At 43.7% G+C, this 288,358-nt stretch overlaps 1 protein-coding gene and 1 non-coding gene across 2 annotated transcripts; both read right to left on the reverse strand.

Annotated features, from left to right (window-relative positions):
- Positions 1-1,838: 1,838 nt before the first annotated feature.
- LOC126282230 (venom allergen 3-like) lies at positions 1,839-230,496 on the reverse strand. The gene is made up of 5 exons (XM_049981795.1): positions 230,365-230,496; positions 121,326-121,697; positions 37,585-37,864; positions 23,919-24,075; positions 1,839-3,505 (listed from the first exon to the last, which is right to left on the reverse strand). The coding sequence occupies exons 2-5, from the start codon at positions 121,664-121,666 to the stop codon at positions 3,096-3,098; spliced, it is 1,188 nt and encodes a 395-aa protein (XP_049837752.1). The 5' UTR covers positions 121,667-121,697; positions 230,365-230,496; the 3' UTR covers positions 1,839-3,095.
- Trnas-cga (transfer RNA serine (anticodon CGA)) lies at positions 149,523-149,597 on the reverse strand. The gene has a single exon. It is a non-coding gene; the product is annotated as a tRNA-Ser (tRNA).
- Positions 230,497-288,358: the final 57,862 nt, after the last annotated feature.

Consider the following 288,358-nt stretch of genomic DNA (forward strand, 5'->3'; position numbering starts at 1 on the left):
GCAATCGCGATAGGCTTAAGTCGTGATGGTACACATTTCTCCTTCTTACACGAGGCATCACAGTAACGTTTCATCAGGCAACACCGGTCAACTGCTGTTTGTGGATGAGAAATCGGTTGAATACTTTCCTCATGTGAGGACATTTTAGGTGTCGCCACCGGCGCCAATCTTGTGTGAATGCTCTGAAAAGCTAATCATTTGCATATCACAGCATCTTTTCCTGTCTTTTCGCGTCTGTAGCACGTCAGCTTCGTGGTATAGCAATTTTAATGGCCAGTAGTGTATTTTGTGTAGGTCTACCTAAAATAAATCGTTGTTCACATGAAGAACATAATTCGTCAAGCTGTCGCCAACACACCGGTCGATATGCTGGAAGCAACTTTTTCTGTTTTATTTATTCACCCTGTCACGTTTTGCTTGTGTAAGAATGCATCTTCAATAAATGTCCTGGAATTTTACACGATTTTTCTTCATCATATAGTAGTTATGGATTTAAATCAGTGCATAGATTTTTTTTCATAATTAATGGTAAGGTACTTACAGATCACCATCTAATTGATTATTTGAAAGCCATTTTAACTGCCATTGCCGGCCGAAGTGGCCGTGCGGTTCTAGGCGCTTCAGTCTGGAACCACGTGACCGCTACGGTCGCAGGTTCGAATCCTGCCTTGGGCATGGATGTGTGTGATGTTCTTAGGTTAGTTAGGTTTAAGTAGTTCTAAGTTCTAGGCGACTGATGACCTCAGAAGTTAAGTCCCATAGTGCTCAGAGCCATTTGAACCATTTAACTGCCATTCTTTGAGTCTACTTGTTATTGTTATTGTAAGCTATTGATATCTACTTGTTATTGTAATTGTTGCCAACTTTGCAGGTTTTGCGTTCATTTGGTTTTTGTTTGACAGTATTTTTGTTGGTTTAAGTTCGTGTGTGTGTGTGTGTGTATTCCTTTTTTTTCTCATGAGGCCGATGGAATTTGTGACCATCTATTGGGATGTTTGTCTGTTATATAATCAATTAGTGTAAACAGTAAGCGGTTAGTCATTTAGGAGAATTCTTTTCTGCATTTCATTTCTCAGCTCTGGATATCTTTATATCTACTTGCACTGAAAACATCTGAACTAAAGTGCAAATGACGACGGTATGCGCTATGTGTCTTGTCTGGATTCGAACTTGTTCCTTTCGCCCATGATGGTTGGTTTTGACAGCAGTGATACCTGCTATACCGTTTATCCTCAAGTTTGCACTCAGTATTGCGCGGTTCTCTATCGCGGACGTTTTGCCGACACAGTTAGTTGCTCGTTAACAGTGGTTGGTACACAACAGTACGTATAGTTTTTATTGATGAAGATATGCTTGTCGTGTAACGGGTTTACTGGATCCAATCAAACAGCGGCACAACGGAACGATGCTGATCTGTTCCTGCAGCGACTGCCACCATGTCACAGCACTTTTTCGTCTGAAGGTGGAGTTGTATGTTGTGGTGATTACATATTACAGTCTCTCTCACTCTTGTGACTGAATTTTTAGATTTAAATATATTTGGGGTAACAGCCCGAATAATCATATTATTATGCTGAAATAGTTCCACCACAGATCATTACACGAAAATACTCAAAAAATATTCCTTGATCGACCCCTGAAACTTCGTTGGTGGAGCTTTCGTTCACGCAGTATATGTACAGCAACAAGAGGCGTCCACGTGACTGAGATATGCACGCTTCCACTGCCTTGTTATGATCATAACCTTGGCGTTGCTAAGTTAACATTTAGTGAAATAAAGTCACTTCATTCCAAAATGAAGGTGCCCACCTTCAGTTGAATGTGAAAGTAATAATAAATTCAGTGTACCACATAGTTTTTATTGATATACATTTATTTGCTATGTTTCAATGCAAATTGTTCATGATAAAGCTGTTTAAACAAATCGACAAAAAAGTCTTCCGAATGAAGTAGCAACTGAGTTCGCTCATAAATTCCTTAGCACCAAAGAACAAAATAACCTATATAATATGGCAACTGGTATAATCCTTTGGTAAACTGAAATTGTACTGGAAAAAGAAAACATGGAAATCAAAGTCTCGAATATTTCACGGTGGGAAGCAACTTGAGTCGCTGTATTCTGACGCTGAAAGGAAATGTTCAGTGATAGATAAATATTTGCCATGCTCTTGTAGATTGAAAAGTGACTACAGATATAAATTTCGATTTGATGGTGAAGTATGTTCATCCTACAGGAGTGAAAGACTTTAAAAAGTACGAGAAATCAAGTTATTGTTACTTGCCAATACAAGTGCAGACGGAGAGTGTGCCTCTGCCTTATAAAAGATGCAAATGAAAACAAGTATCAGTTATTTAACAGAAAATCATTACATGACTCTCTCTGGAACTAAGGATACCCATATCAAAATGAATTTCACGTTCTGTAGATCTGTAGCACAGATAGATTTAATCAAACGGATATTTAAACCAGTTATGGAAATGCAGTGCAAAAACAGATGATATGCGACAGAAAAAAATGAAGCTGATCTCTGAATGGACAAGCTACAGAAGGTCCCAGAGATAATGGGAACCAATTGGGGGTACTAATATTGTTTGAGATAGGTCCTACAGATCTCTGTTCTAGGCATGAGAGTGGTAATATGTTCGGCAAAACAAACTAAATGGTTGTTACGTCAGGAACATGATATCAGATGACACGAGTGATATGGGAGGTGAATGAACAGATAGACGTTCGGATGTTGATATAATAAAACGGAAAGAATACTGTAACTTTGAAAGGAGACCACCTACAGTGGACATGGGGAAGAATACCTGAGTTTGGTAATTTCAGTCAATATTACTGACATTTGAGAATGTCGGAGAATGATATTAGCAGGAGAAGAGAAGTTAGGTAAACTCGTGAATACAAAAATGTCACGTTAGCTCTCGTATGTAACAAGTGAACGTTAACAGTGGTATGGGAGCATGGTGAAGATAACACGTACTATCACGAAAAGAACAGCGATGTATTAGCCCACAATCAGATGCGTCGTTTTCCTGTCGGAGGACAGGCGAAACTCATCACGGAGAACAAACAGGCGGAAGCTGCAGCCGCCCTACTCCGCTATGCTGTTCTGGGCCGCAGCCTCTGTGGTTTCGACCTCCGTCGTCACCGGCTCGGTTGTCGTCGCCACTGCTTCCGTGGTCGTCCCCTCGTCCGTCACGGCCTCGGACTCTGTTGAGCCGACCAAAGACGCGGTCGTCGCCGCCGTCGTCTCGGTTGCCGGCGGCGCCGTTGTCGCCCGCAGCATGGTCGTGCGCCGCGTCCCCTCCGTGCTGGAGCGCGCCTTCTCGGTGGTCGTGGGTCGCGCCTGCTGTGTGGTCGTGGAGGGCGCCACAGTCGCTCGCTGTGTGGAGCTGCCGCCGTCCGCGGCCGGGCTCTTGCTGGTGCTGCTGCCTGGCGGCCGCGTCGTGAAGCTCCAGAGCGGTGGCAGCGGCGTCGTCGTGGCGTTGTAGTTCTCGTCGACTGCACATGAAGCGCAAAACCAGTAAGGACTGGAAATTGCTATTTGCATCTAAATACGAGAGCTATCCGGAAAGTTATCTCGCTGAGAAAATTGACATATCGCCCACGCAGATGTGTTAATTAATCGATTATCTTCTTTCATATTGGCTAAAGTGCACTTAGGGAGTCCCCAGCTCATCCGTTGCGTGCTTCTGTTGGCTTTTCTACCACGTTTCCTATGTATCACGATTTCTGACGTTGTAGGCAAGTTGGGACTTAATAAACATTTATAATTTTGATTGTCACAAACATCTGACTAGTTTTCCGTGATATATCGCAATTTCCGTGGTTATGGTTAGGGCTGAACACAACAGCACACCTGAAATAACACAGTTTAAACTGCTGCAAGCGGAAAAAAACCTAACTTTAGTTTTGGAGCATATAAAATCAGAAACAAGAAATGTGATCGGCTACCCACATTAGAGTAATGATTGCTCCTGTTCACTATCCACTGTTCATCACAGGAACCATTACCAACGGAGGCACGCAATGGAAAAGCTGCGAACGTCGTACACATTCATTTAAATCTATAATCAATATTTGTAGCTTATGCACAGTCATTGAGATGCCCCTACTTATGGGTTTTATGCAACCTGCAACGCCTTCAAATACCACGCACGCGATTTTCGTATTCTCTCGCTCACAGTTTGCAAACTGTTTGTCCAACAGAAAATTTTCTAGGAAATTTAATGTAGTTAAATTTTGCACTGGGATACGTTTTCGCTAAAGGCTGCAGTTCGTCGAATAATTCGAGGATAACGTACAAAAATGACCTTTAAACGAGATTTTCTTGAATAACTCGGAAAACGTGGCCTCTAGCGAAACGTATCTACCTACATGAAATTTTCGACAGAAAGGTCGTGTTTAATTTTCGTGTAGAACTAATAGTTCGCACATAGCTAGAGATAGAATATGAAAATTGTGTGTGTCGTATTTGAAGATGTTGTGGGTTGCATAAAACACATAGGTAGGGGCAGTAGAATCACCCTGTATAAGGGTACTGTCTCTTTTTATCTGTTGAGAGTCTGAAAAATTATCACTGGCTTGTCGAAACCAGTACTGTGAAATGCTCACGTAATTATGTGGTAAAAATAAAGTAAAATACACTCCTGGAAATGGAAAAAGGAACACATTGACACCGGTGTGTCAGACCCACCATACTTGCTCCGGACACTGCGAGAGGGCTGTACAAGCAATGATCACACGCACGGCACAGCGGACACACCAGGAACCGCGGTGTTGGCCGTCGAATGGCGCTAGCTGCGCAGCATTTGTGCACCGCCGCCGTCAGTGTCAGCCAGTTTGCAGTGGCATACGGAGCTCCATCGCAGTCTTTAACACTGGTAGCATGCCGCGACAGCGTGGACGTGAACCGTATGTGCAGTTGACGGACTTTGAGCGAGAGCGTATAGTGGGCATGCGGGAGGCCGGGTGGACGTACCGCCGAATTGCTCAACACGTGGGGCGTGAGGTCTCCACAGTACATCGATGTTGTCGCCAGTGGTAGGCGGAAGGTGCACGTGCCCGTCGACCTGGGACCGGACCGCAGCGACGCACGTATGCACGCCAAGACTGTAGGATCCTACGCAGTGCCGTAGGGGACCGCACCGCCACTTCCCAGCAAATTAGGGACACTGTTGCTCCTGGGGTATCGGCGAGGACCATTCGCAACCGTCTCCATGAAGCTGGGCTACGGTCCCGCACACCGTTAGGCCGTCTTCCGCTCACGCCCCAACATCGTGCATCCCGCCTCCAGTGGTGTCGCGACAGGCGTGAATGGAGGGACGAATGGAGACGTGTCGTCTTCAGCGATGAGAGTCGCTTCTGCCTTGGTGCCAATGATGGTCGTATGCGTGTTTGGCGCCGTGCAGGTGAGCGCCACAATCAGGACTGTATACGACCGAGGCACACAGGGCCAACACCCGGCATCATGGTGTGGGGAGCGATCTCCTACACTGGCCGTACACCTCTGGTGATCGTCGAGGGGACAGTGAATAGTGCACGGTACATCCAAACCGTCATCGAACCCATCGTTCTACCATTCCTAGACCGGCAAGGGAACTTGCTGTTCCAACAGGACAATGCACGTCCGCATGTATCCCGTGCCACCCAACGTGCTCTAGAAGGTGTAAGTCAACTACCCTGGCCAGCAAGATCTCCGGATCTGTCCCCCATTGAGCATGTTTGGGACTGGATGAAGCGTCGTCTCACGCGGTCTGCACGTCCAGCACGAACGCTGGTCCAACTGAGGCGCCAGGTGGAAATGGCATGGCAAGCCGTTCCACAAGACTACATCCAGCATCTCTACGATCGTCTCCATGGGAGAATAGCAGCCTGCATTGCTGCGAAAGGTGGATATACACTGTACTAGTGCCGACGTTGTGCATGCTCTGTTGCCTGTGTCTATGTGCCTGTGGTTCTGTCAGTGTGATCATGTGATATATCTGACCCCAGGAATGTGTCAATAAAGTTTCCCCTTCCTGGGACAATGAATTCACGGTGTTCTTATTTCAATTTCCAGGAGTGTAGAAGAACGAGTTTTGTCTTCAGTACGGTTAGCACGTGTCCCACGTTTTACCCACATTTTCTCCTGTCTCCCATATTTTGTCTCCCGTTTTTACCGGTTTCCTTGTAGTCCATACGCCTTACGTATTTGACCGTATTTGCTGTTTTGTCTCTTGTTTCATAAAGTTTTATTTATTTGTTTGATCTTACGTTTCCTTATCATTCAAGGATTATAGTTCCCAAATCAACAGTTTATCATCTTTGAATTCTCTCTTTAAAATTGATTTAGTTTAATATTTTTGGGTACCATGCACAATGACGAATTCTCGTTAATTTTCAATCTGTCAGTCTAGTAGAATGCGAGCGGACATTATCGTGGAGTAGAATCACCTCACGCAGTCTTCCTGATCGTTCTACTTGAACTGCGTGTGCAAAACGTCTCAGCTATTATCAACAAATGTCAGCAGTGATGGTTTCACCTTGGGCTATCAATCTGTAGTTCACCACACCGTCCCTGTTCCACCTGATGTATAACGTTACATTTGGTGGATGCACAGAGATGTTTCTATGGGGAGTTGTTGCTTTATTTGAGCCGGCCGCGGTGGTCGTGCGGTTCTAGCGCTGCAGTCCAGAACCGCGGGACTGCTACGGTCGCTTGTTCGAATCCTGCCTCGGGCATGGATGTGTGTGATGTCCTTATGTTAGTTAGGTTTAAGAAGTTCTAAGTTCTAGGGGACTGATGACCTAAGATGTTAAGTCCCATAGTGCTCAGAGCCATTTGTTTGCTTTATTTGAGCTCAACCATTCCTTTATTTTCCTTGCGTTACGATAAAGACACTACTTCTCATTACCAATAACGATACAGGCCAGGGACAGTCGGTGTTGGACACAAGCCGATTAATGTAGAACAAGCAGCATATGGTTACCCACAGATTTTTGTGATTTTGGCTTTGAGCATAGATTGCCCATACACCTGAATTTTTAACCTGCTCAGTTGTATGCAGATCTCGCACAACGGTGGAATAATCACCACTGATTGCATCTGCAATTTCTTCAGTGCACTGGCGTGAATCATTGTGGATTAATGCGTTTAAACGATCTTCATCGAGCCCCGACTGTCTTCCTGACTGTGTAGAGTCAGAAATGTCAAAACATCCTCCTTAGAACGAGAAACCATTTTCTTCTCGTGCTCTGTCCAATACACCTGTTTTTTATTCTTTTTTTTCGGGATCTCTGTCTGACCATGATGTAATCTAATTGAAATCTTCCCATACCTCACGGCCTTTTCCAAGTATACCTCCTCCTCTTGTGATTCTTGAACAGAGTATTCGCTATTAATAGCTGAGACTTGTTACAGAACTCAATTAGTCTTTCTCCTCTTTCATTCCTTGTCCCAAGCCCATGTTCTCCTGTAATCTTTTCTTCTACTCTATCCCCTACAATTGCATTCCAGTCACCCATGACTATTAGATTTTCGTTCCCCTTTACATACTGCATTACCCTTTCAATATCCTCATACACCTTCTCTATCTGTTCATCTTCAGCTTGCGACGTCGGCATGTATACCTGAACTATCGTTGTCGGTGTTGGTCTGCTGTCGATTCTGATTAGAAAAACCCGGTCACTGAACTGTTCACAGTAACACACCCTCTGCCCGACCTTCCTATTCATAACGAATCCTACATCTGTTAGACCATTTTCTGCTGCCGTTGATATTACCCGATACTCATCTGACCAGAAATCCTTGTCTTCCTTCCACTTCACTTGACTGACCCCTACTATATCTAGATTGAGCTTTTGCATTTCCCTTTTCAGATTTTCTAGTTTCCCTACCACGTTCAAGCTTCTGACATTCCACGTCCCGACTCGTAGAACATTATCCTTTCGTTGATTATTCAATCTTTTTCTCATGGTAACCTCCCCCTTGGCAGTCCCCTCCCGGAGATACGAATGGGGGACTATTCCGGAATCTTTTCCTAATGGAGAGATCATCATGACACTTCTTCAACTACAGGCCACATGTCCTGTGGATACACGTTACGTGTCTTTAATGCAGTGGTTTCCATTGCCTTCTGCATCCTCATGTCGTTGATCATTGCTGATTCTTCCGCCTTTAGGGGCAATTTCCCACCCCTAGGACAAGAGAGTGCCCTGAACCTCTATCCGCTCCTCCGCCCTCTTTGACAAGGCCGTTGGCAGAATGAGGATGACTTGTTATGCCGGAAGTCTTCGGCCGCCAATGCTGATTATTTATCAAAAGTTAAGAAGTGGCGGGGATCGAACCCGGGACCGGAGACGTTGAATCAAAGACGCTACCCCTAGACCATTTTTATTATTATTGTTTGCTCATTTTGTTCGCATATGTTCGTTGCATCTGCTCGGGGCGGACGTCGTAAGACATCCATTTATGTTCGTTGTTGATCGATTGACTCAGTTTTTTTTTTTTTTTTATTACAGAGGGCGGGTAACCCTCTGACCGAACACGCTGAGCTACCGTGCCGGGTGTCCATGGGTACATCCTGTACACGGTGCAAATGTTTCTGGCTGCCGCCACCGCTATCACCCCTCTCTTGAACTTAAACAGAAGGCTATGTCGGAAATGTTCCGATTTCACCACTTAGCACTCCATTTTTTAGCGCCCACCGCTCCACTCATTATCTAAAAATGACAAGATGACAATATGTAAACTTAAATAGCGGCAGTGAACTACAAATAAAAATGGCAATCGATAAATAAACTCATAGGAACTGGAATACCAATATACAAAACAAAAATGCTATGAACTTATGCACCAACGTAACATAAAGAAAATAAGAGAAAAAATTAAGAAGCAATCCTGAAAAATATAAAAATATAAAAAAGTGGTGAAAACAGTAAGGAAAGAAAGACCGATGTTTTTGAATGTATATGCAGGATAAATGATGTTGTTATTCTAATCTTCAGTTGGGAGTTTTGTTTTCTGCAGCTCACCATGATACTCTGACCTGTGTCAGCTTGTTCAATATCTCTACACAACTACAGCAACCGACACCTATTGTAACCTTTTCATTATACTTGGGGATTGGTCTGTTTTTACTATTTCTGCTCCTCCTGTTGACCCCTTCCCCAAGAAACACACACTTCGCCCATTAACAAATGGACGATTCCTTGATACCTCGGGATGTGTCCTATCAACTGATCCCTTCAGTCTCCCTTTCAATCAGGTTGTGCCACAAATTTCTTTTTTCCACAATTCGTTTCAATACCTTGTATTAATCATTCGATGTCCCTATCTATTCTGCAGCATCCTTCTATAGCACAGCATTTAAAAAGATTTTATTCTTTTTTCACATCCAGAGAACGCAACGCTCTAGAAAATTAAATCAGAAAAGACTTTGTAAAACTTAATTTTATATCTGACATTAAATAATTTCCCCTTTTTACACACGCTTTTCTCGCTGTCGGCAATTTGTATTTTATATCCACTCAACTGATGGTAGGCTGACAAAACAGATCTTAAGTATCTCTGGGAACTATAAGGTCTTTCGTTAAAAAGCCACCTTTCTAGCTATCCATTTTTCCAATGACATTTTGAGCGATTGCAGGACACTCTCACTTCTGATTCGGTGTCATGCCGCTTAATGTTCTACATCTACATCTACATTTATATTCCGCAAGCCACTCAATGGTGTGTGGCGGAGGGCACTTTACGTGCCACTGTCATTACCTCCCTTTCCTGTTCCAGTCGCGTATTGTTCGCGGGAAGAACGACTGCCGGAAAGCATCCGTGCGCGCTCGAATCTCTCTAATTTTACATTCATGATCTCCTCGGGAGGTATAAGTAGGGGAAGCAATATATTCGATACCTCATTCATCCTCTCGAAACCTGGACAGCAAGCTACACCGCGATGCAGAGCGCCTTTCTTGCAGAGTCTGCCACTTGAGTTTGCTAAACATCACCGTAACGCTATCACGCATACCAAATAACCCTGTGACGAAACGCGCCGCTCTTCTTTGGATCTTTTCTATCTCCTCCGTCAATCCAACCTGGTACGCATTCCACACTGGTGAGCAATACTCACGTATAGGTCGAACAAGTGTCTTGTAAGCCACCTCCTTTGTTGATGGACTACATTTTCTAAGGACTCTCCCAATGAATCTCAACCTGGTACCCGCCTTACCAACAAATAATTTTATATGATCGTTCTACTTCAAATTGTTCCGCACTCATACTCCCAGATATTTTACAGAAGTAACTGGTACCAGTATTTGTTCCGCTATCATATAATCATGCAATAAAGGATCCTTCTTTCTATGAATTCGCCATACATTACATTTCATGTTCTTAGGGAAGATGATCTTATTACGATCTGCCTTCATACATCATGATGACATGGTGGGCCGTAGTTAACGCTCTTGTTTGTGTGCTCTAGTGAAGGAATAGCGGTAAGCTTTACGTGCATTCAAAGGAATAGGGTGCCGATTTAAAAGCGTATGGTGACTGAGGGTCGAGGGGGGCGTTTTTTTCTTCAGATCCTTGGTGAAAACATTTTGGGACTGCCGAGTTCCGCAGTTTCATTGTTCTGACACGTTGGCTGGCGCCGGTCAGTCGGAGACCGCGTCTAGGTGGGCTGACTAGCTCCGAGAAGTCGCCGCTGCAAGGCGAAGAGCATTGAAGACTGGCTGTAAAGCAGAGGATGGGCTCTGGTTGGGCAGGAAGCTGACAACTGTGAGCTTTCGGCGAATTTCCATGGGACAGGTCACTGGCACCCATGCGTCCAGATTCTGTTACAAAACATATTTATGAAGGTACGAGGCTTTTAGCGAGGTCTTTGGAAACTTTGAAATGGACGCAACAGGGGCGATAACAGTCATTTTTGGAGGGCTATTGTTCCATCCTAGTCATATTGTTAGCAAACGACACTGTGTAAACGTGTGGCAAAGAGGCCACAACGCTGAATCTTTTTTTCCTTTTCTCCCACTTAACTTTAAAGTCTCAGATTGGTCAAATCTGGGTATCTATAGCAAGGGGCAGTCTCCCATCTTCGAATGCGGCGCTCCAACTCGTGATTGGCTTGTGCTAAAGTGGGAGTAGTCTAAGATGTAAATGGGCTTTGTGACAGAGCTGGCGAGGTAAGTCGAGGGAAAGAGAAGTGGACACTCTTGTACTGGCGCTTCGCTAGTAAAGAACTGTACGTCTCTACCTAAACAGTGAGACTTGTGTCCTTTGGTAATGGGCCACTTAGAGCTTGTGCCAGTCACCTTCTGAACCGTCAGAGGTACTGCTTCTAGAATCGCGCACACAACGAGTGATTATTTGTCTTGAGTCGCCCGTCTATACATTTGACATATTCCGTCATGCATAGTTACGGGACGGAGACAAATTGGTTTGGCAGACCAGCAAACGGGTCCACCTGCACACTGGAACCAACCGGGTTTTCAGAGGCTCATAGGGAAGCACCTGCGTTCCGAATTAGCTGAACACGAGACCGCATACTTGCATTTTTTGAGCGCGCGCCATTAATAACAGACTGCTGCCGTCCATGAATTCAGTCGCCGATCGCATCGTGGTGTGCCGTCCTGACCAGGATAAGGGTAAGGTATTTGCTGCTTCAGCGTGGGGCTCCAATATATGTTTCTCAGCACCCTCTTCTTTCGAACCTTATTTTTCTCTTTGGAACAGTAGAGTATAGATACTTGATTATGCCGTAGTTTTTGTGCCATATCCCGGATTTACGTGTATGAAGTCATACAAAGCGATTCAAGTTCTGGTTAGTGTCGTGTGTCGATCACCAGCTGATCATCTTGTCCACCATAGACCCCATGTTAGTGGAAGCGTTTGTCAAGTAAAAATGTTTGTGTGACGTTACTTTCGCGTTTTTTTTGTCTTTTGATGTTAAGAATGAATAAATGTATTGTTATTTAGATCAAAACTCCTCCCTGTGTTCTGATAAACATTGCCTTTGCCTGGATTATCGATTCATAAATGTACTACAGTCTTCGACGTGTAAAGAGAACGTGAGTTTGTTAGGAGATACTTGGGAGGTACGGTAAACAAGACAACCGCAGGGCTGCAGAGGGAGATTCGCTTGTTGGCATGGCTCACTGAACGAACACAAAGGCATTGTCTGCCTTGTGTGGACAACTTTTTTTTTTTTTCCTGTTTCTCGGCGCTGGTGGAACCGGCTTGTGGACGATGTGTGTTTGAACTGAGGTAAGACTGTAGCATGCTTGTGCTGCTCGGAATAATATTTTTCTTGCAACGAATTCAAGTCTGTAGCTGTACCTTCATTCGCGTTTATACTTCCGTTTTTCAGAGATGGTTCCTGTCCCATGCTTGCGGTGCAATACCGGTATTTCACTTGTACATATAAGAGGTCAGCGTGCTAGATTTACATTGCATAAAATATTCTGGTGCGTATGCATAGAGTTTTCTTTTCTTTCCCTTTTCATATTTTATGGACTTGCATACCATGTGGTTCATCATGGGGCGAGTGTAATCTGTTGTTTGTTACTACTTTTTAACTAGGTAATAATGACCATGAATTTCACTAAACGTCTATCATTTATTTTTCTTCGCCGGTCACTTATGAAATCATTACTGTAATCGATCAGCATACGTTCTCTTAACTTCATCCTTATGTCTGTACTTGACTGGAGTACGAACTTTACAGCGAGATTATTACTCAAATCGAAGGTAAACTGCCATCATCACAAAAGTTTGGACTCTTTGCGTGGCCTTGCATCTCGTAAGGTAACTTAGTGCTCGCGAGACGTCAAGACCGCGTGCTGTTCGATGTGAGTTATATTTCGTGTTTTGCGTGGACAGACATTAAGCTTTCAGTGTGAGGGCTACATCTTCATTCGACGTGATCTGCTTATTAGTGAGATCACATATACACTCATGAGCCATGTTAAAAACAAACTTCTCAAAGTTGCCGTGATCTTAGATTCATCCAAATGTTTGTTGATGCCACTATTTCTTGCCGTTGCGAAATAAAAGCGTCTCCTACTCTTGAATATGGCCAGACAGCATTAACACTTTTTCTTGCGTCAAAATGTTTTGGAAAAGGGGCTCATTTTCGGAACATTTTACTGAAGTTACATATTCCCATGTAATCAGTCCAGTTTAAAAACGAGTAGGAGGGTTACAGGATGGATCCTAGAAGTGAAAAAGAATTTAGAAATACGCAATGTAAAAGAAAAGAAAGAGATATCTTCAGGAAGAAAATGTTAAATTTAGAATTCCATTGCAGAATCGGTAAGAGAATATGTATGAAATGGTCTGAAGAAAGAAAAAAAAAGACACGTTGGAAAGACGAAAGAATGTCGGAAGACAAGAAGAAGCTGAAACGGTCAGGTGGTTCCTAGGAGACAAAACTGAAGCAAAATTACGTTTGCTTGTGGTTCACACGCGAGAGTTGGAGATACAAAGCGTTGCTAATGCACATATTCGAACTAATTGTAAACAGCACACTGACCTCTCGATCGACACGAAAAGTGCGCAGGCGGCCGCGTCTCGATACGTAATCTAAGAATAAGCCTCTGGTGGCGACAAGTTGACTGAAGTCATTGAGTACGCAGAGTACTGTAGAAATTACCATCGTAGGAAGGTGGCAATAACGAATCTCGAGAAATTCCTATGGCGTCCAAAAAAGTGGTTTAATTAAGGCAGTTTAATTGGATATCGCAGCTAATTATTGGCCTCTAATTGGCTTTCGGGGTGGCAGTACACCATTGCAATTTCCATCAACATACCTCACCACAAAAATCTTCGATTGCCCACGTACAGGAAAACGCCAAAGAATGTTTTGTGAACTGTCAGTCTTCCTTTAGTATCAGTACATCACACAGTCGTTTCCAGGTTGAAAGTATGGTCTTACATTTATTGTCATTTCTTATCCCCTCCCTCACAAGGATAGTCTTATCGGCTACCACGCTATGAAGCTGTTTAAAACACACACTAGCACTTTTAAAATGAAGACAAAGTACCTGCTTTGAAATTAAAAACAAAAATGATTCCATATTTATGCTTAATTTGATTGGTTTAAAGATGGACAGTGATAAAACGTAATATTACAGAATTCAAATGAAATATAATTGTGATGATGATTTGTTTATTTTATGTGAAAGAGCTGTGATTCATAGCATGGATGGAAAGGAAGATAGGATTAAACAACTTGTAGGATGTTAAATGGAGCGGAAGATGAATGGGTTTTGACGAAAAGGAAATTTTCGTGAAAAGGAGACAAGAAGATGAGATATTTTGGTTGTGGATCGGTGACCAATGTTTAAAACTGCAATAGAGAGAAAGGAGTGGAATGTAACAGGTGATAGGAGTAGTCTATCAAGTAGGGTTGGTAAATTATAACAATTCAAACGTAATTGTAATGCGTTTGTAAATACCAGGTTTTCGATTTGTTCGTGCTAATCAGCCTAAGAAATGGGATGCTGCTGTAATAACAATTGAGCTAATGAAGTCACAAGCCCCTTGCTCGTCGTAACTGCACACTTCTACTTGCTGTCTACATTACCCTGTTTCACTGCAACTAATCTTGTTTCTTCGGAAGGGAACGACAGCAATATTGATGATCATTATGGAGGGTGCGTAGCGAGGCGCAATAACGAATCGCTATGAATCAGACATTTATTTATCGATACATTCATGCCCGTGTCGCTGTGAAGTACCTGCTTTGAATAATATAGATCCTGTGTTGCATTTGCGATGTGCGCATCAGTGTACCGATAAATAACTGTGCATTTCAACAAAGTTTCCAGAGTTATCTCTGTTATACTATAAGGTGACCATATTCTCGGAGACCTCAGATGTCGCCTCAACTTCTCATTAATGTATAGATTTTAAAATTCGCTATATCTAAATAAGTAAATTCACCCCGGGACTCACCGTCCCTTTGGATGTAACTGTTTGATTGTAGAAGAACCATAAAGAAAAGGAATTCTCCAGAAGAGTGAGCCAGCCGGTGTGGCCTGGCAGTTCTAGGCGCTTCAGTCTGGAACCGCGCGACCGCTACGGTCGCAGGTTCGAATCCTGCCTCGGGCATGGATGTGTGTGATGTCCTTAGGTTAGTTAGATTTAAGTAGTTCTGAGTTCTAGCGGACTGTTGACTTCAGGTGTTAAGTCCCATAGTGCTCAGATCCATTTGAACCAGAAGAGTATTGCGCTCCTTTCACGATCGCGTGAACGGTAATTTAGTTGCTCCGACCACTGTGATCTGTTTACATGCGCACGATGTGCAACGCAGGTGGTTTCTCCCCTCCCAAGTGGCGCCAGAGTAGAACAGTGTTGGGAAGTGAGTTGGAAGGTAGTGGCGAAAGACGAGACGACTTATGACGTGGGACAGTGTACAGAATTACTGCTGAAATTAAAGTTTGGGATACAATATCGAGGATGTAAGAAAGATGCGAGTATTGCAAGCACACAGTGTTGCACATGATATTTTGGATATTTGTGGCAATTTCTAGTGGGACAAAACTGCTGAGGTCATCGGTCACTTGGCTTACACACTACCTAATCTAACTTAAACTAACACACACTAAGGAAAACACACACACCCTTGCCCAAGGGAGGACTCGAACCTCCGACGAGGGAAGCCGCGCAAGCCGTGGCAAGACCGCCCGGCTCCCCCGCGCGGCATCGAACATAAGCATTCAATGGTGTCCAGTCGGTATTACTTTCGTACATTAACACTTGGTAGTGACAAACAAAATGAAAAGAATAATAATCTACAGCTTAAATCGAATGATAGTTTGTTGTTGTTGTGGTCTTCAGTCCCGAGACTGGTTTGATGCAGCTCTCCATGCTACTGTATCCTGTGCCAGCTTCATCTCCCAGTACCTACTGCAACCTACATCCTTCTGAATCTGCTTAGTTTATTCATCTCTTGGTCTCCCTCTACGATTTTTACCCCCCACGCTGCCCTCCAATGCTAAACTGGAGATACCTTGGTGCCTCAGAACATATCTACCAACCGATCCCTTCTTCTAGTCAAGTTGTGCCAAAAACTCCTCTTCTCCTCAATCCTATTCAATACCTCCTCATTAGTTATGTGATCTACCCATCTAATCTTCAGCATTTCGAAAGCTTCTATTCTATTATTGTCCAAACTATTTATCGTCCATGTTTCACTTCCATACATGGCTACACTCCATACAAATACTTTCAGAAACGACTTCCTGACACTTAAATCTATACTCGATGTTAACAAATTTCTCTTCTTCAGAAACGCTTTCCTTGCCATTGCCAGTCTACATTTTGTATCCTCTCTACTTCGACCATCATAAGTTATTTTGCTCCCCAAATAGCATAACTCCTTTACTACTTTAAGTGTCTCCTTTCCTAATCTAATTCCCTCAGCATCACTCGACTTAATTCGACTACATTCCATTATCCTTGTTCTGCTTTTGTTGATGTTCATCTTATATCCTTGTTTCAAGACACTGTCCATTCCGTTCAACTGCTCTTCCAAGTCCTTTGCTGTCTCTGACAGAATTACAATGTCATCGGCGCACCTCAAAGCTTTTATTTCTTCTCCGTGGATTTTAATACCTACTCGGAATTTTTCTTTTGTTTCCTTTACTGCTTGCTCAATATACAGATTGAATAACATCGGGGAGAGGCTACAACCCTGTCTCACTCCCTTCCCAACCATTGCTTTCCTTTCATGTTCATCGACTCTTTTATAACTGCCATCGGGTTTCTGTACATATTGTAAATGGCCTTTCGCTCCCTGTATTTTACCCCTGCCACCTTCAGAATTTGAAAGAGAGTATTGCAGTCCAGTATGATTGTCAGTATCTTCATTTAATCATTTTCCTACTACTCATTAACAAGGAAAGAACGACGCACTCAACTAGGACTAAATTATTCGCATGACCTGGAGGACACTCCTTCAGATGTAAAAAACATGTCATGACAGCCTTTGAATACAAAACTTTGGGATACAGTGGTCAAAGATAAACAAATGCTGCATGACGAAGTTTCTTACACTAACATTATTTTCCTTTTCGAATCATATTACAACCTACAAAACATCATGCAAATAAACAATAAAAAGAGAGATGCACATGGTTAGTGCAGTTGCGCCAAACTAACTCGCCTCGAATGTTCTATTTCCAATATTATTGCCGGCCGCTGTGGCCGAGCGGCTCTAGGCGCTTCAGTCCAGAACTGCGCTGCTGCTACGGTCGCAGGTTCGAATCCTGCCTCGGGAATGGATGTGTGTGATGTCTTTAGGTTAGTTAGATTTCAGTAGTTCTAGGTCTAGGGGACTGATGACCTTAGAAGTTAAATCCCATAGTGCGTAGAACCATTATTACTATTATTCGTTCCTTGCCCAGTACCGCTAGCACCGCTGCCCAAAGGTTAGCACTCTCGAACGACGTTCAGCAGGCTAGAAAAATTAGGTACGCTTGAGAAGCGCAATGTACCAGCAGAGAATTTATTAAACCTAAGTATTTCTTACAGTCGTGTGGAAGAGAGGCAAAATGCAGTAGCCCGGTGGGCGTACGCTTCTCCCGTTAGATCGAGATTATTGAATTATGAGAGTTCGTCTAAATCCGTACCTCCAACACGCACGATACATATTTTGTCTGTACTGTGCTTGGGAATATTCTAGAGAGCACTGTCGTACAATACGATGTTGAACTAAACCCGCTGCATTTTCATTGAAAAGACATCGAACGAGCATGAAAATTGTGCCACATAGGGACAGTAAGAACTAGCATGAAACTGCTGGCATATAGGACCGATGAGAACATAAGTAACCTTTCAGTGTTCAACTGCAATATCGGTCACATGAGTCTCATGAAAACAAGATTTTGTGTTTTTCTTTCAGCTGAATGGCTGCTGTGTGCCAAGAAATTACGTTAATAAGCAGCTACCTCTGTTGTTCTTTAAGCGTAGGACAATATAGCGCCAATCCGTATGTATCCATTGGCCATTTGTAGTCATTCTCGTAATGACTTTCGTGTGTTTAAAATTAATCACGGACCACGCCCGATATTTGGATGGCGACATGGTGTGTCGGACTGTACGTGCGGATTCACAAATGTCGGAAAAGATGCTGGTTTTAGTAAAGACAAATGTCCTCTCAGGAACAGCAATTAATTAGCTTCAGGATCAGTGTGTATTTTCCTTGTATTTCCATTTGTTTGCTGTCAGTTCAAGGAAGTGAGCGACTTACGTTACTCCAGATATTCGCAGTGCCGCTACTACAGGAGAAAATTAGTCAATTTTTGATACATTTGTAATAACGCCATGTTTACGTGAACCATATACTGTGATCGGGTGTCGAGAGGTCTTGAAGCGGTGAAGTGGAGAGTGTATTGCCGAATAAAGAGTACAGGTATTAAAAAAGACGTAGCTGTTCATGTCGCATCCCGGCAACAGTGTGCACGAGAAACATCACACCTGCCTCTGTCTCGTAATTTGTTCATCTCAGGACAGTTGTGCGAGTTTTGCTGTGGTCCACGTTACAGACGGTTCGCCATGGCAAGAACAGTCCCGCTTCCGCGTTGCTAGTGGCAGGTGTGCATGGCCATTCACGAAGAGCGGCACAATGTGAGTCGTGAAATTTTTCGTGTATAAGGTGAGTTGAATGTAATTTTTAATATCAATGAATATTACAGTGTCTGTCTTTATATAGTGTCTGTATCTTGCAGTGCAATGTTCTTCAGACATGCATGTAGCCTCTATTTTGACGATTACAGCTGTTGTAAATGTTACGAAATCGTTTGCGTTGCAGCGTAAAGGAAAAAACTGGAAATTTCTACGATAAAAGAAAGTTCATACTGAATCCCTTTTGTTGGCGAAAATTATTTCTACCTTATATAAGCCCACTTACGATTCTATGTTTTTGTAAATTATGTTCCTTAAATTGTGCCTAACTGATGTTTTGCATTTTGTTTCTTTTCTAATACAAAAATTCCCACTTGTTTTTCAGATTTTGTTTTAAGTTAAGTAATAATTTTGCTTGATGGAGGTTCGAATGTTGTATCATATAGCAGTTGAATTTGGCGACTGTCAGAATAATAAAATGCGTATTATAATATGGTTGCAACTTCACACCATGGTGTGCACACACACACACACACACATATATATATATATATATATATATATATATATATATATATATATATATATATATGGTGTGGAAAAGTCCTATACAAGGAACATAACAAAAACGTTTTTAGAAAATCAAGAAACGTGATACAACTCAAAGACGCAGTTGATATGCAGAGAATTAGTGAGCAGTATGTTACCTTTCATTTTATATTTGTCTGTAAGCTTATGTCGGCTTGGTTGCCTTCATCAGTACGTGTCCTCATGTTATAAAGGGACATACGAGTGTTAGCTTCGAGCAAACTATTGGTGCTGTCCGTCGGTGTTGGGTGTAAATACTTTTTCGGTAACGTTTTTATGTTGTTTTATGATGTGATGTTGGAACTATATTATAATACGTATTTTATTATTCTGACAGTCGTAAAACTCAAATTTGACAGCTAGTTTTTTAGTGAAACATGTTGAATTAATTAATAATTACCTGATGACACCTCACATTCGACGAGAACAGAACTGCACGTCTGTATAACTGTTGTATTGAATGTAATGGAATTTGCTACAAAAATTACTTACTTGAAATTTAAAGGACACTTAATGTCTGGAGTATTGCAAGTTCAAGTGACTCTGAGCACTATGCGACTTAACTTCTGAGGTCATCAGTCGCCTAGAACTTAGAACTACTTAAACCTAACTAACCTAAAGACATCACACACATCCATGCCCGAGGCAGGATTCGAACCTGTGAGTATTGCATTTTGAGTTGTGTCACTGTTCTTTCCGAGCTACGATATGTTCGTAACGAATATAGTTATGAGAAAGGGAATTCCGTTTGTCAGTACCCCCTGGAAGCTTAAAAAAGTTGCTTGACACACGGTTCATTTTACTTCTGAACAGTAAGTTACTTGAAGCGTCGATATAAAGGGGACACCAAGCACTGTATATAATCATATTATGTGATTTAACCTTCCGTCATACGGAAAAGTTCCTTCAGCGTGCTCATTTTTCTATTTATACCTGTGTGTTAACAACTTGACCTAAAGCCGACGATGAGAAATGTCTACGTCCGTTCACACTAAATACTTGTTAGTGTTGCGAATGACTCACAGTCGTTCATGGTATGATATAACGGGAAGTGACTTGCTGATGGAGTTATTTTGCGGTTAGTGAACCAAAATTGCGCAGCTTGTTATCTCGGCATAATGAGTGGAACGCTAATTATAACAACATGTAACGCGCTGTGTTTCAGTAATCTGCCCTGCAGGTGTGCCTCCGTGCGAGCGGAATAAACGCCACCCGCCGGCGGCGGAATCAATTGCACAGGGCAGCAGCGCGACCTGCATGTTTGGATACACTGGCTGGCGGCGAAGCTCTGCGTCAAAAGCGGGCGCACCGCTGCCTAGACGGGACGGCACCACCTGCTGCTCCACAGCCTGTGTGGTGGCAGGACGCCGCGGCCGTTATTATAACGCTGCGAGTGGCGGGCTCCGTCAGCTGCGCCGGACTATCAGCGAGGCAGGGGAAGCTGCTTCACTGTGTGACCACGAGACGGGTCGCATCCCAAGGTTTCTCTGCCATATAAAATGTCCTTTAAATGTTGCCAATTCACTCATTTTATGGCTACATCTAGCGTTGGCAAGTGGCAAATGGCGAGGGGACTGATGACCATAGATGTTAAGTCCCACAGTGCTCAGAGCCATTTTTGAACACGTGCAAAAAATCTGTCATCGTCCCAGTGGCAGAACTGTACATTACGTTCAAAGTCGTCGCCATGCGATTCCTGATGCATAGAAATATGGAACGGGTGCAATCGACGTTGATGTAGCATTCTCAACACCGACGTTTTTCAGATTATCGTTTCTCGTGCAATTTGTCTGCTACTGATGTGCGGATTAGCCGCGACAGCAGCTATAACACGTACTTCGGCATCATCATTTGTTGCAGGTCGTAGTTGACGTTTCACACGTGTCTGAACACTTTCTGTTTCCTTAAATAACGTTAACTATCCGGCGAACGTTCCGGACTCTTGGATGATTTCGTCCAGGATACCGAGTAGCATACATAGCACACGCCCGTTTGGGCATTTTTATCACAATAGCAATACATCAACACGATATCGATCTTTTCCGTAATTGGTAAACGGTACATTGTAACACGGGTAATGTATCACGAGGCAAATACCGTTCGCACTGGCGGAATGTCACGTGATACCACGTACTTATATGTTTGTGACTATTACAGCACCATCTATCACAAAGCGAAAAAAGTGGTCCAACTAAAACATTCATATTTCTTTACGTACTACACGAATATGTAATAAAAAATAGGGGTTCCTATTTTAAAAAATCCGTTTGACCTATGGCAGCGCCATCTAGCGGGCCAACCAAAGCGCCATCTGTTTTCCCCCTTCAAGCTAGACGAGTTTCGTTCTTTGTAGTTTACTCGGTTTATACTTATTTCGTGAGATATTTGGCCCGATCACTACCATGGACCACCCTGTATATGACAAGAGCCACTCGGCTTCAGGTAATATACTGTGATGTAACAAGGCCTACTGCTTCTGAAGAAGATATATTTACTAATATCGAAACCTAGGTCGAGGCCTAATAAATTTTTGTTTTGCGTCTGGTTGGCAGATTTTTTTCAGCCTTTTCAAATTTACATAGTTGCTGGTATGCTGCCATGTTTAAGATTTTGACGGCGGTCTCTTGCCGCTACAAGGTTGCCACTAGGAAAGGAAAACGATGCACATTCACGCTTGGCGATAACCACTTTGCTAACAATGGTAACTGCATGTAACTGGCACACTAAATCGTAATAAGTTTCCTTTAATTTACGTCTATGGTCACAATCTTTTTGTTTAACAGATTACCGGTTTCGGTCTATAATGAACATCATCAGATCTGTTTCATAAAGACGGTCATTAAAGACCGAAACCGGTAATCTGTTAAACAAAAAGATTGTGACCATAGAGGTAAATTAAAGGGTCACTATGTTTTCTCGCGACGATGTAGCAGCTTGTGACAATAAATGGTGTCCGATGGGTCCATGACTCGGTTTCGTCCCATATCGGGCTTGTCCGTAACACTTCATGTCGAAGACCACTTTTTTATTTCTGCTAACGCCACCGACTTAGCAGTTGTGGTGTCAAAATTTCGTGGTGAAACTAAACGACGCAGTTTCTGGTGGTAGTGCCGAGCACGGACCACGTGAGAATTTCCCGTCACACATCATCGCCCACCGCAAAGATCAGTCTTGCCATTTAGATTTTAGTTCATTGTTTTCAGCAACTATTTTTGAAGAATGCAGATGTGAAACAACAGCACTCTTAGTTGCGTTAAAAATAGTTTTTGGACACAACTAGCGTGCTGTTTCTTCACATCGGAAATCTTGTTATTCCATTCACACCGCCACTCCCCAGTCCAATCGGTGTTCTTCTTTTGTGGCACATATAATTGCTTCACACAGTCAAAGAGAAAGATTGAACCTGGTGAAAGCCCAAGAAGTAGTAAGGCTCCTCCACACAGTGAAAATAAAATTATGTCCTACTACAATTTCAAAAGAACGACTGCAAATATTTTCCGAAAATTGTCAAAAATGTAATATAATATAAAATAAAAATATGGACAGTCGATATTGACGTTTTAATAGCGATATATTGTTACACAATGGGGAATGGATAGCCTATAATGTCGATATCTTTTGGAGATACATAGATATACAGATATTTTATCAACAGCCCTAGTTTCCACATCCGCTGCCGGCTCCCGCTCGCGATACACAAACCCAGTGGGTCACTTCACAGATGCTGTTACGTATAAGACGGAACAATGATGTAACCGATGGAAATGTAAGATGCTCTGCCGACAGCTTATTTTAAGTGACCAATGACTGAACTGCGGCAGACGACACGTTCCGTAGCCCTAAATTTAAACTTATCTCCTAACCTAAACACGACCTCGTGATGTGCAATGTATCCGAGGAAACGGCGCTCAACAATGTGCGGGAGAACGAAGAGCACGATCGCTTTGTTCGTGGAGTTCAAGGCTGAGACCTACGAGCAAACTCAAGAAGAAAAATTTCATGATATGTTTTTTTTTGCGTAGTAATCTTCCGCAGCAAGATTTCAGTTATGTCTGTAAAAACAAACTGTAATTACTGGCTGTCGTTGGTTACGTGAAACTATCCTCACACTGGTTGCATGTTACCAACCTTTGAGGAATCCTGTTTGGCACTTGGTTGTAAATGATAGGCGACACGAGCAGATTCCAGACGAAAAAATAATCATCAGAAGAAAAACGAGCAAATAAAAGAGTCAATACGATGACGAAAATGACGCGGCAAAATATTAGAAACAAGAAATTACATTTAAACCAATTAACTGCACAAAAAAGATAATCGAAGTCGTTTGATCAGATTTAGGAAAGAAATTCTTGCAATTGACGAGATTCGAACTTTCGGCCTTCTACACAACAAGCTTATAAGGCAACATCTAACTATGCCGTTAACATGCGAAATTCCGTTGTATTTATGACTCTGTTGTCCCAGTCGCGACTATTAACTGACAGTTTTCAAAAATTCGGCTTCAGCAATATCGTGAGAAATTTTTCTAATTTCTGTGGTTATGATAACTTTATAAATGACGCTGAATCGCCTCTTGTACGAAAGGATTCAGTATTGCTTGGTTAGCACTGTGTATGAAACGTGTGTATTTCGTTAGCATCGCTGTGTGTATGTGTGTGTGTGTGTGTGTGTGTGTGTGTGTGTGATGGAAGGAGGCAGCGCCACGCACAGATGTATAGGACTTACTCTGGCAGAGCCCCGGGTAGGTGTCACTGCAGCGGGTGCCGTTGGGACACCTGGAGCACGGGTCACCCTCCTCGTACAGCGGCAGCCCCAGGAAGTTGCCGCTGGGACCGTAGTTGCACACCAGCCGCTCCACCATCCACAGCTCGCCGTTGATCAGCTGCAACGACACAGTAACCTGCTCAGCACACGGCGCCTCGCACGTGTTGTCCAAAACAAGATACTCGAAGTGCTTGAGTGCTCCACCTTCGAAGAACTCCGCAGAACTGCGAATGTTACAGCATCGCAACAACACGCACAGGAAGGCTAGTTTTCCTGGCGAAGGAAGCAGCTAGCATAGATCAAGAGTATACAGAGTGGTCTATTGATCGTGTCCGGTCCAAATATCTCACGAAATAAGCGTCAAACAAAAAATGTACAAAGAACGAAACTTGTCTAGCTTGAAGGGGGAAACCAGATGGCGCTATCGTTTGCCCGCTATATGGCGTTGCCATAGGTCAAACGGATATCGACTGTGTTTTTTTAAATAGGAACCCCCATTTTTTTACTACATATTCGTGTAGTACCTAAAGATATATGAATGTTTTTGTTGGACCACTTTTTCGCTTTGTGATAGATGGCGCTGTAATAGTCACACACATATGGCTCACAATTTTAGACGAACAGTTGGTAACAGGTAAGTTTTTTAAATTAAAATGCAGAGCGTAGGTAACTTTGAACATTTTATTTCGGTTGTTCCAATGTGTACCTTTTGTGAACTTATCATTTCTGAGAACACATACTGTTACAGCGTGATTACCTGTAAATACAACATAAATGCAAGAAATGCTCAGAATGATGTCCGTCAATCTCACTGCATTAGACAATACATATAACGACATTTGTCTCAACAGCGAGTAGTTGGCCTTCCGTAACGTTCGCACATGCATTGACAATACGCTGACGCATGCTGTCAGGCGTTGTCGGGGGATCACGATACCAAATATCGTTCAACTTTCCCCACAGAAAGCAATCCGGGGACGTCAGATCCGGTGAACGTGCGGACCATGATATGGTGCTTCGACAACCACTCCACCTGTCATGAAATATGCTATCAATACCGCTTCAAGCGCACAAGAGCTATGTGCCGGGCACCTATCACGTTGGAAGTACATCGCAATTCTGTCATGCAGTGAAACATCTTGTAGTAACATCAGTAGAACATTACGTAGGAAATCAGCATACATTGTACCATTTAGATTGGCATCGATGAAATGGGGGCCAATTATCCTTCCTCCCCATACTGTCGCACCATACAGTAACCCGCCAAGGTCGCCGATGTTCCACTTGTCGCAGCCATCGTCTATTTTCCGTTGGCCAATAGTGCATATTCTGCCGATTTACGTTACCGCTGTTGGTGAATGACGCTTCGTCGCTAAATAGAACGCGTGTAAAAAATCTGTCATCGTCCTGTAATTTCTTTTGTGCACTGTACACGACGGTTAAAGTCGTCGCAATGCAATTCCTGGTGCATAGAAAAATGGTACGGATGCAATCGATGTTGATGTAGCGTTCTCAACACCGACGTTTTTGAGATTCCCGGTTCTCGCGCAATTTGTCTGCTACTTATGTGCGGATTAGCCGCGATAGCAGCTAAAACACCTACTTGGGCATCATCATTTGTTGCAGGTCGTGGTTGACGTTTCACATGTGGCTGAACATTTCCTGTTTCCTTAAATAACGTAACTATCCGGCGAACGGTCCGGACACTTGGATGATGTCGTCCAGGATACCGAGCAGCGTACATAGCACTCGCCCGTTGGGCATTTTGATCACAATACCCATACATCAACACGACATCGACTTTTTCCGCAGTTGGTAAACGGTCCATTTTAACAAGGGTAATGTATCACGAAGCAAATACCGTCCGTACTGGCGAAATGTTACGTGATACCACGCACTTATACTTTTGTGACTAGTACAGCGCCATCTATCACAAAGCGAAAAAAGCTGTCCAACTAAAACATTCATATTTCTTTACGTACTACACGAATATATAATAAAAATGGGTGTTCCTATTTAAAAAACGCAGTTGATATATTCGTTTGACCTATGGCAGCGCCATGTAGCGGGCCAACCATAGCGCCATCTGTTTTCCCCCTTCAAGCTAGACAAGTTTCGTTCTTCGTAGTTTTTTCGTTTGATGCTTATTTCGTGAGATATTTGGTGCGGTCACTATCAATGGACCACCCTGTATATGGAGTGAGTACAGCGTACTGCACAAGTGGCAGCATTAAAACGAAACAGTCACCTTTCGTATGACGCTATTGTTTACTTTTTGCTCTAAATTCAGTATTTCAAGTGTTTCCACTGTTTCAATTATTTTTAACAGCACTGGTGCTCACTTGTTGCTGCCGAGGATGTAAGGGTCCAGCTAAAAATGTTTTTTATCCCGTGGTAAGGTTTTACTTTCAAAGATATTGAGGAAAATCGGAGTTTCAAATTGTTGCTAACGTGATCAAATAGTCAAGTTGAAGAAAATCAGGTTATTAATAATTTTGGCAAAACATCTCTTTCATATCGTCGCCCGGCAATGCAGTATGCGTATGACAGATGCCAAACTGATGGAAGCGTGTAAAAGTGATCCAACAGCTCGCTGTTGCACGGATGAAGGCAAAAAAAGTTATGGTAAACTATACTCGGCAGGAGTTGTTATACGCTGTGACAGCAGGGCTCAAAGTGTCCAGCAAGCGACACTTCTGCACGCACTCTCGAATGAGTGCGAATGGTAGTCTATTATTTATACTGTTTTGCAACATAACTTACAGAGAAGAGCATATGTAATGCCATAAAATCGACAATAAAAAAGAACATTTGTCCTTTATTAGTTTCCTAAGGATCTTATAGGGCACATTACGGACACTTCATTTACGATTCTCTTGTGACATACAGGTATTTATTGAAGAATAAAGGTTTCTTTTAAGAAGATAAACATAGTAAACAGCAGAAGACCTTTAGCAGAACAACTTGGTACACTGATCAGCCAGAGCCTTAGGACCACCGTGCAGGCGACAGCAGCTTCACCTGGCGAGGAACGACTGTTAGTCAGACAGACGCACGGTGCACGTACACTGCTGGCCATTAAAATTGCTACACCACGAAGATGACAGGAAGGAGATGCTGTGACATGCAAATGATTAGCTTTTCAGACCATGCACAGAAGGTTGGCGCCGGTGGCGACACTTACAACGCGCTGACACGAGGATAGTTTGTAACCGATTTCTCATACACAAACAGCAGTTGACCGGCGTTGCCTGGCGAAAGGTTGTTGTGATGCCTCGTGTAAGGAGTAGAAATGCGTACCATCAAGTTTCCGACGTTGACAAATGTCGGATTGTAGCCTATCGCGATTGGATTTTATCGTGTCGCGACATTGCTGCTAACATTGATCGAGATCCAATGACTGTTAGCAGAATATGGAATCGGTGGGTTCAGGAGGGTAATACGGAACGCCGTGCTGGATCCCAACGGCATCGTATCACTAGCAGTCGAGATAACAGGCATCTTATCCGCATGACTGTAACGGATCGTCCAGCCACGTCTCGATCCCTGAGTTAACAGATGGGGACGTTTGCAAGACAACAACCATCTGCACGAATAGTTCGACGACGTATGCAGCAGCATGGACTATCAGCTCGGAGACCATGGCTGCGGTTACCCTTGACGCTGCACCACAGACAGGAGTGCCTGCGATGGTGTACTCAACGACGAATCTGGGTACACGAATGGCAAAACGTCAATTTTTCGGATGAATACAGGTTCTGTTTACAGCATCATGATGGTCGCATCCGTGTCTGCGACATCATGGTGAACGCACATTGGAAGCGTGTATTCGTCATCGCATTACTGGCGTATCACCCGACGTATGGGGTGCCATTGGTTACACGTCTCGGTCACCTCTTGTTCGCATTGACGGCCGTGCCCTTTCAAAGGAACCATCCCAACATTTGCCTGGAGTGATTTAGGGAAATCACGGAAAACCTAAACCAGGACGGCCGGACACGGGATTGAACCCTTCACTATTGTCCAGTGTGTCTTAAATGGTCGAGGCAACTCATGAACCGTCAAGAGATAACAAACCTCTATGCTCCATCAGTCCCAACCAAACGACACCAGCGCTCCCTTTCTTTTTTTTTTTTAAGTGGACCTACCAGGTCTTATCGGCATCAACGGTGGACCGCTTCTCATCGCTGGAGACTACAGCTGCGTCCTCCATGCCAAGGATCAATCGCCTAAGTGTCACGAAGTGGAAATTCTGGCCACCGGTCTTCATCTCGCTGACACCTGGAAACAATTACACGGCCCCTGCATCGTATTTACCTATGTGTCCCAATGCGCAGCAAGCAGGCTCCATAGGATAGACGTTTCTTCCGCACTGCAGCCGCGAGCGACGACATAGCGCCTGTCAGTTTTCTGACCACTGTGTATATACCTTTTTCGTAAATCTTCAACGACAACAGATCTTTAGAGGTTTCGGCTACTGGAAGCTGAGTAAGAGGCTCATGCAGCACCCCGAGCTTAGAAAGGAAATAAGACTCAACCATCCCGGCGCTGTGGCATGGTGGATTCGCTACGCAAAATTTAGGCTTCTGTCAATAGCAAAACAGCACCGCGGCGGAAAGGATTCTAACAAAACTCGAGCCTAGAATTTTACTATCAATGTATCTCGGATCTTTATCAAAGAACTACTGTCCTAGAAGCCGCATCGTGTGTAAAGCTCCAGTATTTTAAAGCTAAAATCAATTACATATGGCGAAAGAAATTATCTGCAGTTTTTGTTCAGTCTGTACCAAAAGACGTAACGGCCCAAAAAAGGGTATCGCTCTTCCAAAATTCTGCGTCTTGCACGCCGACGGAAAGCTCAACGAATTACTGAAGTAGTGAATGACTCCGGCCAGCGTGTAGGTACCCAGAGGGGGATTGTGGACTGCGTCCACGCGTTTTACAGTACCCTGTATGCAAGACAGGCCTGCCATGTAGTGGCAAACACCATCCAAGAACAGCTGTAAGAGGCGGATAGAGTTACTGTCGAAGCCTCATTCACGATCGACAAAACTTCCGCGCAGATTAGATTAGATTAGATTAGTTTTTCGTTCCATAGATCCGTGTTGAGGAGATCCTCGTGGATGAGGAAAAGTCACCTTTTTTATTTTTTATTTTTTTAAAGCTGAAATAACAATACTAATAGTATAAACATATACAACACATCATTTGTTTCTATTAAAAAGTTCGTCAGTGGAGTAGAAGGAGTTGGCCACTAGTAAGTCTTTCAGTCTCCTTTTAAACTGATCTCTATCTGTAAATAAATTTTTTATGTTTGCTGGAAAATTATTGAAGATGAGTGTTCCTGAGTAGTGGACCCCTTTTTGAACTAAAGTAAGTGCTTTTAAGTCCTTGTGCAGATCATTTTTGTGCCTGGTATTGTATGTATGAACTGAGCTGTTTGTTGGAAAAAATATATTATTTAGGACAAATTTCATTAAGGAGTAAATATACTGAGAGGCAGTAGTTAGTATACCCAGTTCTTTGAAGAGGTTTCTACAAGACGTCCGTGAGTTTACTCCACAAATAATACGTATTACACACTTTTGGACACTGAAAACTTTTGTTTGACTTGAAGAGTTACCCCAAAATATTATACCATATGACATTATGGAATGAAAGTAGGCAAAGTATGCAAGCTTTTTCACTTTTATGTCGCCTCTGTCTGCTAACACTCGAATTGCAAATACCGATTTGTTAAGGCGTTTCTGCAGTTCTGTGGTGTGCTCCTCCCAACTGAATTTGTTATCAAGTTGTAATCCCAGGAATTTAAGACTGTCAATCTCTTCTATCTGCTCTTCTTCGTACTTGATGCATATGCTGGGTGAAAACCTCTTACAGGTTCTGAATTGCATATAGTGAGTCTTTTCGAAGTTTAATGTCAGTGAGTTGGCTTTAAACCATTTATTAATATCCATGAAAATATCATTAGCAGGTCTTTCTAGAACTACAATCGACATACTATTTATTGCAATACTTGTGTCATCTGCAAACAAAACGAACTCCGCTTCTGGCAGTGTAACTGATGAGAGATAATTAATGTCTCCAGGGCCTGATGGCCTCGGATCAGAATTCTACCAGTGCTATGGGGACATGCTCAAAGAGTCTTTCAACTGTTGCTAATGACGTGTGGCGAAGGAAAGAAGGGATAGTCGTACTTCTCCTGGTCACAGCTCCATGTAGGCAATCTGCGGACTGTCACGCCGCTTAAGGCAGATTTGAAAACCTTTACACATGTGACTAAGATTCGTATCTAATCTCTCTTGGAGAAGACTTCACGCAGCTACCAATATTGTGCCATCCTTCGTTAGCAGCATCCTTATTGCAGCACGCAGGCTAGGAGACGTGATACGCTTAACGGCAGAGGATGGAACTAAACGAGCAATATTGTGTTTCCAAACTTTTCTAAAGCGTTTGACTATGTGAGACATCTGTTTTTAATTGAAGCATTGAAGAAAATGATATATGGAGATCGTACTACTACAATTCTCCGCGGTCTATTATCAAATGCTTCCTGTCGGATTTTAATCAATGGTCACCTTGAGTCGTGGTAAAAAAAATTGCTGTTTTGAAGAGCGCGCCACAGCGCGTGGTGTGAAGCAGTCGCCCTCTGTTTCTGGCGGTGGTGCCGCTATGGTAATCGCAGCTTTGGTGTCTCCCTCTGGTGGGAAAGCGGAAAGGTTGCCTGTTCACGTGCATTTAAGGGGCGCTGTCAGCTTGGCAGTTGGTCAGTCGGAGTGATGCTAGGTCAGTCTCGAGTCACCAGTTGCTGGTCTGTTTCTCGTTTGCATTTGTGCGGCAGTGTCTGTCTGTCTGTCGTCGGAGTGCTAGTATGTCTGTCCTTTGTATCAACCTTAAGGCCTGAAAATGAGTCTTGCCACTCCTCCAGTAACAGAACTCAGCTAGTGGTCGCCCGGTCGGGGATGAGTTCCTGCATCTGAGTCTGCGCGTTAGGTCGCCAGTGTGCTCGAGTTGCTAGGGCAACAGTCATTGGCGGTTGGATCCATTGGTTGGTCGGTCGCGCACTGAGACACAAGATGACTTGTCCGTCTTGAGCGTCGGCGCATGTGAGGTCGCCACGTGAATCCAGTGGACCGCGCTGTATAGCGAGGGGTAGTGGCTTTGCGGCCGACACGAGAGCAACAGGAGTCAACCCACGACATCGGGCTGGCCGGGGCGAGCTGCGACGCCGTGCGACGGCAGATCGGCGCGGCTTCCTGCGTCCGTTGAAGCGGCTGGCAGCGGACGGTTCGGGAGAGCAATGTGGGGGTGCTGCGCCACGTCTTCGCCAGAAATCGCAGTTTATTATAGGTTAAGTGGTTGGAGATATGTTATTTCATTTACTTGTTGAATTCTACTTGTTTTCTTGGTGAGGTCACCAGCCGCTTTGTTTTGGGGTCGTCCCACCATTCTTCTCCGTTTGCCCACCCGCGGCAATTGTGTGGTCCGTTTTTCCCTTGTAGAATTCGGGAGTTTTAGAGCAATCTGCGGTTCGGTTTGTTTAGTAAACCCCATCGTCAATCTGCCGTACGTTAATAGCCGTCTCTGTCATGTTTGTCGGATTCGGTGTTAACGAATTTATTGAATTAAGGTAAAGGCCGAATTCTTGAAATAAGTTTTTATCTTGCCTATCATCTTGCGAGGCGGTATATGTGTAATGTAGAGCATATTGTACACTTCATGTAAGTCTGAATTTCAGGGTTTTATTTAAATAGTCATTTTAATCAAGTTGCCACCCTTCCACCGTAAGAGCCCTTTTAAAAAAGCAAATTGCACTTTTGATAGCAAATAATTTCTTAGTGTGAGTGTTTGTACCATTTCCATTCCCTTTATGGGGTGCATAGTTAATGTGTTTGTGTGAGTAGTTAAAACTTGTAGTTTAAAGTAATTTGGCGTGGTGCAGATTTGCATCAGTGTAGTTTTCAGAGGTCGTTGTGAGCGGTCGTGACAATGGCCGTGTTGAAAGGGAGCCGAAGCTTCTCAGCCCGAAGGCTCCTACTGTAACAAAAATTCTTTGTTATTCTGCATCTGAATAATTGTAACTAGATATTCAGAGGGTGCTTTCTGATTGTAATTTTAAATCTGTTTTTGAAAAGGCTTTTTGGAATAAAATTCTCATTTGTTAAGGGTAATTTTATTTTCCATCAGCTACTTGCTGGCAACTACTAGTGTGATTAAAGGTGTTAATGTTCTTGGTGAATCGCTATTAAATAAAGTAAATTCTTTAAGAAAACATTTTGAAAGTAAAATTACGGTCTCCGTATTGGTCGATCTGTCCCCCAAGGATGCCAGCTATCGGTGGCTCTGTACGCCACAGCCACTGAACAACCACTCCCTCTCACTGAAAACAGAATCAGAGGTCTAGTGGTTCAGAACACGCGGATCTGTTGCACAGCATACGCAGGCGACGTACCTGTAGTTGTGTCTCCCCAACAAGATCTAGCCGCCCTGGCAGACGTACTTAAAACCCAATGAGCCGCCGTCATGAATTTTACACCCTGTTTTAACGTACTTCCACCTCACTACGTTAACTTAAATGACTACTGTCACTGAGTTGATGCTTTGCCTGACCGTGACCGGCGCTAGCAGCGCGTATCGATATAGCCCTTCTAGTATCATCTTTGCTCGACTGCTGTTACTTTCCGGTCGTTGTCTGTCGTACGGGAGTTCGGGTTGCGAGTTCGGGTCTGCCAGTCAGTTGGAACGCGTCTGGAGCGCAGTCCGGACCTGCCAGTCGGGGAGTTGCAATGCGGCACTAGTGCAGTCGGGTTGGAGCAGCAGTGAGGTCTGCGTCGACATGGCTCACCCGACCATTGCCGCCACACGTCACTTGAGCCGGGCCACGGTCTTGGTGGATCGTCGGTGGGTCCTCCTACCGGACGACGTGTTTTGTCTCGCCGATCATTCATGGGTCGGCTGTGTGTGTGTGTCTATCGACTCACGATTTGTCTTCGTGTGTGCTTATTATTGTTGGGTATCGTTCAGGTCTTCGTGCAAGTGTTTATCAGGTTGTGTGTGTAGCTGGTGAGACTTTGATTGACAATTTATTTTAAATGTTGTCGGCGTATTGGCTCTGAGAGTTCGGTCGTCTCATCGGGCGACGTGTAACTGGTACTCTGAGCTCTTCTGCGCCCCTTTAGTTACCATCTTGTGGAACTTGGGTCGGTCCTTTCTTGGTGCAGGGATGCCGCTTATCCAGTGGGCGTGTTTCCTCTGCATGGTTGGCTCCGAGCCAGTGTTTCCGCCGTCGTGTGTCTGGAAGTGAGTGGGAGACGCACCAGCAGCGCAGTCGCGACGGTGCAGCAGTCGGTCGGTTGCTGTGGGCCAGTGAAGTTATCTCCGCGCGATGCAGTCGGCTGGGTCCGATGGCGGCCGCTGCGCAGTGTCGGAGCGCGTGTGGAGCTGTCCGATCGCTACGAGCTTCGTGGTTCACCGACCCAGGACGTCAAAGTTCAGTAGTGGTTTCAACTACCTAAGCCACGTCCAATCATGTTGTGTGGTTCGTTTCGGTGGTTCGCTGTTGCGGAGGTTTGCCTGTGAGCAACACCGAGTGTTTCTATTGCTTCAATTTAGCCGATGTGCGGTGCAATTAACTATACTGGTTGACTGCAATTCGAGTGCACCAGCGGAATTTACTGCCTCGTGGCCGTTAGTGTTCCGGTTACCTGCCTGGTCACTAACGTAATTTCAGGCAGCGTCCTTTCCTCACCTGTTGTCGCTGTCCAACATATTTCGTTGTGGATAATCTTTTATGTTTGAGTTCTCATGTACCGATTGGTGGTAAGCAAGTCGTTTTGTCGGTTGCTCCATGGCTGTCCCCTGGTTGAGTTCCAACGGATCAAGTGTAGTTGGGCTCACCACCTGTCTCACCTAAGTGAACGAGGGCACACCGACCTCCCTGGAGGCTTCTCAATGCCCTTTTCTTTACTGTCCTTCTCACTGGTGTTTAATTGTCTATTTATAATCTATCATAGCCAATGATTTAAAAAGAATTGCATTTCTGGATTTTATGTATTTTTGAATTCTGGAAAATCAATTGTGAACCTTCAGCCACTTAAATCCTTATTATAAAATATATATATATATATATATATATATATATATATATATATATATATATATATATATATATATGCGGCCTTCTGCCTTTAAAAGGTTATGGTAATTTATTTTAAAATCTTGAAAATTTTATTGTGGCCCTTCAGCCGTTTGTATTGCATCTTCTTTATGTTAGTCTATTCCCCCTTGCCTTGAGGCTCTCAACCTCGCTATATATATATATATATATATATATATATATATATATATAATATTTGCAATTTTAACTGCATGTTTTTACCACTTAAGATTTATCTTGTTGCTTTAAGATTTCTTGTTTGCAGGCCTTCAGCCGTGGAATAATTGCCTTTTTGAAACTCGTTATTTTAAAGGTTCGGCTATGTGCCGTTTTGGTTTAAAGGTGTTATTAAATTACAATGAATTACAATTTTGAGTGAACCTGACCGACACCTTATTTGGCCCATTCCACGATCCTAATCACCTGTTATGCGCAGCGGTTTTAGCGTCTATGCCACCTTCATAAAGGCGTCTGCCGCTCTGATCAACAGCAGGAAGACGACCTGCTGTTGCGGCTTTGGCGAAACTCCTGAAGTGACATCTACTGGGAGGCCACACCTGGCGGATCTCCTGAACCGCATCAGGGCCACACTCGGATCGTACTTCGATAGATACCTGAACCTCCTGCGAAAGGCGCAAACAATTCGTGTATCATTCGCAAGCAAAATGTACCGCTTGGCTCAAATACTTCCGCTCCATGTAACTGTGGTGGCGTATATTCAACGGACATTCAACTGGCTTGTTATAAGTGGCAACGTCTTCAAAGTACAGTTCGTGGCCGCCACCCTGCGTCTAACACGAGACTAATCAGCGTCCGACACAAACGTGCAACACTCCACATCGGCCGAATGAGAAAAGACATACAGCGTCAGGACGCATGCCTTCTCCGCTATGTCTTAACCAGCATGAGATCAACGGCTCTAGCGCCACCAATACACTTCGGAAAGACCAACGCATCGAGAAACACTTCCTTGAATTTGGTTATGTTCGTGCCAGCATTCCAAGCACCCCGCAGCTGCTCAGCAAGACAGTACACACAATGATGACAAAGACCTTTGAAGAAAAGGAAGCACAGGTGTACTGGACAGTGTCGGAACATTTACCTGCCGTTCCTGTCTTCACGGTGGTTTCTTATTGGCAGTGACAAAATACCGACGACCGACAAACTGCAGCGAATCCACCTCAGTGCAACAGCCGCCTGCCACAAATGCGGGGACGTTGACTCACAGATTTGTTTGCAGTGCGGCGTTGGATCTGTGGAACTTTCTTAGCCCGTCACTGATAGGACGAATGCACGCTATCTGGACGTTCGTGAAGTAAAGCAGCCTGACCGCATGCGTTACCCAATTATGAACAAAATGCAGAGTTATTGATGACGGCCATACAGCCACATACCGGGAGATCAAAAAGTCAGTATAAATTTGAAAACTGAATAAATCATGGAATAATGTAGATAGAGAGGTACAAATTGACACACATGCTTGGAATGACATGGAGTTTTATTAGAAGCAAAAAAAAAAAATTAAAAAAATGTCCGACAGATGGCGCTTCATCTGATCAGAATAGCAATAATTAGCATGACAAAGTAAGACAAAGCAAATATCATGTTCTTTACAGGAAATGCTCAATATGTCCACCAGCATTCCTCAACAATAGCTGTAGTCGAGGAATAATGTTGTGAAGAGTATTGTAAAGCACGTCCGGAGTTATGGTGAGGCACTGGCATCGGATGTTGTCTTTCAGCATCCTTAGAGACGTCGGTCGCGATACACCTGCGACTTCAGGTAACCCCAATGCCAATAATCGCACGGACTGAGGTCTGGGGACCCAGGAGGCCAAGCATTACGAAAGTGGCGGCTGAGCACACGATCTTCACCAAACGACGCGCGCAAGAGATCTTTCACACGTCTAGCAATATGGGGTGGAGCGCTATCCTGCATAAACATCGTACGTTCCAGCAGGTGTTTATCAGCCAGGCGTACCTTTCACCCGTCACGGTAGCAGTTACAAAACCAGAATCACGCATTTCCTCGAAGAAAAAAGGCGCGATAACGGTAGATGTGGTACATTTCAACCCATACCGTGACTTTCTCGTCGTGCAATAGAGTTTCCACGACAGTTCTAGGATTTTGGGTAGCCCAAATTCTGTAGTTGTGGGCGTTGACAGACGCTCGGAGCGTGAAATAAGCTTCATCGGTCCACAACACGTTACTCAACCAATCGGCATCTTCCGCCATCTTTTGAAACGCCCACAACGCAAACGCCCTCCGCTTCACTAAATCGCCAGGTAACTGTTCATGATGCCATGGATTTTGTACGGATAGCATCGGAGGGTACGCCTAAGTGCCAACCAAACAGTAGTGTATGGAATGCCGGTGCGACGTGCGACTGCACGAGCGCTGACTTCCCCGTGCATAGACGAACCCGCTACAGTGTCCATTTCTTCCTGAACTGTCTCAGCAGCATTACGCCTTGTGCTCGGTCGGCCACTACGGGGTCTATCGTCTAAACAACCCGAACTTCGAAATCATTCTCGCCACACTTGCATTTGTCAACAGACCTTTACCCGTTCAAATCCCCTTCCTATGGCGATAGGATCGTAACGCTGAACTAGCTCATTCCCCATTCTGATAATGCAGCTTCAGTAAAAGCGCTTTTTCAGGTAACGTCAACATTCTGCGACTGCTGGCGCATCGGATTCTCTCTCTCATTACAGCTCCTTTTATACACGATTGTGATGCGCAGTCACTGACGTTTTGCTGTCCAGCGCCATCCGTCGGACCTTTTTTGAACTTTGTTTTTTTTTGTTCTAATAAAACACCAAGTCATTCCAAGCATGTGTGTCAATTTTTACCTCTCTATCTACATTATTCCGTGGTTTATTAAGTTTTCAAATTTATACTGACGTTTTGATCACCCAGTACATTACTGAGAACCGCGATGCTCCATTCTGCGAATATTTGTCCTACACTGAAGGGGAATATTTTCGGATTGCGCAGGAAGATAGTCATCGGAGAACATTTGACAAAACGATGAGGGAATCTTCGCAAGTGTGGCAGTTAACAGATAATCCATGTAGCGTGAAAGCAGAAGTCTCTTGCAATGCTACAGCTGTTTCACGTGATGCAGGTGCCGGAAGGGTAGTACAAGTAGGCAACACTGGAGGAATAAGTACATAAATAAAAGAAATTTCATAAAAAATAAACAATAGAAAAAGATAAAACTTGTAAGGCGACTGCTCGTGATAAGAGAGAAATCCCTATTCGAGTCCCGATGCGGCACAAATTTTCGTTGTCATCATTCCATTACACAGCTGACTGTACTCGATATTTGCAATTGACAATGTATTTCATGCTTCTTGTAAATGCAGTCTGCTTTCTGTACAAGTTGTAAATAAATTTTCGGTCTCATATGTTATCAGTGTGGTAGTGTTCCCGTTCTGACTGTGCGTGCAGACGCTGGGGCAGCCCACCTCGTGGAAGACGGCGCGCCCGCAGCCCAGCAGGTAGGTCCAGCCCCAGACGAGCTGCGTGTAGTGCGCCGTCGGCCGGTCCTCGACCGGCTGCAAGCTGAACGACGACACCCACGACGGGTCGAAGTCGTCGATCTCGTTGTACCACTCGCGCACGCGCGACCGCACGTCCTTGGGCAGCGGGAAGTTGTAGGCGGTCGTCACGACGTTCTGCCCCACGGGGAAGCGCGGCGAGTCGCGGCACTCGTCGTGCGGCCGCGTCGTGTAGAAGCTGTCGCACCTGCCGGCCCAAACATACACTGTCACACACCGGATACAGCGGTAAGCCAAGACATTATGACCACTGCCCACAGCGGCGTTGGATGCCGCCTTGTGGTCCTGCGGGCACGTGACGAGGTAACGGAAAAAGTAACCGAAGTAGACACGATCACCCTAGCGGAGATATGGGGTGCAAATGAGGAAGTCCATTGAGATAAGCGGCTTTGACTTCCACCCCCGGTAGCTGAGTGGTGCCGGCACAGTAACTCAGCGTGTTCGGTCAGAGGGTTGCAACAACGGAAAATTGTACTGAAATGCAGGAGGATCTGCAGCGAATTGACGCATGGTGCACGGAATGGCAATTGAATCTCAATGTAGAGAAGTGTAATGTGATGCGAATACATAGAAAGATAGGTCCCTTATCAGTTAGCTACAAAATAGCAGGTCAGCAACTGGAAGCAGTTAATTCCATAAATTATCTGGAAGTACGCATTAGGAGTGATTTAAAATGGAATGATCATATAAAGTTGATCGTCGGTAAAGCAGATGCCAGACTGAGATTCACTGGAAGAATGCTAAGGAAATGCTATCCGAAAACAAAGGAAGTAGGTTACAGTACGCTTGTTGGCCCACTGCTTGAATACTGCTCAATAGTGTGGGATCCGTACCAGATAGGGTTGATACAAGAGATAGAGAAGATCTAACGGAAGGCAGCGCGCTTTGTAACAGAATCATTTAGTAATCGCGAAAGCGTTACGGAGATGATAGATAAACTCCAGTGGAAGACTCTGCAGGAGAGACGCTCAGTAGCTCGGTACGGGCTTTTGTTAAAGTTTCGAGAACATACCTTCATCGAAGAGTCTAGCAGTATATTGCTCCCTCCTACGTATATCTCGCAAAGAGACCATGAGGATAAAATCAGAGAGATAAGAGCCCACACAGAAGCATACCGACAATCCTTCTTTCCACGTACAATACGAGACTGGAATAGAAGGGAGAACCGATAGAGGTACTCAGGGTACCCTCCGCCACACACCGTCAGGTGGCTTGCGGAGTATGGATGTAGATGTAGATGTAGATGTAATCAAAAAACTGAGTCAACGGATCAACGGACAACCTGAACGAGTGTCATCGGACATCCGCCACGAACAAATTCAACGAACAATATAGAACAAAATCAGATTAAAAAAAAGTGGTCAGCGCGACAGAATGTCAATCCTGAGGGTTCGGATTCGATTCCCGGCGTGGTCGGAGATTTTTCTCCCCTCAGGGACTGGGTGTTGTGCTGTCCTAATCATCATCATTTCATCCCCATCTATGCGCTAGTCGCCGAAATGGCGTCAAATCAAATTACTTGCACCCGGCGAACGGTCTACCCGACGGGAGGCCCCAGACACACGACATTATTATCATTAGCGGCTTTGACAAAGGACAGATTATTATTACGCAGAGTCCGTGAACGAGTACCTCCAAAACGACAAAGGTGGTCGGAACTTCACGTGCTACTGTCGTGAGCATGTACAGAATGAGGTAGAAGAACTGCGAAACTACCAGTAGGCGCTAAATGGTTGGACGCCCACGACTCTTCACGGAATGTAGAATTCGGAGGATTGCCTGCTCTGTAAAGTAGGATAGATGATGATATGCGGCATCTCTGCCGAAAGAGAACAATGCTGATGCACGCATGTTTCGGAGCACACCGTTCACCGTACATTGTTGAACATGGAGCTCCACAGCACACCACGCATACTTATTCGCATATTAACCAAACAACGTCGTGAAATACACTCCTGGAAATGGAAAAAAGAACACATTGACACCGGTGTGTCAGACCCACCATACTTGCTCCGGACACTGCGAGAGGGCTGTACAAGCAATGATCACACGCACGGCACAGCGGACACACCAGGAACCGCGGTGTTGGCTGTCGAATGGCGCTAGCTGCGCGTGCACCGCCGCCGTCAGTGTCAGCCAGTTTGCCGTGGCATACGGAGCTCCATCGCAGTCTAACACTGGTAGCATGCCGCGACAGCGTGGACGTGAACCGTATGTGCAGTTGACGGACTTTGAGCGAGGGCGTATAGTGGGCATGCGGGAGGCCGGGTGGACGTACCGCCGAATTGCTCAACACGTGGGGCGTGAGGTCTCCACAGTACATAGATGTTGTCGCCAGTGGTCGGCGGAAGGTGCACGTGCCCGTCGACCTGGGACCGGACCGCAGCGACGCACGAATGCACGCCAAGACCGTAGGATCCTACGCAGTGCCGTAGGGGACCGCACCGCCACTTCCCAGCAAATTAGGGACACTGTTGCTCCTGGGGTATCGGCCAGGACCATTCGCAACCGTCTCCATGAAGCTGGGCTACGGTCCCGCACACCGTTAAGCCGTCTTCCGCTCACGCTCCAACATCGTGCAGCCCGCCTCCATTGGTGTCGCGACAGGCGTGAATGGAGGGACGAATGGAGACGTGTCGTCTTCAGCGATGAGAGTCGCTTCTGCCTTGGTGCCAATGATGGTCGTATGCGTGTTTGGCGCCGTGCAGGTGAGCGCCACAATCAGGACTGCATACGACCGAGGCACACAGGGCCAACACCCGGCATCATGGTGTGGGGAGCGATCTCCTACACTGGCCGTACACCTCTGGTGATCGTCGAGGGGACACTGAATAGCGCACGGTACATCCAAACTGTCATCGAACCCATCGTTCTACTATTCCTAGACCGGCAAGGGAACTTGCTGTTCCAACAGGACAATGCACGTCCGCATGTATCCCGTGCCACCCAACGTGCTCTAGAAGGTGTAAGTCAACTACCCTGGCCAGCAAGATCTCCGGATCTGTCCCCCATTGAGCATGTTTGGGACTGGATGAAGCGTCGTCTCACGCGGTCTGCACGTCCAGCACGAACGCTGGTCCAACTGAGGCGCCAGGTGGAAATGGCATGGCAAGCCGTTCCACAGGACTACATCCAGCATCTCTACGATCGTCTCCATGGGAGAATAGCAGCCTGCATTGCTGCGGAAGGTGGATATACACTGTACTAGTGCCGACATTGTGCATGCTCTGTGGCCTGTGTCTATGTGCCTGTGGTTCTGTCAGTGTGATCATGTGATGTATCTGACCCCAGGAATGTGTCAATAAAGTTTCTCCTTCCTGGGACAATGAATTCACGGTGTTCTTATTTCAATTTCCATTAGTGTATCATAACAGTGAGCACGGGCCATCGGGATTCGACCGTCGATCAGCGGAAACTTGTCAGATCTTCGGGTGAATCGCATTTTTGCTGCACTAGGTCGATGGTCGTCTCCAGAACGCCGCAACGAGCTGAACGGCAGCTTCGAACGTGCAGTGCGCTGCGGTCGCAGGCTGGTGGCAGCAGTATTTTGCTTTGGAAGACATTCTCCTGAACTTGCGTTAGACGTGTGCTAGTAATCGAAAACACGCTGACAGCTGCGAACCACCTGCAGCCCTTCATGCTTGATGTCTTTCCCTACTGCGATGTCAGCAGTCAGCAGTATAATTCTCCTCGTCCCGCAGCCACAACCTTGCTACTGTGGGTTGAGGAGTATTATAGTGAACTCACGTTGATGTCTGAGTGACCTAATACGCCTGATGTAAATCCTATGGAATTCATCAGAATCGCTAACGGGAGCCATCACCGCGTAGGGAAATCAGCGGCCCGTTACTTATGAAAATTACAAAATCCGTGCGTAAACATCTGATGCCACATACCTCCACAAACCTACATACAAACTGTCGGATCCCTGCCACGCTGAATCAATGACGTATTTATTTCGAAAGGCGGACAAACAAGCTATTAAGTACGTCATCATAATGTTTTGGCTCAACCACGTACATGCACCTCAGACTGGAGAAATCGGCGCACGTCATGTCGTCGGCGAATTTCCTCCAGCTGAAGATGAACGGAGGACTGCAAGACCCGCTTTACGACGTACAACTTTTTGCGACATAATTACACTACTGGCCATTAAAATTGCTACACAAAGAAGAAATCCAGATGATAAACGGCTATTCATTGGACAAATATATTATACTAGAACTGACATGTGATTACATTTTCACGCAATTTCGGTGCATAGATCCTGAGAAATCAGTACCCAGAACAACCACCTCTGGCCGTAATAACGTCTAGATACGCCTGGGCATTGCATCAAACAGAGCCTGGATGGCGTGTACAGGTACAGCTGCCCATGCAGCTTCAACACGATACCACAGTTCATAAAGAGTAGTGACTGGCGTATTGTGACGAGCCAGTTGCTCGGCCACCATTGAGCAGACGTTTTGAATTGGTGAGAGATATGGAGAATGTGCTGGCCAATGCAGCAGTCGAACATTTTCTGTATCCAGAAAGGCACGTAAAGGACCTGCAACATACAGTCGTGCGTTATCCTGCTGAAATGTTAGGTTTCTCACGGATCGAATAAAGGGTAGAGCCACGGTCGTAATACATCTGAAATGTAACGTCCACTGTTCAAAGTGCCGTCAATGCGAACAAGAGGAGACCGAGACGTGTAACCAATGGCACCCGATATCCTCACGCCGGGTCATACGCCAGTATGGCGATGACGAGTACACGCTTAGAAATGTGCGTGCGCCGCGATGTCGCCAGACACTGATGCGACCATCATGATGCTGTAAACGGAACCTGAATTCATCCGAAAAACTGACGTTTTGCCATTCGTGCACCCAGGTTAGTCGTTGAGTACACCATCGCAGGCGCTCCTGTCTGTTATGCAGCGTCAAGGGTAACCGCAGCCATGGTCTCCGAGCTGATAGTCCATGCTGCTGCAAACGTCGTCCAGCTGTTCGTGCAGACGATTGTTGTCTTGCAAACGTCTCCATCTGTTGATTCAGGGATCGAGACGTGGCTGCACGATCCGTTACAGCCGTGCGGATAAGATACCTGTCACCTCGACTACTAGTGATACGAGGCCATTCGGATCCATCATGGCGTTCTGTATTACCCTCCTGAACCCACCGATTCCATATTCTGATAACAGTCATTGGATCTCGACCAGCGCGAGCAGCAATGTTGCGATACGATAAACCGCAATCGCAATAGGCTAAAATCCGATCTTTATCAAAGTCGCGATGGTACGCATTTCTCCTCCTTACACGAGGCATCACAACAACGTTTCACCAGGCAACGCCGGTCAACTGCTGTTTGTGTATGAGAAATCGGTTAGAAAGTTTCTTCATGTGAGCACGTTGTAGGTGTCACCACCGGCTCCAAGTTTGTGTGAATGCTCTGAAAAGCTAATCATTTGCATATCACAGCATCTTCCTGTCGGTTAAATTTCGCGTCTGTAGCATGTCATCTTCGTGGTGTAGCAATTTTAATGGTCAATAGTGCACAATAAAAGAGGGCATTTGATACCCTACATGTTCTAGCTGAAGATGTATCAGAAAAAGTGAGGCGTAACCATAGAGAATATACAGCACTGTAAATACAGCTGGGGGCTGTAGACGGTCCTAGAGAAAGACAACGACATCAGACAGTTCGGCCCAGTAACGGAAATGTGAATGGAGGTAAATACACTTTCATTTTTTGTAAAAAAAGGAAAAAGACGGACTGTCAAGGAATTTTCTTAATGGCACGGAAATCGGTGGATCTGAGGTAAACACACAAACAAACGATTATAATGTCAAAAAATGGACGATTTATTCAGGAGAAAGAGCTTCACAAACTGGGCAAGTCAATAACGCACTGGTCCACCTCTGGCTCTTACACAAGCAGTTACTGGGGTTGGCACTGGTTTGCAGATTTCTTGGAGGTCCTCCTGAGAGGTATCGTGGCAAATTCTGTCCAACTGGCGCGTTAGATCGCCAAAATCCCGAGCCGGTTGGAGAGATCCGCCGACCTTACTGGCCAAGGTGAGTTTTACTAAACACTAAGGCAAACAGTAGAAACTCTCACCGTGTGCTTGGCGGGGCATTATCTTGCTGAAATGTAAGTCGAAGGTGGCTTGCCATAAGTGGCAACAGAACGGGGTGAAGAATGTCGTAGACCTACCGCTGCGCTGCAGGGGTGGCGCGCAAACAACCAGAGGCGCACTGCTATGAAATAAAATGACAACCCAGACCATAACACAGCGTTGTCGTGCCGTCTGGCGGGCGACAATCAGGTTAGTATACCACCGCTGTCCGTGGCGCCTGCAGACACGTCTTCGGACTGGAAGATGATTGACTGGAGTAGAACAGCCTTCAGTGATGAGACCAAACTGAGTGTCGCCTGCCTTATGGTACGACAACCAGGAGTGACTGTACCTACAGTGAAGAGAAATAATGCAGCTACACAAAATAACATGTTCCATGAGTGGGACTGATCCTAATATTATCAACATTAATCAAAGTGAAAGTTTATTATCAGTGTCAGTATCAGTCCATAATTTTTAGTAGTGGTACTACTCCCTGAAGAAGAACCTCAGTGGTTGTAGTAGTAACAGGGACTTTTCATACTTGTGATCGTTATATTATTTGTTATTGTAGTATAAGTGGTAGCAGTAGTAATAGTAGTAGTAGTAGTAGTAGTAGTAGTAGTAGTAGTTTATGCTGTTGTAAAATTACTAATAGCAGTAAGTATAAAGATAATTAAGGTTAATAAAGGTAATTTGAAGTAACGAAAACGTATAGCTATCATTCTGTTACAGCAACTGTCAACTGAGAGCGAAAAGATGCGACAGGAAAAATACAGTACAGTAGCGTACATGTAGCCATCTGAATTAGCAGTTCTTGAGAACATATATCGTTGAGACCAGCGATTTTTTTTATAGCACTTAAAAATGAACACCAACAGTCTCAATAGCGGTTGAGATCACTTGTGATTATTTTAAAGCTATTCCAATGTTAGGGCGATAGTAGCAGAAAGAAATGAAGACAGAGAAAAGTAGTATGATAGGCACTGTAAACTTAATTCACTCAGAATAGGATAGAAAAATAAGTAAATAGATCATCCTAAGATCCGCATAAATGTAACTGCAAATCAGTAAGGAGCTAAATGTCAATAAACTGATTCCGAGTTACTCAGTTTTTTTGTTTTGACAAAAATATTTTAATGAGAAAACCTCAACAGTATTTTATATTTATTGTCTACAGAAAGTCATACAACTATTGCGAATATTTTTAAGTTCCCTTTCTTTTATCACTGAAAATAAATATTTTATTCTGAAAGATGCAGAGCGCGCTAAAGACAAGAATTGGTAAAAACTAGGTAAACATGTATCAGTTTTTTTAATAATAAACATTCTACAGATGTAGTAGCCTGTGGTTAAATTATTTGTAATCCTTCTTTTAACTTTATAGTCCTCAAAGCAACTTCAGTTGATTACCTGTTCGAAAAAGACTCTGCTAACTACTTTCAGGTACGGCAGCATCTGTTGCAGATACTTTTTCTTTTCAGCTGACAAGTTGTTTATACATTGTAGTGACGGTGAAACAAAGCTCTTTACTATGTCAGTCGTTATCCTTGCTCGAAAATCTTGTAGATGCTCCAGTCTTCAAGATCGTTAAACATTGCCTTGACAACACCAGGTGCAATTTTTTTCACTTGAATTCAACTGCATTTGGAAATATTTACTGTCGTTCTGGTAATATGTGTCGGCTACATAAAAAAAACAAGTCCGCAGGCTGGAGCGTAGGAACCACAAATGGACTGTTAGGTGTTGCATACATTTTATAAGGTCCTTAGATACTCGACACTCTGACATTCTTCCAGTCGCTTAAGTTTTTTGAACCTGGGCAAAATCTCTGTCACACGCTGCAAACAGTTCCAGAACTTTGTGGCACTTGGCCCGCTTTAGCCTCTCCGTTAGGTCGGCACGTACCGCTCATGTTATCTTTCGGGCCGCAATCGCACTACTAGAAATGATCGTAACGCTTAGCCCGCTTTTCAGGTTGTTGGCAATGGCACCTAGCTTGGTTTTCGGGTCTAACTGAAAAAACGAAATGGCACTCAGCCGTTATTGATTGCCACTCTACAATTCTATATGTAAAATTTCATATTGTCATCACGAAATTGAACAGAGTAAATAAAAAAAAGAAAAAAAAATACGTTGTATTCATATTGCATCTAGAACAACGTTGAATATGAATAGGTGATCAATAAACACCGATGCAAGACATGTTCAAAGGAAAAAAAGGAAATTACACTTTTATTAGTCATGAATAACATTTATTTTATATTAGTTTTAGTGAATTATTAGAAGTTTTGTCGGGCAAAAGGAAATGAAGTTTGCATAAATCAAACAGTTATTCTGTTCGTAGCGTACAATCCGCGACATTTGTTATGGAAAAGGTGACAAAGCTAGAATTGCGATGAAACACTTAGTGAAGTGTAAGATGTATTTTTTCTGCAAGTGTTTCATCCACTGCATTGCGGCATAGGATCGTACACGTAATAAATGAAAGAAAAAAACCAACTGGCAAAGCAAGAAAACATGTGAACACACTCTATTGCTTGCTTGATCTTTTCTTGCTTACGATGGGTAGAGGTAAGTTCTCGATTATGACATCGAGAACAACAAGAATTTTACACTGCCGCCGAGATTGAGATACGCCCGTTTTTGAACACCAGTTCTCCTGCGATTCTCGGTTGTTCACAGAGGTTAGATCTCTGCCTTTTCTCTCTTCGTCATTCAGCTTTCTTTTCCACACTGTTAGCACGTGCGCCACCCAAGGTCCGTAGAAAAATAAGGTTGGACGATAAGTGTTCTGTGTTGCTATTGGCTGACACTGTCTCGTCACTAAGGAAGAGTTCAGCCGCAAGGTCAACGCTATAACGCGTGCACTGCGCACTTATGCGACGTATTCATTGTCTTAGTTTCTACTAAAATGTAAACTGCTATTCTGCTTTTGATAGAATGTTACTGCTACTTTCTGCAACACTCATCATTATCACTGTACTGCTCTAGCTCTCCATGCAGTCCTGTCATTTGCTATTCTCTTCATTTGTTCATACTGTTTTCTATCCTTATACTATCCACCATATGGTATCTTCTGCACTCTCTTTTTCTCCCATTCACCGTTTCTTCCATAGCATCTACCAGTAAACAATCTCTTCTGATCCAGTGCCCAAACCAGTTCCATTCCATCTTCCTGACTAACTTTAAAATTTCTGACCCAACTCTTCTCAACACCTCCTCAGTTCTCACTTTACCAATTTTGCCCCTTTCATCCTCCTCCAAATCCACATCTCAAACGCTTCTATTTTTTTCTTCCACTTTCCTCAGTGTCCATGTCTCTGTGCTGTATAATGCCACACACCATATAGAGCACTTGGCCAGTCTGTTCCTTAGGTCCCTGTCCATGCACCTCCATAGAAGCCTGTTCTTATTATTAAATGCCTCCTTGGCGATTCCTACATGTGTTTTCAGCTCCTTATTAATCTCCTGTCGTCCGTAATAATGCTCCCACATATTTAATTTTCTTTTACTTATCACCAAACATTTTGTCTTTTACTCATTGATTCTCACTACGAATTCCTCACAGGTCTTATTTAATTCTTTTAACATTCCAGTCATAGTTCTTTCACTCTCTATCTGTATCATCATATCATCTGCATATTGAATACATTAAATCCTCCCTCCGCCGACTCTCTATTTTTTTCAAACATGCCTGAACAATATGTAAATGTTAAACAGTGTTAGGGAGAGTCATCAGCCTTGCCTCACTTTCCTTCCAATCGAGCTGATAAAAAAAAAAAAAAAAACAGGCACCTATCGAAGCTAAACATTAAAAAAAAGCTCAAAGTATAATCTGTGTTTGCAGTTTTATTTCCAAGTAAATGGTCGAAATACGCATTGAATTTTCTAAGTTGTCTCTGAGTCAATTTTTGGTGAGTAAACAAGATCTCTATAAAGCTCATTTACATTTTATATTCATCTAAAGAACTTCAGATGATATCTACATCTACATCATTACTCTGCTGTTAACAATAAAGTGCCTGGCAGAGGGTTCAATGAACCACCTTCAAGCTGTCTCTCTGCCGTTCCAATCTCGAACCACACGCGGAAAAAAACGAGCACTTAAATTTTTCTGTGCGAGCCCTGATTTCTCTTATTTTATCGTGATGATCATTTTTCCATATGTAGGTGGGTGCCAACAAAATGTTTTCGCAATCGGAGGAGAAAACTGGTGATTGAAATTTCATGAGAAGATCCCTTCGCAACGGAAAATGCCTTTGTTTTAATGCCACTCCAATTCACGTATTATGTCTGTAACACTATCTCCCCTATTTCGCGATAATACGAAACGAGCTGCCCTTCCTGGACAGATGAGCACTGCCGTCACTCAAGAAATTATATAATTGTGTTATTCCTAGAAAGCGTTTAAACTGGCTAATCCAGTTGAAACATAGTTCAAAATACCTGGGTGGGTACTGAGACTGTGGTTTGCACAATAATGCGAAATTGACACTGCAGGTAGAGGATATCCGAGTTTTTCCCTCAGCAAATTTTAACTTTTCTGCGAAACGGCGCGCAAAGTAATCCAGTTGCAAATTTTCTCTTTGACCCATCGAAACCGTATTGACACCTGTAGCAAACAACTGATTTGATTGAATGAAAATGTTCTGCTCAGTATCCAATCAGTTTTATGATACACAAGGGCATTTTCATTATTTTCTTCATCGAGGAGACGTCGTTTCGTTGACAACAACTGACTTCGAATATCTTTATTACGTGCTTTCTATTTCATAGACATGTTTCTCAGACGACCATGTGTCCTCTGTAATGCCGCTAAGAAATTCTGTAAACTGACTTTTTCTGCACTATTACAAAAAAACCTCATTGGTAATTGTACATTTATCAGAACTCCTCTTCTCCAGTGAAAACTTTTCTAAACTCTCTATGCTCGTTTTATGGATCTCACATTCTCTGAAATGCCCCTTGTTTTCTTGAGTTTCACGTGATGAACTATGATTGCCGCTACGACTACAAGGCAAATTACACGATGGAAATGCATCACTCTTAGCACTCGCTTCCACCACAATTTTACCAGTTCAGAACGCAAGTCTCTAACATAATATGTTTCTGTGAAATGGTGAGAGCGTGTTATAGCATTTGCACCGTTCACAGCGTATTTTTATGCAGAATTTTGACAGCCAAATATTTTGCAGACTTGAATCCCGATGACCCAAAGGAAAGTATGAAACACTACTTCGGTGCTTTTAGTGTGCAATTGCGAAAATTACAACCAACAACAGGACAATCTGGCTTCGCTTGCACACACTCAGAACAGCCTCAGCTACCCATCGTCAAGAACACAGGAGTAACTCGCCGAAAACGACAGCTAACGAAGTCACTTAAGCCTCCAGTCACTCGTTCGTGGGCACCATGGCATGGCATGTAACAGTGTTCCTGAAGTTGTCCTTTTTCATGTCTGTCATCTGTACCTACCTCAGAGCAATCTGATGTATCTTAAAGTTACGTCACAACCACGAGAGGATCGACTTTCGTTACTGTTGCGAGCAGAGAATCAAGCGGTAACCAACATTTACACGTAGTTCCTTGGCGCACCACAAATGAGTGGGTCCTGCCATTCTTCGCGCTTCTCAACTCACAGAGAGGTGTATGCGCCGTAGTTTAACCGATCCGTTATGACTGTTACGCCAAGCCTCTAGCAGTCATGCGTTTCAAAGACACACGTGAATCCTTCAAGGTACGTAAACAGCCAATGAACAGGGAGGAAACAACCTTCCAACTAATGAAACAGGACGTTTATATTTCAGAAGTCATTCAAGTAATCGCAAGAATTGTTAACAACCGCGTCTAATGGTAAATGCGCTTGCTGCTTCTTCCATTACCAACGTAGAAAAACACTTCATTTAGAAGGTGAGAAGTGCAAGGTAAATCTCGTGGTTCAAGGCTGTGATAGTTACTCTACCAAAACAGGAGGAATTCTGTATATTATTTCAGGCGTATACTTTTTGGTGTCAGAATTGGAATTTATTTTCGAAACTCAGTGATTCCTCTCTACTGGTTAATTTTAAAGAACGAGTGGATAGGCGTGTTTGCGCTTTGTGTGATAACCTAGGATAAGAAATGACAGCTTCACTGAATACGGCTCTCGATAGAAATACAAAGAAAGACACGAAGATCCTTGTGTTTAGCAAGAGCGACAACAAATAGATTTCAGATTACCTCAGAGGTCAACACTAAAATTTCATCTCCAGCACTAACCATTTTGAGCATCAATGGACGCAATTCTAGGGCGTTGTACAATACGCTTCAGAAAGGTGTGTGCCGAGCAAAAATGTGAGGGACGGAAAAGCCCCGGCGTGGTTTCACGACCGTGATAGAACGCTGTTGTAAAAGCAAGGAGGGCTTCACTGCAAAGTTAGTCAAAGCCTCGTAGTAAACAAAAACCAAACGAAGCCAAAATAAGCGTAATGAGAGCTATGCGCAAAGCATTCAACGAATTCCAAAAGTAAAATTATATCTGTCGACAGAAAATCCTGTTTTGCCCATATGTTAAATCAGTAAACGGACCGAAATCATTAATCCAGACCCTCTCTGACCATAAAAACATTGATGACATAGAAAATGCCGAAATACTAGAGTCGTTTTTCAAAACTGTTTCACAGACGTGACATCGCACTGCAATTCCTTCTTTAAATCTTCGCAAGAACGACAGAATGACAGATATAGAAGTAACTGACCAAGGGACGGACAAACAACTGAAATGCCAGTGGACCTGACGGGATACCAATCCGATTTTACGTAGAAAATGCGGAAGAATTTGCCCCTCTTCTAGTACGAGGTGCATTCAAGTTCTAAGGCCTCCGATTTCTTTTCTCCGGACTGGAAAGAGATTGAAACATGCGCATTGTTTTAAAATGAGGCCGCGTTCATTGTCAGTACGTACCAGAGATGGCAGCACCGTGCGGCAGGTGGAATTTTACCGCCAGAGACGAGAATGAGAACTGTTTTAAATACTTAAAATGGCGACTTACTTGAACAGCGTACAATCATTTGTTTTCTGAAATTGTGTGGTGTGAAACCAATTGAAATTCATCGACAGTTGAAGGAGATATGTGGTGATGGAGTTATGGATGTGTCGAAAGTGCGTTCGTGGGTGCAACAGTTTAATGAAGGCAGAACATCGTGTGACAACAAACCGAAACAACCTCGGGCTGTCACAAGCCGGTCTGACGACATGATCGAGAAAGTGGAGAGAATTGTTTTGGGGGATCGCCGAATGACTGTTGAACAGATCGCCTCCAGAGTTGGCATTTCTGTGGGTTCTGTGCACACAATCCTGCATGACGACCTGAAAATGCGAAAAGTGTCATCCAGGTGGGTGCCACTAATGCTGATGGACGACCACATCGCTGCCCGTGTGGCATGTTGCCAAGCAATGTTGACGGGCAACGACAGCATGCATGGGACTTTCTTATCGTCGGTTGTGACAATGGATGAGACGTGGATGCCATTTTTCAATCCAGAAACAAAGCGCCAGTCAGCTCAATGGAAGCACACAGATTCACCGCAAAAAAAAAAAAAAAAAAAAAAAAAAAAAAAAAAAAAAAAAAAACGCCGGGTAACCGCCAGTGCTGAAAAAATGATGGTGTCCATGTTCTGGGACAGCGAGGGCTTAATCCTTACCCATTGCGTTCCAAAGGGCACTACGACAACAGGTGCATCCTACGAAAATGTTTTGAAGAACAAATTCCTTCCTGCACTGCAACAAAAACGTCCGGGAAGGGCTGTGCGTGTGCTGTTTCACCAAGAAAACGCACCCGCACATCGATCTAACATTACGCAACAGTTTCTTCGTGATAACGACTTTGAAGTGATTCCTCATGCTCCCTGCTCACCTGACCTGGCTCCTAGTGACTTTTGGCTTTTTCCAACAATGAAAGACACTCTCCGTGGCCGCACATTCACCAGCCGTGCTGCTATTGCCTCAGCGATTTTCCAGTGGTCAAAACAGACTCCTAAAGAAGCCTTCGCCGCTGCCATGGAATCATGGCGTCAGTGTTGTGAAAAATGTGTACGTCTGCAGGGCGATTACGTCGAGAAGTAACGCCAGTTTCATCGATTTCGGGTGAGTAGTTAATTAGAAAAAAAAATCGGAGGCCTTAGAACTTGAATGCACCTCGTAGCAGTACGCCGCAGATCTCCAGAGGAGCGAAGTCTTCCTATAATTGGAAAAAAGAAAACATGTCATTCCCGTTTACAAGAAGGGTCGTCGAACAGGCGCGCAAAATATAGACCTGTATCTCTTACGTCGGTGTGTTGTGGAGTTTTGGAACAGATCTCATGCTGGCGCACTGGGGGTTTCTGGAGAAAGATAATCTCTTTTGCAGGAATCATCAGGGGATCCGGAAAAACGATCGTGTGGAACCCAACTGGCTTTGTTCGTGCACTAGGCTGAGAAAGCAGTAGATACTGGCACCCAGTAGATGTCGTGTTCCTAGTCCTCCGGAAAGCGTTCCATACGGTTCCGCACTGCCACGTAAAGAATAAAATACAAGCATACGAAGTATCAGACCAACTGTGTCATTGGATTGAAGAGTTTCTAGCAAACAGAACGTAACATGTCATTCTCACTGGAGATAAGTTTTCAGAAATAAAAATAACTTCGGGAGTGCCCGGAGGGAGTGTTACAGGACCTTTACTTTTCAAAATATCCATAAATGACAAGGTAGATAAACGAGAAAGTTCCATGAGGCTTTTCGCGAATGATGTTGTACACAGAGGAGTCGCGACGCTAGAAAACTGAAGCCAAACGCAGGAAGATCTGTAAGAATCGTCACAAGGTAAAATGAGTGGCAATCGACTCTCAACATAAACAAGTGTAAGTATTGCGAATACATATATAGAAACACCCTATATTGCATTATTACACCATAGCAGAACAATCACTGGAAGCACTTACTTCCATAAAATGCCTAGGAGTATGCGTACGGAGGGATTTCAAGTGACACGACTACATAAAAGTAATCGCTGGTGAGGCAAAAGCCAGACTGAGATTCATCGGAAGAATATTCAGGAATGAAGTCCATCAATAAAGGACGCAACTTATAAATGACCTGTTTGACAATTATTTCAATACTGCTCGTCAGTTTGGGACCCATCCCAGATAAGATTGATAGGGGAAGTAGAGAAAATCCAAAGAAGATCAGCATGTTTCGTTACAGATTCATTTCGCATGCGCCACGGAGATGCTCAATGAACTCCAGTAGCAGGCACAGCTGGAGATGCGTTCTGTACCACGATAGGGTCTACTGTTAAAATTCCAAGAGTGTAGGTTTCTTCACCCTGCGTTTATCTGGTGAAAAATCCGTGAAGATGAAATTCGAGTGTTTCGAGCCAACACAGACTTATCAGCAATCGTTCTTCCCGCGAACCGTACGCGATTGGAACAGGAGATGGGGGAAATGACAATTGTTCAGAAACAAAGTTTCCTCCGCCACACACCGTAGATGTAGGAAGTAGCCGCCGGTATGTCATTACGTACTGAAACGTCAATAAGTAAACAACGAAATCTCAAATTTGTGCCGAACGCCGGTTGTTAGGAAAAGGAGCTGTCGGCCTTTCGACATCTGGCTAAGACTATTGAGGAACAAGAATGACGTCTTGTCTGAAGAGAGTACACGTTCTGCATTTTCTGCAGATACAGTTGTACTGCGGTAAGGATAACAACTGCGTGGCAATGTGTGGTTGAAATACCGCGGAAACTTGAATAAACTCCACACAGGGTCATCGGCATATTCTGGCGGTATGTGGAGCAAATGCAATGTCGCATTCGGCTCTAGTGAAATGGTAACAACAATTTGACCATGGACGTACAGACGTGGGTAATAATAGTCGGGAAGTCCACATATTTCAATACGCTGTTCACAACTTTTCGCAGGCTATAAGAACATCTCGATGGAAAAGAGATTTTCCAATGACGAGGACGTTCACATAGCGATTCTGGAATGCCTTCGTGGCCAAAGAGTGCGTTTCTATCGTGACGTAAATAGTGACTGATTGGAATAAATCCATACTCATTGGCAGATACGGAAGGAATTAACTCGGTCGCGTGACATCAAAAGACAAGAACAGACCTGTTCCAATTTGAAGTGGTGCGCATTATTATTGAGCAGTGAGAGCACGCAGAACGTCTCTCCAGACAGTATCGATGACCATGTTCTCTTCTAACTACTGACATAATATTCAAACGTAAATCCGATGGATTTGATTTGAAATCTTGTTGATACTGATATTCATGTTTATAATTTTAAGGCGTATCGTCAGGAGTGCTCCAGGGAAGTGCGATCGGACCGCTGATATTTTTTATAGACATACACTCCTGGAAATGGAAAAAAGAACACATTGACACCGGTGTGTCAGACCCACCATACTTGCTCCGGACACTGCGAGAGGGCTGTACAAGCAATAATCACACGCACGGCACAGCGGACACATCAGGAACCGCGGTGTTGGCCGTCGAATGGCGCTAGCTGCGCAGCATTTGTGCACCGCCGCCGTCAGTGTCAGCCAGTTTGCCGTGGCATACGGAGCTCCATCGCAGTCTTTAACACTGGTAGCATGCCGCGACAGCGTGGACGTAAACCGTATGTGCAGTTGACGGACTTTGAGCGAGGGCGTATAGTGGGCATGCGGGAGGCCGGGTGGACGTACCGCCGAATTGCTCAACACGTGGGGCGTGAGGTCTCCACAGTACATCGATGTTGTCGCCAGTGGTCGGCGGAAGGTGCACGTGCCCGTCGACCTGGGACCGGACCGCAGCGACGCACGAATGCACGCCAAGACCGTAGGATCCTACGCAGTGCCGTAGGGGACCGCACCGCTACTTCCCAGCAAATTAGGGACACTGTTGCTCCTGGGGTATCGGCGAGGACCATTCGCAACCGTCTCCATGAAGCTGGGCAACGGTCCCGCACACCGTTAGGCCGTCTTCCGCTCACGCCCCAACATCGTGCAGCCCACTTCCAGTGGTGTCGCGACAGGCGTGATTGGAGGGACGAATGGAGGCGTGTCGTCTTCAGCGATGAGAGTCGCTTCTGCCTTGGTGCCAATGATGGTCGTATGCGTGTTTGGCGCCGTGCAGGTGAGCGCCACAATCAGGACTGCATACGACCGAGGCACACAGGGCCAACACCCGGCATCATGGTGTGGGGAGCGATCTCATACACTGGCCGTACACCTCTGGTGATCGTCGAGGGGACACTGAATAGTGCACTGTACATCCAAACCGTCATCGAACCCATCGTTCTACCATTCCTAGACCGGCAAGGGAACTTGCTGTTCCAACAGGACAATGCACGTCCGCATGTACCCCGTGCCACCCAACGTGCTCTAGAAGGTGTAAGTCAACTACCCTGGCCAGCAAGATCTCCGGATCTGACCCCCATTGAGCATGTTTGGGACTGGATGAAGCGTCGTCTCACGCGGTCTGCACGTCCAGCACGAACGCTGGTCCAACTGAGGCGCCAGGTGGAAATGGCATGGCAAGCCGTTCCACAGGACTACATCCAGCATCTCTACGATCGTCTCCATGGGAGAATAGCAGCCTGCATTACTGCGAAAGGTGGATAGACACTGTACTAGTGCCGACATTGTGCATGCTCTGTTGCCTGTGTCTATGTGCCTGTGGTTCTGTCAGTGTGATCATGTGATGTATCTGACCCCAGGAATGTGTCAATAAAGTTTCCCCTTCCTGGGACAATGAATTCACAGTGTTCTTATTTCAATTTCCAGGAGTGTATATGATCTGGCGCACTAGGTGGGCACAAATATCCGATTGTTTGCTGATGATCCTGTGGTGTACGATAAGGTGTCGAAGTTGAGTGACTGTAGGAGGGTACAAGACAACTTTGACAAAATTTCTATTTGGCGTGACGAATGTCAGTTAGCTCTAAATGTAGATCATGTAAGCTAATGCGGATAAGTAGGAAAAACTAACCACTAATGTTCGGATACAACGTTAGCAGTGTCCTGATTGACACAGTCACGTTGTTTAAATATGTGGGTGAATTGTGCAAAGCGGTGTGAGATGGAACGAGCGTGTGAGGATCGTGCTAGGGGAGGAGAATGGTCGCTTTCGGTTTGGTGGGAGAATTCTGGGGACGTGTGGTTCATCTGTGGAGGAGATCTCATATAGGACGCTAGTGCGACCTATTCTTGAGTACTGCTCGAGTGTTTGGGATCCGCTCCTGGTCATATAAAAGAAAGACATCAAAGCAATTCAAAGGCGCGATACCAGATTTGTTACCGGTACGTTCGAACAATATGCAAGTGTTACGGAGATGCTTTGGAAACTAAAAGAGAGCTCCATGGGGGGAAAGCAACTTTCATTTCGAAGAACTCTATTGACTAAGTTTAGAGAACCGTCATTTGAAGTTGTTTGCAGAACGATTCTACTGCCGCCAACATTACGTTTCGCGCAAGGACCACGAAATTAAGATACGAGAAATTTGGTCTCATACGAAGGGGTACAGACAGTCGTTTTCCCCTCGCTCAATTTGCGAATGGAATTGGAAAGAAAATGACTATTAGTGGTACATGACACCCTCCGCCACGTACGATGGTTTGAGAAGTGTGTATGTAGATGTAGATGTAGAATTTGTCTCACGTCTAGATGAAAAAAAAAAAGAAAACGTTATGGTCGATACTTCTGCTGCCTTGATATTCAAAACCGGACTGTCGTAGATAAAATGTTGTCTTTCAGAGGGGACTTGCTTTAATAAGAATATACAATAATATTAACTAACCTTCATTCTAGCACAGTCTCATTAGTTTCTTTAGTGACTGCAACGGAAAACGACATTTCAAAGAACAAAGGTGCGGAAGAATGTCATGTCACCAAGAAGGCCTTTTTACGAGCACCGTCGGCACGCCGTCGTATGCAAGGAGGGAAATCTAAACGTTAAGTCAAATTTCAGTTGTCGCTGCAGCTGAATATTTAATTTAGTGGAGCGAACGAAGAGCATACGGCGTACTAGTTCACGGCTTGTATGGGTACTGGGACGTTCACATTTGCTATTTATGCCTTTTCGTACCTTAGGCGCAAAATTTCCAACGTTGCCACTTCGAGACTGCTGTTGCTTTTGTCACGTAATACATGTGTCAGTTTTAGTTTACTTCCATTAACAGGTATCAGTTTATACTGGGTTCTGGATAAGACAAGAAGATGAGGCAGATGTGGATGAATCCTAGTACCAGGTTAACGACAGGTCATCGTGAGAGCGGCTTTTAGGCTTTGGCTGGAACAGCCAAATGGCGTGATGGTTTCCTACCACTGTACCACTGTCCCTCAAAATCAGTAGAATAACGTTTGACATGGACGTTACAAAACCGCTCTGCATCACCTAGATAACGTTATGGCTTGGAATACGGTGATACTGACACGAGAAAAGAGTTACGACAAGGCATTTGTGATTAAAAAACACGACTGTACGCCATTCGACCCACAGAGGGCAAAGTGTGGCAAAAAGAATGCTGGATACATATAGATAATTGCACATATGTGTTGTTGTGAAACATAGTTTTAAGGTGCCAGACTGGTAATACAATGAGGAATGGAGGAGAGAAGGGTTGGGAGGGGGAGAGAGAGAGAGAGAGAGAGAGAGAGAGAGAGAGAGAGAGAGAGAGAGACGGAGGGAAAGAGAGGGAGAGAGAGCGAGAGAGAGAGAGAGAGAGAGAGAGAGAGAGAGACGGAGGGAAAGAGAGGGAGAGAGAGCGAGAGAGAGAGCGAGAAGGAGGGGGGGGGGCGGGGGGATCTAATTCATGTTTACATTAGTACATTTGCGCACGTATCCGTAGCACGCATTTTAATGAACTTCGTAACAAGAATATTACTTTTCAGTGTTTCTTGTGTAACTCTTGACAGAGATTCATGTTTTTCACAATATACGCATCTCTTCATTTCCACCTGGTTCCGTACCCTCAAAATTTTAATGAAGTCTCGTTAATACGACATGAATTTTGTTTTCGCTTCTCGAATGAAACGTAAAGTCGCTGTATTACTCGTAGCGATGTCAGTCGCCGTACTATTACTTTTAAATATGACTATTTTAAAGTTATGGAAATTTCTATCATCCAGAGTTTAGTTGTGTTAACACGCAACGAGTAACATTACAAGTTGAAATATGTTTTACAGCGACAGAACGTGATTTCGCATTGGAAAAGATTTGTAGCGAGGATAGAAAACAGAATCGGCCCTAACAATCTTAAAGGAAGATTCCAAAATTTGCCTTTTGTAAATCGACAGAGTAAATAATAAACTGAAAAATGACAAAATAAAATTACAAAAATGCTAAGTTACCGTACCTCTGAAAATTTGCAGGTTTCTAATTTTGCAAAGTGTCAAACAAAGGATTGCGATTCACAACAATGGATGAAGTTTAGTAAATCATGTGCGCTGCTCTCGGGAGCTGCTTCCATTTGCAATGGTTGTATTACACTTAAATAAAATGTGCCACAATTCCACGAATTAAATAGACTGTTTACCTATACAGCATAAATTGTGATTCCTATCATACAGTGCTTTTGACTGCACCGTATTCGTCAAGTTTCTCGACGATGATTAGCTTTGGGTATTCTTTATGACGGCATTTCTAATAGAAATGCACACTATTTTTGTTAAAAAATCCATCTTTTATTATACATGTTTGAAAGGTGTACTGTGTGTAGATACATCCTTTAGGAACAATATTTTCATTTCTCCACATAATTTCCATCCCTCTAAACTGCCTTACGAAATCTTGGAACCAGCGTCTGTATACCCGCACCGTAAAATTCTGGACAAACCTGTTGGAGCCTATGTTTGTAAGCGTGCACAAGGGAGTCATCATCTTCAAACCTTGTTCCACGAAGAGAGTCTTTCAGTTTCCCAAAGAGATGATAGTCACATGGAGCCAGGTCAGGACTGTAAGGCGGGTGTTTCAGTGTTGTCCATCCGAGTTTTGTGATCGCTTACATGGTTTTCTGACAGATATGTGGCCGTGCACTGTCTTGCAACAGCAAAACATTCTGCTTTTGCCGATGTGCTCGAACACGACTCAGTCGAGCTTGAAGTTTCTTCAGTGTCGTCACATATGCATCAGAATGTATGGTGTTTCCACTTGACATTATGGAGCCATGTTTCATCACCTGTCACAATTCTTCAAAGAAATTCATCTCCACCATTCTCGTACTGTTCCAAAAGTTCGCTGCATACCGTTTTTCTTGTTTCTTTGTGAGCCACTGTCAACATCCCGGGGAACCACCTGGCAGAAACCTTCTTTAACGCCGACACTTTCAGTACTCTGCAAACACTTCCTTCCCCTATCTCAACGTAGCGTGACAATTCGTTCACTGTGATGCGTCTATCAACAGTCACCAATTCATTAACTCGTTGCAAATTGTCTGGAGTGTGTGCAGCACGAAGCCTGCCGTTGCGAGGGCAGTCCTCAATATTGCCGTGCCAGCTTTCATCACGTAACCTGCTTGCCCACCGACTAACTGTACTGCGATCGACAGCAGCATCTACAAACACCTTTTCCAATGTCTTGTGGATTTTTCCCACTGTCTCGTTTTCACAGCACAGGAATTCTATGACAGCACGTTGCTTTTGACGAACGTCAACTGTAGCAGCCATCTTAAAGACATGCTGTGACGGCGCCACTCACGGGAACAGGTTGAACTGAGTTTCCAAACAATCGGGAAGGATGTATCTACACACTGTTAAACTTACACACATGCAGAATGAAAACTGTATTTTTACAAAAATAGTGTGCGTTTCTTTTGGAGTGACCTTCGTAGATTTTGTCTAATAGTTAATTCATCTGTTTGTATTCAGAGCCGATGATGGTCATCAGTAATTGAAATCTGTAGTCTGAATACAATATTTTGTGTTCATTCACCGGAATTGAAGAAGATTTTATGATTTTATGATTTAGTTCGTTGCATACACGCTTTAAGAAAAAAAAGAGATATATTCTATTGTTCGATGACTGGAGTATTTCGCTTAGTTATGAGTGTGAGTTACATTTTTCTTTTCGACTAGGTTTTCAGTAATTCACCATCTCCTAGGTGTACACTCTTCCGCATATATCAACAATGAATTAAAATCGCCTTCAACGAGCCATGTAAATATGCTTCGGACTAAAAATTTGTTGCAAAATAAAACAGACTTAACGAGATTATTGAACACGTTACAGCTCCCGAAGCTCTCTATACGTGCTTCATCTTCGGCAAATCTTTCTTTCAGCAGTAGTAAAATATAATTAACATCTTTGAATAATTACGTTCACTCAATTCTAAGGGAAAATGACGACCACTGAAATGTTGGTATTTGAAAACTGCTAGGCGTTTGAAAAACTAAAGCTTTCTTGATATATTCTGATTATTGCAGAAGCGTGCACTGGAATTTTCTGAAATATCCTCAAGTTTTAGAAAAGTTGTAGTTTGCGTGTGGACGAATTACGGACGCTGGCGACTTTTCGTGACTGGTGCATGAATATTTATATAGTTCTGGAATATCGCTTCCTGTCGCTAAAAAAGAAGAAAAAACATTCCGATCTCGTGGCAGACTAGTGCGGTGACATACATACACTTCTTCTTTCGCCGATCATTGTCAATAATGCAAGAATCGCTAGTGATTCGCCTTATAGCCAATTTCTGGAAGTGCTCTCACGAAACTTATCTAGAATATCCATGTTCTGTGTTGTAAAAAATGTTACTCAATATCTGCCTTACGAAGTGCGCGCCTATATATTATATACGTTCGTATTTCTCCCAGTTGTTCCAATTATTAGTAGTGGCTAGAACGATTGAACAGACCTAGAAACATAACACAATGAGCGAAAGAAAACTGGCCTGGAAAAATATTTGATGCACTTTTAGACGTGGGAAACCAACATCAGTCATCCTCCCTGGGTGCATATGCTGTAAGTTGGGTTGCATATCTTATAAGGGTCAGGAGGTGTACTGTAAGTCTATGAGTTTATACGAATTAAAAGACGTTATTTTGAACGCAGAAGAGTTCGTAAGCACATAATTAAAACATGCTTGTTGTTGTTGTGGTCTTTAGTTCTGACTGGTTTGATGCAGCTCTCCATGCTACTCTATCCTGTGCAAGCTTCGTCATCTCCCAGTACTTACTGCAACCTATATCCTTCGGAATCTGCTTAGTGTATTCATCTCTTGGTCTCCCTCTACGTTTTTTACCCTCCACGCTGCCCTCCAATACTAAATTGGTGATCCCTTGATGCCTCAGAACATGTCCTAACAACCGATCCCTTCTTCTGGTCAAGTTGTGCCGCAAACTTCTCCCCAATCCTATTCAATACTTCCTCATTAGTTATGTAATCTACCAATCTAATCTTCAGCATTCTTCTGTAGCACCACATTTCGAAAGCTTCTATTCTCTTCTTGTCCAAACTATTTATCGTCCATGTTTCACTTCCATACATGGCTACACTCCATACAAATACTTTCAGAAAAGACTTCCTGACACTTAAATATATACTCGATGTTAACAAATTTTTCTTCTTTAGAAACGCTTTCCTTGCCATTGCCAGTCCACATTTTATATCCTCTCTACTTCGACCATCATCAGTTATTTTGCTCCCCAAATAGCAAAACTCCTTTACTACTTTAAGTGTCTCATTTCCTAATCTAATTCTCTCAGCACCTCCCGACTTAATTCGACTACATTTCATTATCCTCGTTTTGCTTTTGTTGATGTTCATCTTATATACTCCTCTCAAGACACTGGCCATTCCATTCAACTGCTCTTCCAAGTCCTTTGCTGTCTCTGACAGAACTACAATGTCATCGGCGAACCTAAGAGTTTTTATTTCTTCTCCATGGATTTTAATACCTACTCCGAATTTTTCTTTTGTTTCCTTTACTGCTTGCTCAATGTACAGATTGAATAACATCGGTGAGAGGCTACAACCCTGTGTCACTCCCTTCCCAACCACTGGTTCACTTTCATGTCCCTCGACTCTTATAGCTGCCATCCGGTTTCTGTACAAATTGTAAATAGCCTTTCGCTCCCTGTATTTTACCCCTGCCACCTTTAGAATTTGAAAGAGAGTATTCCAATCAACATTGTCAAAAGCTTTCTCTAAGTCTACAAATGCTAGAAATGTAGGTTTGCCTTTCCTTAATCTTTCTTCTAAGATAAGCTGTAAGGTCAGTATGCCTCACGTGTTCCAGTATTTATAAGGAATCCAAACTGATCTTACCGGAGGTCGGCTTCCACTAGTTTTTCCAATCGTCTGTAAAGAATTCGTGTTAGTATTTTGCATCTGTGGCTTATTAAACTGATTGTTCGGTAATTTTCACATCTCTCAACACCTGCCTTCTTTCGGATTGGATTTATTATATTCCTCTTGAAGTCTGAGGGTATTTCGCCTGTTTCATACATCTGGCTCACCAGATGGTAGAGTTTTGTCAGGACTGGCTCTCCCAACTCCGTCAGTAGATCCAATGGAATGTTGTCTACTCCGGGGGCCTTGTTTCGACTCAGGTCTTTCAGTGCTCTGTCAAACTCTTCACGCAGTATCGTATCTCCCATTTCATCTTCATCTACATCCTCTTTCAATTCCATAATATTGTCCTCAAGTATATCGCCCTTGTATAGACCCTCTATATACTCCTTCCACCTTTCTGCTTTCCCTTCTTTGCTTAGAACTTGGTTTCCATCTGAGCTCTTGATGTTCATAAAAGTGGTTCTCTTATCTCCAAAGGTCTCTTTAATTTTCCTGTAGACAGTATCTATCTTACCCCTAGTGAGATTAGCCTCTACATCCTTACATTTGTCCTCTAGCCATCCCTGCTTAGCCATTTTGCACTTCCTGTCGATCTCATTTTTGAGACGTCTGTATTCCTTTTTGCATGCTTCATTTACTGCATTTTTATATTTTCTCCTTTCATCAATTAAATTCAATATTTCTTCTGTTACCTAAGGATTTCTACTAGCCCTCGTCTTTTTACCTACTTGATTCTCTGCTGCCTTCACTACTTCATCCCTCGAAGCTACCCATTCTTCTTCTACTGTTTTTCTTTCCCCCATTACTGTCAATTGTTCCCTTATGCTCTCCCTGAAATTCTGTACAACCTCTGGTTCTTTCAGTTTATCCAGGTCCCATCTCCTTAAAATCCCACCTATTTGCAGTTTCTTCAGTTTTAATCTACAGGTCATAACCAATAGATTGTGGCTAGAGTCCACATCTGCCCCTGGAGATGTCTTACAATTTAAAACCTGGTTCCTAAATCTCTGTCTCACCATTATATAATATATCTGATAACTTTTAGTATCTCCAGGTTTCTTTTATGTATACAACCTTCTTTCATGATTCTTAAACCAAGTGTTAGCTATGATTAAGTTGTGCTCAGTGCAAAATTCTACCAAGCGGCTTCCTCTTTCATTTCTTTGCCCCAATCCATATCCACCTACTACGTTTCCTTCTCTCCCTTTTCCTACACTCGAATTCCAGTCACCCATGACTATTAAATTTTCATCTCCCTTCACTATCTGAATAATTTCTTTTATGTCATCATACATTTCTTCAATTTCTTTGTCATCTGCAGAGCTAGTTGGCATATAAACTTTTACTACTGTGGTAGGTGTGGGCTTCGTATCTATCTTGGCCACAATAATGCGTTCACTATGCTGTTTGTAGTAGCTTACCCGCATTCCTATTTTCCTATTCATTATTAAACCTACTCGTGCATTACCCCTATTTGATTTTGTGTTTATAACCCTGTAGTCACCTGACCAAAAGTCTTGTTCCCCCTGCCACCGAACTTCACTAATTCCCACTATATCTAACTTTAACCTATCCATTTCCCTTTTTAAATTTTCTAACCTACCTGCCCGATTAAGGGATCTGACATTCCACGCTCCGATCCGTAGAACACCAGTTTTCTTTCTCCTGATAACGACAACCTGTTGAGTATTTCCCGCCCGGAGATCCGAATGGGGGACTATTTTACCTCCGGAATATTTTACCCAAGAGGACACCATCATCATTTAATCATACAGTAAAGCTGCTTGTTAGAAACGTTTAAAGATGAATGTCATGTAGTAATAGATTAACAGGTGCTCACAAAGTCTCTCTAAAATTAAGTAAAGAACTACAAAGGCCGAACCGAAAAGAGCTTGGAGGTGGAGAGGTTGGTCACGGAAGTTTTTTGGCTCATTAATCCCCTCCACCGAAGCCCAAGAAGAATATTAGGTGCCTGCCAATCGGCAGAGCAGGGTTGCCAAGTTAGCGGAATTTCCGCTAAGTTTGGGGGATTTTACACACTGTCAGAGGCTGAAATTGTGTATTTGGCTGTCAACGGGTTTTTACAACAGATTTGTGGATTGATATCTGCAACACTATTTTACCCGTTTAATTCAGTCTATCCATTATACAATTTGAAATTATATTTATCGTGGAAAATCCTAAACTAGCAACAGTATGGCTCCAGATAACTCTTAATAATCAGATTTCGATATAGTGTTTCCCCTGTCTCAACACAACACAACAATCCTTTCCAGTCTTAGTTCTTTGCTTTTAGCATTGCAGTTACAAATTACTGTGGACCGAAGTCGGTACAGTGCATAGTGCTGAATTGTTAATGTTTATGGTGCAGTTAATCGCGTTGTAACCAGTGATTTTCTGTATTTTTTTTACTAGTTGTCTCATCAAAATGTCGAAGCAAAAGGAAAAAAAAGTTCACCCAAAAGTTTAGAAAAGAGTGACTTAGCAACAAATAACTGAAAGACTGGCTTTTTGAGACCCCCACATATCCTTGTAGTGTGCGATGTCGATTTTGCCACAGCAATTAAAAACGTGTCTGTTGCATTTTTTGAAACATTCAAAAAGAAAAAATGCATGTAAAATCTACTTCATCCTTTTCTTCACAGGGGAAGCTGAGACTAGATGCACATGTAGCTAGGCAGTCCAATGAAGTTTCTCTTGCAGAAGCTGGATTGTGTATATTTGTGGCTAACCATAAGATCTGTGGATTACCTGTGCAGCCTTTCAAAAAGTTGTTTTGTAGGTGCTGAGCATGTCACTCCGACGTGTTCGCAAAGAAGCAAGTAGTGGTGTGATTAAAAACATTCTTTACCCACATTTCAATGTTGTTGTTGTTGTTGTTGTTGTTGTGGTCTTCAGTCCTGAGACTGGTTTGATGCAGCTCTCCATGCTACTCTATCCTGTGCAAGCTTCTTCATCTCCCAGGACCTACTGCAACCTGCATCCTTCTGAATCTGCTTAGTGTATTCATCTCTTCCTCTACGATTTTTACCCTCCACGCTACCCTCCAATGGTAAATTGGTGATCCCTTGATGCCTCAGAACATGTCCTACCAATCGATCCCTTCTTCTAGTCAAGTTGTGCCACAAACTGCTCTTCTCCCCAATCCTATTCAATACCTACTCATTAGTTATGTGATCTACACATCTAATCCTCAGCATTCTTCTGTAACACTACATTTCGAAAGCTTCTATTCTCTTCTTGTCTAAACTATTTATCGTCCATGTTTCACTTCCATACATAGCTACACTCCATACAAATACTCCCTGTCAGGTAAATCTATACTCGATGTTAACAAATTTTTCTTCTTCAGAATCGCTTTCCTTGCCATTGCCAGTCTACATTTCATATCCTCTCTACTTCTGTTGTAGTTGGCGGGGGAGCCAACACAGGGTTACTAAGGAGGCCGAAATGCACGCGTTTTAGCTCACGCAGGCTGGCGTGAGGTCTGGAACATGACAAGGGAATTAGAATTGAGAAAAACGGACGTAGCTGGTGGAATACTTAACTTTAATCCATCAATGACGAACGTCGCTCTTTATGGTACATGATTCACAATATCAGTAGTACGGATAATGGCGCCTTGCTAGGGCGTAGCAAATAACGTAGCTGAAGGCTATGCTAACTATCGTCTCGGCAAATGAGAGGGTAGAAGTCAGTGAACCATCGCTAGCAAAGTCGGCTGTACAACTGGGGCAAGTGCTAGGAAGTCTAGACCTGCCGTGTGGCGGCGCTCGGTCTGCAATCACTGATAGTGGCGACACGCGGGTCCGACGTATACTACCGGGCCGCGGCCGATTTAAAGGCTACCACCTAGCAAGTGTGGTGTCTGGCGGTGACACCACAACTTCGACCATCATCAGTTATTTTACTCCCCAAATAGCAAAACTCCTTTACTACTTTAAGTGTCTCATTTCCTAATCTAATTCCCTCGGCATCTCCCGACTTAATTCGACTACATTCCATTTTACTCGGTTTGCTTTTGTTGATGTTCATCTTATATCCTCCTTTCAAGACGCTATCCATTCCGTTCAACTGCTCTTCCAAGTCCTTTGCTGTCTCTGACAGAATTACAATGTCATCGGCGAACCTCAAGGTTTTTATTTCTTCTCCATGGATTTTAGTACCTACTCCGAATTTTTCTTTCGTTTCCTTCACTTCTTGCTCAATATACAGATTGAATAACATTGGGGAGAGGCTACAACCCTGTGTCACTCCCTTTCCAAACACTACTTCCCTTTCACGCCCCTCAAGTCTTATAACTGCCATTTGGTTTCTGTGCAAATTGTAAATAGCCTTTCGCTTCCTGTATTTTACCCCTGCCACCTTCAGAATCTGAAAGAGAGTATCCCAGTCAACTTTGTTAAAAGTTTTCTCTAAGTCTACAAATGCTAGAAACGTAGGTTTGCTTTTCCTTAATCTAGCTTCCAAGATAAGACGTAGGGTCAGCATTGCCTCACGTGTTCCAATATTTCTACGGAATCCAAACTGATCTTCCCCGAGGTTGGTTTCTACTAGTTTTTCCATTCGTCTGTAAAGAATTCGCGAACATTTCAATGCCATTCTGAAAAAGGTGATAGGAGACGGATATTTCAGTGCACTTTTAGATGACTCTACAGAAATTAGTGTTATATACTTTTCTGAGGCCCAAGGTCGCATTGTTTCCACATTCTTGGGAATGGCAGCGTTAGATGAAGGCAACGCAGTGGCAGTAGCCAATGGTTTGAAATCTTTGCTTAATGAGTACGGCTTGAATTTTCATTTAATGCGCGGTTTGGGTACTGACAATGCAGCAGTTATGGTAGGCATCAATAATGGTGTGTACCAGAATTTGAAAAGAGAAGTTCCTCATCTTGTCTTAATTCCTTGTGTCTGTCATTGCGTGCAGCAGGCGGTATCTTCTGCCGCAGCTGAAACTTTGCCCGGGAATTTGAAATTTTTGTTGTCAGAAACGTATCCTCGGTTTTCCAAGTCTTTATCTACTCAAATTTCTTATAGAAAGTTATTCAGTGCGATAAATGACGGAGCTAATCCATTCAAAATAGTTTAGAAGTGCAACACACGTTGGATGTCTATTTTAGAGGCTGTTTCTCGGGCTTTGTCTCAGTGGCTTGTACTAAAAACCCACTTTGAGATTTCTGCGCTTCATTAGAAGTGCTATACGGCCCAAGTCCTCCATAATATGTACAGTAATGACGTAAACAAAATTTATCTTACTTTTCTGAAACCTGATTTGGAAGAATATCAGATGGCAAATAAGGTATTTCAGTCAAATTCTGCAGACCAATCACGGCTCCTAAACGATGTTGTTTTACTGATCAGTGGACTCGTAAGGAAAATTACTGTTCTAGGGTGTAGAGGCGATCTTTTAATAGCAGATGTTTGCAACTATAAGTCACCAAGAATATACTTAGTTCATGAAGTCGAAGTCTTACTGCGGGATATCAATACGTCTGACAAAATTTCATCTGAATTTGAGAAAGCCTGAAGGAAAAGATGTGAACATTTTCTTGATGCCTTGGTTATGAGCTGCAACGCCGCTTGCTCCAAATGTAATAGTGCTGCAAAAAGTATCCTTAATTGCTTCAAGGGAATGTTGGAGCACCAATAGTATCGCTGGCTAAGGGAATGGGCTAGTCGGACAGTACAGTAACAAGAATTCATTTTCAGTGGTCCAAGCTCACTACTGTCCAATGGAAACAAATCAACAACACTGCGGCGTTCTGGAATGAAATTAGGTCATACAGAGATACCGGTGGCTTAAGTCCTTTCCAAGAACTCTCAGATCTGGTTATTATGCTTTTGGTTTTACCATGGTCCAATGCAGAGGTGGAAAGGGCCTTTAGCCAACCAAATTTGATAAAAACGTCTCTCTGGAACAGAATAACTACTATTGTGGTGAACGCCATAATTACACTAAGAGCTGGTCACAATCGTGTTGGTAAGTGTTGTCGCGATTACGAGGTGCCGGAGAATGTTGTCCAAGCAATCGCCACCAGGAGAGCGTATGCTCCATGGGTATCTTACCTCGGTCCCAGTACTTCAGCGGTGGACACGGAAGTCGACCTACTGCAGGACAAGGAGGAGAATGAAATACTGTGGCTTCAACTACATTAATGTGGTGGGTGAAATCTGAACTTAGTAAACTTCCTTTTAGCAATAATAATAATAATAATAATAATATCCCATGACGATGACAAAAAATTTCTTTGTAAGTTATCAATGCACTGAAATTTTGATTTTAGGTGAGTAAATTACAATAATAAGCATTTAATGGTAATTTAACTTCAGTTTAGTGGAATAAATTTTTCTATGTTGGCAAGGCTCGGGCAGATGGGAGACAGAGTGAGAAACGTAAGGGAGCAGACGTACCTCCAGTACGTCTATCTCCAAATTCAGAACGAAGGTATCTGAATATTTGACAAATATATTAATCCGTCCTGTTTCTAGCACATCGTTGCATAGGAAAGACTATATGTCTGATTTCTTTAAAATTTATTACACTACTGGCCATTAAAATTGCTACACCACAGATTCGAATTTTCATTGACAGCAAGAAGATGCGGTGATACGCAAATGATTAGCTTTTCAGAGCATTCACACAAGGTTGGCGTCGGTGGCGACACCTACAACGTGCTGACGTGAGGAAAGTTTCCAACCGATTTCTCATACACAAACAGCAGTTGACCGACGTTGCCTGGTGAAACGTTGTGATGCCTCATGTAAGGAGGAGAAATGCGTACCATCACGTTTCCGACTTTGATAAAGGTCGGATTGTAGCCTATCGCGACATTCCTGGTCAATATCCAATTACTGTTAGCAGAATATGGAATCGGTGGGTTCAGGAGGGTAATACAGAACGCCGTGCTGGATCCCAACGGCATCGTATCACTAGCAGTCGAGATGACAGGCATCTTATCCGCATGGCTGTAACGGATCGTATAGTCACGTCTCGATCCCTGAGTCAACAGATGGGGACGTTTGCAAGACAACAACCATATGCAGGAACAGATCGACGACGTTTGCAGCAGCATGGACTAACAGCTCGGAGACCACGGCTGCGGTTATCCTTGACGCCGCAGCACAGACAGGAGCGCCTGCGATGGTGTACTCAACGACGAACCTGGGTGCACGAATGGCGAAACGTCATTTTTTCGGATGAATCCAGGTTCTGTTTACAGCATCGTGATGGTCGCATCCGTGTTTGGCGACATCGTAGTGAACGCACATTGGAAGCGTGTATTCGTCATCGCCACACTGGCGTATCACCCTGCGTGATGGTATGGGGTGCCGATGGTTACACGTCTCTGTCATCTCTTGTTCGTATTGACGGCACTTTGAACAGTGGACGTTACATTTCAAGTGTGTCACGATCCGTGGCTCTACCCAACATTCCATCCCTGCAAAACCCTATATTTCAGTAGGATAATGCACGATCGCATGTTGCAGGTCCTGTACGGGCTTTGTTGGATACAGAATATGTTCGACTGTTGCCCTGGCGAGCACATGCTCCAGATCTCTCACCAATTGAAAACGTCTGGCCAATGGTGGCCGAGCAACTGGCTCGCTAGAATACGCCAGGCACTACTCTTGATGAATTGTGGTATCATGTTGAAGTTGCATGGGCAGCTGTACCTGTACACGCCATCCAAGCTCGGTCTCAATGTCCAGGCGTACCAAGGCCGTTATTACGGCCAGAGGTGGTTGTTCTGGGTACTGATTTCTCAGGATCTATGCACCCAAATAGCGTCAAAATGTATCACATGTCAGTTCTAGTGCAATATATTTGTCCAATGAATACCCGTTTATCACCTGCATTTCTTCGTGGTGTAGCAGCTTTAATGGCCAGTAGTGTAAGATTTGTTTTAAAATGTGAAGGAGAGGACTGTTTTTTGTTCCTCGCCACTTGGTAGCCAGTGCTGAAGTTTAAGCCTTTTACATTCCCCTATTACATTAACTGCAAGCACTTACCGTGCGTGAAATGACTACATTAACGACGGTGAAGATCTCCGTTCTGGCTAGTGAATTTCGTGACGGTTTGTTCTTTGTGACCCATGAGGGTATACGTGGACCACGTGCACAGTGCCTCTCTTAAAACGACTGTTGCCCACCGCCGATAAAATCAGATGCCGAACCGATTCGATTCAGTAATCCTTGCCGCTTCACGGCACATTTGACACGCGCGTTAGGTCGATTTTACAATCAGGATACCGGGTGATGTGTTTGATCAGGACCACGTGGTCATCGGCACAATAGGCGAGCACTGTAAGCTAGGCGCGTACAGACGGAAGAAGCTTAGAAAGTGAAATGTTTTCTTGTACGCAAAAGCTAACCTCGTGTCCATTAAAGATCTGAATGCAAGTAGTGCATCTCTGCTCTCTCCCTAGCGCTCTCTGTCTTAATACAGTCCTGTCATACTGTTTTTGATTTCTCATTTCGTGTAGTTGAATGCATACACACCAGACTAACGAATTACGGTCTGTCACGAAACTCAATCCCAACCACTCCCTCACGCAGTGTGCGCTCCTAGTGGTAATAAGTCACTATCTTAATTGAACTATGTGTGTTAATTTTTGTCTTAACCGTGGTGTATGTTAATTCAGTTAATAAATAATTAAATGATGAATAGACGAATCCTTAACATGCAGACAAGTATCTCCTGTTAATCAGTAGAATAAGTTGGATGCCATCACCACAAACCGACTAGACAAAGATGATCCCTGGATCAAATATTAAAAATAGCGTGTGCAGTCCCAGACCGGAAGTAAAGCAATTATAAGCATGTTTGAGGGCAGAAAAGTGGAGCGTCCCAAAGAACAGCCTGAATAATATTAAAGAAGGGACAAATACGAGTGGTAATACAGACTAGTTATAGGAAAGCAAGTAGCCGTTGAGTTTTTATTTTGTCTCTCCCTCTCCCGGAATTATCAATTCTCCCCTGCTTCTCACATCTCCATAGCCGTCAATTTTCACCTGAACTCCAAGACGGAAGAGATTCATCTTTATCACCTCGTGCATGGCACAAGAAATTTATGGAGACGGGGACAGCACTCGGTAATAGGCGCAGCGATCGGCAGGAACATTTAAGGAAAACACCAATTATCTCCGATAAACATCGATCATTCTCGCAGACTGCTGCCAGACAGTTATAGATAGCATGCTGAACAGTGTACAAAGTCCTACGCTAAAATGTGAGATCGTGCGCATACAAAGTGCAGTTGTTACTGACAATGGAACCAAATGATAAACAGAGACGAAAGGAGTTTGCAGTTGAATTGCTGGAACAAATATCTGCAAATGAATCATTTTGAGCCCCAATTTGTTCCAGTGACAAAGCGTCCTTTCAGCTTTCGGTGAAAATGAACACACAAAATGCGAGAAGCTGGTGATCCGAAAACGTCCATGTGATTGTGGAAATTCAGTGGCATAGATAAATGTGTGGTGTGGAATGGTGTGTAACCGCATTATTGGTCTAGTTTTTCATCGGAGGGGCACCAATATCTACCAACGTGTACATGGAACTTTTTACGGAATGCGTGGCACAAAACTACCTGACCTTCAATCAACCATAATTTCCGGATAATATGATGCACCACGACATTGTGCACGGGATATCCGTGAGATCCTAAATCAAACATTTCCCGACGCCTGGATTGGAAGGGGTGGTCCAGTTTCTCGACCACATTGTTCACCATATTGATTACCTGACAAAACCTATCCGGACACTTCTGCGTAAATGGCATTTGGCCACTAGATGTCACGACAAGCGGGCCCTCCAATATAAAAGAAAGCGAGGAGTATTACGTTACCTGTAGACAAGCAGCAAGAGTTTTTATGAGAGCTCAGTGACTTCGAACGTGATCAATCATTGGATGTCTCCTGAGCAACAACTTCAATATCGATATTTCAATACATGTAAATCTGCCCATGTCGACTGTTGGAAACGGAGAACTGGAAGCGCTAAGAAACAACCGCAGATAAACTAAAAGAAGGCAAAGTCGCTATTTAATCTGACGTTAGTAAGTTCGTGGGGTAGTTTTCCACCCCAAAACAAAAACCAACTGAAATTTATTTACTCCTATGTTTCCCTAAACTGCTGCTAAATAATTTATAAAAGAAATGCTTCCATTTATGAAAGCTCAGTCTGTATTAAAAAGAAAAACATGATCTTACCAACAATTAGTAGTCTTACGTTAACAATGGGAGCTTCAACAGAGTTTTTGTAATTAATTAAAAAAATCTGCTTCAACAATGTTCAAAAACATGTTCTGAGATCAAATGATGATCAACTCAGTAAACTAAAAAAGAAGAAAATGAACAATGTCTTTCAATAAGAAAATGACAGTAGATAGATGAACTAATTAACTAACCACGTATTTTGAGAAGACATACCTTTTTGTCAATGGAACGCATTTTTCACACGTTTTTGTGACATTTACAGCATGTTTGGTAGTTTTTGTGTCTTATGGCGTGGACGTAAGAGGCGTCGTGATACGTTTGATGCCGTCCGAAGTGGCCTAGCGGTTTTAGGCGCTTCAGTCTGGAACCGCGCGACCGCTACGGTCGCAGGTTCGAATCCTTCCTCGGGCATGGATGTGTGTCATCTCCTTAGTTATGTTTAAGTAATTCTAATTTCTAGGGGACTGATGACCTCAGATGTGAAGTTCCATAGTGCTCGGAGCCATTTGAACCATTTTTGATACCTTAGACAGTTTTGGCTCACTCGGTCTGGCTTGGACTTGCACTGCAGATTATTTTCAAAATTTTTGCGAAGAGCTTTGTCTGTTGCAATGTGCAAGTCCCGAGAGAAATTTTTGGAACTCATTTTCCTCTCTTTCATGTTTTCTCTGATCAACTGCATGTTGACCTGTTTTATAAAATATCAACGCCCGTCTTGTTACTTCTATCTATAACGGTTTTTTTCTATAAATGGAGCTAGATTGTCTTACTATTTGCTGATTTTCCTCGAGAACATTATCTTCTTCCTCCTCTTCATTATCCTGTGTTTCATTGTCAGTTTCATGATGAGATATTCCTGTTTTATTTATTTTTATTTTTATCATTGAACTCGACTGCACCTTTAAAAGAATCTGGTGTATCCAATGAGTCAGCGGCATGCGTCAGCTAACAATAACAGCACTATTAACGTCCGCCTGCACCATGCAAAAGCATAGCCGGTAAATAGATTACACAGAGGGGGACCGACAATGTTGAAATACGAACGGAATCGTAAACGAAAGAGTGACGCCAGTGATTATAAATTACCCCACCAATGTAGTAAAGGGTTAAAATGACTGGGGTGCAACAGCTGAGGAACTCCTCATTAGCCACCCATTTTTATAGGAAACTAGAGATTTGTAGTTATGAGTGACGCTGTACCCCACGGTAATCCGATGGAAGCGTCTGGGTTTGGCGGAAGCGTAGAGAACGTTATCATTTTTGTTGCCAAGAATGCAGTACAGGTGTTACGAAATGCGGGTGTTTTTCGCGGTAAGGGTTTGGTCCCTTTATTGTGGTTGAGAAAACTCTAAATGTGATCGGATAGTAGCACATTTTACAGCATTGTGCAGTACGTACGTTAGAGGAACAGTTGAGAGACGACCGTTGTTTGTGTCAGCATGACACGACACCCTGTCATAAAGCCGCAGATGTGAGGCAGTAGTTTGCGGACGTTAACATTCCTGAAAAGGACTGACCTGCTCGTAGGCCCGATCCGAATCAACTAGAACATCTTTGGGATGTGTTGAACGTCGACGTCGCCCCAGACCACCGTGCCCAACATTCATACTTTCTTTGGTTTCGGCACTTAGGGAAGAATGGATTGCCATGCTTCCACATGTGTTATCTTACCGATCTTACTGAAAGTGTCCTCAACAGGGGTCAAGCCATTATAAATGCGAGGGGTGGACACATCCCGCACTGATGTCCAGTGACCGGTGTACAGATATGTTTGGTCAGTTCGTGTACTTGTATGTGTATTACAACAGGAACCGATAAAGCCTGTGTGACAGACTTACCCCATTCGCGATAAAACTACCAGTTCTTGTACAAGCTTACTTACGCGACTTTGCGTGACAAATTACAGGCCTTCAGAGACAGATGCTGCCAACTGCTGGTAGCGTACGGTTGACTGAAAGTAGTGTCAATTGAACTACATCACTGCTCCTCTAATTGTTATTGGAAATCAGTGTTGCTTGAGAGCAGTACTCCGACAGTGGCTGTACCGGTAGCGGTCTCTCACTGCTGAAAGGGTGAATACGTGGATTTATTTATCTGCATGATGTAACCATGACGTGTGTTTTTGAGACAGAAAACCAGCTGAATACCCGTCGTTGTTCGGGTATGCTGTTATTACTATCCACGTATGGACCCAATAGGACCATACGAGGTACAAATTTGTTTCATCCTTTCACAACGAAGTCTCTTTCTTTTATCAGACCACGGTGTTCCAGTCAGTTTTCTAATTTCCCTCTGAACAATTTTCCAATCAAATATCTTTTGTCTGAATGTTTTTCTGTCTGTAAAGTCTGGCTGAGTTAAAAAAAATTGGCTCTGAGCACTATGGGACTTAACTTCTGAGGTCATCAGTCCCCTAGAACTTAGAACTACTTAAACCTAAGGACATCACACACATCCATGACTGAGGCAGGATTCGAACCCGCGACCGTAGCAGCAGCGCGGTTCCGGACTGAAGCGCCTAGAACCGCTCGACCACCGCGGCCGGCTGGCTGAGTTATACCGGCTACTTTAAGACCCTCATAAATCGCAGAGATCCATTTTATTCACACACCTTTGGCCTTGCTTCCGTTTTCTACAAATTGTCTTGTGAAACTAGTGGGTGTCATTTTTTTAATGTGCCCATAAAATTTAAGTCTTTGCTTTCTCATGTTATCATGTATGTCTATGTATTCTTTTATTTCCTTCTTACTTCTCAGCCATTAGGTTCCTCCATCAGCAATTTTGGGGCCTAACATTTTCCTAATAATCTTTCATTCTTTCTTTTCAATTTCTTCAATATCCCCCTTTCTGTTTAAAACTAAACTTTCTGCTCCATAAAGACATTCAAGTTTAATCACAGTGCTGTAATGCTTAAGTTTACTGAATTTAGAAAGTGATTTTTTATTATAAATATTTTGTGTTAATCTGAATGCAATTGCCATTTTTTGATAGCGAACTTCGTTTGCAGCTTTCTCCATGCCGCTTTCTTGTGTGATTTCCCCCAGGTATTTAAACTGAGAACCTCTTTTTATTTTTCCATATTTCGTGTTAAAAGACTTTGGTGCTACTTTGTTGCATGTCATATATTCCGTTTTTGTAATGATGTTTGTAGTCCTACTTTTTCCGCAACTTCTTTGAGAATTCCAATTTGTTTTGGAGCTGTTATAATATCCCTAATTATTTATTTTATTTATTCGTGTAAGAATCATTTACGGTGTATAAAATAATGTACAATATTTACATGGCGTATATATATATATATATATATATGATGATGATGATGAGTCCCATACTCCGTTTACCGAGCGTAGGGGAGCGACGCGGGAGACCCGCGCCGCCATACTAGGCAAGGTCCTAGTGGAGGTGGTTTGCCATTGCCTTCCTCCGACCGTAATGGGGATGATTGATGATGATGATGAAGACGACACAAACACCCAGTCATCACGAGGCAGGTGAAAAATCCCTGACCCCGCCGGGAATCGAACCCGGGACCCCGTGCTCGGGAAGCGAGAACGCTACCGCGAGACCACGAGCTGCGGATATATATACCGGCTGATCAAAAAATCAGTATAGATTTGAAAAATGAATAAATCACGGAATAATGTAGATAGAGAGGTACAAATTGACACACATGCTTGGAATGGCATGGGGTTTTATTAGAACCAAAATGCAAACGTTCAAAAAATGTCCGGCAGAGGCCGGCTGCGATGGTCTAGCGGTTCTAGGCGCTCAGTCCGGAACCACGTGACTGCTACGGTCGCAGGTTCGAATCCTGCCTCGGGCATGGATGTGTGTGATGTCCTTAGGTTAGGTTTAAGTAGTTCTAAGTTCTAGGGGACTGATGACCACAGATGTTAAGTCCCATAGCGAGAGCCATATTTTTGTCCGGCAGATGGCGCTTCATCTGATCAGAATAGCATTAATTAGCATAACAAAGTAAGACAATGCAAAGATGATGTTCTTTACAGGAAATGCTCAATATGTCCACCATCATTCCTCAACAATAGCTGTAGTCGAGGAATAATGTTGAGAACAGCACAGCAAAGCACGTCCGCAGTTATGGTGAGGCATTGGCATCGGATGTTGTCTTTCAGCATCCCTAGAGATGTCGGTCGATCACGATACACTTGCGACTTCAGGTAACCCGAAAGCCAGTAATAGCACCTGGGAGGCCAAGCATGACGAAAGTGGCGGCTGAGCACATGATCATCACCAAATGACGCGCGCAAGAGATCTTTCATGCGTCTAGCAATATTTTTTTTTGGTTCTAGCAAAACCCCATGTCATTCCAAGCATGTGTGTCAATTTTTACCTCTCTATCTACATTATTCTGTGGTTTATTAAGTTTTCAGATTTATACTGACTTTTTGATCACCCGGAATTTACAAGACAATTATTTACACTTTTGCCGCCCAGATGTTAGCGACCTCTATTGCATTTGGCGTTGCATATAGCAGGTTTTCTGTTGAGCATGTTACTGGACATTGAGTACACTGGAGCAGGTGGAAGGTAGTCTGCGTTGTTCCACACTCACAGAGTGGGAGCTCCTCTAGGAAACCCCAATTAGGCATATTGCTCTTACATTTCGTGACACCTGAGCGTAGTCTGTTGAGGGATCTCCGTGTACTCCAATTCTCTGATTAGCCAGGTGGTAGTCTTTCGCTTGGTGTAATCCATCCCCCAGTACTGGTAAGCCTTGCACGCCATAGTTCGATTGGGCATTGCTGTGGTGCCCCAACTAGAGCCTCGGTAGATCTGAGGAAGCTCTTTCTGGATTTAAGTCTTGGGTTTGCTGGTTGATAGCCCAGTTAAAACTGCCAGATCATCTGCAAATGTGAGGCAATTTACTCTAATATTACTTTTATCTAACTCGATTGATTGATCTATACTTTTACTAGATTTTTGCTCTCGCCATTCTATAATTGCCTTTTAAAACACAGTTAAACAATATTTGGGACAGCGAATCTCTCTTTCTAACAACAGTCTATATATTAAATGGTTGTTCAGGTGTGTATGTATTCTAATATTCCGTAAGTCCATTTCCTCCTTCACCCTCTCTTTGTCCACTTTCTCCTTCACTTCCTCTCTGTCCACCTCCATCATTCCCTCTCTGTGTTCATGTCTTCCTGCCTCTCTCTCTCTGTGCATGTTACCCTCCCCCTCTCTGTCAATTTGCTCCTACGCCCTCTCTCTATCTCCTCCTCCCCTTCTAATTCCATCTTCTCCTCCCCTTCTCTTTGTCCATCTCCTCTTCCTCCTTCCTCTCTGTCCACTTCCTCCTCATACATCTCTATCTCTTCTTTGCTCCTCCCTCTCTTCACCTTCTCCTCCCTCCTATCTATGCCCATCTCCTCTTTCCCCTACACTGTCCACCTCCTCCTGCTCCTTCTCTCTCCATGTTATCACGTTCACCCCAGTAATAGGCTGGTAGTTCTCACACACGAAGTATTTCTTTCCAGATTGTAACTAATACATGTAGCAAATTTTGTTGAATTAGTTCCGGGAGTTTAGGATGAGCGTTTCATCCGTGGTTTTGCCCGCATTCGCACATGTCAAGTATATTTCACATGTATTTAACATATTTCCCATGTATTTGTACATATTTCACATGTATCTCTAGCGAATTTCCTCCTGCTGTTTCATTTTCACGCATCTCAGTCTTTGTGACGTAGAATGTTCTGAAATACGTACACACACACACACACACACACGCACACACACACACACACACACACACACACACACACACACACACACACACACACACACACACACACTCAGAAACCATACATATATCCATTTTTACAAGTATTTGTAAGTGATACACAGCACCATGAGACACACAGGCAGTTCTTGAGAACGTAGCAGTTCTTGAGAAAGTAGCTGCAGGATGTCATCTGAACAATGAATGTTGCAAGATATCCGAGAAAGTTCTATACAAGTATATCATCGGCGAGAAACTGTGTTCGCAACTGAAGGAAATATTCAGCTAGTTTGACTACCTAACGAGTTCTTTAAGTAGCTGAGATTTGAGAGCATCGCTGCCTTCCAGATTCTAATCGATATTCTCTTAAGCTCTCTCTTGCCTGACTTAACATTCTGTCTCCCCGACAGTTATCTCCAGCGAGGAACGTTTTTTGGGGTATTCTGCCTCTAACTAGAGCGATCACCTTCTAAAACCGCACTCATTTTATGGTATAATAGCAGACATAAATCCGGTAACGCTTCTTAGAAACTAATACGTTTTATTTCGATTTCATTTCTGAGTTAAATGATTACCTTCAACTTTCGAAACGAGTTTAGAAGAGTTCTGTTTTCGGTTACTTCCGGTACTGGCTGTGCCACTGCAGCACTTCTGTCTTGTAGCATACATCTTACTGAGTCGTTATTTGATCTTTCAGTAATTCTGATCTTTATATAGAAAATGGAGGTCTACCTTCAAGTATCTGTATTTTTCCATTAGGATATTATCGGTGCGAATAACATGTATAAATCCTACTGCACTGGTAAAACCACATTGTTTGGACGTAGTTTTGTGATACATTCTTCAATCTGTTTGCAACCACGCTTTCACACACGTTCAGTATCTGTGACATTAGTTTTGTTGCATGATGGTCTCTGCGATATAACTGACTGTGAAACCTATCACAAAAAAACGAACTTCACAACTATTGAAGGTGTGGGAAAGAGTATTTGCAAACAGATTTATTGAGGTAATGAAACCTACGTCCAACTGGTGTGGTTTGACCAGCTTGGTAGGGACTACAGACCAACTGTGACCTAGCAGTCGGCGTAGACACCACAGCGCTCAGCTTGGCTGCACGCTTCCCTCACCGCCACGCCACGCTTTCTGAGCGGCAGGAGGGGGAAGAGGGGGAAGTTGTGAACGGACTGCATTTAAATGGCAGTGCAGTCGCACCGTGTAGCTTGGTCTTATATTTCACATTTGGCGACAACGTAGGTCACAAACAAAACAAATTTTCAGTGTTATTTAATTATTTTTGACGTGTTGAAGACATAATTTTCATCTGATACAGTCCGCGGCTCGTGGTCTTGCGGTAGCGTTCTCGCTTCCCGCGCATGGGGTCCCGGGTTCGATTCCCAGCGGGATAGGGGTTTTCTTTGCCTCGAGATGACTTTGTGTGTTTTCCATCATCACTTCATCCCCTTTCACTCGCAAGTCGCCGTTGTGGCGTCAAAGAACTTGTGGAGCGGCGGCCGAACCGCCCCGCTCATTAGTATTATTATTGCCTGATACAAACCGTCGGCCTACAGACAGGCGCAGACAGTTACACAGAATTCCGCACTCAGGTTGCCTTGAAGTCGTGACTTATTTAGTTTTATAATCAAAAAACGCTCTTTCACACAAACATTTCTATCGAAGTATTGTAGCATTTTTGCTATCTCATTATACAGAACTGCCTGAGGAAAGCAGTGTAGACATCCTGGACAGTATAACGTGAAAGGATTTGTCATTAAAACGGGAATTACCTCGGAGGTCAATCAGTTACATCTGCATATGCACAGGGGTGCTTTCAACAGAAACAGCAAACGATCTCGGGAACAGCTCGAAAACATATGTGTGACTCGCAGTGTTATCAAAACGTTTGGGCTACTATCACTGTAATCCTTTCAAGGGCACACTGAATCATTGAAACCTCGCGTTTTCTTTAACGGCAGTGAGCTTAGGGAAGTCGACTGTTTTTGTCAGAATCCCTTCCACAATGCGATTTCCTTTTGAGGTGTATCCCCATCAAATGAGAAATAAGTTGTTTCTCAGCTAGCAATGTATTACTGTGGCAGTGTGCAATTAAGTCCGCTAAATTGCGAGGTCTGTCCTAGATATTCTAATTTTGGTACCTGCACTTTTTTCCCTTCATACATCCAACAATAGCGAAAAAGCATCTAGGCATAACCCTTGACTTAACCAACGTACTTTGCAGTAAATTATGAACTCTCCGTACCTTCGTTCAGTTCCATAGAGAACTGTTGGAATTGGCAGGGGAATAATGCGTGCTGTACAGAGTACTTCAGGGAAGGAACGAGCAAAGACGAGGTAGACCGAGCCTTGTTGTGCAAACTAGGGCTGTGGATAAAGTACCGATATAACAATATTTTTACCTAAGCATATCGATTAAAATCGGCGATGTTTTTCCCTTGATATGTTGTTGTTGTTATGGTCTTCAGTCCTGAGACTGGTTTGATGCAGCTCTCCATGCTACCCTATCCTGTGCAAGCTTCTTCATCTCCCAGTACCTACTGCAACCTACATCCTTCTGAATCTGCTTAGTGTATTCATCTCTTAGTCTCCCTCTACGATTTTTACCCCCCCACGCTGCCCTCCAATACTAAATTGGTGATCCCTTGATGCCTCAGAACATGTCCTACCAACCGATCCCTTCTTCTGGTCAAGTTGTGCCACAAACTTCTCTTCTCCCCAATCCTATTCAATACTTCCTCATTAGTTATGTGATCTACCCATCTAATCTTCCGCATTCTTCTGTAGCACCACATTTCGAAAGCTTCTATTCTCTTCTTGTCCAAACTATTTATCGTCCATGTTTCACTTCCATACATGGCTACACTCCATACAAATACTTTCAGAAAAGACTTCCTGACACTTAAATCTATATTCGATGTTAACAAATTTTTCTTCTTCAGAAACGCTTTCGTTGCCATGGCCAGTCTACATTTTATATCCTCTCTACTTCGACCACCATCAGTTATTTTGCTCCCCAAATAGCAAAACTCCTTTACTACTTTAAGTGTCTCATTTCCTAATCTAATTCCCTCAGCATCACCCGACTTAATTCGACTACATTCCATTATCCTCGTTTTGCTTTTGTTGATGTTCATCTTATATACTCCTCTCAAGACACTGTCCATTCCATTCAACTGCTCTTCCAAGTCCTTTGCTGTCTCTGACAGAATTACAATGTCATCGGCGAACCTCAAAGAATTTATTTCTTCTCCATGGATTTTAATACCTACTCCGAATTTTTCTTTTGTTACCATCACTGCTTGCTCAATATACAGATTGAATAACATCGGTGAGAGGCTACAACCCTGTCTCACTCCCTTCCCAACCACTGCTTCACTTTCATGTCACTCGACTCTTATAGCTGCCATCTGGTTTCTGTACATAATGTAAATGGCCTTTCGCTCCCTGTATTTTACCCCTGCCACCTTTAGAATTTGAAAGAGAGTATTCCAATCAACATTATCAAAATCTTTCTCTAAGTCTACAAATGCTAGAAACGTAGGTTTGCCTTTCCTTAATCTTTCTTCTAAGATAAGTCGTAAGGTAAGTATTTCCTCACGTGTCCCAGTATTTCTACGGAATCCAAACTGATCTTCCCCGAGGTCGGCTTCTACTAGTTTTTCCATTCGTCTGTAAAGAATTCGTGTTAGTATTTTGCAGCTGTGGCTTATTAAACTGATTGTTCGGTAATTTTCACATCTGTCAACACCTGCTTTCTTTGGGATTGGAATTTTTATATTCCTCTTGAAGTCTGAGGGTATTTCGCCTGTTTCGTACATCTTGCACACCAGATGGTAGAGTTTTGTCAGGACTGGCTCTCCCAAGGCCGTCAGTGGATCCAATGGAATGTTGTCTACACCGGGGGTCTTGTTTCGACTCAGGTCTTTCAGTGCTCTGTCAAACTCTTCACGCAGTATCGTATCTCCCATTTCATCTTCATGTACATCCTCTTCCATTTCCATAATATTGTCCTTGTATAGACCCTCTATATACTCCTTCCACCTTTCTGCTTTCCATTCTTTGATTAGAACTGGGTTTCCATCTGAGCTCTTGATGTTCATACAAGTGGTTCTCTTATCTCCAAAGGTCTCTTTAATTTTCCTGTAGGCAGTATCTATCTTACCCCTAGTGAGATAAGCCTCTACATCCTTACATTCGTCCTCTAGCCATCCCTGGTTAGCCATTTTGCACTTCCTGTCGATCTCATTTTTGAGACGTTTGTATTCCTTTTTGCCTGGTTCATTTACTGCATTTTTATATTTTCTCCTTTCATCAATTAAATTCAATATTTCTTCTGTTACCCAAGGATTTCTACTATTCCTCGTCTTTTTACCTACTTTATCCTCTGCTGCCTTCACTACTTTATCCCTCAAAGCTATCCATTCTTCTTCTACTGTATTTCTCTCCCCCATTCCTGTCAATTTTGCCCTTATGCTCTCCCTGAAACTCTGTACAACCTCTGGTTCTTTCAGTTTATCCAGGTGCCATCTCCTTAAATTTCCACCTTTTTGCAGTTTCTTCAGTTTTAATCTACAGGTCATAACCAATAAATTGTGGTCAGAGTCCACATCTGCCCCTGGGAATGTCTTACAATTTAAAACCTGGCTCCTAAACCTTGATATATCCATATCAAAATGGCATGAGCGTACCGTGCGCAATTCATGTGATCAACAAAATGTTCAAATGTGTGTGAAATTTTATGGGACTTAACTGTTAAGGTCATCAGTCCCTAAGCTTACACAACACTTAACCTAAATTATCTAAGGACAAACATACACACCCATGCCCGAGGGAGGACTCGAACCTCCGCCGGGATCAGCTGCACAGTCCATGACTGCAGTGCCCCAGACCGCTCGGCTAATCACACGCGGCTCACGTGATCAACTGCATCATTGGTTTGTTCATATCTATCTGGAAATTCCCACTGCAGCTTCCTAAAGATTCTTTCTGTACCACTCTGGTGGCCCACTGCTTGCCCTCCTGGATGAGTCACCTGGCCCATTCATTGTCCCATGCCTCGGGTCACTTTTAAGAGCTTTCCGTTGTACTTGGCCCGTGAAGTTGCCACTCGCATCTGCTCCCAAACGAAATGTTTCCTCCAGCAGCTTGTTTCACCACTTTCTCAATGTCATGCAGTGTTTAGGTTCAGTGTGTTAATACCGTCGATGGAGTGTCATCCCTTTCCATTGCATACTGTACACTTTAATAGGCAAAACTGAGTGCTGATATTTTTATTGTATATGAAATTCTTTCACAGTTTTGAATCTGTAGTAGAACATAATTTTATCTTCACTGTGTGAAGGAGTGCAATTTTTGTCTTTGACTGTGTGAAGCAAGAATATGTTCAAATGGCTCTGAGCACTATGGGACTTAACATCTTTGGTCATCAGTTCCCTAGAACTTAGAACTACTTAAACCTAACTAACCTAAGGACATCACACACATCCATGCCCGAGGCAGAATTAGAACCTGCGACCGTAGCAGTCGCGCGGTTCCGGACTGAGCGCCTGAACCTCTCGGTCACCGCGGCCGGCTCAAGAATATGTGGCACAAAAGAATAAGAGAGAGGGCAGTGCGAATGAAATAACACGATTTCTGATGCAAAGAAACAGCACACCAATTGCCTTAAAAAAACAATTTTTCGCGCAACTAGTGTGCTGTTTATTCAAATCGACAGAGTATTAAAAAAACAGTTGCTGAAAATGATGAACAAAAATCTGAATGACAAGACTGGTCTTTGCGGAGGGGGTAGACGTGTTAGGTGAAATGCTGACGTAATCGGCGCTACCTACAGAAACTGCAACGTTTAGCTCCACCACAAATTTTTGACACTACGACTGCTAGGTTGCTGGCGTTATGAAAAAACAGGGAAGTCGACATGAAGTGTTCCGGAACAATCTGATATGTGACGAAACCGAACGACGGACTCATTGCACTTTATTGTGCCACTTACATGCAGCTAGCATTGTCAGCAAATGGTGATCGCCAAGCGTGAACGGACATCGTTTTCTTTTCAATTCTTGCTTCAAGGGAGGGGTGGGCAGGCTGCTAGCTTGTTGACGTACAAAATTTCTGATAATAAGTCAGTACTTAAAGACACACCTCTAAAACCGGCAGTATATTTACAGTGTGCAGCCGGTACTTTTATAGGCCGGTACGTTGATATTTTTTCAGTCGATATATCAATAAGTCGTTGCTTTTCTTTCGATTTACCGAGAGCCGATGATAAATTCTTTAAGTATCGATAAGTCGGATTCCTGATATTCTTAAAAACATCAACAGTCCTACCTCACACCCGCACCGTGTGAAGTTCGGCACGCCGTTCTTGGCCCTGCTGTAGACGACATTCATACCATTAAAATCCCAATGGAAAAATACGAATATCTCCAGAATGACATGTACCTTCTGTTTATGGACCACGAAAAAAGTTGTACACCGAATGTCTGCTCTTCCCAAGCAATGTGTCCCAGAAATTTAGTGACAACTACATATTCCACTTGCACTAGCCAGATTGTGGAAAAGAGTTGATAGATCCATCATTCTATTTACAGCCAAACTCAAATAAAACTTGCATGATTTCATCTGTCCAATAGATTGGCACCCATAGCTGTTTTTTTGAGGGAGACAAACTTCATCATAACATGCTTCCAAAATACCTTGGGGTCCTGTTAGACAGGATACTTCCTTTTAAGGAGCACTTGAGACAAACATTTGCTAAGTTCAAAGATAATAACGACATTCTCTATAAACTCTCTGACACTCATTGGGTATCTTCAGCAGACACTCTTCGGGTATCAGCAATCGGCCAGGTATACTCTGAGGCAGAAAACATTGCACCTGTCTGGCTTAATAGTCCACACATAAAAAAGATAGATGTACAAGTCAACGAGGTCAAGTGCATTGTTAGTGAGCCAATATGATCTATTCACAAGTAATGGTTACCAATCTTGAACCACATTTAACCTTCTGATATCAGATAGAAGAGCGCATTATTGCGCGAAGACCATGAGATTACTGATAACACTGACCTTCCAAAATTGAACAATGTATTTCCTTGCATAGTGACATCGCACTCTCATCACAGCCAAGGCTCTCATGGAAGCTAAATCAGTACCATCGATGAACAGAAACGTTACTGGCAACAAAACTATCATTCACAACTCCTGAAACTCCCTTGCATCCAGAAGAAACCACTTGGATTTGACCAACTTTGGGCAATTTGGACTACCCTGAACTGCAGCTGAATGGGCCATGGGAGATGTGCAGACACTCTCGACAAGTGGGGCGAATCTTCATCACCACGTGACTGTCACGTCGAACGACAGACAGTTACTCATGTTGTATCAACATGTTGTGCATGTACCTACAAGAGTCCATACGAATATTTCCTGACAGCAACGAGTGACGCGATAAAATGTATAAAAGACGTTGATATTTCTATATAGCTCCTGTCATTTGTGTAATTTTATGTTGGGGAGCTGTGTTTAAATGTTGACATGTCGTAGCTTCGTAATCTTTGTATACCAGCTGTAGAAGTATGAAACCGGAATTTCCGTATAGGTTGTGCTAGCCGTTAGTGTAGGGCCCTTCAGACCGTGTCTGCAGCGCTATTTGCTTCCTGTAACGGTTGACGACGAATGTCAACGCACAGTAACCCAAGATCTACACATCTGTATCTGTTTCAAACCCGTAAACATGTCGAGTTTTGTGCATACGAACTGCAATTTGCGGACAGCATTGGTTTTCTGTTATCAATTGAAAGCAAAATGGCGGCAGAATCGTATCGAACGTTCGTTGAAGCTTTCGGCGAACATGCTCTTGGGAGAACACAGTGTTTCAAAAAATTCAGAACTGGTGATTTTCACGTGAGAAACGACGATCGCGGGAAACCCCCGAAAAAGGTCGAAGACAACGAATTACAGGCCTTATTGGATGACTATGATACGCAAACTCAACAGGAACTTGCGGAACAATTGAATGTGACGCAGAAAGCCGTTTCTCTTCGACTAAAATCTATGGGAAAGATGCAGAAAGTGAGAAAATGGGTCCCGCATGAACTGAAGGAAAGACAGCAAGAAAATCGAAAGACCTCTTGTGAAATTCTGCTTGCCAGATACAAAAGAAGTTTCTCCACCGACTAGTGACAGATGATGAAAAATTCGAGAATCCTAAGGATCGTAAATCATGGATGAATCCAGGTAAACCACCGACATCCACTGCAAGACAAAATCGCCGTGGAAAGAACACAATGCTCTGTGTTTGGTGGACTCAGAAGGGTGTCATCTATTATGAGCTGCTAAAACCTGGTGTAACCTTTAACTCTGATCGTTACCAACAGCAAATAATCGATTTAAATCGAGCATTACTTGAAAAACGACCAGAATATGGAAAAAGGCAACACTAAGTCATATTGCTTCATGATAACACATCACACACAGCAGAACGGTTCGGGGAAACGGCCCCCAGGGGCTCGGCATTCAGGTGCCGGGTACGGGCTTGGCGACCCCGGGGTTCCTGCGCTGGGGACTGGTAAGCGCCGCCAGTCCCCTGTCACCGTAAGCTATGGCCATGCTTCAGCGACCACCGTGCGGCGCGGCGGTGGAACGTTGTGTGTCTCAGGGAGTGGGGATCTTGGCTTGACCGCCCGGATCGCGAGGATGGAATAAACCTCTATAAAGACCCCTCAATCTCAAGGTGTGCTGCGCGCTGATGAGATGCATGGCTGTTGAGGTGGAACAGTCGTTAGCGGGCAACCTCTGGGGAACCTGCCGCACCTCAGTTGTACAAGGCTTACCTAGGCACGCGGGGCTCTGTCTAGGTGGACTTCTAGTTCCCTAGCTGCTCGTGGGAACTGAGATGGATCCTTCAAAATTCTCTTTTCCTCCTCCCTTGTTCACAGTACGAGCAGCCCTTAGCGGCTCGCCATCTCACAACCATTCATGACGTCGCCTTTCCGGCTTACATCTTTTTTAACATGTGACTTGTAAGTACTGCATCTTTTCGAGTCAGTACAAATTTTTAACTTTATTAATGTACTATATACCTAATATGTTTTAGTACAGTTAGTCTAATTCTGAAGACGACGCTCATAGTAGCATCGAAACCAGGTCAATTTTGACTTAATATTTGTGACCGAGGACTTATTCGTTCCAATATATAGCAAAGGTGTTGTGACACGCCGGGATCTAGTCGACATTCCCAGGGAAGAACTGCAACGTGGGTGGGCTCTGGAAGGTATCGTCGATGTACAACATATCATGAAGAGGGTTGACGGCAATCTTGTCAAATCCGATTCCTTTATTCTGACCTTCAGTAGCACGAAACTTTCTGGGCATGATAAAGCTGGCTTCCCTCGCCTTAGAGTGAGCCTTATTTCCCGACCCCAATGCGCTGTTTTAAATGCCAGCGTTTTGGGCATACCACCTTAGGGTGCAAAGGCGAAGCGACTTGTGGCAACTGCTGCTCATGAAGGAGTTAGTTGCTCGTCTCCAGCCAAATGTATCAATTGCTCTGTGAACCACCCTCTATGGAGTAGGGATTGCCGAATATTTTTGGAGGAACACAAAGTCAAGGAAATAAAAACAACCAAGTGTATCCCCTATGGTGAGGCCAAAAAGATCTACAAGTCCATGCACCCTCCCACATTTGCTGCATCTTTTGCATGCATGGTTCAGAAGCCTACTCCAAAAGCTGATGCCTCTATGCAGACAGAGCTGGTGAGTGTTGGCACTAACACCTGCCGATGTCAGTGCACTTGCAACGCAGCCAGTGTTTCAGAGCCCGTAGCCCCTACTCGAACGGCACACAAAGGTACAGTGGCGAACTTAGGCCAGCCCGTGGCACCTCCAACAGCTGACGCTGTTCCGAAGCCCAGAACGGCCATTACCCCTCCCACGTCCGATCCCCCAAAGCCAACCAAACCGCAGAAAGCTTCTTTACAGCAGCAACAGCGGGTCAAATCACGTAGTAAACTTTCTGACCATGCAGGTGTCGTTTTATGTGAGGCTTGATCTCACTCTTCCCCAGAGCTGATGGAGTACAAGGTATGTGTGGGGCAATCATCTCGTCTCACGCCTGCCCCTCCACCTGCTGCAGTCTCCCCACCCAGTCAGAGAGACAGGATGCAAATGCTACCCCCATCATAGATGGCTCCCATACTTCAGTGGAACTTGCAGGGATTCAGGACGCATGTGGAGGAACTTTGTCTACTCTCTCAGGGTAGACCACTGTGTCTGTGTCTTCAGGAGACTTATTTCCATCCATCATACTCGCCTGAGCTACGAGGCTATACACTCCACAAAAAGGACGACCTGTGTGGTGAGAGAGCTAGAGGAGGCGTAGTTATTTTTTCAGGAAGGACTACCACTCCTCGCCTCTCTCGCTTCCGACGACTTTACAGGCCGTCGCTGTGTCCGTGCACGTGCTTCATCCATTGACTGTATGTTCACTTTACTTGCCCCCACATGATGCACTTGATGAAGCGGCCCTCACCGACCTTACACAGCTCCGCCAGCTTTGGAGCTCAGCAATTACCTGTCCCAGGGGTAGAGCAATTGAGAGGCTTCTCCTGTCATCCTGTGCCTACTTGCTCAATGGAGGACAGAGCACTCACTTCTGCACAGCGACTGGGTCCTTCTCTGTCATTGATCTCTCGCTTTGCTCTCCAGCCCTTGCCACCAGTGCTCAATGGGAAGTGGGCGCTGACTTGCATGGCAGTGATCACTTCCCAATCTGGATTCACCTGCCAGATGGCGTGGGCCCTGAAAGGAGACCACCAAGTTGGGTGCTCAGTGGGGCAGACTGGACACTTTAGAGCCAGTTGGCCCAGTTTGAACACTGTGCGTATGTTGAGGCATGGGTGGATCATATTACCAAAACGGCCCACCACGCCACTGAAGCATCCATTTCAAAGTCCACAGGCGACCAGAAGAGGCAACCTGTCCCTTGGTGGAGTGCCGAATGCCGCTCTGCAATGAGGACCAGGCGTGCGGCTCTGCATCGGTTCCAGTGTCAGATGACTGCTGAGAATCTTGCAGCCTTTAGGGTGGCGAGGGCGAAATGTCACCGCATTGTTCGAGAGAGCAAGAAGAGGTTATGGCAACAGTTCCTGAACACCATTAATCGTTCAAAAAAGAGTTTCATTGTGTGGGAGACAATCAGGGGAATTTCTGGGAGAGGAGGGAGGTGCCCCATGGCTTCTGTAATGGCTAACGGCACTCTCCACACGGATCTGCGAGACATTGCCCAGACCATGGTAGCGTATTTTGCCATGGTTACTGCAACAACCAGTCAGGATCCGGGTTTCCAGCTCCGTAGAGCAGTTGTTGAGAAGTGTAATCTGGACATCCAGTCCACCTCTCAAATTTACAACTGCCCATTTTCTATGTGGGAGCTGGATTCTGCATTGTCTTCAGCTCGTGACACATCCCCTGGTCACGACAGGATCCATTACAGTATTCTACGGCACCTCCCAAGGCCCAACAAAGAAATCCTCCTCGCACTTTTTAATGCCATTTGGGCGTCAGGTCACTTTCCTGACTCATGGCGTGAGGCAGTTTTAATTCCTTTTTTAACACCTGAGAAAGACCGCAGGAGCCCGAGTAGCTGTGTTGTGTTGCCCTCACTAGTTGCATGAAGAAGACCTTGGAGCGGATGGTCAACCGCCGCATTGTCTGGATGTTAGAATCCCGGCAACTCCTTAGTCGCTTTCAGTGTGGGTTCAGGAGGTTTCGCTCCACCTTCGATAACGTTGCCCTCCTGGAGGCGGTTATACAACAAGCTTTCCTACGCCGTCATCACCTTCTAGGTGTTTTTTTTTTTTTTTTTTTTGACATCGAGAAGGCCTACGATACCACTTGGAGGCGTCCCATCCTAGAGCAGCTTCAAGAATGGGGTTTTCGTGGTTGTCTTCCTCTTTTTATTCAGTCTTTCCTCTCGCCACGATATTTTAGATACCAAATTGGTGACGTCCTGTCTGACCGCTTTGAGCAGGAGAACGGTGTCCCTCAGGGTACCGTTATAAGTGTGACAGTCTTTCCCATCGCTATTAATAGCATTACCTCCATAGTGAAAAGTCCTGTCCAGTGTTCCTTGTTTGAGGATGATTTCTCTTTGTTTTGCTCTTCATCAAGCCTTGCAACGACAACACGTCAGTTGCAACTTACTCTTAGACGTTTAAATAACTGGACGCAGAAGAGAGGTTTTAAGTTTTCCACCGAGAAGTTCGTGTGTGTTCTTTTTCACCGTTCTCTTTCAATTTTAACCTTTCCTGAGTTGAGAATAAGGGACACTGCCCTCGCTTTTAAAGACACGGTGAAATTTCTGGGGCTCATTTTTGACTCGAAGCTTACGTAGTTATCTCATCTTAAAGACCTGAAACGACGGTCTCTTAAGGCTTTAAGTATTTTAAAGTGTCTTAACCACAGTACATGGGGAGCCGACAGGACTTGTCTGCTCCAGTTTTACAGGGCGTTTGTGCGATCTCGGTTCGATTATGGATGCAAGGTGTATGGGTCTGCGAGGCCTTCTTACTTAAAGATGTTGGACGTTGTGCACCATGAAGGGCTTCGGTTGGCCACTGGGGCATTCAGAACTAGCCCCATACGAAGACTCTGTGTAGATGGTGGTGAACCGCCACTTCATATGCAGCGGCGGCTACTTACGTTGCGCCAGGCGTATAAAACTTTGTCCACAGCATACATATATGCATACCATACCGTTGCTCAGCTTCCTCTGGCATGGCTATTTCATAACTAGCAACGAGCGAGGCGGCCCTATGGGATTCGCGCACAGTATTGCCTCTCTGCGATGGATATGGCTGATCTTCACGATTTCCGTCGCGGTTGGGGCAGATTTCCATCTTGGCTCCTCCGGAGACCCAGACTTATTTTAGATTTGACTAATTTTAAGAAAGTTCACCAGATTTTACATTCCAGTTTCAGTTTTTTAACATTTTAGATGCGCATCACGGTTTTACCATCGTTTACACTGATGGCTCCAAACAGGAGAATTTCATTGGCTGTTCTGTAGTGTTCCCTGATCAGGTTACACGGATTCACCTCCCTGATGAATAAACCGTTTTCGCAGCGGAGCTCCACTCGATCCTGAAGGCACTGGAGCGGATGAATCGTGTTTTGGGGCAATCGATTTCTCCTCTGCTCCGATTCTCTCAGTGCCTTACAATCATTTCAGAATCAGTACCCAACTGAGGAGATGGTCCAGCTGATATATGTACTTGCTCCAAAGGCGGGGTAAGGAGGTTTCCTTCTGCTGGGTGCCTGGTCATATAGGAATATGGGGCAATGAACAGGGCGATCAGGCTGCCAAGGAGGCCTGCAGAGACCAGGATGTAGTCCTGTGTCCTATTCCCTTGCAGTCTGTCCTTTCTGCACTCCACAAGAAGTGCATGGTGTTGTGGGAGGAAGAATGGCTTGCGGTGACGGTCAGTAAACTGCGGCTGGTGAAGTCAACACTCGGCCGTGGCGTACCTCCTGCTGGGTGCGCAGGCGGGAAGAAGTGACCCTCACGCGTCTTCGGATTGGGCACTGTCCTCTCACACATAGCTTTCTATTACGGTGGGAGGATCCCCCGATTTGTGAGGCTTGTGGTGTGCACATCTCTGTCCGGCACATTTTAACAGACTGCATTTTGTATTGTGATGCAAGAGCAGAAGCACAAGTTGATGGGTATCTGCCCTGTGTTTTAGCTAATGATGAGGCATGTGTATCTAGGGTTTTAAAGTTTTGTGGATTCTGACCTAAACCATTAGGCTAGAGGTTTTAGTGTATTGCAAGGTGGCTGGCTCCTCCCTTTTTTCCTTGCGGTCAGCCAGCCACTACCACCGGCTATATTGTTTTACCTCTCTCTACCACTTTCTTCCTGGGTTGTCCATGTTTTACTGCTGGCGACCACTTTCTTCTTGGTTTGTCCATGTTTTACTGCTGGCTGCATGCTTCATCCCACGCTTCAGTCTGGGTAGGCACATATTTTTCCAAGCTAGTTTCCTGTGTCTTCTGTTTTATCTTATTGTTATGAGTCTTTTCTTGACACCCATCTCAATCTGTTACTGAGCGGGTGCTCAAGACCTTGCTGTCGTGCACCCTTAAAACCCTCTCCATCCATCCATCCACAGGGAAACGATCGAGGCGTTCAGTTGGGAAATACTAGGCCATACAGATTATTCTCCAAACTTGGCTCTGTCCGATCATCATCTATTTTCGTCACTGGAACGCGCTTTCGCTGGACAACGCTTCAGTTCGTATGCAAATGCACTTAAATGGTTCGCTGACTGGTTCACTTAAAAAAAGAGCTGCTTTTTTGGCGTGGCATTCATTGACTGCCGGAGAGGTGGGAGAAATGTATAAATAACAATGGAGATTATTTTGATTAAAATATTGGTTATCAGTTTCAAACAACAGATGTGTAATTATCGCAACCAAATTCGGTTTCATAATTCTACACCTGGTATTGCCAAAGGAGAAAATGATAAAACCAACCTCTATCGACGCACTATCGAAACTGAGACATTTGTGGAGGTTTGGTACTAATGGGAGGTTCTAGCGAGTAGCTCGTGGCGACAGAGACACAGGGATAGTACATTTAAAAGTCACGTGGCTGGCAGAGGAAGGACTCGAATCGACAGCTTTCGCTCTGTGAAGCAAGTGACGCAATTCTGCGCAGAATAAGAACGTTGGATTCCATCGCATTGGGTCCTCCGAAGCCGAAGTAGCCGAAAGCGCAGTGGCGGCCTGCTGTGTGGTCTGCCGGGTCCTCAGCGGGTCGCTTTTTCGCGCCGTGCCCCGCGGGCGGCCGTGACCCCCTGCGGCTGCCTCATTAGTTCCGGCAGCCGCAGATGGGCGCGCTGCCGGCGCTATTAAGCCCGCCACCGCAGGACGGCCGAGGCAAACAGCGCGCGACCCTCCCTGCCGTGCCGTCTGATGGCCGTTCCGCGCTAATTACAGCTCCCCCACCTAATTGCTACGACGCTGCCGGCGCCGCCACAGCCTGACACACGACGTCTAATAGAAAATGTACTGGCAATAAGGCCGATTTGCTTCCACGTAGAAAATAGTGGCAAATTAACGCAACGATGATGACGGATAGGGATCACGAACCTTTCTCTCCGAAGTTTAACACTGCACTGCTCAAAATAATTAGGGGAACACGACTTTGGGCGCCTGCCATACTCCACTGAGCAATAAATGGGGACTGGGTACGTTACCAAATTGTACCTTTGTCTTTATGTTCACAATAGAGCATGGGTTTTCGTTCTTTCCATGCCCTGTTCGAGAGTGGAATAACAGAGAATTATTGTGGAGATTCAAATGGTTCTAATGGCTCTGAGCACTATGGGACTTAACTTCAAAGGTCATCAGTTCCCTAGAACTTAGAACTTAAACCTAGCTAACCTAAGGACATCATACACATCCATGCCCGAGGCAGGATTCGAACCTGCAACCGTAGCAGTCGCGCTGTTCCAGACTGCACCGCCCAGAACCGCTTGGCCACTCCGGCCGGCATATTGTGGAGGTCGTTCGATGAACCCTCTGCCAGCCACTTAAATTTGATTTGCAGAGAATCCATGTAGATGTAGATTACGTCCACGAACGTATACATTCAACTAACTGAAATGACCGACAGGTGTTGAAAACAGAGTGGAAAAAATCATCCATTCCGTCATCCTGGGTGCTTTTTGAGGGGACTTTGAGAGTTTCAGCAACGTGTATTTCCTCCGTGAGCTCTTATCAATGCGTAACACCTATGTGGTATGCTAGGTATATATCTACAGATGCCTTTCGGCGCTATCCGTTCCCATTCTTCAATGAGAGTCCACTAGAGTTCTTGAAGAGGCTGTGGTGGCATAGGACGACCACGGACACTTCTATCAATCATGTCCTACTTTCCATTACTTCAATATCCAAGTTTCGCTAGAAATCCCTATTGACGTCCGCTACGTACGTCCTGGCATTAGAACGAATTCAGGGTCATCGCCGTTTTCCAGCAGCCACCACATGGTCCTACAGTACCTGTTCGATGTATCGTCTAGCCTTTAAGGTGACCTTGTGAAATGACAAGATCCATATAGCAGTCATCACCTCCCCACAGTATCACAGAAACTTAGGAATCTGTCGACTTCCTCGACAAAATTTGCAGGTGTCTCTCATCGTAGGTCCCTCACGCGTGAACACTACCATCACTTTGCGTCAGAGGATATCTGAATTCTTCTGTAAATAACACTTTTCGCCGGTGACGAAGCCACTAGTTGACATAAATGGCAAAAATGAAAGCGAGCTGCAACACATTGTCCTTTCAATTGAAGTATTCATACAGCACGTCTGGGTCGTAAGGTCCTTTCTCTCAACCTGTTCATTACAGTCTGAAGAGACGCGGTGTCTCCAGTGGCCGTTCTGAGATCGTCTTGCATTATCGATCTGACGGCGCAACGCAGAGTCGGCCAGATATCGCTCTTCACGTGGGGTTGTAAAGCATTGGCGACCTTGTTAAACTCGCATTGAGTTCCAACCTGACCACAACGTCTGTATCTTGGAGACACATTGGCATCTACTGCGACACGAACGAAAGTTCATCTTGTTTTGGATCAGATAGGCGGCCCTAACAACTTGCTCTGCGTTGCATGTGGGTGGTTGAACACAACGTCCACAAGCGACAAGTGCCATCTGCGTACCTCATTAGAAAACAGTGGGACACCGGTACTCATTTCCTACTGAGAGGTCATCTGATACTGTAATGCTCGCTGAAAGTGAAGATCTCAAGCTATGCAATAAGACCATAGGTACCGACTGTATGGAAATTGATTTAATATACCGGACGTCGATACGTGTGTTCCTCCAATTCCTTTGAACAGTGTATTTAGCTCCGGTGACTGTGGTAATGAGGGGAAATTAGACAATTTGACCTCGTGCTCACAAAACCAGTCCTGGACGATGCGAGGTGTGAACAGAGGCCCTGTGGTCTTGGATCTGATTAGCCAAAATGGTCACATAATCGTTTGTAGTAATTCGAAATTGCAGAGTGACCATGCTGGCTATGGAGTATCACGATATGCGACATGGCTGCGCAAATCATCACCGAACCTACACCATGTTTCACTCTTGGTACGTAATTTCTGCGGGAAGTTGGTAACATTGTGAAACAAGAATCATCCGACCAAATAACATTCTTCCATTACTGCGTAGTCCAGGTTTTATGCCTTCAGCAAAACGTTTTCCTATACAGACATTTGCATCACTTATGAGTAATTTTGGACTTATTTCTATGCTATCAGCGTTTGCTAAAGTTATTGAAAAGACTGTGTATGTAAGGATAATCGGTTATTTTACATCACACGATTTGTTATCAAATGTACAGTTCAGGTTTAGAAGTCGTTTAACAACTGAAAATGCTATTATTCTCCTTCCTCTGTCAGGTACTGGGCGGGTTAAACAAAAAGTTTCGAACGCTAGGCATATTTTTTGATTGACTAAGAGCCTCGATTGCGTTGATCACAAAATATTACTCCAGAAATTGGACCGTTACGGATTATGGGGAGTAGTTCACAATTGGTTCATCTTTTACGTTTACAACAGACAGCAAAAGGTCATTATTCACAGTGTTGAGAATGGCTGTGATGTGGGGCCTGAGTGGGGTACGGTCAAATGGGGGGCGACCCAAGAATCAGTGTTGGGGCCAATGCTGCTCCTTACTTATGTAAATGATATGTCTTCTAGTATTACGGGTAATTCTGAAATTTTTCTGTTTGCTTATGACACTAGCTAGGTAGTCAAGGATTTTGCGTGCAACAGTGGCTGTGTTTCAAATAGTGCAGTACATGACATTAGTTCATGGCTTGTAGAAAATAAACTAACGCCAAATCACAGTAAGACTCAGTTTTTTCTGTTTCTAACACGCAATTCAACAAAACCTGACGTTTCAATTTCACAGCATGGGAATATGAAACTGAACCGTTCAAATTAGGTGTTTAGATAGATAGTCAGCTGTCGTGGAAAGCCCACGTTCAGGATCTTGTTCAAAGCCTTAACGCTGCCATTTTTACTATTCGAACGGTATCTGAAGTTAGTGATCGTTCGACACGAAAATTAGTCTACATTGCTTGTATTCATTCGCTTATGGCGTATGGTATCATATTTTGGGGTAACTTTTCCCATTCTGAAAGAATATTTTTGGCTCAGAAACGGGCGATTCTGGCAATAAGTGGTTTAAGTTCACGAACCTGTTGTCGACCCCTGTTCAAGGGTGTGGATGTTTTGACATTGGCCTCTCAATATATATATTCCTGACTGTCATTTCTTGTTAACGATGTTAGCTTATTCCCAAGAATAAGCAGTTTGCACTCAGTTAATACTCGGCAGACATCAAACCTGCATTTGGACCGGCCCGTCCTTAACTCTTGTGGAGAAAGGTGTGCACTATACTGTAGCATCCATTTTCAATAAGCTACTACTCGAATTCAAAAATCTTATTAGTAATCCATGCGCTTTCAAATCGAAACTGAAGAGTTTCCTCATGGGTCACTGCTTCCATTCTGTCGAGGTGTCGAAAAATTAAGCTCATCTTGTAGTATTACTTAAACTTGTACTGACTTTTTTCGTGTTCATAAACAGTTGCTTTAATCTGTTATTACTTTTATGCTGTAATGGAGAGTTGGATGACCTTGAAACATAGCTGAAACTAGGGAGGTGAAAACAAGGCAACTGTCGTTTCTTACCTATATGAAGATCAGGTCTCAGATGAGGGTGGGCTCAGGCACCTTGACTCATAATATAATAAAGGGAGGGGATGGGAGAGCTAATACTTATTGGTCCAGGAGTTTATCGTCATTTTGTTGTTCTCCTATTGGCTGAGAGAGACAGAGAGGGGTTTCCCCCAATTTTATATGATGTGACTACTATCGATAACTCACAAATTGCCTAAGCCGCGTGGGGTTCAAATGGTTCAAATGGCTCTGAGCACTATGGGACTTAACATCTGAGGTCATCAGTCCCCTAGAACTTAGAAGTACTTAAACCTAACTAACCTAAGGACATCACACACATCAATGTCCGAGGCAGGATTCGAACCTGCGACTGTAGCGTCGCGCGCTCACAGACTGAAGCGTCTATAACCGCTCGGCCACCCCGGCCGGCGCCTCGTGCGGGATTACTCTGACCCTGATCAATCACAGGTGGTTCCCAGGGTAAAGGGGAGGGGCGGAGAGAGGTATTGGGTGTCAGCAAGGAGCCCATATGTGTAACGTGACACAGGATGCTTAAAGTGACACTGGGTGTTATAAGATCGTTATCTGAGCCCAAAGGGTCACTGATAAGCTACTCACTGGCCGTTCCTTATTTGTATGACCTCGTTGTTAGCTAGAACAGATCCGACATATCTGAGCGACAGTCAGTAGAAGTTCATTCTCCACTGGTAGTGCTTGCCTCCATTACAAACGAAATTTGACAACGAATTGAAAAACTTAAAAAACAAGTTCGAAAATATCAGTGAGAACGATTTTTAAAAGAGTACAGCAATATCTAATCATCACACTCAAAAGAAAAGAAGAGTCCAAGTAATCAGAAGAGTACAAGTTAGGAAAGTACGGTGGGTGTGGCGGCACCTGGAGGTCCATTTCAGCGATGGAAGCCGTAGCCTTCCGACTCGTATGGGGACGAAAATTGTCGTGTTGCAAGATCACGTTTCGTGTCGGTGCACACTCTCCATACTCTGCCACCAATCGCCTGTGAACATCAGCACTGTCTATACCCTCCTGCCACAGAAACCACTTCGTCCATCGCTGTTCTTGATGATCATATAATGACAGCAATTGGGAAAATGGGAATTGGACTTCTAATGATTGTCCTGCCACCTAGGTTACAACAAATTACCATATACTTTCAACGCAAAGATGTTTCAAATAGCACAATATGAATTATAGTGACAAATAAAGTGTAGGTCAATATGGATCGCCCCTCGTACAATTAAGCCAAAGAATGAGTTACGTTTTGTCTTTAGGGCAGAAACAGAAGTGGATGGAAGAGTAATAGTAACCACAAGAGCGTTAGGCGAGCCAAACGAAGTTTTCAAATCGAAAGTTCTAATATTTCCGAGACGGAAAGAACAGGGTGAGCAAAAGGAAACTGGCACAAATAAGTATTTCATTCACGTTAACATAGACAGTCCAACTTACAACATCCACAACTGGGGCGGATAATGTAAGTCGGGTTGTCTATTTGAAAGTGTACGAAACATTTTTCTGTGCCCGTTTTATCTTCCCCAACATGTATATTATTGCCAGTGTATTATTAGAAGTAAGACGCATGGCATGGGCCTTTCATGCGAAAAACATTGAAAAACTGAAGGCTGCTCTGCTAGCAATGGAGAACCGCGTGCTGGCCAATGCCAGGACGTAAAGGTAAATAAATAAATGGGAGAGGTGCCAGACTGGGATCTGGGATGGAATTACAACAATAATGAAAATTAAATGGAAGTGGGTGGATGTGTGTCCAGGTGCGTGATTGGCAGATGGGCTAGCGAAGTTCTCTGCTAGATCAGAGAAAAAAATTTAAACCCTTACCTCGTGGGAAGTGTGTAGATAGTTACCTCTGAAGATGGTAAGTATTGGGAGAGTCCAGCGATGGATATCAAATAGTTGATGAAATCGTTTTATAAACACTCTGTTTTTCGTCAGTATGCATTCTACCAGGATTCAACGGATGAACGAAATAGTAAAAGTAGTACAACTGAAAGGAAAGAAATTAGGCCGGCCGATATGGCCGAGCGGTTCTAGGCGCTTCAGTCTGGAACCGCGCGACCGCTACAGTCGCAGGTTCGAATCCTGCCTCGGGCATGGATGTGTGTGATGTCCTTAGGTTAGTTAGGTTTAAGTAGTTCTAAGTTCTAGGGGACTGATGACCTCAGAAGTTAAGTCCCATAGTGCTCAGAGCCATTTGAAAGAAATTACGTCAGCACGGTAGGGGGGTTGTGGCGACCGTAGAATATGAAGTGGTATCATTGAATAGCTGAGCTTGCACAGAAATTATTACTTCACCGTAAATAAGAAATAACTAACAGAATAACTGAAAACTTGTGACACTGGGTAGTGGAAACGAAAAACGTACTTCTTGTGTGTGTGTGTGTGTGTGTGTGTGTGTGTGTGTGTGTGTGTGTGTGTGTGTGTGCATTTTCGGTATTTCATACACCGAGTTGTGTAACTGTGTGCTACAGAACTATACTGCCGAAAATTAGTTGCTGTGCTTCTTCACTGCTGAATGTATAACGCGCTATCGGGAAATACACAGGATTGTCTTAAGACGTCTGATGTTCCTTAAAGAAACAAGTGAAACATTCTGGATAGTCTTAAGATCTCAGGAAATAAAAAATATATATATAGAAGCGCAGCGTCAATTCTCTGCATGACAAGCAAAACAAGTTCAGGATTCAGTTATGCATGATTTGTGATGCTACAAATGTATGATAATAGTCATACTGGCAAGGATATCCTTGACATTTTACGTTTTTAATATTCCTGGTAGAACTAGTGGTTTTCTACAGTGTTAATTGATTACTAGCTACAACCTTGACCGTCGCAATGGATCTCGATGCAAAACCAGCTTCGAGGCTAATAATGCAACTTGAGCGGCGTTAGTAATAACATTTTTTGTTGCCTACCGCTGAATCAAGAGTAAATGGAAATATGGAGATTTGCTTTTTTTCTAGTTATTTTCAAAACTGATGGAGTGCCTTAACGCAAAGTGTGTTAGCATACTGCAATGATGCAAACATCCTTATTTTGATAGAAAAAATAAGTATCTTACTTTGACCCTATTTCAAAACAACAAAGGTGCATGGAATGGCATAAAAATCGAAGAAACTACATTTTTTGTGTTCTTAATACAGAGAACATCACTGGCTGTTACCCTCTGCTGCTCTTTGTCATCCTGGTACCGCGTATTCAGATCTCCTACCCTAACATACGCATACAACAAATCGACGTTGATCGCTGTACCTTTCCTAGGATATGCTTTCCTGTCTTTTTCCATTCTGTGTGTCCACCAGAAATTAGCACATAGAGCTTATTCTTATTACCTTCACTTATTCCTTCAACACTTTTCTTATCATTTTTCAGAGCCTTTTTACACATTACGCGCGTGTACTAACAATAGTTCTACAGAAATCAAAGTTACATGTTTTTTTATATTTTAGTACGTTTACTTCGTGACATGTGTGGACTTCAGTTATTCGCTGACGTAGCGATGTGACACGGGACAGTTTGCGAATAAAATCACGGACACCCATGCAGTGGCTTTCCAGAAATCCTTCTAAGTAAGTTCTTTCGGAATCCATGGCTGCTTGCTTCAAGTAATTCATTTCTATCATTTGTTAAACTGTTAGTAAGATCAGGCATCTACACAAAATTTTCTCTCTACCGACCACCACTCGCAACGCTAAATACAACTCTGAGTGTTAACAAAAGCGCTAACTACTGCTCCCTTCATGTAATAATGGTTGCCGACGAAGTCCTCATCTGCTTTATATCCAGGTATCAGTCTTTTATGAGAACAAAGAGTTGGTGTTGATATCTTTCTGATGTTCGTACTTGTTCCATAATAACGTGAGTTGTCAGCATTACCTATGGATTTTTTCCTCAGCCTATTAAAATAGTCGTCATTACCCAATAAATAAAATGCCCGGCCTAGAGCAAAGCTACCTTTTAAAAAAAATACTTAACGAAGAGGAAGGTATCAGTGATCATAATGCTGTAACAGCATCTATGACGACGGGTCTTACAAGGAATGTTAAGAGAGGTAGGAAGATATATTTGCTCAGCAAGCATACAAATTTCAGAATATCTCAGCAGTCAGCATCAAATATTCGGCGATGGGACGAAGATGTGGAGAACAAATGGAAGAAATTCAAAGGCATCGCTCAGTATGCCTACGAGACTGGAATAGAAGGGAGAACCGATAGAGGTACTCTGGGCACCCTCCGCCACACACCGTCAGGTGGCTTGCGGAGTATTGATGTAGATGAAGATGTAGACAAGTATGTTCCGAGTAAGGTTTTAAGAGACGGGAAAGATCCACCTTGTTTTAATAGCAGTGTTAGAAAAGCGCTACGTAAACAAAGAGCACTTCATCTCCGATTCAAGACAAGTAAAAACGTAACTGACAAACAAAAGCTGAACAAAGCGAAAATGAGCGTAAGGAGAGCAATGAGAGAAGCGTTCAGTGATTTTGAAAGTATGACGTTGTCAACGGACCTGAGTAAAAACCTTAAGAGATTGTGGTAGTGTGCAAAATCAGTAAGTTGATCAAAATCTTCCATTCATTCTCTCAGCGACCACACCGGCACCGAAACTGAAGATAACAGAGAGAAGACCAAAATACTGAATCCGGTCTTCCGAAAACGTTTCACCGCGGAAGATTCTAACACTGTCCCTCCTTTCAATCGTCGTGCGAACGTCGGAATGGCAGATACTGAGATACCCGATTGCGGAACTGAAAAGCAGCTACAATCGCTAAGTAGTGGCTTCAGGACCAAATTAGATACCTATAAGATTCTATAAAGATTACACGAAAGAACTTGCTTCCGTTCTAGCAGTAATTTATCGTAGATCGCTTGAGCAACGAAAGGTACCTAACGACTGGAAAAAAACGCAGGTCATTCCTGTTTTTAAGAATGGCCGTAAAACAGATCCACACAATTATAAACGTATATCGTTGACGTCAATCTGTTGTAGAATTATGGAACATCTTTTATGCTCAAGAATTATGACGTTATTGGAAAATGAGCATCTCCTCTATAAAAATCAATATGCATTCCGCAAACAGAGATCCTGCGAAACTGCTCTCTCTGTTCCTCCACGTGATCCACGGCGCAGGGGACAGCGGCGTTCAGGTTGATGCCGTGTTCCTTGATTTCAGTAAGGCATTTGACACCGTCCCGCATTGCCGTTTAATGAAAAAATGTACGAGCTTACGGAGTATCGGAGCAGATCTGCGACTGGATTCAAGACTTTCTTGCAGATCGAACTCAACACGTCGCTCTTAACGGAAGTAAATCGACAGATGTAAAGATAATATCCATAGCGCCACAGAGAAGTGTGATAGAACCGTTGCTGTTTACCATACATATAAATGATCTAGTAGAAAGCGTCGGATGCTCTTTAAGGCTATTCGAAGATGATGCAGTTGTTTATACCAAAGTAGCAACGGCATAAGATAGTAAGAATTGTAAGTAGGCTGTTTAGGATTTTTTATTGGTAACGCCGCCGCCACATAGCGCTCTGTATGAAAATCACTGGCTGTGCTTTTCGCAGTCTGTGTTTAGTTTGCATTGTTGTCTGCCATTGTAGTGTTGAGCTGCGGCAGCTGGATGCTAACAGCGCGTAGCGTTGCGCAGTTGGAGGTGAGCCGCTAGCATTGGTGGACGTGGGGAGAGAGATGGCGGAATTTTGAAATTTGTAAGAATTGGTGTCATGGTGGTGGTGGTTAGTGTTTTGCGTCCCGTCGACAACGAGGTCATTAGAGACGGAGCGCAAGCTCGGGTTAGGGAAGGATTGGAAAGGAAATCGGCCGTGCCCTTTCAAAGGAACCATCCCGGCATTTGCCTGAAACGATTTAGGGAAATCACGGAAAACCTAAATCAGGATGGCCGGAGACGGGATTGAACCGTCGTCCTCATGAATGCGAGTCCAGTAATTGGTGTCATGAACTGATATATATATATATATATATATATATATATATATATATATATATATATAATGACTACTAAGGTAAATACATTGTTTGTTCTCTATTAAAATCTTTCATTTGCTAACTATACCTATCAGTAGTTAGTACCTTCCATAGTTTGAATCTTTTATCTAGATGACAGTAGTGGCGCTCGCTGTATTGCAGTAGCTTGAGTAACGAAGATTTTTGTGAGGTAAGTGATTTGTGAAACGTATAGGTTAATGTTAGTCAGGGCCATTCTTTCGTAGGGATTTTTGGAAGTCAGATTGCGTTGCGCTAAAAATATTGTATGTCAGCTTAAGCACATTCGTGTAGAATTTTTCTAAGGGGACGTTTCAGAATTTGTAGAACGATCTGCAGAGAATTGATGATTGGTGCAGACTCTGGCAGTTGACCCTGAACTTAAATAAATTTAACATATTGCGCAACGTATGAAAAGAAATCCACTACTGTACAGCTACACTATTGAAGACAAACAGCTGGAGACAGCGTCTGCCTTAAAATATCTAGGCGTAACTATCCAGAGCGACCTTCAGTGGAATGACCCACATACCTCTCGCATATTGACTACGAGGAGAAAATTCGAGAAATTAGAGCCAATACAGACGCTTACTGACAATCATTCTTCCTTTAATCATTGGAGGGATCAGATATTGGTACCGAAAGTACCCTCGGCCACACATCATTAGGTGGCTTGCGGAGTATGATATCGATGTAGAACAGCTTCTCTGCACAATTTGTGCTATTGCGTAGGTGAAATTTTACTTAAAAACTTCTAGTATGTGTAGTATAACAGAAAAAGTTTGCTTTTTTTTTATTGAATGTAAGTATTCCTCATTAGTAACGAGTATAGGATTGAAGAATATCGTTTTTACTTTTGTTGCTTTTGTTTAAGTATATTTGCTAAATGGGGGTAGTATGAACGTCTAATATGCCCTCGTTTTTTTTTTAATTAAGTTGAAGCATTTATAAAATTTGTTAATCCATCTCACGTTAGCTTATCATATACAAAAACAAATACTGCGTAGGTAACCTTTGGACTCGTTCCACCTCATTACGACAGGAAACGTGCATATTAACTGTGGAAAACGCTAATAACGAACTTACTATTTCTTAGTGTAGGTACGATCTGCTGGTATTACAATTTCCTCTGCTGCGAGATTTGCCTGATTGTGATTCTCATTTCTATTTTTTTTTAAATTTAGTACTATTACTGTTCAATCCTCAGCAACGCATTATAGGAGTCAAGCTCTCACCGTATGGCTGTCTGTGTTAACTCCACAATGCGCTTAAAAGGCACACAAAATCAAAAAAGAAAGAACAAATAAAGTTATTCGGGCATGAAGTCTTCGTCTTAATTTAAAAAACGACAACAACAGATTCTCTACTCCACTTATGCATTACACCGAGAATCCACTAAACGTTACTTCCGTACGGCGCTAAACACCAGTCTCATCTGCTGCAAGTTTCATGTTCCGCCTATTGGCGTACCGGCTGGTTCGGTAAACGTGTGTCGGCACCAAGAGACTGCACTGAGCTATCAACAGTTGCATAAAATTCCAAAGATGTTACAAGCATACCAAATGTTATCTGTATAAAATAGGCTAACGCTAACATTGAAACGATCCACAGTAGTATTGTAGAAAACAGTATCTCTCTCGGCGGCTTGTGCATTAAGTACATTGTCAAACCTAACCCGGTGAATTGCTATTTCAGATTCCTCGAGTAGATCAAGTTTTTTCTTTCTTATCTACGCGCATATCTCTTGTATGTCTTTCAGAGGGTGGCCAGTCTTATATATATGTTCGGCAAACACTCATCTGCCGTAACTGTCCTGTTTAAAACCGTTTTCGTGCTCCCTTAGTCTCGTCGAAAATTTCCTCATCGCCTGTCATACATACGAGGGTTGGAACTTTAGTAGTGGCAGCTGTTTATTCACAGCTCGTACAAAATAGATACGTGTTTCAAAGTTTTACTGACCTTCAAAGTAGTCACCAGCATTGTGCATAAACCGTTGCTAGCAATGTGGAAGTCGTAGGATGCTCTTAGCAGTGCCAGATGTGTTGACAGTTCGAGCGGCGCGGTTTATTGCCTGACGAATTTGCAGCAGTTCTGAAGCGAAAGCCGTGAAGTGTTCTCTTCAATTCAGAAATCGAGTTGAAATCACGCGGGCTTAAGTCAGGGGAGTGTAGTAGGTGGTATAGCAAGCAGCTCCATCAACCAAACAAATCAGTAACAGCTTGCACTGTACGTGCTTGAGCATTGTCCTGCAAAATGATGGCCAGGTCCAGCAGAAAGTGTCATCACTTCTGCCTCCATCGTTCAGGGACTGGGTGCTGTGCTCGCATCATCATTTCATCCCTACCCAGCACGCAAGCCGCCCAATGTGGCGTCTAATGCATTGAGGCCTGCATCAAAGTGGCCGGACGTGCCTCGTAAGGAGCCTTCTGGCCAATGAAGGCTATCATCTCCATTTCAATTTAACAAACATGTTTTGCACACGCAACTGCGAGAGAAGTTGGAAACAGTGGTTTATTACATGAAGATCTGAGAAAATGTAGGCTCGGTAGCTCATGAAAAACCACATCCTCGTTACAAAAACAAACATGTAATGTCTTCACTTACATGTCCCGAAACCCACAGCATTTATCATTTCACCAGATATCGATGGCCCTAAAAAATTACATTCTTTCATTAAAAAATCTGTAGTTTGTGGAATAACACGGTAGATAATGAAGTTTTGCATAACATCCATATGGCAAAATACTCTCCGCATTCTGTGCTATCATTTCCGAAATTCGATTTCTCAAAACGTTTATTAAATATGAGTAATGTGTATATTTCACTATGGCTTTATCGTTGGTCCGCGCAATCGCAAATCAATGTGGTGCATGCAAGTCTAAAGAAAAATTCAGTATGTTAGCTGCATTTTATATGCAGCAAAATATTATGTAATATGCACGAAATGCAAAATCATAGTGGCCCCTATTTTTCATTGTAGACTTTCTCGTATATAGTCCAGTGTCTTGTTTCCACGCAAATATCACAATAACCTTAACCATTAACGAAATGACGGGCCCATCATGACGAAGCTCATATATAAAGCTATAAGTAGCGCAAAATTTTACAGTTTCTTTATAAAACGCTGGGCCGAAAGAGGGCAAACACGGTTGGCCTCACCTTCCGTGCCGGCCGCGGTGGTCTCGCGGTTCTAGGCGCGCAGTCCGGAACCGTGCGACTTCTACGGTCGCAGGTTCGAATCCTGCCTCGGGTATGGATGTGTGTGATGTCCTTAGGTTAGTTAGGTTTAAGTAGTTCTAAGTTCTAGGGGACTGATGACCAAAGCAGTTGAGTCCCATAGTGCTCATAGCCATTTTCACCTTCCGTACAAATGAATGAACTATTCCAGCGTGCCGGCCGTTGTGGCCGTGCGGTTCTAGGCGCTTTAGTCTGGAACTGCTTGACCGCTACGGTCGCAGGTTCGAATCCTGCCTCGGTCATGGATGTATGTGATGTCCTTAGGTTAGTTAGGTTTAAGTAGTTCTAAGTTCTAGGCGACTGATGACCACAAATGTTAAGCCCCATAGTGCTCAGAGCCATTTGAACCATATTTCAGCGCTTTGGATGAAAATTGGGCACCGTCCATAAGACACCGTATCCAGCGCGGCTCTTCGATACCTGTTAATTGCCGCCATTTTAACATCTCGAAGGCGACACATTTTGCTGCGCTGATCCGGTACAACTGGCTGGCATATACAGACCACTTAGCTGCCATGACTTGCACCAGCAGTGGAGGGCCGGATAATCACCAGGTTTCAGTCCTCCACCATGTAAAGCGCGCCAAAATGACGCTTGGGTTCTTTGAAGGTGATGATAAAAATATTATCTCCAGTGAGCCTCTTAAGAAGGCGAGAAGCAGACTGTTACACCGTCTGACGGATAGCTGTTTTATCTGTTGACGACCCAGCAGCCACATCTCAAAACATCTGATCAAACTGTTGATCGTTCTCTTTTCCTGATCGTAGCGCTTTGTTGTTTCAGGGAAATTTTAGCTGAACGTCCCACTGACTACGTGGTCAGTAGTGACAGACCTCAAATTTTGCAGGACCGTGGTAGTCAAGAGAATCGGACGCTTCCTTCTATATGAAGCTATACGCGGCATTCGCCTGGAACCAGCAACAGAATAGCTGTGCCTGAAGCAGAACTCGCTTCTCCCAAATACGAGACGAATGCTCCGAGCGCCTCACCCGGTACTGATTGTTGAGTTACTCCTATAATACACCGAAGAGCCAAAGAAACTGGTACACCTGCCTAATCCCATGTAGGGCCCCCGCAAGCGCGCAGAAGTGCGGCAACATTACGTGGCATGGATTCGACTAATGTCTGAAGTAGTGCTGGATGGAACTGACATCATGAATCCTGCAGGGCTGTTCATAAATCCATAAGAGTACGAGGGGGTGGAGATCTCTCCTGAACAGCACGTTGCGGGGCATCCCAGATATGCTCAATAATGTTTATGTCTGGCGAGTTTGTTGACCAGCGGAAGTGTTTGGATTTAGAAGAGTGTTCATGGAGCCACTCTATAGTAATTCTGGATGTGTGGGGTGTCACACCGTCCTGCTGGAATTGGCCAAGTCCGTCGGAATGCACAAAGGACATGAATGGATGCAGGTGATCAGACAGGATACTTACGTACGCGTCATCTACCGGAGTCGTACCAAGACGTGTCAGGGGTCCCATATCACATATCACTCCAACTGCACACCATTACAGAGCCTCCGCCAGCTCGAACAGTCCCCTGCTGAAATGAGGGACCATGGATTCATGAGGTTGTCTTCATAGATGTACACGTCCACCTGTTCGATACAATTTGAAACGAGAGTCGTCCCACCTGGCAATATGTTTCCAGCTATCAACAGTCCAACGTCGGTATTGATGGGCCTAGGCGAGGCGTAAAGCTTTGTGTCGTGCAGTCATCAAGGGTGCACGAGTGGACCGAATAATATTTAAAAAAAATTAAATCTAGCTCCCAGCGGCAATAGACTCCATACCGGCTAATAACACTGTGACGGCAATACGATAACATGATTTTTCCGTGCGATGTCTTTGCAACCGAAGCAAAAATGTGGAGAATGAACAAAATTTACACGAGAATGCAGATCTGTTATTTCAGTCAAATTAATGATGTGGAATGCAAAAACACAGAAATGTTTTTATTTATTTTTTACCGGCGTATTTAGCTGAAGGTGGAATCTGCGTATTAGCGATGCTGGGGGAGTTGGTGGGATAGGATGTATCCAGAAGCGGTATATATAGGAAACTATGCTATTATTAAAGATTGATTTAGAACTAAGGTCAACACCTAGAGATCTAATTACAGCTCGTAATTACCGAACATGAAGGCAAGAATATTTCAGGAAGAATAGAAACAGTATTTGCCTCTAGTACATCAGACCGAAGAGGAAACGTTCTTTCGTAGACAGGTACGAAAGGGAGCTCTACAAACCAATAACGTGAGAGAGCTTTGCATGGAACATGTTATTAATTCTGATAATTGTGCCACAGAAACGAGGTGTGCTCACACTTAGTCGTAAAATGTAGGAGAAATGCCTTTCTACACACACAAAACTGTGGAAGATTCCTCCGTTATCCTACTCTTCTTATTCGTTTTCCAGTGTCGCCTGGAATATCGAAAGGATACGTGTTTATTCTGGTGTGGTGTTTAATGCGGTGCTCGAACAGTGGGCATAGCAAATAATGAACTCCAGTGATCAGGATTTGTGACCTGTGAATGTGACTGTTACAGACGTGATTCCGTGTGGTCTACCGAATGTGGCTATGGCTATTAACAGAACTCCACAGGCTATATTTTATTACTGACATATTATTTGTTTTATGTGTACTGCATTAAATTTTATGGTGATCTTCCTGGTCGAAATAGGTAACAGTAATTTTCGTTTAATCCGCAGTTTATATTCATGAATGTAGTTACGAAGCGCAGTGTCTTTCCACAGACTGTAAGCTATATAAGAAAATATGCGAGCATGTCGAGCTCTGTGCAAGCCAACGAATCAGAAGTAAGAATTGTCACCAACGGCCACGTAGTGGCTGCTGGATTGTAACGGCGAAAGTGACAATTAGCAAAAACTTAAACCGCTTGTGGTTTACCATACTGTCAAAACACCAGTAGTGTGCAGTGCCAGTAGGGTACTTTTCCGACATAAGCCGACTGTCGTGAGCCAAGAAAGATCTCTGTTGGAGTATGCGTGTGCAAGCTTTCAATACATGTGGAAAGGCACCTATTTGCTGTAGTGTGGGAGTATGTGTACGGTGTGATTTTCAGTGAAACGACGATGCATAACCTAGGAATGGATGATGTGAGACGGATTCGTTGCAAAAGACGCTACATGGTAAACATTGTGCATGACGGGGAACGTTACTGTTAAAATTCTGAGAGCGTGCGCACCTAGAAGAGTAATATTGTATCCTCCTACGTATATCGTGCGAAAAGACCGTGAAAATTCAATTAGAGGGATTCTGACGCACACGGTCTTGAAATAGTACGTCTTCCTGTGCAGATTTAAACTGGGACTGGAGAGTGAGGAAATGCCAGTGGTACACGAAATATCTTCCACCACACATCGTAATGTGGCATGCAGACTATAGACATAGATGTAGATGCAGACGTCTGGTGGCATATGCTTTCATTACAAGCGACTAGCCTTGTGGTTGAAGGAAGACATCTAAATACGCAAGACGAAAGGAAAGGCGGAATAAAAAAAAAACGGTCATTACTCAACACACTGATCTCTCGGAGTAATATGCAGAGTGGTCAGAAACAATTTGAAAAGTCTGTGACGGTGTTACAGCTTAAGTTGTGCGAAAAAAAAATATTAAGAAGAAAATTCGTAAGTTGTGCCGTTTCCGAGTTAATTTCCGCGAGCAAATTCAAGCGACCCTCTTGATACACTTTTAGTGTCATTTATTGCCATAGCGTAAATGATAGCGCACAAAACTGGTCGGCCTTCGGCTCGGGTTCGACCCTTACTGCCGTCCCACGTCCAACTTTCTATAGCTCTCTTGTTTGGTTTTCGGTAACCAAAGGAAGAACATTTTTCGTGACACCGTCTCTGGCGGGTCGCTCTAGTTTGCGTGGGCAACGAGCTGACTGGCTAACTTCAATGCTTATTAACTTGGAAAGGGCGCAGTATATCGAATTTTTTTCTTGACAGTTGTTTTTCGGTGCAATATTCCCTGCAAACCCTTATGGCCTTTTCAGATCGTTTCTTACCGGGTGCTACTTCCAAACTAATTTTCATTATTTTCTCTCCATTTTCCGTAGTATTCACCAACACACCTACCCGCCCACCCATCCACCCACTCACCCACCCTCCACCCACCCACATGTCCGAAAGAACAGATACTATCTTCATATATATACAGTTAAGGCTCGCCGGCCATTTGACCATCTTCTTCTGTACGGATGCATAAACAGTACACGAACTCTTAAGGGAATCGGCAGTAAAGCCGCGAGTAATGAGTATGATGCCAGGGGCACTATGAATATAGTGCGGGACAATAAGTTGCGAATGTGGGTCTCATGGAGTCGTGCCAGAGAAAAGTCCCTGCAGTCGCTCTATCCTCTGTGTCCTCGGTGGCTCAGATGGAGGCCGGCACGGTAACTCAGGTGTTCGGTCAGAGGGTTAGCTGCCCACAGTAATAATAAAAGAAAATGAGTTAATGGATCAACGACGAACTGCAACGGGTGTCTTGCGACGTCCGCCCCGAGCAGATACAACGATCAAAAACGAACAAAATGAGATTAAAAAATAAATAAACAAAAAAAAATGGATTGAGCGTCTGTCATGTAAGCAGGAGACTCCGGGTTCGAGTCCCGGTCGCGGCACACATTTTCACCTGTCTCCGTTGATTTATATCGACGCCTGTATGCAGCTAATGGTATTCATTTCATTGTGAACCCCACTTTGTCGTAATAGAGAACCCTCTGCTTTACGACGAGCTCTTGTAATTGGATGAAAGTAACCGCCTCTCTGTGATGGACTGCCTCTAATAGTGTCCGCTCTATGCCCTAAGGTGGGGAATGAAAGCTTCAAAACAAATGTCCATAATACTGTTCTCAAGTTCGTTTCTTTCGTGAATCCCTTCCACATATTCCTACCACCCTTCAGTTTTCCCTTCTTTGCTTAGTACTGGCTATCATTTAGCCTCCTGATAGCCACATAGCTATTTCTATTCTCTCCAAAGATTTATGTAATTTTTCTACACGCGTCATCTGTCCTTCCGGAAGTTATGTATACTTCTGCAGCTCTGAATCATTGGTCTAGCCATTTCTAGTTTGCCATATAGCTGACCTAAGTCGAAACAGGGCATCTGCTGTAGACAACATTCCCTCGGAATTGTAGGAATATACCATTAGAAAACTGTTCAACCTGACATGGTCTACGTGACAGCCGAAACACCCGCTGACTTCAAGAACAATGTTATCATTCAACTATAAACCAAGTCAGATGCAGACTGGTGTGATTATTACAGAAAAATTAATTTAATAACTCGTTGTTTCAAAATGTTGACGCGCATTACTTGTAGAAAAATTTAAAGACTGGCAGAATATCAGTTTTGGTTCCGGAGAAACTCACAAGGAAATGATGACCCTACAACGTATCATAAAAAGAGACTGAATAAAGGCGTTTATTATATATTTGGAGAATGCTTCTGAAAATACTTTTTGGAATGTTCTCTGTGAAAATCAAAAGGTAGCAAGGATAAAAATACAGAGCGAGAAAGATTATCTACAACTTGTATACAAATGAGATTGGAGATGGAAGAGTCAGACATGAAAGTGAAGCAATAGCTCAGAAAGGAGTCACAATGTTGTAGCTTAGCCTCAATGTTATTCGCTTTGTATCTCGAGCCATAGATTAGGGATGCCAAGTAGATATTCGGAAAGGACATAAAGTGCAAATGAGGAGAAGTAAAAAGTTTAACATTTGCCGACGACGTTGTAACTCTGTCAGATGGGGCAAATGACGTGGAACATCAGTTGAACGGAATGGATCATGTCTTAAAAAATAGTTTTGAGATAACATCAACAAAAATAAAGCAAGCTATGTGGAATTCTGTCGAATAAAATCAGCTGATGCGGAGAGCGTTTTGACAGCAAAATAACTGACTATAACAAAAACAGAAAGTATCTACAATACGGGATGAGGCAGAAGCAAGAAAAGCGTTTCTGAACAAGACTGATGTTTGAACACTGAATATAGTTGTGTTGGGAAGCCATTTATTATTTTCCTGGAATGTAGCCTTATACGGAAGCGAAACGTGGGTGATAAACATTTTCAGTCAAGAAGAGAATAGACAAAGTGGAACAACAGTAACAGTACAGCAGATGCCCTGTCAGTGCCTAGTTGAAGTCCAGCAGAACACAAAACAGACAAACCTGGTTTAAACAGAATACTCACGGAGCTAGAGACAAGTCTTCGTACTTAATAGTACGTATCCGCGACCACAGCCAATGCTAGATCTCCACGACGGATTCAGGCGAAGTCACCAACCACTTGAAGATACAAAGGGCTCTTGCACGGCCGATGCAGGTAATATACCCGGTGCTCTAAAATTCTCCTTACGAACTTCTAGGACTTATCAGAGGGTCTGAGTAGATAATATTTTGAATTGGAATCCATGTCAGGCAACGTACCGTTTCTGTGCTACAACCATTGGGAAACATGAAACTTCCTGGGAGATTAAAACTGTGTGCCGGACCGAGACTCGAACACGGGACCTTTCCCTTACGCGGGCAGGTGCTCTACCAACAGAGCTACCCAAGCACGACTCACGCTCCGTCCACACAGCTATACTTCCGTCAGTACCTCGTCCCCTTCCTTCCAACCTTTACAGAATCTCTCCTGCGACCCTGCAGAACTAGCACGCCTGAAAGAAAGGATATTGCGGACACATGGCTTAGCCACAGCCTGGGGGATGCTTCCAGAATGAGATTTTCGCTCTGCAGCGGACTGTGCGCTTATATGAAACTTCCTGGCAGATTAAAACTGTGTGCCGGACCGTGACTCGAACTCGCGACCTCTGCCTTTCGCGGGCAGGTGCTCTACCAAGGTTCGCAGGACAGCTTCTGTAAAGTTTAGAAAGTAGGAGACAAGGTACTGGCGGAAGTAAAGTTGTGATGACATGGCATGAGTCGTACTTGAGTAGGTCATTTGGTAGAGCACTAGCCCGCGAAAGGCAAAGGTCACGAGTTCGAATCTCGGTCCGGCACACAGTTTTAATCTGCCAGGAAGTTTCATATCAGCGCACACTCCGCTGCAGAGTGAAAATCTGATTCTGCATTTGGATACATGTTGGTAATGCGACCACTTTTACAAGTAGTTTATTAGGCGTGAATCAGTACATTACTTGTTTTATAATCCCGCTCATTAATAACCAAAGAATCAAAACAAAAATTATCATTTTTCACAAAAGCGTTTTTGTCGTGTACTGAGAATGGTTGGCATTCTGATCCACTACAAGTGAGGTTCGATGTGGCGACCGCCAATTTCGGTGCATGGATTGTATCTAGAAATTTGGTACACGGCTTCTATCATAGTCACGACAACTCGTGCCACAGGAATTTCTTCTGCATACGTGTACTGAACCATGTGGCTCTAACACTCACAAACGCATGAATGACGCGCGAATCAGGTCAGAGATGGTTCAAATGGCTCTGAGCACTATGGGACTTAACTTCTGTGGTCATCAGTCCCCTAGAACTTAGAACTAGTTTAACCTAACTAACCTAAGGACATCACACACATCCATGCCCGAGGCAGGATTCGAAACTACGACCGTAGCAGCAGCGCGGTTCCGGACTGAAGCGCCTAGAACCGCACGACCACCGCGGCCGGCCAGGTCAGAGACATCAGCCGATACGACATAAGCACCATGTCTACCCTGTTGCCGGTTCTAGGCGCTTCAGTCCGGAACCGCGCTGCTGCTACGTCGTAGGTTCAAACCCAGCCTCGGGCATGGATGTGTGTGATGTCCTTAGGTTAGTTAGGTTTAAGTAGTTCTAAGCGTAGGGGGACTGAAGACCTCAGATGTTAAGTTGCATAGTGCTTAGAGCCATTTAAACCATTTTTCTACGCTATTGCATGCCTATCAAGCATATATGTTTTCCAACAGCTGTAGCCACGGAATCTGTAGTTTCCGGATATGAGTTCAGAATATTGTCTACTCAGTCCCCTCTAGAAATTCCAGAAGTTTGTAAGGAGAATTTTAGAGCACTCTGTATACAGCACCTGTACCGTAGCTCAGGGCACTACTGGATGTCCTAGAAGCGCCTCCTAGCACCGTCTGTCATTGATCGTGCTGTATCGATAAGTCACCTACTGAGTTGCCTTTAGGCCAGGATGCAAAGAATAGAATTTGAGGCAAAAGAAATTTATGGTACAACATGACTGAAGAGTTCGGTTGGTAGGACACATCCTAAGTTATCAAGTATCCGTCAATTTGGAATAGCAAGAACGTTTGGGAGGTAAAATTTGTAGAAGAAATCAAGGTCTTGGCTGCAGTAAGCAGATTCAGCTGGATGTCGACTGCAGTAGTTACGGAGAAGGCTGCGCCGTTGGAGATTACGGTACGGACGCCCGCGTTTTGGTGTGACTGGACAGGTAATTACAGTGTGGAGAGCGAGGTTCTGAGTAGACAGACGCTCCAAGCCTCTCACAGGACATCTGGGTGACTCCGAAGCGTGAGTTTCAATGCGTTGAGAAGCCGTGAACACTGAATATGAAGCTCTTGAGCCAAGCAATGCTAAGCTGCGAGCTCACAAATGTTTGTGGCAGTTCCTTTAGAAATTTGTAAATGGGACCTAGGTGACTCCAGTTCAGAAAGCTGAAGCGGGCGCTGTTGTGGTGAACGTGCTCTGACATTCAATTCGGCGCGTTTGAAATGCTTAATAGTTGGTGCAGGCATGTGGGCAGGTAATGTGTGACGGCCCGCGCGCGGCTTAGCCAGCAGGATCGGCAACGTGGAACTGTCGCCGAAAGCAACGGAATTAGTATTTCCACCTACTCAGACTTACAACAAATAAATGTACACACACCACAGCATGCAGAGCAGTACACGTTTTTTTCTAAACTTCAGTACCAGGGCTTAATATTAAAAAATTGCAAATTATTTGTGCCTTAGGTTAGAAACAAGATATTTATGTTAACGTATTATTTAATGAGTATAAATTAATTTGAAATATAGAGTGTTTGATATCATTTTGATCAGAATTTGACTGTAATTTATTATGAATTTTTAAAATTAATTTTGGTAAATTCATTCAAAAGTTGTACAAGGGTCACTCCAAAAGATATGCACACTTTTTTTTAAATCCATCTTTTATTCTACATGTTTGAAAGTTTTTTTTTTTTTTTTCTTGGGTGAATTTGAATGAACCACTTCAATGATTGCCTCTTCATCTCTGGTGAAAAATGATGGAGTCATGTTTCATCACGTGTCACAATTCTTACAAGAAATTCATCTCCATCATTCTCGTACTGTTCCAAAAGTTCGCTGCATACCGTTTTTCTTGTTACTTTGTGAGCCACTGTCAGCATCCTGGGAACCCACCTGGCACAAACCTTTTTTTAACGCCAACACTTTCAGTATTCTGCAAATACTTCCTTCCCCTATCACAACGTAGCGTGACAATTCGTTCACTGTGATGCGTCTGTCAGCAGCCACCAATTCGTTAACTCTCTGCACATTGTCTGGAGTGTGTGCAGTACGAGGCCTGCCGCTGCGAGGACAGTCCTCAATATTGCCGTCCCCGCTTTCATCACGTAACCTGCTTGCCCTCCGACTAATCGTACTGCGATCGATAGCAGCATCTCCATACACCTTTTCCAAACTCTTGTGGATGTTTCCCACTATCTCGTTTTCACAGCACAGTAGTTCTATGACAGCGCGTTGCTTCTGGCGAACATCAAGTGTAGCAGCCATCTTGAAGACATGCTGTGATGGCGCCACTCACGGGAACAGGTTGAACTAAGTTTGAAAACAAGCGGGAAGGATGTATCTACACACTGTACAACTTTCACACATGCAGAATGAAATCTGTATTTTTACAAATATAGTGCGCATTTATTTTAGAGTGACCCTCGTATTTGAAGTGTGATGCATGTCCCTAGGAAAGGGTTGAAAGCAGCAGGCAATGGGAAGCAAGCTAAAAACGGTAGTGGGGGCAACTCTATATTTGACGTCGAACGCTCTGACACCAGAATGCGAGTTTATGAAGTCTGTGAAATTGATTTTTGGATGACTGGTGGTGGCATAGTGCAACTGTTGGGCCTGGATTTTACGAGATTGCTCACATCATGACTTAGAATTTTTCCATGAATGAAGGCATTAGGGACTTTACAGCTTTCATAGCAAGTGTGTTGATATACTTTTTAGAATTAGCGGTTTAATAAATTATTTGTAAATTATCTACATCTACATCAACATTTATACTCCGCAACCCACTCAACGGTGTGTGGCGGAGGGCACTTTACGTGCCACTGTCATTACCTCCCTTTCCTGTTCCACTCGCGTATGGTTCGCGGGAAGAACGACTACCGGAAAGCCTCTGTGCGCGCTCGAATCTCTCTAATCTTATATTCGTGATCTCCTCGGGAGGTATAAGTAGGGGGAAGCATATATTCGATACCTCATCCAGAAACACATCCTCTCGAAACCTGGACAGCAAGCTACACCGCGATGCAGAGCGCCTCTCTTCCAGAGTCTGCCACTTGAGTTTGCTAAACATATCCGTAACGATATCACGCTTACCAAATAACTCTGTGACGAAACGCGCCGCTCTTCTTTGGATCTTCTCTATCTCCTCTGTCAACTCGACCTGGTACGGATCTCACACTGAAGAGCAACACTCAAGTATAGTTCGAACGAGTGTTTTATAAGCCACCTCTTTTGTTGATGGACTATATTTTCTAAGGACTCTCCCAATGAATCTCAACGTGACACCCACCTTACCAACAATTAATTTTATACACTCCTGGAAATTGAAATAAGAACACCGTGAATTCATTGTCCCAGGAAGGGGAAACTTTATTGACACATTCCTGGGGTCAGATACATCACATGATCACACTGACAGAACCACAGGCACATAGACACAGGCAACAGAGCATGCACAATGTCGGCACTAGTACAGTGTATATCCACCTTTCGCAGCAATGCAGGCTGCTATTCTCCCATGGACACGATCGTAGAGATGCTGGATGTAGTCCTGTGGAACGGCTTGCCATGCCATTTCCACCTGGCGCCTCAGTTGGACCAGCGTTCGTGCTGGACGTGCAGACCGCGTGAGACGACGCTTCATCCAGTCCCAAACATGATCAATGGGGAACAGATCCGGAGATCTTGCTGGCCAGGGTAGTTGACTTACACCTTCTAGAGCACGTCGGGTGGCACGGGATACATGCGGACGTGCATTGTCCTGTTGGAACAGCAAGTTCCCTTGCCGGTCTAGGAATGGTAGAACGATGGGTTCGATGACGGTTTGTATGTACCGTGCACTATTCAGTGTCCCCTCGACGATCACCAGAGGTGTACGGCCAGTGTAGGAGATCGCTCCCTACACCATGATGCCGAGTGTTGACCCTGTGTGCCTCGGTCGTATGCACTCCTGATTGTGGCGCTCACCTGCACGGCGCCAAACACGCATACGACCATCATTGGCACCAAGGCAGAAGCGACTCTCATCGCTGAAGACGACACGTCTCCATTCGTCCCTCCATTCACGCCTGTCGCGACACCACTGGAGGCGTGCTGCACGATGTTGGGGAGTGAGCGGAAGACGGCCTAACGGTGTGCGGGACCGTAGCCCAGCTTCATGGAGACGGTTGCGAATGGTCCTCGCCGATACCCCAGGAGCAACAGTGACCCTAATTTCCTGGGAAGTGGCGGTGCGGTCCCCTAAGGCACTGCGTAGGATCCTACGGTCTTGGCGTGCATCCGTGCGTCGCTGCGGTCCGGTCCCAGGTCGACGGGCACGTGCACCTTCCGCCGACCACTGGCGACAACATCGATGTACTGTGGAGACCTCACGCCCCACGTGTTGAGCAATTCGGCGGTACGTCCACCCGGCCTCCCGCATGCCCACTATACGCCCTCGCTCAAAGTCCGTCAACTGCACATAGGGTTCACGTCCACGCTGTCGCGGCATGCTACCAGTGTTAAAGACTGCGATGGAGCTCCGTATGCCACGGCAAACTGGCTGACACTGACGGCGGCGATGCACAAATGCTGCGCAGCTAGCGCCATTCGACGGCCAACACCGCGGTTCCTGGTGTATCCGCTGTGCCGTGCGTGTGATCATTGCTTGTACAGCCCTCTCGCAGTGTCCGGGGCAAGTATGGTGGGTCTGACACACCGGTGTCAATGTGTTCTTTTTTCCATTTCCAGGAGTGTATGATCATTCCACTTCAAATCGTTCCGTACACATGCTCCCAGATATTTTACAGAAATAACTGCTACCAGTGTTTGTTCCGCTATCATGAAATCATACAAAAAAGGATCCTTCTTTCTATGTATTCACAACACATTAAATTTGTCTATGTTAGGGGTCAGCTGCCACTCGGTGCACCAAATGCCTATCCGCTGCACATCTCCCTGCATTTCGCAGCAATTTTCTAATGCTGCAACTTCTCTGTATACTACATCATCATCCGCGAAAAGCCGCATGAGAGACACTTTGTGAATTTGGTTAGAATAGACTGAGATATCTAGTGCTACTAGAACACTTATATTTTAGCTACAAAATTGTGGAATTTCAAGTGTATTCCTTTAATTTCCTAGCTCATTTGATTTAATCTCTTCCAGCTGCATTCTTTTATTGATATTGCAGTTAAGAAGCTCGCAAAGAACTTCTAAACTTGGAATCGTTTTAATAGTTTCTGCAGTAGTGTGTGCTAAGTTTCGACACTTCAAATGACTGGCCAAAATTATTTGAGGTACATCTGACTGTGCATTTACACTTATAACAGCCAAGACATTATCACCAGTGACCTAGTAGCATTGCTTGCACGTGATTTGGTAACAAAAGCATGTAAGCCTAGCAGACACGGACGGAGACAGACATGGACTGGGGCTTTCCTGCCCTTTCCAATAGGATCGATGGTGATCTGTGGCGTCTCTGGTGAAAGATCACAAGTGTTTCGGAGCATACCATTCATCGTCCGTTGTTGAACATGGTGCTCCGCTGCAGATCACCCCTACTTTTTCACATGTTGACACGACATCGACAAGGACACGATTGTTTTGGGCGCAGGACCATCAGGATTCGACAGTCGACGAACCGAAATGTGTCCGCTCTTCGGGTGAATCACATTTTTGCAACACTAGGTTCATCGTCATCTCCTTAAACGCTGTTATCGAGGTGAACGATGGCTTGAAACTTGCAGCACAGATTGGTGGTAGCCGTTCTAAGCTATGGGAGACATTCACGTATAGTTGAATGCGACCTGTGGTAGTAATAGAAAACGCGGTGACAACTGCGAACCATCCGCATCCCTTTGTGTTTGATGTCTTCCGCGACGGTGATGTAATCTTTCAACAGTATACCTGATCGTGTCTGGGAACTAGAACCGTGCTACAGTGATTTGAGGAGCGTTATAGTGAACTCACGTTTACATCTCGGCGACCAAATTCGCCTGGTGTAAATCTTACGGAACCCATATGAGTAATTATCGGACGCCATTACTGCGGTCGCGAAATACATAACCTGTGCGTAGATATCTAAAGTAACATACCTCCACAAACCTCCCAACAAACTATCGGATCCGTGATGAGCAGTATCAATGTTGTATTTCGTTCTACAGACGGACAAACTAACTACACTACTGGCCATTAAAATTGTTACACCACGAAGATGACGTGCTACAGACGCGACGTGAAATTTAACCGAGATGAAGAAGATGCTGTGATATGCAAATGATTAGCTTTTCAGAGCATTCACACAAGGTTGGGCGCCGCTGGCGACACCTACACCGTGCTGACATGCGGAAAGTTTCCAAGCGTTTTCTCATACACAAACAGCAGTTGACCGGCGTTGCCTGGTGAAACGTTGTTGTGGTGCCTCGTGTAAGGAGGAGAAATGCTTACCATCACGTTTCTTTGATAAAGGTCGGATCGTAGCCTACCGCGATTGCGGTTTATCGTATCGCGACATTGCTGCTCGCGTTGGTCGAGGTCCAATGACTGTCAGCAGCATATGGAATCCGTGGGTTCAGGAGGGTAATACGGAACGCCGTGCTGTCAAATGACTGTTACCAGCATATGGAATCGGTGGGCTCAGGAGGGTAATACGGAACGCCGTGCTGGATCCCAAAGGCCTCGTTTCACTATCAGTCGAGATGACAGACATCCTATCCGCGTGGCAGTAACGGATCGTGCAGGCACGTCTCGATCCTTGAGTCAACCGATGGGGTCGTTTGCAAGACAGCAACCATCTGCACGAACAGTTCGACGACGTTTGCAGCAGCATGGACTATCAGATCGGAGACCACGGGTGCGGTTACCCTTGACGCTGCATCACAGACAAGAGCGCCTGCGATGGTATACTCAACGACGAACCTGGGTGCACGAATGGCGAAAAGTTATTTTTCGGATGAATCCAGGTTCTGTTTACAACATCATGATGGCCGCATCCGTGTTTGGCGACATCGCGGTGAACGCATATTGGAAGCGTGTATTCGTCATCACCATACTGGCGTATAACCCGGCGTGATGGTGTGGGGTGCCATTGGTTACACGTCTCGGTCACCTCTTGTTCGCATTGACGGCACTTTGAGCAGTGGACGTTACATTTCAGATGTATTACGACCCGTGGCTCTACCCTTCATTCGATCCCTGTGAAACCCTACATTTCAGCAGGATAATGCACGACCGCATGTTGTAGGTCCTGTGCGGGCCTTTCTGGATACAGAAAGTGTTCGACTGCTGTCTTGGTCAGGACATTCTCCAGATCTCTCACCAACTGAAAACGTCTGGCCATTGGTGGCCAAGCAAGTGGCTCGTTACAATACGCCAGTCACTACTCTTGTAGCTGCATCGGCAGCTGTACCTGTACACGTTATCCAAGCTCTGTTTGACTCAATGCCCAGGCGTATCAAGGCCAGAGGTGGTTATTCTGGGTACTGATTTCTCAGGATCTATGTAACCAAATGTTCTAGTATAATATATTTGTCCAATGAATACCCGTTTATCACCTGTATTTCTTCTTGGTGTAGCAATTTTAATGGCCAGTAGAGTACTATGAAGGTGGTCATAATGTCTTGACTTGTCTGATTTTGTTGGCTTCCCAAGACAGGTTTATTTAAACAGGGGGCTTGCTTACAGCAAGGAAGTCTCGCATTAAGAGCTTCATCAGACCAGTGTTGGGACTGAAGAGGACGGGACCAACATATTCATCGTCAACAACATCAATAGCACGATACGAGTACCTGTCAGCCCAGCGCTGCGCGGTGGTGGCGAGCTCGTCGTCCCAGTACATCTGGCGCATGTTGGCCGCCTTGGGCTGGGCATCGTGCGTGCTGTTGGGCGACCAGCCGTGGCCCAGCGCGACGCGGCTGCGCAGCCCGTTGTGCGTGTCGAGCAGCGCCTTCTTCTCGGCGGCGGTGAGCGGCGCCGGCACGTAGCCCGTGCAGCCGGCGGACGGCCCGGGCTCCGGGTAGAGGCAGAGCGTGTGGCTGCCCGGCGCGCGGCACAGCGCACAGTAGTCGGTGGCCAGCAGCGGCAGCGGCAGCGGCGGCAGCAGCAGCAGCAACTGCACCACCGTCACCATACTCGGCTCTCGCTGCCTGTCGGGCTGCCCGCTGCTCGGAAAGAAGAGGGCCGCGTTAGTCAGAGGGGTAGCCTGGACGTGGGAGCAGGGCAGATGCAGGACAGCTCACACCCAGAACGCTGCTGATTCTTGTTGGAGGAACTAAACCAAACACATGAGGGATACATTCCACATGACCAGTTACAGTGACTCTGTCCAATGCAGGAGGGTCATGTATCGAAAATGACACCTTTCTAGTCATTTGGACCAGGAAAGGACAAAATTTGCCATTATTCAAAGTGGACGAAATAAAATCGCCGTCGTAAATATTGCATCACATTAACATAGGCAACCCAACGTACGTAATCTGCCCCTTGTGTAGTTGATGTCTGTCTTAAGGTGCAACCTATATTTAACAGACCACGTGTACTTTGCCCACCCACGTACCTTTGTATGTTTCAGAAGCCGACTCCCAGAGACCTTCGAAACATACAGGAATATAACACATATCAATGGGTGCAGCTTTCCTTCCAGTTTATATATAGAGCAAAAAATCCCGAACATGCCTTGAAGGCCCACCGGTACCGACCGGCGGCTGTGTCATCCTCAGTCCAAAGGGGCACTGGATGCGGGTACGGAGGAGCATGTGATCAGCACACCGCTCTCTCGACTGTACGTCTGTTTCCGAACCTGGAGCCGCTACTTCTTAATCATCACAATGACTTAGTGCAGCCCGCTTGCCAACAGCGCTCGGCAGACCAGGTGGTCACCCATCCAAGGGCTAGCCCGGCCCGACAGAGATTAACTTCGGTGATCTGACGGGAACCGGTGTTACCACTGCGACAACGCCGTTGGCTTCGACATACACTGAAGAGCCAAAACAACTGGTTCACCTGCCTAGTCTCGTGTAGGGTCTCCGCGAGCACGCAGAAGTGCCGTAACACGACATGGCATGCACTCAACTAATGTCTGTGCTGTAGGGAATTGACACTATGAATCCTCCAGGGCTGTCCTTAAATCAGTAAGAGTACCACAGGTTGGGGAAATCTTCTGAACTGCACATTGCAAGCATCCCAGATATGCTCAACAATGTTCATGTCTGGGGAGGTTGGTGGCCAATGGAAGTGTTTAATCTCAGAAGAGAGTTCATGGAGCCACTCTGTAGCAATTCTGGACGTTTAATTTGTAGCATTCTCCTGTTGAAATTGCACAATGGACATGAATGGATGCAGTTGATCAGACAGGGTGCTTACGTACATGCCATCTGTAAGAGTCCTGTCTAGACATATGAGGAGTCCCATATCACTCCAATTACAAACACCCCACACCGTTATAGAGCTCCACCAGCATGAACAGTTCCCTGCTGACATGCAGGGTCTATGGAGTCATGAGGTTGCCTCCATACCCGTATATCTCCATCTGCGTCGATACAATTAGAAATGAGACTCGTCCGACTAGGTAACATGTTGCCAATCGTAAACAGTCCAATGTCGTTTTTGACGGGCTCAGGCTGGACGTAAAGCTTTGTGTCGTCCATTCATCAAGGGTACACGTATGGGCCTTTGAAAGCCAAATCGATGACGTTTCGTTGAGTGGTTCGCACTCTGACACTTGTTGGTGGCCCAGCACTGAAATCTGTAGCAATTTGCGGAAGGGCTGCAGTTCTGGCATGTTGAACGATTGTCTTCAGTTGTCAGTGGTCCCGTTCTAGCAGGATCTTTTTCCGGCCGCACCGATGACGGAGATTTGATGTTTTACGGGATTCGTAATATTCACGGTACACTCGTGAAATGGTCGGACGGGAAAATCCCCACTCCATCGCTACCTCGGAGTAGCCGACTGTAACACCACGTTCAGACTCACTTAAATCCCGATAACCTGCCATTGTAGCAGCAGTAACCGATCTAACAACTGCGATAGACACTTGTTGTCTTATACAGGCGTTGCTTGATCGCAGCGCCGTATTCTACCTGTTTACATATCTCTTTATTTGAACACCCATGTCTATACCAGTTTTTTTGGCGCTTCAGTGTATAACACGTGCCGTGATGAACTTGCAGGCTATACCACTAGGGGCAACAGAATCGGAACATGTAGACACAGGATGTCCCAGAACAACAAGCAACAAGCTTAGAGGAGATGTAGAGGCTGTCTTGAGGAACAAATCGAGGATTGGAAGCCGTCTCCGGAAATGTCATCTAATCACGCTACAAAGCGTCAAAGTTACGGGCGCCGGCGCCTGCTATTGGGCCACTCCTTCGGCAGCTAACGTGACTTGGTGCGCTGACGGACCATAGGTGGAACGTGTCCCATTGTTTTTTGTTATTCAATAATCGCGACTGATTGCCACGATTGCCAGTGGAGGAGATGGAGCTATCTGGAGAGTAGACAGGTCTTGTCTCCTACGAATGCAATGCTCTGTTGCATAACTGTTTCCAACACAGGTTTCCATCTGCAGTTCTTTTCTCTTGGAACCCTTCTAAAATCTCCAATATTTTTCGGTACACAGGAGAAAAATAAATTGCAGATGGAAACTTGTTTCCGAAACCGTCATCCACGGGGACCACGGAGAATCGCACTCAGGAGGCAAAGCCTGTCTACGCAGCAGCTAGCCCCACCTTCACCACTGCCGATCACGCCAATCAGTTGCGATTACTGATTAACAAACAACGTTGCAAGACATTCCGCCTACGGTCCAGCAAAGCATAATGTCACCTTTGTTGCCCAAGGGGTGGCCTAGTTGCAGGCGCTGGCACCCTTAACTTTGACGCTCTGTTGCGTGATTCGATGACGGTTCCCTATTCTCGTTTTCTTCCTTTAGACATCCTCTACAACGCCTAGAAGTATGACGCACAATTTCCAGGGCACCCTGTATACCAATCACTCTTTATTGTCGCAACAAATTATTTCGCAACTATAGATAGGCAATCCAGCGAGCAGATTATCCAAGAGGACTGCTGTCATTCCCTTAGTGATAGCACCTTCAACGACTTGCGTAATGTCAAACAAAATCCAGGAGAGATGCTCTTCTACTGACATTTTCTATATGCCTCAAAATCCGGATATACTTATGAATAACCCCGCATAACAGGTGCATTGAGAAGAGACGTGTTGTGACTGGGTTCGTGATTTCCTCGCACTTCGTAGTGATTGATGGAAAGTCATCTGATGAAACCGAAGTTATATCTGGGTTCTCCATGGTAATGCTATAGACCTCTGTTGTTCTTAATCTGTATAAACGATCTAGGAGACAATCTGAGTAGCCCTCTTAGATTCTTTGCAGATGATGCTGTCGTCACCTATCAGAAGATCGAAACAAGCTACAAAATAATTCAGATAAGATACCTGAATGTTGCGAAAAGAGCCGGCCGTTGTGGTCGAGCGGTTCTAGGCACTTCAGTCCGGGACCGCGCTGCTGCCACGGTCACAGCTTCGTGTCCTGCCTCTGGCATGGTTAGTTAGGTTTACGTCCAGGGGACTGATGACCTCAGATGTCACGTCCCATTGTGCTTAGAGCCATTTGAACCATTTTTTTGCGAAAAGTGACGATTGACCGTGAACAATAAAACGTTTCTCCTCATGTGTACTCATAAAATTCCGTTAAATTTCTGGTAACCCTACACAATGAATCACATAAATTTAAACACTGTCTAGTCAGCTAAATACCTAGTGATTATAATCACGAACAGATTAAATTAGAGCCATCACACAAAAAATATTGTGGTGTATGGAAACCAAAGACTGCGTTTTCTTGGCAGAATACTCAGAAGAGGCAACAAATCTACTGCGCTTTTTTTACATTTTCCTGGAGGACTGCTGCGCAATATGAGATACTTACCAAGTAGGATATGCGGAGATCATCGACACACTTCACAGAAGGCCAGCTGTTTTGAACTGTCGCGAAATCGGGATGAGTGTGTCACGGATATGATACGCTAATTGGGATCACTATCATTAAAAAAGGCTGTTTTTTCGTTGAGGTGCGATCTTTTCACGGAATTTCCATCACAAAAATTCGCCTCCTGTGCTAAAACGTTTTGTTGATTCCCATCTACATAGGGAATAATGACCGAAACACTTACGTGTGAGTCGCAGAGGAGTGATGTAGATCTACAGGGAGTCCCAAAAAAACATCCACAAACTTTAGGGACAGGTTCCTTATAGCAATACAGCAAAAAAAGACTAGCAAACAAGAGCTCTAAAGCGCATCCCTCAAGAGATAGGTGGCCTTGTTCGTCTTCGATACTATGAAACAAGATGCTCTTGCATTTCGCTAAAATTTTCTAGCTTTGAGACTTCTCTGTCTGTAGCAGCGTTGTATAGATCTGCATCTACATCGATTCTCCGCAATCTGTCACTTGCAGGCAGAACGAGGAAGAAAGGAGGCTCCCTATGAACCCCTAATTTCTCCTATCTTCTTCGTTCATACGCCCTATGCATGTTGGTGGCAACAGAATCGTACTGCAGTCAGATTCACATCTCTTAATTTTCGCTGTAGCGTTCCTCCAGGGATTTCCATTTGAGTTCCCGAAGCATCACCGTAACAGTTGCGTATTGTTCGCACCTACCAGAAACAAATCTAGCAGTCCGATTCTGAATTCCTTCGGTGTCCTCTCGCAAGAAAATGGGGCCAGCCGTACATCAGAAACGAAACTGTTGGCCAATATGGCACTCTTACGAAATACAAATGTTACAACTTACCGAGTTCGGTCCAGATCGTGGGATCCAATATGCACATTTTGTGATACACAAGCTGGAGGAAAAGCATCGTTTCTCTATGATATAATGTTTACGGATAAAGCTCGTCTCTGTGTAAACGGATAGGTAAATAAACAGAATCGCAGCAAGTGGTCAGATGTCAGTCATTACTGGATGAATTCGTCGAAGATAGTTGGTACATCGAAAGAGATGCTTTGGTATGGAATACGGGGTTCTCGTATTGTTGGCCCTTATTCGTTCATAGTACTTGAGAATTTGTGATAAGGTCTTATGAGACCAAACTAAAATGGTTCAAATGGCTCTGAGCACTATGAGACTTAACATCTATGGTCATCAGTCCCCTAGAACTTAGAACTGCTTAAACCTAACTAACCTAAGGACAACACACAACACCCAGCCATCACGAGGCAGAGAAAATCCCTGACCCCGCCGGTAATCGAACCCTGGAACCCGGGCGCGGGAAGCGAGAACGCTACGGCACGACCACGAGATGCGGGCTGAGACCAAACTGCTAAGGTCATTGGTCCCTAAGCTTACACACTACCTAATCTAACTTACATTAAAGACGACACACACACCCATGCCCGAGGGAGGACTCGAACCTCCGACGGGGAAAGCCGCACGGACCGTGACAAGACGCCTGAGACCGCGCGGCTTCATGGTACTCTAAATGATTCAAATGGCTCTGAGCACTATGGGACTCACCTGCTGTGGTCATCAGTCCCCTAGAACTTAGAACTACTTAAACCTAACTAACCTAAGGACATCACATACATTCTTGCCCGAGGCAGGATTCGAACCTGCGACCGTAGCAGTCTCACGGTTCCGCACTGCGCGCCTAGAACCGCGAGATCACCGCGGCCGGCTGGTACTCTAAGAGCAGCCGGTTATCTGCAGTTGTTAAAAGAACATGTGCTGCCGTCGCTGCTCTCTGAATATGGGACAGTTCCAACTTTTTTTCTGCACTATGGTGCTCATTTTATTGCAAGATAGTTGTCCGGGCATATCTGGAGATGGGTGCGTCTGATGGAGTGGCAGAAGTTTTCCACTGATTAAGGTCCATTAGATTGTTACCATTAGGGACGTGTAAAGACCACACTTCAGGGAGCTCTTTGTCAATGTTTGGTGTTGGTGGAGGAATGGGTGCAGCGGATAACAAGAAGATTAAAACCTGCTGCACAGCACATCCTGTACCTCTTACACGCTGTCACCATCGTTCGCCTTGTTCTATATGCACCCATACTCTGCAATCCACACTGAAGTGCATGGCACACGGAACTTCCCATTGTGCTCGTCATTAGGTCTTCTCCCCGTTCCATTCATGTATGGAGTGCGGGACAAACGAATGACCGTGCGTTCTGTAATCACGTCTTCGCGACCCCTACTGGAGTGATACGTAGGCGGTTGGAGTACATTCATAGATTCATCTCCTAAGGCTAGTTCTTTAGGCTTTGTAAGTAAGATTTCACGAGATTGTCTACAGTATCTTCAAGCGTCTTCCACACCACATTTTTCAGTACGTCCGTTACACTCTCCCACGGGTGGAAGGAACCTGTAACCTTTCATTGTGATCTTCTTTACATTGGATCAGTATCTCTGTTACTCCTATTTTATACGGCCACTCTCACTTGAGATATGTTGCAGTGTCTGTGTCGCAGAAATGTTTCATGAGCAGTCTCCTTCTTACATTGTTTGCATGTTCCTAATTCGCTACCAATTAACCGAAGTCCATACTTAATTTCACTAGGACTCAGCCTATGTAATCGTTGCATTTCATACCCCTACAAACTGTTGCATTTTAGTATTTGTGTAAGTCGACCGATTCCAGTCCTGATATTCTAGGCATAGAATACTACTTTTTTTTCCTTTTTTTAAGTTCACTGTTTTATATTTCTGACCGTTTAAGACGAGTTGCCAATCTTTGTACTACTTTGAATATTTGCACAACTTCTTCCAAACCTTACTAGTACTTCATCATAGATAACTGTATCATCTGCGACCAGCCTTTAAACCACTCCGTCTTCAGGTCACGAGGGGCTACCGGGACCATCCGACCGCCGTATCATCCTCAGAGGAGGATGCGGATAGGAGGGGAGTGGGGACAGCACACCGCTCTCCCAGTCGTTGTGATGGTATTCTTGTCCGAAGCCGCTACTATTCTGTCGAGTAGCTCCTCAATTGGCATCACGAGGCTGAGTGCACCCCGGAAAAAGGCAACAGCACATGGCGGCCTGGATGGTCACCCATCCAAGTGCCGACCACGCCCGACAGCGCTTAACTTAGGTGATCTCACGGGAACAGGTTCGACAAGCCTTTGGCTGCTACAGATATTCTCTGGAGAGTCGTTAGTATACAAAACGAAGACCAAGGGACCCAATACACTTCCCTTAGGCACACCTAAAAATCTTGTAAATATATCTATGACTCTTCACAAATGCCACAGCGTCCTCTCTGCCAAGATATCCTCAATCCAGTCGTTTTCCTTAATACCCCGAAAGACCGTGCTATCGATGGTAAGCGTAAATATGGTGGTGAGTCTAATGGTTTTGAGAAATCAAGGAATACTGCACCTAGCTGTCTACAGCTTTTAGGATGTCATGTGAGAAAACGTGAGCTGGATTGCACATGATCGGTGTTTTCGGGATCCGTGTTGCTTGGCAGGGAGAGCTCTGATCGAGATATCTCTTGACGTTTAAGCTCGGATTTTGTTACAATATTCTAAGAGAAAGAGACGTCAATGAGATTGGACCGAAGTTCTGTACAAAGTGCTACATAACCACTAGCGTCGCCAGTTTTTCCGGATTCTCACGTATTTTGACTATTTTTTTAGTCCCTCGTCTAACGCAGTTAATAATATTTATTCCATATTTCATTCTGATATAATTTTGCGTGATTGAACTTCAATATTTTTTCGATTTTCGTAACTATAAGATCTCGATTAGTGTCACTCCCAACATCAAAGTAGTTTTAAAAGCATATACTTAAAGTTAATGTTGGTATTAGGTTCTAGAACTGCCACATGGAACAGATTATTGTATTGGTAAAGCTAGAAACCGGAAGTTCAAGATACGGAAATGGTAATATCCCTCGAACTCGCTTTTCTTTTGCTTTTGGGTTTTTGTAGCTGCTGTGTGACTCGGCATTTGTCTCTTCCCTCTCATACGGTTATGGTACGTCTGTCACAGAATACGTTTGACGGGACGAGTGTCGAAAGTGATGATAAGTGTCATGAAACACCGCCGGAGTAGAAACCTCGTTTCATGTGTGTTTATCTTTCAAACTTTTCACTGCCCCAATAAAACACCAATCATTGGATACAAGATCGACCCACTACGCAAAACACTGTTTTTTCATATACAAGTAGATGTTTCAGCATCTTTGTACAACAGTTCGTCGATTTATTTAGGGTAATTCCGGGGGAGGCGCCGCAAACGTTGCAGTTGCTCAGTGGACGCCAGGCCATAATAAAAGTGCTTTCGTTTCCATAGAGTAAAGATATCCCTTCAAAACCTTTTCAGCGCCATGATTAGTTCTTAGTTATGCTAAGAACTAGCGTCTACACGCGAAAATAAAATCCATTAGATACGCAGCACATTTTCTGGTTAGGGATACTTATCGCACAAATCAAATAACGGTTTAAATAAATGAACACATTTCTGTTTTGTTCGTATTTCCGAGCAGATGAGTTAGGATGCATGTTTAGCGTATTACATGTGGTTCATTTTAGGCCACCCGTTACAAATGAAAACCATGGGCCAAACCTCGTGGTCTTTGGGACCTAGAAAGATTGAAGAAGGCTAGTGCCAGAAAACAGGCGGGGGATATACCCTTTCGGGGCGCCGACAGATACTCTGCGGTATCAGCGAGGACAACAAAATATAGGAAGTATACAGGAAAAATACAAGGAAGTCTTTCAATAACGTTTTAGGTTAACTTAGACTTCTTCTTTAAATTTACATTATACCTTACATAACTTTGGAAGATTTTACAAAGCTAAGTACAGTATCGCTATGCTTATTTTCGTAGTTCCCAGGTGCACATTGGCGTGATAAAACCACCGAGCACTGACCTTATTTGGATTTCAGCTAGCCTTGGACCTGAAAATGAGGAGAGGGTTGTGAGAAGTATCAAGAAATCAGGAGATGCTGTATTTTACCTCGACAAAACGGCTGTGAGAAAAATGGATAATGTATTTGCTGTTGCCTTAAACACAGATAATAGGTTTAATAATGAGGAGAAGATGCCAGGCTATGATTGGCTTTGGAGCTTTTTGCGTCGCCAACCTGAATTATCGGTTAGGAAGGTTGCGGAGTTATCTATGGTCAGAACAAAGAGCTAACTAGAGAAGTTGCAAACAAATTCTATGATCTGCATCAGAATGAGATTAAGTAGCGTAAACTGCCGTACAAGCCGCAAAACGTTTTCAATGACGATGAAAGTGGAATTCAACTAATAAATAAAGGTTCTTGCAAAAAAAGGGAGCGAAGCTAGTAAATAAAATTACTAAAGCAGAAAACGGTGAAACACTAAGCTTGGTGATATGTTGTGCAGCGCAAGGGAGATTTCTTCCTCCAGCATCGATTTACAAAGGAAAAGACCTGAAGCTCTTCTTGGCCTTGCTGAAGTTCAAGATGTTTCTTTACTTTCTTTACTTTGTCTGCCACCACACACCGCATGACTTACAATTACCTGACGAGTCTTTCTTCGACCCTTTTGAAAGCTTATTTCAGCACCGCTAATAACACTTAGGTTGATCAGCATGTTGGCTGAAAGTGAATAAGTTACCATGTCGATGCCTTAATCTTTGAATCGTGGCACAAAGCAGCTTCGTAGGAAATGGCAGTAGTGTGGCTTCAAATATCGAACGGCATTTTCCCTGTGAACAAAAATATTCTCCTAGACAACTTATTCTCAATATCGGACAACATGATGCCCAATCATGAAAGTGAAGCCACACAATCTCAGCTAAAATCCTCAGCAAAGCGTTTCGAAATCCCCTGATACCTAGCTACAACCTGGTTGTAGCAAAGACAGTATTGGGCCTGAATCCGAGGTGACGCCTTCAAAGTTTCTTCCTGATATTTCACCCACACCAAAACTCAATGACGGAGAATCAACGGAAGGAAAAAAGGAAGGTGCAGTTTTACTAAACTAAAAAAAAATCGATGACAACTAAAGAAGAGGTTGACTGAAAAGGCTGAAAGAGAACTGAGAAAGACAATATTATGAAAAGGATAGATTGCCCCGGCAGCCAGAGAAAGTGGTCATGAGTGCGTGAGTTGCCTCTGTGTGTGTGTGTGTGTGTGTGTGTGTGTGTGTGTGTGTGTGTGTGTATCTAAGGCATCTAATTCAGAAGAAGGCGTTGTGGTTGAAAGCTTACTTATTTAGTAGTCTTTTATTGTGCCAATCTGCGACTCAGCGTGTCCACTACATTGTGAACAGCAGTCTATCCTTTTCATAATATTAATGAGAAAGGTCTCAGATTTGACGCTCAGATTGGCAAAAGGAAATTAGATTTTAAAAGCAACGTTTCAGATCCCGACGACTTGGATGACGACATAAAAGAATCAAAGAAGTATCTCCAGATATGTGTGTAAGTTGTGGGGAGAACTATACCTGAAAACCACAAAAACTGTGATTGGTTATGTTGCACAGCCTGTAAGTTATGCTTGCACAATATCTGACATTATTTTGAGTAGATTGCGGCCGAGAAAATAGAAAGAAAAGCAAATGAACTAAGTTTACAAATATTACTTCTGTCTTTCATTTAATATTTCACTAGGATATGTTTTGACTTGAAAAACAGGGTAATTTTGCGTTTTTTTTGTGATGCGGCGTATCACCCACAGCATAAGGGATAGAAGCTGCAATGTAAAGATGTTTTCACGGTGAAATATTATGTTTAAATGTTACATTGAAATTTCAAAGAAATTGTATGTTATAGACAATTGATCTATTTAGGTTTACAATTTCTTTTTGACTAAATGTGCACCATCGGACTTCACATATGCGATTTTGAAAATGTGTGGCATTCCTCCCGGATTTTCCCTATTTAAAGCTGTGACGTTTGAACATGTTTGAAGCTATAATTTAGCTGCGAAAACAGATTTTACGCTGGCGGATTATCTAGAACCTGCTGTGTATTTTTGTGTACTGGTAGCTTGTCATCTCGTGTCACATTATCGAATTCAAATCTACTCACCATAACTGGATTTATTCCGTTTTATGCCACACACGGGACTGCGAAAATCGTAGTCAACAGGGCACCTGTATTCACCTAGTTGCTGCAGTCCTATGGTAGTCAAATGACAAACTTATTTACATTGAGTAACCGAAGTGCCATTAAACGTTTGGAGTGATAGGATATTGGAACAGCTCTCTCAGGCTCGTGATATTCATTTGTATACATGTAGAGAAATCTTTGTCCTGGCACCCCTATCCAGATTACACAATAAATAACATATCTATCTGTTTATTTGTTTAAATGTAATAGAAATACGTTCAGTTCGTAGCCGATATCAAGATCTACACAATGGTGTCTGTATCATTTGTTATGGATTTTATCGCTATTCTTAATGCCCATTACTTGATGCAATACTTCTTTCATAGTCATTGGTCATTAGCACGTACTGTATATTTACAACGTGGAACTCGATTATAGTGCACTTCTTGACATTCGTAGTAATGTGTTCAGTATTCACCGCCTTAACGTATTCCAAGCCTTCAACCTGACACTTTATAATTTTTGCCTCATTGTTGTAGACTTTTGTAACCTGAATATTTGTATCATGTTATTTACGCTGACGATATTCGCACTTCAACTATTTTCTAATGTACACTATACAAACAACTGCACAATGCTGTTCTTTCTTTATGTGCAATCCGGATACTGAAGTTACTACTGCGTATGCTATCCTTCATGTCACATACTGTTCAAAAACTGCTGTTTTACTACTGGCAATACTACGCCGCCACCCCCCCCCCCCCCCCCCCGGCCACCACCACCACCACCGCAAGAAAGGCTCAACATTCACACGCCCCTGATACTGTTGATGAATAGAGACTAACATGTATTTCGTTCATTTTGTTTCACCATAACACATTTTATCGCATATGTATTGTAATTTGGCGGATTATTTTACTTATTGGTGCATATCTTATAACTTACATCCTATCATATATATATATATATATATATATATATATATATATATATATATATATATATATATATAAATCTCATGTAGTTATGTAGTTTCCGACTATAGTGTAAGTGTTACATTTCGATATGCATTTTATTTTGATTTAGGTTTTCTTTATGCTATTGTTATATTTCGATCCTCGTTTTGTTGTCATTTAACTTTTTACGCAACGATAGCGTTTAGAATACATGATATATGAAATCGGAAAAGGAAAATGAAGAACGGTATGTTAGCATGAATGAGGGCGAAAAGTAAGATAGTATCTCCCACCATTATTGTTTATTTTGTATGTCGAAACCAAAAATTGAGTATATATATATATATATACTTAGGAAATAATCCTGAGTTATCTACGAAATTTGGCAGTGGAGTTCGATTTCACTTCGTATTATATACAGGATGAGTCACTAACTATTGCCACCAAGAATAACTCCGAAAGTATGATAGGAACTTAAACGTTTGTGGGACAGTATTCTACAAGTAAAACTAAAGGAAAAAGGTCATATAAACATAGGTCCACAAATATTTAGATAATAAAAGATTTTGCCTGAAATTTAGCAACTTCGCTAATACGAAGCCTTCGCAAAACTGTAGAAGGTTAAAGTAAAGCACGATTACCATTTATTTTGTTATTATTAGTCTGGTGAACCTAATGAAACATGTTTATCTGCAGTAGTTTTCCAAAACATCCAGAGAAACAAAGAAGTAACTTCGTAAAATTTAAATTTTATTAAGTACTTTGGGGAATTTGTTTTTAAATTCCAAAACATTTTCAACAGAAGTTCTGGAGAATTTAATTTTGGAAAAATGATGGTAATAACGTAAACTCAAACAATATGGATGTGTCAGATAATTTGCTTTTATTAATACCATAGCACACGTGAATTCGTGTTAAACCGGAAAAAATAAAGCTCAATGTTAAGGAAGTTGCACAGTGTACATACAATTTAATTCATTCACAATAAATGTTCGAAAATGTTTCCACCTAGTTCAATGCATTTAGCTGCTCGTGTATAAACAGATTTTGTTGCTCGTTTCAGTTTCGCAGGGTTGTTCTTAATTTCGCCTATTGCATTCATAATGCGAGAAGTAATGCCTCACGTGTATTGACTTTGTCCTCATGAACTGTCTTTCATCCATCCCCATACATAAATATCCAACAAAATAATTGGAAATCGTACAGTTATCGAAGTTGCTAAATTTCAGGCAAAATCTTTTATGAGCCGGACCTATGTTTATATGAACTTTTTTCTAAAGTTTTACTTGTGAAATAACATACTTAAATATTTGAACATCTTCGTGAATCACCCTGTATATTTATATATATAGGAGATAGCCATGAGTGACCTGCGAAATTTTATCAGTGGAGTCATATTTCACCTCGTATGTTTATACGAAATCGGAAAAGGGAAATAAAGAATTGTAAGTTAGCATTAATGAGGATGAAATGTAAGATTGTATCTTGCCGTCATTATTGTTTATTTTGTATGTCGTTACCAAAAAATTTAAAAAGTAACAGAAAATTTCAGAACAACATTATGAATTTAAGGGAGAAGCACGCGGGATTATTCGATCGTCTGCAAAAAAGGATTACGTAGTGGACAATGTTGTTGTTGTTGTTGTTGTTGTTTTCAGTCCAGAGACTGGTTTGATGCACCTCTCCATGCTACCCTATCTTGTGCAAGCTTCTTCATCTCCCAGTACCTACTGCAACCTACATCCTTCTGAATCTGCTTAGTGTATTCATCTCTTGGTCTCCCTCTACGATTTTTACCGTCCACGCTGCCCTCCAGCACTAAATTGGTGATCCCTTGATGCCTCAGAACATGTCCTACCAACCGATCCCTTATTCTTGTCAAGTTGTGCCACAAACTCCTCCACTCGCCAATTCTATTCAATACCTCCTCATTAGTTATGTGGTCTACCCATCTAATCTTCAGCATTATTCTGTTGCACCACATTTCGAAAGCTTCTATTGTCATCTTGTCCAAACTATTTATCGTCCATGTTTCACTTCCATACATGGCTACACTCCATAGAAATACTTTCAGAAAAGACTTCCTGACACTTAAATCTATACTCGATGTTAACAAATTTTTCTTCTTCAGAAACGCTTTCCTTGCCATTGCCAGTCTACATTTTATATCCTCTCTACTTCAACCATCATCAGTTATTTTGCTCCCCAAATAGCAAAACTCCTTACTACTTTAAGTGTCTCATTTCCTAATCTAATTCCCACAGTCTCACCCGACTTAATTCGACTACATTCCATTATCCATGTTTTGCTTTTGTTGATGTTCATATTATACCCTTCTTTCAAGACACTGTCCATTCCGTTCAACTGCTCTTCCAAGACCTTTGCTGTCTCTGACAGAATTACAATGTCATGGGCGAACCTCAAAGTTTTTATCTCTTCTCCATGGATTTTAATACCTACTCCGAACTTTTATTTTGTTTCCTTTACTGCTTGCTCAATATACAGATTGAATAACATCGGTGAGAGGCTACAACACTGTGTCACTCCCTTCCCAACCACTGCTTCCCTTTCATGTCCGTCGACTCTTATAACTGCTAAATTGTAAATAGCCTTTTGCTCCCTGTATTTTACCCCTGCCACCTTCACAATTTTAAAGAGAGCATTCCAGTTAACATTGTCAAAAGCTTTCTCTAAGTCTACAAATGCTAGAAACGTAGGTTTGTCTTTCCCTAATCTTTCTTCTAAGATAAGTCGTAGGGTCAGTATTGCCTCTCGTGTTCCAACATTTCTACGGAATGCAAACTGATCTTCCCCGAGGTCGGCTTCTACCAGTTTTTCCATTCGTCTATAAAGAATTAGCGTTAGTATTTTGCAGCTGTGACATATTAAACTGATAGTTCGGTAATTTTCACATCTGTCAATACCTGCTATCTTTGGGACTGGAATTATTATATTCTTCTTGAAGTCTGAGGGAATTTCGCCTGTCTCATACCTCTTGCTCACCAGATGGTAGAGTTTTGTCAGGACTGGCTCTCCCAAGGCTGTCAGTAGTTCTGATGGAATGTTGTCTACTCCCGGGGCCATGTTTCGACTTAGGGTTTTCAGTGCTCTCTCAAACTCTTAACGCAGTATCATATCTCCCATTTCATCTACCTCCTCTTCCATTTCCGTAATATTGTCCTCAAGAAGATCGCCCCTGTATAGACCCTCTATACACTCCTTCCACCTTTCTGCTTTCTACTCTTTGCTTAGAACTAGGTTTCCATCTGAGCTCTTGATATTAATGCAAGTGGTTCTCTTTTCTCCAAAGGTCTCTTTAATTTTCCTGTAGGCAGTATCTATCTTACCCCTAGTGAGATATGCCTCTACAACCTTACATTTGTCCTCTAGCCATCCCTGCTTAGCCACTTTGCACTTCCTGTCGATCTCATTTTTGAGGCGTTTGTATTCCTTTTTTTCTGCTTCATTTACTGCATTTTTGTATTTTCTCCTTTCATCAATTAAATTCCATATATCTTTTGATACCCAAGGATTTCTACTAGCCCTTGTCTTTTTACCTACTTGATCATCTGCTGCCATCACTATTTCATCCCTCAAAGCTACCCATTCTTCTTCTACTGCATTTCTTTTCCGCATTCCTGTCAATCTTTCCTTAATGCTCTCCCTGAAACTCTCTACAACCTCTGGTTCTGTCAGTTTATTCAGGTCCCATCCCCTGAAATTCCCACCTTTTTGCAGTTTCTTCAGTTTTAATCTACAGTTCGTAACCAATGGATTGTGGTCAGAGTCCACATTTGCTTCTGGAAAGTCTTACAATTTAAGACATGGTTCCTGAATCTCTGTCTTACCATTATCTAATATATCTGAAATCTTCCAGTAACTCCAGGCCTCTTCCATGTATATAACCTTCTTTCATGGCTCTTGAACCAAGTGTTCGCTATGATTAGGTAATGCTATGTGCAGTTCTACCAGGCGGCTTCCTCTTTCATTTCTTACCCCCATTCCATATTCACCTACTACGTTACCTTCTCTTCCTTTTCCTACTATCGAATTCCAGTCAACCATGACTATTAAATTTTCGTCTCCCTTCACTATCTGAATAATTTCTCTTATTCATCATAGATTTTATCAATCTCTTCGTCATCTGCAGAGATAGCTTCGTGTCTATCTTAGCCACAATAATGCGTTCACTATGCTGTTTTAAGTAGCTTACCCACACTCCTATTTTTTTTATTCATTATTAAACCTACTCCTGCATTACCCCTATTACACTGTATTCACCTGACCAAACATCTTGTTCCTCCTGGCACCGAACACTTATTCCCACTATATTTAACTTTAACCTATCCATTTCCCTTTTTAAATTTTCTAACCTACCTGCCCGATTAAGGGATCTGACATTCCATGCTCCGAGCCGTAGAACGCCAGATTTCTTTCTCCTGATAACGACGTACTCTTGAGCAGTCCCCGCCCGGAGATCCGAATGGGGGACTATTTTACCTCCTGAAAATTTTACCCAAGAGCACGCCATCATCATTTAATTATACAGTAAAGCTGCATGCCCTCTGGAAAAATTACGGCTGTAGTTTCCCCTTGCTTTCAGCCGTTCGCAGTACCAGCATAGCAAGGCCGTTTTGGTTATTGTTACAAGGCTAGGTCAGTCAATCATCCAAACTGTTGCCCCTGCAACTACTGAAAAGGCTGCTGCCCCGCTTCAGGAACCACACGTTTGCAGGCCTCTCAACAGAAATCCCCCCCCCCACCCCCCCAATTGTGGTTGCACGGTACGGCTATCTGTATCGTTGTGTAACGCAAGCCTCCCCACCAACGACAAGGTCCGTGGTTCATGGGGGGGAGGGGGGGGGGAGGGGTGTTACGTAACCCAAAACTGGGTACCGCGTCCAGCCATCCTGATTTAGGTTTTCCGTCATTTCCCTAAATCGCTCCAGGTAAATGCCGGGATGGTTCCTTTGAAAGGGCACGGCGACCTCCTTCCCCTTCCGTCGCTAAGCCTATGTGACCGATGACCTCGCAGTTTGGTCTCTTCCCCCGAAACAACCCAACCCAACCTAAACTGGGCTTAAGGTTAAAGATCAGAAAAAACGACGACAGTGAGCGGGAGCAGGGTGGAGAGAAAAGTGCCAAAAGCGATGGCATAAATACTGAAAGAATAATGTACCGGCGTAAAAGTGACGGGCTGGAACGGTAGATCAGAGAGGGCTGTGAAGAAGCGTCAGCCAATACTGCGCTCATCGACCCCTCTCTAGGACGACACAGAGACAGCAGCGGCCTCTATGCGTAGAGAACATAAGCCGACACTGCCTGGTCGCGTCCCAGCTAAAGACTAGCCGTTCTACGAGCTCTATTTTGGAAGTGCATTGTTTCACTTGTGTTAGCAGTTGTGCATACTGAAGATATTTTCTTATTTTGTCTGTCACCCATTGCTTGCGACACACCATTGTAAATTCTCAAACTTAAGTACTGTAATTTATCTTACTGTAATAAAAAGTCATTGATACGAATTGCTTGACTTGTCGTCTATCGATCCGAGAAAGCAGGTTTTCTAGGCACCCCATATTCGACGAGTAGGCAGGACACAACAAACTCTATCATATAGGAAGCAAGGCTGCTCAGGGTACGACAGGTGAATGAAGCTCTTTGCAGCAAACAGCCTCAGTGGTGAGAAAACGACGAAGAAATTTATGAAAATGTATGTCTTGCTTACAGCATTATATGGAACAGCATTGTCCGTGTGTTTGACCGAGCGAGGTGGCGCAGTGGTTAGCACACTGGACTCGCATTCGGGAGGACGACGGTTCAATCCCGCGTCCTGCCATCCTGATTTAGGTTTTCCGAGATTTCCCTAGATCACTCCAGGCAAATGCTAGGATGGTTCCTTTGAAAGGGCACGGCCGCCTTCCTTCCCCATCCTTCCCTAATCCGAGCTTGTGCTCCGTCTCTAATGACCTCGTTGTCGACGGGACGTTAGACACCAATATCCTCCTCCTCCTCCGTGTGTTTGAAAATGGGAAAAGAAGCTCGAAGTTACTGAAACATTCAGAAAGACTTGTAGAGTTAGATATAAGAAGTAATGGAAGAACACGCAAGGAAAATAAGTATGTAAAAAACCGTTGACTCAACAAGGCAGTTGTACTCGAGCAGGTGTTACAGTGCTGAAAGAAGCAGTAGAAGATGGAAACGATAGGGCCAGTCAGAAATACACTACTGGCCATTAAAATTGCTGCACCTCGAAGATAACGTGCTACAGACGCGAAATTTAAACGAGAGGAAGATGATGCTGTGATATGCAAATGATTAGCTTTTCAGAGCATTCACATAAGGTTGGCGCCGGTGGCGACACCTACAACGTGCTGACATGAGGAAAGTTTCCAACCGATTTCTCATAAACTAACAGCAGTTGACTGGCGTTGCCTGGTGAAACGTTGTTGTGATGCCTCGTGTAAGGAGGAGAAATGCGTACCATCACGTTTCCGACTTTGATGAAGATCAGAATGTAGCCTATCGTGATTGCGGTTTAACGTATCGCGACATTGCTTCTCGCATTGGTCGAGATCCAATTACTTAGCAGAATATGGAATCGGTGGGTTCAGGAGGGTAATACGGAACGCCGTGCAGGATCCAACGGCCTCGAATCACTAGCAGTCGAGATGACAAGCACCCTATCCGCATGGCTGTAACGGATAGTGCAGCCACGTCTCGATCCCTGAGTCAACATATGGGGACGTTTGCAAGACAACAACCATCTGCACCAACAGTTCGACGACGTTTGCAGCAGCATGGACTATCAGCTCGGAGACCATGGATGCGGTTACCCTTGACGCTGTACCACAGGCAGGAGTGTCTCCGATGGTGTACTCAATGGCGCACCTGGGTGTAGGAATGGCAAAAACATCATTTTTTCGGCTGAATCCAGGTTCTGTTTACAGCATCATAATGGTCGCATCCGTGTTCGGCGACATCGCGGTGAACGCACATTGGAAGCGTGTATTTGTCATCGCCATACTGGCTTATCACCCGGCTTGATGGTATGGGGTGCCATTGGTTATACGTCTCGGTGACCTCTTGTTCTCATTGACGGCACTTTGAACAGTGGTCGTTACATTTCAGATGTGTTACGACCCGTGGCTCTACCCTTCATTCGATCGCTGCGAAACCCTACATTTCAACAAGATAATGCACGACCGCATGTTGCAGGTCCTGTACGGGTCTTTCTGGATACAGAAAATGTTCGACTGCTGCCCTGGCAAGCACATTCTCCAGATCTCTCACCAACTGAAAATGTTTTGTCAATGGTGGCCGAGGAACTGGCTCTTCACAATACACCAGTCACTACTCTCGATGAACTGTTGTATCGTGTTGAAGCTGCATGGGCAGCTGTAACTGTACACGCCATCCAAGCTCTGTTTGACTCAATGCCCAGGCGTAACAAAGCCGGTATTAGGGCCAGAGGGGGCTGTTCTGGGTACTGATTTCTTAAAATCTATGTACCCAAATTGTGTGAAAGTGTATTCACATGTCAGTTCTAGTATAATATATTTGTGCAATGAATACCCGTTTATCATCTGCATTTCATATTGGTGTAGCAATTTTAATGGCCAGTAGTGTATCAGTGAGGGAAATGTGTTGTTGAGGCTACTGTATGTAGAGCGTTTTGAAAATCAGTACGCAGCAGGAATCGATGGAGTGGTCGAAAGAATATTAACTGATAAAATGGGAGACTGTGGGAAGTCCTGAGCAGAGGAGTACGTTACTCACTTGCGATAAGTAATAGACCTGTGAAGCCAAATCAGAAAATGCTTTAGAATTTAGGAAAACAACGTCTCACAAGTATAAGCGGCCCACGATCTTTAACCAACGCTGCTTCGCCCAGGCTTCAGCTTGTCGCGTGTGAGCCAGTGTTACACCAAAGCGGCGGGCGGCGGCCATGCGATCGAATATCGTGCTGAGAACAAAGTTAGAGCCGCAGACTTCCTAACTGTTGCTTCTAAAAGCGGCCACTGCGATATTCTGCTGTGTTGGTTTTGTGGACAGGACACGCACTTCCGTTACGTAGTTGGGAAAGTGTCTCGTGAGGGCTATTTCAGTTCAGTGACGTGGGCTGTGGAGATATTTTTTCTGTACACATAGCCGTATTTCTCACTTTCTCAGGTTCCTTTTAGCTTAATGGAATGGTATATGGATAACAAATTAACCCGCATCAAATATATTGCTGGATATGTAACTCATTTCGCCCTCCGATTTTATTATTTTTCACAAGCTGCGACATTGTCGCGAATAAAACAGTGACCCGTAAATAGAATAACTTTCATTTAATTTACGTCTATGGTCACAAACGTTTCCTCCAGAGATACCGGTTTCGGTCTATAATGACCATCTTCAGATCTGTGTTCTATAAAAACAATGTCCTTATATAAAAACACAGATCTGAAGATGGTCATTATAGACCGAAACCGGTAATCTGTGAACAAAATGTTTGTGACCATACGCGTAAATTAAAGGAAAGTTATTATTTTTGCTTAAAATGACATAATTTACAAAATAAAAAGCTGAATAATCTACTGAAAACTAACGAACAAGACTCCACCTCTCATGAATTTCTCCGTTGATACTGCTAGCGCAAGACGTGGAACCTCCCGAGCTCTACTAAAAGTCTCAGCTCATCTAGTTCTTCATACAATGTTCGAGACTAGCGTAGGTAGCGTACAAACTTATGCGGCACGTCTTAGTGTCTGTATTGGCTCTGTCAACAGAGAATACACGATGTCACACTCCGGATACCTTAACACCTTGAGCGACTGTTTTTCTAACAGCTACTCTGGCTCAGTTGCTATGATGCACGTGTAGGTGTGTAGGTGTGAGGCACGTGTACACATAAACGAATGATAATAGTTTCAGAATAACTGATTTATTCATTCAAGAGGAAGAGCTCCACAAATTGAGCAAGTCAATAGCGCGTTGACCCACGTTTGGTCATTATCCAGGCAATTATTCAGCTTGGCACTAATAGATGGAATTGTTAGAAGTCCGCATGAGGGATAACGTACAAAATTCTGTCCAACTGGCGCCCTGCTCATAATGCTCCAAACGTTCTCAATTGGGGAGAGATCCAGCGCCTGATATTTCAAGATACGACTGCCATGTGACACGTACGTAAGCATAGTGTCTGATCACCCGCATGCATTCCTGCCCACGGTGCATTCCGACGGACTTGGGCAATTGTAGCAGAACAGCCGGCCGCGTTGGTCTCGCGGTTCTAGGCGCGCAGTCCGGAGCCGTGCGACTGCTACGTCGCAGGTTCGAATCCTGCCTCGGGCATGGATGTATGTGATGTCCTTAGGTTAGTTAGGTTTAAGTAGTTCTAAGTTCTAGGGGACTGATGACCACAGCTGTTAAGTCCCATAGTGCTCAGAGCCATTTGAACCATTTCTAGCTGAACAACGCGACGCCACACACGTCCAGAGTTGCTCCATTGTGGTCCCAGCAAACACTCTTATTGGTTGAAACACTTCCGCTGACCACCGAACTCCCAAGACATGAACGTTATTGAGCATGTCTGGGATGCCTTGCTACGTGCTGCTCAGAAGAAATCGCTACCCCCTGCTACTCTTATGGATTTATGGACAGCCTTGCAGGATTCGTGATTTCAGTTCCTCCCCAGCACTACTTCAGACATTAATCAAGTCCATGCTACGTCGTGTTCCTGCCCTTCTGCGTAACTAGAAGTCACAGAATTCAGCGGACAGATATATCCATCGAACCACTCGCAACTAGCTGACCGTGTGTGTATACGCCCACAAAGAGTTTAACGTAAGTTGTTGTTCGAACTGCTATCTAACTGAGCGCTGCACTGCTGCTGGGTTTACCACATTGCTCGGAAAAAAAGGGATTAGGGTTTGACGTGCCGTCGATGACGAGGTCATTAGAGGCGTAATACAAGCTCGGACTGAGCAAGAGTTATCAATGAAATCAGCCCTGTCGTTTTCACGATGTCACGGGAAACCTAAATATAGTTGACCAGATGCCGGAGTTGAGTCCCTGATGCCTGGAATGTGACCTGCGTCTTAAACAATCAGACACCTCACTCGGTTTTAAGAGACATGTCTTGGTGCAGGCTCGTTTGTCATGTGTTTTGTACGTCTCTTATGCAGTGCTAACAGCTGCCATGGTCTGCGTCGTATCTACTAGGAGGTTTCAGAAAATAAATTATATGTCGTCCCATGCCAAGCCGACTGCGCAACAAGAATGGTGGCACATCGTCAGAAGAGTGCATGTTCTCGATTCCCCGTAGACATAGTTCTGCCGTGTTACGGATAACAACTGCATCACAGTTGGCGAGTGAAATGGCGTTGCAACTCGAGTGTTCCCCTATTCTTGTTGGCAACACGTCCGTATTGCACACAGGTTAATCGTGAAATTCTAGTGGTATATCGACCAAATGCGGTGACACGTCTAGCCGTAGTGAAGTGGCGCCAACAGTTTGACTAAGGCCGTACAGACGTCGCTGTCGCCGATAGGGAAGGAAGACCATCGTCATCGACCACAGGCGATGATGTTCAGAACATCGAAGAACCGACTCGCAGCAGTTGCAGATTTTCCAGAGATGTGGACGTCCACACACCGCTTCTCGAATGGATATGTGGCCAAGGAGCGCTATCGTCGAGAAATCGAACGGTTGGTAGAACGTTCCGACCAATGTTAACAGAGACTTGGTGACTACATTGAAAAATAGTATCATGTATCATTCTTACTCTGAAGCCTAGTGCTTCAACAATAAAATATACTTGGCTTGCCACACCAATGTGTAACTTGCTTTTTGAAGGCCCCTCGCAGATTAATGCGGTAATGTTGCTGCTCGCGTCTCCAGAGGATGGTTTCCTTTGAAAAACAACTTCACTGTAGAGTGGTCTCATCACACAGCTGTCTTCTTCTTGTTATGCAGCAGTTACTTACTCCTGTAATTCTGTTAACGCTGATGGACTTCTTGTTGTTGCAAAGTTCTCGTTGTCTGCGTTAGTCTGCTTTCTGTGACCTTCTTGCTCATGCATTATTTTGGTTCCAAGGTGGCAGTAATCCTACACTTCGTTTACTACGTGGGCCAAATTTTCCATTTTTTGCAAATTCGATTTTTGTTGCCCACCAGTACTTCCTTTGGTTTACGCTCAATTCATGTTCTGCACTCGAAAGATTTTACATACCTTTCACCATGTCTAGCAATTCTGCACAATTTTCCAGAGGACAGCGATGTCATCAGTCCGAGTCACGAGTACGCTTTTCCCCAGAACTTTACTCCCACTTCTGCTTCTTAGGTGTATAGATTGTACAGTAGAGGAGAAAGAACATATCTCCGCCTCACTCTTTTTTTAATATGAACATTCCTCTCTTGTCTTCATATCTTATTCTTGCCTCTTGATTCCTCTACGTGTTGCTTATTAACAACCTTGATCTTTAACGTATACATATTTTTCTGCAAACTTCAGACATACTGCAAGACACCATATTGTCGAACCCTTATTCTACTAGTTCTAGCAGGCTCACCAAATCATAGGAGAACGTATTGTTTGTTCTTAACTTCTGTTTTCAGCATCAAGCGCAAAATCCAGGTGTCACTTTGTTACCTGAACCGTTCTTAAGACCTAATTGATCCTCACATTAAAAATCCTCAATTTTGTTTTGCAGTCTCCTGTGTAATACCCCTGTCAGCAACTTGGGTGCGTGAGCTGTCAAGGTCTTTGGTGCGATGCTTCCTGCATTGCCCCTCTTCTTCTTGTCAGCAATGGGTAGACCACTTTATTCCGAAAGTATGACGGTATGTTTCCAGGCTCATACTCTGTATATATTCGTTCTACTTTGTTTCATATATGACATATGATGCAATATTCCAATCTTACGCTTAAAATTTTTTTATTTCGTTCTTCACCTATCAATTATATTTCTGTTGTTATCCACAATTTCCTTGGAGTTATCTATCATATATATTTATCGATGTGTCCAGCTTACGCGATTACAATTTTCAGAGATGCCCGGTAGTCATTAACTGGACAATCTATCGCGATACAGTTATCGCAACGTTTACAACGTCAGAGGACTTCAACAGTACATCATCATTCCTCAGTACTTCAGTATCCCACTTCCGTGCACGTTAATTCTTCCTGGCGATTCTTTTGAACATCTAGGTTTCGTCATTACTGATTGTGATCCGTCTCACTATCTGCTCCTGAGTATGCCTTACAACCCAACATCTGATTTCAGTACCTCTGTCTCACCTTGTTGTGATCTAGCTGGTATCTTTCTGTGTCTCCAAGTCTTCTTCAAGTACATATCATTGTCATTTTATGTTTAAACAGTACTACATTGTACTTATTAGAAACTAACTAAAATAATGCTTCTACGTGAATTGGTTCTGAATTCCACGACATAAACCTTTAAGAAAGTGTACATATTTTCATTTACAACTTAAACGAAATGTATAACCTATACGTAACTGTATTCATACTACATTATTCCTTCATGGCCCGAGTGTTCACTATGGGATACAGGAATTTTCCACTGGACAATTCTGGGATCGTATTACATATTCCAGAAAACCTAGGTGATGAACTACAATTGATGCACTCGATTCCTGAGTATCAGAACATCCTTTATATGGAGCTTCAGGTACGTAACTGGGCGCTCCACGATTTGTCAGATTTCGTTTGGACACAATCTTTCGAGAGATAGCTTTATTGTCCGTTTAATAGACCCAAGTATCGGAGATACTCGCAGGTGTGAGAAACGTTAGAGAAACAAAATAAAATAAAAAATTAGACACAAACAAAATGCTTAAACTTAATTCCCATTCTGCATATCTTAAGGAGAAAGTGGCTCTCAAGAAAATTGGGACAAATGTAAAACTTTGACCCCAGCTTCGATTTTGATTTCTGGAAACGTACAGAGAATGTGTGTTCCTGAATAAAAGAAATATTCTTCGATAAAAAAATCTTCATGTAGCTTTCTCATCTTCCTAGCATTTTGAATTCAAAGATGTTTTCGGCAAAATTCGTTAATAGTCCTATATAAACACGAGGGTTAGAACTTAAGTATGTCCGGCCGGTATGGCCGAGAGGTTCTCCGTGCTTCAGTCTGGAACTGCGCGACCGCTACGGTCGCAGGTTCGAATCCTGCCTCGGACATGGATGTGTGATGTCCATAGGTTAGTTAGGTTTAAGTAGCTCTAAGTTCTAGGGGACTGATGAGATCAGATGTTAAGTCCCATAGTGCTGAGAGCCATTTGGACTTAAATAGTGGCAACTATTTATTCACAGCCAATACAAAAGGGTTATATGTTTGAACCTGTTACTGTCTTTCAAAGTAGTCACTAGCGTTGTGTAGAACTAGTTGCCAATGATGTGGAAGGCGTAGTATACCGTTAGCAGAGCCTGTTCTGTTGATGGTGCGAATGGAGTGGTCTGCTGCCTGTCGAATTTCTGGATCAGTTCTGAAGCGAATTCCACGAAGTGGTTCCTTCATCTTCGGAATCAAATCAAAGTCACCATTACCTGCGACCACCTTTGCGGAAGAAGTGGCGACACCTTCTGCACAACCCACCCATCATCATTTTGCATGACAACGCGCGGGCACATACAGAGCAAGCTGTGGCTGCTCTGTTCGCTCGATGGGACTGGGAAGTGCTGTACCATCTACCATACTCCCCGGACTTGCGATTTTGATTTGATTCGGAAGATGAAAGAACCACTTCGTGGCATTCGCTTCAGAACTGTTCCAGAGATTCGACAGACAGCAGACCGCACCATTGGCACCATCAACAGAACAGGCTCTGCTAACATTATACTACGCCTTCCACGTTGCTGGCAACGTGTTCTACACAGAGCCGGTGACTACTTTGAAGGGCAGTAACAGGTGCAAACATGTAACTCTTTTACATCGGTTGTGAATAAACAGTTGCCACTATTTAAGTTCAAACGCTCGCGTAATGAGAAACTTAACTACTTTCTCTGGAAACTAGTGGAAAAATTTCCAGAATACAAACTAGTTCTAAATGTAAGAAAAAATAATTGTTTAGAAATTTATGGAATCAGGAAACACTACTGTTGGACGACACAGGAAATATGAGAGCCTTATAAGCTGCATATCAGAAAACGGAACAGCAGGAGAGACCTAAGAGAGACCTAAACGTAAATTAACACATTGGAAGGACTGTACAAATATGTAAAGCCTAGATTTTGGTCAGCACATCTTACTTACGGAGAATCATGTTACTGACAGAACGATGCCGAAAAAAATCTCGACGGAGTAAGGAGAATTACAGATTCTAGTAATAGACAAAAATGACATATGCCATGTTTAAAAGTAACATCATCAACCAGAATGTTGGTATGAACACCACTCTCCTTTAGTTGGTCCTTTTGGAAACAGTATGTCCTTGCCTTTGTCCGATCATTGAACTGACCTTTCTAGTCCGTTACAGCGGAACCTACAGTTTGACATTGCGCTTGAACCTCGAAGCATTATTCGCATTAATAAATCACGGGCAGAGGTGAAAGATGCATGAACATGAAAACTAGCTCGACTTGGAAAATTATTCTACATTGTAATATCGTAAACGATGGGATATAAGCAGATTATGAGAGAGTATTTAACATTTTTTGTCGGTTGCACCTGACAACATCTACGTTCGTTGTACGAATGGCTTTATATTACGTTCCTTCCAACAAATTTTTATCGATTTGTAATTTAACAGTATCAGTTATAAGAAAATCTCTATATTTTATACATATATTTGGCGGTACTTTCATACTGATTTTGAACTGCATACAATGGATTTTTTTCGGTGTTGAATGATAACCAATTGACTGCATGCCACTTAGAAACGTCCGTCACAGTTTCAATAAGATGGATATGATTTTCTATTTGTGTCTTCTGCAAAGAGAGGTAGACCTAGTTTCTGAGTGTTACCAATGAAAGATCATTAATATCTATAAGAATAAATCAGTGATTCTAACGTGGAGCCTTGGGGGTCACCATCCACAATTGTATGTCACCTTTGCAAACTTGTGACCCATCACCACACTAAAGAATGTATTCGCTTCGATTTCTTCCAGTTAGTTTTATAATTGGTAGCATAAACCGCAGTACGATTTGAAGATGCTTTGGATGAAGGACAACAGGCAGATTCCATATTTCTAGATTTCCAGTAAGCATCTGACACGCTGCAGGATGCAAGCTGTTAACGAGGATACGAGCATATGGAATGAGATCGCAGACATGTCAGTCGCTCGGATATTTCTTAAATAATAGAACACAGTAAGTTGTCCTCGGCGGCGAGTGTTCAGCAGAGACGAGGGTATCGTCAGGAGTGTCCAGGGAAGTGTGATAGGACCGCTGTTGTTCACTATATACATAAATGATTTGAAGGACAGGGTGGGCAGCAATCTGCGGTTGTCTGCTTGTGATGTCGTGGTGTACGGTAAGATGTCGAAGTTGAGTGACTGTAGGAATATACGTCTTAGACAAAATTTCCAGATGGTATGATGAATGGCAACTAGCCCTAAATGTGGAAAAACGTAAGTTATGCGAATGAGTAGGAAGATCAAACCTGTAATGTTCGGACACAACATTACTAGAGTCCTGTTGGACCTAGTCAAGTCATTTAAATATCTGGGCATAACACTGAAAAGCGATATGAGGAGGAACGAGGACTTCGGAACTGTGTAAGGGCTGGCCGGAGTAGCCGAGCGGTTCTAGGCGCTACAGTCTAAAACCGTGCGACCGCTACGGACGCAGGTTCGAATCCTGCCTCTTGCATGGATGTGTGTGATGTCCTTAAGTTAGTTAGGTTTAAGTAGTTTTAAGTTCTAGGGGAGTAATGACCTCAGAAGTTAAGTCCCATAGTCCAGAATGAGATTTTCACTCTGCAGCGGAGTGTGCGCTGATATGAAACTTCCTGGCAGATTAAAACTGTGTGCCCGACCGAGACTCGAACTCGGGACCTTTGCCTTTCGCGGGCAAGTGCTCTACCAACTGAGCCACCGAAGCACGACTCACTCCCACAGTACTCAGAGCCATTTGAATCATTTTGAACCTTGGAAGGAAAGGTGAGTAGTCGAATTCGGTTTATTGGAAAGTGTGGTTCATGAGTAAAGGAGACCGCATATGGGACGCTGGTACTGCTGGAGTATTTTGGAACCATTCCACGTCGGATTGAAGGAAGACATCGAAGCAATTCAGAGGCGGGCTGTTGGATTTGTTACCGGTGGGTTCGAACGACACGTTAAGTGTTACGGAGATACTTCAGGAACTCAAATGGCAAACGCTGGAGGGAAGACGACATTTCTAGGAACCGGTATTTGAAGCCGACAGCTGAACGATTCTACCGCCGCCAACATACATCGCGCGTAAGGACCACGATATAAGACACGAAAAATTAGAGATCATACGGAGGCATACGGACAGTCGTTTTTCCCTCGCTCTATTTGCGAGTGGAACAGGTAAGGAAATGACAAGTAGTTGTACAGGGTACCCTCCGCCACGCACCATACGGTGGATTGCAAAGTATCGATGTAGATGTGGATATGAAGAGGGAATGATTTTTTGGAAGAACTGTTTCGTCTCTAACAGTCTTCCAAATAGTTTGGAAACGTTGAAGACCGTAGGGACGAGTGTCCCTCCGTGAATTTAGTTCGACGTAGCGATAATCTTAAAATTACGTTTTTCGCAGTTGAAGTTAGGCATACAGTTAACGCACAGTGGAAGCAAAAAAATTTGTGACGATGTTCAACTGTTTGCGCGGTCAGCCGCGCAAGTCACGATCCGCAGCGGCCGTGCGAGGGGATCTACAGGCGGCGTGAGAGAATCTACGGTAAAGTAGATCAATGGAAATTAGGCTCATCTGTTTCGGCGCCTCAGATTGCGCAACGAGCAAACGAGTGCGGCGATAGCGGCACTGTTTACGAGGCCGCCTTATCTCCGCCGCTTGCCGCTGTTATGCGCGGCGAAGCAAGTAGAGCTGACCTAGTGAGCTTTGTGTTGCTCGTCCGGACTTCCGCGGAAGGGCTTCGCCGTTAATGATTTGTCGCAGGCCGGCGCTAATTTAATGTGACAGCAGAGGCGATCAGACACTTCTGCTCTCTGATTCTGTAGTACAGCCCCTACAAGTGGCTTTTTTTGTTAAAACGTGTAGTAATACTGAAGTCTTACCGCCGTCGGCGATCTCTGCTTCTAGGCTAGGTAGTGAAAGGAAATTTTCTTTTTATTTAACACTTTCAGGGGGGGTGGGTACCCTGGAATCATAAATGTAAATGGGTTGAACAATGAACTGTACTAACGTTGAATGTCTCTGAACATCTCGGTGAACACACTGCAGGGCAGATTCCTGGCCGCGCGGGATTTGCCGAGCGGCTTAGTGCACTGCAGTCCTGGACTGTGCGGCTGATACCGGCGGAGGTTCGAGTCCTCCCTCGGGCATGGGTGTGTGTGTTTGTCCTTAGGATAATTTAGGTTAAGTAGTGTGTAAGCTTAGGGACTGACGACCTTTGCAGTTAAGTCCCATTATATTTCACACACATTTGAACATTTGAAGATTCCTGTGTTATCGGTCCGTTAGGTGTCGGGGGACACTGTATCTGTGCCACGGACGTGGTTAGATGTGCCTTCGTATTCGTTTCCGGACAATATGTAGCAAGTCGTCTACCTGTTGGAAGATGGTATTTGCGTGGTCGTGTATCTCTTCGCTGAGGTGTTTTCCGTGAATCGCTCGTGTAATCGTCCACTATGGGAGACCTTTACACCACTTAAGGCATTTGTTCTGAACATGTTTGGGAACTTAGAAAAAATGGTGTTTTGCATAACTGGCGGACACTACATCTTAAAATTTCAAGTGCAAACACGGTAAACACAACGAGCTGCAAATCCATGTGATGAATATCTCGTCGCCCATCCATTCATTCCACAGCAACAAATACAGGAACACCATAATGAAGCTTCAGAAGACCACCCTGAATACACAGTTTAATAACAATTGCCTAGCTCATAATGTAATTCCAGACTATGTCAAAAACTCTGTGAATTGCATGTCATTTGCACCAAAGAAAGTGAAAAGGAAAGTGTAGAATTTGTGGCTAAAGCAAGAAATAATGGAATTATATACTAACAGGCAATCGCTCAACATTGAACTCTACCAAACACATTTAGAAATGGCCACCAAGTTTGCAGTACCAGCTCACTTTTAGGAAACAACAGAGAGAGAGAGAGAAAAGGCATACATACAGAAAGTAATGCAAGAAAAACAGGAGAAACAAAACAGGAAACTCAATAGAATTATTAACAGAACAGACACATCCACTGAAAACAATCACAACCAACAATATAAATTCCATGACAGAATCATTAACCTAACTGACATAATACCAAACAAGAGAAGAGCCTACTAGAAAAAGGACCATAACACAATATTAACACAAACATAGCACACAAAACAATAGAAAACCTTGTAACAGAATCGGAACACATTATAAAGGAACAATAAAGACTGAACACACCAGATTTTAATGTAAAACTGACAAGAGAATTAGTAACTGCAGAAATAACGCAGATAATCAGAACACACAAATCCACAACTATTTGTAATCTTAGAACATCTGAGGAAATCGCAACCAACAAGCTAAAACAAAAATTAAAACAGAACATTGCCATTGTAACAAGAGCAGACAAAGGGAATATTACTGCGATTGTGGATGAAAAAGAATACATAGAAAAAGATTACATAGACTTTCTCAAAGGCAAAAACATCACAACACTGACCAGTGACCCAACAGCAAGGTACCGGAAAAAAAACATTCTACAGACACGGAAAAAAATCAAAAATACATTTTCAAAAGGCCAGGTAAAAAGAATGACACAGAAAAATCCAAAAGCATCCTCCCTAAATTCCCTACCAAAGGTTCACAACGATGATATCCCATTAAGGCCCGTCATCAACTTCCGAAATGTTCCATCCTACCACCTAGCCCAAAAAACAGACACACTACTAAAAAAATTGTGCATTTTTGATGACAACAGGAACCTGGAAAACTCAAAGGAATTGATCGACAGAAACAAGAACATACTCACACCAGACACAGCAACCCTCATGTCATTTGACATCACATCAATGTACATTTGTATTCCAATAAATGAAACAATCAACTTCACCTCACAAAGATTAAAACAACAAGGAAGCACACCGGACACATACGTCAATGAAATAACAACCATACTTAAGATCATAACATCAAAAAATTATTTTGTGTTCAGCAAAGACTTTTATTCTCAACGTAAAGTATTGCCAATGGGATCACCAGTTAGTGGTCTCCTAGCTAACATATTTGTGAAAAACCTGGAGAACATGATCTTCAGATAATAAAACCAAAAACTACGAAGTTATATACTGGTAACGTTATGACGATGACATAATATGCCTGATTGATGAACCACATACACACATAGAACAGCTACACAATGAAATAAACAACTTACACCCAAAAATTATCTTCGCATTAGAAACAGAAACTAAAAATACACTAAATTTTCTACAACTCACCATACATAGAACAAGCAACGCATACAGCTTCATAATATTCAGGAAACCGACAACCACAAACACCACCATTCACAACCTATCGAACCACTCATTTACACATAAGCAATCAAACTTAAGATTCCTGCTCCATAGATTAACCAGAACACCCATGAACAAACAGAACTACACTCAAGAACTAAACACAATAAAACAAATAGAAGTAGAAAATGGTTATGATACCCATATGGTAGACAAGTTAAACAAAAAATATGAAAACAGTATAAAAATGAACATACACCACACACACAAAAATCCTCACCTACCACAGAACTACACAAAACACAAACAATGACCACACACAAGACACAACAGAGCAACAGCACACACGCAGTGGCACGTACTCACCTACAATAACAAGACTGTTCACAAAACAGGCATCATACGAAAGAAACAGGGACTCCAAATAGGGTACCGGACAAAGAACACAACATAGAAAAACATTAGAGCACAAGAAACATCCATGTTTAAATTTAACAGACCAGGAATATATGAAATTACAAGCACCACTTGCCAAGCAGTATACATGACATGCAGAAACTTCAAAACCGGGTATTCAGAACATCTCACAGCTTTAAAAAGCAACAGATCCCATAGCACATTTACTGACCACCTTATAGCCCAAAATGACCACTCAAATACAATAGAAACAGACTAAAGAATACTAAAAACCAGCCACAGCCTATACAGTAAACTGACCATTGAGGAAAACTTCTTCGTACAGAAGGTAATAGCAGAAGGAAAACAGGTCATAAATGAATACACTACACTCTGCAAGGGACACTATTTAACACATTAAAGGAACTTTACAAAAAAGACAACACAAACAGATAATGTCTACTCTCTCTCTCTCTCTCTCTCTCTCTCTCTCTCACACACACACACACACACACACATACACACGAAAAATGGATACACTACACTCTGCAAAGACTCACCATTTTACACACAAAAGGAACATCTAAAAGATAACACTAACAGCTAAGAAGCGTACAGAAACACATACACAAACACACACACACAGACAGACAGAAACACGCAGATAAAATGTAAACAAAATTCAAATTTGGCGCCGAAGTCACTGCTGAACAAATGAACACTGACTGGACTGGGACACGCAGCAACCACAATTACACCGTGTTTTGCTGAAGTGCGAAGTGTTTTACGACCTTATTTGTGAAAATACGTGTTATATTTACGTGTTCATCACGTCATCATCATGGTGAGAATAAAACGGCTTGCCACAGGAAAACGTAAGTAAAAACGAATATAGGCACGAAATATCACGAAAAACTAAATTAGGTTTAGATGATAGGTTAAATCCTAATAAAATTTCTCATCAACATCATTTGGTTGCAGATGACAAGCTACCTGTAATAAATAATACACAAGTGGTCCTGGAAGATCATGCACACCAAGTGTAAAGGTATTAACAAAGAGAAACGAGTTATTGTTTGAACTAAATATCCACATAACTTTTGTAATCATTTAGAAAAAATGTTCACATTACAGAATAAGTAAGACGGAAACCCACTGATGATGGCACAATGGTGCTGAAACATGTTTGGGAACTTGGAAAAAACGGTGTTTTGCATAACTGGCGGACCTCACATCCTACAATTTTAACTGCAAACAAGGTAAACACAGGGAGCTGCAAATCCAAATGCTGAATCTGAAGGTCTTTAGTATCAGAGTTGCAGGTCGTCCCCATGAGGCACTACCTTATAGGGGGTGGACTGCACCGTGGACTTGAAGAGTCTCATCTTCGTTTCCGCGTTGAGACTTCTTCTCAGAAAGATTGGCACTAGGTCATGTAATATCTTTGACATTGTCGTTTTCTTCTTTTTAGGATGTATTTTGAAGATAAGTCCCTTGTCAACCCATATACTAACATATTTATTGTGAGTTTTCCAGGGTATCCTGTCTTTGTTGATTATCAAGTCTACTTTCAATACCCGTCGTTTCTTCGTAAATAAGACTGCTGCAGTTGCGTTAAATATTACTTTTTCTTGTAGAAAGCCCCCGTTTCAAGACGACTCAGTTGTTGCAGCATGAGGGCAATCAGCTGCCGTATGATGCGAGCCACGCATAACAAAGCCGTTCATCAGCGAAAAGATCCGTGGATACTCTGCCTCCCAGTGAGACGTCGTTAACATAAATATTGAACACTAATGGCGACGAAGCGGAGCCCTGAGTGATGCCAGAGATGAGATGTTTCGTGCCAGAGTTCTTTCATTCAAGCTGAACGAAGACGTGTAGAAAGCCATCCAAAATCTTTGTATAACAGTCCTTATTAGGCGTATAGGTGAGAAGCTAGACCAGCATCTTAGGGACCCAAGCGTTATCGTACGCTATCTCTATATCTATGAAGGAGCTGAGCGTAGAATTGGACCTGTTATAATTATACTGGTTAAATTCAGCCATCAGGTTGAGTTGACGTTTCGTAAACAACTTTGCCTGGAAACCAAACTGTTCTGGACGTAGGATGTTACGTTGTTCTAATCGAACGGTGATCCAGTTCAGGAGCAGTCATTCCAACACTTTCTTTGTTCAGTACAAAGTCAGGAATTTCTCCTTTGGTGAACGCAAACAATAGTATAATAAGGACACTTGAGAGTAAATAAGGCGAAGATTGAGGAATCAGGACAGAAAATGAGACACTACTTGTAGACAATGAATTCTGCTATCACGACTGCAAAATAACTAACGATGGATGTCGTACAGGTGGTATAAAACACAGACTGGCTATAAGAAGCAAGGATTTTCTGGAAAAGAGAAATTTGTTAACATTTAACATAAAGTCTTAGGAAGTCTTTATTGAAGTTTTTTGTCTGGAAAGTAGCGTTGTGCAGAAGGGAAACGTCGACGATAAGCAGTTCAGAAGAGAAGAGAACAGACATTTCTGAAATATGATGATACAGAAGAATTCTGAGGATTAGATCGATAGAAGGGGATAACAAATCAAGTAATCGTTACTCAAGTGTTGGGTGAAGTGTGGTGCTGGTGAGAAACTGCACAGTGAGTCCAAGATCTGACTAAACAAGCAGGGTCAAAGGGATGGAGGGTGCAGTAGTTACGGAGATGTCACCAGGCTTGCACACGATAAATTAGCGTGTAGAGCTGCAGTCGAGCGAGCAACACATGAGCTGGATATTAATTTTAATTATGCCCAAACGAATTGTCTAACAAAATGGGGGTGGTATAATACTGCATACAACTAGTTAAAATTATTAGTTCCGTACATCCAAACTGAAAGTTTTAACCCATTCTCACCAAATAAAAATTAAATTTTTTTATCACTTATTGATAGTTTCCACTGCGTTATTTCATTGTTTTGGTGCTAATCTTTTCGTCACTTCTGCCGAATGACTGCCACATAACGGAGTTGTGTGCATGATGTTTTGCAATTTCGTAAAAATTACAAAACTTTTCGTTCGGCACTGAAATGTATCAATGGTATCCGGTAAAAATTGGCGTCAGAGCGAGACTCGAGCCTAAATTTCCCGCTTTACGCAGGCGCTCGGCCATCTAAGGACGCTTCCCTGCCGACCCAAATTCCTGAACTGTTACTCAGCAGTGACGTAGTGACACCATTCCCGATCTCTTACGGGGATCAGAGACTGCGATTAAGGAATTGGTGGGCAAGTGTCGCTATGTCAGCAGTGAGTAGCAGGCTGGGAGTTTGGGTAGCCAGGGATGCGTGCTTAGATGGCCGACCGCTTGCGTAAAACGGGAAATCTAGGTTCAAGTCACAGTGTGGCACAAATTTTCACCTGTTACCATTGATGCATTTCAGTGCCCAAATGTGGCCTGTGTCATTAAATCCCCCTTTGAACGATGAATTATACGGCCACTGGACGAACAAGAAGGAACGACTTGCTTCTTCAGAGGAATTATATGCCATCCACTTTAATAATCAAGCACATAATTTGTAATCACTGTGGATCTGTTGACTCAGCATTTGGTATATCATATTCTTAGCCACAAAAGTCTTATCTATGACTGACGCTGTTGTGGTGATGGTGTTACCTGAGACGCATGTGCGTGTAAGTCCACAGGATTGCTTGGGGGAAGAGGCCAAACAGTGAGGTCATCGGTCTCATCGGATTAGGGAAGGAAGTCGGTTGTGCCCTTTCAAAGGAACCATCCCAGCATTTGCCTGGAGCAATTTAGGGAAATCACGGAAAACCTAAATCAGGATGGCCGGTCGCGGGATTGAACCATCGTCCTCCCGAATGCGAGTCCAGTATGCTACCACTGCGCCACCTCGCTCGGTTTAAATCCACAGTATGTCATTGTGTCGAGTAGTTTAAATTTAGCCACCGACTAGTTATGAAGATGACTGTATGATTAACAGCTGAAATATCCAAAGAAGAATTACTGCTGTCCCGGAACACCCGAGAAATGATGGAATATTCTATCCTGGGGGAAACCTTCAAGAACCACATAATTGTAAATTGATTGCCCTCTGTTTTTATTTATTTTTGTAAGTTGTTATAGGCCGCGAGGGCTGCACCGGAACTCTCTTCAACCCAAGTAATGTAGATTATGACCAGTTACTACGATGCTACAGTTTTATACTTGACATGGCCAAACTTTAGCATGCAGTAGTTCAGTGTCACTCGCTTATGAAGAAGGCCAAATTAATTTGGCTGAAACCTGGGTAAATTTTGGTTTCTATTTGGAACTGAGGCTGACGTGATACGTGTTCAGTTATCACAGTTGCTGACAGGGCTGTACAATGTTAAAAATTCTTAATATTTAGTAGCCCACACAATTATTGAAAGTATCACAACGTACGGTGCAGAGTTATGGGAACTGACTATGAGGCAGAAAGATTACCTGCTGGCTGCCGAGATGGATTTTCGGAGAGGGAGTTGTGGATATTCCAGGCTTGATCATGTTAGAAATGACAGGATCAGAGAGGATATGAATGTCGAAAGCACAATCCTAGATTACCTAGTAAGGAAGCGCCTACTCTGGTATGGTCAAAAATGGTTCAAATGGCTCTGAGCACTATGGGACTTAACATCTGTGGCCATCGGTCCCCTAGAACTTAGAACGACTTAAACCTAACTAACCTAAGGACATCACATACATCCATGCCCGAGGCAGGATTCGAACCTGCGACCGTATCGGTCGCACAGTTCCGGTCTGAGCGCCTAGAACCGCGAGACCACCGCTGCCGGCCCTGGTATTGGTCACTTACAGTGTATGCCAGACACAAGATGGCCCAAACGTGTATGGCAATGGACTCCACATCAAAGGAGAAAGCGCGAGATGCTGGAAAGAAGACTTCAACGACGAAGCAACGGCGGCGAGATATCATATATATATATATATATACACTCCTGGAAATGGAAAAAAGAACACATTGACACCGGTGTGTCAGACCCACCATACTTGCTCCGGACACTGCGAGAGGGCTGTACAAGCAATGATCACACGCACTGCACATCCGACACACCAGGAACCGCGGTGTTGGCCGTCGAATGGCGCTAGCTGCGCAGCATTTGTGCACCGCCGCCGTCAGTGTCAGCCAGTTTGCCGTAGCATACGGAGCTCCATCGCAGTCTTTAACACTGGTAGCATGCCGCGACAGCGTGGACGTGAACCGTATGTGCAGTTGACGGACTTTGAGCGAGGGCGTATAGTGGGCATGCGGGAGGCCGGATGGACGTACCGCCGAATTGCTCAACACGTGGGGAGTGAGGTCTCCACAGGACATCCATGTTGTCGCCAGTGGTCGGCGGAAGGTGCACGTGCCCGTCGACCTGGGCCCGGACCGCAGCGACGCACGGATTCACGCCAAGACCGTAGGATCCTACGCAGTGCCGTAGGGGACCGCACCGCCACTTCCCAGCAAATTAGGGACACTGTTGCTCCTGGGGTATCGGCGAGGACCATTCGCAATCGTCTCCATGAAGCTGGGCTACGGTCTCGCACACCGTTAAGCCGTCTTCCGCTCACGCCCCAATATCGTGCAGCCCGCCTCCAGTGGTGTCGCGACAGGCGTGAATGGAGGGACGAATGGAGACGTGTTGTCTTCAGCGATGAGAGTCGCTTCTGCCTTGGTGCCAATGATGGTCGTATGCGTGTTTGGCGTCGTGCAGGTGAGCGCCGCAATCAGGACTGCATACGACCGAGGCACACAGGGCCAACACCCGGCATCATGGTGTGGGGAGCGATCGCCTACACTGGCCGTACACCTCTGGTGATCGTCGAGGGGACACTGAATAGTGCACGGTACACCCAAACCGTCATCGAACCCATCGTTCTACCATTCCTAGACCGGCAAGGGAACTTGCTGTTCCAACAGGACAATGCACGTCCGCATGTATCCTGTGCCACCCAACGTGCTCTAGAAGGTGTAAGTCAACTACCCTGGCCAACAAGATCTCCGGATCTGTCTCCCATTGAGCATGTTTGGGACTGGATGAAGCGTCGTCTCACGCGGTCTGTACGTCCAGCACGAACGCTGGTCCAACTGAGGCGCCAGGTGGAAATGGCATGGCAAGCCGTTCCACAGGACTACTTCCAGCATCTCTACGATCGTCTCCATGAGAGAATAGCAGCCTGCATTGCTGCGAAAGGTGGATATACACTGTACTAGTGCCGACATTGTGCATGCTCTGTTGCCTGTGTCTATGTGCCTGTGGTTCTGTCAGTGTGATCATGTGATGTATCTGACCCCAGGAATGTGTCAATAAAGTTTCCCCTTTCTGGGACAATGAATTCACGGTGTTCTTATTTCAATTTCCAGGAGTATATATATATATATATATATATATATATATATATATATATATATATATATATATATATATATATATTTCTTACTAGATGAAAGGATGAAACCTACGAGACATTCTTCGTCGATTAGAAGGGGGTTTCAATACCTTACAACGAAATTTTAACCGACAATTATTTTAAATATTTATTAAATCTGAAATTGAAAATAATGCAGTACACGACAGTATTTCACATTAGGATATGAATAATTTAAAGGATGTTGGCGAGCTAAAAGTCCTGCTGACCTGTGTACACTAAAGTAGAGCTTCGGTTGTGGCACTCCTATTAACAGCATTCCCGGCGGTGAACACGTGCCAGTGACAAGAACATAAGTCTAAAAGTAAAGGTAATCGGCGCTACCGAGTGGAGTGCTGATATTTTACTAAATTTTAAAGTCTCGCGTGTAAACTTTTCTCATTGCCAGTCGCCCTGTTTGCAGTATCCCACTTTAAACGCTGCGGTTACATTAATATCTCCGTGTTCCGTCATATCACTTTGCGTGACCGTGGAAAGATATTTAGTTAGCGTGACCGATTCAGTTGCCGTGTCGCTGGTAATGAAAACAAATACTATCGCTTCACTTTATTTGCTACTGTGCCTTATATCGCCTTTCGTCACGTTCCACGAATGGAAATTTTATTGAATATCAGTCACAAATACTTAGATGAAAAGAATTTTGTTTCTTAAACGTACGCCGATGCTGGTGGCAGGGAAGCTTACATGACATATACGTTTCGTTTACCAGCCTCTGGGAAGCAGCTATTGGGTAACACTATCTCCCCTCCGCATCTGTATTGATTGCTCTTAAAAGCACCAGGCAAAAGATGGTGCCATTGTCGTGTGCTATATTTCACTTTCATTCTGCAGATATATCGAATCACGAAGCGTATTATTTCTCTTCTAAAAAACTATGAAATTTTGATTGTGAAAATATGTGCCATTGGTCAGTTATAAGACTCTTAGTAGTATTTGAAACCTGCAGTTATTCTTGTTAGCAAGCCACAAAGAACGATTCAGTAGCCTATGATCAAAATGTGGTTTCTTTTATAGCTGAAGAGCAACAAAATTACTTTATACTTTTTAAAATATTATTGATATCTGCGTAACTTCCTACTGGTTGTTTTTATAAAAATATGCTCATTATATTAATGTTGCGGATAACAGGTCTCGTAAAGATCTAGAATTTTATCAAGGTCTACAACGGAGAGCTTGAATGTTCCAGATGTATATGAGGAAAAGCAGTTTTAGACACTTCATAATATCTGATTTCTTTCGAAAAATACTTGTGGGTTTCCTGTGCTTCCACCAGGAAACCACTCTGTTTATTCATCCTGATGGAAACACGAGTTTTTAAGCAACCATTCCTGCCCGTGGCACATAACCAGCTAAAACTGAGATAAGGCTGCATTTGCTCTAAATCATGTTGATAGTATTAAGTAGGATACTTTATTCAGATAGTGAATCTGTGATAAAATTTGAAGAGTTTTTCTCACATTCAGCGTGAGACACGAATTTAGGCTCATGTTTTGTGCCTGTGTTATAATCTATTCTGTATCTGCAAGAAATGGCCTTCCTACTGTACTCCTCTCCTTCGAGGTTTGTAGGCAATAAAAAAGCAGTTGTTGTTACACTGGTTTTCAGTTGGAAGCCTCATTTGCTGTAGTTCTAGGCACTAGTCCATTCTGCACAACCCTCTTCATCTTCGATTAAATGCTACGACCTACATCCGTTTGATCCTGTTTACTGTTCTAATAATGGCTAATGGCTCTGAGCACTATGGGACCTAGCATCTGAGGTCATCAGTCCCCTAGAACTTATAACTGCTTAAACCTAACTAACCTAAGGACGACACACACATCCATGCCCGAGGCAGGATTCGAACCTGCGACCTTAGCTTCCGCGCAGTTCCAGACTGAAGCGCCTAGAACCGCTCGGCCACCGCGGTCGGCGCTTCTTACTGTTCTCTACCCTTCGTCTCCCTGTACTATTTTTTCCCTTCGTATTTTCCTGCATTACAAAACTGATAATTCCTTGATGGCTCAATAAGTGTCCTATCAACTGTTCCCTTCTTTTAGGCAAGTTGTGCCAGAAATTTCTTTTTTGCTCAGTTTGTTATAGTACGTCTTGATTAGTTACTCAACCTGTCAGCACCACATTTAGAAAGCTTCTGTTTTCTTCTTACCTGGAATATTTATCGTCCACATTTTACTTCTCTGCGTGGCTACACTCCATGCAAGCCGGCCAGGGTGGCCGAGCGGTTCTAGGCGCTACAGTCTGGAACCGCGCGACCACTAAGGTTGCAGGTTCAAATCCTGCCTCGGGCATGGCTGTGTGTGATGTCCTTAGGTTAGTTAGGTTTTAGTAATTCTAAGTTCTAGAGGACTGACGACCTCAGAATGTAAGCCCCATAGTGCTCAGAGACATTCGAACCATTTGAATTCCATGCAAATGTACGGTGCAGCCACTTGATGAGACTACCACCTACATTCGATATCAACGCGCAGTAACTACAGTCGCCAGGTGGCAGCACTAGCAATGGAGGATATGTAAAGATTGTCGGGGAGACACGGAAAATACTCTTAGTGCAGTCGTTGTCATAATGAGGAAACGGAGCGATTTATTTGAAATCCAGAAGGGCATGACCATTTACTTTCTGGCCAAAGGTGGGCATAATTTAGAAAGCCTAAGTTTGTAAACTGTTCGCGGGCTTTCTGGCCAAAGGTGGGTATAATTTAGAAAGGCCTAAGTTTGTAAACTGTTCGCGGGCAGTCATGATTAAAAATATACCGTGCATGGCAAAATGCGCTACCCAAAATCGGTGCAGAGGCAGGTGTGAAGCTCCATGGGCCAAAGATGACAGGGGTGAAAGATGGCAGTGGAAATCTATACGGGCGAATAGACGTGCAACTGTTCAGAAACTGACCACCAGGGTAATCGAAGAAGCAGTCAATAGAGTCTCCCCAACGGCCGATTAGCTAACGTTGCTACGTATGGGCCTCTGCTGGTGCTTGGTTCATGTACTCACGCTGACTGCTGCTCATCAACGACGAAGACTTTCAGTTGGACGCCAGTACCGCAGCGGGGCAGGTGGCCTTTTCGGATGAATCGCGTTTTATGTTCCTCGGGGCAGATGCTCGTCGGCCTATGTGCCCCTAGAACAGTCGTCAGAAGGATTCAGGATGCAGGAAGGAGCGTTACGGTCTGGGGAGTGTTTTCGTGGCATTCACTGGGTGGTCTCGTCATTCTGGAATGCACAGTGGGGACCACGTCTACCCCTACATGCAGTTTCTCTTCCCTCGGCACGATGGCATCTACCAGCAAGACAATGCAACATGTCACAAAGCTTGCAGTGTACAGCTTGTAGTGTGTCAGTATGTGTTTGTCATACTGTCCTTGTCACCAAACTCCTAGGATTTAAGCCCAATAGAGAATCTGTGTGACCTCCTCGATCGGGCTGTTCGCGTCATAGACCCTAAACAGAGAAACTAGCAACGACGCTGGACCCAGCATGGCTCCACATTCGTGTCGATATCTTCCAGAACCTAATTGACTCCCATCCTGCACGTCCGCACTGCAAATGGCGGTTATTCATGATTTTGACAGGTGGTCACATTAATCTGACTGAACTGCGTAGTGCATTCAGAAAAAACTTTCTGACAAATTTGTACTACACTACTGGCCATTAAAATTGCTACACCAAGAAGAAATACAGATGATAAACGGGTATTCATTGAACAAATATATTATCCTAGAACTGATATGTGATTACATTTTCACGCAATTTTGGTGCGTAGATCCTGAGAAAGTAGTACCCAGAACAACCACCTCTGGCCGTAATAACGGCTTTGATACGCCTGGGCATTGAGTCAAACAGAGATTGGATGGCGTGTACAGGTACAGCTGCCCATTCACCTTCAACACAATACCACAGTTCATCAAGAGTAGTGACTCGCGTATTGTGACGTGCCAGTTGCTCGGCCACCATTGACCAGACGTTTTCAGTTGGTGAGAGATCTGGAGAATGTGCTTACCAGGGCAGCAGTCGAACATTTTCTGTATCCAGGAAGGCCCGTACAGGACCTGCAACATGCGGCCGCGCATTATCCTGCTGAAATGTAGGGTCTCGCAGGGATCGAATGATGGGTAGAGCCATGTGTCGTAACACATCTGAAATGCAACGTCCACTGTTCAAAGTGCCGTCAATGCCAACAAGAGGTGACCGAGACGTGTAACCAATGGCACCCCACACCATCACGCCGGGTGATACGCCAGTATGGCGATGACGAATACACGCTTCCAATGTGCGTTCACCGCGATGTCGCCAAACACGGATGAGACCATCATGATGCTGTAAACAAAACCTGGATTCATCGGAAAAAATGACGTTTTGCCATTCGTGCAACCAGGTTCGTCGTTGAGTACACCATCGCACGCGCTCCTGTCTGTGCTGCGGCGTCAAGGGTAACCGCATCCATGGTCTCCTAGCTGATAGTCCATACTGCTGCAAACGTCGTCGAACTGTTCGTGCAGATAGTTGTTGTCTTGAAATCGTGTCCATCTGTTGACTCAGGGATCGAGACGTGGCTGCACGATCCGTTACAGCCATGCGGATAAGATGCCAGTCATCTCGACTACTAGTGATACGAGGACGTTGTGATCCAGTTTGGCTTTCTGTATTACCCTCCTGAACCCACCGATTCCATATTCTGCTAACAGTCATTAGACCTCGACTAAAGCGTGCAGCAACGTCGCGATACGATAAACCGCAATCGCGATAGCCTACAATCAGACTTTTATTAAAGTCGGAAACGTGATGATACGCATTTCTCCTCCTTACACGAGACATCACAACAACGTTTCACCAGGCAACGCCGGTCAAGTGCTGTTTGTGTATGAGAAATCGGCTAGAAACTTTCCACATATCAGCACGTTGTAGGTGTTGCCACCGGCGTCACCCTTGTGTGAGTGCTGTGAAAAGCTAATCTTTTGCATATCATAGCATCTTCTTCCTGTCGGTTAAATTTCGTGTCTGTAGCACGTCATCTTCGTGGTGTAGCAATTTTAATGGCCAATAGTGTAGATATCAACAAATTTCTCTGTTTTAAAAAAATACTTTTCTGCTATTGCGAGTCTGCGTTTTGTATCGTCTCTATTTCCGCCATCGTCAGTTATTTCGCTGCTCGAATAGCATAACTCATCGTCTACTTTTTGTGTCTCGTTTCCTAATTTGATACCGTTAGCATCAACTGCTTTAAAAGAACAAATACGCCAACGAAGAAAGTTTTTTTTTTTTTTTCACTTTTCATGTCACTGAACTCTTATGTCTTGCTTGTGTCATGTTTCGATCTCAGTTATAATCTAAAACTGATTTGTAAGTACAATATGGAATGTATATTCCATGAGATCAGAGTTTCGTTTTCTTTCTTTCCACCGTGGGAGTTAAATAAACAAACCGTAAGTGCTGTCATGAAGTCTTAGAAAGAAAATTGATACTTCTGATGATTGGAATGGAAGATTCATCGACAGTCTGTGTCAGAACTATTCAAAAGACTGAAAAAGATACACGAGCCGATGGATGCTTAAGCACCGTTTAACTTAATGAACAATACTCTGAAGACTTCTAGAAACAGTCGCCCATCAAAAATGAAATAGAACCAGTTAGCATTAGTCTGCATTAGTCTGTAGTCAAGTTTCAGTCTGCGCCTAATAAGATTATCATATTCCTGTACATATCCATGAAGAGAAATGTATAGACACTTTGTCAGGTATCAGAGATATGTGAGAATAAGATTAATGTACCATGACCAAAGGAACATAAGATTGTCAATTGTAAACAGTATCCAGAATCAAGTTACGTAAGATCTATGCTTGTTCTTATTATAATAAATGTGTGTGAAAATTAATAAAGTTCTGTTTAAAGTTGGTCACCGTCAATCTGCTACTCTAAGCGTACAAGTGGCATTTCTATAGTTTGACCTAACGGCAGAAGATAAACACGCCACGATAAGACCACGAGACATATTGCTGACACTCACCTACTTCGCTGGAGCGAAAGGCAAATAAACTAATGGTGTTTGTACCGAAGGTCTTACAGTACCCACCCACCCCCACCCCCCCCTCGCCCCCCACAGATCAGTTAGAGTAATTTGCTGAGGGTGAGAAGATTTTTACAAGAGACATCACGGCCGATAGGGCTAGTTATGAGGGTCTTTACATGATTTTTTTTTTTGACGTTAGTGTTTCAAACCACATCATACCATCTTAAGTGTAACTGTCTTGGGTAAATAAGAAAAAGCTTAAAGATGGGCGCACTATCAGTTTGTCTTACCATCTTCTCACTTCAAGCATTTGTTCTTGTGTTTCTTCAACTTTAGGACTACTGTATGAACAGTGTAACAGAAGTACTGGTCACCAATTAAGAAAAATCCTGTATATACCGATCCATAACAGTCACTTTCTTTTCAAATTCGCATTCGGGTGGACGACGAATGAAATCTTCGTCCGGCCATCAATAATTAGGTTTTTCAGGTTTTCTCTAAATGCACCAGCGAAATGCCAGGATTATTCCTTTGGAGGGTCACGACCGGTTTCCTTCCTCGTTCTTGATATATTCCGAGCTTGTGCTCCGTCTCTTATGACCTCCCCCGACGGGACGTTAAATCCCAATCTACCTTCATTCCTTCTTTCAAAACTTTTCTTTGTATCGCGAATACGACTTTTAATTCGTCTGCAAACACAATCTTATTGAAACTGCGCACCTTACTTGATTCATAAAATGGTTAACTTTCCTATAACCATAGCAGACCTGATGATTTCGAGGGTAATCTACTGTCTAACAGCGTTCCCCTCAAACAGATTTTCCCCAAGGCTCCTGATCAGTATCTGTAGACGATTATCTGAGAGAATTTCAACAGAAAAATTCACCTAAGGAACGTGAAATCTTAAACAACAGTCCTTTTTATAAAATAACTTCCTACAAACGTATCGACAAATCGATCAATTGAAATACTTTCCTGAAATTCTTGACAATGATTATCACCATTGTGGCTCCATGCACCTTTGTCTTTAGTGTCGTGACAGTTAATTTCCAACTACAAATTACCCAGTTTCAAAAGGTCTGAAGGTATTGAAATTAGTAAAGTTTCTAAAGACTGCCACTGCCATCACTTGTCTATTGTTATTTTTATTATCACCTATGTTGCAAATATAGGTAGGTACACACATAAATGTTAAGTAGAGATTATATGGATTTCGTTCAGTCACAAGAATCTGTGCAAAATTATAAGCTTTTAAAAGGTCTGTTTTACGAAAAGTGAATCATTCAGTAATTAAAATAAATTAACATTTCATTTTCAACCGGAGAATAAAATGGTCAAAGCTGTGGCATAGCGTTTCAAGCAAATAAGATGACGTACCAAGGACGTTCGCTTATTGAAATGAGAGTTAAAGTCTTTTTATATGTACCTAGTCAGGCTCTAATTACAAAAACAACACTCCCTGCATAAGTAAGCATTAGAGCAATATCAAGAACCCTAACACAGTAGACGCTTTGTCCTAAAAAGGGCCGGCCGGTGTGGCAGAGCGGTTCTAGGCGCTTCAGTCTGAAACCGCGCGACCACTGCTGTTGCAGGTTCGAATCCTGCCTCGGACAAGGATGTGTGTGATGTCCTTAGGTTAGTTAGATTTAAGTAGTTCTAAGTTCTAGGGGACTGATGATCTCAGATGTTAAGTCCCATGGTGCTCAGAGCCATTTGAACCGTATTTTCCTGAAAAGGGTTAATTAGTTGAAAGACTGGAACAGGTCAAAAAGAAAACTGTGAGAAAGAACTCACTATCACATGCAACAAAATGTTATTCATGTGAAACCAATAGAAACCTACATTGAGACAAAATTGGATGCTATCAAGAAAAGAAGAAGGGGTATTTACATAGGTACCTACACTCAGAATTGTTGACGGTTAACCAACCTAACACTGAAATCGTTTGCGTACCAGGAAAAACGTGGTTCGATGGTTTTTGGTGTCCAAAGAGGCTTAAGACAACAAGAACTAATTATTTTACACAGACAAGAGCAGGAGAACGGTAAAGAGGAACGTTGTACAAAGATAAAGATTGAAGATGGTGACTGTGAACATGTCCACTGTTGCTTTAAATTATTATTAATTTATTATTTATTTATTATTTATTAATTATTAATTAATAAATTTTATTAATTAATAATTAAATTATTAATTAATTAAATTTATTTTGTTGCCATTTAGAAGGAAAGAGAGAAATAGTTGATATGCCGTATCTGTCTAATATGCTTGTGTGAAATATAGCTATTTGCAATGAAATGCAGCAAAAGTTTACTTCTGAGTTTGTGAACAAAATACGAGTTCCTTGTAAGACAGAAGAGCCAGGTATCGACTTAACGGCATGAAAAATATTGGCCTGGTTACTTTTAGAAAACACGTGAAGTATGCGTGCTGTCACTTTGTGACAATGCCTCATTAAAGGACGTAATCTGACAGTTAATCCACTAGTTAACTGCTTGCATTGTTGGAGAAGTGTTACCACACTTTTTCCTTGATATGTAATCACTCATACGCACAGTTCGCACAAGTGGACTCTGTTGCGAAATAGACGCCTTCACCTTGCAAGGTTCCTGCTTCGATTGCCAGTAACATGTAGGAGGGAAGTGGTATGGCCATCGTCTCAGTTTGCCCTCCTGTTAAAGCTCGGTTGCACACGTGGAGACGATGCAGATGGTTCTGCGGTTAGCAGTCTCGGTAAACTGTAATTTCTGCGAAGACGGGACAGCTAGTAATATAATCACCGTTCCTACCTCTTCATAACAACTTTTTTCGTCCTACCCAGTCAAAAAAGACATCCTCGTTAGTTATTGTTTTCTTACGATGTTAATTTACACTGTGAGCTAGAACATAATGGCCACTTGCTTCATACTGTGCAGGGACACCTTTGGAACGCAGTAAAGCTGCAGTTATGCTTGGTACGAGCTTGACAAGTGTTTGCTAGCTTTCCACAGACCTGTGGCACCAAATACCTACGTACACGTTGCGCAATCCCCCTAAATTGCGGCCGGTAGTTTGTGGGTGCGGGGCTGGCGCCCGATAGAGTCCCACATGTGTTCGATCGGGCTCGGATCAGGTGCGTTTGGTGGCCAAGATACCAACCTGAGTTCACTATCACGCTCCTCAAGCGTCCGAAACTCGATTCTGGCCTCGTGACCAGCCAGGTATCCTACATCTACACCTACATCTACATGGATACTCTGCAAATCACATTTAAGTACCTGGCAGAGGGTTCATCGAACCACCTTCACGATTCTCTATTATTCCACTCTCGTGTAGCGCGCGGAAAGAATGAACACCTATATCTTTCCGTACGAGCTCTGATTTCCATTATTTTATCGTGGTGATCGTTCCTCTTATGTAGGTCGGTGTCAACAAAATATTTTCGCATTCGGAGGAGAAAGACGTTGATTGGAATTTCGTGAGAAGATTCCGTCGCAGCGAAAAATGCCTTTCCTTAAAGGATGTCCAACCCAAATCCTGCATCAATTCTGTGAGAATCTCTCCCTTATTTCGCGATAATACAAAACGTGCTGCCTTTCTTTGAACTTTTTCGATGTACTCCGTCAGTCCTATCTGGTAACGTTCCCACAACGCGCAGCAGTATTCTAAAAGAGGAAGAACAAGCGTATTGTAGGCAGTCTCCTTAGTAGGTCTGTTTCATTTTCTAAGTGTTCTGCCAATAAAACGCAGTCTTTGGTTAGCATTCCCCACAACATTTTCTATGTTTTCCTTCTAATTTAAGTTGTTCGTAATTGTAATACCTAGGTATTTAGTTGAATTTGCGGCTTTTAAATTAGACTGATTTATCGTGTAACCGAAGTTTAACGAGTTCCTTCCAGCGCTCATGTGGATGGCCTCACACTTTTCGCACCATTCAGATATATTTTCTAAATTGTTTTGCATTTTGTTTTGATCTTCTGATGACTTTATTAGTCGATATACGGCAGCGTCATCTGCAAACAACAGAAGACAGCTGCTCAGATTGTCTCCCGAAACGATTATATAGATAAGGAACAGCAAAGGGCCTATAATACTACCTTGAGGAACTCCAGAAATGACTTCTGTTTTACTCGATGACTTTCCGTCAGTTACTAAGAACTGTGACCTCTCTGACAGAAAATCACAAATCCAATCACATAACTGAGATGATATTTCATAATCACGCAATTATACTGATGGAAAATACCATCTCTGCCGGAGAATACATCAAGCACGAAGAGATGCAGGTGTTCCACCGTAATGTTGCCGTGGTCCACAGTCGTCGCGATGGGTTTCATTACCACCGCAAGTCCCATGGAATCCCAGGTGAACGTAACCAATAACATAATACTCCAGCCTTTCACATGGATGGCACGACCATCTACCTTTTGTAGCTAGAAACGTAGTTTATTCGAACGGTTGACACAGTTTCATTGATCCACCGTTCAACCTCGACCATCCCGCTCCCTCTGCAATTGTAATTGATAGTTTCTTTGGGTCAGCAAGGGAACACGCGCCCCCTACTTTCCACAATGTGCGCTGGAGTTTCCCGAAACACTTGCGTCTGCATTAGAATTGTACTCTGTAGTCAGATATGGCACAGATCGCCGTTTATCCTATTTTAGCACTTTATTTTACAGGTCCGTCTTGATCACACAAACTTTTACACTTACTATTACCGGTTTCGGCTACTGCCACCTTCATATCCGTTACAAACAAAAACAGTGTCTAACCGACTCAGTTTTGCTGACGCTAAATCTATAAAAAGCCTGGTGCTACATAAGAAAGACAAAGGGCGTTTGCATGATTAACAGCCATGTATAGCAGCCATACATACTATAAAATATTCTGATGTAGTATCAACGCCAAACTAAACATGTAGGTACATAGTAAGTGCCGGTGATGATCATAATGTGTCCGGTATTTATATAAAAAACTGAGGCCAGCAGAGGGCACTATAGCTAGGGTACATGATAACCAGTATCGTAAATGTAATAGTTAAAATGCAGTATGCGTAGTCATTAATTAAAATTACATTTACGATACTGGTTATAGTGCTCTGTGATAGCCTCAGTTTTCTGCGTAAATACCAGACGCATTATGATCATCACCGGCACTTACTATGTACCTACATGTTTAGTTTGGCGTTGATACTACATCAGAATATTTTGTAGTATGTATGGCTGCTATACATGACTGTTAATCATACAAACGCCCTTTGTCTTTCTTATGTAGCACCAGGCTTTTTATAGATTTAGCGTCAGCAAAACTGAGTCGGTTAGACACAGTTTTTGTTTGTAACAGATCTGAAGGTGGCAGTAGCCGAAACCGGTAATAGTGAAGTTTGTGTGATCAAGACGGACCTGGAAAATAAAGTGCCAAAATATGATCATGGACTCACTTTCAGACTTTGTGCAGTCATCTGGTATATCCTACTGTACAGAGCGGGAAATTCTCCGACCTCAACGTTTCACGATTACTATCGGACGTCCAACATATTGTCGCCTGAAACTTCCTGGCAGATTAAAACTGTGTGCCGGACCGAGACTCGAACTCGGGACCTTTGCCTTTCGCAGGCAAGTGCTCTAGGTACTGGCGGAAGTAAAGCTGTGAGGACGGGTCGTGAGTCTTGCTTGGATAGCTCAGCTGCTAGAGCACTTGCCCGTGAAAGGCAAAAGTCGCGAGTTCGAGTCTCGGTCCGGCACTCAGTTTTAATCTGCCATGAAGTTTCATATCAGCGCACACTCCGCTGCAGAGTGAAGATCTCATTCATCTTGTCGCCTGCTTCTGGTTTCGCTGTCCTTCAACCATTTCTAGTAGATGCTCACGACAACAGACAACAGGACAGTAGATGTTGACACCTGACCACTTTCGCCATTCCCTAGATGTTCATCTCTAGGCACTGAGTCTTAATAATCTGCACGTCAGAGTCGCATATGTGAGTGGATTTCGCCATTTCCGGCCCACACTGTCCGCAGGATGATTTGCCATTCATGTGTACTCAGCTTGGATATACCGAGTGGTTATAATTACAGATGCACATACTGAAGAAAGTGTGCATTCAGCGGTTTATTAATAAAATCAGTATTATACCTTTCTCACTTGTTTGACCTTTTCTGCCTACGTTCCATTCCTAATTAGAGCCCACACAGAAGCATACCGACAATCCTTCTTTCCACGAACAATACGAGACTGGAATAGAAGAGAGAACCGATGGAGGAACTCAAGGTACCCTCCGGCACACCGTCAGGTGACTTGCGGAGTATGGATATAGATGTAGATGTAATCTATTACATATGGAAATACTTCTGTACGCCTGCGTCGTATTCATAGCGCCACATTTACAGTAGAAGAAGAATGGGCAGCTTTGAGGGATGAAATAGTGAAGGCAATAGAGGATCAAATAGGTAAAACGATGAGGGCTAGTAAAAATCCTTGGATAACAGAAGATATAATGAATTTAGTTGATGAAAGGAGAAAATATAAAAATGCAGTAAATGAAGCAAGCGAAAAGGAATACAAACGTCTCAAAAATGAGATCGACAAGAAGTGCAAAATGGCTAAGCAGGGATGGCTAGAGGACAAATGTAGGGATGAAGAGGCATATCTCACTAGGGATAAGATAGATACTGCCTATAGGAAAATTAAAGAGACCTTTGGAGAAAAGAGAACACTTTGTATGAATATCAAGAGCTCAAATGGAAACCCAGTTCTAAGCAAAGAAGGGAAAGCAGAAAGGTGGAAGGAGTATATAGAGCATCTATACAAGGGCGATGTACTTGAGGACAATATTATGGAAATGGAAGAGAATGTAGATGAAGATGAAATGGGCGATGTGATACTGCGTGAAGAGTTTGACAGAGCAGTGAAAGACCAAAGTCGAAACAAGGCCCCGGGAGTAGACAACATTCCATTAGAACTACTGACAGCCTAGGGAGAGCCAGCCCTGACAAAACTCTACCATCTCTGAGCAAGATGTACGAGACAGGCGAAATACCCTCAGACTTCAAGAAGAATATAGTAATTCCAATCCCAAAGAAAGGAGCTGTTGACAGATGTGAAAATTACCGAACTATCAGTTTAATAAGTCACGGCTGCTAAATACTAACCCGAATTCTTTACAGACGAATGGAAAATCTGGTAGAAGCCGACGTCGGGGAAGATCAGCTTGGATTCCATGGAAATGTTGGAACACGTGAGACAATATTGAACCTACTGCTTATCTTAGGAGATAGATTACGGAAAGGCAAACCTACGTTTCTAGCATTTGTAGACTTAGAGAAATCTTTTGACAATGTTGACTGGAATATTCTCTTTGAATTTCGGAAGGTGGGACGGGTGAAATATAGGGAGCGAAATGTTATTTACAATTTGTACAGAAAGGAGATTGTAGTTATAAGAGTCAACTGGCATGAAAGGTAAGCAGTGGTGGGAAGGGGGTGAGATAGGGCTGCAGCCTATCCGCGATGTTGGTCAATCTGTACACTGAGCAAGCAGTAAAGGAAACAAAGGAAAAATTCTGAGCAGCAATGGAGAAGAAGTAAAAACTTTGACGCCGCCCGCGGTAGTCTAGCGGTTTAGGCGCTCAGTCCGGAACCGTGAGACTACTACGGTCGCAGGTTCGAATCCTGCCTCGGGCATGGATGTGTGTGATGTACTTAGGTTAGTTAGGTTTAAGTAGTTCTAGGGGACTGATGACCACAGATGTTAAGTCCCATAGTGCTCAGAGCCATATTTAAAAACTTTGACGTTCCCGGTGACATTGTAATTCTGTCAGAGCAGCAAAGGACCTGGAAGAGCAGTTGAATGGAATGGACAGTATCTTGAAAGGAGGATGTAAGATGAACATCAACAAAAGCAAAACGAGGATAATGGAATGTAGTCGAATTAAATCGGGTGATGCTGAAGCAACTAGATTAGGAAATGGGACATTTAAAGTAGTAGATGAATTTTGCTATTTGGGGAGCAAAATAACTGATGATGGTTTAAGTAGAGGGGATTTAAAATATAGACTGGCAATGGCAAGGAAGTCGTTTCTGAAGAAGAGAAATTTGTTAACATCGAGTACATGTTTAAGTGTCAGGAAGTCGTTTCTGAAAGTATTTGTATGTAGCCATGTATGGAAGTTAAACATTAACGATAAATAGATTAGACGAGAAGAGAACAGAAGCTTCCGAAATGCGGTGCTACAGAAGAATTCTAAAGATTAGATGGGTAGATCAGATGACTAATGAGGAGGTATTGAATAGAACTGGGGAGAAGAGAAATTTGTGGCACAGCTTGACTAGAAGAAGAGATCTGTTGGTAGGACATGTTCTGAGGCATCAAGGGATCAGCAGTTTAACTGGTAAAAATGGTAGAGGGAGCCCAAGAGATGAATACACTAAGCAGATTCAGAAGGATGTAGGTTGCAGTAGGTACTGGGAGATGAAGAAGCTTGCACAGAATAGAGTAGCATGGAGAGCTGCATCAAACGAGTCTCTGGACTGAAGACCACAACAACAACGATCATTAGAGCCCACACTGGATCTCTTTGAGTGAATGAACTTTAATTTAACCACCCGGCTCTTTCCCTACCACGTCGCATTGCCGCAGAATCCCCAAGCGTATTTCAGTCTCGCCGTTATCAGTGGTGACGAAGTTATCGCTGATCAGTGAATGCCGGTGAAGTTCCACCGTGTCACGGCTCAGTTCTCTCTTCTGTCTCTTTCTCTCGTTGGCACGGAGTAGCACTACAGTCCTTATCGTATCTCACCATGAGATGACGCGGCCATATCCCGTCAAGTCCGTATAGTAAGGCAGCTCAGTCGCAGCCTAAGGCGGACAACTTCAGTATACGAGAAGCGTGCTCAGTGCGGAACTGACAGCCGCCCGCTAACGAGTGCGTTATCAGCGTTACAGCAGGCGTCTGACCTCCCGCCGCTGTGGACGGACAAGGCCGCCTTTCGCCATCGTGTTTGACAACACTGTGTGAAGCCGAGGGTTAAGCCGCTGCTAACGAGAACAATTCATTAGCGTTGGCTCGGCACTCCACTCACGCGTCTCAATTGCTCACCTGCTTCTGGGTGCAAGGAGGCAAGGTTACCTACGGCTCTGAGGAATGCAGTGATATAATTTCGTGTGGTTCAATGGCTGAGAGCAGGTCTTTCAATTGTAAACCCCTTCGGCTACTACTCCAATCATTCAACTGACGAGTGGGGACCTGCTGTTCGAGGTTGTTTCCAAGCCAGGTCGTTCCTGGTGACTCTTCACGTCATTGAGAGGTTTTAGATGAAATCTAAACTGAATATTCATATGGCCTCTGGGATTCTTTCTTTTACAGGTCCGCCTTGCTATCTACGCCTATCAGTAGTTAGTGCCTTCAGTAGTTTGAATCTTTTATCTAGCTGAGAGTAGTAGCGCTCGCTGTAGTGCAGCAGTTCGAGTAACGAAGATTTTTGTGAGGTAAGTGATTCATGAAAGGTATATTTTTAAAGTCAGATTGCGTTGCGCTAAAAATATTGTGTGTCAGTTTAGTTTTGATCAGAATAGGTAAAATGTCTGAGTACGTTCAGTTTTGCTCAGCTGTTTGAAAATCAAATAATGTAAGAGGTTTATCAGCACAGTTATTCATAAATTTTTCTAAGGGGACGTTTCAATAGTAAGCACTTATTATGTACCTACAGGAGAAATAAAGTAAAATGTGATAACAGTAATGTCATTGGCAGAGCCGGAGATCGTGACCTGTTAGGATGTCGGGTCATGACCTAGCTACTGTGTATCTTTTTAATTCACCTTTGTATTTTGTAAAATATTCTGGTACTTTCTTCTCAGTTTCATAGAAATACCCTTTTGTAATACTGGATGTTGCGCACAGACAAAGGGTGCTCTCTGTACAGGAGCCAATAAATTGCAGCATTGCTGTCTACGTTATTGCCTGCCTCGCAGTTCATTTTTTTAATTTAAAATCTTTCCACATAGTGGATATATCATTACTTTATAAATGTTGTATATTCATGTGAACGCTTGCATGTGCACACACACAGACACACACACTTTCTCTTACATCAAATACAGAGAAAGTTGCTGGAAGCAGTGATTTAATAATAGTTTTACTAATAAGTGTGAAAGGATAATTAATTTTTGTTTTATGTGCAAGATTAATGTAAATTTCTTCCGCACTGTTTGTAGTGGAAGTTTTAAAAGATGATCCTATTTCTTACTTGACATGGAACTTTTGATTTTGTCTTGTGTGAAATTCACAAATTTTAAAGTTTTTAAATGTGGATGCTCCCGACAGAACAACCTGGCTAGCAAATGAAAAAGGGAGTAAGTGTGTGTTTTAAAAGAGATAACAGAGCAATTTTACGTGCATCCATTTTCGTAAAAAACTGTGTTGTTTCCGCGCCAGATACGACTTCCACTGATGACCTCTGTGCTCGCAAATCACGACGAGGAACAGGTTTTGTGTGATGTACCAGCTCGTTTCTGAGCGATGGAGACAAAGTTTGGCGTGCTTCACGACGAGAAGCACGTCCCCGGTGAAGAAGGTTTTCTGGTGTCCTGTCGAATCCACGCCGCGAAGCGTTGTCATCATCAGAGTAAATGGCTGTGTCAACGCCCTATTGTACAGCGCACGGCCTACTGTTGCTACCGAAGCCACGTGACTGAAAACAAAAGTCGTCTGTAGATCTGCGGCAACAGTGAGGCGTCGCCACAGTGACGTACACAAAACAGCGTTACGTAGTTGGTTGTAGGAGTCTCGCGAAGCAAACCATCAACGCCTACATTAATTGTGAGGGCTTTCCTTCACCGTACGGATTATAGGTAAGTGTACCACATCAGTTCCTCAGTATTATTGTTTGGAGTTTATCGAATCGTTCAGCTTCGTAACATACTTTTACCGGGAGCGTAATGGTAACACACACATAAATATTCGAAAATCAGCAGCATGTTATGTGTAACACACTAAGACTTCTATTTCTGTCCTTAAAATTTAATCTTATTCCTTATTCTGAACATCGTCTCTGTGTAGTATATGCTAATGATGGCGTGTAAACTAAGACAATATAAGGATAATTTTCTCAACTTTTTTATTACTTCCTATGGAAGGAAAGCTAACGACATCAACTGGGAGTTGCAGCAGCGCCACTTGCATATTATGTACTAACTAGTTACAGTTAGTCTGTTTATGATGCACTTATGTGCTACTGCAAGCGGGTAATTTCCAAGAATGTCCGGGATCCAAGCCATACATATCGAAAGTGCGATCGTAGATCGATCATGTGACTCTAGTGGCTGGCGTTATGAGTGTTTACGGTGGTCGCTACAAAAGAAGAACGTTACCTTACTCGTCGTCGGTGTTACCATGTGACAGTCAATTACGGTGGTCTGGATGGATGGTTTGGAAGAGTCGAACCATGTATTCTTCCCAATACTCGATCGCTTTCCACACTGTCCGCAATGAAATTGTAAACGGTATTTCAGCATCGAAACTGTTCTTTCGAAGTTTTACACACTTCACATCACCACAGTCTACACAGCCCCTTCTTTCCTCATCCGGCAGTACTCCATATTTACGACGAAAAGTTGAACAATTTTCTACGCTGGATAACCATGGAATTAGAGTTTTCCATGTGAGAGAATCCGCCGAAGAAACGTCAAGAACCCCCCTCACATGCCACTCACTAACGACATAAATCGTCTGGGATTTCCTAGTAACTCACAATTAATTCGCGGAGGTATGCAATTTAGAGAAACTAAGGGAACGACAGAAAACACATAAAAATGACGATTACAAATAATTGATCACCCGCCACCAGTCGCATGGTCGATTTACGATCGTACATTTGATATCTATCGTTTGGACTCCGTGACTTCGATAGGCAATCATTTTTGGAAATTACCGGGTTGGGTTCAAATGCTTCAAATGGCTCTGAGCACTATGGGACATAACATCTGAGATCATCAGTCACTTACAACTCAGAACTACTTAAATCGAACCAACCTAAGGACATCACACACATCCATGCTCGAGGCAAGATTAGAACCTGCGACCGTAGCGGTCACGCGGTTCCAGACTGAAGCGCCTAGAACCCCTCGGCCACGACGGCCGGCACAGGGATAGGATACAAAACTAGTTACGCCTATTTTGCTTCGATCTATCTTTTGTTCTTTTTGCGTTATGCTGAATATCACTCGATTTGAATTTTATTTTTTATTCGAGTCTTTTCAGAAATGAGTGTCAAGTTTTACAATGTTACAATTACTATTTCTCCCCTTTCCAAACATAAGGCGATGATGTACTACTTGATGACGATTTTTGAGGATTTCAGTGCGTCATTTCTTCCTGGACAGTGACCTTCAGTACTTTGATTTAGATCAGTGTGGAGCAAACAAGAGTTGATTGTAGAGTTCATATACAGACTAAGCGGACGTTGTTAAATGGTACAGGAAGCAAAGATTCATCATCGTTACACATATTTGACACTTTTTTCGGAATATGCAGCGATTTCCGAGGTTCTGATTAGGGTGAGGCCTTGGAGCACTGGTTAAATTCACTAGAACTTTCCGTTCTGTACTCCGCACGTATTTAAAATTCATTGAGCCGCCGTGTATCTTTCTACAGGTAACATCGAAATGACGCCAATCGAACTCAAGTCTATCACTTTTGCCTATGTATTAGGCAATTATTTAACACCTGTGGTTGCCAGCATCAGTCCGGTATTTCGCATGGTTTCATGGCTTTTTAATCTGGAAAGTTATTCACAAATACTGACCTGTATAGTGTAATGACGGTATGTAGACACCTTTAGTGAGATGATCTATTTAAATATACAGACATACTCTTAAGAACTGAGACCGAATCTAATACGATTCGTTTCCCGAGATCCAATCGAGGGCAAGCGAATTTGCATCGCCAGGAGACTTATTAATATGCACATCGGAGCATCTGGCTGCTAGATATGCGCAATTAGGAAGTTGAGTAAAACCTTCGTATTCAAAGAACGTTTTGCTGGAATGAGAACAGCCGCAGTGGGAACTTAGGGGGGGGGGGGGGGGAGGGGGCGGTAGACAGTTCTACAGGCGGCAAAGTCCACAGAAAGCTGCTGTGTCGCAGCAAAGCCTCAAATTACTCTAAACGTCGTGTACAGTAAATGAATGTAAAGAAAAGATGTCGATATTTCCGATCAGCGTTGCTCCCCAACTATTAAATATTTAAAGAAAGTTGTTTTAAGACGGTCATCCTCAGGTACAGAAACCTCCACCTTAAAATCCCCATGTCTAAGCAATAATTAACTTAGAGGTGACCGTTCCGCCTCGGATATTTATTCGATCGAATCTGCTTAAAGAAGTTTTCCCCCTGAAAAAAAACAAACTTGTTCTTGACGAAGCACAAGATGAGATTTTGCCATTGCTCTCACGAAATTCTACACCAGTCTGGAACACAATTCCTGCACAAAACATGGTGCAAAAACTAATAGCAGTAGTGATAAAATCTCGAACTGTTTTTCATCACAAAAATGTTTTTTTTAGACCAATTTTTTTGAAGCAGGTTTCATCCTATAATAATTCGTGACAAACTGATTATTCCCAATGCTGTGATTGTTTAAGCGTAGGGACACTAAGGTGACAGTGTCTGTGTGTCAGCGTGACCGATTATGATCGGAAATGGAAGCAAAATTTAGTGATTCAGCTTAATAGTTGTCAAAGTTTTCAGACATAATTTACTTTAAAGTCAGAAACTTTGCACTATGTGGCGAAGAATCGTTCCCCCTTCACCGCTTCTCGTCTTTGCGTATTGCGTGGACTTTATTCGCCAAATTTTTCCCCCTTTTCTGTTGGATACTAACTTCTCCTGATTTTTTGTTCAGCTGAATTTGAAGTGTAAAATACGTACGCATTTCTTGCTCTCTGCATCTCCTTTTCTGCCTTTACAAGACTCTGGTGAACAACAAATATTGGCTTGCATTTCGAAGTTTTGAGACGTAACGCCAATAGTTTTTTAACAACCAAAGCTTCAGTCTTTCAAGAAAAATGAAAGAATGTAGTGCGAATATGCTGGATTTCCTCTCAGACTAACTGAGAGGAAATCCAGCAGCTCCTATAAAAAAATTCGACTGAAGGTTTTAATTTGTGCTATTCGTCAGTAATACCATCGGCATAAATTAACAAGTACTTCAATTCCAGATATATCTGTGTTCGTTAAAATTAATTGCTACTTGTTTAAAACAGCCTCTCGTGTACTTGACATTTTGTACACAGTTTTAATTCGTATCCGTACATAGAGATGACTTTCGCAATTTTTCAGATTGCAGCTGTTGGCTGTTTACCTATAATTTTCTAAATGTAACATCTGAATGCAATTATAAGAGACTCTGCCTTTGTTTTCATCCCACCGTTATTCGTGTAGCGTTCTTGTGCTGCACTCGTACATCAAGCTGTATTGGTTTTATCGAACTTCAGTAGGACTGGTCGTGACAATATAAGAATTGAGAAATGCGACACATAGAAATGTCTGTCGGTCGACTTTAGAGGAACTTTTTCGTTAGATAGAACGTCCAATATTTCCTTTATTCTTTAAATTGTGTGGTGCTTCGCTGTGATTACTTTGCTTCGCATTCGTTTACGAGTTGCGCCATTTCATTTCACATAACTGTGGCTTTCAGTTGCAAACGTTCAATATCAAGTTATTTTTAAACATACTTCTAGTTTTCCTGACTGTGTGAGGTGTAAGGAAAATAACTCAATTTTTTTCTGAAACGTCATTTATAAATCACAAGTAAGAATGTGAATATTCTGTTCAAGAGACGCGTTACTCTTATGGACTAAGGAATTACTTTGCAAAATAAAATAACGGAAGAAAACACCGTGAATGTCCATAAGGAAACCTGATAGAAGTACGCTTGTATCCATGAAATTTTGTAAGATCGATTTGCAACCATTCATATCCTTGCACATACGTCTGCGTGCATAAGTCTGTGCGTGACATTGAACGTCAAACGAGAATCATTTTTATTTATATTTTTATGTCTCAATATTAATAAATGGCTCTCAAAAATAGAAACAAGTTTCTACGATGCCAAATACGTTCTCATTTTTGGTGATTTACCAACGCTAGACGGCAAGGAGTTGATAATGAAATGGATCCCGAATTTTGAACGTAAAAGAAATGCATGTCGCTGCTTAAATCGTAAAAATGCATCCCTGTTTTCTAAAATTTGGAACGGTATATCGTTCCAGTGTTTCCATTATTCTGTTTCTGATTTGTTTCAATATTCGTCATCAGGCGGAGCTTAGTTAGTTTTATCGATACAACAGTAGGTTAGGACTTGATGAAAGCGGTTGCCAACTGGAAAAAGTCGCGAGGGGATTTCCAATTCCGGCAGTCACCTGATAATTGTGTGTGTGTTGGGCAGTGGGTCTACAGTAGATGGCGGCTTCCTGAATGCTTGCTTGAGATCGGTAACTTCAAGAAACCTGGTTGATGTCTTCCGCCGTATCTGTAGGGTTATCAACATACTAGTCAGGTCACATTTTTGTTTACAGCTGTCGTCATGGATACTGGATTTATTTTGATTATTAAATATAGGAAAAATAAATATAATAAATAAAATAATAAATAAATAAATAAAATAACAAATAAAAATATAAATATAGAAAATATAATAAACGCAGTAAATGAAGCAAAAGGGAATACAAACGTCTCAAAAATGAGATCGACAGGAAGTGCAAAATGGCTAAGAAGGGATGGCTAGAGGATGTAGAGGCTTATCTCACTAGGGGTAAGATAGATACTGCCTACAGGAAAATTAGAGAGACCTTTGGAGAAAAGAGAGCGACTTGTATGAATATCAAGAGCTCAGATGGAAACCCAGTTCTGAGCAAAGAAGGGAAGGCAGAAAGGTGGAAGGAGTGTATAGAGGGTCTATACAAGGGCGATGTACTTGAGGACATGGAAGAGGAAGTAGATGAAGATGAAATGGGAGATACAATACTGCGTGAAGAGTTTGACAGAGCACTGAAAGACCTGAGTCGAAACAAGGCCTCGGGAGTAGACAACATTCCATTGGAGCTACTGACGGCCATGGGAGAGCCAGTCCTGACAAAACTCTACTATCTGGTGAGCAAGATGTACGAGACAGGCGAAATACCCTCAGACTTCAAGAAGAATATTATAATTCCAATCATAAAGAAAGTAGGTGTTGACAGATGTGAAAATTACCGAGCTATCAGCTTACTAAGTCACAGCTGCAAAATACTAACGCGAATTCTTTACAGACGATTTGGGTTCCGCAGAAATGTTGGAACACGTGAGGCAATACTGACCCTACGACTTATCTTAGGAGAAAGATTAAGGAAAGGCAAACCTACATTTCTATCATTTGTGGACTTACAGAAAGCTTTTGACAATGTTGACTGGAATACTCTCTTTCAAATTCTAAAGGTGGTAGGGGTAAAATACAGGGAGCGAAAGGCTATTTATAATTTGTACAGAAACCAGATGGCAGTTATAAGATTCGAGGGGTATGAAAGGGAAGCAGCGGTTGGGAAGGGAGTAAGACAGGGTTGTAGCCTGTCCCCGATGTTATTCAATCTGTATATTGAGCAATCAGTAAAGGAAACAAAAGAAAAATTCGGAGTTTTCCGTTGAGAAACTGATTTCATCATCTGGCCCTGGATATAATCTAGCGTTCGCGGTTTACGTCTGGCAAGTCAACTAGGGGGTGACGTCACAAGTCGTTAAATGAAAGCTGTCAGCCGCTTCGTTGCCAGTGGTGAAAGATGATTTGTGAAATGTAGTCCTGATACAATCTTGACGCTGTGGATTTCGGAATATTGAATTCCCCATCGATTTCCGTAATATAATATCCCATGTGTCTACCTCCAACTACCATCCCGCGTTGAAAGTCTGTCACTTCCCGTCGTGCGGCCGTAATCACGTCTGCACATTTTCGCGTTACTTACTAGTACAAATGACAGCTCCAGCCTTTATAGCTTGTGTACGCGATACTGCCACCGTCTGCATATGTGCGTATCGCTATCCCAGGCCTTTAGTCACCTCAGCGTATCTGTATCTGTATAGTTACATTCAGTGGCGCGTGTGGATACTGTCAGCGGCATTTATCGCGAATAGAGTTAATAGCACAGAAGTAATACAAACGTCATTCATGACACGCCATCTTTTTACGCATCTAATTGCTTAGGACGCCATATCTCGTTAACTATGATAGTTTGGTGGTTAATACCCCCACAGCGTTTGTTACGTGACAGTAAGGAAATTATATTCTAAGTTTGTTTGAAATGGGACCAGTGGTTTAGAAGGAGATGTGAAACACACACACACACACACACACACACACACACACACACATATATATATATATATATATATATATATATATATATATATATATATATATATGAGATTTGTGCACTGCTAATAACCAGTGACCCCATCCCCAACGAGATTCTGTACAGAATCGAATTCCTATTTATAAAATAGGTTCAAATGTCTGATTAATTTATGAGTGAGTTAATGTGTTAAATATTTGATATTGAGCACGTAAAACCTTTAAAGCGATAAAAGTTAGCTGTACCTATGCAGCTCTACCCGTCTTCACTTTTTGACTCGTTCAAATCGTTCTACGTGAATGTCGCTTGTTTTAGTCATCAGCCCACAGGTGGGGTTGCTCAAATTCTGCAGTTCTGTCTCTTGCCATCTTCTCTGATTGTTGGTGGCAGGTGGTACAGCTTCTTCCACAGAGCTCATTCAGCACTGAAGCTGAGCAACGAGTGTGTCCCTGCCACGTTGACGACTCAACCTCATACTTGAACTATTTACGTGCATGCTATTAAGTCTGTTTACATGGTTCAGAAATTACAGTAGCTTCAGTCTGCAGTAGGTATGTGCAGTCTGTGGGGTACCGAGTGACAAAACCAGTGTTTCTTTTACTGACAGTCCTGAAACGATGTGGCTTAGTATTGCTGAGATGCTACCTACCTTGGTGGCCGCAGACTCACAGCTTTTATGTGTTGCGTAGAGAACAGTTTGGGGATAGTGATTTGGATTCACCAACCAGCCTTATTATTGATATGGAGGGAAGGTCAGAGATACTCAAGATTCATACCAGTCTTTCTTCCACGAAGGAACCGGCCATGGGCACGACACTATGGCTCAACCAGAGATGCAACAATGTCTGTAAATACCACAGTCTTGATCTTATCCTACGGTTCTAGTCGTTCTCTGAAAACTTCGAGATGCGCCATTGATAGTAGATGCCTGTGTTTCTGTTTCTCGATTCAGTTTGCTACCTTGATGTTTGTGCATGCTCACAACGACTTTTACTACGCTCTGGACGTTGCTCCTGGGTGCCAGAAATGAGAAATGAGCTCTCTTTTCCCGTTTTGAACTCACCAGCAGCTCTTACGACGTCATATTCAAGCTAACGAGTCTTTGCCAATGACCATGTAACCTAAGACTCGTCTCTTGAGTTTATTGTTGGGTACAAGTGGACTACACCACACCCAGTGTAGAGACGAGAGTGAATACATGCGTTCGCAAGAACAACTGAGGACTTGCCACTACATATGCATCCACTGGGAATGACAATTATTGTACACTGAAGAGGCAAAGAAACCGGTACACCTGCCTAATATCGTGTAGGTCCTCACGAGCAAGCAGAAGTGCCGCAACACGATGTGGCATGTACTCGAATAATGTGTGAAGTACTGCTGGAGGGAAATGATACCATGTAACCTACAGGGCTTCCATAAATCCGTAAGAGTACGGGGCGATGGACATCTCTTCTGAACACATTCCAAAAAATCCCATACATGCGCTATAATTTTCATGTCTGGGATGTTTGGTGACAAGCAGAACTGTTTAAATCCAGAAGAGTGTTCCTGAAGCCACTCTGTAGCAATTCTGGAAGGGTGGGGTGTCGCATTGTCCTTCTGGAGCTGCCCAAGTCCGTCGGAGTGCACGATGGACGTGAATGGATGCAGGTGACCAGACATGATGCTTACGTGCGTGTCACCCATATCACTCCAACCGCACACGGCCCACATCATTACTGAGTCACCATTAGCCTGAACAGCCCCCAGCTGACATGCAGGGCCCAAGGTTTCATGAGGTTGTCTCCATACCGGTACACGCCCATCCGCTAGATATAGTTTAACACGAGAGTCGTCCAACAAGGCAACATGTTTCCAGTCATGAGCAGTCCAATGGCGGTGTTGACGGACCCAAGCGAGACGCAAAACTTTGTGTTGTGCAGTCATCAAGGGAACACGACTGGGCCTTCGACTCTGAAATCACATATGGGTGATGTTTCGTTGAATGGTTCGCACGTTGACACTTGTTGATGGCCTAGCATTGAAATGTGCAACAATTTGCGGAGTAGTTGCACACCTGTCACGTCGAACGATTCTCTCCAGTCGTCGTTATTCCTGTTCTTGCAAGTTTTCTTTCTGGCCGCTGCGATGTCGGAGATTTGATGTAATTGGAAATTTGTGGTAAGTTGTATGGGACCAAACTGCTGAGGTCATCGGTCCCCAGGCTTACACACTACTTAATCTAACTTAAACTAACTTACGCTAAGGAAAACAGACACAGCCATGCCCCACGGAAGACTCGAACCTCCAACGGGGAAGCCGCGCGAACCATGGCAAGGCGCCTTAGAGGAGATTTGATGTTTCACCGGTACACTCGTGAAATGGTCGTACGGGAAAATTCCCACTTCATAGCTGCCTCGGAGATGGTGTGTCCCATCGCTCGTGCGCCGACTGAAACACCACGTTCAAACTCACTTAAAGCTTGATAACCTACCATTGTAGCAGCAGTAACCGATCTAACAACTGCGCCAGGCACTTGTTGTCTTATATAGGCGTTGCCGACCGAAGCACCATATTCTGCCTGTTTTCATATCTTTGTATTTGAATACAGAGTACCAGTGTCTTTGGTGTTTCAGTGTAAATCAATATCAGTACAATAACTACTCAGTTAGCAGTGAATAGCGTGTGTGTGTGCGCGCGCGTGTTCTTGCGTGTGCGTTGTGTGTGTGTGTGTGTGTGTGTGTGTGTGTGTGTGTGTGTGTGTGTGCATATGTATCCATGTGAATGCGTGTGTTTATATATGTATGTGTGTCGTTATGTATGTATATGTTTATCTGTATGTATGTATCTTTATATACAGGGTGGAGAAAAACTGTGTCACGAAATTTTAACCCTGGATAGCTAATTGGCCGTGGGATTGCCCTGTTACCGTTCGTCGGTCGACGAGCAGAGCTATGGTTGTCGGCTCACACATACAAACGTCCCTCGCCCCGTCACAGACCGAACGTGATGCGCACACGTGTCGAATAGGTCTTGCTGTTTGTCTCCACCTCACGTCAGAGGCATTCACACGTAAGCTTCGCTTCGGAACACGCACGTCATCTGCGATTTAGTCATACAGTAAGCATGGTGGCACAATATTCGTTTGAAGAACAACGAGATATGGTTTTTGTTTACAGACTAGCCGACGATAATGCGCATGGTCGACGGTTGTATGAGGAACGGTACTGAGGAAGACGCCACCCACAACCGAAAAGGTTTACAGCAATTCACTGGCGACTTGGCGAAACAGGCTCATTATCGGGATACCATGGTGATGCTCGACCTCGAACACTACGGGATGGTGCCTTTGAAGAGACTGTTCCCGAGCGCTTCGAGGAAGCACCTACACAAGTACTCGAGCAGTTGGACACGATATGGGGGTCACCCACCAGTTAGTCTGGGAAGTTTTGAGGGATGACGGCCAGCATCCATTTAGTTTCCACCCTGTACAGGACCTAAATCCTGTAGAGTACTATGAACACAGACTATGGTTTTGCCGGTGGTTTCTACGACGTGTTGCAAGAGATCCGACTTCCCTGCCATTGTGTTGTTCACCGACGAGTGCACCTCCCGTCGGGATGGTCTTTACAACTCTCGTTACTGGGCAAGGGGAAGTCGTCACGTTACGCCCGTCAACGGACACCAGGAACTGTTTTCGCTCAACATTTGGGGAGGCACTGTGGGCGACCATCTGACTGGGCCGCTCCCTCTACCTCCTCGACTTACCCGGGGAAATTACCTCCACTTTTTGCGAGAAACTCTACCCGGCCTGCTGGAAGATGTTCCCATGGACGTACGGCTACACATGTGGTTGCTGCATGATGGGGAGCCCACACGCAACAGTCGTGCTGTGTGCGGATATTTAAATGAACTCTTCGACGGCCGGGTAATTGGCAGAGGTGCTCATGGGACATGGCCCCCGCCATCACCAGACCTCCCGCCACCGGACTTTTTCCTGTGGGGATTCTTCAAGGTTCTAGTTCGCCTACCTGGAGGCGAACCACCTAGAAACGAAGAGGAATTAATGGATCGCATTCAACATGCTGCCAATCGCATGAGAGCAATACCAGAAATCTTTGAAAGACTACGGCAAAGCACCGTTCGACGTTACCAAGCATTTGTCGCGTCACAGGACAGCCAGTTCGAGCACGTGCTTTGAGTAAACAATATCATAGCTACAAAAAAGGTCCTTTTCAGGGCCGACCAATTTTTAAAAGACTTTCTGTACTTGGACTAACAGCTGTTGACGGGTTTGTTGCCGCGCAAGTGGCCACGCAGTTTGAGGCGCCATGTCACGGACTGCGCGGCCCCTCCCGCCAGAGGTTCGAGTTTTCCCTCCGGTATGCGTGTGTGTACTGTTCTTAGCATAAGTTAGTTTACGTAGTGTGTAAGTCTAGGGACCGATAACCTCAGAAGTTTGGTCCCTTAGGACTTCACACGCATTTGAACATTTTGAACGGGTTTGTTCCCCGTACGTTTCACCATGAAACTGCAATGGATGTGTCAGGATCCGGTCGGATTCGCCCCCAGGCCCCTTGAGTGGAAGGCAAAGCTTTTGCGGTCTTGTGTTGTCCATAGCATCCGGCAACAGGGCAATCCCGCGGCCATCCGGAGCGCGAGAAGCCAAGTTCCCGTAGTTTAAAAATGGTGCGTTGTCAACCTACACAACATTAGTGATTTCTGTACCTACTGACATCAGCTATTCATGTCTAAAATTTGGTGACACAATTTTTCTCCACCCTGTGTATATAAAACGTTTTTGAAGACTGCTGTAAAGTTATTTTAATATTTAATGTCTATTCCGATTTGTTAGAGGTCATATGATTCCAGCATTCGGTCATACTAACAGCTCGTGGTCTAGTAGCTAGTGTTGCTGGCTCTGGATCACGGGGTCCCGGGTTCGATTCCCGGCCGGGTTGGGGATTTCCTCTGCCCGGGGACTGGGTGTTTGTGTTGTCTTCATCATTTCATCATCATCATCATCATCATCATCATCGTCATTCCTGACAGTGGCTAGATTCGATTGTGTAAAAATTGGACTGTGTAAAAATTGGGACTTTGTACCGGCGCTGACGACCGCGCATTTCAGCGTCCCACAAACCAAACATCATCATCATACTAAACCTGAAGTAACCTTACAATTCTGCACGCTCCAGTGAGAGAGAAGATGTCGACAAGCAGAAAGCGACTACAGCACCAACGTTCTCCGCCTCCTCATACTTGCGGAAATACGGGGGAAGGAATGTAGCCAGTAAAAGAATAACGCAACAGTGCCTCCTTAATTTGTAAGGTATGCAACCCACAATATTAGAGGCACGCTCGCTCCGTTTATGACTGCTACTGACTAGCCTTTCAAATCATGAACTCCGGCGTGATGGACCTCAGGTACCGTCTGTTTGTTCCACTGCTCCTGCATCAACGCCAGTGCGAGTGATCATAAAATGCGTTCTACCGACGCTGCTTAGGATAAAAAAGTGGCCCAGGAAAAGAATGGTAAAGTGCGCATGCCGTTCCTGTTTACATAAAGAGTAGAAAACTAGATCCACTGAATTATAGATACTCATCGCATCCATTCTCCAATTGCACGAACCTAGAACATTTTCTTAGTTCGAACATTAGGATATTACTGGAAGAACGCAAACAGCTTTCACTGAATCAGCATGGATTCAGGAAACATTACTTGTATGAAACACAGCTTGCTTTATCCATACACGATATGTTTCGAATGATAGATGCAGCTGAATACGTAGATTCCCTCTTCTTAGATTTCTGTAAGGCATTCTACACTGTAATCTATCGTAGATTGCTAACCACAATATAATCATACGTAGTATCTTCTCACATGTCGTTGGTTCAGCGAACATTTGACCAATACGACCCATTACATTATGCTGAATGGTGAATATTCAACAAAACGTAGCATGGACTGTGCACCATTAAAGTGTAACAGGAACTATAATTATCTCCATATATACTTCGTGTGATAGGTGTGAGTGCAGATATTCATTTTGGTGACTGAGGATAGTCTACTGAAAATTACATTAGTATTTTTATCATTTGCGGACTAACAATTATAGTTATTAAGGATTACATTTGTTAAGGTGGTTAGTACTTCCAAGTACATGTGGCAGAAGCAAGCCATTAACGTTTATTATCCGCTGTACAGCAGGTCAGACGTTGAAGCATGGATGCAGTGAAAGAAAATCGTTACTCTATGTGACAGGTATAGTCCACGTTTTGGTGCAGTTACAACTGCGCAATAAACATCAGGTAGCAAACCACGCGATGTATTTACAGGACTACGCAGAGGAAAAACAGCCAACACACTGGTATGTGCACATCTTAAGGTAGCAGAAATGAAAATATCTGCACCTGTACCCGTTACAAAATGGTTCAAATGGCTCTAAGCACTATGGGACTTAACAGCTGAGGTCATCAGTCCCCTAGACTTAGAACTACTTAAACCTAACTAACCTTAGGACATCACACACATCCATGTCCGAGGCAGGATTCGAACCTGCGACGGTAGCAGGTGCGCGGTTCCTGACTGAAACGCCTAGAACCGCTCGGTCACAGAGGCCGGCTTACCAGTTACAACCTGTGTAAACTATTTTTTTGTACAGAGTCAGCAACACTATCAGATTGGTCAGTGGCAGTGCCATTGTCTTCAACAAAGTGTCGACGTTGGATGATCGTAAGAAAATGCTGAAAGACTTGAACAAAATTTCCATTTAGTTTGATAACAATAGATATCTTAAATGTGGATGAATGCAAAGTAATGCCTATGAGAAGCAGAAAGAAACTGCTATCGACTAATCACAACACATTGGGTTCAAGAGTAATGTCAAGAATCCTTATGAAATGGGACTATATTCCAGATATATCATTCGATAGTTATGCCGCCAATGTCCTATATCTCGTGTAGGCATCATGATAAGAAGATGAGAGAAGCTAAGGTGAATTCAAAAGCATACTGACAGCCATTTTCCCATCGCTCGGTATGCGAACAGAATAGGACAAAAAATTGCCAATATTTGTATGAAGTACTTTCTGCCATGCGCTTTACAGTGGTTTGCGGATCATACGTCTGACAGATTTGAGTACGGTACAATATATGACGTCCCCTCGTACACAGGGTGGAGTAAAAGTGTGTCACGAAATTTTAACCCTGGATGGATGATGCCAGTAGGAACCAAAATTACTAATATTGTGTAGGTCGACAAGGCACAATTTTTAAACTATGGAAACTTGGCGCCACGCGTTCCGATTGGCTACGGGACTGCCCTGTTGCCGGATGCTCTGGACAACACATGACTGCGAATGTGTGCGTATCACGTTGGGGTAGTCACGGGGCGAGGGACGTTTGTATGTGTGAACCGACAACCATAGCGCTGCCCGACAACCGACGAACGGCAACAGGGCAATCCCACGGCCAATCGGAGAGCGTGGCGCCAAATTTCCGTAGTTTAAAAATGACGCGTTGCCGACCTACACAACACTAGAAATTTTGGTTCCTACTGGCATCAGCTATCTAGGGTTAAAATTTTTCTACACCCTGTATGGTGGCAGTATGTGCTACATCAGGCACGCTTTGGGTCCCAATGAACTGCATGTCCTCTAGTCTACTCCGCATGCTATATTCCAGTAGGACGATGCCTGATCACAACTTATTTCTGTTGTTTTATTTAATTATATTTTTTTATAGTCTATTATTCCTTCCACAAAGTACAGCAGGTACTACCACCAACCTGATTGCTTGACAGCTGGTTCATGGAATCAGCTTCTCCAGCAGTCCTTCGATTAATTCTTTCGTATGCAAGAAAAGCAACCTTAACGCGAGTTTGTCTCTCAGTATTCGACCAGATTTAATCGTATCTACAAAGGTTTTGCAGGTAATGTAAAACTATAGTCTGTGTGTGCCGTCGCCTTGTTCTCCTCTGCATCGCTTTGTAGTTCTCATAAGTGAAAGTGTGCAGTAGTTCCCAAGCAGTACGAAATTATCTTGGATTTTTGATGATTGTTTCTTCCAGTATAAGGATAAAACTGCTTCTCTCGTATCCTTGTCTGTTCTGAAACGTGTCTACTCTACATTTATCTCCTTTCATTTTTCCTATTCCTTTGTGTTTCCAAAAGCAGCAATTAGAGGTGGTGACTTGAAACTTGGCGGAATGTCGGAAGACGGGGGAAAACCTCTAGTCTGTACACGTTGAAGGCATTCAGTCCAAGGGTACGGATCTGACATTCCATAATTGCAAAATGATTCACTCCCATCTGTTGTTGTTCTGGTCTTCAGTACAAAGAGTGGTTTGATGCAGCTATCCATACTACTATATCCTGTGCAAGCCTCTTCATCTCCGAGCAAACTACTGCAACCTACATACTTCTGAATCTGCTTAGTGTATTCATCTTTTGGTTTCTCTCTACGATTTTTACCCTTCACGCTTCCCTCCAGTACTAAATTGGTGGTCCCTTGATGCCTCAGAACGTGTCCTACCTAACGGTCCAATCTTGTAGTCAAGTTGCGCCACAAATTCCTTTTCTCCCCAGTTCTATTCAGTACCTCCTCAATGGTTACGTCATCTACCCATATAATCTTCAGCATTCTTCTGTAGCACCACATTTCGAGAGCTTCTATTCTCGTTTTGCCTGCACCGCTTATCGTCCATGTTTCACTTCCATACATGGCTACAATGCACACAATAATTTCAGAAAAGGCTTCCCAACCTTTTCTTCTATACTCGATATTCTTCAGAAACGCTTTCCTTGCTATAGCCAGTCTATATTGTATGTCCTCTCTATTTCGACCATCATCAGTTATTTTGTACCCCAAGTAGCAAAACTCATTTACTACTTTAAGGGTCTCATTTCTTAATGTAATTAACTCAGTGTCACCTGATTTAATTCGAGTACATTCCATTATCCTCGTTTTGATTTCATTCACTCCCAGCTACACTAATTCACTACTCGCCATTAAAATTGCTACACCACGAAGATGACGTGCTGCACACGCGAAATTTAGCTGACAGGAAGAAGATACTATGATATGCAAATGACTAGCTTTCTAGAGCATTCACACAAGGCTGGCGCCAGTGGCGAAACCTACAACGTGCTGACATGAGGAAAGTTTCCAACAGATTTCTCATACACAAACAGCAGTTGACCGGCGTTGTATGGTGAAACGTTGTCGTGATACGTCGTGTAAGGAGGAGACATGCGTACCATCACGTTTCCGACTTTAATAAAGGTCGGATTGTAGCCTATCACGTTTGCGGTTTATCGTACCGCGACATTGCTGCACGCTTTGGTCGAGATGCAGTAACTGTTAGCAGAATATGGAATCGGTGGGTTCAGGAGGGTAATACGGAACGCCGTGCTGGATCCCAACGGCCTCGAATCACTAGCAGTCGAGTTGACAGGCATCTTTTCCGCATGGGTGTAACGGATCGTGCAGCCACGTCACGATCCCTGAGTCAACAGATAGGGACGTTTGAAAGACAATAACCATCTGTACGAACAGTTCGACGACGTTTGCAGCAGCATGGACGATCAGCTCGGAGACAATGGCTGCGGTTACCCTCGACGCTGCATCACAGACAGGAGCGCCTCCGATGGTGTACTGAACGACGAACCTGGGTGCACGAATGGCAAAACGTAATTTTTTCGGATGAATCCAGGTTCTGTTTACAGCATCATGATGGTCACATCCGTGTTTGGCGACATCGCGGTGAACGTACATTGGAAGCGTGTATTCGTCATCGCCATACTGGCGTATCACCCGGCGTGATGGTATGGGGTGCCATTGGTTACACGTCTCGGTCACCTTTGTTCGCATTGGCGGCACTTTGAACAGTGGACGTTACATTTCAGATGTGTTACGACCCGTGGCTCTACCCTCATTCGATCGCTGCTATTGAAAACGTCTGGTCAATGGTGGCCGAGCATGTGGCTTGTCACAATACGCCAGTCTCTACTCTTCTTGATCTGTGGTATCGTGTTGAAGCTGCATGGGCAGCTGTACCTGTACACGTTATCCAAGCTCAGTTTGAATCAGTGTCCAGGCCTATCAAGGCCCTTATTACGCCAGAGGTCGTTGTTATGGGTACTGATTTCTAGGGATCTATGCACCGAAATTGCGTGAAAATGTAATCACATGTCAGTTCTAGCATAATATAGTTGTCCAATGAATACCTGTTTATCATCTGCATTTCTTCTTGGTGTAGCAATTTTAATGGCCAATAGTGTATTACTGTGTGTATTTGAATGGTCTAGTGCACTTATCTTTTGAAACTAAAGAAAAGAAAGATAATGAGGTTTCCAATTGGATCAACAGAGCTGCGTGCAATTTATAGGAGTAGTCTTTAGTCACGACTTTTCTTTTATGTTTCATGGCACTTTCCTAACGCACCGGAAGAGGCATATTAACTGCAGTTATACCGGCTGGTTATATTACATGTTTGTACGTACTGACCTGGAGCGTTGGTTATAAAGGTCTTGGCAATGGTGGAGTCCTTCAGATGAACGTTGGGATGGTTACTTCGATGCCGCTGCATTGCATCCCTTCTCGCTACAAGTCTCATGACTTCATGACCACATGGCACCTTCCACATAAACCAAGACGTCGCAACTATGGTCTGTGTAGCATGGACATCTACATCTACATGGTTACTCTGTAGTTCACACTTAAGTGCCTGGCAGAGCGTTCATCGAACCATTTTCATACTACGACTCTACCATTCCAGTCTCGAATGGCGCGTGGGAAAAATTAACACCAAAATCTTTCCGTGCGAGCTCTGATTTCTCTTATTTTATTATTATGATCATTTCTCCTTACGTAGGTGGGTGTCAACTAAATATTTTCCCATTCGTAGGAGAAAGTTAGCGATTGAAATCTCGCCGCCAAGAAAACCACCTTTGTTTCAGTGATTGCTACCCCAACTCGCGTATCATATCAGTGACACTCTCTCCCCTGTTGCTCGATAACACGAAACAAACTGCCCTTCTTTGCACTTTTTCGATGTCTTCCGTCAATTCTACCTGGTAAGGATCCCACTCCGCGCAGCAGAATTCCAGCAGAGGATGGACAAGTCTAATGTAGGCTGTCTCTTTAGTGGGTTTTATGAAACGTCCCCTTAGCAAAATTAATGAATTACTGTGCTGATAAACATCTTACATTATTTGATTTTCAAACAGCTGAGCGAAACTGAACGTACTCAGACATATCGCTCTTTACCTATTCTGATCAACACTAAACTGACACACAATATTTTTAGTGCAACGCAATCTGACTTTCAATAATCCCTACAAGAGAATGGCCCTGACTAACATTAACCTATACGTTTCACAAATCACCACACAAAAATCTTCATTGCTCGAACTACTGCAGTACAGCGAGCGCCACTACTGCCAGCTAAATAAAGGATTCTAACTACTGAATGCACTAACAACTGATTGGCATAGTTAGCAAATGAAAGATTTTGATAGAGAACAAACAATGTATTTACCTTAATAGTGTTCAAAAGTCATAGTATATATAGCAGTTCATGGCATCCAGTCTTACAAATTTACTGTCTCTGATGGACACACGTTCAGATCGTCCGCTCTCAAAATTCCGTCATCTCTCTCCCCACATCCACCACTGCTGGCGGCTCACCTCCAACTGCGCAACGCTACGCGCTGTTAACATCCAACTGCCCAACACTACAATGGCAAATATTGCAACAATGCCGACCAGCCTCACACTGCACACAGCACAGTCAGTGATTTTCATACAGAGTGCTACGTGGCGTTACCAATATAAAAACCTAAACAGCCTACTTACAGTTTGTCGCATCTTCTAAGTGTTCTGCCAACAAAGCGCAGTTTTTGTTTCGCTTTCCCCGCAATATTATCTATGTGGTCTTTCCCATTTAAGTTGCTCATCATTGTAATTCCTAGGTACTTAGTCGAATTGACAGCCCATAGATTCGTGCGATTTATCGTATACCCAAAATTTATCGGATTTCCTTTAGTACCCGTGTGGATGACTTCACACTTTTCTTTGTTTAGTACCAATTGCCACTTCTCGCACCACGCAGTGATTCTCTCTAGATCATTTTGTAACTGGAATTGATCGTTTGGTGATTTTACTAGACGGTAAATTACAGCGTAATCTGCAAACAAAGTAGGGGTTCTGTTTAGATTATCACCTAGATCATTTATGTAAATCAGGAATAGCAGAGGGTCTATGACACTACCTTGCCGAATGCCAGATATCACTTCTGTTCTACTCGATGATTTACCGTCTAGTACTACGAACTATGACCTCTCTGAGAGGAAATCACGAATCCAGTCACACAACTGAGACGATACTCCATATGCACGCAATTTGATTAATAGTCACATGTGAAGAACGGTATCAAAAGCCTTTCGGAAATCCAGGAATATGGAATCGATCTGAGATCCCTTGTCGATAGCACTCATTACTTCATGGGAATAAAGAGCTCGTTGTGTTGCACAAGAACAATATTGTCTGAATCCGTTTTGGTTATGTATCAATAAGTTATTTTCTTCAAGGTGATTCATAATGTTCTAGTAAAGTACGTGCTCCAAAAACCTACTGCAAATTGAGGTCAGTGATATGGGTCTGTAATTCAATGGGTTACTCCTATTTCGTTTCTTGAGTATTGGTGTGACCTGTGCTACTTTCCAGACCTTTCGTCAAGTGAGCCGTTGTATATGTTTGCTAAGAAAGGTGCTATTGTATGTGCATACTCTGAAAGGAACCTGATTGGTATACCTTCTGGACCGGAAGATTTGCCTTTCTTAAGTGATTTGAGTTGTTTCGCAACACCTAAGATATCTACTTTTATCTCACTCACGCTAATAGCTATTCTGGAATATTTACATCGTCTTCTTTCGCGAAGGAATTACGGAAGACCGTATTTGGTAACTCCACTTTAGTGGCACCATCATCGGTAACATTTCCATGACTATCACGCAGTGACGGTATTGACTGTTTCTTGCCACTGGTGTACTTTACATACCGCCAGAATCTCTTTGGAAATAAATGATCTACAATACCGCCTCGTCGCTATGTGTTATGTTTTCAAGAAGAAGATTCTTTTTCGCAGGCGTGTGGTGTAGGTTAGTAGCCAGCAACCGTACGGGTAATTACCAGGGCGATCTATGTCTTACCTTTTGGTTAACTGAAATGTTGCTGTATGTTGTGTGCTATCTGGCAACTTTTACGTATTTCAACTGCTCAGTTATTTCAAGCCATGCAGTAGCTTTTCTCAAAGATATTCCTTTGGTATTGAACGTCATCATACTATAAGGTACCAACGAATATGTTTCCGAACATCTTAGGATATTCTTTCAGTGAGTACGATATGTACAAAAGCATCGGACAACAAAAAGAAAAAAAGTCTAATCGGTTAGAACATGTTCTGTGAAATATTCATCTGCTGCCGTAAAAACAGTATGTATGATTTTTTTTACAAGGACGTTAAAATTGAGTGAACGCAGATTAATGAATAAACAAGAATAGTTAAGTAACTAACAGCTACGTACGCAAGTGCACATGCATAGGCAAACGCACGCGCACACACTCTCTCTCACACACACATACACAATTTTATTTTAGCCCTATGATGTGTGATCTGTATCACGCACAAATATGTTTAGTTCTGAACCACCGTTGCTTAAGTTGAAGTGTTCATGAAGTTTTACTCCCCTGTTAGCCAATACTGGTACCCAAATATATCCTGCCACAGGCATTGATACTCCAGTTCTGCCTTTGGATCTCCGAAATCACTGAAGCAATGAAGAGTGAAACAGGTAGATGTGGTCAAACGTAGGTTCGCCAAAATTTGTCTCAAAATCCAGTTACTATTGTCCATTGCAGTAAAGTACAGTTACTTGCCTAGAGATTTTGTTACTGTGCCCAGTAACAGATTCCAGTAACGCACTGGTTTTGTTGCTTTGACACAGTAGGAAGGTAACTCATTTTCCGCCCCGTTCATGCGGCTATTACGACAACGCAAAGATGGCGCGTTGTAGCCAAGTGCCTCTGGGTTACCGCAGTGCCACTAAATGAGGTTAGGAGGACCGAGACAAACTTGTTGAGGTCAGGCAACTGGCGGCAGCCGCAAGGGACAAAAAAAAAGGAAGTCAAGCTCAGTGTAACTTTGATAGGGGCGAGTGGGGGCCAAGGGAGGGGATCACGTGACGTGTGGGCGAAGTCCCAAACTCTGAGTTTCAACCTACACAGACGATAGGGGATCTTAAACAAAGTAGTCTGATAAGCAAGCACCGGTAAGAAATGAATATTTCAGGCGGTACGAGGTTTCCAGCGACCCATGCGTGTGAGGCACTTCTTCGTAAAGTGCTGAAGTTCCACAACGAGCGACTGTCTGCTGAATCGACGTTGGAGGCGCCACCCTGAAAGCAATACGCAGTCGTTTGCGCGGTGCCCGTGTTCCACACTATATCAGCGTTGTTAAAGAACGTTGCGCTACGGTGGGGCAGTACGTGTACGCGTATGGTGTGGCAGAATGTAAGTTACAGGTTGGGCGGAAGTAAAACTAGCCCACGTAATATTTCATGCACCTTAATACAGGCAACTCACGCTGCTTCTTCCATACTGCAGGCAAAGTATGTAAGTTGGGTTGCCTGTCTAAAAGCTAGTGAAATACACTAGTGCAAAACTAGTGCACAAATATTTCACGCACCCAAGCTACGTCTTCTACGCGTATGGTGTGGCAGAATGTAAGTTACAGGTTGGGCGGAAGTAAAACTAGCCCACGTAATATTTCATGCACCTTAATACAGGCAACTCACGCTGCTTCTTCCATACTGCAGGCAAAGTATGTAAGATGGGTTGCCTGTCTAAAAGCTAGTGAAATACACTAGTGCAAAACTAGTGCACAAATATTTCACGCACCCAAGCTACGTCTTCTACACCCAGGAAAATTTTGTAAGTTGGGTTGCCTATCTTAAGGTGCATGAATACACTAGTGTGGAAACCTGAGGACAAAAGTAACTTTCGTATGATGTGTCACTGGGACAACATACACTATGTGATCAAAAGTATCCGCACACCTCCAGAAACATACGTTTTTCATAACAATTGCATTGTGCTGACACCTACTGCGAGGTAATTCATATCAGCGACCTCAGTAGTTATTAGACATCGTGAGAGTGCAGAATGGAGCGCTCCGCGAAACTCACGGACTTCAAACGTGGTCAGGTGATTGGGTGTCACTTGGGTCATACGTCTGTGTGCGAGATTCCTACACTCCTAATCATCCCTAGGTCCACTGTTACCGATGTGATAGTGAAGTGGAAACGTGAAGGGACACGTAGAGCACAAAAGCGTACAGGCCGACATCCTCTGTTGACCGACAGAGACCGCCAACAGTAGAAGAGGGTCGTAATGTGTAATAGGCAGACGTCTATCGAGAGCATCACGTAGGATTATCAAACTGCATCAGAACCTACCTCAAGTACTATAACAGTTAGGCGGGAGGTGAGAAAACTTGAATTTCATGGTCGAGAGGCTGCTCATAAACACGCCGGTGAATGCCAAACGAGGCCCCGCTTAGTGTAAGGAGCGTAAACATTCGAAGACTGAACAGTGAAAAAACGTTGTGTGGAGTGACGAATCACGGTACACCATGTGGCGATCCTATGGCAGGGTGTCGGTATGGCCAATGCATGTTGTACGTCATCGACCAGCGTGTGTAGTGCCAACAGTGTTATGGTGTGTCGTATTTTTCATGGAGAGGCTTGCACCCCTTGTTGTTTTGCGTGGCACTATCACTGCATGGACCTACATTGATGTTTTAAGCACCTTCTTGCTTCCCACTGTTGAAGAGCTGTTCGGCGATGGCGATTGCATCTTCAACACGATCGAGCACCTGTTCATAATCCGCGGCCTGTGGCGGAGTGGTTACACGACAATAACATCCACGTAATGGACTGACCTGCACAAAGTACTGACCTGAATCCTGCAGAAGACGTTTGGTATGTTTTGTAACGCCGAATTCGTGCCGTGCCTCACCGACCGATATTGATACCTCTCCTCAGTGCAGCACTCCGTGAAAATGGACTGCCATTCCGTACGAAACCTTCCAGCACCTGACTGAACGTATGCCTGCGTGAGTGGAAGCTGTCATCAAGGCTAAGGGTGAGCTAACACCGTATTGGATTCCAGTATTACCGATGGGGGCGCCATGAACTTATAAGTCACTTTGAGCCAGATGTCCGTATACTTTTGATTACATAGCGTAGTTCGATGAAACTTCAACCGTATGTAGAAAGAACTGTCACAGTAGGTATTGTACAGAAGATGACTAAAAGAAATAGGCAATGAGAGGAACAGAAATGACACTTTTAGTCATAGGCAGTTTCTATAATGGAGACACCACGATTTATCGTGGTTCTTCGGCGTTAGAAATAGCGAAAAATTTGGAAATTTGTGGTACGGTCTTATGGGACCAAACTTCTGAGGTCATCGGTCGCTAAGCCTACACACTACTTATCTAACTTTAACTAAGTTACGCTATGGACAACACACACACACATCCATTCCTAGACCGGCAAGGGAACTTGCTGTTCCAACAGGACAATGCACGTCCGCATGTATTCCGTGCCATCCAACGTGCTCTAGAAGGTGTAAGTCAACTACCCTGGCCAGCAAGATCTCCGGATCTGTCCCCCATTGAGCATGTTTGGGACTGGATGAAGCGTCGTCTCACGCGGTCTGCACGTCCAGCACGAACGCTGGTCCAACTGAGGCGCCAGGTGGAAATGGCATGGCAAGCCGTTCCACAGGACTACATCCAGCATCTCTACGATCGTCTCCATGGGAGAATAGCAGCCTGCATTGCTGCGAAAGGTGGATATACACTGTACTAGTGCCGACATTGTGCATGCTCTGTTGCCTGTGTCTATGTGCCTGTGGTTCTGTCAGTGTGATCATGTGATGTATCTGACCCCAGGAATGTGTCAATAAAGTTTCCCCTTCCTGGGACAATGAATTCACGGTGTTCTTATTAATTTCCAGGAGTGTATTAGTGAAGGATCACAGGCTGGCAGAGAGACTGTGCTTTTACAATAGTATGTAGAGAACGACACTGAAGCCCCAAAGAAACTGATACAGGCATGTGTATTTAAATACAGAGATATGTAAACAGGCAGACTACGGCGTTGCGGTCGGCAACAAGTGTCTGGCGCAATGTTAGATCGCTACAATAGCAGGTTATCAGTAAGTGCGTTTGAATGTGATGTTATAGTCAGCGCACGAGCGTTGGGACACAGCATCTCTGAGGTAGCGATCAAGTGAGGATTTTCCCATACGACCATTTCACGAGTGTACAGTGAGTATCAGGAATCTGGTAAAACATCAAGTCACCGTCATCGATGCAGCCGGAAAAAGATCCTGCAAGAACGGAACTAACGACGAATGAAGAGAATCGTTCAACGTGACAGAAATGCAACCCTTCCTCCAAATGCTGCAGATTTCAATGCTGGGCTATCAACATGGGTCAGCGTGCGAACCATTTAACGAAAAGGCATCGATATGGGCGTTCAGAGCCGAAGACCCATTCGTGCACTCTTCAAGACTGCACGACACAAAGCTTTACGCCTCGCCTGAGCCCGTCAGCACCGACATTGGACTATTGATGACTGGAATCTGGTCTCGGACGAGTCTCGTTTCACATTTTACCGAGTGGATTGACGTGTACGGGTATGGGGACAATCTCATGAATCCATTGAATCTGCATGTCAGCAGGGGGCTGTTCAAGTGGGTGGAGGCTCTGTAATGGTGTGGGACGTGTGCAGCTGGAGTAATATGAGGCCCCTGATACGTCTAGATACGACTCTGACAGATGACACTGAAAGTAGTCTGTTTGTATCTTGGCAGTGCTGTAGACTGTATTAATATCGCTGACAGCGCTGTGCGCCCCTGGCAAAAGACTCCGTGGTTGGACGGATTATCGGTTAGCGAGCAGATAGTGAAGGGCTTGGACATGTGTCCTTCGTGGAGACTCAGTGTTGGTAGACATGCATTGTAAAATGAGGATGGATGTAGTTGGTAATGGGTAGTGGAATTATTGACAACTCTTATTTTTGGAACTGGATGTCACATGAATACGCTGAAATCTGATAAATACATTGTTTGCTCTTCAACAAAATCTTTCTTTTGCTAACTATATACCTCCCAGTTGTTAGAACCTATAGTAGTTAGAATCCTTTTATCTAACTGGCTGTAGTTGCTGCTTGCTGTAATTGCTGTAGTTCGTGGTATGAAGATTTTCTGTGAGGTAACTGCTTTATGAAAAAGTAGGGGCTATCCTTAGGATTTCTTGCAATTCAGTGCCATTCTTTTGTATTAATGATTTGAAGCCATTTTGTCACTTGACAGCAGTCAGACTTCGTTGGGACTGTGTATTGTGGGTAATAAATGAATAGGTTAAGTTTGAGATGTCTTTGTCAGGGAAAATTCCGTAGGTCAGTGCTGAAATGATAAAAATATGTAAACACCAAAAAGTTTCACCAGGAATTATATAGCTGTCAGTAATTCCACTACCCAAACATTACCAACTACATCCATCCTCATTTTACAATGTATGTCTTACCAACACTGAGTCTCCACGAAGGACCCATGTCTAAGCCCTTCACTAACCGCTAGTCCGTCCAGCCATGCAGTCTCTTGGTGATGGCGGAGAGGTCTGTCAGCGATATTAATACAGTCTATAGCGCTGCCAACATAGAAACAGGCTACTTACAACACGTACGTAAGCATCCTGTCTGATCACCTGCACCCATTGATGTCCATTGTGCATTCCGACGGACTTGGGTAATTCCAGCAGGACAGTGCGACACCCTACAAGCCGCTGGCCACCAAACTCACCAGCTATGAACGTTATTGAGCGTATCTGGGCTGCCTTGCAACGTGCTGTTCAGAACAGATCTCCACTTCCTCGTACTCCTACGGATTTATGGACAGCCCTGCAGGATTCACGGTGTCATTTCTCTCCATCACTACTTCAGACATTAGTCGAGTCCATGCCACGTCGTCCGCAGCTCGTGGCCGTACGGTAGCGTTATCGCTTCCCACGCCCGAGTTCCCGGGTTCGATTCGCGGCGGGGTCAGGGATTTACTCTGCCTCGTGATGACTTGGTGTTGTGTGATGTCCTTAGGTTAGTTAGGTTTAAGTAGTTCTAAGTTCTAGGGGACTGATGACCATAGCTGTTAAGTCCCATAGTGCTCAGAGCCATTTGAACCATGCCACGTCGTGTTCCGGCACGTCTGCGTGGTCGCGAGGGCCCTATGTGATATTAGGCAGGTGCACCAGTTTCTTTGGCTCTTCAGTGTAGTTCCGTTAGCTCTGTGTGTAGCGAGTTGGGAAACATTGTAATCTAAGAGACAGTGATGAAAAACAAACGAGTTGTACTACCGGCTGACAACTGGTGTCATGAAAATAGAGAAGTTAGCCGAATATTCACGGGGTGATGGCGGCACTGTACATGGTGTAATGGGTGTAAGTGCAATTTTTTTTATATGTGCTACTTTTAATATGTACGCACATAATTGTGTTGGTTATTTTCCGCTTCGTCGAACGTTCTTCCCAAAAACACGTCACAAACTTTACGATCTAATGTTTTTTTGCATGGTCGTAACTGCCCCACTGAATGGACTACGCCTGTCAGTACAGCTAACTGTTTTGCCTTCACCCTTCAACACCTGGCTTGCTGCCCAGAAGAAAATAAGCATTAATGGCTTGCTCTTGCCACACATACTTGGAGGTACTAGTCAGTCTGGAAACATACGACTGTTAATAACTGTAATTATTAGCGTGGAATCTACGTAATTGCTGATGTAATGTTTTGCAGTACACCGTCCTTAGTTACCTATAGAAATATCTGCACTCAAACCCATTACACACAATATACTGAAAATGGACAGGCGATGGTTAAACCTGAGGTGGATCCCTCTCATCACTTAATCTACATAGTTATTGGAATTCGAGAATATGTTAAGCACGTACACTGTTTTGCAAGATGATCTCTGCTGATGCATTAGCTACAAGAAGCTAAACAGATCTGGTGAAAATCTTTCTTAATCGTGATGCTCTTAAGATAAGAAAATCGAAGATAATACTTGTCAATAAAAGCTCCAGTGGAAGGTGACAAAAAGAAACTGGAATTATTTGTCTTGAAATATTAGCCAAGTCACATTTATAAGGCGTCAATTTGTACCAGGTTTTGCCTAGAAGCTTAGGAGCCCATAGTGAAAAGGAGTCGTCCGTCACCGCTGTCAGTAACTATCGATATTCAGATCGAGAGTGGTCATAAGTAGTTCTACTGACAGTTCCAGAGCTAGTCCGGAAAAATAGCCCTATTGAGAGATCACATCGTGAAAAGAGGATCGCTTCGAATCACCGGCCAGCAGTGGCAAGGCCGGCCACCGAAACCCACAAGGAAGCACGCACATACAATGCCGTCCAAGCGCCCGTGCAGTGAGTGTGAGCCCGGGATCAGGGTGGGCACAACTACCTACTACCGATCGCAGATTACCCCCAAGTTCGCAGACACGTCCTATACAATCCGTGCCACTCACTCTACGAGTATTCCTACGGACCTGAATTCACATCTCACTGTGATGAGTTACCGGCAAGAATGTTCGTGCGTTATTTCCACCACATACACCGATGAGCCGAAACGTTATAAACGCTGGCCACCGCTGTTCTGAATGCCTTCTAGTGACACTGTTGACACGTGACATGCTGAGGAAAGTACACTACTGGCCATTAAAATTGCTACACGACGAAGATGACGTGCTACAGACGCTAAATTAAACCATCAGGATGAAGATGCTGTGATATGCAAATGATTAGCTTTTCAGAGCATTCACACAAGGTTGGCGCCGGTGGTGACAACTACAACGTGCTGATATGAGGAAACTTTACAACCGATTTATCATACACAAACAGCAGTTGACCGGCGTTGCCGGGTGAAACGTTTTTATGATGCCTCGTGTAAGGAGGAGAAATGCGTGGGATCACGTTTCCGACTTTGATAAAGGTCGGACTGTAGCCTATCACGACTGCGGTTTATCGTATCGCGACATTGCTGCTCGCGTTGGTCGAGATCCAAAGACTGTTAGCAGAATATGGAATCGGTGGGTTCAGGAGGGTAATACGGAACGCAGTACTGGATCCCAACGGCCTCGTATCACTAGCATTCGAGATGAGAGGCATCTTATCCGCATGGGTGTAACGGATCGTGCAGCCACGTCTCGATCCCTGAGTCAACAGATAGGGACGTTTGCAAGACAACAACCATCTGCACGAAAAATTCACGACGTTCTCAGCAGCATGGACTAGCAGCTCGGGAGACCGTGTGCACGAATGGCAAAACGTCATTTTTTCGGATGAATCCAAGTTTTGTTTACAGCATCATGATGGTCGCATCCGTATTTGCGACATCGCGGTAACGCACATTGCAAGCGTGTATTCGTCATCGCCATACTGGCGTATCAGCCGGCGTGATGGTATGGGGTGCCACAGGTTACACGTCTCGGTCACCTCTTGTTCGCATTGACGGCAGTTTGAACATGGACGTTACATTTCAGATGTGTTACGACCCGAGGCTCTACCCTTCATTAGATCCCTGCGAAACCCTACATTTCAGCAGGATAATGCACGACCGCACGTTGCAGGTCCTGTACGGGCCTTTCTGGATACAGAAAATGTTCGACTGCTGCCCTGGCCTTCCCATTCTCCAGATTTCTCACCAACTGAAAACGTCTTGTCTATAGTGGCCGAGCAACTGACTCGCCACAATTCGCCAGTCACTACTCTTGATGAACTGTGGTATCGTGTTGAAGCTGCATGGGCAGTTGTACCTGTACACGCCTTCAAACTCTGTTTTACTCAATGCCCAGGCGTATCAAGACTGCTATTACGGCCAGAGGTAGTTGTTCTGGGTACTGATTTCGCAGTATCTATGCACCCAAATTGTGTGAAAATGTAGTCTCATGTCAGTTCTAGTATAATATATTTGTCCAATGAATACCCGTTTTTCATCTGCACTTCTTCCTGGTGTAGGAATTTTAATGTCCAGTAGTCTGTACAAGCGCTGGGGAATCACTCTAGTGACGATACGGCCTGCGAAAGGGAAAATCCACTGGCATTTCTCACGTGGATAAAAGGCAGATTGTAACAGCTCGGAGAACGTAAACGAGCATCTCGAAAATGGCGATGCTGGTCGCCTGCTCGCCTGCTGGTTTGTGAGCATCTACCGAAAGTTAACCACAGCACGTGAAGGTCAAAGTCTTTCCCGCTCTGTAAAACCGCATAGGCGGCAGTCTCTGAAGACGTGGGACAAAGTACAATGCTGGCGCAGGCGCAAGTGTTTGGAGCACAGCGTTCTGTGTACGTTATCGAACATGGGGGGCTCTGCAGCAGACTAATCCTTTGTGTAGCCATTGCCTAACGGCATTGTGAATTACGACTGCAGTTGGTGCAGGTCATCTAGATTGGGCTGTAGATCAGTGGGAATGTGTCGCTTAGTGAGATGAGTCACGATTCTTGTTATACCTTGCCGATTGTTGTATCCACGTACTCTATCGCCAAGGAGAAAGGCTGCTCAAAATATGCAGCGCACCACAGACAAGTTGGTAGGACGTATTATATGATGGTGGATATTAACCTGGGCTCCCTTGGGAGCTTTGTTAGTAATCGAAGACACCAAGACAACTGTGGATCAAGTGAGCCTTATTGTGGAACACCTGCATCCCATCATTTTGCATTCCCTGATGGTGATGCCATCTTTCAGCAGGATAACTGGAGGACTAGGATACTGAACTCACGTAAGCGTCTGGGCCGCTATTTGGGATGATGTGCGGCGCCAGCGCTGTGACCTCAAACTAACACGCTGTAACGTAAGAAAATGACGTCAGAGTAGACAGACGTATGGTGCTACATGTCTCTGGAAACCAACGAATCCGTGCCATGCAGTATCGGTGATGTATTGCGTTCCAAACGCCCACGAAGACGCAGTGAACCATGTTTTGGCTGGTCAGTGTTTGTTGCAGGAGGTATTACTGTGCCATCATCCAAAGATCGCAGTGCCACACCACAGTCAGCAATGCGCATCGATACCAGAGACATTAGCGACGTCTCGCTGGAATCCGCAACGATAAATGAGAGAAGTTGGAGAAGACGAGTCCTCTCTCTCAGCACAGCAGCGTTCTCGGACGGAGGTCAATATAGAGCCTAGCACGAAAGCGCTCACCCAGCCCGTGAACTAAGCAGTCAACATCATTGAGTAGAACTAGAGAGATGCTTATGTCTCGGATGGAAGCGTACTTTTGTAGATACGTCAAGAAAATAGTTTGTTGATTGTTGAATTAGTGCATCAAGTGATGCCTGAAGGGTCAATGACAGCTCTAAATTATCAAGCACTCTTGTGGAAAACGACTGCATCAAATTAAGCAAATCGAATCTATTCATTCCTATTATAAAGTGAACTTACATTTCACACGTTGTAGTTCAAATGAGATATCTCTCAGAGCAATGAAATAACGCACAATTATGATCGGACGATTGTAGTTCCAGCACAGCGTTTGATTTTAAATTTGAAGTAAAGTTTCCATCTAGGCCACCTCTGCGGCAGGAAACTTCGCCATAAGCAGTTTCTAGGATTATCTACTGCCTTTGTAATTGTGAGACATAAGGTTGTCTTTCATATAGCATTTGAAAATATTTTTAGCTCTAAAATGTAAGTGCTATTAATATATTACAGCTATTTGGAACATATTGTTAGTTCTTCAGTTACAGAGTTTTATGGTGAGTATAAATCTGCATATTTCTAAAACTAGTTACATAACTTGTTGAGGGGTAAGCCGTGTATCGTCGGTTGCGCGTCATCTTGAACCTTGAAACGGAAGTTCTTGTACCTTGGAACACGCAATGTTTGCAAATGAAGTGTTACCAGTCTTGACAATGCAACTTTGTGTTAGTTTTCGATAGGTTTTGTTTAAAAATGTGGTTTTTGATAATACTTTTGCTTAATTAGATTTGACTTACCGATTATAGGTGTGTAGCAGAGTGATAATGTAACACATAGGTTATTAAATTCAGTGTTTACAAGGTACTCCTTATTACAAAACTTTTAAAATTGAGTACAGTATTTATACCTAGATATTCGACCATGTTCTGTCTTGGAACATTTTCTCACAGTTGGAAAAACATTACTTTTCTTGAGTAATTTTTGTACTTTCAGAAAAAAGGCTGCAGCATATATTTCGTGAATGCTGTCGTTTCAGAATCTAATAACGAAGTGTATCAAACTTCTGTCATAGAAGGCGAAACTCTGAGAAGTGTTCCAAGCTTCATTACTCTCCCCTACGCTAACAGTCGTCTCTCCAAACGGTGGCATATAATTAAGGAGTGGAACCGATAATCGCATCTCAATCTTCCATTCCATATATTTACCGTGCGTTTTCCTCTTGTAGGTATTATCATGTGCTATCTATCAACACTTTAGTCTTAATTGTTTGATTTTTCTTTTGTAACGGATGTCGTGTTTTTGAGCTGATGTTCTTTGTTGAGTGTACCAGAATATCAAAGTACGGTGTATGAGTTATAACAATAAATGTTATGGCAGCTTTCTGTGTTTTACTCACCAACCACCAGTCACTGAACCATCCTGGTAACATTTAATTGATTGTTTATGATTAGGAGTGACATGATCAGAGGACTAAAATATTTGTTCTATTAACTCCTTGTATGCTTTAGCTTGGGATTTGCATAATGAATTCCCAAAGTGTCTTGCATGTCATTTCTCTTCATCAGCACGTTTCACCAGTTACAGAACAGTACTTGCATACTGCATACTTTATTATATGCTGCGTGATAATTTCAAATGAATAAGGATTACCCTCTGTAGCAGCAGTTTTATGCTGGTTTTAAAGGCAATAGAGGTCTTGGACGTTTCTTGTAATAGCGTGCAGTAAACCTTGTCGGCTTAATCGAGACAAACTAGCAGACAGACAATCCCGAGGCCTTGTAACGGCATCTGCTGCTACATTCCGCTAGATAATTCCAACTTATCTAGTTGCTCGGTGCGAGCATTAAGCCGGACAACTTCTCGCCAACCAGGCAATATGTGCGCTGGCGCCATTTCCGAATGAGGCGGCGTGTTCCGCGGAAGAAGCCGCGGTCCGCAGTTTTCTTTCATCCAGATGAACGTGAAAGCAGGAAGCCGGGTCAGCCAAGTTTTCCCATTACCACAGAACTGAGGGCCGCATTTGTGTGTGCCCGCCACAGAGACCTCGCTGGCTGCGCGTTGGTCCGGCGTCCCCGCAACTCCAGCGAACAGCGGACCTCTGTCGCAGTATTTCGTGGTAATAGCCAACGTAGAACAGGAACAAGGCACCTCTTTCTTTCCTGCCGGTTCTCTGGTCACAACAGACTGTTTCAATAATATATCTTACGAGAAAGTAGTCCAACATAGTGACGGAGAACAGACTCTCTCTGACAACTAATAGGCAAGTAGATTGTTTTCTCTTTCACTCGGTCTTTTCAGTCGATTGAAACAACTGAGCCGGCCGGTGTGGCCGAGCAGTTCTAGGCACTTCAGTCTGGAACCGCGCGACCTCTATGGTCACAGGTTCGAATCCTGCCTCGGGCATGGATGTGTGTGATGTCCTTAGGTTAGTTAGGTTTAAGTAGTTCTAAGTTCTAGGGGACTGATGACCTCAGATGTTAAATTCCATAGTGCTCAGAGCTATTTGAACCATTTGAAACAACTGAATGAACTTCGACAGTGTCAGTTGCTTAAGGGGAGTCGTAGTGTCCAAAATGACAAAATTTGATATTTTTACTTTTATGAATATTATGAAAATATGGATGTTTATGCTAAATTTGGTGTTCGTTTTATTGAAATATTAGATTATTTACTATTTGAAATAAATATTTGAAAATAATCATGCAATGACATTTCCGAGAATTTTGTTTTCCATCATTTCGCATATTGGCATTTTTCTCTGCAACTATATAGTCTAGAAGGTTGTGGTTCCTTTTGTTTTGTAGAGAACTGTTCGTTTCATAAGTTGGCTACACTGGCGGTACCTCGCAGTAAACTCTTCGAACTGTACATTTGTACAACAGTTATCCATTAGCCGCGTTTTAGTTTCTGTGTTTCCTGTGATAGTTTTCGTCATGGCTACACCAAAAAGAGTGTGTAAAAATTACGAAACAAAGGAAACAGATACTAGAACAAATATAGCAGCAGTAAAAAGAGTGGTTAGCGCCGAAGGGCTTGATAATTTGGTTATAAATAGTGACAGTCCTTCTACTCCTCCGAGTGCTTCCAAGAAAAACCTGCTGGGTAATGATGTAAAATACAACGCAGCTTCAGACAATGAAACAACTGCAATATCATTATTAATCTCCATATACTTATTTCAGCTTTGTGTGAAACAGTGTGTTGTCGTATATGTGGAGGGGAAATTGAAATTTCTGAAAAGCTATCTCAACGCAATGGTCTGGTGTGCACTTTACAAATAATGTGTTTGAACTGTAAAAGCGAAAAGACTTTCAAGACTTCAGAAGTAAGTGTAAAGAATGGACTTTTTGACACTAATCTAAGATACTTCTATGGACTTAGACGCATACGAAAAGGACATTACGCTGGTAAGGTTCTCTGTGGCTTGTTGAACGTCCCAAGTCTCCTTGCAAAATCTATCAAATACAACTCCATAGTAAGAAGTAGTTTCAAGGCGTGTGCTGTGGAGTCAATGACTACAAGAGCAGAGCAGTATGTAGCAGAAAGTGGTAGTTCTGACATAGCATTATCATTCGATGGATCCTGGCAAAAAGAGGTTTCCAGTCAAAGAATTCATGTGCATCTATTATCAGCATCGACAATGGGAAAGTGTTGACTTTTGAGGTGTTGACCATGTACTGTCAGGGTTGTAGGCAAGCAGGCAAGAGTACTGAACAGAAAATTAAGCATGAAATGAATTGTCAGAGAAACTATGAAGGACCTAGTGGAGGGACGGAGGTTGCTTCGGCAGTGACAATGTTCCAACGTTCCCAGCATGACCGTGCTGTTAGCTACATAAGTTTTCTTGGAGATGGTGACTCACGATCGCATAAGGCAGTGGTGGAGAGTAAACCCTGCGGGAGGCCGGGTGGACGTACCGCCGAATTGCTCAACACGTGGGGCGTGAGGTCTCCACAGTACATCGATCTTGTCGCCAGTGGTCGGCGGAAGATGCACGTACCCGTCGACCTGGGACTGGACCGCAGCGACGCACGGATGCACGCCAAGACCGTAGGATCCTACTCAGTGCCGTAGGGGACCGCACCGCCACTTCCCAGCAAATTAGGGACACTGTTGCTCCTGGGGTATCGGCGAGGACCATTCGCAACCGTCTCCATGAAGCTGGGCTACGGTCCCGCACACCGTTAGGCCGTCTTCCGCTCACGCCCCAACATCGTGCAGCCCGCCTCCAGTGGTGTCGCGACAGGCGTGAATGGAGGGACGAAAGGAGACGGGTCGTCTTCAGCGATGAGAGTCGCTTCTGCCTTGGTGCCAATGATGGTCGTATGCGTGTTTGGCGCCGTGCAGGTGAGCGTCACAATCAGGAGTGCATACGACCGAGGCACACAGGGCCAACACTCGGCATCATGGTGTGGGGAGCGATCTCCTACACTGGCCGTACACCTCTAGTGATCGTCGAGGGGACACTGAATAGTGCACGGTACATCCAAACCGTCATCGAACCCATCGTTCTACCATTCCTAGACCGGCAAGGGAACTTGCTGTTCCAACAGGACAATGCACGTCCGCATGTATCCCGTGCCACCCAACGTGCTCTAGAAGGTGTAAGTCAACTACCCTGGCCTGCAAGATCTCCGGATCTGTCCCCCATTGAGCATGTTTGGGACTGGATGAAGCGTCGTCTCACGCGGTCTGCACGTCCAGCACGAACGCTGGTCCAACTGAGGCGCCAGGTGGAAATGGCATGGCAAGCCGTTCCACAGGACTACATCCAGCATCTCTACGATCGTCTCCATGGGAGAATAGCAGCCTGCATTGCTGCGAAAGGTGGATATACACTGTACTAGTGCCGACATTGTGCATGCTCTGTTGCCTGTGTCTATGTGCCTGTGGTTCTGTCAGTGTGATCATGTGATGTATCTGACCCCAGGAATGTGTCAATAAAGTTTCCCCTTCCTGGGACAATGAATTCACGGTGTTCTTATTTCAATTTCCAGGAGTGTAATTTAGATGGTATGAAGAGAGCTGTTTCGGCAATTCAATTTCACAAGCTGTCTACAGATGCTGAACCAATACAGAACCTGTGTTCCACTGAATGGTGTAAATACTTGAAAGCAAAACAGGAGGGTAAAGTAGACACTTTCTCGCAAAAAATTACTATACCAAATGCTGTTATTCTTGCCATGAAACCTGTGTTTCAGGATCTTGTCCAACCAAAGCTGCTGAAAAAAGGTCTGAAGGACAAAACACAGAATTCGAATGAATCGTTTAACAATGTTGTATGGTCAAGGATGCCAAAAAATGTGTTTGTTGGAAAGTCAGTCTTTGAACTTGATGATTTGGATGCTGTACTTAGTTTTAATGATGGCTATTCTGGAAGACTACAGGTTTTGGAATTCTTGGCATTTATAAATGTTACAACACCACTAAAAGTGTGATGCACTTGGACCAACTGCGAATCATAATGGCAGAGATTGCAACAAACAATATGTCAAAAGAAGCCAGATCCAAGAGAAGGAGGGCAGCACTGGGTGAGGAAGATAGAGGAGATGAGGACTACCATCCAGGAGGATTCTAACATATTCTTATGTATCGCTTGGCTGTATATTAAAATTTTTTCTTCAAACGCAATTGTCTCAATATCACACTTTCCAGTATAGAAGCCCCTTTTTCTCAAAAACTTCTGAATCTACATCAACGAATTATTTGCCATATGACATTGGTAGTACAATGATGTTGTAGCTTTACTTGAGTAGTATTTACTGTAAAAGTTAGAATTCAAGAATTAAAATTGTGAAAATTTACACCAAAAAATTATATCTTTAGGGAAAAAATCATAACTTTTTTCCAGTTGTTATTTTAAAGTGATTGTAGAGCAATACAGTCACAAAACATGGGAGAACATGTGATAAAAACACCACATCTATATACTCAACAGTTCCTGAGAAAACGTGGCATTTATATAGCCAATTTAACATTGTCGAGGTAGGGTACGGCTCCCCTGAAATGTTTTCCAGTTACTCTCCGGATCTGGGTGCTTTCACTTAATGGGAGACAACCGACTGACAAGAGTCTCTTGCGGTTACGTCAGTCTTATACGTTGCAGGAGTGTTTCAATCTACGTACGCTAGCGATCTGTTCGGTTATGCATTAGCGAAGGCCAGGGGTGCCACCTTTCCAAGAGACAAGTAACGTATCTTATTGAAGAAGAGATAAAAAAAAGTTTATAAAAATGAAGTAGTTTTAAAATATACGTATTTATTTGTCTGAAAAACGAATTTTTCGTAGTTATGGCATTTGAAATGAATCTTTGATTGCTTATAAATGTTGAATAACAGATGCGATACACTGATGAGCCAGAATATTATGACCACCGACCTACTATCGATATAAACAGCAGCGTCACTTGGCGAGAAACGATTGCTATTCAGACACGCGCACGGTGCATGTAATATCGACGAGCCTGCTGTCCGTGTGCAAACTGGGGAAGGCGCGCAATCTATTTATTTTGACCGAGCATTCCGGAAACTGTACGACTTGTTGGGTGTTTGAGGAGTGCTGTGATGAGTGTCTTCAACACGTGGCGAAACCAGGGTGAAACCACGACCTCTCATTGTAGGTGTCACACGTGGTAGTCTGGGCAGACTGGTAGAACAGTACATGTGGCGAATTACGGCGGAACTAACATCGGACTTTAATGACGGGCAGAGTACAAGTGTATCTGAACACACAGTGCACCGAACACTCCTAACGATGGGCCACTGCAGCCGACGACCAATGCGTGTGCCAGTGTTAACACCAGACATCGGCAACTACGAGTGAAGTAGGCAGGTGACTGGCACTGAACATTGACTCAGCAGCAGAACATTGCATGGTGAATACGGTGAACGCCAGTACCTTCTTCATCATGCCTATGGGGGGAGGGGGGGGGGGGGGGCGTGTGTTCGTCGTCTTCCAGGGGAACAGCTCAGCTACTTGACACCTGCACTGCGGGGCAGAGACAGGCTGGCGGCGGCTCCATAATGCTATGGGGAATATTCACGTGGCCGTCCATAGATCCCGTGGAGCTCGTGCAAAGTCCCATGACAGCCAAGGAGTATCTTACACTTGTTGCAGACCATGCACACCCCTTCATGACGATGATGTTTCCCGACTGCAGTGATACGTTTCAACAAGACAATATACCATGTCACAAGACCAGGAGTGTGATGGAGTGATTCGACAAATACAGTGGAGAGATTCATATGATGTGCTGCTCCCACCAGCCTGCGACCATGGCGCTCTGCATGTTTCAAGCTCAATGACGTCGTTTGCGGAGAGGACTAACGACGTACTATAGCAAACATACGATTCACCCGAAGAGCCGACACGTTTCCGTTGATCGACGGTCGCATCTCGATTGTCCCGTCCCGACAGCAATCGTAATTGACGATGTCGTTGGGTCAACATCTGGGCACGTCTAAACAGACGGACAGGCAGACAGACGGATAACAAACGACAAAAAAATATTGTTTTTAATGTGGTATAATTACAAATTAACAAATTTCAGTTTTTTATTTTCTTATACCGTGAAACGTTGCTTCTTGTCAAATTTCATGACTCTAGATCAACGGGAAGTACCATTTGGGTTATGAATGGTAAGTTAGCGACTATCGTGATATGTAACATAAATGGTTGTATCTTTTTATCGCACTGACTCAGAAGCTTAAATTTTTCACACCGCCACTTTTTAGTACGTCACATAAATTTCAACTTGGAACTTCTACTCGTTCCTGAGAAAAGGGAGTCGGACAGGTAGATAGGCCGACAACAAAATTATCCTACAGTGGTTCCGTTCTTGCCGTATTTCATGATTCTAAGACCACCGGGAAGTAGCCTATGGGTTTTGTTAAGTGAGCTTGGAAGTATCAAAATACATGACAAAATTGCCGTATCTTTTGGTTGCATTGACTTGGAAGCTTACCTATATAGATCATACTGCACTATACAATTTAGAATCTGAAGTAAATTTCCACTTAATACGTCTCCCCGTACCTGAGAAAAAGGATTTTCAGCAGTCGGACATAGATACAGATAGAGAGACGGACAATAAAGTGGTTCTGTGAGGCTTCCGTTCTTACCAACTCAGGTACTCAAACCAAAAAACCGGTGTTCTCTCGACATTGGCTTTGTTTCTATTCCGGGTTGGCAATATGATGGTGACCTTTGCGTTATACTAATCACTGCGGACGTTGCTTCACATTCTTTACGCGGCTTAGGGGGTGCGTTCGTTCTGCGACTGAGCGCGCAGAAGAAGGTAGAGGTGGTGGTCAGTGGTGTTAGAGCAGTACAACCGAAGCAGGTCACTGTCCGCAGTCCACACGCTCAAACACATACAGGGTATTCATAAAGTTGTGCTATCGTTTCAGAAATTGATAACCTGAAAAATATTAGAAACTGTAGTGGGCTGTGTTCTAAAACGTTCAACAGCTCACGAATATATTGTCGTTGTTCTTTGAATCATATGTGACCTGGAATGCATCAAAATGGCAAGTCAGTTCGTCATACGTCACGCGAAGTGTAGGAAGCAAGAGCGACAGTCCGTAAAGCGTTAAACAAGTGGCTATTCTTTTTCCGTACAAAGTTAAAACTGTCCAAGTGTTACAGACAAGCGATTGTTTTCTGCGGCAGGCATTCGCGATCTCACTTCTGGCCTCGATAATGCTGACAATGACCAGCTGAAAGACTGACTTTTTCAGATGCAGCAACTTTCAAAATTTCTGGACATGTGAATCACTGAAGTGGGATTTATGTCTCCCAAAACCCACACAACGCGCGTGCACACATTCAAGTTAGTCTGAAGCTTACTACACGCATCAAAAGAAGTTTTACATCACCTCGATCACATTTTCCAGAACTCCGGAAGATAGACGTTGACTGTGGATATTATATCACAGACACAGTCCCTTTGACGGTTCAGAGATGTCACTAAACCCGGCCAAAGATGTAAACAACCATGCATGAGGGGCAACTATTAGACGGAGGGTGCACAACAGCCGATCAGTTCCAGTCAATCCACCAGGAAGGAGGTACACGGCTCGTGTTGTCTGTAGTTCAACTGTGCCTAGATGGTCAAGACCGCGGTTCGATCGCGTCCGCATTATTACTTTGTGCCAGGAAGTGTTCTCAACAAGGGAAAGTGTCCAGGCGTCTCAGAGTGAACCAAAGCGATGTTTTTCGCACATGGAGGTGATACAGAGAGACAGGAACTGTCGATGACGTGCCTCTCTCAGGCCGCCCAAGGGCTACTACTGCAGTGGATGACTGCTACTACGCCTTCTGGCTCGGAGGAACCCTGACAACAACGCCACCAAGTTGAATAATGTTTTTCGTGCAGCCACAGGACGTCGTGTTTCAATTCAAACTGTGCATAATAGGCCTGCATGATACGCAACTTGACTCCCGACGTCCATGGCGAGGTTCATCTTTGCAAACACGACACCATGCATCGCGATACAGATAGGCCCAACAATATGCCGAATGGACCGCTTGGTAATGGCATCACGTTCTCTTCACCGATGAGTATCGCATATGTCTTCAACCAGGCAATCGTCGGAGACGTGTTTGTAGGCAACCCGCTCAGGCTGTGCGCCTTAGACAGACTGTCCAGCGAGTGCAGCAAGGTGGAGGTTTCATGCTTGTTTGGGGTGACATTATGTGGGGCCGACGTACGCCGCTGGTGGCAATGGAAGGCGCCGTAACGGCTGTACGCTGTACGGTACGTGAACCCCATCCTCCGACAGATAGAGTAACCATATCGGCAGAATATTGACGATGCATTCGTCTTCATGGACGACAATTCGCGCCCCCATCATGAACATCCTGTGAATGATTTCTTTCAGGATAACGACATCGCTCGACTGGAGTGACCAGCATGTTCTCCAGACATGAACCCCATCGAATATGCCTGCAATAGATTGAAAAGGGCTGTTTATGGACAACGTTACCCACCAACCACTCTGAGGGAACTACGCCGATTCGCCGTTGAGGAGTGGTACGATCTGAACCAACAGTGCCTTGATGAACTTGTGGATAGTATGCCACGACGAATACAGGCATGCATCAATGCAAGAGGACGTGCTACTGGGTGTTAGAGGTACCGGTGTGCACAGCAATCTGGAGCACCGCCTATGAAGGTCTCGCTATATGCTGGTACAACTTGCAATGTGTGGTTTTCATGAGCAATAAAAAGGGCGGAAATGATGTTTATGTTGATCTCTATTCCAATTTTCTTTACAGGTTCCGGAACTCTCGGAACCGATGTGGTGCAAAACTTATTTTGATGTGTGTATTTGGTGTGGCCTAATGCAGTATAGGATGGTAGGCCTGTTTTCTTTCTCAGAGAAAACCATAACGGCAATTGTTCACCTAGAATACTCGAACTATTCCTGCTACTACACATTGAAGAGCTGCAGCCATCCATCACCACCCAGCACGATGGTACATGCCCACATTGGAGTCTCAAAGTACGGGATACCTCATTTAATGAGAGATGAACAGGCGATGTCACGTTGCAATGTCCCCACGAGTCCCAGATATTACGCTCCTTTTTGTGGGTTTACTTCAAGGATTACGCGAACACAACACCAGCCACCTTTCATGCACAGATCAACGAAGCAATCAGGACTCTTAATGCTGCAGTCCTCAGCACACAATGATATTCTGGTATAACAGAGAAACAAATAGTTTGCAACTTACAATTTTAAAGTGACAGCAGTACTTTAAGGATACCATGTACGCCCCATACATATCAACTTTGTACCACATTAAGATGTAACAGTTAGGTGACTCAGCTTGTACCCATTAACACTCTAGTAAGAAAAGCGTACTCAGGTGCGCGTGAGAATCCATGTCAGCCTTTTGACCGCGATGGTCCGTGGACTGGACAGTGTAACGAACCGTTGGGAAGCCTTTGTGCAACACGACCAATCCACAACACATGTAGATTCGACGGAGTTGGGTCTGAGGTGAGCAGGACTCTCTCAGTAGCAACATATATTTGCTGAACATGATTAAACTCAGGCTGGCTAGCGGCCACATAAGTATTCTAATGCCTGTAGCGTATCTGGTAAACCTCGCTGATATACGACGGCTGGAACTGCAATAGTGCCTACTATAATTTGTTGTTGTTGTTGTTGTCTTCAGTCCTGAGACTGGTTTGATGCAGCTCTCCATGCTACTCTATCCTGTGCAAGCTGCTTCATCTCCCAGTACCTACTGCAACCTACATCCTTCTGAATCTGCTTAGTGTACTCATCTCTCGGTCTCCCTCTACGATTTTTACCCTCCACGCTGCCCTCCAATGCTAAATTTGTGATCCCTTGATGCCTCAAAACATGTCCTACCAACCGATCCCTTCTTCTAGTCAAGTTGTGCCACAAACTTCTCTTCTCCCCAATCCTATTCAATACCTCCTCATTAGTTACGTGATCTATCCACCTTATCTTCAGTATTCTTCTGTAGCACCACATTTCGAAAGCTTCTATTCTCTTCTTGTCCAAACTAGTTATCGTCCATGTTTCACTTCCATACATGGCTACACTCCAAACAAATACTTTCAGAAACGACTTCCTGATACATAAATCTATATTCGATGTTAACAAATTTCTCTTCTTCAGAAACGCTTTCCTTGCCATTGCCAGTCTACATTTTATATCCTCTCTACTTCGACCATCATCAGTTATTTTACTTCCTAAATAGCAAAACTCCTTTACTACTTTAAGTGTCTCATTTCCTAATCTAATTCCCTCAGCATCACCCGATTTAATTTGACTACATTCCATTATCCTCGTTTTGCTTTTGTTAATGTTCATCTTATATCCTCCTTTCAAGACACTGTCCATTCCGTTCAACTGCTCTTCCAAGTCCTTTGCCGTCTCTGACAGAATTACAATGTCATCGGCGAACCTCAAAGTTTTTACTTCGTCTCCATGAATTTTAATACCTACTCCAAATTTTTCTTTTGTTTCCTTTACTGCTTGCTCAATATACAGATTGAATAACATCGGGGAGAGGCTACAACCCTGTCTCACTCCTTTCCCAACCACTGCTTCCCTTTCATGCCCCTCGACTCTTATTACTGCCATCTGGTTTCTGTACAAATTATAAATAGCCTTTCGCTCCCTGTATTTTACCCCTGCCACCTTTAGAATTTGAAAAAGAGTATTCCAGTCAACATTGTCAAAAGCTTTCTCTAAGTCTACAAATGCTAGAAACGTAGGTTTGCCTTTTCTTAATCTTTCTTCTAAGATAAGTCGTAAGGTCAGTATTGCCTCACGTGTTCCAACATTTCGACGGAATCCAAACTGATCCTCCCCGAGGTCTGCATCTACCAGTTTTTCCATTCGTCTGTAAAGAATCCGCGTTAGTATTTTGCAGCCGTGGCTTATTAAACTGATAGTTCGGTAATTTTCACATCTGTCAGCACCTGCTTTCTTTGGGATTGGAATTATTATATTCTTCTTGAAGTCTGAGGGTATTTCGCCTGTCTCATACATCTTGCTCACCAGCTGGTAGAGTTTTGTCATGACTGGCTCTCCCAAGGCCGTCAGTAGTTCTAATGGAATGTTGTCTACTCCGGGGGCCTTGTTTCGACTCAGGTCTTTCAGTGCTCTGTCAAACTCTTCACGCAGTATCGTATCTCCCATTTCGTCTTCATCTACATCCTCTTCTATTTCCATAATATTGTCCTCAAGTACATCGCCCTTGTATAAGCCTTCTGTATTCTCCTTCCACCTTTCTGCCTTCCCTTCTTTGCTTAGAACTGGGCTGCCATCTGAGCTCTTGATATTCATACACGTGGTTCTCTTCTCTCCAAAGGTCTCTTTAATTTTCCTGTAGGCAGTATCTATCTTACCCCTAGTGAGATAAGCTTCTACATCCTTACATTTGTCCTCTAGCCATCCCTGTTTAGCCATTTTGCACTTCCTGTCGATCTCATTTTTGAGACGTTTGTATTCCTTTTTGCCTGCTTCATTTACTGCATTTTTATATTTTCTCCTTTCATCAATTAAATTCAATATTTCTTCTGTTACCCAAGGATTTCTAGCAGCCCTCGTCTTTGTACCTACTTTATCCTCTGCTGCCTTCACTACTAGATCCCTCAGAGCTACCCATTCTTCTTCTACTGTATTTCTTTCCCCTATTCCTGTCAATTGTTCCCTTATGCTCTCTCTGAAACTCTGTACAACCTCTGGTTCTTTCAGTATATCCAGGTCCCATCTCCTTAATTTCTCACATTTTTGCAGTTTCTTCAGTTTTAATCTACAGGTCATAACCAATAGATTGTGGTCAGAGTCCACATCTGCCCCTGGAAATGTCTTACAACTTAAAACCTGGTTCCTAAATCTCTGTCTTAGCATTATATAATCTATCTGATACCTTTTAGTATCTCCAGGGTTCTTCCACGTATACAACCTTCTTTCATGATTCTTAAACCAAGTGTTAGCTATGATTAAGTTGTGCTCTGTGCAAAATTCTACTAGGCGGCTTCCTCTTTCATTTCTTAGCCCCAATCCATATTTACCTACTATGTTTCCTTCTCTCCCTTTTCCTACACTCGAATTCCAGTCACCCATTACTATTAAATTTTCGTCTCCCTTCACTATCTGAATAATTTCTTTTATTTCATCGTACATTTCTTCAATTTCTTCATCATCTGCAGAGCTAGTTGGCATATAAACTTGTACTACTGTAGTAGGTGTGGGCTTCGTATCTATCTTGGCCACAATAATGCGTTCACTATGCTGTTTGTAGTAGCTTACCCGCATTCCTATTTTCCTATTCATTATTAAACCTACTCCTGCATTACCCCTATTTGATTTTGTGTTTATAACCCTGTAGTCACCTGACCAGAAGTCTTGTTCCTCCTGCCACCGAACGTCACTAATTCCCACTATATCTAACTTTACCCTATCCATTTCCCTTTTTAAATTTTCGAACCTACCTGCCCGATTAAGGGATCTGACATTCCACGCTCCGATCCGTAGAATGCCAGTTTTCTTTCTCCTGATAACGACATCCTCCTGAGTAGTCCCCGCCCGGAGATCCGAATGGGGGACTATTTTACCTCCGGAATATTTTACCCAAGAGGATGCCATCATCATTTAATCATACAGTAAAGCTGCATGTCCTCGGGAAAAATTACGGCTGTAGTTTCCCCTTGCTTTCAGCCGTTCGCAGTACCAGCACAGCAAGGCCGTTTTGGTTAATGTTGCAAGGCCAGATCAGTCAACCATCCAGACTGTTGCCCCTGCAACTACTGAAAAGGCTGCTGCCCCTCTTCAGGAACCACACGTTTGTCTGGCCTCTCAACAGATACCCTTCCGTTGTGGTTGCACCTACGGTACGGCCATCTGTTTCGCTGAGGCACGCAAGCCTCCCCACCAACGGCAAGGTCCATGGTTCATGGGGGGAGGACTATAATTTACAGATGATAAAAATAATTTTAGTGTCCCTCAAAACAGTCACCAGTATTGTGCATATCCCGTTGTCAATGATGTGAAAATCATATGATACCGTTAGTAGGATCAGTTGTCTCGGTAGTTGAATGGAGCCGTCTGTTGCCCGAGGAATTTCTGTAACAGTTCTGAAGCGAATGCCACGATGTACTTCGTATCAGCAACGAAGTCGAAGATGGAAGAGATCATGTCCGCTGTTGGATGATACGGCACTTCAAAGCCAAACCCATCGAAAAAATCAGCCACGTCTTGCGCTGTGTGTGCCCGAGCATTGTCCTGCAAAATGACTGGGAGTTCTGCTGAATGTATCGCCGACTCTTTTTCGAAGCTAGTCACATATTGTGTTCCGAAAAGGGACAGTAACACAGTGTACTGGCAGTCTGCTGTTGAGGAACTGTATGTTTTAGGTTACCACCGTCACTGTCGTATACGAGAATCGTCGTAACGTTCAGACTGACGATGTTCTGCTGAACTTTCGCTCGTCACGGTGACACACAATGACGCCACTGGTTTGACTGGCGTTTCCGGTGTGGCTCGTACGATTTGTCCCATGCCTGATTCAACGCCATGGTATCGTGTAAGAAAGCCCCTCTCCTTCGCGTTCATAGGGTCCCAAGTGGGAACGAACAGCGTGTTATCGTACCCTTTTCAGAATTTCTGTCAAATCATGTGCAACCTATTTTTCACATGCTCCAGAAAATGAAGCCCAATCGTGTCAGTTTATCCTGTCTCTCGGATCAGTTCACGAACAGATTGGCTTCCATCAGTGTCCAGTACCTCAGTAAGAGCAGACGCTTCTTCTTCGCTGATACGGAGACGACCTGGCTGACGAATGTATGGCACATTTTTGTTTGTGTCCCATACTGAAGGCGTCCACCCTGCTTCCCACTGTTCTCTAAGGCAATGCAGCTTTTCTGAAATCGTCTTGGCGGTCTTCGTGCTGTACATCCTGCGACATATTCAGTTTTTATCCAACACCGTTGTTCTTGTTCCGAAAACATCGTGACAGCACATTATAACTCTGATACTCGAGTCTCTGTTATTCTCGTAACTGCAAATGCGTGCGATGAGGGAAAGGAGAGTCCATTTGCACTCTGGTAAGGTTTGTGTATGTAAACAACGTATGGTACAAGCGACGCTATTTGATTCAGTTACGATGCGTTTCTAAGGCAGTGTTGCCACTATTAAAGTTCGAACCCTTGTAAGAGGGGCATTCAAAAAGTAATGCAACACGTTTTTTCTTCTCGGTCAGTTTCGCTTGAACTTAGGTAGGTGGCGGTGCTACATGTAAATTTCAAAATGGCTGTCATAGAGATTCTTTTGGCACAAAATCAGAGCACCGCAAATTTTCAAAAGTGCTTGCAGAATTTCTGAGACCTGGAAGTGAATAAAAGCACGGTGAGTCGTAGGCCGAGACGCCCGTTGTCATCGCAACAAGGTCGGGCGAACCTGCCTGATCTCCCGTTACCGGACGGCCACACCACAGTTGTGATTCCTGCAATATTGGAACGTGCTGACACTCTCACTCGAGGTGATCAACGGATCGCAGTCGAACACCTCGCTCCTCAACTGGCGTCTCTGTTGATAGTGGTGACACACTCGTCCACTAGTTGAGGTGCTCAGAGTTGTGTGCCCTCTAGGTTCGTCGCCGCCTAACAGAAGACTATGAAGAGCAACGAAGGACCATATGTCCGGAATTGCTTGCCCGTTACGAGGCTGATAGTGACAACTTTTTGTCAAACATCGTCACAGACTATGAAACAAGGCTCGTCACTTCGAACCGGAAACAAAACGGCAGTCCATGGGGTGGCGCCACACCACATCTCCTCCGAATAGAAAGTTCAATGCCGCACTTTCAGCCAGTAAATTCTTGGCGATGATCTCCTGGAAGTGTGAAGGGATTATTCTGTTTTATGTCCTACTTAATGGCGCAATGATCAACTCTCAAGTGTGATGTGCTATTCTCAGAAATTGATGGTTCAAATGGCTCTGAGCACTATGCGACTTAACTTCTGAGGTCATCAGTCGCCTAGAACTTAGAACTAATTAAACCTAACTAACCTAAGGACATCACACACATTCATGCCCGAGGCAGGATTCGAACCTGCGACCGTAGCGGTCGCTCGGCTCCAGACTGCAGCGCCTAGAACCGCACGGCCACTCCGGCCGGCTTGACGAAATCACTTTAGTGTGTTTTTGACCACAAAAAGCAAAAGAACTTCTCTTTCTCCATGACAGCACATGGCCTCACACAATTCTGCACACCCGATAGGAGCTCACAAAACTTCATTGGACTGTCGTTCCTCCTGCACCCTACAACCCGTATCTCCCGTCTTTGACTTTTATCTGTTTGGCTCAGTGAAGGAGCAATCTCAGTACATGGATGATGGGGAGGCTATTGACACAACAAGACGTTGGCTCCAACGTCGACCAGTTGGATGGTACCATGGGGTCGTACAGGCCCTCTCAGTAAGGCGACACGTCCAAAAATACGGTTTTGTAACCACAAGAACAGAGAATATATGGTGTATTGGAATCCCGAATAAAACCAACCTTTTTTCAGAGAAAGTTACACTACCTACTGAACGTCCCTCGTAATTTGCTGCATTTGGGAAGGGGATGCGCATTGTCAGACTGTACGTTCCTGTAATGCTTGCCGGTGAGAGAACATGGCAGATGTAACACAGGACCCATGTTAGCAGAAGTTATTTGCGGTGAAAGGTGCTTTGCCCTGCTGGTGGCATGGGGAACAGTGCCGATGTGGTGGACCAGAACAGTCAGGTAGTTCCCCTCGTCTGCACGGAAGACAAATGTAATGTATTGCGAATACATAGAAAAAAGGATCCTTTATTGTATGATTATATGATAGCGGAACAAAAACTGGTAGCAGTTACTTCTGTAAAATATCTGGGAGTATGCCTACGGAACGATATGAAGTGGAATGATCACATAAAATTAATTGTTGCTAAGGCAGGTGCCAGGTTGAGATTCATTGGGAGAGCCCTTAGAAAATGTAGCCCGTCAACAAAGGAGGTGGCTTACAAAACACTCGTTCGACCTATACTTGAGTATTGCTCATCAATGTGGGATCCGTACCACGTCGGGTTGACAGAGGAGATAGATCCAAAGAAGAGCGGCGCGTTTCGTCACAGGGTTATTTGGTAAGCGTGATAGCGTTACAGAGATGTTTAGCGAACTCAAGTGGCAGACTCTGCAAGGGAGGCGCTCTGCATCGCGGTGTAGCTTGCTGTCCAGGTTTCGAGAGGGTGCGTTTCTTGATGAGGTACCGAATATATTGCTTCCCCCTAATTATACCTCCATAGGAGATCACAAATGTAAAATTAGAGAGATTCGAGCCCACACTGAGGCTATCCGGCAGTCATTCTTCCGGCGAACCATAGGCGACTGGAACAGGAAAGGGAGATAATGACAGTGGCGCGTAAAGTGCCCTCCTCCGCACACCGTTGCGTGGGTTACGGAGTATAAATGTAAATGTAGATGTCGAAGGTGGACGTGAGGCGTGAGGGAAGAGGCGGACGCCTCAGATGTGCGGCCAGATGCAGCCACATAGCCAGGCTCACTGTGGCAGCCTCGTAATCCATGGACGCAAAAACTGTAATGACATGACAGGATGACGGGATGGCGGGCTGGAGCCGTGGGTCACGCCTCGCGGCTGAACGTTGCTTCGCCACGAGGCGGGGATTGTGGTAGGACGACGACGATGGTCCTGTGTCCGTGTGAACACTCCGGAGGAAGGCGACTCTTTCTGCTCTAAAGCGAATTATGCGCTACTGTGAACATTGACGACGAGTTAAGATTTCGTGTCTGACCTGGGTAGGATCTCGCGGATGAGCAGTACCAACTGCGCTGTCCACACACGCGTCAGTGGCCAACCGGTGGCCCCAGATCATCACTTGTTTCCCTCATTACCTTCCAAAACCCTCACGGGCTAACCTGATATCCTTCTCAAAGAAAAAAAGGAAAAGTAGATACGCGTCATCTCACCCTGAGGCTGCTTTAAGGCGTAACCCAGGATTCCTCCATCTCCACATTTAATTCGCTATCTCGTAAACTGTTTAAGACAGGGATTTGTAGTTTGCAGCACACTGCAGTCGATGAACCACAATATGGAAACACAAAAAACGCAACACATTGCCTCGCTCAATATGGATTCAGTATTTGAGAATGAAAGCACTTAGTGAGTTACAATAAAATTTGCACATAATTTCAAACCTTTTTAAAAAAATTTCACGATGTAGCCCTCTCGCTTCACAGAAAGGAAGAAACTTTGTTGCTATATTTCTGTTGCTCATATAGTAAGATTTCAGGATCAGGCATGACGTTTTACTGTTTTTTATTAATAACTCTATTCCCAACAAATTTTGTTGACTAACCCATATATACCACAGAATGTACGAGCAAAATTATGTCATTGGACGAAAGATAGTTGAGGAGATATGACACAGGCATTGAGTTGCGTCTTCAAACATAAAAGTTTTACATGCTTAACGTCAAACATTTAACACATTGCGCCATTTGTAAAATAATCAGACGTTTGTAGCTATGCTATAGACGAGTGTTCGATTTATTTAAAGAATTGGGGAAGGGGACGGGTTTGTGGCGGTGGTAGTGGTGGTGGTGGGCGGGGGGTTACGTTTAGAACAGATTTGGTGCAGTAACCAATACCTAAGACCATTTGCTCAAAATAATAAACAAGAGAACAGTCTGTGTTTACAAATAATTACGTACTCGTATAATAACTATGAGAGCAGTCTGAAGGTTGAAAAAATTACGCTCACAATAGGACGAATGAAATTACACGTTATTTGACTGTTCGTGAAATAGCGTTCGCCACTGTTCTTAACCCTGCAGACGTCGGCAAATTACCACGACCACATCCTGTTAGAAATGCCTTTTGATATTACATATAATACCTCCACGATCAGATCACAATGAAACGTCTCCAGAAACGGCCAAGATAAACACAAAAAATAATTTAGTCATAAAACAATTGGGCAGTTGAGGAATTCTACGCCTTTTGATTATGTCAGTATTTACACGGAATATATGACACGGTGCATGAATAGTCGTAAAAATGGCGGTGATAATGGATAGCTCACTTAATTCACAGTTGGAGATCACGTTATCTTCATGGATCAAATTAGACAGAATGTTCTACGTATTTCGATCGAGGAACCTCTAATATTAGTGTTGGTATTGAATGGCCAGTTGTTAGGATATTTTGTGGGTTTCACATCCGTACACATTGTAGTCACATATGCAAGCAAATAGCTTCACCTTAAATTAAGCAATGGAATTTGTTGTGAAAAATCCAGTTGAAGTTGTTAGTAATATTGACGTTATAATAGTACACAGTAGATATAAGAAAAGAAAATGACCTACACTATCCACTAGTAAATTTAACTTTTGATAAAAAAGGAGCATAATAACTGATACAATACTTTCTGACAATGCAGCCAGTGGTCTAGAATGTTTGACAGATTATGGGCCTAGTAAAGATAATCACGATGGCATGCAACAGTAATTCCCGAGTTTGGTGCCGACTCTCGTCTCAATTTCAACATATTTATCACGATTTATACGCAGCAAAGGTAGGAATGCTAACGGTGTTATCAACCATTTCAACGCATGTTATCTGATTTAAGGAAAATACGTTAATTATTGTTGTTAACAGGATTTTCGTTCGCTTTCGTTACGTATTCCTCTGTTCTCGTCCTCAACAAAAGAGCAGAAACTCAGGGTGAGACTGAGTGTGTCAGACGCCCGTACTGAAATGTAATACTGTGTAATGGAGTTTGAACAATGGGAACATAACAGAACGAAGTTTTCATCCCTGCGAATATCAGTTAACCCAGTCATTTTCAAGAAAAATGCTATTGCTCAATTGAACAGTGAACAGTGAACAGTCAACTATGGGATGATACAACCAGAAGTGTGTATTTCAAACAGGTGGGTTAATTGGTTCGAGAAATAAAGTAAGAAATAACATGAATAAAGCTAAAACAGCGAGAAGCAAAAGCTTCCCAAGCGACACACAAGGTATGTACCATGTGGGGGGAAATGAACTTATTTCCCTAACTTCAGCGAATGATAGTCTAATTGAATACAATCGTTATTAGTCGGTACAGTATTGGTCGGAAGCGGCTAGTTATTTAGCATCTATAAGATATGGCGATGAATAGCATTCTGTGGAGCTGTGTGAAACATGTCTTCCAAATCCATGAAGACAACGGAAGACACCATGCGGAAATCTCGGGTCATGTCTAACAGTCCTGTCTCAATTGGCGCCCTTTCTGTTTGAATCCTGCAGATAAAAATGTGAAGCCATTACTGCAGTAACAATGTGGCAGTAAAAAAAAGTTATGACTAACATTATCGTTTCACTTTCCGCTATCGTTTTGACGATTAACTGAGTCATGAACGTCTTATCTGACTTTATTTTGTAGAATGTATTCATTCCGCATATGGCTTTTAAGAAAATTTATTGCTATCGCAGGTTCGACATTTTGTCATTTTCAAGCGTACTGAAAGCAAATAAATGACGCTGGATTTAAAAATAAAGAAACAGTACTTCAGAATTGAAAACGTAAGAGTAATTACGTGGGATGTTAAAGCCCACTCTGCAACGTTAAGTCCTGACATGCTGGAACACTGTTCGCAGAAGTCTGAATTCAAACATGTATGTTGTGTGGAAGACATGCAGGTAAAAAACGAGAGCAGGTGCCATTACATCACAAACTTGAAACAGATGTCCGCCATCTCGCTAGCCCAAAACATTAGGTTCACCGCATTCATACCCCTTTAGTAAACCGCAGTGACAATTCTCCGTGACGTCAGTCTGCATTGTATTAATAGAACAAATACGCATTTGAGAACATAAAAGTGTTCGAAATTGCCTTCCTGACACTGTGAAGTTCATGTAGCCTCTGTAAGTTTTAGTGTTTAAAAGAGTTATTGCGCGCACACGACAGAAGTAATAAACAGGAAGCAGTCAAAACTAGTAGTGTGCTGATGTTTTGGGCTGCTTCAAATGGCTCCCACTCTGGCTTCGAAACAGCGCACAGCGTAGTCTGCAGAGCCACATCCCTTCTTTTTTTACCTCCATAGTAGAAGAGCGGGAATGCTTAAAGCATCATATGTATTTGGATTCTAACTGTTTTGAGGTGTATTTTAGCATTCACAACTTAACGTTGTAGAGCGGACTTGGACAAACCCCCATAAGTACCGTTATGTTTCCAACTATGAAGTTTTGTTACTTTATTTTTTGATCCGACATATTTTATTTGCCAACTGTTTGCTTTCATTATATTTGAAAATTATAAAAAGTCAAAATTACAATCACAATAAAATTTTTAACAGCCATATACGGAATGGCTACATCCAGTAATTGCATTATCATTGCGGACCCAGTCCTCCTCCAAATTCGTTTTTCTTATTTTTGTGTGTCCCCATTATATCTCGATGTTTGTGCAAGTACTTTTTCCGACAAGTCGAGCAATTGCGTTGTTGAATGCAGATTACAGCTGTTTATTCTCCACAGATATTTCAGTTCCTTTGAAAAATGTTACACGTCTGTAACTGACCAGGCAGTAGTTACACAGATAAACTTGTTACTAAATGTAATTGAGCTTTCTTGACGCGTCACACGTCACTGACTTTTTCACGGGCGTTATCTACGAAAAACCTGAATAACTAAATAAGCGATCGGCATAAGTGTACACGGGCCCACATTCTTACCACTTGAACAGGTGCCAAAAATAAAATTCTTCCAGCCACAAATAGTGCAACCCCGTGTCCGGTCATCCTTATTTAAGTTTTCCGTAATTTCCCTAAATAGCTCCAGGCAAATGCCGGGATGGTTCCTCTGAAAGGGCATGGCCGACTTCCTTCCCCATCCTTCCCTAATCCGATGGGACCGATGACCTCGCTGTTTGGCCCTCTCTCCCCCAAATCAATCAACCAACCACAAATAGTGTCAGCTCTGAGCACCCTTTTATCCAGATCAGAATCCGCGAACTGGGCCAGTTTACTGCGGTATGACCAGAACCATTCTGTAAGGTATTTCTCTGACCTGTTATACACCTACGCACGTAAAAACGAACCGAAGTCGCACCCTGGTCTGACAATGAACTCGAATTTTTTGGGAAATATGGTTCAAATCTACTTCCGTTTTTCCAGATGTAGGTTTTCCTCCCCGTTTGGCTATATCGTTGAACACATGACTGTTTCGAGTCTGTGATCCGTCTCTAACGCTGTTGCTGATGGGACGTTGTGTTACATTCTTTCTTTAACACTGTACGCTATCAGAGCTAGAGTAATGAAGATCGCAAACTTCCTGGCAGATCAGAGCTACGTGCCGGACCGAGACTCGAACTCGGGATCTTTGCCTTCACGGGGAAGTGTTCTACCATCTGAGCTACCCAAGGACGAATCACCACCCGCCCTCACAACTTTAATTCCGTCAGTACCTCGTCTCTTACCTTCTAAACTTCACTGAAACTCTTCTGCGAACCTTCCAGAACTAGCACTCCTGAAACAAAGAATATTGCGGAGACATGGCTTCGGCACAGCCTGGGGGATGTTTCCAGAATGAGATTTTAATTCTGCAGCGGAGTGTGCGCTGATGTGGAACCTCCTGGCAGATCTGGAAGGTGGGAGACGAGGTACTGGCTGTGAGGGTGGGTAGTGAGTCGTGCTTGGGTAGCACAGATGATAGAGAACTTGTCCGCGAAAGGCAAAGGTCCCGAGTTCGAGTCTCTGTCCGGCACACAATTTTGATCTGCCAGGAAGTTTCATACCAGTGCACACTCTGCTGCAGAGTGAAAATCTCATTCTGCAGACATTCCCCATGCTGTGGCTAAGCCACGTCTCCACAGTAATCTTTCTTCCAGGAGTGCTTGTTCTTCAAGGTTCGCTGAAGAGCTTCTGTGAAGGTAGGAGAGGACGTACTGGAGGATTTAAAGCTGTGAAGGCGGGTCGTGAGTCGTGCTTGGATAGCTCAAATGGTAGAGTATTTGCCCGCGAAAGGCAAAGGTCCCGATTTCGAGTCACGGTCCGACACAAAGTTTTGATCTGCCAAGAAGTTTCATATCAGCACACACTAGGCTGCAGCGTGAAAATCCCATTCTTAATGAGATTACAGCTATGAGGTTGTGACTCTTGCGAATTCTTAGGCGTATCGATTACCTGGCGAAAAGTAGAGGCGCGGCGGTGTGGTGCGGGGCTTCGATCGCGGCGTCGGCGTCGGTGGAGTGGGTTTGAACCGCGGCGGCACCGCGACGCCGGCTATATAGGCGGCCGAGGCTCGTGGGGCAACGCGAGTGTAGCCGCGAAGGTTACGCCGGAAATTAGCGGAGAGGCCGGCCTGGGACGAGGCGAGGCGAGGCGAGGAGAACCTCCAGTAGCTCCCGACAGTTGGACCGCCGTCACTTTTATGTAACCGCGCGCGGGCCTCGCCGCGCTGCCTGCTCATTCACGGCGGCCACTTCCCCGAGATTTCTGATGGCTCGTAGCCATAGCGAAGATGTCAACATGGCGAGAAAATCTGTCTCACTTCACGGGATACAGACAGACAGTCTGAAGGAAAAACGAAAAAAAAAGACACACCACTAAGGAATTATCAAATTAGATGGAAATCTCCATCTACATCTACATGCATACTCCGCAAGCCACCTCACGGTGTGTGGCGGAGGGTACCTTGAGTACCTCTATCGGTTCTGCCTTCTATTCCAGTGTCGTATTGTTCCTGGCAAGAAAGATTGTAGGTATGCCTCTGTGTGGGCTCTAATCTCTCTGATTTTATCCTCATGGTCTCTTCGCCAGATATACGTAGGAGGGAGCAATATACTGCTTGACTCCGCGGTGTTGGTATGTTCTCGAAACTTCAACAAAAGCCCGTACCGAGCTACTGAGCGTCTCTCCTGTAGAGTCTTCCACTGGAGTTTATCTATAATCTCCGTAACGCTTTCGCGATTACTTAATGATCCTGTAACCAAGCGCGCTGCTCTCCGTTGGAACTTCTCTATCTTTTCTATCAACCCTATCTGGTACAGATCCGCCGGCCGCGGTGGCCGAGCGGTTCTAGGCGCTACAGTCTGGAACCGCGCGACCGCTACGGTCGCAGGTTCGAGTCCTGCCTCGGGAATGGAAGTGTGTGATGTCCTTAGGTTAGTTAGGTTTAAGTAGTTCTAAGTTCTAGTGCTCAGAGCCATTTGAACCATTTTTTGGTACGGATTCCACACCGGTGAGCGGTATTCAAGCAGTGGGCGAACAAGTGTACTGTAACCTACTTCCTTTGTTTTCGGATTGCATTTCCTTAGGATTCTGCTTCACCGACGATTAATTTTATATGGTCACTCCTAATGCTTACTCCCAGATAATTTATGGAATTAACTGCTTTCAATTGCTGACCTGCTATATTGTAGCTAAATGACTAAGGATCTTTCTTTCTGTGTATTCGCAGCACATTACACTTGCCTATATTGAGATTCAGTTGCCTTTCCCTGCAGCATGCGTCAATTCGTTGCAGGTCCTTCTGCATTTCACTACAATTTTCCATTATTACAACCTCTCGATATACTACAGCATCATCCGCAAAAAGCCTCAGTGAACTTCCGATGTTATCCACAAAGTCATTTATATATATTGTGGATAGCAACGGTCCTACAACACTCCACTGTGGCACACCTGAAATCACTCATACGTCGGAAGACTTTTCTCCATTGTGAATGACACGCTGTGTTGTGTTATCTAGGAACTCTTGAATCCAATCACACAATTGGTCTGATAGTCCACATACTCTTACTTTGTTCGTTAAACGACTGTGGGGGACTGTATCGAACGCCTTGCGGAAGTCAAGAAACACGGCATCTACCTGGGAACCCGTGTCTATGGCCCTCTGAGTCTCGTGGACGAATAGCGCGAGCTGGGTTTCACACGACCGTCTTTTTCGAAACCCATGCTGATTCCTTCAGAGAAGGTTTCTAGTCTCCAGAAAAGTCATTATACTCGAACATAATACGTGTTCCAAAATTGTACAACTGATCGACGTTAGTGATATAGGCCTATAGTTGTGCACATCTGTAGATGGGATGTACATGTAGAGACAACTGATCACAAATTCAGAAAAAAATTGGACGTCTTATTCAACAGAAACAGCTTCACAAATTGAGCGACACATTAACCACTTGGGCCACGTCCGGCCCTCGTGTAAGCAGCTGTTCGGTTTGGCACAGACTGACATAGCGGTTTTATGTCGTCCTGCGGGATATCGCTCCAAATTCTGTTCAATTAGCGCGTAGGATCGTCAAACTCCCGAGATGCTTGGAGGGCGCTGTCAATAATGGCCCGAAGGCTCTCAGATGAAAAGAGGTTTGGCTACCTTGCTGCCGAGGTAGGGTTTCACAAGCACGAAGAGAAACAGTAGAAACGGTCGCCGCGTGCGGGCGGGCATTATCTTGCTGAAATGTAACCCCAGGATGGTTTGCCATGTAGGGCAACAAAACGAAGAGTAGAATATCGTAGACGTACCGCTGTGCTTCAGGCTCCCGCGGATGACAACCAAAGGGGTCGGCTATGAAATTAAAAGGCACCCTAGACCATCACTCATGCTTATGGCGACATATGGTGGAAGACAGTCAGGTTCGAGTCCCACCGGTGCCTGGGGGTTGTAGTTCCTTTGACTGAAGCAGAATTGTCTTGAGTGATGAGATACACTTCGAAATGAGCTCCGATGTGTAGCGGAGACGTGGCTGGAGACGCCCTGGACAGCGGTGGGATTCCAAACTGACAGTCGCCCGCCATGCGGCCCGAGAACCTGGAGTGATGGTCTGCGGTGCCATTTCTGTTCATAGCAGGACCCCTTTCGTTGTCATCTGCGCCACTCTTACAGCACAGCGGTGAGCTGACGATATTCTATGCCCAGTTTTATCGCACTTAATAGCAATCCTGGCCTTACACTTCAGCAAGGTAATTCCCGGGGAAAGTTTCTACTGTCCGGACAACAAAGTGAGTTATATCCCAGGCAGGGCGTAACTTGATGCTGATCGTGTGGTATAAAATTGGTGGTAAACCCCTGTTATCTCCTTATCTCTCTCAGCCATGGCTGCACAATAAAATGTCGTTGTTTTTTACAACTAGCTCAACTGTGTATAACTCTCTTCATTAGACGTTTGAGCACCTTGGTGCGCGGGAGGGGGGGGGGGGGGACGTTTAAGATTTTTTATAAATAAGAGAAAAGTAGATTCCGGATTATAACCAATAACTTCCTCTCTACAGTCTAACTGCATGAGCCTAGTCAGTTGTAGTCGGTAGTTAAAGAGTCAGGTTATCTTGTAAATAATAATACTGAGATTAAAAATAGCTAATGGTTTATTAACAATAATTTTTATTATTTGTTAGCAATTTTTGTATGTTTATTAACAATAACTTCTTCTTAATTTATGGCTTATTTACAAGGTAATTTAACAATAAACTGTTTTTTCTTGTAATTTTATATGTTATTTGTACATTTTTCTGTAAAACTAATAAGCTGCGTGTGGTAGCAGTGCGGTCTCGGACGCATTGCCACGGTTCGCGCCGCTCCCCCCGCGGGAGGTTCTAGTCCACCCTTTGGCATGGCTGTATGTATTGTCCTTAGCGTAAGTTAGTTTAAGTTAGATTAAGTAGCCCAGGGACTGATGATCTCAGCACTTGGTCCCGTAGAACTTATCACAAATTTCCAACTTTTTTTAAAACTAATACTGTCAGGTACAGGTATACTAAAAGTAGGAAAAAAAGAACAACTTAAATACTAAATTTCCCATATAATTATTACTTTCTGATTTGTTTCAGTATATCCAGTAATTACACTTCTTCCACAATACCGAGTATTTATATTTTATTATATTTAATCAATCATTTCTTCTATTTGCATGTGTGGGAAATGGGGACTAGCACTACAAGGTGACGAATACACCAAACATACACACACATATCCACAAATATATATACAATATTTAATGCACACATAGTGTGCAGTCGTGTACATGGTTAACAATACACAGAATAATGCACTGAAGAGCTCGCAGAAGTGTCGCAACACGAGGTGGCACGGACTAGACTAACGTCTGCTGGAGTGAATTGACACCACGAATTCTGCAGGGCTGTCCGTAAATTCGTAAGAGTAAGGTGGGGCGGACATCTTTTCTGAAAGGCACGCTGCAAGGCATCCCAGATGTATTTAATAATGTTCTTGTGTCGTGAGTTTGGTGGCCAGCGGAAGAGTTTAAACTCAGATGGGTGTTCCAGGAGTCGCTCTGCAGTACTTCTGGACGTGTGGGGTGTCGCATTGTCCTGCTGGAATTGACGAAGTCCGTCGGAAGGCGCAATGGACATGAATGGATGCAGGTGATCCGACAGGGTGCTTACTTACGTGTCACCTGTCAGAGTCGTATCTAGACTTATCAGAGGTCCCATATCATTCCAACTGCACACGCCCCACACTATTGCAGAGCCTCCACCTGCTCGAACAGTCCCGTGCTGAAATGCAGGGTCCATGGATTCACGAGGTTGTCTTCATACCCGTTCAAGTCCGTACGCTCGACACAATTTGAAACGAGACTCGTTCGAACATGCGTGCTTACTACCAAATTTGGAAAAGTAGCGGGGTTCAGCTACTTTTTGCTTTACTTCTTTGTTCTGAACAGTGTTTTCATAGTCGTCTTCATCTTCTTGCTCATCTTCATCCAGAGTGTAAACATGAATCGAATAATCTAGGTTCTGCATCTCGACTTCTGGGTTGTCCTGGAGTGTTGTGAGGAACGAGACGCTTTGGAAATTGTTAATACCCCCGGACACCAGATGTTTTAATTATATCGATACAATCTGAATGTTTAGGGTAATTTCTGTCTTGCCAGATGTGAACATGTGAAGGAATAATTGTCCTCAAAGTTCTGTTACTTAATGCATGCCTTTTTTAGCAATATATGTTCCAGAAGAGGAATGATACTGGGTGTCCCCAGTAACTGGCTCATACACATGCAGATATATATGGAGATGAAGTACACAGCTGAGCTCCTTACCAGGCCCTCTCTCCTGCCTTCTGGGAAAATAGTCCATTATGACATCTTTGAATCAGTTCCAAATTGCACTGCAACGGACTCACCTACAAATCTGGCCGATGCTTTTCTCTTCAACACCATCATCAATACCTTCTTTTCGGGGGTGTGTCAGTTAACAGTACAGAAATACTTTGCACCCAATCGCTGGATACTGCAGATCGTTGATATATCTGTAAAACACCCTTTCCAGAACTTCTAAACATTCATGGTGGTGTCTGTTTGTTCTATATCGTGTTTCCCTACCACTTTCGCGCAACGACGCTCTGTGCGTGTTTTTAGGGAATTAACTAGTTTGAACCTGCGACCTGTTGCTGGTAAGGAGACGCCAAACCACACATGACATGTAGAATTCAGAAGAGTTCAGTGAGACTAGCGATGATATAACCAAATACTAAATGATTTCAGCGTCAGCTCCACTGCACTCCCTGTAAAAGAATCTTAATACTAACAAAATTTAGTGGAAAGGGTTCAAGGCTTCCCTATTTTTAGTTAACTGGTAAAATAACGTCGAAAAAGCAGTTAAGTTTAACATTGGAAATTTTATTCTACTCACAAAACGTTGTTTATAAATTGCACTATTGACAAAAGGAAATGTTTTAATACAGGATGGTAAAAACCAACTGCGTTCAACAAAAATGTGAACGAATATTCCCTGAGTGGTTTTTCAAGTTCTACAATCGATCGAAGGATGACCTATGCCATATCACATCTATAATCTAGGTTTAATTTAAGTTTCACAGAAGAGAAAACTATCAAAATGGTCTACAGTGACCCTCAATTATCTTTAATTACTTATTTAACTTGTCGTAAATTACAGTGGCTGACGTGGCTTCTCAATAACTATATAAAAGAAAAATCATCGCGTTTCAGATCTGTTCTTCAAGTGGCAAATGTGAACACCATGAGTTTTAATTAACGATCGACACTAGTATTACGCAAAAAGGGTTTAAAAGATGAGACTTCTGCAGTTCTGAGTGAAGCCTTATGCGCTCAAAAAAGCGGCATCGCGTGCGTTCATTAGCTTGTCGGTGTTTAAGCAGCGTCTGGGCGGCAGCGGCCGGCGCAGCAGCCATCCAGCTCGCCGTCTCGGAACCAACTCCTAACTTCTCCTTACTACAATTTACCGAAGTTAGTTTAAAAAACTATCTGGCTATGTTTTCATCTGACCAATCAGGGTCTCAATGTTAACCTTAAGCTCCGCCTACAATAATTCTGTCTATCCAATGAGAAACGTTATACTTTTCGTGGTGGGGCAATGTTTTTAAAGTTTGCAACGTAACAGAGACGCTAAAAAGTCTCACGCTAAAACCTGCAGCTAGTGTGGTCCTTTTAGCGTTATCGTAAGATCTATACTGTTCTTCTGGAGGGCTCTATCTTTTAACATGGGCTGGGGGTTGTTCTTGATGTACCTGAGACGCGAAAAAGTCTCACGCTAAAACGTGCGGGTGGTGAGCCCTAGTGGTTAGCTGGAGACGTGGGTGTCCATCCCTTATTGTAGGGCCTTCTAGCTTAACACGGTTCTGCTCTCGGCTTCTGTCCTCGTTTCTCCCCTCGGAACTGCGTCTGCCTCACGGTGGGAAGGTACGACATGCATTTAGGCATTCTTGTGTTAGTCTGTGGCATTCCATTTGCTCACTCGTTACTTGTATTACTTTGGTTAATTTAATGTCACGATTTATTCGGAGCTATGTGACATACTACTGGATTTGCTTATCATGTCAGGGTTTTCATGTAAGGTGTTGGATTTGCCTGACACCTTACAAACTGCTTCACAAGGATTAAGAAAATTGACTGGATCTCGGTAGCTTGCATTCGAGTATCAATGCAGGCAAATGAGATGCTGTCCCCAAATGCACCAGCAATTAATCAGTAGCACAGGAATTACTTGGTGATCTATAACAGTGCAGGTGGGCGTGCTGCTCCTGCTACACCCACTGCCAGGTCTTGCTTATCTTCAATGATTGTACTAATGGTTACGAGATGGGCCAGGGCGCAGAGAATGTGGTCCAGATCTGGGTTATCAATGGCATGGACTACACAACAGATGATGATGGAGCAGGCTGCTGCATGTCTGGCCATGCATTCATCACCTCAGCTGATGACAGTCCTAGCTGCTGTAGTGCAGCTGTCTACGAGTACATCATGTATGGCAAAGCAGGCTGCTGCATGCAGGTACATCATTATCACGTATGCACTTGGTAGTATCATCATGGGTGACAGACAGGGCTGCATATTCATGGGTGGCACAGGGGGCTGCAGGGACGTAGGCACACATTCGGGGCCAAGCGGGTGCTGAGTGGCAGGCTGCAGGTACACCATAGCCATGTCAGCTGCTGCTCCGGCGGGTGCATGTGTGCCACTCATAATCCCTTTCATGTAACCTGCACAGACAGGAGGAGGAAAAATATTAACTATCAGGCCTAATTACAAAATAAACAAATACACTACTGGCCATTAAAATTGCTACACCACCAAGATGATGTCCTACAGACGCGAAATTTAGCCCACAGGAAGAAGATGCTGTGGTATGCAAATGAGTAGCTTTTCAGACCATTCACACAAGGCTTGCGCCGTTGGCGACACCTACAACGTGCTCAAATGGGGAACGTTTCCAACCGATTTCTCATACACAAGCAGCAGTTGACCGGCGTTGCCTGGTGAAACGTTGTTGTGATGCCTCGTGTAAGGAGGAGAAATGCTTACCATCACGTTTTCGATTTTGATAAAGGTCGGATTGTAGCCTAAAGCGCTTGCGGTTTATCGTATCGCGACATTGCTGCTCGCGTTGGTCAATATACAATGACTGTTAGCAGAATATGGAATCGGTGGGTCCAGGAGGGTAATACGGAACGCCGTGCCGGATCCCAACGGTCTCGTAACACTAGCAGTCGAGATGACAGGCATCTTATTCGCATGGGTGTAACGGATCGTGCAGCCACGTCTCGATTCCTGAGTCAACAGAGGGGGACGATTGCAAGACAAAAACCATCTGCACGAACAATTCGGCGACGTTCGCAGCAGCATGGACTGTGGCTGCGGTTAGTCCGCAGCTCGTGGTCCTGCGGTAGCCTTTCCGCGCCCGGGTTCCCGGGTTCGATTCCCGGCGGGATCAGGGATTTTCTGTGCCTCGTGATGACTGGGTGTTGTGTGATGTCCTTAGGTTAGTAAGGTTTAAGTAGTTCTAAGTTCTAGGGGACTGATGACCGTAGATGTTAAGTCCCATAGTGCTCAGAGCCATTTTATGGCTGCAGTTACCCTTGACGCTGCATCACAGACAGGAGCGCCTGCGATTGTGTACTCAACGACGAACCTGGGTGCACGAATGGCAAAACGTCATTTTTTCGGATGAATCCAGGTTCTGTTTACTCAATCATGACGGGATCATCCGTGTTTGGCGTCATCGCTGTGAACGCACATTCGAAGCGTGTATTCGTCATCGCCATACTGGCGTATCACCCGGCGTGATGGTATGGAGTGCCATTGGTTAGAAGTCTCGGTCACCTCTTGTACGCATTGCAGGCACTTTGAACTGTGGACGTTACATTTCAGATGTGTTACGACCCGTGGCTCTACCCATCATTCGGTCCCTGCGAAAGGCTACATTTCAGCAGGATAATGCACGACCGTATGTTGCTGGTCCTGGACGGGCCTTCGTGGATACAGGAAATGTTCGACTGCTGCCCTGGCCTTCCCATTCTCCAGGTCTCTCACCAATTGAAAACGTCTAGTCAATTGTGGCCCAGCAACTGGCTCGTCACAATACGCCAGTCACTACTCTTGATGAACTGTGGTATCGTGTTGAAACTGCATGGATAGCTGTACGTGCACACACCATCCAACCTCTGTTTGATTCAATGCCCAGGCGTATCAACGCCGTTATTACGGCCAGAGATGGTTGTTCTGGGTACTGATTTCTCAGGATCTATGCACTCAAGTTGTGTGAAAGTGTAATCACATGTCAGTTTTAGTATAATATATTGTTCTAATGAATACCCGTTTATCATCTGCATTTCTCTTGGTGTAGTGGCCAATAGTGTATATGCAGGCATCTATAGTGTTTCTACTCTAGTTCCAATTTTTCCACACCTCTGTTAGCCCTTGGGATCCTACTGAAGACTATCTTCAACACCATGGGGTCCAACTCAATCCGTGCATCTACAGTCCCCTGGCTCACGCCATCAAATGCACATAGCCACGAAGAAGAACACATCTCATCAATAATTCATGCATGCAATGGTGTGTGCTGGATGTTAATACTAACAGGAGAGCAATAGAAAGAACTATTGTTACTCACTTATTCGCTTCTTGATGGTCGACGTCATACTCCATGAAATAATGTTGGAGAATAAGTTCATACGCTGTGTTAACACATTCACAAGGGATACATCATCGAGTGAACCTAAAAACAGAGAAGTCGTGTGTGTTGAGTTCTAGTATTGCAGAAGAACAGAAAGAAATACCTCTCATGAATCCAACCTTCAGTCACTGGTGTCATCCCCATCAGTTTGCCGTAGAGAATTCTGTTGGCTCTCCTACCATCTCCTGCACACCATAGTCATTGTCATCACTAATGACTGTGGGAGACTACCACAGCATTGAGGCATTGGTTATAGGACTCAGCTGAGGTACTGGATCCATACCAGTGATCTCGAGATCACTGAAGAATTCTACAACAGACAGTAAAAGAAAATGTTCAAATGTGTGTGAAATCTTATGGGACTTAACTGCTAAGGTCATCAGTCCCTAAGCTTACACACTACTTAACCTAAATTATCCTAAGGACAAACACACGCAACCATGCCTGAGGGAGGACTCGAACCTCCACCGGGATCTGCCGCACAGTCCATGACTGCAGTACCTCAGACCGCTCCGCTAACCCCGCGCGGCCACAGGGAGAAACAAAGTGTATAACGGTCGATACTTTCATTATTATTGACAGACATGGAGAAAGAGGGAAACAGAAACTGAAACTCACAGTCATATGAATCAGGATTCACCCAGCCACCACCCTGTGGAATCCCAAGCTGCCTCACTAAATCCTCGAGAGTGCAGTAGTTCAACAACAGGGGTGAAGGTATGGTGCTGACTGGGACAGAAGACGAAGGAATTAATCATCAGGATGCAACTTCTTAAAAGAAATATGGACACAAATCTGTAAAATCAATATCAAATGCCAATCTGGCCCACTGATTAGCAGCACCATCGTAATCAACAGCAGCAGCAATGCGGCTCATTGTAGTGGTGACAGGGGTATAGGAATGACAGAAGAAAAAAAGGACAATTGTAATAGCAATGGGAATGAAGGGAAAGCTGGGATGGTTACTACTGAGAAGTAGTAGAGAGTTGCTCCAACCAGTCTACTCAACAGGGAATTAATGTTGTGTTACCTACCGCCAAAGTATTGCTTTTGTCAGTCTACTCCCTAGCGGAAGGAAGGGAAGTGGCTCCTGCTAGTGATTAGCCCGGAATGATTGTCCATGCCAAAGCTCCCCTTTTTACAGAATAATTTGCCAGCAAACATAAAAAATTTAGTTACAAATAGAGATCAGTTTAAAAGGAGCCTGAAAGACTTACTAGTGGCCAACTCCTTCTACTCCATTGACGAATTTTTTAATAGAAACAAATGATGTGTTGTATATATTTATACTATTAGTATTGTTATTTCAGCTTAAAAAAATAAAAATAAAAAATAAAAAAAGGTGACATGTTCCACATCCACGAGGATCTCCTCAACACGGATCTATGGAACGAAAACTAATCTAATCTAATCTAATCTAAGAGATGTATATTTCAGCTAATAAGTAAGTGTTGAGAACATTTATCAGTGCCTAGACAGGTTTATTGCTGAATCTGTAGGTGTGAGCAAGTCAGTGCCTGTGTCCTATCATGTCTTAGTATCCTGTGATAACAAAAATAGTATTTTCTTCTGCCTGTTTACAGCAGCCTTATGCTAGTGTTGTTATATTTCAGTGCAGTAATGCAGTATATCACATTCAAGGATATACGTGGTCTCCAACACATCTGGTGAATAGTCTTCCAATGGTTTTCAGGACTTCCGCATTAATAGCAGAATCATTTATGAGCTGACAATAGGCAGTGACCATGCGGTCGCCATTATCTCAAGAAGTCTGACCATGCAACTGCAATGTTGCCACCTTGTGCCGACACAGCAGGCCATTGCTGTCATGGGTCCAACGGCTGCATGGTGGCTGCGCTCGCATTTGAAATAGCCATTGCAGTGATGGCGAGGAAGAATGCACATTTCTCAGAAGAGGTGTGTACCTCAGGTCACATTTTACATGACTGGTCATTATCATGTACAGAGAGGCTCATGCGGGTCCCTGGATGCAGGTAGCAGTGGGCAGGTGGCATGTCCAGAAACGTATTGAGGAGGCTTCAAGAATAATAACTTTAGTACTCAGTGAACTGCACAGGCAGCATATAATAAATACTAACCTGAACCACGCAAGAGGAGGATGATGATGGTGATGTGAGTAAATAAATAAATAAAACACTGTATTTTTTTAAAGACAAACTCAATTATCCATAATCCAACATAAGAATTTTTGTAGGTTTTCTCCGGCAAAAATCTAATCTCTTATTTGTCCATCACCATACATTTTCCTGAGTCTCCAAATATCTGGGCACTTCCAATCTTCAAGGTCCTTTACTGATGCACTTTTGAAAATGTCACAAAGCCCCGAGATCTCTTCATGGCTTAACAGTGTTGTTGTTATGATTGTAATTTCGAATCAGTGTCACAATTTCTTCATACTTCGTACCACCACCCTCTGTGGTGATTTCAGGTTAACCAGGCACCCGTCAGACGAGGTTTAACAATATGTACCATAATAAGGGCTTGGGAGAAACGATGACTGTTGAAAATGTTGTCAATATTCGTCCAGAGCTTTAGAATGCAAGGAATGCACACAAATTGTGCACACTCTTTGTGTCACGGCGATGTTCATACATTGAGGTGCCACTGTGGAGTGCCTTTGGTACGAAGCAACACCGCCACATTTATACTAATCGCTGCACATTTCCTGCGAGAGTCGAATTATTAATAATTCGATTTTACATCAATAATACGTACATCACCATGCTTAGTGGGAAAATGTCCGATGATTCAAATTCAGTAGGGATGTCTGTTGTGCCTGCCTTGATACTTTTATTTTGCTTTGAGCAACCAATCATGACAACTGGTGCTAACTATTTAAACTTCTGTGTACTGAGCATACATACAAATTCATTGCCCTCATTGCTAGAAGAGCGATGTTTGGAGTACATTTCGTACAGTACACCAATATTTTCATTGTTGCAATTAAGTTCTAGATTATCATATGGGTAAAATACTGAATTCAGGAACATTTCTGCACTGGTTAAGTTAGAACTGGCGAATAAACTGGAATCATTGGTGTCATTCACTAACCGGTTTGTCTGTAGCCCCAGAATAATAAACTGAATCGTTTCTATTTGAATAGCTGTATTAATCAACCAGCTATGTCTTGAAATCGTCGGTAGAGCTGGATACTCACAGAGTTCTCATGAACGGAAACGTAATGTCAACTGACGCGAGACTTTAGCACATGTAAAAGTTTCAGGTGGAATCATCTGTTACAGAAATAGATGGTACTTTCCTCACTATTTTGCTCAAAGCAGTTTTTTTTTCACTACTTGCACTTCTTGAATGTACATATTATTTTCTATAGAACTTCGAACGAGAATCAGTTCCTACTTAGTATTCATAATGGCTTGCTTATTGTCCTCAAAGAACCCTATCAGCATTTTGAGAGGAATTACTATACTAAAGTGCTTACTAACCGATCTTCGTAGAACATTCAGATCTGAATTTAATGTAGACAGGTAAGTTTTGATTGTTGTTATGACCTCAACGTTTCTTGTGCTACAGACCTTGAGGCCATTAACTCTCGAGCGGCCGCGCCTATGTATAAAGTGCACCAATTACAAATAAAATTGTTTTGCACCGTCTAATTATTGTTCAAAATTAAGAGCCCATATCTATTCCTTCATTATTACTTCAGTTATCGCAGTGATAAATTGTGTTGTCATACGTCCAAGTGAGCAGAAGTAATATACAATAAACAGCGAGCTAGGTGAGAAAAAATGTACAAGTAAATAACCCACGTTACGAGCTAGCACCAGAAACACGCAAAAGGCAACTGTCTACGAGGATATTAGTAATCGAATAGGCGGAGGACTCTCTATACTGCTTTGAGAGGATCATTACTGTGGGGTACCACCTGTCCATGGAACGTGTGATGTACCTTTTGCATTTCTTACTTTTATGTTTTCATCCTCTTTAAAAGCAAAGAGAAAAGATGAGGTGATAGTAGCCCAGCGTAGAGCCTGTGCCTACCGTCAGGTATTTTTGACTTTCAGATGTTAAAAGACAGAGCAGTTTTTGTTCGTGTACGAGTTGTTGGAAGGAAGGTTTCGCTCAGTGAGTGAACGAGTGAGAACCGCCATTTTTTAGCGAGTAATTTCAGACCGACATTGTGTGTATTTTCTATGTGCATCGAACAGAAATATAGTAGTGTTTTATTAACGGAATATTTGTGAGAGTTATTATTATTTCAAGTAGTAATGCAATAAGAAGAACGGAAGCCCACCTGTGTACTTCGGAAAATTTACGAAGATCCGAATATAACAACACGGCCACAGTCAAGGAGACGGCGATCGGACATAATATTAATAATTGGTACGCATAAAATATTGTTGTTGTTGTTGTCTTCAGTCCTGAGACTGGTTTGATGCAGCTCTCCATGCTACTCTATCCTGTGCAAGCTGCTTCATCTCCCAGTACCTACTGCAACCTACATTCTTCTGAATCTGCTTAGTGTACTCATCTCTCGGTCTCCCTCTACGATTTTTACCCTCCACGCTGCCCTCCAGTGCTAAATTTGTGATCCCTTGATGCCTCAAAACATGTCCTACCAACCGATCCCTTCTTCTAGTCAAGTTGTGCCACAAACTTCTCTTCTCCCCAATCCTATTCAATACCTCCTCATTAGTGACGTGATCAATCCACCTTATCTTCAGTATTCTTCTGTAGCACCACATTTCGAAAGCTTCTATTCTCTTCTTGTCCAAACTAGTTATCGTCCATGTTTCACTTCCATACATGGCTACACTCCAAACAAATACTTTCAGAAACGACTTCCTGATACATAAATCTATATTCGATGTTAACAAATTTCTCTTCTTCAGAAACGCTTTCCTTGCCATTGCCAGTCTACATTTTATATCCTCTCTACTTCGACCATCATCAGTTATTTTACTTCCTAAATAGCAAAACTCCTTTACTACTTTAAGTGTCTCATTTCCTAATCTAATTCCCTCAGCATCACCCGATTTAATTTGACTACATTCCATTATCCTCGTTTTGCTTTTGTTGATGTTCATCTTATATCCTCCTTTCAAGACACTGTCCATTCCGTTCAACTGCTCTTCCAAGTCCTTTGCCGTCTCTGACAGAATTACAATGTCATCGGCGAACCTCAAAGTTTTTACTTCGTCTCCATGAATTTTAATACCTACTCCAAATTTTTCTTTTGTTTCCTTTACTGCTTGCTCAATATACAGATTGAATAACATCGGGGAGAGGCTACAACCCTGTCTCACTCCTTTCCCAACCACTGCTTCCCTTTCATGCCCCTCGACTCTTATGACTGCCATCTGGTTTCTGTACAAATTATAAATAGCCTTTCGCTCCCTGTATTTTACCCCTGCCACCTTTAGAATTTGAAAAAGAGTATTCCAGTCAACATTGTCAAAAGCTTTCTCTAAGTCTACAAATGCTAGAAACGTAGGTTTGCCTTTTCTTAATCTTTCTTCTAAGATAAGTCGTAAGGTCAGTATTGCCTCACGTGTTCCAACATTTCGACGGAATCCAAACTGATCCTCCCCGAGGTCTGCATCTACCAGTTTTTCCATTCGTCTGTAAAGAATTCGCGTTAGTATTTAGCAGCCGTGGCTTATTAAACTGATAGTTCGGTAATTTTCACATCTGTCAGCACCTGCTTTCTTTGGGATTGGAATTATTATATTCTTCTTGAAGTCTGAGGGTATTTCGCCTGTCTCATACATCTTGCTCACCAGCTGGTAGAGTTTTGACAGGACTGGTTGTCCCAAGGCCGTCAGTAGTTCTAATGGAATGTTGTCTACTCCGGGGGCCTTGTTTCGACTCAGGTCTTTCAGTGCTCTGTCAAACTCTTCACGCAGTATCGTATCTCCCATTTCGTCTTCATCTACATCCTCTTCCATTTCCATAATATTGTCCTCAAGTACCACGCCCTTGTATAAACCTTCTATATACTCCTTCCACCTTTCTGCCTTCCCTTCTTTGCTTAGAACTGGGCTGCCATCTGAGCTCTTGATATTCATACACGTGGTTCTCTTCTCTCCAAGGTCTCTTTAATTTTCCTGTAGGCAGTATCTATCTTACCCCTAGTGAGATAAGCTTCTACTACCTTACATTTGTCCTCTAGCCATCCCTGCTTAGCCGTTTTGCACTTTCTGTCGATCTCGTTTTTGAGACGTTTGTATTCCTTTTTGCCTGCTTCATTTACTGCGTTTTTATATTTTCTCCTTTCATCAATTAAATTCAATATTTCTTCTGTTACCCAAGGATTTCTAGCAGCCCTCGTCTTTGTACCTACTTTATCCTCTGCTGCCTTCACTACTACATCCCTCAGAGCTACCCATTCTTCTTCTACTGTATTTCTTTCCCCTATTCCTGTCAATTGTTCCCTTATGCTCTCCCTGAAACTCTGTACAACCTCTGGTTCTTTCAGTTTATCCAGGTCCCATCTCCTTAATTTCCCACATTTTTGCAGTTTCTTCAGTTTTAATCTACAGGTCATAACCAATAGATTGTGGTCAGAGTCCACATCTGCCCCTGGAAATGTCTTACAACTTAAAACCTGGTTCCTAAATCTCTGTCTTACCATTATATAATCTATCTGATACCTTTTAGTATCTCCAGGGTTCTTCCACGTATACAACCTTCTTTCATGATTCTTAAACCAAGTGTTAGCTATGATTAAGTTGTGCTCTGTGCAAAATTCTACTAGGCGGCTTCCTCTTTCATTTCTTAGCCCCAATCCATATTCACCTACTATGTTTCCTTCTCTCCCTTTTCCTACACTCGAATTCCAGTCACCCATTACTATTAAATTTTCGTCTCCCTTCACTATCTGAATAATTTCTTTTATTTCATCGTACATTTCTTCAATTTCTTCGTCATCTGCAGAGCTAGTTGGCATATAAACTTGTACTACTGTAGTAGGTGTGGGCTTCGTATCTATCTTGGCCACAATAATGCGTTCACTATGCTGTTTGTAGTAGCTTACCCGCATTCCTATTTTCCTATTCATTATTAAACCTACTCCTGCATTACCCCTATTTGATTTTGTGTTTATAACCCTGTGTTCACCTGACCAGAAGTCTTGTTCCTCCTGCCACCGAACTTCACTAATTCCCACGATATCTAACTTTAACCTATCCATTACCCTTTTTAAATTTTCTAACCTACCTGCCCGATTAAGAGATCTGACATTCCACGCTCCGATCCGTAGAACGCCTGTTTTCTTTCTCCTGGTAACGACATCCTCCTGAGTAGTCCCCGCCCGGAGATCCGAATGGGGGACTATTTTACCTCCGGAATATTTTACCCAAGAGGACGCCATCATCATTTAATCATACAGTAAAGCTGCATGTCCTCGGGAAAAATTACGGCTGTAGTTTCCCCTTGCTTTCAGCCGTTCGCAGTACCAGCACAGCAAGGCCGTTTTGGTTAATGTTGCAAGGCCAGATCAGTCAATCATCCAGACTGTTGCCCCTGCAACTACTGAAAAGGCTGCTGCCCCTCTTCAGGAACCACACGTTTGTCTGGCCTCTCAACAGATACCTCTCCGTTGTGATTGCACCTACGGTACGGCCATCTGTATCGCTGAGGCACGCAAGCCTCCCCACTAACGGCAAGGTCCATGGTTCATGGGGGGGGGGGGGCATAAAATATTATGAAGACGATTTATTTATATAAATATAAACTAAAATGATTCCTTTCCCGTTACAGGCAATGCCTAGCTTATTGTGCTTGTCCTTCATGCCAAAGAATTAATCTCTTTAATTCATCCATTTTAAAAAAGCCACACATTCCAACATTTTATTATCATTCATTCCCTATCCTATATAAGAACGTAGGCTTCCGCGGCCGGTGTCATAGTGATTAAAATTCTTCTGGGTAATATGCCGCGTCATTTCTAAAAAATTAACAACAATAATAAATTAAAACCGACGTTTCGGCCGAATTGCAACGGCTTTCCTCAGGGCACGACTGGTTTTGCATGGGGTAGGTGCTACTATTTATTACAGACTATCGATGTCTGACGTCACGGTTGTAGAATTTTAATTGGCCCTCTAAAATGATTGGCTAGTCATGACGTAAGGAAAGATGGAAGGAAAGGGGCTATTCGTGGATATCCATGTCGTCAACGATTGGTAGCTGACCGCCAATCAGCGTTCCGCTTCTGGTCGGCAAGTTTTCCTCCTGTTGTGCGCGGAAGTGGACTGACAGTTGCTCTACAGCTGTTTGTGTAGATATGTCCGTGTCCCGTGTAGCTTCTGCCCCGCGGCCGCTCGCGGCCCGTTGAACTGGGATGGCCGGCAGCCAGGACGCTGGGAGTTTGTAGCCATCTTCTCTGTTGATGTTGTCAGGCTGCTTAATAATTTCGATAGCCTCCCGAATTTTGCGTTCTCGCATCCACGATTCTTTCGCCAGTACTCGTGCTTCCTGGAACCTGATAGGTTGTCCACAGTCACGGTGGTGTTCCGCTATCGCCGATTTATTGTGTTGTTGTAGTCGTACGTAGCGTTCGTGTTCTGCTACTCGTAAGCTGATAGGTCTCCCTGTTTCTCCTATGTAGGCAGCTCCGCATTCACACCGTAGTTCCTAAACACCTGCAGTGTTAAGATGGTTGACTGCATCCTTGGTGGAACCTATCATTTCGTGGATCCTGTGACTGCTTCGAAAAATCGGTCTGAAGCCTCGTCGGCGGAAGATGTTGCCTAGCCGTTCACTGACGCCTTTTACATATGGTAAGTGTACCAGTGGAAGCTTCTCTTCTTTGCCTTCTTCTCGTGTTCTGCTCCCTTTAGTTTTAGCTACCTTTCTTATGATGTTATCATCATAGCCGTTGGCACGAAACGTGTTTTGTAGCTCCTTTAATTCTTCTTTGATATTATTTTCATCGCTTATCCGGTAGGCTCGGGCAGTTAACGTATGCAGAACAGAATACTTTTGAGCTGGGTGGTGGTGGCTCTCAGCGTGCAGGTACCGATTAGTGTGAGTTGGTTTCCGGTACACTTTGTGTCCCAGTTTACCTTCCGCAGCTCTATATACTTCCACATCCAGAAATGGCAAGGTACCATTGTTTTCAGTCTCATGTGTGTGTTATCTGGCCTCACGGTGAAGCGGAATTGGGAAACTTCCTCCAGCACTTAAATAGCCAGCACAAAAATATAAAGGGATATTACGTATGTTTATTAAAAATATTTGAAACCTTTATTCGATCGTGAGTATTCTCTAATATTGACGAGATTGCCCTGCCATAAATCGCCCAAACCAAATATTGTGACTCATCAGCACTGGGACATTTTGTGTGCATGCCTTTGGAGTTGATGGACCGCCGTCTCCATTATTCAATTCTATGTCTTCCTCGAAGCTCCTAGATGATTCATGTCTTTTTTTATTTGTTTTATTTATTTATTTATTTATTGTTCCGTGGGACCACATTAAGGAGAAGTCTCCATGGTCTTGGAACGAGTCAATACATGAAATTATAACACGATTGTAGAAACAGATAAAATGAAATATAAGAAACATATTCAGTTGTAGATTGTACAAACAGATAAAATGAAATATAAGAAACATCTTCAGGCGACAAGTCGTTAGTTTAAATAAAGAAAATCAAGAATGTAACACTGGAATTTGCTTAATTTTTTAGCTCTTCCAGGAGCTCCTCGACAGAATAGAAGGAGTGAGCCATGAGGAAACTCTTTAGTTTACACTTAAAAGTGTTTGGGCTACCGCTAAGATGTTTGAGTTCTTGTGGTAGCTTATTGAAAATGGATACAGCAAAACACTGCACTCCTTTCTGCAGAAGAGTCAAGGAAGTGCATTCCACATGAAGATTTGATTTCTTGCCTAGTATTAACTGAGTAAAGCTGCTAACATCTACATCTCTTGGGAATAAGCTAATATTGCTAACAACAAACGACATTAAAGAAAATATATACTGTAAAGGCAATGTCACAATTCCCAGACTATTGAATAGGGGTCGACAAGAGGTTTTCGAACTTACACCACACATAGCTCGAACAGCCCGTTTTTGAGCCAAAAATACCCTTTTTGAATCAGAAGAATTACCCCAAAAATAATACCATATGACATAAGCGGATGGAAATATGTGACGTAGACTACTTTTCGTTTTGAAATGTCACTTATTTCAGATACTGTTCTAGTGGTAAATAAAGCGGCATTTAGTTTCTGAACAAGATCCTGAACATGGGCTTTCCACAACAGCTTACTATCAATCCTAACGCCTAGGAACTTGAACTGTTCCGTCTAGCTTATAATATGCCCATTCTGTCTGATTAAAATATCAGTTCTTGTTGAATTGTGAGTTAGATACTGAAAAAACTGAGTCTTACTGTGATTTTGCATCAAATTATTTTCCACAAGCCACAAACTTATTTAATGAACTACATTATTTGATAATGTTTCAATATTACACACAAGATCCTTCACTACCAAGCTGGTGTCATCAGGAAACAGAAATATTTTTGAATCATTTGTAACACTGGAAGGCATATCATTTATATAAATAAGAAACAGCAGCGGCCCCAGCACCAAACCTTGGGGAACGCCCCACTTAACAATGCCCCATTAGGACTGAACATCTCTACCACTCTCAATATTGCAGAGGATTACCTTCTGCTTTCTGTTCTTAAAGTAAGAGGCGAACCAATTGTAAGCTACTCCCCTTACTCCATAATGGTCCAACTTCGGGAGTAATATTTTGTGGTCAACACAGTCAAAAGCCTTCGTTAAATCAAAGAAAACACCTAACGTTCGCAACCTTTTATTTAATCCGTCCAAAACCTCACAGAGAAAAGAGAATATAGCATTTTCAGTTGTTAAGCCATTTCTAAAACCAAACTGTACATTTGACAGCACATTATGTGAATTTAAATGCTCCAGTAACCTTGTATATAAAACCTTCTCGATAACGTTAGCAAACACCGATGGCATAGAAATAGGTCTATAATTGTCAATATTGTCCCTGTCTCCCTTTTTATAAAGTGGCTTCACTACCGAGTACTTTAATCGGTCAGGAAACCGACCACTCCCAAAGGAAAAGTTACAGATATGGCTAAGTACTGGGCTAACATACATGGAACAATACTTCAGTATTCTGTTACATACCTCGTCATATTCATGAGAGTTCTTGGTCTTTAGTGATTTAATTATTAACTCAATCTCCCTCTTGTCAGTATCATGGAGGAACATTTCAGGTAACAGTCTCGGAACACTTTCTTCTACGAGCGCTATATGATTCCCTGTTGGGACTAGGTCTCTATTTAGTTCACCTGCTATATTCAGAAAGTGATTATTCAATACTGTACATATATGCGACTTATCAGTAACACGGACATTGCCATTACGCACTGATTCTATATCCTCTACCTGTCTCTGCAGACCAGCCACTTCCTTTACGACTGACCATATGGTTTTAATTTTATCCTGCGACTTAGCTATTCAATCTGCATACCACATACTTTTTGCCTTCCTAATAACTTTTTTAAGCACCTTACAATACTTTTTGTAATGGGCTGCTGCATTTAGATTGTGACTGTTTCTAACGTTTTGTATAATTGCCACTTTGTTCTACAAGATATTCTTATCCCTCTAGTCAGCCACCCAGGCTGCCTGTTTGTGCTACTACCCTGTTTCGAACGTTCTAACGGAAAGCAACTTTCAAAGAACACGAGAAAAGTCTTGAGAAAAGCATTATATTTATCGTCTACTGTATCAGCGCTATAAACATCTTGCCACTCTTGTTCCTTGATGAGGTTTACAAATGTCTCTACAGCAACTGAATCTGCTTTCCTAAACAGCTGATGACTATATTTAACACGTGATGCAGCACAAAAATCTTTTAGAGTTAAAATTTGTGCATTATGATCTGAAAGGCCATTCACCTTTTTGCTAACAGAATGCCCTTCTAGTAATGAGGAATGAACAAAGATATTGTCTATGGTTGTTCTACTGTTCCCTTGCACTCTCGTTGGAAAGAATACGGTTTGCATAAGATTATATGAATTAAGGAGTTCTACCAGCATCCTTTTCCTTGTACAATCAGTTATACAATTAATATTGAAGTCACCACATATAACTAACTTTTTGTATTTCCTTTAAAGTGAACCAAGAACCTCCTCTAGCTTTAGCAAAAATGTTGCGAACTCGGAGTCTCGGGCTCTATAAATAACAACAGTAAGAAGTTTAGCTCCACTAAATTTAACCACACCTGCACAACATTCAAACACTTTTTCAGTGCAGTACTTTGAAACATCATTTGACTCAAATGAGATACCGTTTTTCACATACATGGCTACTTCCCCACACTGCAAGAAGCTCCTAGAAAAGCTGCCAGCCAACCTGTATCCTGGTAAAGGAAGCCTCTGAATTATCTCCTTATTTAAGAAGTGTTCAGGTATACCAATAATTTCAGAGTCAACATCTATAAGCAGTTCACTGACTTTATCTCTGATACCCTGTATATTTTGATGAAATATACTAATTCCCTCATTAATCGGATACCTAAGCTTTGTCGAAAGTGGTTTCTTTGTTAGAGAGACTTCCCTTAAGCAGGAATACCTATCAGCTGACTTCAATCTAAAAAAGGTACAGCTTTAACACCAACAAATACCGGAATTTTCTCATGAGTGATCCCACCACCCCCACCTATGCTGTCACCTATAAGCTTTGCCAACCTCCCCTTTCCATACCTGTTGAGGTGCAGGCCATGTCTAGTGAAACCCGTCCTGCTGATAGACTCCACCGACACCACTGAAATGTGACTCATGCCTTCTGTCATCAGCGCACCCCCAAGTCTCATGTTATTACGCTTGACGGCTGTATTAAGATGAGGCCGATCGTGACGCTGAAACAGTTCCACGAAATGCACATTCGTGTTGCCAGTGTGAGTGGCTATCTTTTCCAGGTCACCATCTATGTCATACTCCCCATCCCTATCAATACTATTACCAGCCCCACCCACAATCACTACCTGATCCTCTTTAGTAAAATCCCTACATAACCCCCTATGTTAACAGTCACCTGAGCCAATCCTGCATTAGGCTTCACAATGCTAGTGACCTGGTACTCACTTCCCAAAACTTCCTGCAACTGCTGGCCTACACCTCTACCAAGAGAACTACCTATCAGCAGAACGTTCTTCTTCCTCTTAGACTTTGCAACTGTCCTAGCCACCGTAACTGCTGATGTCTGCTGCATACGTCCTACATCTACAGCTACTAGAGATTCCTCTCCACTAGACTCTGACAGTTGGTCATATCTATTACAAACACCAATAGCAAAACTATCTGAAAATCTCCTTCTCCTAGCAGATCTTTTGCCAACAGCCAGCTCCCATTCCCCAACCCCCTTCTCCCTCCTCATCCTATCTAGCTCCTCCTGTGTGTTTTTCTACTGCACCTGAAGGGCACAGATCTTACGCTCCTGCTCCTTTATCAACTTACTCTTGCTACATAACCTGCAGCTCAGGAGAGGATCTCACCAGAATGCCCACTGGCTTCCCCACTGCATTCCCCCCAGTGAAAATACTTCGAACAAGTCTCACACCCCAAACCACTACTCACTACTCAGTTCTACTTGTGAACTGTATTCCCTGTGTCGACTGATGCCGTTAACAGATGTAGGCAATCTATGTTTTTGATAAGATGATTTTAACATAAAATCTAAATCTCAACGGGACAGAATCGGTAGATTTAATGTACATGTAGAAGCACTTCGAAATGCGCCCCTATGACCTGCGAGGACACATCTGGAGACACCTTGGAAAGCGATGTAACAGCAGCCTGGCTCTCGACCAGTTGGTGGCTTGACAGACAGGAGTGATGGTGTGGGAATTTCATAGCAGGACCCCTTTGTTTATCATCCATGACACACATACAGCACAGTGGCATGTCGACAAAGTTCTGTGACCCAGGTTGCTGCCCTTTCTGGTAAACCACCCAGGGCTTACATTTCAACAAGGTAATGCTCGACCACTCATGGCGAGAGTTTCTCCTGCTTCGTGCTTGTGAAACCAAACTCAGGCCAGGAAGGCGATATCCAATACACCCAACATCTCTATCAGTGAACGCCAAGTTGAATAACTGTTTGTATAAGAGCCAGTGGTGGACCAATGCATTACCGACTTGCTCAATTTGTGAAGCTCTTTCGCTTGAATAAATGAATCATTTTTTTCTGAAATTGTAATTATCTCTTTGTCGTATATGTACATCACATCTACTGATTACCATTCCATTCGGATATTTCCTTCGTAATGCGTCGTTTTTTTTGTCTTAGAGTGTACATTATTTTCTGCTGAAAATAATGTTAATATGTTTTTTACAGTTTGTGGTTTTTAAGTGTCCTTTACGAACACTGTCTTGCCTATGTGCGTTAATTTCAGCATGTGATGTCTTCTCTTTCGGCAAATCCTTTTGAGGGCTCGATGTCCCTGGAAAAGTTAGCTCCACTAAGCCAAGTGTCTGCTAAAACTCCCTGCCTTCAACGTGTAAAGCGCTCTTCGTTAAGCGTACAGGTAGCTTTTCGGCATATACAACGGTTCTCGACTGACCCGATATATTGTATCTAATTCACTAGCACTATGGGAGCTGATGTGATCGATGATGGCATAGCCTTCCTCAGCCTCTTCTTCTTCTCGTCTTCCACCACCTTCCGACATCGTCACCGTGTGTGAGATGATTGATATTTTCTGTTACGGGTCCAAACTTTTCATAGAGCAACTGTTCACAAACGTACTGTCCCACTTTTAAGTCTCAGTTTGCGACGAATAGCTTTCCGCACGATTATGACTTTGCGTTTTGTCGACGTTCTGTTGCATAATGATGACACCGTGACACGGTACACATATTATATAGTCTTATACATAGCTACATCTACAACTACATATATTCTCCGCTAGCCAACAAGCGGTATGTGGCGGAGGGCACAATTCGCGCATAAGTCATATTCTCCCCGCCCTCTTCCACTCGCGGATCGCGCGGTGGAAAACTATTGTCTGAACACCTCAGTACGAGCTCCAATTTCCCTTATCTTCGAATGGTGAACATTGCGCGATTTGAAAGTTGGAGGTAGTAATATATGCTCTACATCCTCGGTGAAGATCGGATTTCGAAATTTAGTGAGCAGCTCCTTCCCTTTAGTGCGCCGTCTATCTGCAAGTGTGTCCCACTTCAAACTTTCTATGAGATTTGTAATTCTCTCGCGATGGCTAATGTACCAATCACGAATCTTGCAGCTCTTCTTTGGACCGTCTAAATCTCTTGAATCAGACTCAACTGGTAAGGGTCCCATACAGACGAACAATACTTTAAGACTGGCGAACTAACATTGTAAGCTATTTCCTTTGTCGAAGGACTGCATCGCTTCAGGATTCTACCAATAAACCGCAATCTAGAGTTCACCTTACCCGCTACTTGTATAATCTGATCATTCCATTTTAGATCATTTTGAATAGTCACACCCAGATACTTTACGGACGTTACGGCTTCCAAAGACTGGGCATTTATTTAGTACTCGTACATTAATGGGGATTTTTCCCTTGTTTTACGCAGTAGGTTACACTTACTAATATTGAGAGATAACTGCCAGTCGTTACACCACGCATTTATTTTTTGCGAATCCTCATTGATTTGCTCACAACTTACGTGTGATACTACTTTCCTGTAGACTACAGCATAATCGGCAAACAGTCTAATACCGCTGTCAGTACCATCAACCAGATCGTTTATGTAAATCGTAAAAAGCATCGGACCTATTACGCTGCCTTGGGGCACACCTGAAGTTACACTTGCTTCTGTTGGATTCACCCCCTTCAGGACGACATATTGCTTGCTGTCTGTTAGAAAACTTTCTATCCAACCGCATATGTTATCGGATAGACCGTAAGCGTTCACTTTTTGGATCAAGCGACAGTGCGGAACTGAATCGAACGCCTTTCGAAAGTCGAGAAATATGGCATCAACCTGGGAGCCGGTATCTAGAGCCTGTTGTATAATATGCACAAAGAGGGCCAGCTGTGTCTCGTCTTGCATGACATCTGTTTTCTAAAACCGTGCTGGTTTCTACAGATGAACTTCTCAGAGTCTAGAAGGGTCACTACGTATGAACACAAAATATGTATCGTGATTCTACAGCAAATCGATGTCAGTGAAATTGGCCGGTAATTATGTGCATCCGATTTTGTACCCTTTTTATAGACTGCTATGACCTGGACCATCTTCCAGTCCAGTGGAACTTTCCGCTGTTCCAGTGTTCTCTAATAGATGTTGGATAATAATGGTGGTATATTTGTAGCAAAGTCAACAGATAAAATTACGGGAATACCGTCTGGGCCGGATGCCTACCTGGCGTCTAAGGGTCTTAACTGTTTTACAATCCCAGATACACTAAACACTATGTCAGCCATCCTTGCATTTGTTCGATAATTTGAAGGGGGAATGGTGCTGCAGTCCTCTACCGCAAACGAGTTTTTGAAAGCTAGGTTTAAAATTTCATCATCATCATCAGTTATATTACCCGCACTGTCAGCAAAAGAAGATATTGAATTATTTGTAGCGTTCATAAATTTTACGTACGATCAAAATTTTTGGGGTTATTTTTAGAATATGCAGATTCTCGTCAGCCTTTCTATTTATTACATTGTGTAACCTCAGAAGGGTTGCGCTGTCTTCTTCCTGACCTTTCATTTCCACGATATTTACAGGGGGAGATTGTTGATCTCTTAAAACTGAAGAAACTGCAAAGAGGTAGGAAGTTAAGGAAATGGGAGCTGGATAAGAAAAATGAACCAGAGGTAGTTGAGAGTTTCAGAGCGAGCACTAGGCAACGGTTGACTAGAACAGGGGATAGGAATACAGTAGAAGAAGAATGGGTAGCTTTAAGACATGAAATAGTGAAGGCGACAGAGGATCAAATAGGTAAAAAGACAAGTCCTGGTAGAAATCCATGAATAACACAAGAGATACTGAATTCAATGGTTGAAATAGGAAAATTTAAAAATGCAGCAAATGAAGCAGGAGAAATAAAATACAAACATTTAGGAAAGGAGATTGGCAAGAGGCGCAAAATTCCTAAGCATGAATGGTTAGAGCATAGATGTAAGGATTTAGAAGAATATTTCACTAGGGGAAAGATAGATACCGTCTACAGGTAAATTAGAAAGACCTTTGGGGAACTGAGAGGCAGCTGTATGAATATCGAGAGCTGACATGACAAACCGGTCCTAAGCAAAGAAGGAAAAGCTGAAAGGTGGAAGGAGTGTATAGAGACGAACTTTATGCAATATTATAGAAAGGAAAATGGACGTAGATGAAAATGATATGGGAGGTCTGATACTGCGAGAAGAATTTGACAAAGTTCTGGAAGACTTAAGTCAAAACACGGTCTCGGTGCTAGACGATATTACATCTGAACTACTGATAGTGTTGTGAGAACCAACCATGAAAAAACTCTTTCATCTGTTGTGCAAGATGTATGAGACAGGAGAAATACACTCGGACTTTAAAACGAATATAATAATTCCAATCCCAAACAAAGCAGGTGTTGACAGGTGTGAATATTAATAAGTCATGGCAGAAAAATACTAATACTTATTTTTTACAGAATAATGGAAAAACTCGTAGATGGAGACCTCGGGGAACATTGCTTTGGATTATGGAGAAATGTAAGGACACGCAAAGCAATGCTTAAGGAAAGGCAAGCCTACTTCACAGCATTTGCAGACGTAAAGAAAGTTTTGACAGTGTTGACTGGAATACTCTTTTTGAAATTCTGAATGTAGCATGATTAAAATACAGGTATCGAAAGACTATTTACAACTTGTGCGGAAACCTAACGGCAATTATAAGTGTCGAGGGACATGAAAGAGAGGCAGTAGTTGAAAAGGGAGTGAAACAGAGTTGTAGCCTATCCGCGATGTTGTTCAGTATGTACATTGAGCAAGAGATAAAGGAAACCAAAGAAAAATTTGCAATAGGAATCAAAATTGAGGGATAAGAAATAAAAACTTTGAGATTTTCCGATGATATTGTAATTTTGTCAAAGACACCAAAGGAATGGAAGAGCGGATGAATGAAATGGACAGTGTATTGAAAATTGCAAAACAAGGATAATGGAATGCAGTCGAATGAAATCAAGTGATGCTAAGGGAATCAGATTAGGAAACGAGTCACTTAAAGTAAGACATGACTTTTGTTATTTAGGCAGTAACACAACGGATGATAGCCGAAGTAGAGAGGATACAAAATGTAGACTGCAAATGGCAAGAAATGCGTTTCTGAAGAAGATAAATTTGTTAACATCGAATATAGATTTAAGTGTTAGGAAGTCTTTTCTGATGGTGTTTGTCTGGAGTTTGGCGATGTATGGATGTGAAACATGGACGATAAGCAACAGAAGCTTTCAAAATATGGTCCTACAGAAGAATGCTGAAGATTAGTTGGGTAGACCACGCAACTAATGAGAAAATACTGAATAGAACTGAGGAGACAAGAAATTTGCAGCACAACGTAATATAAAGAAGAAAAAGTAGGGATCGGTTGATAGGATACGTTCTGAGACATGAAGAGATCACCAATTTAGTTTTGGAGCAAAGTGTGTATGTGTGTGTGAGGGAGGGGGGGGGGGGTGGGGGATCGTAGAGGAAGACCAAGAGATAAATATAGCAAGCAGATTCAGAAAGATATAGTTTGCAGTAGTTATTCGGAGATGAAGAAGCTTGCACAGGATAGAGTAACATAGAGAGATGCATCAAAGCAGTATTTACAGTCTCTGTAAAAATATTATGGATCTTTGCGTTCATCATCTTTATATATATCTGCGTTCTATCATTCAGAGATTCACCTTTCTTAACTACTGCCTTGATAATCCAGTTCAGTTCCGTTAACCTTTTCCTGATTGCTTGGTCAATCCGCTGGTTTCTGTGACTCTGTTGAGACTCCCCTTTGCAGCCGCTACCTTGACACGGCTATCCAATTCCATTAATCTTACGCAGATGTTCTCGATTTTTCTGTCGATGTATAAACGTATGTTTGGGTTGTGCTTCATCTCATCAGGCTGAGTGCACTGCATTCATGTGAATTTGACCGTAGCTGACAATATCCTACACAGTTACGTTGTGGCCCTCTCTCTTTTATGGAGAGCTGTGTCAAGGTTTCGTCTATATCGGCGTTCATTTAATTTCCTAATTTTATCAATAACCAGAAAAACCATACTGCAAGTTATTCCAGCACTCCCCATGATTGGTTACGAATGCATCGAATAACGCAACGGTTCCCACATGAACCCGTTACATATGCTTCCAATCCAGATTATCCTATTTGAAAACTATACTAGGTTTACACTATCGCGTACTATCTGCTTCGGGATCCTTGGATATGCTTGACTCAAATAAAATTTATCAATTTGCATATGGTGACTGCAATGCCGTCAAATATAAATATGCTGTATGTCTGCACTTTCTCAGGCGGTGTAATAGCGCCGCTTTCACTGAACGCTGATACGTTACCCCTTTAATACCGTGCAGTATCTCTTGCTACAGCTGATATTTTGGCTGAAATAGAGTTTTTGAAAAAATATATATACACTCGGAGCGGACCTCATCAGGATGTGTTATCAGAGTTTGAACAAGTTTAGTCTTCCAACAATCTAAAGGTCGTATAATTCAAGCATGTGCGTTATTGGGGGAAAATGAGAAATTTTTCTTCTTCCTCCAGTTTACATCATAATTGGAGGACCACTCGGTTACTGCAAGACAGGGAATGTTTTGTCCCACATTGGCATACATGTTAGTTTACGGAGAATGCATGTAACTCCAAACTTTTTTTAAAAAATTATAAATTCTGCTGTATTTCAGGGTATATGAACAGACTTATATAGGAAACTTCCTTGCAGATTAAAACTGTGTGTCGGATTGGGCCTTGAACTCGGGACTTTCGCCTTTCGTAGGCAACTGCTCACTGAATGAACTAAGCAAGCACGACTCACGACCCGTCCTCACAGCTTTACTTCGGCCAGTACTTCGTTCTCCTACCTCTCAAAGTTCGCACAAGCTCTCCTGCGAAACTTCCAAGACTAGCACTTCTGGAAGAAAGGATATTGCGGAGACATGGCTTAGCCACAGCCTGGCGGATGTTTCCACAATGAAACTTTCGCTCTGCAGTGGAGTGTGTGGTGATATGAAACTTCCTGGCAGATTTAAACTGTATCATACAACTGAGCAACAGTTTTCTGTGATGGTCGCAGAGTTTGGCGGGCAGGCTCCAAGAGCTTACTTCACAACGTCTCATAGAGTCTGTGAACTTACGATTGCCACCTTAATCGTAAGCACTCTCTACTGTGAAATATTGTAATATTTCCTGGGACAGCTGTATGAGCTCGAAGCATTACTGACGGCGAATGAACGTTCCCGGGGAGCAAACCGAAATGTGCATTGTGACCACATAATTGATGCCATTTTCATCACAAAATCGTGGATTTTCTGGTAGAACCACTTGACGGATCTCCTGACGAGATGTCATACCGACTCTGATATGTTTACAGCCTGTGTTGTTTCAACTGTAGCTAACGCCAAACATCATAATCACCGCATCATGTGGCTGCTTCACCTCACCTGTTGCTACAATGCACCTCTACTTCTTAATCCTTTGCTGGTTCTCTCATGACTGAATTATTCATCGATTACATACATTATTTGCAGCAGCGCATACAACATAAAAAAATCAGAGTGCAAAAGACAGACTTCTGCTGTCATTTCGTCGTCGCAATGAACAAAGTATTGATCATCCGTGGAGCGACTGTGCTCGTCGTTAACTTAGATGAAGGTAGTTAGTGCATGCTGTACGTAAGTCAGGTCCACTGATGTGTCCACCATTACATTACTAACTAGGAAGAAGAGTGACTGCACCAATTTGGTGTTTTCAGAAAATCACTTAACCTAGACGTTCTGGACATTCCTGAAGGTGTTACGATGATTCAGCTGCAGGATTATGGCTTCCAAGGTGACAATGATCGAGTCACTCCTGCCTATTCCACATTTGAGTGACTGAAATCACAATATATGTGTGATTTTCGACATTTAAAGGAAATTTAAAGAAAGATGTCAGAGTTTAAATGGTACAGATTATTAACTGGTTCCTACTTTCCTACACACCCTATACCTCTGCTGTGTGATGTTTCACACTGGTTATGTTACTGCTTTAGCAGCTTAAAAGTGATATGCTTCTTTCTATGTTTGAGCCGTGCTCCGAACGTTATAATTTCATTTATTTATCGTATGTCACAAAAGGAAACATATTTTCTTTAAGATACATATACGGACTTTTAACAAATAGAAAAGAAAATTATGATGACAAATTGGTTGAATTCACAGTATTTGCAACGCACAGAATATCACAGTTACTGCTGATCATATAGACTACCATTTGTGGAAATTGCAACACCAAGAAGGAAACGCACGAATTCAACTAATTTAATACCACAGGTTAGATACACGACAAGTAACAAATGATTACCTTTTCAAATTTGCACATATGTGCTTTGAGCCCTACTATTCAGTATGTCGTGTGGCCACCATGCGCTGCAATTAGTGCTGCTATACGTCGTGGCTTTGAATAAATGAGGTTCTGAATACGTTCCTGAGGGATTTCCACGCAGTTTGTATCCGAGCCCAGAAATCCGCGCCACCAGTTACTGGAGGAGTGTGACGCACTAGGTGCCGACCAACCGTATCCCAGACATGTTCAACGGGCCACAAGTCTGACGAACGTACAGGCCAGGGAAGCAATGGTAGCCGTCGCTCTTTGGAGAAGGCCTGTACATTCCTCGCAATATGTGGCCTGTCATTGTCCTATTGAAATGTGGCCTGTGGAGATGTCTGAAGCAGGGGGAGAACCTCAGGCTCTACAACCTCCGCTAGGTACCGGTTGCTGTTCAAAGTTCTCGCAATAGGTCTTCGAGGTGAGATTGGTTGTTGTAACCAATGCTTCAAATGGTTAAAATGGCTCTACCACTATGGGACTTAGCATCTGTGGTCACCAGTCCCCTAGAACTTAGAACTACTTAAACCTAACTAACCTAAGGACATCACACACACCCATGCCCGAGGCAGGATTCGAACCTGCGACCGTAGGGGTCGCGCGATCTCAGCCTAGAACCACTCGGCCACTCGGCCACTCCGACTGGCTGTAACCAATGGCACGCCAAGCCATCATACCTCTAGGTTGTGCTCACCACGGTACAGCCGGACTCGTAAGCGGTCATAACTGCAGGACACAATAAAGTGGGACTCATCCGAAGAGATTACATGTTGCCACGCAGCACCCCAGCGACGGTGTTCACGTGCCAATTGCAGTCGGAGGAGCTTGTGGTTTCTGGACAATGACACCCGACGTAACGGCATGCGTGCAAACAGTCCAACCTGCAACAGACGGCGACGAACCGTCGATGCAGACACATTCACACCTGTTGCAGTGCTCCAGCGACGAGCCAACACTGTGGATGTTGCTGTACGCTCCGTAATGGCCATGCGGACAAGATGACGGTCATCCCGTGCTGTGATAATGTTCCGTGGTCCAGTTACTGCTCGTCGCTGCGTACGACCTTCCTCTATCCACTGCTTCCACAGACGCATCACTGCCGTAGCAGCATGGCCTGTGCGAGCCGAAATGTCACGGTATGACAACCCCGTTTCCCGGAGACCGATGATTCTGCCCCATTCAAACTCGCTCACATGCCGATATGACTCTCTTTGACGTCGACGAGGCATACTGGCACTCACTGTATTGCTTCCACCTCGTGTGACAGCTCTGCTCCCACTACACTAGGCGCAACACGGACCCTGTCGGACCGAAATTACAGGGCTCTGCTCAGCCTAGGTGTACCCCATCTCGATGTAAAACGTATCACTTATTGCTTGCACATCCGTCGCTACTTCCACCAAGTGTGGCGCTATTCGGGTAATTCCTTCTCGGTGTTGCACTTTTCACAAACGGCAGTGTACAATTGATGCATTAGTTGATATCAGGAACTCTTCCGGACCACCAGAAAGGATCGATTTGTATACGTACGTACGATTTGCTGAACAGATTGTCATTCTGCACCATTGTTCACAGTTGGATGATGTTGTTAGTTCCCTTTTGTACACTCGGTCAGCACATCTTCCACTATATGTCCTTACTCCATCGTGTGCAGAACAGACCTTGCGATACTCTTCAGACCCTGGTGGATTAGTCGAGACGCGGAGCATCTTCAGCTGTTCTGGGGTATGGTTGTTTCTGTCCATCAGTTTGTTGGTGTTGCTCCATTGTTCGCCAGAGATTTTGCATCTTATAGATATGAGTGATGGGAGAGAAGTCTGTTTTTACTGCGTTCAGATGTGTCCTTGTGCGTAAGGAGATAAGGATCACCAGATATTGTTGTAAACTCTCCGAACAGCTTCACGGCGCAAGAAATTGGCGAACTATGTGGCTGAGAACAGGCAGCCAGCAAGTTGTTGTATTTCTGATTGTTCCTGTGATGATGCAAATAGTCTGGTTGAGCTGTGTATCGATTATAAACGTAGGATTCAGCGGCCATTGTCACATTCAATAAAATTTTTCTGGGTTTGTGAGCGCTTTGTCAACTGAGCTACCCAAGCACGACTCACGATCCGTCCTCACAGCCTCAGTTCTGCCAGTACCTCGTCTCCTAGCTTCCAAACATAACAGAAGCTCTTCTGCAAAACTTGCAGAACTAGCACTCCGGAAAGAAAGGATACTGCGGAGACATGGCTTAGCCACAGCCTGGGGGATGTTTCCAGAATGAGATTTTCACTCTGCAGAGGAGTCTGCGCTGATATGAAACGGCAGATTAAAATTATGTGCTGGACCGAGACTAAAATTTCACGGACAAGTTTTAATCTGACAGGAAGTTTCATATCAGCGCACACTCTGCTGCAGAGCGAAAATTTCATTCTGGATTCACGGCAGTTATTTCGCCAATTTTGACAGAGTTCGTAAATATTATTCGTGGTGCTGGTAGAGACAGTGTGGGCCTACCTCTCCGAATGCACGTTGCTAGAACATATCGTTGTTGCATGTAACACCAAGTAGATCCAATCCAGGTATTTTACCTCTTATAGCAAGGTGGTCTTCAATTTCTACATGAGTTTCCTGAATGGCTACCAAACCGATTCCGTTCTCATCTAGTATCTTGCAAAGATTATGGCATTTGGCTCTACTAATGCCTTCAGTCTTCAGCATGCACGTTTTAACACAGGGACCAAATTTTCTGTATTAATGGTCCTCAAAAAGACTGTTTCTCTGCTTTGTCGCATCGGCTTTATATGTTGTGACGTGATGTAAGTGAGGATAACAATGGAACCAGTACTGTTACACGTTGACAACCATCCAGGGGACATATACAGCTTGGGGTATGCTGCGGACACGAATGACGTGTTCCCTCAATATTATGATGTGTATGCACGATGCCATATTGGTGAGTCTCCTCCGATTAAACAGCACTGTGCTGGTTGTAACACGGAAAGTAATAATAAATGATTTTTCCCCTTCTCATTTCATTTTTAAACTATAATTTGCGTAAAGATACGCTTCCGACTAAGCCACAGTGTCAACTGCTTTTAATGAACTATAATTTCACAAGTCAATAAGACACACAAGAGTCTCACGACACACAAGAGTCTCACTCCAGCCGGTCCATTACTGAGCGATAACACCCACCCAATGGGCGATCGCCAGTGGCTGTTTATCATACACCTGATAACCCGTCAGCATGTGGCATGCTCTGTGCCAGGGAATCACTCACATCTGTTCGACTTGACAGCAGTGGCGGCACTGCTGGTGGTGTCAGGGGGTGAAGCCAGAGGAGGGTGCGAGGGCCACCCGTGGTGGGGGTAGCAGCTGCGGCTGTGGCGCGTGAACACTTCCCCTCGCAGTAACAAGGTGTGTATCTTTATTATATGTAGCTGTGTATCTTTGTAATATGTAGCGGCATAGGACATGGGTGGGCGATCGTGACTGAGGCAGTTCTGTAGGAAACACACCACATTTCAACTACGTACCTACTCCGCAAGACACCATGCAGTGCGTGGCGGAGGGTAGCCTGTACCATTACTAGTCGATTCCTTCCCTGTTCCATTCACAGACTGAGCGAGGGAAAAACGACTATCTATGTGCCTCCATTTGAGCAGTAATTTCTCGTATCCGATCTTCGTAGTCCTTAGTGCAACGTATGATGGCGGCAGTAGCTTCAAACGCTCGTTCTCCAACTTCTTTGTACAAGTTTCGTTGCGTAGCGCTAACACAAAATTTTGAAAAAAGGTTACGTCGGTAGGCCTTAAACACGGATTATATGGCATTCAGTCCAATAGACAGTGTTAGCCACTTATAAGTGAACTCATCCCCTACAGTATTTACAGGTTCTATAGTCACACTGGCACGCTTTACGCCCACACCGGCATAATGGCCAACTCAAAAGGTCTACTGACACCTCTGCATAAGGGTTAGCTTTCACTAGATTGAGGTGTCGCAGGATGTAGGTACTGCGATGTTTGCGTACGTCTGGTTAAGGTTTACCATTAATACGCGCTCATCTGGAGATGGATTAGGTCGAAAGTGGAACGAAGGATAGCGGTTTGAAGGGCAGAGGAAAAAAGGTGCCAAGGCAAGAGCCAAGGGTAAAAACCTCTGCGATAGTTAAATGTTCAAATGTGTGTGAAATCTTATGGGACTTAACTGCTAAGGTCATCAGTCCCTAAGCTTACACACTACTTAACCTAAATTATCCTAAGGACAAACACACACACCCATGCCCGAGGGAGGACTCGAACCTCCACAGGGACCAGCCGCACAGTCCATGACTGCAGCGCCTTTAAGCTACGTTGTGCAAGCCGCGACAGTTGGCTGCGACTGCGACGCTCCCCCCTCCTCTCCTTTTTTCCACCCTGGCAGACGGCGACACGGCCTCAACACGACGGGAGTCGTCGCTGTGTCCCAAGCTCTGGGCGGCGGCGGCGGATCCAAATACATAAGAAAAAATAAGAAATCCGATTTTCTTGCTGTAAAAAACACTGTATGTTAATGGAACAAAGTTATATCGGCTCCCAGAGTCAGTTTTTCGATACAGATTCTTTAAAAAATTGAAAAGTATCTCTTCCGGTTTTGCGTGTTTTTTTCGCTGTATATTACTTCTCTATCGATTGTGAGGAAAGTAAAAGGCACAAAAAATTGATGTTTGCGTATCTTACAGTTTCACATTACAGCTTGATAATGAGGTGTCTATTTTTCGAATATTCGTAAAAATTATTCCGATACTTAATTTACAAGTAACCTACTGCATAAAATTTGAGTTGTGTACAGTGAAAAAGGTTGTCGCTGGCTACTTTGCGTATTGTTCACGTTAGGTCATACATCGTTGCCGATGAAAAGGAGCTAGCATATAGAAATTATTTTTAAAGTTGAGATCAGAATGATATCGATCTCCGTTTCCGAGATTTGGGCTCATACAGCTCCGGGAGCGTCGCGACTGGCCGCCAGTTCTGTCGACGCGAAACGTGAATCGTGTGGTCACCACATGATAGAGAATGCATTTGTTTTGTTTCGCTGACACATTTGGACCTAATGAAACCAAATATTTCTCCGGTATGAGTTACTAATATTTCTGCATATGCTCTTGACTATTTAATTTAAAATGCCACGAAATGTAGGTTTCTTAAAAGTAAAGACATGCTGCCTTCAATATATTTCCTTTTCATTCTGGGGAAGAGGATAAATTACTCACCTCTAGTATTTTCTTCTGAACCTGGACGAGGATACCCAAGTAGAAGTAGACGTCCTAACAAAACCAATAAATGTCAAAAATTAACGTTTTTCAACAGAGCGAAAAAACGTTCAAATTAGTTTAATATCGCCTTGCCATCAATTATACACTCCTGGAAATGGAAAAAAGAACACATTGACACAGGTGTGTCAGACCCACCATACTTGCTCCGTACACTGAGAGAGGGCTGCACAAGCAATGATCACAGGCACAGCACAGCGGACACACCAGCAACCGCGGTGTTGGCCGTCGAATGGCGCTAGCTGCGCAGCATTTGTGCACCGCCGCCGTCAGTGTCAGCCAGTTTGCCGTGGCGTACGGAGCTCCATCGCAGTCTTTAACACTGGTAGCATGCCGCGACAGCGTGGACGTGAACTGTATGTGCAGTTGACGGACTTTGAGCGAGGGCGTATAGTGGGCATGCGGGAGGCCGGGTGGACGTACCGCCGAATTGCTCAACACGTGGGGCGTGAGGTCTCCACAGTACATCGATGTTGTCGCCAGTGGTCGGCGGAAGGCGCACGTGCCCGTCGACCTGGGACCGGACCGCAGCGACGCACGGATGCACGCCAAGACCGTAGGATCCTACGCAGTGCCGTAGGGGACCGCACCGCCACTTCCCAGCAAATTAGGGACACTGTTGCTCCTGGGGTATCGGCGAGGACCATTCGCAACCGTCTCCATGAAGCTGCGCTACGGTCCCGCACACCGTTAGGCCGTCTTCCGCTCACGCCCCAACATCGTGCAGCCCACCTCCAGTGGTGTCGCGACAGGCGTGAATGGAGGGACGAATGGAGACGTGTCGTCTTCAGCGATGAGAGTCGCTTCTGCCTTGGTGCCAATGATGGTCGTATGCGTGTTTGGCGCCGTGCAGGTGAGCGCCACAATCAGGACTGCATACGACCGAGGCACACAGGGCCAACACCCGGCATCATGGTGTGGGGAGCGATCTCCTACACTGGCCGTACACCTCTGGTGATCGTCGAGGGGACACTGAATAGTGCACGGTACATCCAAACCGTCATCGAACCCATCGTTCTACCATTCCTAGACAGGCAAGGGAACTTGCTGTTCCAACAGGACAATGCACGTCCGCATGTATCTCGTGCCACCCAACGTGCTTTCGAAGGTGTAAGTCAACTACCCTGTCCAGCAAGATCTCCGGATCTGTCCCCCATTGAGCATGTTTGGGACTGGATGAAGCGTCGTCTCACGCGGTCTGCACGTCCAGCACGAACGCTGGTCCAACTGAGGCGCCAGGTGGAAATGGCATGGCAAGCCGTTCCACAGGACTACATCCAGCATCTCTACGATCGTCTCCATGGGAGAATAGCAGCCTGCATTGCTGCGAAAGGTGGATATACGCTGTACTAGTGCCGACATTGTGCATGCTCTGTTGTCTGTGTCTATGTGCCTCTGGTTCTGTCAGTGTGATCATGTGATGTATCTGACCCCAGGAATGTGTCAATTAAGTTTCCCCTTCCTGGGACAATGAATTCACGGTGTTCTTATTTCAATTTCCAGGAGTGTATTTTTTATATGTTGTGGTAGGTAAATCATAGCCACACTCGGTTTGGGTATTACTTCCCGTGAGTATTGCATTGTCACTTCACAGTACATCATGCGATAAGTACTGGGTCGACGTCTTTCTGCCAGCCGTACGTCTTTGTGTCGTCCGACTTCACTGGTGCAGTGCTGCGTCAGCTGCCGCAACAGTCGCGCGTCGCATCCCAAACTCGAACTGCGCATGCGCCAGCGGACAACTTCTGACGTTACGCACCGACCCGTCGCAGTCGCTAGTGTGCGTCGCGTCTTGGACAACGTACTTTATTAGACCGCTCGGCGTATCCCGCTCGGCTGCGATGGTTAGATTGGGTAGTAAGAGCAGTAGCGGATGTCTTGCTGCCTGCGACAGGTCATGCAAGGGTAGGCTTGTTAGTAGTGGGTATCATATATGTTGGTACCGTTGACGTTGTGCGGTGCTGCTACTCGGCGACTGCCGCTGGGTGCCGGTGTTGGTTTCTCGGTCAGCGTCAGCATACCTGAAACAGTTAGGTTTACCATTGTTTTGTGTCCGATAGGTCATATATCAGATACACAGTGTAGGGTGATGTTGGCGATTTGTTTGAGTGTCAGTGGGCGGGCTCATCGGTTTCCCTACTGGTACATCCAGTCAACGTTGTTGATATGCAAGGGCTTGCCAACGCTTCCGCTTGTTGGTGTATGTTATCTTGCCGTAAGTGGTTACGCCCTAGCTAGTAGCTAGTAGCTTTGGCACAGGGAGTAAACAGGTATTTATACTCTGCTCTACGTGGTTCAGTGAAGCACTATTTTTGCTCAAATAATCTATAAGCTCACAGTAAGCTGCTGTTACATATTGCTGCCAACGGCACAATATTTCTGTAGACTTCGATACTGCACATTATATAGCATCTAATGTCACAACACTTCTTTAATATTTTACGTATATATTCAGGTCCCACGAAGTTTATTCTAATGCGGCCTCAACATACGTACCAACTATGATGACTTTATGTCCCAACATTTCAACGTCAATCGGCGTATGGGATGAATCGTAATCGTCTGCCATCTTATTCTTTATCATACTGCACGTATATTCTCATTAGTATCTCGAATATTGAACTTCTGAATGAACGCAAGGTGAGTTTCAATTTCTCAAATTATGATGAATTATTTATAATGGATCTGACAAATAAATTATATATCAGTCAGTTCGATTACCTGCCGATGTGGCCTCTTTGTCTTACGATCCCTGCAAGTTCTTCCATTTATGCCTATCTTGTTGAGCTTCATGTTGTCAGTTCTATCCAGCTGTCTCTCTTAAGCCTCTGTCTCTGCTGTCCGATGGTCTGCCTCTTGATCTTTTCTGGTAAACTGCGCTTCAATCTAGTACTCGTTTTGACCACCTTCCATCTTTTCTTCGAGCAACATGATCAGCCAACTGCCATTTCAAGGTATTATCTCTTTGCACTACGTCATTAACCTTGGTTGCCCATCTAATATCAACTGCATTAATTCTATCTTTCTTTGTGTAGCCTGTCATTGGTCTTTCCAGCCCTCTTTCGGTTACTATTAGTTTTCTAACATGGAATTAATGTAATGTACACGTGTCACAGTCATAGGTTATTACTAGCAGTATATATTGGTCAAAACTATTTTCTTCATCTCAGCCGACGTTTTAGATTTCAAAATTAAACAGAATCTTTCAGGAGCCTGTCAGCTATCGTTCAAAAATGGTTCAAATGGCTCTGAGCACTATGGGACTTAACTTTTTGAGTTCATCAGTCCCCTAGAACTTAGAGCTACTTAAACCTAACTAACCTAAGGACATCACACACATCCATGCCCGAGGCAGGATTCGAACCTGCGACCGTAGCGGTCACGCGGTTCCAGACTGTAGCGCCTAGAACCGCTCGGCCACTGTGGCCGGCTGTCAGCTATGGATTGGTAGTAGTCGGGGGATGGTATTCTTAGCCAATCAACAGATTGTAACAATGCTTAGAAAGTGTATTTTTTGGGCAAACGTCCACAGTTTTAAATGGAACGATGCCTATTGATATTAACAAACTAAAAGTAGGAGCGATTAGAATGTTAGTGGTGCAACATCAAAATATTTTCGGTTTTAAGTCTCCTTTCGTATTTACAAGTTGACCCAGATAGGAAGATTCTGCGCCCCCGTTCAAATTCTTATTTCCAACACATGTATTCCTCTCTAGTGTACATTCATTCGTCATGATACCTTCATTATTATAGTTTATTTTTAGACCAACGTTAGAGCAGACTAAGACAAGTTCCCTCACCAATTCTTGAAGTTCTTCTACACTACTTACAAACAGAACAATATCGTCACCAAACCTTAGATTATTTAATCTCTTTCCCAGAATTTGGATTTCCTTTGTTTTCCTATCCAATTTAGACATTGCTTTTTCTGCCGAGAATAGATTTGGAGATATAGAGTCGCCTTGGTATATTCCCTTTTCAATGAGAAATTCGTTGATTTCTTCAAGAACACTCATAAGCGCTGTGGAGGTTTTGTATATGTTATATAAGACTCCTGTTCTATTCCTTGTTCTGTCAGAGCCTCAAACACAGGTGGGTGACTGAAAGAATGGACTGCCTTTCCGAAATGTATAAAAACAAGGCAGAGCGGTGGATGGTACTCATTTGTTTTACTAATTGTTCCGCATGGAGTGAGGGTATGATCAACTGTGTTAAATACTGCACAGAACCCATCTTGCTCAGTGGGTTGAGCCAGGTCAAGCATACCGCTCAATCTGGTATTCAAAATTCTAGTAAAAAATTTGCAGAGTGTATAGAAGGCTGATAGGACGATAATTCTTTATACTTTAGTACTACCTTTCCTATGTATAAGGGTTATTTTGGCTTTACTCCAATCTCTTGGTAACTTTCCATTGTGAAATAAACTTGAAAAATATTTAACTAAATTCCTCATAGTGTCCTCATCCATCAGCTTTAAAATATCGATTGACTGGTCCCCACTGTCTGTAACAGCTACTTTTTTCATCTTGTCTGCACCACGTTTGAATTCTGATGGTAGTATTTGTGGGATTTGGGAAACAGAAGCTTCAGTTTCACTTATGATTAAGATATCATCACTGACTTCGCTGAACAAGTTACCAAAAAAAAAATCAATATATTCGAGTATTTCTTTGTGATCACTAATTCGGCGTTCATCTGTGTCTAACGCTATTAGCTGTTTATTTCCAGTCATAAGCTTCCGCTTGGCCGTTTTTAAACCAGATTTATTTTCAATATTGACTTTTAGCTTGTTTTTCTCATACTTCTTGATGTGTTCTGTCATTCTCCTTCTCTGCACCTTGCATCATGTGAATCATCTAAAACTTGCACAGCAAATATTGCGGAAACGGAAACTGGGGTTTTCAGAGAATGGATTGGTAGTCGGGGGCTGGTATTGTTAGCCAATCAACAGATTGTAATAATGATTAGAAAGTGTATTTTTTGTGCAACCGTACACGTTTTTTAAATGGAAAGATGCTTATTGATATTAACAACCTAGAAGTAGGGTCAATTAGAATGTTAGTGGTGTTTGTTGCAGGATTCTATTGTGGTGTATCGTATTTTGAAAAGTTTCCACAGAGACACTTGTTTGTGTCATTCAACCTGCGTAGTTGTTAGGTACGATACTGTTATGTTTGTTTACTGTGTACTTGTGTGTTCCTTGATTGCACTGCGAGTTGCTAGTCTGTTAGTGTATAACAGTCCAAGCAGAAGATCGTGAGTTATTGCTGCTGTTGCATTTGATCCTCGCGTTAGCTCCCGCGAAAAGCCGCACGAGGAAGTGACATGAGTCAGGTAAGTGTACTACGCATTCTTAATCACCATAGGTTCCGTCCCTATCACATCTGACATCAAGAGCTGCATGGAAGCGATTATGAGATCCGTGTGTATTAAGATAGGGTAGTGCAGATATATCATGTGTTTTATTTAGTGGTGAAGCCACATTTATCAGTCAGGGCCTGCTAATCACCCGAAACATACTATTTGTTTGTTGAAGATTCCAGTTAGCTTCGTGAGATGGAACGTCAGCGTCTATGAAGTTAAAACGTGTGATGTGAGATAGTGAACCATCTGCTCACGTAGCCGTCTTTCATAGACGGAACACTGATCACACACAACTATCGCACCCTCCTAACAGACGATCGTCCACGGATGCTAAAAGACGTTCCTCGCAGATTAGGAGCTGCCTGTGCTACTACCAAGAATACTGTCAAGCGCTTGCAGCACGAAGTACTACAGACTGACTTCACGAATCGTTTCCAAATCACTGGATAGGACGCAGAGGACCTGTACCATGGCCGATCAGTTCCCCGAATTTGGCGCCTGTAGACTTTCTTCTGTGGGGAAATATTGCCTACAAGGACATACCAACAACATCCGATGATATCCGATGGCGTATTACTGCATTCTGCTGGGACATATCCGCTAAATTGCGAGGACATGTACAGCAGTCGTTCCATGCTAGACGGGAAAGGTGAATTGCCAGTGGTCACTTTAAACACAACCAAAGGTGGTCAGTTGTTAAGTTACTCTTCATAAGCCACATATTTAGTGCACGTACTTGTGTTGTTCTTTAGTGTGTGCTACCACGGGTATTGTACAAGTGTCGGCGTGCAAACTTTTCAAAATACAATATCTCTTAAGCGACTCACACTTGAGTCATTTAACAAACGCCACTGACATCCTAGTTTACCATATTTTTTGTTTGTTAGTGTCAATAATTATTGTTACATTTAAAAAAAGTGTATGATCTGCACAAAATATGTACTTTCTAAGTATTATTACAATTCGTCGTTTGGCTAACAGTACAAGCCCCTGACTACAAATCCGTTCTGTGAAACCTGCATATATATATATATATATATATATATATATATATATATATATATATATATATATATGTTCACTGAAGCGGAAGCGCCAAAGAAACTGCTACAGACATGTGTATTCAAGTACAGAGATAGGTAAACAGGCAGAATACGGCGCTGCGGTCGGTCACACCTATATAAGACAACAGGTGTCTGTTGCAGTTGTTAGATCAGTTACTGCCGTTACAATGACAGCTTCTAAATATTTAAGTGAGTCTGAACGTGGTGTTATAGTCGGCGCACGAGCGACGGGCGTAGCATCTCCGAGGTAGCGATGAAGTGGGGATTTTCCCATACGACCATTTCACGAGTGTACCGTAAAAATAAGGAATCCGGTAAAACATCAAAGCTCGGACATCGCTGCGGCTGGAAAAAAAATCCCACAAGAATAGGACCAACGACAACTGAAGAGAATAGATCAACGTGACGGAAGTACAACCCTTCGGCAAATTGCTGCAGATTTCTATGCTTTGCCATCAACAAGTGTCAGCGTGAGAAACATTCAAGGAAACATCTTCGATACGCGCTTTTTGAGTCGAGGGACCGCTGGTGTACCTGTCACGCCTCGCCTGGGCTCGTGAACACCGACAATGCACTGTTGATGACTGGAAACATGTTGCTTGGTCGGACGAGTCTCGTTTCAAATTGTATCGAGCGGATGGACGTGTACAGGTATGGAGATAACATTATGAATACATGGACCTTCCATGTCCGCCGTTCAGTAAGCTCGCGCAATGTCATCCATGTAAACGAAATCAGGGCGCAACATACCCCTGAAAAGAAGCACATGAGGAAAGAGTGCAGTGTCACAACTACTTTGATCCACGAGTTTACCGTGGTCAAAGTTAGAAGTGAGTACGCCTATGTAACATTATCCTTTCCCATACAATAACACCTAGACCATCAAAAACACTATGTTCTGCAATATTCTTGGGTGCACTACGTGTTCTCACCTCTTGTCGTATGAGGCACTACGCAGAATGAATGTGCTCTCACGCGACCTCCCTTCTCGCTGGTCCAGCCCCATGCTCTTGGCACGATCGCAAATTTTTGAACTGCCAAGGGTCAAAGTTGTTGTGACGCTGTACTCCTATCTAACAACGTTCGACAGTACACTGTGACACTAATAAGTCTCAACAGGACAACTTGCAACTTAAATGTATGCTCTTAACAGAAACATGAGGATATGTAGTATAAACTAAGTTTTACTTTCGTTTCTTTCTCATAATATTGTGAATTTTTGCGGTGGACAGTGAAAGTACGAAAATATTACACAGTTCTATGCTGGAGCGTTAGACATTCAGCATTCCCGTTACCACTCTGTGTATTAGTAATTATCCCATTAGCTGAGCCTTGCCGTTTCAGAAAATCTGCCATATCGGGCTGAAAGCCATTATCTGTTTTCCCAACTCGGATTGTTTGGTGGTTTTATTAGCAATGCCACGTATAATTCTATGAACTACTAGATGTATGCCTCAAATAAAGGATCTTTTCTTAATAATGTGATGCTACAATGGCAGGTTATCAAGATTCAAACGATTTTTGAACGTGGTGCTATGTTCGGTGCACGAGCGATGGGACACACCATCTCCGAGGTAGCGATGAAATGGGGAGTTTCTCATACGACCATTTCACGAGTGTACCGTGAATATCAGGAATCCACTGAAACATCAAATCTCCGATATCGCTGCGTCCGCAAAACGATCCTCCAAGAACGGGACCAACGACGACTGAAGAGAATCGTTCAACGTGATAGAAGTGCAACCTTTCCACAAACTGCTGCAGATTTCAATGATGGGCTATTAATAAGTGTCGGCGTGCGAATCATTCAAGGAAACAACATCGATACCGGCTTTCGGAGCAGAAGGCCTACTCGTGTACTATTGATGACTGCACGACACCAAGATTTATGCCTGGCCTGGTCCATCAACACCAACAATGGACTGCTGATGTCTAGAAACATCTTGCATGGTCGAACGAGTCTCGGTTCAAACTGTATCGATCGGATGGACTTGTACGGGTATGGAGACAACCTCATGAATTCATGCACACTGCACGTGTCAGCAGGGGACTATTCAAGCTGTTGGAGGCTCTGTAATGGTGTGGGGCGTTTGCTTTTAGAGTGATATGGGATCCCTGATACGTCGAGATACGACTCTAACGAGAGACGTACGTAAGCATCCTGTGTGATCACCTGCATCCATTCATGCGCATTGTGCATTCCCACGGACTTTGGTAATTCCAGCAGGACAATGCGACACCCCGCACGTCCAGAATGGGTACAGAGTGGCTCCAGGAACACTATTCTGAGTTTAAACACTTCCGCTGGCCACCAAACACCCCGGACTGAATATTATTGAGCATATCTGGGATGCCTTTCAATGGGCTGTTCAGATGAGAGCTCCACTCTACATACTCTTACGGATTTATGGACAGCCCTGCAGGATTCGTGGTGTCATTATCCTCCAGCAGTACTCGAGACATTAGTCGAGTCCATGTCACGTCGTGCAGCGGCCCTACACGGTATTATGTAGGTGTATCAGTTGCTTTGGCACTTAATGTATATTGTCTAATCAAAAGTTTTATATGCAACAAGATGCGTTAAGATACGGTAAATAGTGCTTGAATATATGGCTGGAGATCTATCTGTAGTATTTGTTGTTAAATGGCGTCGTGTTTAAAACAATAGCTGTTAACACCAGCCAAGCACTATGAGAATCGGCAGTAGCTTGTTGCTTATGTGAGGGATGGGTGGTCGCTAAAGTGATCTTCAGTTCGACCTGTGGACTACTGCATAAAGTGTAGTGAGTTTTCGAAAGCCCTTGAGTTAAGTTACAATGTCGAAACCCTGTATTATATGATTCTTTGTGGTGAAAACAAGCGAAGACTGAATTAAGTACTTTTATGAGCCCTTTATATGCGTCGAATGCTGTAGTTTGACGTGTTACTGTCGTGTTCACCAAATAAACTTGGCTTCCACGAGTCGAGCCCGAAACTATAAGAAGCAGTTGCTGTTGTTGAAGTAGCTGTTTAAGGTTGCAGCAACTAATTAGTCCTGTCAGAGGGAAAAATTGGTCTTAACAGTAGTTTAAGGAAACACAGTTTAAGGTAGAATTAACAGTAATTTATTAAAAAGTTATATACATTACATATCTTTAGTGTGATGATGTAGAAGATGGTGCACGGGAAAAAGTTCGTACCATGACAGGCACAGCTTTGAACGCTAGTCTAGTTTCTGCATGTACAGTCAAACAAATGAGTACTGTTTCAGAAAACTTGGATGATTTATTCAGGAGAATGTTTCACAAATTGAGAAAGTTAATAGAGTATCTGTTTATGTCTTGCCCTTATGCAAGCACTCGCATGTCCTCCTAAGCGACATCGTTCCAAATTGTGTGCAACTGGAGCGTTAGATTGTCAATTTGTCAAGCACGAAGACAACCAGTAGAAACTTCCGCCGTGTGCGGGCCGATGGGCATTACCTTCTTGAAATATAAGCCCAAGGTGGTTTGCCATGACGGGCAAAAACTGGTCCAAGAATATCGTCGACGTACTTGTGTGCTGTTAGTGCGCCGCAGATGACAGCTAAAGGGCTTCTGATATGTAAAGAAATGGCGCCTCACAACACCACTTCTGTAAGTGGTGCGACATGCGGGTATCCCGCCGCTCTCTAGGACATCTCCAGACACGTCTTTTCTGGTTATCGTGGCTCAATTGGAAGTGGGATTCGTCTCTGAAGACAATCCTACTCCAAGCAATGAGATTCCAGATGAAAGACGTATCTGGTGACGCAGTGGAAAGCGGTGGTATATCAACCTCACTGTTCTTTACAGCATAGGCCGACAACCAGGATTGATGTTTTGGGGTACCATTTCTTTTGCCAGACGCAAGACGTATCTGGTGACGCCGTGGACAACGGTGGTATACCAATTTCACTGTCCCTTACAGCATAGCCTCACAACCAGGATTGATGTTTTGGGGTGCCATTTATTTTGCCAGACGAAAGACGTATCTGGTGATGCAGTGGACAGCGATGGTATACCAACCTCACTGTCCCTTACCGCATGGCCCGACAACCAGGATTGATGTTTTGGGGTACCATTTCTTTTGCCAGACGAAAGACGTATCCAGTGACACCGTGGAAAACGGTGGTATACCAACCTCACTGTCCCTTACAGCATGGCCCAACAACCAGGATTGATGTTTTGGGGTACCATTTCTTTTGGCAGACGAAAGTCGTATCCGGTGACGCCGTGGACAGCGGTGGTATACCAACCTCACTATCCCTTACAGCATGGCCCGACAACCAGGATTGATGTTTTGGGGTACAGCAGGAACCCTTTACCCGTCAGTCATCTGCAGCACTGTTCCAGCACAGCAGTATGTCGACTATATTCAACACTCCGTGTTGTTGCCCTTCATGGAAGGCTTTCCTGGGCTTGCATTTCAGATTATGAAGGCCACATGCATATGGCGAGATTTTTTACTGGTTGTCTTTGTACTTGCCAAACACTACCTTGGCCAGACAGGTCTCTGGTGAACGCTTGCAGCACTACAGGCAGTGCACTCCAGTCGCCTCGTGATTTTGTAACCATTTAACGTGCCAACTGGACAGAATGTGGCACGATGTCCCTCAGGAGGACATGCAACAACTGTATCAGTCAATGACAAGTAGTCTGCCCCCGTAGCTGAGGGCTCAGCACGACGGACTATCGTGACAAGGGTCCTGGGTTCGATTCCCGCCTTAGAGATTTTCTCCGCTCAGGGGCTGGATGTTGTGTCGTCCTAATCATCATCACTTCATCCCAATCGACGCGCAAGTGGTGCGACATGCGGGTATCCCGCCGCTCTCTGGGACATCTCCAGACACGTCTTTTCTGGTTATCGTGGCTCAATTGGAAGTGGGATTCGTCTCTGAAGGCAATCCTACTCCACGCAATGAGATTCCAGATGAAAGACGTATCTGGTGATGCAGTGGAAAGCAGTGGTATACCAACCTCACTGTCCTTTAAAGCATAGGCTGACAACCAGGATTGATGATATGGGGTGCCATTTCTTTTGGCAGACGAAAGACGTATCTGGTGACGCCGTGGACAACGGTGGTATACCAACCTCACTGTCCCTTACAGCATGGCCTGACAACTGGGATTGATGTTTTGGGGTACCATTTCTTTTGCCAGACGAAAGACGTATCTAGTGGTGCTGTGGACAGCGGTGGTATACCAACCTCACAGTCCTTTACAGCATGGGCCGACAACCAGGATTGATGTTTTGGGGTACCATTTCTTTTGCCAGACGAAAGACGTATCTGGTGACGCCATGGACAATGGTGGTATACAAACCTCACTGTCCCTTACAGCATGGACTGACAACCAGGATTGATGTTTTGGGGTACCATTTCTTTTGCCAGACGAAAGACGTATCTGGTGATGCCATGGACAGCGGTGGTATACCAACCTTACTGTCCCTTACAGCATGGCCTGACAACCAGAATTGATGTTTTGGGGGACCATTTCTTTTGCCAGACGAAAGATGTATCAGGTGACGCCATGGTCAACGGTGGTATACCAATTTCACTGTCCCTTACAGCATAGCCCGACAACCAGGATTGATGTTTTGGGGTGCCATTTCTTTTGCCAGACGAAAGACGTATCTGGTGATGCCGTGGACAGCGGTGGTATACCAATTTCACTGTCCCTTACAGCATGGCCAGATAACCAGAATTGATGTTTTGGGGTACCATTTCTTTTGCCAGACGAAAGACGTATCTGGTGATGCCATGGACAGCGGTGGTATACCAACCTCACTGTCCCTTACAGCATGGCCCGACAACCAGGATTGATGTTTTGGGGGACCATTTCTTTTGCCAGACGAAAGACGTATCAGGTGACACCATGGACAACGGTGGTATACCAATTTCACTGTCCCTTACAGCATGGCCCGACAACCAGGATTGATGTTTTGGGGTGCCATTTCTTTTGCCAGACGAAAGATGTATCTGGTGACGCCGTGGACAACGGTGGTATACCAATTTCACTGTCCCTTACAGCATGGCCCGACAAGCAGGATTGATGTTTTGGGGTGCCATTTCTTTTGCCAGACGAAAGATGTATCTGGTGATGCAGTGGACAGTGGTGGTATACCAACCTCACTGTCCCTTACAGCATGGACCGACAACCAGGATTGATGTTTCGGGGTACCATTTCTTTTGCCAGACGAAAGACGTATCCAGTGACACCGTGGAAAGCGGTGGTATACTAACCTCACTGTCCCTTACAGTATGGCCCAACAACCAGGATTGATGTTTTGGGGTACCATTTCTTTTGGCAGACGAAAGTCGTATCCGGTGACGCCGTGGACAGCGGTGGTATACCAACCTCACTATCCCTTACAGCATGGCCGGACAACCAGGATTGATGTTTTGGGGTACAGCAGGGACCCTTTACCTGTCAGTCATCTGCGGCACTCTTCTAGCACAGCAGTACGTCGACTATATTCAACACTCCGTGTTGTTGCCCTTCATGGAAGGCTTTCCTGGGCTTGCATTTCAGAGGATGATGGCCACATGCATACGGCGAGATTTTCTACTGGTTGTCTTTGTACTTGCCAAACACTACCTTGGCCAGACAGGTCTCTGGTGAACGCTTGCAGCACTACAGGCAGTGCACTCCAGTCGCCTCGTGATTTTGTAACCTTCTAACGTGCCAATTGGACAGAATGTGGCACGATGTCCCTCAGGAGGACCTGCAACAACTGTATCAGTCAATGACAAGCAGTCTGCTCCGGTAGCTGAGGGCTCAGCGCGACAGACTATCGTGCCAAGGGGCCTGGGTTCGATTCCCGCCTTAGAGATTTGCTCCGCTCAGGGGCTGGATGTTGTGTCGTCCTAATCATCATTACTTCATCCCCTTCGACGCGCAAGCCGCCGAAGTGTCAAATCAAAAGTCGTGCACCAGGCGACTGGCGACTGAGCTACCCGACAGGTGGTCCTAGCCACACGACATTTCACTTCATTTCAATGACAAGCCGGTAAGGGCATGCATAAGAACCAGAGCTGGATCAACGCGTTATTGACTTTCTCAATCTGTGAAGCTTTCTCTTGAATAAACTATCACATTTCTCTGAAACTGCAATGATTTCCTTGTACATAAATGCACATCACATCTGCCGATTTCTCTCTCATTCCTATAGTTCCTTCGTTGTGCGTCGTTCTTTTTTTTTTCTTATTGTGCATTCTTGCTCTATTCACGGTTATGGTCCGGGCAATCTGTCGGCACACGTGCTCTGCGACACTGTGAGACTCTGGAGGCACTGGCTGTGTGGGGCTGTGCGTCCTCTTATATCCGCAGTTGCTGGATCAGTGTTCATTTGGGAACTATTTGCCTGACATGGAATTAAGGCTGATGGATAGTACTATTTGAATGACATATACCAGAAGCATAATATAGTCTCTTATGAGCATTCTCTATGCCGTTTGACCGCAACTACGTGCGCCACAGTTCAGACGGTCCTTGCTGGTGGCTCTATTTGGTGCGTTGTGTAGCGCCTCCACTGGCGGACACAGCATGGCGTCCGGCTTTGTCCTGGCCATCAGCGTGACAGCCGAGCACGGGAGGAACGAAGTACATTCGATCGTGGCCTGATTGTGGGTGCAAGACGCGTCAGTCCCTTGATTCAGCAAAGAACACCGCTGCCATTGTCGACATGTTGTTGTCGTGGACTGCAACAGTGGAGGGGCGATTAAACTGCACTCCGTGTTCAGGCTACGAGTGGCCTACCGGGACCATCCGACCACCGTGTCATCCTCAGTGGAGGATGCGGATAGGAGGGGCATGGGGTCAGCACACCACTCTCCCGGTCGTTATGATGGTATTCTTGACCGAAGCCGCTACTATTATGTCGAGTAGCTCCTCAATTGGCATCACGAGGCTGAGTGCACCCCAAAAAATGGCAACAGCGCAAGGTGGCCTGAATGGTCATCTATCCAAGTGCCCACCACGCCCGACAGTGCTTAACTTTGGTGATCTCACGGGAACCGGTGTATCCACTGCGGCAAGGCCGTTGCCCCAAATTAATCAGGAGCATATCAATATAGTTTGTGCAGATGCTGCCCCACAACACGTAGATAAATTAAATGAAACAACGCGAAGTTCAGAACTGCCAAGAGCTACTGATGATACAAAAGCTTTATTAACAGCAGCATTCAATAATCTGAGCAATTTCAGATGTCATGAAAATATTTACGGCAGCTCATCTGGTAGTGTTCTTACTTGGACATGAAATAAAGTGAAAACACCCTGCATGACTTCCATCAATGGTACAACGCAACATACCGTCAATAGTAAATTAAAATATCAAAATGAAATTTATGTAGACTGTGATTCATACATGCATATATCAGATGATTGCGTTTTAATAATTGATTACTGTTGTGGACTTGGATTTTTCCAGGTGTGGTGTCATATTCGTTGACTGTGCGGACAATGTACATGAGAAGTACAAGGTGTTTCAAAAGGACTTAACAACTTTAAAAATTCACATAAATTTATTGAACGGAGATACAGAGCTGGGTATAGTGTTATTTTGTAGGGAAACACAACAAGTATTTTATCTTAAACCAAAGATGTTGCTGACACATGATTCTTTAATCGTACCACACTTACACACCATATCTTAAATACCATAAAAGAGGAAGCGGGATGGAATCATGGTTGGTAGTCACACTTTATAATTAAGATCATTTATTGACAATACGCCGTTGAAAAAAATTGAGAATTACAAATTGTGGACGAGCCACTAGATAAAGATTTGCAAATACAGTTAGAAACCCAACGTACTCAGCACTCAAACAGTCCCTTATTAAGAAAACAGAATTACCGACAAACTTCAGAAATTCAAACTCCCATATACTATTTCCCTGAAAATACATATAATAAATCAATTACAAGTAAAGATTGACTCAACGACATTTGAACGCTATTGCCAAGCTAAGATCCAATTACATAACATGATAGAGTCACTTAAACAAAAAAAAAAAAAAAAAAAAAAAAAAAAAAAAAAAAAAAAACTGCAGCAGAAACATTGATCTTTAAAATAAAAGTTTACGGGCTAAGATGTGTTAGTAAAAAACTTACTAGAAATGGATGCACAAGGAACTCAACAGGTTCTATGCAGTTTAATGTTTAGTCAGTTGCCAGTCCCTAATATTTAAGGAAACAAGTTCATATACGAACAGGTTACATACAATATGTATTTATATATCCACCAGCTTAAACTGCCTTCGTGGAAGGAAGATAAATACTAAACTATGGAAGGCGGTATGTGAACAACTCCGGTAGCGGTCAGGTCTCAAGCATTACCAGGCCTAGACCTCGGAATACATTTCACTCCCCACCAAGGCGCTGGCACAATCAAGAGTTTCTGCTCGAATCGCAAAGACCTTCTAATAACTCTGAAAGATACAAACACTCGGCAGAACCTTTGATTCACATACACATGGACAACTGTATTAATAGAGTGCAGGCTTTAAAAATGGCAACATAAAATCATTTGACTGCAAGAGACACCCGGCGGGTTCAGGGAATTTCTCTGCCTCGTGATGGCTGGGTGTTGTGTGTTGTTCTTAGGTTTAAGTAGTTCTAAGTTATAGGAGACTGATGACCATAGATGTTAAGTCGCATAGTGCTCAGAGCCATTTGAACCTTTTTTTTTTTTTTTTTTTTTTTGCAACAGACACAAGGCATTAGTAAAACTTCACAGAAAACTTTCAAATAATGGTCACCATTTAACTAGGCCAACTGAACTTTCCCACACCGTCTTAAGGTTCGACCATGAAACTCTCACCATAATAATAAAGTTTAAATGGCTCTGAGTGCGTCGGTGAACAAACACAATTACGACGACATACTCGTATCAGGTACACAATATGAAGGAGCGCGTTCCACAGCTTCACCGCTTCCCTTCAAATTTTGTTCCCAGCGAAGTCACAGAACTTGTAGCTCCAGCTGCCCATGTCGACAAAACGCCCAACCAATTACACACCACAACATGTAAGGGGTCATCACGCACGTTCAGCAGCCATTGACACTCGTCTCCCCACGAATGTGATGAGATATCGAGAGTTACCCGTCGAAGGCTAAAAGCCAACTCGCTTCGCCCACCAACCCGGAAGATAAGACACGCGAAAAGCACAGATAACTTATCTCAACCACAATCGATCTCAACAGTATATGAACAAAACAACACTGGCGCTAGCTCGCTGCGGCTCAGTTGTATGAGGTTTGTGCTGGTTATCCCGCACACATCCGACTGGAAGTCAATTTGTTCCCAAAATCGCTGTACATTGCAGGTGTAACTTACTCAGAGGCGGCGTAAATAGTTGTTCTAAGTTGAGGTAGAAAGGCGGCACAGGAGGTACAAACACGATGTCCTTGATAAATCTCCTTAAAAAAAGGAGTTGTGTCAGGTCTGGGGAACTTGGGTTCCATGCAATGGGCCCATCATGGCCAATCAATTGACCTGGAAAGCGGTCGCTGAGAAAATCCCGGACCTCAGCCAGATAGTGAGCTGATGCATCGTCTTACATGAAGTAAACATTTTGTTCTTGATCATCCTCATCTACCTGTCTTATCAAAAATAGTTGTAACATATCCAAGTACACTATACCATTGATGGATCTCTCACGGAAAAAAAAGGGCCGCACACTTTGTTGTAGCTCGAGGCATAAAAAATGTTCAGTTTAGGGCTATCACAAACATGTTGTAATGTTTGATGTGGATTTTCACTGCCCCAAATCCTACAGTTAGTTGTGTTAACCTTGCTACTTAAGTGAAAAGTCGAATCGTCAGAAAAGATAATTTTGTCCAAGAAATGTTCATCCTCATGTACTCGGTTTAACATATCTGCATAGGAGTTGTTGCAGGCAATTTCAGTGTCTTTTCTTGCTTATACGATCGTCAATCTGTACGGTTTCATGTGCAAACGGTTTCTCAAAACATGCCAAACAGTCGTAAGTGCGATTTGCACTTCGCGAGATGCTCGCCTGGTTGATTCCGTAGGGCTGTTGACTAAACGTTGTATCACTCGCTTAGCGATGTCTTAAGATGTGCTTGGACGACCTGATGATTTCCCATGTCCAGGGAATGCCAATTCCCTGCAGTACTACTTCAGACATCAGTCGAGTCCATGCTACGTCGTGTTGCGGCACTGCTGCTTGGTCGTGGTGGCCCTACAGTATATTAGGCAGCTGTAGCAGTTTCTTCGGATCTTCAGTGAACATGTGAGAATAGTTGCACTTGAAGATGGGGAGTAAATTCCTGAAACTTGTGTGCGGTATGAAAAAATGTAAATGGTGCAAGATTTTATTACTGAAATTATCAATTCTGTTACTGCTTTATCTGCATTTGGTGAAGCGCAGTCCCGCGATCACAGTCGACGACTTCGTGTCCCTGTGCACTTGGCTTCGAATTAGGGAAACGTTTCCCCCCTCATTCTGGCAGAAGCTCTGAAAGCTCCTTATGATTCTCACGAGTAAAGGGTCATTCATTAGATATGACAGATGCCCTCTCTTTTGACCCGCACTGCAGACCTTGTTTCCGTGATGCGCTTCCTTCTTCTCCTGTGATGGAGAACGTAGCACTGGTACTCACCAGTCGAGACGCCAGTTACGTCCTGGGAACATCATGCACTCCGTGTCGAGTGCTCGCGCCAGCTGTCGTCGCTTTAAACTTCCTCCTGTGATGCCCGGTCTCCATAATTTACTCGCTCATGAGTGTATGTGATATCTTTAAAAAACTGGGAATGGGACTATAGGTAAAATTCGGACACCTACGCTTGACAGCCGCTTGAGTATCCGGAACGTTGACGGTCATCCAATCAAAAGTTTCTAGGCACTTCTGGATTTACTCCATTCTTTAAAAATCGAAGGAGTTGAAAGAGCCAACGGTTTTTGGATGGCGCCGTGAGGCATATTCATTTAGTTCATTTACTGCCGCATTTCCCGCTGAAGTCATCCAAAGGGGAGACCGAGCGAGGTGGCGCAGCGGCTAGCACACTGGACTCGCATTCGGGAGGACGACGGTTCAATACCGCGTCCGGCCATCCTGATTTAGGTTTTCCGTGATTTCCCTAAATCGCTCCAGGCAAATGCCGGGATGGTTCCTTTGAAAGTGCACGGAAGACTTCCTTCCCCATCCATCCCTAATCCCATGAGATCGATGACCCCGCTGTCTGGTCTCCTCCCCGGAACAACCCAACCCAACCCTCATCCAAAGAGTTTCATCTCGCGGGATCCACATTTTCAATTGCGACATGCAATCGTGATAAGGGATACGCCCACCGCAATCAGTCCACCTTTGCATTATTTATCAACTGAGATCTTTATAAAGAGGCACAATGGGGAATTGTTGTCCTCCGTCTTTGTTGTATCGGCAAAATAATGTGTTTCATAACGAGTCGCAGGAATTCCAATTAAAATGAGTCTGCATTAGTATATGTATCACGGTAAGAACAAAAGTATATGACAATAATGACGAGAAATGCTCTAGTATTACACTGCAAAACAAAGGTGTCCCATACTGAGCTGCCTGTGCATATTTGCGTGCAAATGTCGAGAATATCACGAAACATTTCATAGCAATATCATCTGTCGTCGTCCTTTCCTGAAGTCAGAACCATAAACCAGAAAAATCAGATTTCTCGCGTCTCTTCTTTCATTGCTGCAATACTTGCATCGGACGTACGTAGAAGGAATCGGGGGGTTGGAATTTCAATATTATAGCTTCGCTACGGGGTAGTCTTTCATTTGGCGCCTTGACGCAAGAATATCGAATGTCTGGGCCGGACTCTCGCGCTATCTTAATAAATTCTGTACCAGTACTGCTGCTGATGTTAGAGCTTCTCCTTTCCTTATGCCAAGGAAATGTTCATTGAAATATCGATAGCAATTCGTAGACGTATCCGTATGATACAGTTTCACAGAATCCCATTACACAAGTCTAATATTTTGCTTAACGTGCTTTGTTCTGTAACGAGATATTTTGTGCAGGCGAAATAGTACGCGATCGCCGACAACCTGTAACATTGCTTCTCTGTCCTGTGAATTTCTGTTTTCGTCGTTTCTCATCCGATTTTGATTTTTTAGTACAAAATACCATCTGCCTGGGACTTCCCATGTGTAGTTACCGAGTTCTTAGTCAAACGCAAATTCTCAAAAAGAAGTTTTGCTGTTTGCTTAGCTTCAGGATAACGAAACCATGGCGACCTCGAAAACTGATATTCTGGACGCAATGATTTTGAGATAAGACGATGAAGCAGCGAAAGAGGCAAGGTTGCATTTGCGTTATTCTTTTTCTGTTCATTGCTAAAGCACTGAAAATATTTGCAAGTAGCGACATACTCTTTGTTACATCGGTAACCTTATCTTTTATCTCTGCGAAGAAACAATTGCAAAGCGAAATTCGACGACTTTTGGTATATACCGTATATAACATTGAGCGCGCATGTCCCTATCTGCCGGCGAAAATGGCCGAGCGGTTCTAGGCGCTACAGTCTGGAACCGCGCGACCGCTTCGGTCGCAGGTTCGAATCCTGCCTCGGGCATGGTTGTGTTTGATGTCCTTAGGTTTGTTAGGTTGAAGTAGTTCTAAGTTCTAGGGGACTGATGACCTCAGAAGTTAAGTCCCATAGTGCTCAGAGCCATTTGGAGCATTTTTTTTTGTCCCTATCTCTGCGATGTTAACGCTTGAAACCAACATCCAAGTCACGTGACTCCGGGCAGAAAGCTGTGTGGAGCTGACAATTACAGTTTCTCTCATTTATAGCTGAAATCATGTATTGATTTTGACATTTAAACGAACTGTAGTACAACTCTTACACATGGAGTAGTGCAGTCCACCTCATTTCACCGAAACTCCTGCTAATAAAGCAGTGGTTATTGTTTTTACATGTGGTCAAGTTGAAATATATTGACAGTTCTTTTAACAAACGACAAAATCACCGTTCTTCAGTGAATACATTTTTTTTTTAAATTGTAAATTCTTGTAGTTCATCGCTTCAAAGACAAAATAAGTATTTCGAACGCAGCATTAGTTTTCTAACGTTTCCACAAGAATATGTGTGAAATGCCGTATTAAGCTTTAGTAACAAAGGGAATTCCTTTATGTGCATAGTGTCAGGTATTTACACAAAATAAGCACATACGTTTTCTGGCTTTTGCTTAATCCGTACAGATATCAAGATAAAAAGCGTAATTTATTACAAAATATTATACTCGTATAGTGAGCTACATATTAACGATATGTCGTCTCAAAAGCTTAGTCATTCACCAACTTTTACATCCCAGGACCAACATCCATCCAAACTTTCAGCTTATGGAAATATCTCTGCAAGTATGTGAAAGTAATTCACTTACACAGTTCGAATTTTTGTCATTTTACCTAATTTGTAAGATACAAAAAAGACTTATCTGAGCATATGTGAGCCCGCCGGAATGGCCGAGCTGTTCTAGGCGCTTCAGTCTGTAACCGCGCGACCGCTACGGTCGCAGGTTCGAATCCTGCCTCGGGCATGTATGTGTGTAAAGTCCTTAGGTTAGTTAGGTTTAAGTAGTTCTAAGTTCTATGGGACTGATGACCTCAGATCTTAAGTCCCATAGTGTTTAGAGCCATTTCAACAATTTGAGATACGTGAAGGTCCTTACTTTTGCATCTTCTAAAAAATTCAACAGCACAACATTGTCCTGACGTACAGTAATCATCTCTGCAATATTAATGCGAAGCCAGAAACAAGAATCAGTACTTTCCGCAAGTTCGCGAATTCTGACTGGCGTACATCATTGACAATGTGCACTGTATTGAGTTTGGTACGCCCAGTAGCATAAAACAGTCTCCGTCTTAGGTGAACAACCGACCAAGTGACGTGTGCCGTCAGTAGTGACTTGAAGCCAACACTTGGCTACCTGCGACGTACGCATGAGAAAGGAATGGATCACAGGTGTTGTCGTCGTCTAAGAGGCACATTTTTCATTTCAGAGATCTATCTGGACGTATGCATCCTTCTTAAAAAGCTGCGTACCGAGACAGTTGGTGCAATGTGACAGTACTCTGCTTGAGTTTTTGACAGGCGTCGTACATGATTCAGGAGAGAAGAGCTAAGGAACGTCTCCCACTACTATAGTCCCGTGTGCAGGTGTAGGACTATTCCTGCATATGTTGTCATGATTATTATAGTATCCACTGAGGACAAGGCTTACCTTAAAAATTAAAGGTCCAATTTAAATAAAGCTTTATACCGAATGTATTGTTATTTCTGTGATTAGTATTTCTCGTTTTTGATTGTGCTTAACTGTCAAGTACTTTATAAGAAGTGAAACTGAATTCCAGAGGGGACAATTTCGTAGTTTATTCTTGATATTCTGGTGTGAGGGACCCGTCGTATGTAGCGGC

Source organism: Schistocerca gregaria, chromosome 7, assembly GCF_023897955.1.
Source record: "Schistocerca gregaria isolate iqSchGreg1 chromosome 7, iqSchGreg1.2, whole genome shotgun sequence".
Classification (NCBI taxonomy): domain Eukaryota; kingdom Metazoa; phylum Arthropoda; class Insecta; order Orthoptera; family Acrididae; genus Schistocerca; species Schistocerca gregaria.

Excerpts from the sequence above, each read along its gene's own strand:
- LOC126282230 (XM_049981795.1), bottom strand. The coding sequence starts at position 121,666 with ATGGTGACGGTGGTGCAGTTGCTGCTGCTGCTGCCGCCGCTGCCGCTG. Across the intron at positions 37,865-121,325 it reads GCGCAGCGCTGGGCTGACAG|GTGCGACAGCTTCTACACGA; the intron begins GTACTCGTATCG and ends TTGGGCCGGCAG. Across the intron at positions 3,506-23,918 it reads CTACCCGGGGCTCTGCCAGA|TCGACGAGAACTACAACGCC; the intron begins GTAAGTCCTATA and ends CTTCATGTGCAG.